At 41.7% G+C, this 288,358-nt stretch overlaps 1 protein-coding gene across 1 annotated transcript; it reads left to right on the forward strand.

Annotated features, from left to right (window-relative positions):
* Positions 1 to 26,546: 26,546 nt before the first annotated feature.
* LOC124617476 (glycine-rich cell wall structural protein 1.8-like) lies at positions 26,547 to 175,914 on the forward strand. Its single transcript, XM_047145271.1, has 3 exons — positions 26,547 to 28,590; positions 111,262 to 111,496; positions 175,728 to 175,914. The coding sequence occupies exons 1-3, from the start codon at positions 26,547 to 26,549 to the stop codon at positions 175,912 to 175,914; spliced, it is 2,466 nt and encodes an 821-aa protein (XP_047001227.1).
* Positions 175,915 to 288,358: the final 112,444 nt, after the last annotated feature.

A 288,358-nucleotide genomic window follows, 5' to 3' on the forward strand; every position in this document is an offset into this window, starting at 1 on the left:
GACAAATATATTATGCTAGAACTGACATGCGATTACATTTTCATGCAATTTGGGTGCATAGACCCTGAGAAATCAGTACCAAGAACAACCACCTCTGGCCGTAATAACGACCTTGATACACCTGGACATTGAGTCAAACAGAGCTTGGATGGCACGTACAGGCACAGCTGCCCATGCAGCTTCAACATGATACCACAGTTCATCAAGAGTAGTGACTGGTGTATTGTGACGAGCCAGTTGCTTGGCCACCAATGACCAGACATTTTCAGTTGGTGAGAGATCTGGAGAATGTGCTGGCCAAGACAGCAGTCAAACATTTTCTGTATCCAGAAAGGTCCGTACAGGACCTGCAACATGCGGTCGTGCATTATCCTGCTGAAATGTAGGATTCCACAAGCATCAGATGAAGGGTAGAGCCACAGGTCATAACACATCTGAAATGTAACGTCCACTTTTCAAAGTGGTACACCAGTACGGCGATGATGAATACACGCTTCCAATGTACATTCACTGCGATGTCACCAAACATGGATGCAACCATCATGATGCTGTAAACAGAACCTGGATTCATCCAAAAAAATGACGTTTTGCCATTCGTGCACCCAGGTTTGTCGTTGAGTACACCATCATAGGCACTCCTGTCTGTGATTCTGCATCAAGGCTAACCGCAGCAATGGCCTCTGACTGATAGTCCATGCTGCTGCAAACGTTGTCAAACTGTTCGTGCAGATGGTTGTTGTCTTGCAAATGTCCCCATCTGTTGACTCACGGATCGAGACATGGCTGCACTATCCATTACAGCCATGTGGATAAGATGCCTGTCATCTCGACTGCTAGTGATACGAGGCCACTGGGATCCACCAGGGCATTCTGTATTACCCTCCTGAACCCACCAATTCCATATTCTGCTAACAGTCATTGGATCTTGACCAACGTGAGCAGCAATGTCACGATACGATAAACCACAATTGTGACAGGCTACAATCCGACCTTTATCAAAGTTGGAAACATGATGGTACGCATTTCTCCTCCATACATGAGGCATCACAACAATGTTTCACCAGGCAATGCCAGTCAACTGCTGTTTGTGTATGAGAGATTGGCTGGAAACTTTCCTCATGTCCGCAAATTGTATGTGTCGCCACTGGTGCCAACCTTGTGTGAATGCTCTGAAAAGCTAATTATTTGCATATCACAGCATCTTCTTCCTGTCGATTGAATTTCATGTCTGTTGCATGTGATCCTCATGATGTAGCAGTTTTAATGGCCAGTAGTGTATCTGTTGCAGAAACACATCCTCTTAAGTACATTCATTTCATTTCATTAAAAACATGCATTCAAACACAACACTGCTAATGCTTGCTTCATCTGTGGTCCTCAATTTACTGATAAGCTTGTCATAATGTTTATGGTGGATGAAATTTTGACTTCCAGTACTGTTAAAGAGAGGAGAGATGGTTGAGGAAACAGGTTTATGGTCTCCAGCTTTGCCAGTTTCCTATCTGCAGGTACACATATTGTGTCTCCAAATAATTGTAACTTTGGTGAGTGTGCTGCAGACAAACAAGATTAAAAAATTAACATAAATCTTACAGATTTGCAGAACTTATTCTTCAGTTGTGTTATGAAATATAGGATACAGAAACATGTTTTCTTAAATTGTTCCACTTTATATTAACCCTCCGGCAGGCACACCTACTGTTGTCACATGAGCAGGTGCATGTTGTAAAATTTATAACATGGTCATTTGTCAGTAAAAACAAACTTGTCTTAAGCAAAGTATAATATTTATTGAAGAAAGCAGTTTATATTCACTATCTTTGACATTTATAACAAAATCTTTTACTCTTAGTTCTTTAAATAACAAGTAAGCCAGTTTTTCTGACTTATGTTAACTTTCATAACACCTTTCACAGACAATTTGTTTGTGAAGTAATTATGGCAATGTTGAGAAAGATGAAAAAGTAGTCAATGGCCATCGCCTTGTAATTCTTGAAATGGAGTATCAGACACACATTTTAGCTACAATGTCAACTCCACCTTTTGTCATGTTGTACTCAATTATGTTTTCAGGTCTGTGTGTTTCTTCATCCACTGTCATCATGTCATATACAGCAGACAATTTTGTGATAGCACAGTTATTACAAGCAACATATGAAACTAAGGTCTTATCCTACTGAAATCCAAACATTGGACTTCCAATTTCTTTTGTTTTGTTTGGGAGAATTTCTGGAAGAATTTCACATCTGTTCTTCATCATTGTACCAATGCAAGTGATAGTCTTCTGCAGCAGATATTCAGAAAGGAGATTGTACCAATTGTCAGTTGTAAGGTTCCTGTTAGAATTTTCTATAGACACCACATATCTTTTCACTACATCCTCAGGAGCATTAGATCCCCAATATTGTTCTTTGGTTGCATGCCAGGATAAACCTCCAGATTACTGGAATTAAAATGTTTTTCCAGGGAAAACATTTTTGTCCCATATTTAACTAGTTGGCTGGGTATGTACTGAATCCCTCTGCAGCAGTCTCTGTAGGGATGAAGCATTTCATCTATTGTGGTGAACTCACTAGGCTGCAAGAATATTGACAGTTAGCAATAAAAGGATCCAGTACTGTATGAATTGCAGCCAACTTATCAGTATTCCTCATGTCATTCCTCATTCCCATATCAACAAACCACATACAGCTTAGAAAAAACAAAAATCTATTGTAAATCACTGCAGTCCTAAGCAGTAGCATTCCTTTTCCATCTGCTGTCCAGAGTTCCAGTACATTAGCATGATGGCATTTTCTTCTTCTTTTTCAAAAAAAATCCTAAACACAGCCATTATGTCATCACTTAATTACCTCTTTTGCACTAGAATTGATGTCTGCCTTGTTGTTTATCTATGTAGGTATTTGTATAGTTTATGATTTCATTGATAATGTGAAGATCAATTACTTTCAACAAAGCACTAACTTCATCGTTCATACCCATCACATTTCTCTTTGGATCTGTTGGAATTTGCACGTCTTTTCTGTTGCTTTCTGATGTTTTAGCACACTCACTTTTACACCAACGTTAAAATTTGTCTTTTCAATTAAGATCCCTCATACATCTGCTGTCTCTTCAGGATCACAACCATCCTCACTTTCAAGTTCAGATTCTCTGCCATGGTCATATTCAGTATTTTGATCATTCAAATCTACTTTTCTTTCCTTCAAGCCTGAGAAGTCTGGGTAGACTTTATCATCACTTCTTTCGAACAGTTTGCAAATTTCTTCTTCTGATACACCCTTGGAATTGGAGCAAAACATCAAAGAACTGAAATTTTTTAACTCACTGCAGTCCTAAGCAGTAGCATTCCTTTTCCATCTGCTGTCCAGGGTACCAGTACAAAATATATATATATATATATATATATATATATATATATATATATATATATATATATATATATATATATATATATATACGTATATGTATTAAAAAAAAGAGCAAATATAGTTAACATTTTATTACACTTTCCTCTGGACATTGACAGCTGGAACAAAGTTTCCAAATGTCACACTAGCAGGCACACACTGTAGTTTTTACAACATTGAACATGGCATTGCATACAGTTCAGAAAATAAACTGAGGAAGATAACCAAATGAACAGAAGCCACTTTAACATTTTCGAGAAAACTGACAATGGAATACATGGCAGAAGTGACACAATAGCTGAACGTTAAAGCATTGATCAGGCATAAAAACTGCTGCTGTTGTATTTTTACAACAGTGGGCCCACTCATGGGTTAAAGGAACCACCTTCAAAGCCAATACCACAAACCAATTTTTGTGGCAGTTGACTTGATGGTAAAATTGTCACAGTGTTGATGGTGGATGAAATTTTCATGGCCTATATCAGACCAACAACGAGAAGGTAGGTTGTATGAAAAAGTTCCATGCTTGGAAGTTGACTATCTTCAAGTATTTGTAATCTGTCACTATACATTTGGAACATCTATCAGTGTGATGCAAGCAACAAAAATAAACTAACAGCCATCTTAAAAAATGTGTGAACTAATTCTCCAGTAAACTAAATCATAAATCTTACAGAAACTTGTTTTCTTAAGTAGCAAGTTTTCTTTGCTACTTAAGAAAACATGTTTCTAAAAGATAAAGTATTGCCTTTTGATCATTGTAACTCATGTGATGAAAACTTTGAGAAATTCCTAAATAGCTTCCTTGGTGTCTTTAATGAAACATTTCCACCTAGACTCTGCAGCAATAAAATAACAAATAAAGTAAAGTGGATTACCCATGGCATAAAAATTTCCAGTGTAAAGAAAAGGCAACTGCAGAGAGAACTAAAATATAAGAAAGATATCGATTTCATTAAGTATGTTAGACTCTATGAAACCACATTTAAAGGAGTCTTCAGGTCAGCAAAACAACTGCCAAATAACAGGCTAATTTTAAATCATAAAAATGAGTCGAAGGCTGTGTGGTCAGTCACTAAATCTGAGTTAGGTGTTAAAGCCTGTAACCAGGAAATTTCAAAAATTGACATTGAAGGAAATACTGTTGTAAATCCAACTCAAATATCAGAGTACTTTAATGAATTCTTTATAAATGTAGCAAAGTCTGGTGTACATGTAAGGAATTACCACAACAAAGTAAATCCGTTGACCTAGGTGAAAACTCTGAAAACTTAACAAAATTCTTAGAAGTTTCTGTGGAGGATGTAGAAAATGCTATTCCACCATTAATAAACAAAAAATATACAGGTTGGGATGGAATACCCACCAAAGTGGCACACAGTAGAATTGCAAACCCACTAACTCAAATAATAAATGAATGTTTTGAAGAGGGTTGTTTACCAGAGGTACTGAAATATGCTGAAGTCAAACCACTCATCAAGAAGGGATCAAGAGAGGTCATGGGAAATTACTGTCCTATCGCGAATCTCTCTGTCCTATCTAAAATATTTGTTAAACTTGCTGTTGCACAAATCCAAAACTTCATTGCAAAATATTCTGTTAATCTAAACAATCAATTTGGTTTTCAGCAGGGAAAATACCATAGATGTAGTAAACAGTTTGACTGAGAAAATAAGTATATCATTAGACGAGAGAAATAAGGTGGCAAGAATTTTCTGTGTCCTCACAAAGGTGTTTCATTCCGTAAACCATGCACTGCTTGTTTACAAACTTGAAAAGTATGGCATTAGAAGCAATGCCCTACAGTTGCTTAAATTCTACCTATCCAACAGAAAGCAAAGAGTTAGCACTTCTTCAAATAGCACATATTGTGGTGTCACCGCCGGACACCACACTTGCTAGGTGGTAGCTTTAAATCGGCCGCGGTCCACTAGTACATGTCGGACCCGCGTGTCGCCACTGTGTGATCGCAGACCGAGCGCCACCACAAGGCAGGTCTCGAGATACGGACTAGCACTCGCCCCAGTTGTACGGACGACTTTGCTAGCGACTACACTGACGAAGCCTCGCTCCTTTGCCGAGCCGATAGTTAGAATAGCCTTCAGCTAAGTCAATGGCTATGACCTAGCAAGGTGCCATTAGTAACATTGCATGTATCTAAAGAGTCTCACTTGTATCGCCACAATCTCCAGATGTACCAAAAGGATGGATTAAAGTTAAGTATTACAGAAGCTACGTACTTTTCTTTATAGCATTCATTACGTATCCTGTTTCAGACCTCACGCCATCCAGCTTTAACTTAGCGCGTGCCTTTCGGCTTCCTCTCATTGTGTCTAGGCTGTCTTGTCTAGACACAACACATATTATTTTTCTGACTGCAAAAAAGTATCTCACAGTTTTCCACAAGGCTCCATACTACACCCAGTCCTATTTCTCTTATATATTAATGAAATACCATTAAACATCAGTTCCCCATCAGTTCTGTTTGCAGATGATACTTCCGTCTTAGTTGAAGATCAGGATTCAGAAAAAATACGCAAATCTGTGATCAGTACCTTCACTACCTTAGAAAGTTCGATTCAACTACATGTGTTGAATCTAAACATATCTATGACTCATATGATGCAATTCTAAACCAGTCAAAATGTGAGCAGATTGAGAATGTACACAACACCCAATGTTTAGAAGAAGTTTACTCAGTAAACTTCTTAAGTTTAAATGTAGATAAAAATTTGAGCTGGCAGGCACACATTGAATACCAGGCAAACAAACTGAGCAGTTTTGCATTTGCAGTGCAAATATTATCAACTGCAGCTGATATGAACACGCAAAACATATCATATACAAGTTACTTAGAATCAATTATTAGGTATGGTATTGGTTTTTGGGATAACTTGACAACTATGTGCCCAGCAAATCACAAAGAACCATGCTGGCCATTATTTAGGAACCTTAAAATATTAACTCTGCCATCCTTATAGACATATGAAATTATTATATTTTTGTACACCAGACATGAATTATTTGAGGGAAACCATTTCCTCGATTCACATGGTAGTAGAAACAAAGAAAATTTTATGCTCCCCACCCACCGCCTCAGACTGTATGCACAGGGACCTCAATACATGGGAATGAAAACTTTGAAATAAATTAAAAGGGAACAAGTTGATGCAGATGAATTTATGTTCACTAAAAGGAAAGCTATATGAGGTAATGACACTGAAGTGTTATTACTCAGTGGATGAATTCATGCGAGACAGACTGGAAATCTGAGTTGGATACAATTTGTTACACATTCCAAGAAATGTTCTTATAATGTTGTTATTTATTATAGTGCTATTATTTATTAATGTAAAAATCATTGTACTTGTTTTATAAATTTTTGACATGACTGCTGTACATAAACCAAATGGATTGCAAACGTATGTCATGAGATGAATAAAACACAATTCAGTTCCAATTTTATTATAAAATTGCTTTTGTAGCCAACAACATTAGTGCATAATTCATCTCTATCCATCTCTATCCATCTCCTTGGTAGTGAGCTTGTCACAATGCTGATGGTGTACACAATTTTCACTGCCAGTATCTGACCAACAAGTGATGGGGAATTTCTGGAAACAGGTTGCTGATCTCCGGTCTTGCCAGTGTACTATATGCAAGTACTGATATTTTGTCACTAAACATTTGAAACACATGTTGATTTGCTGCAAGCAAACAACAACATAAATCAGTAAACAGAAATCTTAAAATCTTTGAAATAATTTTCCAGAAAACTATGACATCTGTATTACAGAAATATGTGTCTTGTTCAGTAAATCCACTTTATTAAGGAAACACCTTTGTAACCAATACTGTTGATGCACACTTCAGCAGTGGCACTTGAGCCACTAGTAAACTCATACAATACTAAGGTGAATGACAGTTTCACTGCTTGGATATGAACAGGAAGTGGAGGGAAGGTTGTGGAAACAAGCTGCTGATCTCCAGCTTTGCCAGTTCATTATCTGCAAGTATTCATAATCCATCATTGAATATTTGGAGCATCTGTTAATTTGCTGCAAGAGAACAACAAAAATCAGTTGACAGAAACCTTAAAAACTTTCATAAACTAATTCTCCATGTTTCCTTACATAGATCCATTTAATTAAAAATCTGCCTTCAAAGTTAACACCGCTAATGCATGCTTCATCTGTGGCACTCAACTCAAGTGGTAAACTCATCACAGTGATAATGGTGCATTATATTTACATTGTTGATATCTGATTGCCAAGAGGAGGCAAAGTAGTTGAAACAAGCTGCTGAACACAAGTCTTGTCAGTTTACTATCTGCATGTATTTATTTTCTGTCCCTAAATGTTTGCTATACCTGTTAGTGTGCTGCAAGCAAACGAAAAAATTAATGAATACAAACTTCAAAAACTTTTATCAACTAATTCTCCAGTAAGCTACAAAATATGTGTTAAAGAAACATCTGCTTTTGCAAGTAGTCACAAAGCCACCTCCATAATAGCCAACACTGCTAATATATGTTTCATCTGTGCCACTTGACTCAGCTATAAACTCATCACAATACTGATGGGTGATGAAATTTTCACTGCCAGTATCTGACAGACAAAGGGAAGGAAGGTTGTAGAAACAAATTCCTGCTACACTAAGTGAGGATTTTTTATGGTACCAAGTAAGCAGAAAGAGAACATGGAAAAAGATGTAAGTAAAACTGTCCATCTTAAATACCAGTGTGACAATAGTGAGAGGAATATAAACACCGGACAAAGATACGATCCAGGTTTAATGACACAAACCGAAAAAAATCACTGCATAGTACCAGAAGCAAAGGGAGCAAGTGAAGTGCTTAGTATATTACAGGAAGGGGAACTATTACATTTAAAGCCAACTGTTAGAATACTTCACCAAAATGTTCAATACATAAGCAATAAAACAGAGGAACTAGAGGTAATATTACAGGAGTATAGGCCAAACATTCTAGTAGTTACAGAACATGGGCTAAAAGAAAATCACATAGGAATTTACAACTTGAAGAATTATGTGAAAGTAGCCAGTTTTTGCAAAACTTCCTATAAAGGTGGTGGGGTTGCCATTTTTTCTAACTATAAATCAAGTAAAGCCATAAATATAACAAAATATGCTATAGAATTGAGCTTTGAAGCTACAGCACTGGAAACTAAAATTGCTGGGAATTTATGTTGTGTATTAGGTTTGTATCGATCACCAAATGGTATAATTAAAACCTTCTTTGAACAGCTGGAAGATATAATCCAACACCTCTCAAAAACATATGCTTACTTGATCATTATAGGAGATCTGAACATAGACATGAGTAAAATTACAGACAATACTAAGACCCTACTGGACTTATTGTGCATATACAATCTAAAAATAAAAATAGATAAACCAACCAGAGTAACAAAGCATAGTGAAACTATTATTGATCATGTAATAACAAATATTCCTACATGCTATTGTGACACACAGGTAATAAAATCCACATTAGCAGACCATTTTGCAATCATGATAGACATAAATATAAAGACTAGTGATTCACTGCAGAAGATATGGGAGATGAGAAGACAGAACTACCCACATAACATAAATCTGCTAAAAAAGATGTTAGAGGCAGAAAACTGGGAAACAATATATGCAGCTAAAGATGCAAACACCAAATGGAACCAGTTTTATTCTCTATTCAATTATTATTATGATGTTACATGTCCTGTTAGTAAAAGGCTTATCAAACAGCAACAAAAAAAGAAAAGCTGGGTGACTGGAGAAGTAATCCATGCCAGAAATAATCTGAGAGTGTATTATGACCTCTCCAAACAAAAAATTAATGAGGCCTACAACACATTGTATAAAATAAAAAAGATAGAGTACTGTAGTTTTATCAGAGAAACTAAAGCATCATTCATCAGGATCTCTATAGATAAGGGAAAGAACTACTCAAAAGGTTTATGGTCGTTCATTAATGGAGAGAGAGGAAAAGTAACAAATCGGGCAGAGGACATCTGCCCACTGATGAGTGGGAAAAGCAATGCAAACCCTCTAGAAGTAGCCAATACTTTTAACAGATATTATATTACTGTAGCAGACGAATTAATAAGTCAAAATAAAACAAATGCAGTAAGTAAATTGTTAAACCCCCCACATACAAATCATACTATGGTTTGCATACCTACAACAGATGCAGAAGTGTCAAACCTAATAAAACAACTTAAAATTAAACACTCTTCTGGCTTGGATGGTGTTACATCACATCTCATAAAGGAATGCAGAGAATGTATATTAAAACCATTGACACACATGCTGAATGCTGCGATAGAAGAAGGTATATTTCCAGATTCACTGAAAGTAAGTAAAGTGTAGCCAATATTTAAGAAAGGGAACAGGGATGAATTAGGAAATTACAGGCCAATATCATTGATCTCAACATTTGCTAAAATCTATGAAATGATAATAAAGAACAGAATTGTAAGTTTTATAACAAAGTACAGTATACTGCATTCATCACAACATGGTTTCAGAGAAGGGAAGTCAACAAAAACAGCATCAACAGATATAATTGAGCACATTCTTAATTTACTTGACAGGCAGCAAAAGACTTGTGGGATTTTTATGGACCTATCTAAGGCATTTGATTGTGTGAACCACTCAAAATTAATGATGAAATTATATCAGTATGGAATTAGAGGAAAATGCTATGACATACTTAAATCATACATTACAAATAGGAAACAATGCACAGAAATCAGACATACTAGTGGGGGAAATATAACAAACTACATATCAGAATTACAAACAGTTAAACACGGTGTGCCGCAAGGATCTGTGCTTGGGCCAATACTATTTATACTCTACATAAATGACTTCCCTAGCTATATAAATCAGAAACTTATAATGTATGCTGATGACACAACAATCATTTGCACAGCTGACACAAAGGAGGAGCTTGAGAAGGAAGCACTCCTGACTATTGAAAATGCAAATAAATATTTAACACAAAACAACCTGTTTATGAATCAGTCTAAAACAATGAATGTAGTATTTCAGACCAAGCATAGTGAAAATTATAATATAAATGTTAATATAAATGGAAAGACTATGAAAGAAGTAACCAGCACAAATTTTCTAGGAACTATAATAGACAAACATTTGGCATGGGGGGAGCACATAGATGCACTGTGTAAAAAGATAAACAAACAGATCTTCATCATGCATAAAACAGCTAAGACTGTGGATGATAAAGTCCTCAGATCAATGTATTATGGACTTGTCTTCCCACATTTGTCTTATTCAGTTCATATATGGGGAAATGCACAAGCTGGCTACCTAAAAAGAATATTCACAATTCAGAAAAGGGCAGTGAGATGCATTGCAAAAATACCACCAAGACAGACCTGTAGGCAAGCTTTTGTACACTATAATATTATGACAGTATATTCACTGTATATATACCAAAGCATAATGGTGGTAAGGTCAAGTGATAAACACCTCCTAAATAAAGATGTACACAAACACGGTACAAGAGGAAATGAAAATTACTACATGATAAACAGAAATCTAAAACTGTCTATGACTGCCCCAGAAGAAGCAGGCAAAAGGTTTTTTAATAAACTCCCCAAAATCATTAAAAAAGAAACAGATCTAAAATGTTTTAAAATCATTTGAAACTATATCTCACAGAGAAATGTATATACAGTTTGAGTGAATCCTAGGATGGTGTTTAAATATATCATTACTGAAATGTACCTGTAAAAATTATCATTTCTGTATGTTTTTTTGATTTGTGTGTACGTATAATGTGAAACATGTAAAACCTTTGTATGATTATGGACTATTTCTGTTTAATCATTTGTTTCATATATAAATATTGTTTCATATATAAATATATTGAAATCAAGTTTGATGTTAATAGGCTATTGTATGACACACCCAATACTCTCAGCTGGATTTTCAGCTGGAGTCCATGGGCAAAGAATAAATAAATAAATAAATAAAATAAATAAATAAATCTCCAATCTTGCCAGCTTAGGATCTGCAAGTATTGATATTCTATCACTAAAATTTGGAACACCTGTTATGTGATGCAAGCAACCAACAACAAAAATAATTTATCATGAACCAAATCTCCAGTCAACTATGGTAGGAAATACAAATGTCTTCATAGCCAACACCACTAATGCATCTTCCAGCTATGATAGTTGACAAATTGTTAAACTCTTCAGAATACTGAAGGTGTATAAAAATTTGCTGCTTGTATCTGCCTGGCTAGTGGAGAGGAGTTTGTGGGAATGATTAATGATCTTCAGTCTTGCCAGTTTACTATCTACAGGTATTTTTATTCTAGCATTAAACATTTTGAACACCTATTAGCATGCTGAAAGCAAACAATAAAGATCAATTAATAGTTACAGTAACCCTTACACAGTTGCACTTTGTATTGTATTGTATTTTTTATTGGTCCTGTTGTCTACATAGCAGCTTACGCATAAGACATTGGACAAGTCAAGTTATAAATATATAGGCTGAAAGTCATTTCAAGGCATACATATTTCAGGTTACAATAAAACACTTTATGCGTATTTATATAATACATTTCATAAATTTAAATATTCTTCAATGGAGTAAAAGCAGTGATGCTGTAAATATGACTTTAAAGATTTTCCAAATGTACTGACCTCAGCGATAGCTTTTATGTTTTCAGGAAGTTTGTTATAAAGCTTAACTCCCATGTGAAAAGTACCTTTTTGGCACAGTGCTGTGCTGATTTGAGTCATATGTAAGTTTCTGTTTGTCTGGAAAAATGATCATGTATATCACAGTTTTTTTGCAGTCCCCAGTCCTTGCCTATTACATTTAATTTAAAGAACAAAAGGGTTTCCATGATGTATACACATGGTGATGGAGAAATACCAGATTTCTTGAACAGGGGTTTACAAGAGTCTCTAGGCTTGCACCCAAACAAGACTCTAATGGCTATTTTTGTAGTTTAAAAGTGCTATTAGCTATTTTAGAGTTTCCCCAGAAGGTGACTCCATATCTAAGATGAAAATGAAAGTAGGAATTCAATATTGTTTTCTCACTATGGTATGATTTCAATGAACAAAGAAGGTAACATGTTTTGCTCAGTTCTGCATTGAGATATTCAATATGTTTATTCCATCTGATGTTACTCTGCTGCCAAAGTCCTAAGAATTTGGTTTCAGTATTGTTACCAACTGGTTCATCATTGATAGAGACTGATGGGATGAACATGTACTTGTTAGGAACATTGTGGAATTTTAGAGCAATGGTTTTCTTACTGTTTATTACAAGCTGATTACTCTGTGCCCAGCTGCTAAGTTGTTTCATGACCGTGTTTACTGTCTGCTATAACTGTTCATTGTCGTCTCCTTTTAGTAGAATCATGCTGTCATCTGCAAATATGACTGTGTTGTGTGCATCAACATTTAAGCTTAGATCATTTATGTACAGAAGAAACAGAAGGGAGTCCCATTACTGATCCTTGGAGTACACCACATTTAATTTGTTTATAGTCAGATAAGTGATTAGATACAGTTTTTAGTTCGATATTTGTGTGCTTGATGCACACTGCCTGCTTACGATTAGTCAGGAAGGAACTGATCCACTTGTTGGACAGACCTCGAATACTGTATCGTTCAAGCTTTGATAGCACAATTTTATGGTCCACCATGTCAAAAGCTTTTGACAAGTCAATAAATACTCCTATTGTTTCCTGTTTTTTGTCCATCAGGTTTAGGATGGAACTGATTCACTCATAGACAGCAGTTGTCATTGACCTCTTATTTCTGAATCCATGTTATTCATTACATAGGATGCTGTTTTTATTTATAAATTTTGTAAGTTTCTCATACATAACTTTTTCCAGTATTTTAGAGATGCAGGAGGAAATTGTGATGGATCTGTAGTTATTTACATTGTCTTTATCCCATTTTTATATAGGGGAATAACTTTTGATGTTTTCAACACATCGGGGAAAGTGCCTGCCTGAAGTGAGCAGTCACATATGTGTGAGAGTAGTTCAGTTAGGTTTAATGCACTCTTCTTTAACATTCTTGCAGGTATACCCTCAATACCTGCCGATTTGGAATTTTTTAGTCCTTTTATTGCTTTAGCTACGTCATCTTGTGAAACAGAACTGGTGTACATTGATCCTCTACATGCACTTATTTTATATTCATTTGCCTGGGTGCTCTTAAAGTCCAATTGTAACATATTATCAGCAACACCTGTGAAAAAGTTGTTAAATGTGTTGGCTACTTGTAAGGGGTTTGTTACTTTTTTTATTTTTATGTGATAGTGTTATATTTTTTCAAAATGTTACTAGCTATGAGGGGTGTGTCTAACACACACTAAACAAAAGTGGCTGTAATGACATAGTTGTGCAGCATATAAATAATGTAGGTGTATTTACTGAATAAATGGCTCTTCACAAATTTACATTACCATATCTGAGTGTATATTTTTGGATCAACAAAGTATTAGATTACAGTCTTTAAACACACAGAATATTTTGCATGACTTTCTGTGAAATTATTTATTTCTGGTATTCTTAGTTCTGTACCACAGACTTAAGTCATTACATGTATTGCTAAACATTTCTTCTCTGAAGACATGCAAAAGATATATGACTTTAGTCACTAACACTGGCTACAACAGGTGTGTTATTATAGCTCTTTTCACATACATTACTCATGTGGTTTAAACAAACAGCCTTCAGATGTTGGGCCCAATGTGATTTAACTTTCATCTTTTTTTTTTTTTTTTTTGGTAGGGTTTAAGGACGCTCAACTGCTGAGGTCATTAGCGCCCAGTCACTGGTGTTAGAGCACAAGGAACCTGCTAAAACTCAAGGGGATGGGGGGACATCAAAAGGACCTGACAAAGATGCAGATGAAATAAGTAAAAAGGTTAAATGTCTTTGGTCAAGCCAGTTAAAGTTATAAAACGCAGAAGACGAGCAGCTGCTCGAGCGTCATCAGCTAAAACATCCGGTAAGGTAGATGGCAGGGACAGGACAACACGAAATTGACTAAAACGGGGACACGACAATAAAACATGGCGCACCGTTAATGCCTGACCACAAGGGCACTGCGGGGCTGGGTCACCAGAGAGCAGGTAGCGGTGGCTAAACCGGCAATGCCCAATCCGCAACCTGGTCAGAAGGACCTCCTCGCACCGAGATGGTCGGGAGGAAGTTGTCCAAGCAGTTGGGAGCGGTTTTACTGCCCGGAGCTTGTTTCCTTGGAGGGATGACCAAGCATCCCACCACAAGGACACAAGCCTCTTACATACATCCCCACAAACGTCAGATGACGGGACACAATGGGAGGCTGGCCGAGGCTGGAGGACTGCAGCCTTGGCTGCAGCATCCGCAGCCTCATTCCCAGGCACTCCTACGTGTCCGGGGACCCACAGAAAGCTGACAGAACCGCCATTATCAGCGAAACAATGGAGGGACTGCTGTATTCGTTGAATCAAGGGATGGACCGGATAGGGAGCCCCAAGGCTCTGAAGAGCACTGAGTGAGTCAGTGCAGAGGACATACGATGAATGGCGGTGGCGGCGGGCATACTGAATGGCCTGATGGAGAGCAAAAAGCTCGGCCGTAAAGCTGGAACATTGGTCAAGGAGCCGGTATTTAAAGGTGGCGGTCCCGACGACAAAGGCACAGCCGACACCATCGTCAGTTTTGGAGCCATCGGTGTAAATAAAGGTGTGACCAGCAAGTCGAGCACGAAGTTCGACAAACCGTGAGCAATACACTGCAGCCGGAGTACCCTCCTTCGGGAGTGAGCTGAGGTCGAGATAAATACGAACCGGAGCCTGGAGCCAAGGTGGTGTCGGGCTCTCACCCTCTCTGAAGGTGGTAGGGAGGGCAAAATCCAATTGTCGAAGCAGGCGACGGAAGCGGACTCCGGGGGGCAGCAGGGCAGACACATATAACCCGTACTGACGGTCGAGAGAATCAGCGAAGAAGGACTTGTAAGAGGGGTGTTCGGGCATAGACAACAGCCGGCAGGCATACCGACACAGCAGTATGTCGCGCCGGTAGGTCAACGGTAACTCGGCAGCTTCAGCGTAAAGACTCTCGACAGGACTAGTGTAGAAGGCTCCGGTCGCAAGACGTATCCCCCGATGGTGGATGGAGTTGAGCCGGCGTAAGAGGGATGGCCGAGCGGACGAGTAGACGAAGCTCCCATAATCCAGCTTCGATCGGACTATGGACCGATACAAGCGAAGCAGGACAGTGCGATCCGCTCCCCAAGATGAACCGCTAAGAACTCTGAGGACATTAAGGGAACGTGTACAACGGGCCGCCAAATAAGAGACATGTGGAGACCAACACAGTTTCCGGTCCAATGTGAGCCCTAGAAACTTAGTTGTGTCCACGAATGGGAGAACAACGGGACCAAGATGTAAGGATGGCGGAAGGAACGCTTTATATCGCCAAAAGTTGATACAAACCGTCTTCTCTTCAGAGAACCGGAAGCCATTTGCCACGCTCCATGAGTAGAGGCTGTCTAGACAACGCTGGAGGCAGCGCTCCAGGAGGCATGTTCTCTGGGCACTGCAGTAGATCGCGAAGTCATCGACAAAGAGAGAGCCTGAGACATTAGGTGGAATGCAATCCATAATTGGATTGATCGCGATGGCAAAAAGGGCTACGCTCAAGACGGAGCCCTGAGGCACTCCGTTCTCCTGGAGGAAGACGTCGGACAATACGGAACCCACACGTACCCTAAACTTTCGATCCATTAAAAAGGAATCAATAAAAAGGGGCAGACGACCGCGTAGGCCCCACTTGTGCATAGTGCGGAGGATACCTCCTCTCCAACAGGTATCATAAGCCTTCTCCAAGTCGAAGAACACGGCTACCGTTTGGCGCCTTCGCAAAAAGTTGTTCATGATGAATGTCGACAAGGTCACAAGGTGGTCAACAGCGGAGCGGCGGCGACGAAAGCCGCATTGGACATTAGTAAGTAGTCGTCGAGATTCAAGAATCCAAACTAACCGAGCATTAACCATGCGCTCCATCACCTTACAGACACAGCTTGTAAGAGAAATGGGGCGGTAACTAGAAGGAAGGTGTCTATCCTTCCCGGGTTTGGGTATAGGAACAACAACGGCGTCACGCCAACGCATGGGGACCTGACCTTCGGTCCAGACGCGATTGTAGGTACGAAGAAGGAAGCTTTTGCCCGCCGGAGAAAGGTGGGCCAGCATCTGAACGTGAATGGCATCTGGCCCCGGAGCAGAGGACCGGGACAGTGCAAGCGCACGTTCGAGTTCCCGCATAGTAAAGGGGGCATTGTAAGTCTCCAGATTCAGCGAGTGGAAGGAAGGTCGCCGAGCCACGTCTGCCTCTTTCCTGGGAAGGAAGGCAGGATGGTAATGGGCGGAGCTTGAAACCTCCGCGAAAAAGTGGCCAAAGGCGTTGGAGACAGCCACAGGATCAACAAGGACCTCATTACCTGAGGTCAGGCCAGGTACTGAGGAGTGGGCCTTAATGCCCGACAGCCGGCGCAGGCTACCCCAAACAACGGAAGAGGGAGTAAAACAGGTAAAGGAGCTCGTGAAAGAGGCCCAGCAAGCTTTTTTGCTGTCTTTGATGACTCTACGGCATTGCGCTCGGAGTCGTTTGTATTCAATACAATTCGCCAACGTAGGATGGCGGCGAAATGTGCGTAAAGCACGTCGACGAGCACGGATAGCGTCCCTACAAGCCTCGTTCCACCAGGGGACGGAAACGCAACGTGAAGAAGAAGTAGTACGAGGTATGGAACGTTCGGCAGCATTGATAATAACAGCCGTGAGGTATTCGACCTGACTGTCACAACTGGAAAAATCGCGGTCCGGAAAGGTCGCCAGGGAGGAGTAAAGTCCCCAGTCAGCTTTCAGTATGTTCCAGTGCGAAGGACGTGGGGATAGGGTGTGGTGCAGGAGACGAACGACACAGGGGAAGTGGTCGCTCGAATAGGTGTCAGAAAGGACATACCACTCGAACCGACGGGCAAGAGTGGTAGAACAGATCGAGAGGTCCAAGTGGGAGTAGGTATGAGTAGAGTCCGAGAGGAAAGTCGGGGCGCCGGTATTGAGGCAGACAAGATTGAGATGGTTGAAGACATCCGCCAAAAGTGAGCCTCTTTGACAGGATGCAGGAGAGCCCCAAAGGGGATGATGGGCATTGAAGTCGCCAAACAATAAGAACGGCGGGGGAAGCTGATCGATCAGGTGCATCATGTCAGCCCGACTAACAGCAGATGACGGTGGAGTGTAGACGGTACAAACGGAAAAAGTAAAAGCAGAAAGAGTAATGCGGATAGCTATTGCTTGGAGTGGGGTGGTCAATGGGATGGGATGGTAATATACATCGTCCCGAACGAGCAACATGACCCCACCATGAGCTGGGATACCGTCCACAGGGGCGAGGTCATACCGCTCCGAGGTATAGTGGGAAAAGGCAATACGGTCAGTCGGGCGCAACTTGGTTTCCTGGAGACCAAGGACGAGCGGACAGTGCAGGCGGAGGAGCAGTTGTAATTCCTCCCGATTAGATCGAATACCCCTTATGTTCCAATGAATCAACGCCATTGCTAGTCAAAAAGTTGGGGGAACGAGACGGGGAGGAGCTGGTCACCTCGATGGCCGCGGAGGGCCAGGTTGCGAGGCAACAACGCTACAACTGATGGCAGGCGGATCCGGTTCCATCGACTCGTCGCCAGCTGCAGCCGCTGTCCCTGATTGTGTAGGAGGGGCTGCATCATTTGCCGACAAAAGGCCGGCGGAACGCCTGGCAGCAGAGCGTCCCGGCGAAACTGAGGACGGCCGGGAGCAGCGACTCACGGATGAAGCGTCAGATGAAACGCGCTGGGGTGGAGAGGGGGATAGAGATTTCTTCTTGGAGGCCTTCTTGGAAGGCCGAGGAGGCACAGGGATGGTGGGCTGGACCCGAAGAAGGTCCTCACGCGCGGGGTCCGTTTTGGAACGCCGGACCTCGGAAGCTGGGGTCCGGAACGTTTCCCCGATGGACGCCTGAGAAGAGGATCGCTTCTCAGGTGGCGTGGGGGGAGGAGGAGGAGGAAGGGTGGCCCCTGGGGCAGGGGGGGTGGGGGCCGCGGGGGAGGAGGATTTGGAAGGGAGGGATTTGGGAGGCGGAGGCAGAGCCCCCTGACGGGCAGAGGAGGCGGAGGGGGGACAGGATAGAGGTGAGGATACAGCGGAAGGAGAGGACACAACTGAGGCAAACGAAGTGGCCAGTGACACGGGATGAAGGCAGTCATACTTCTTCCTGGCCTCAGAATAAGAGAGCCGATCCAAAGTTTTGAGTTCCTGTATCTTTTTCTCCTTCTGATAGGCGGGGCAGTCCGGGGACCTAGGCGAGTGGACGCCAGGACAATTAGGGCACCGAGGTGGTGGGGTGCAAGTATGTTCCTCACGAAGAGGACGTCCACAGTCGCCACAAAGGTGCTCAGCCTCACACCGGGACGACATGTGCCCAAAGCGCAAACACCTAAAACAGCGCATAGGAGGCGGGACGTAAGGTCGCACGTCGCACCGGTAGCACATCACCTTCACCTTCTCCGGGAGAACGTCCCCCTCGAAGGCGAGGATAAAGGCCCCGGTGTCGATGCGACGGTCCTTGGGGCCGCGCTGGACTCGCCGGACGAAATGCACGCGGCGGCGCTCCAGGTTGGCCCTGAGCTCCTCATCAGATTGTAGCAGGAGGTCACGATGAAAAATGACCCCCTGCGTCCTATTGAGTGCCAGATGTGGGACAATGGAGACTGGGATGTCCCCTAGGCGGTCGCACGCCTGGAGTGCCGCCGATTGTGTGGCAGAGGTGGTCTTGATAAGAACGGACCCCGATCGCATCTTGCTGAGAGCCTCGATTTCCCCGAAGACGTCCTCAATGTGTTGAACAAAGAACATGGGCTTGGAGGTGGCGAACGTCCCCCCACCTGTTCGAGAACAGACCAAATAGCGGGGGAAGTACTTCGCCCCAAGCCGGCGGGCCTGTCCCTCCTCCCATGGAGTGGCCAAGGGGGAAGGGGCAGGAGAACCAGAACTAGAAACGGTACCTTTTCTTTTGGAAGACTCGGCCGCAGAGCGACCTGATACATGTTGACGTTTAATGTGCGAAACGTCCGCCCCGATACCACCCACTCTGACCAGGGGCTCTCCCCACGGGCGCCACCCAGCTGCAGCAAGGGCCACCTGGCAGGATGACCATTGCCGGGAGTCCTGATGCCCCAAGGAGACGGGCATCTACTCCTTGGCCAACGTGGGGAGGGTGCAGCTCAGGTATCGGCAGTACGATCCCTGTGTTGTCAGGGGGCTACAACCTAGAGGGTACATGACGACCCCACCACAACGGGCTGGCTACCGTGCTGGATTTCTGGTGCCATGGAAAGTCCATCATGATCGCTGGTGCAGATGGAGAGGCACTATGGGCGTAACGTGGACAACCCATCAGGCGTTTAGGCCCAATTTGAGGAATAATGGGTATGGTGACAACGCCGGTGCAATGCTGAGTGCCAAGGTCTTAGTGCACTTAGGACCAGTGGTACACCATGTAAGGTGTCCTTCCCCAAAAGGCTCGTACTTTTGTAGAATTTTGAAAAATGGAGGTCAAACCCCAAGGGGGACCATCACATTAAGGCCAAAACATTTGAGACTCCTTTTAGTCGCCTCTTACGACAGGCAGGAATACCGCGGGCCTATTCTTACCCCCGAACCCGCAGGGGGCTAACTTTCATTTCTGTACACTGAGGACAAACTACACAGTGTGTGGACTTATAATTTCCTTTGTTCAGGAGGTGCGACGTTCTTGCTATCTTAAGAGTCCCACCACTTCAGCAGGTTTCTGTCTAACATATTAAGCCATGAAGTGAGTGGCAACTCCCTTGCACACTATCAGGTTTACTAACAATTTTCTCACTTCACATAAAAACACTCTTCAGAAAATCCTCTCATTGGTGTTAACTGCACCTATGATGGAGGCATTAATGCCAGCAATGTCAATCATTTGATAAACAAAGACAGCGGCCAGTGTCTGCATCTCCCTGGGGCTGATTAAGTAGAACACATTTGATTTATTGCGTATATTCCTGTTTTTGTCTCACTGTACATCATTAAAATTTCTAGTTACTTTTCATCCATACTATCAGAATCAAAGGCATCATCATGATGCATTAGTGATAGAAGGATGAAGTTCTTTCCATTTTTTGGCACATAGGAAAATGTGGTACAATCCTTTCTGAATCCTAAAAGCTGCTTCTTAGATCACAACATCTTGTGCAAACCAATTCCTGAGGTAGCTCCCTCTTATTCTTTCTAAGATTTCCTACTACTGTCAGTTTCCTCTTCAGGAGTTCTTCCAATAGTGGGATGGAACAAAACCAGTTGTCAAGTGTCACATTTCTCCCTGTTCCTTCCCAACTTAGATCTCCATGCCCAAAGGATACCACATGTTTGCATCCTGCAAGATGAAACTCTTCAATCCATATTTTGCTGGCTTTCTTGGTACATACAGTGTTTACCTCTAAATGCAATCTGTTTCTCATCCACTGTTATATACTCAGACACAGCATAATTGTTGTCACAGTTGGACAGAAATAATTAAAACAGTTCTGTGAATGCAGTTAGGCATCCAAGCTCTCTATGCTGTGGCCTGTTTTGAATAAAAATTAACAGAAACCTTAAAATTGTATGTGTGGTTTTCTTAGAATGGATTCATAGTCAGGGGCTTATATGGTTAACCAATAAACAGATTGTAATAATACTTAGTGATTTTTTTGCAAACATACACTTTTTAAAAAGGAACTATATGCATTGACATTATCTAAAAGTATGTAAATTAGAGTATCAGTGGTGGTTGTTGCACAATTCTAGTGCGAGCCATTTATGGGACATAATGTTTTATAAAGTTCCTACACTGACACTTGCACAGTACCTGTTGGTAGCACATAATAAAGAACAACAGAAGAGCATACACTAGTTATGTGGATTCTGAGCAATAGTGAGAGAACTGGCCATGACAGGTTATGTTCAAAATGACCGTCAGCAGCAGCAACACACACTACCAGTCTGGTATGGAACAACTGCTGCACCCTTGTTAGCATTTCAGAGGAGATTTCCAAATGGGCTGCAGTAATATGTGTTGTCATGATGGTGTATCATTGGGTCTAGTTGGTACGCCCTTGTAAACAGTGTTTTTCACCTTTCCCTTCACAAAATTGTCTACAGGCATCAAATCCAGGGAAAGGACTGTCCAAGATACAGGTCTTCTATGCCCAGTCAAATGATTTGGAAACAATTCATGAAGATATGCTCTAGTACTTTGTGCACTACAGGCTACATAGCCATTATTTTGCTGCCACAGGTTCTTCCTGGTCTGTTGAGGAACGTCATCTAACATCCATGGAATATGGTCTTGTTACAAGGCTGTGATACTTCTCCACATTCAATGATCTGTCTATGTAACATGGGCCTATTCCACACCACACATTTACGCTCCACAAAGACTGATGTTCCACCTGATGAAGCCAACAGAGATTGCCAACAGACCAATAGTGCATGTTCCAATGGTTTACTTGGCCTCAACTGATAAATGTGGCTTCATCACTAAACAAGATACACAACACATCTGGCGTACCCTGTCTTAGTGATCATATACAGAAGTTAACTTGATTATGTAAACCATTTCGATGCAGCACTTGATGAAGAGGGATGTGATAGAGATGCAACCTATGTCAGAAGAGAATGTAAAGGACACTTGCCTGCCACACACCACTTGCAGCTGCATGGGAGGTAGCATGCAGATGAAATGCAACAGCAGCGAGAGCATTAATATCCCCCTCTTCTGTCATCTCTTGCTTTCTTCTGTTGCATTGTGTAGGTGTTACACTACCTTTTATGTCTGCCTGGAGTGGCAAACATAAGTTGGAATTGATAGGACGACATGACTGGGGTGTGATGCAAGATCTGATGACCAAGAAGAGATTAGTCTCAAAGTAAGGTGCCAGCGACCAGGAAGATTACTTATCTTTATTCTCCACACTGAAGCAGGCATGGTCTATTGCTCTCATAGCAAGTAGCTACATAATTAAAGTTCACAATACAATTCACAAATCCACAGTGCAATCCAAATCGTAACTAAGTTCTAAGCCCAAGGTTGTCATATAAGATCTGCACAATAACACTTCAACATAAACACAGCTAGTGAGCAAGAATGAGTGGCCCTGGCATCAGGTCTGTGCTCCCATTAATCTTGTGGCCACAGAGGGAGCTGCAGGCATGAACTATTGAATGGCGTGACGTCTTCAGCTGGAGATAACGCCATGAACCTCCAGTGGCCGTGAAGCTAAGGCTGACCAATGTACATGTGTGGCCAGGCTAAGCGACGGCCGAGCTCGCATGATTTGGTTAGGTCTTCAGACATAGCACTACCACTTTCATATAACTGGTTGAAGAGGTTGATAAATAATTGCTGAGGTGATTGATGTCTATTAGGATGTCTTGTCCCACACACTGTACAAGAACAAACTATTGTACATTCTTCCTGCACTGGTAAATCCTGTCATCCACTTGCAACCTGCCTGCACTGTCGCACACCATGTGACTAGCACCTTCTAATGCACTCAAGGAACATACAAGCACACTGTAAGCAAACATTACGCCATTGTACTTACCAAGTACAAAGGTGGCATGACACAAACAAGTGTTACTGTAGACACTTTCAAAAATAATTCATAAATGACTGACACTAGAATCCTGCAACAAACACCATTGATATTCTAATTTATCTTACTTTTAGTTTGTTGATGTCCATAGGCAATGTCCCACTTTAAAAAGTATATGTTTGCACAAAAAGTACACTTCATAAGTGGTATTACAACATTTTTATTGGCTTCCAATATGAGGCCCAGACAACTCATCCATTTTGTGAAATCTGCACATCAATAGTACTTCTCACTTCCACAGCATATGCAATGCACATTTTAGTGATTTACCATGCATAATATAGAAACATGTTTCTTTCAGTAATTTCACTTTATTGAAAAACCGCCTTCAAAACCAGTGCCACTAAAGCATGCTGCTTCTGTGGCACTTGACTCAATGGTAAGATTAAGGCACTTGGGGCTAGATAATGGTAAGCAAATTAAGTATATTTCATGGGATAGACATTTTAAAGTTCAAAACATTACATAAATCAGGTGATGGACATAAGACACATGTTTATTGTATTATAAGATACTACATACGTTGAGGTATTCTCCTTATATGAAACAGAACATTTTTAACTATTGCACTTAGCAAAAAACAATGTTAAGTAGAGGGAATACAGGTAATGTTTTTGGCTTGTCATTGTATACTACTGAAGTTTCAGTGTCAACATTTGGCTTCACTGATCACAATTCCTGTCACTCTCAGCATAATTTAATACACTGCGATCAATTTATTCTGGTTCATTAACCTGCTCTGTGGCTTGGTAGTGAGTCATGATAAATATTATCCATGATGGACTGCAAGTGTTTAGGGAAGCAGATACATGATGTCAGACTGTTTCTTATGCTGTATGGGAATAGGACTACGATATTTTGATGTTAAGGTCATAATCCAAGATGTTTGTGTTGGATGGCCATGCTTCTTGACAGAAGTCTCCATGAACAGTGTGCTTCAGGAATACTGAATCAGGATTTGTGGTCTAAAATTTGAATGCTATAGCTTCTCGCAAGTTTGTATGATGTCCATCTGTTGATTTATTTCTTTTTGCCATGTGCTGACAAGGCACCTTGCTGAACTCTAGGAAATCATCTTGTTTCATAACTGTCACAACAAATTTAATTTCTACTCTGCTTTTCTTGACAATATCAACTCACTCAGTGGGCAAGAAATGTGGCTCACATGGTGCTTTTGGTATTTCTCAATGGATGAAAAATCCCTAATGGGAGTCATGTGTGACCAGGTATCAAAAACCCGCCTGGAGAAATTTAAATATACAGCTACATATCTCATCACTGTTACATAATGTGACATCCTCAGCCCACATGTATGTGTTTCTGATGCCTGTGCCCCAATCGCAATACCCAGGATGTGCATTCATAGTTTTCACTTGTAGAAAGCTGGACAAGCAGTAACTTTGGAACAGGTAGGGCTTACTGCAAGTCAACCGAGATGACCACAATACTGGAATTGGTTTTGGCATGGTGATATCTAATGGCATAGTAGCCTGCATTGCCTCTGCTTTCCGGTGATGTAGTTCTCTTTCCTTCTGCAGGTCATTGACTTTTTGTTGCTCATTGGGAAGGTTGCAAGATTTAATCTCACTGTCAAGCTTATGACATACTTTACAAGTGTCATAAAGTGGCATCCTGAAGCCTACGTTGCATTCTGTGTATAGAATGTGCCTGTATTTACCTTTGGCATAACAACGCAAATTTTCTTTTCCTCACAGTACAAATAACTGATTGCCTTCATGCAGTCAAAATAAACTCCTGGGATTTTTGTGCCCGATGTGGTGACTTTGGTAAGTGTGTATGCCATTTATATGTTCATAAACATCTTCTATCTCTTCAGGTCGATACATCTGTTGATTTTTATGGTACCCCATTGATATTTCTTTACAAACTCTTTACCACTACCAGCTTGCTGTATTCTGTTTTGCACTCATCCTCTTAATTTATGCTGTCCATGAACGGAGAGGAATGCCTTCTTCCAGATGTTGATCACTTTGCTTTGAACCTTAATAGAATACATAGTAGTGATCTTTTGAGAGGACTGCTCCTTTTTCCTTTTTTTAGGGTAAGAGTGTTTTGAAGGTGCTGTTGAGATACATGGAAAATTTAGTAGTTTTGTGCATCAAAATTCCCTGAATCCCAGAAGACATGGAATATTATGGAAGCTGCTTCTCCTATCTTCATCATGCATTTCTGGCAGCAGTCACATGGAGGTTCCATTTCTCTGGCAGTTATTTTTCTGTTGGTTGCATCACTTTGTATGCTCTTTTCCCTTAAAAATAAAAATGATGTCAATGTTACAACTTCCTTATGAAAAAATTGTGTTACTTGCCGTAACATCAATATAATATTATTCTCTGCTGGCTCTCCAAAATGATGATATTAATTACTGGTATTATTTAAGTAAAATTATATCATTTTCCTTATATTCTTTGCTTCTGCTTAACAGCTATGTTGTAGTAGAAATTAGACTATCCTGGCATTTACATTTAGCACTTTTACTTTACTCTGGTGGCTGGTGCTGCTATTAATGCCTTCCATCCTTAGCAGGGGAGATGGGCACCTCTCTAACTATAGGTGTGATGCGCCCCTCCTTATGGAAGACAAAAATAATGCAAAAATTACCATTAGCATGAACCTCTATATCTACACTGAACAATACTGCAAGTTAACAACTATATAATGGCAAGCGAGAATAACCCCTAGAACAATAAAGAAATTTAACACCTATGTAATGACAACCACCAATAACCTCCATAGCAGGTACCTGGTCATGTGCATCACAAGTATAACAAGCATTTATGGTTATGGCCTCCATATGCATATCTTAGGAAGTATCCCATAATTCATGGTTTCAGTAATAAGTTGTATTAAGAATGTTTTGCACTGTCACGATAAGCCACTTTGCCACATGATATAATGTGGCATGCAACTTAATTACAATTTGTGATGCTCGCATCTGATGATGATGAATATCACATTTATCTGGATGATAATCCACATCTGAAGCACTGTCAGAGCATGAAGATTCACTCTCAAAACCATCTGCTTCCCTATACGTTCCACAATCCATTTTTTCATCTGATCAAGTCACACTGTCTTCCTCTCCAAGTTGCTATCTTGGTAGAGAGGGGTGGGAGGAGATGGACATAGAAAATTAAAAGGAGGAAATTGGCAGAGAAAGGAAGCAGGAGGAGATAAAGAGGGAAGATGACTAGAGGGTGAGGCAAGAAGGTGATTGAGGGAGGGAGAGACAATGAGGTCAGAAGGATTTGCAGAGAGAGGGTAGCGGCAGTGGTGGGCACAGAGAGGGTGGCGGCAGTGGCAGTGGTGGGCAGAGAGAGGCAGGCGGCGGATGGTGGTGGGCAGAGAGAGGGAGGCGGCGGATGGTGGTGGGCAGAGAGAGGGGGGCGGCGGATGGTGGTGGGCAGAGAGAGGGGGGCGGCGGATGGTGGTGGGCAGAGAGAGGGGGGCGGCGGAAGGTGGTGGGCAGAGAGAGGGGGGCAGCGGAAGGTGGTGGGCAGAGAGAGGGGGGCGCCGGGGGTGGGCGGAGAGAGAGGGTGGCGGCGGGGTTGGGCGGAGAGAGAGGGTGGCGGCGGGGGTGGGCGGAGAGAGAGGGTGGCGGCGGGGGTGGGCGGAGAGAGAGGGTGGCGGCGGGGGTGGGCGGAGAGAGAGGGTGGCGGCGGGGGTGGGCGGAGAGAGAGGGTGGCGGCGGGGGTGGGTGGAGAGAGAGGGTGGCGGCGGGGCTGGGCGGAGAGAGAGGGTGGCGGCGGGGCTGGGCGGAGAGAGAGGGTGGCGGCGGGGCTGGGCGGAGAGAGAGGGTGGCGGCGGGGCTGGGCGGAGAGAGAGGGTGGCGGCGGGGCTGGGCGGAGAGAGAGGGTGGCGGCGGGGCTGGGCGGAGAGAGAGGGTGGCGGCGGGGCTGGGCGGAGAGAGAGGGTGGCGGCGGGGCTGGGCGGAGAGAGAGGGTGGCGGCGGGGCTGGGCGGAGAGAGAGGGTGGCGGCGGGGCTGGGCGGAGAGAGAGGGTGGCGGCGGGGCTGGGCGGAGAGAGAGGGTGGCGGCGGGGCTGGGCGGAGAGAGAGGGTGGCGGCGGGGCTGGGCGGAGAGAGAGGGTGGCGGCGGGGCTGGGCGGAGAGAGAGGGTGGCGGCGGGGCTGGGCGGAGAGAGAGGGTGGCGGCGGGGCTGGGCGGAGAGAGAGGGTGGCGGCGGGGCTGGGCGGAGAGAGAGGGTGGCGGCGGGGCTGGGCGGAGAGAGAGGGTGGCGGCGGGGCTGGGCGGAGAGAGAGGGTGGCGGCGGGGCTGGGCGGAGAGAGAGGGTGGCGGCGGGGTTGGGCAGAGAGAGGGTGGCGGCGGGGTTGGGCAGAGAGAGGGTGGCGGCGGGGGGTGGGCAGAGAGAGGGTGGCGGCGGGGGTGGGCAGAGAGACGGTGGCGGCGGGGGTGGGCAGAGAGAGGGTGGCGGCGGGGGTGGGCAGAGAGAGGGTGGCGGCGGGGGTGGGCGGAGAGAGAGGGTGGCGGCGGGGGTGGGCGGAGAGAGAGGGTGGCGGCGGGGGTGGGCGGAGAGAGAGGGTGGCGGCGGGGGTGGGCGGAGAGAGAGGGTGGCGGCGGGGGTGGGCGGAGAGAGAGGGTGGCGGCAGGGGTGGGCGGAGAGAGAGGGTGGCGGCGGGGGTGGGCGGAGAGAGAGGGTGGCGGCGGGGGTGGGCAGAGAGAGGGGGTGGCGGCGGGGGTGGGCGGAGAGAAGTTGGCGACGGGGGTGGGCAGAGAGAAGTTGGCGACGGGGGTGGGCAGAGACTGGTGGTGACGGGGGTGGCCGGAGAGAGGGTGGCGACGGGTGTGGGCAGAGAGAGGGTGGCGACGGGGGTGGGCAGAGAGAGGGTGGCGACGGGGGTGGGCAGAGAGAGGGTGGCGACGGGGGTGGGCAGAGAGAGGGTGGCGACGGGGGTGGGCAGAGAGAGGGTGGCGACGGGGGTGGGCAGAGAGAGGGTGGCAACGGGGGTGGGCAGAGAGAGGGTGGCGACGGGGGTGGGCAGAGAGAGGGTGGCGACGGGGGTGGGCAGAGAGAGGGTGGCGACGGGGGTGGGCAGAGAGAGGGTGGCGACGGGGGTGGGCAGAGAGAGAGGGTGGCGACGGAGGTGGGCAGAGAGAGAGGGTGGCCACGGGGGTGGGCAGAGAGAGGGTGGCGACGGGGGTGGGCAGAGAGAAGGTGGCGACGGGGGTGGGCAGAGAGAAGGTGGCGACGGGGGTGGGCATAGAGAAGGTGGCGACGGGGGTGGGCAGAGAGAAGGTGGTGACGGGGGTGGGCAGAGAGAGGGTGGCAACGGGGGTGGGCAGAGAGAAGGTGGCAACGGGGGTGGGCAGAGAGAAGGTGGCAACGGGGGTGGGCAGAGAGAAGGTGGCAACGGGGGTGGGCAGAGAGAAGGTGGCAACGGGGGTGGGCAGAGAGAAGGTGGCAACGGGGGTGGGCAGAGAGAAGGTGGCAACGGGGGTGGGCAGAGAGAAGGTGGCAACGGGGGTGGGCAGAGAGAAGGTGGCAACGGGGGTGGGCAGAGGGAAGGTGGTGATGGGGGTGGGCAGAGAGACGGTGGCGATGGTGGTGGGAAGAGAGAAGGGAAGGAGGAGGTAATGAACAGAGAGAGGGGGGGGAAGGATGGGAAACTGGACAGTGACAGTGGGAGGGGGAGATGGACAGGGACAGGGGAGAGAAGGCAATCAGAATGTATCCCATATGTAGTAGACACGTATGCTTTCCCTTTACTTTTTTTTCCATTGAAGCAGTCTGAGCCACAGCAAAGTGTGGCTGGGTCCAGCTAGTACATCAGTAGCAATCTTAAATATATAAAGGACTAATTCTCTGGTAAACTTGCTTGATATACAGTACAGAAGCATTTGTTTTCTTAAACAGTTACATTTTATTAAAAATCCACCACCCTAGTCAGCACCTCTAATGCGTGCTATTCCTGTGGCACTTGACTCAGATCTAAGCTTGTCACAATCTTTATGGTGGATGAAACTATAACTGTCATTACAACATTATGTTATTGGCAACAGGGGAAGTGGGAGGGGGCTGTGGAATTGATACAATTATCTTCTTGACAAAACTGAAAAGAACACAGTTTTATACTCCATCATTTGTAAAATGCCCATAAATTAGTTTGACATTAGTAATATTCATGAAAGGCATTTACACCAGTGCTTCATTCTCCAGGATTTCAGTTACAATGGCATCTTCACAGTTCTTGAAGAAACTGAAGACATTCAGTCTGGTGTGAAACCTATAACACCTTGTCTGTATCAATTGTCATTGTGAATGATACAAAAACAAATACAAAATGTCCACATACAGTTTACTACATCACTTACACAAAAATACTAGTGTCTCAGGATGTACTTCTCTTGCACTGTTACTGAATGCATGGATTATCTACATCCCAAGTAAATTGGTTACTATGATGATGGAGTATGGAAATTTCACTGGCAATATTTCATCCTCAAGGGGAGACAAGTTTCTGATCTCCAGTCCTAACAATTTACCATCTGAAATTAGTTGTGTTCTGTCCCTATAGTTTTGAAACACAATGTACAAGTTTTGCATGGGGAATGAGATTAAAAATAAATGAATAGCAATCTAAAAACCCTTACAAGAACTAATCCTCTAGTAAGTTTACAAAATATATGTTACAGAAAAATGTGTTTTCTTAAGTAGTCCCACTATACTTAAAAATATGCGTTTTTGCCAACACCATCAATGCATGATTTTTCAGTAGCACTGTACTAGGAAGTAAGCTTGTTACAAATCTAATAGTGGATGAAATTTTCACTGCCAGTACTAGAATGGCAAGGGGAGGAGAGGTGGTGGGGAATATCTGCCAATCTCTTTTTATCAGTTTAATATCTGAAAGTACTAATATTCTGTCCCTGAAATTTTGGAACTTTCTGCACATGTCGTGAGGCAAACAAGATGAAAAATAAATATAGTAGCCGCAGTAGTAGTAGTAGTAGTAGTAGTAGTAGTAGGCTTCTAAGAGACTTGAAGCTCCCATGCTGATCTCACATGATTCCTCCAAGATGCTCCTGTCTTCTGCTGCCTCTTGACAGTAAAAAAATATTAATTGTAATATCTTTGAATGTTGTTCAGTTTCAGGTGCAGCAGACTCAGAGTGTTCATCTTAATGTTCAACATACGACCATGTTACTGGCACATCAAGCACCTCCACAACTGGTTGCTGCTCCCAAGTTTTGAGGCATATGACATTAAAGGCATATTTTTAAAAAATCAATTTTCGTCTTTTGAAAATTGAATGTAACTGGGTAAATAAAAAGTCTACTCATCACATAGTAGCAACAGAACACTCAAATATGAATGGTAAGGAAGCTGCTTCTTCAGACAGAAGGCTTGAAGAGGAATGAATGGAGATGAAAAAAATACTGGTGAAATTTAGGAAATGGTAGAGTTTGGAAAATTTGCCCAAAACACCCAGTCAGGGAAGACTTACCAGATAGTGTGAGAAGGAAAGACTGATTGCTGGATACTGCACTACATGATATTTGAAAACCTGAGAGCTTAGCAGTGGAAGATAGTGTAATATGCAAGATAGAGAAGAAAGCTAAGTGTACAGTAGGAAAAAGCGGTGGGTAAGAAAATTAAATACCTTAGAAAATAAAAGACATAGTGGACTAAAACAGAGTGAAGAAAGAAACAGTTAATGAGAAGGAAAGCTGAGATAAAAGAAATTAATGCAAATTAAGATCAGATAGGTGGCAAGAATCAAGGGCATATTGTGATGCCAGTTCCCATCTTTCGAGTTCTGAGAAGCTAGTGTCTTGATGTGGAACACAGATGGCACATTTGGTGAAACAGGCATCAAGGTCATGACTGTCTGGTTGTAGAGCATGCTGCATAACAGGATACTGTGTATTGCCAGAACACCCTCCAAACATGAATATTGATGGTAGTCATGCCAAGGCAGGGAGGCAGAATAGTGTTTATGTAACAGGTCATTTCACAGGTGGTGTTGTAATGCCATGTCCCACACGTGGAGTTCTGAGAAGCTATTTTGGGGGTCAGGGGAGGGGTGGGGGGGAAGGGGGGGGGGAAGTATTCAGATGGTATAGGTGGTGAAACAGGCTCTGAGATCACAACTGTCTTCTTCTAGAGCATGCTCTGCAGCAGGATATTGTTCGTTGCAAGTGTACACCCTTTGTCGGAACCATAGGATCTGACCAAGATACCTGTCTCGAGCTGGTTTTGGCAGATTTACAGAAGAGTGAGAGTGATGATGAATCAATTGTAGGAAATGAGGATGACAGTGATGCTGATGGAGGTATGATAGAGGAAGATATACAGGTTGCAATGAAGTGGATATGAGTGACTACGAAGATGGTGATAATAGTATTCAGGTAACAAGTGCATCCACTTTTGTGTCTAGAAGTGGACAGATAACATATAACACAGTACCACCTGATGTGTACAAGCAGATTTCAAGGAATGTAATACACAAAACTGTGCATATTCCACGTCACCTTAGACCACAATTACAGATAAGGGTCAATTGTTTCAGACTTTACCACAAATCACATGCAGAGTGTAATAGTAATGTACACCAATAATCATGCAAGAGATGATAAAATTCTGTAACCAACTCTTAAATGCTGGATTGAACTTGATTCTGCAAAGCTGTAGGCATTTTTTGGTCTACTAATAATGCTGGCTTGCATAAGGCTCATGGGAAGCCTTTAAGTGAATTTTGGTCAGAAGACTATGGCTTACCTATTCTTCGAGCCACGATGAGCTTTTCAAGATTCTGTGATATTTTAACATGGATCTGGTTTGATGATAAACTCATAAGGGAAGAAAGAAAATCTGCTTCTGGGTCAAAAGCTGAACCTATAAGAGCTATGTTTGCAATTTTCATTGATACACACATTTTGTCTTATGTCCCTGGACTTTGTATTACAGTTGATGAGCATCTGTAAACTTTCAAGGGATGTTATCCATTCAAGGTGTACATTCCTTCAAAACCTGGAAAGTATTGGATGAAAGTGTGGGCTGCTGTAGATTGTGAGACCAATTATGCAATAAATGTACAAGTGTGTTGGGGAAATCTGCTGTAGGAAGGGAAATAAATCAAAGGAAATGATTGGTACATGATTTACTTGATCAACTGAAAGGAAGTGCTAGTTATATTACCACTGATAACTTTTCTGCAAGTGTTGATTTGACAGTAAAACTTCTTGCTAATAAATTAATGCTTCAGGCCAACTGAAAAGAGATACCAAAGGAGATGCTGCCATCAAAACAGAGGCATCCAATATTGACCACTGTTGAGTATGCAGAGAATACTGTTTTAGTTTTGTATGTTCCTACAGTTCCTACACAAAATAAATCAGTCATTTGCTGCCTACTCTACACCAAAAATTTAATGTAAGTGAGCATGAGCACAAAAAACCTTAAATAATAATGTTTTACAACTCAACAAAGTCAGGAGTTGATACAGTTGATAAGATGGCTAGATGCTACATTTTTTGATATATTAGATTTAGCTTGTCTCAATGTTTATGTTCTGTATTGTAAATTTTTACATGATATGAGAAGTGAAAGTGTAAGAAGAGAATTCCTCTCAGAACTAGGAAAAGAACTAGTCCAACCTCACACAGAATGATGAATCCTGTCACCCCAGTGCAGAACACAATGCATTTGTTCAGCAATAATATCTTCAGGCTTCAATGATCTTCTAAAGGAAAACCAACATGATAACCAGGAAACCAATGTTCCAAATCTGAAAAGAAAATGGTGTGATTCCTGCCCAAGGTCAAAGGACAAGAAAGTGAATCAACAATGTTTTGATGGGTGTCACAAGCTTGTCTGTAAACAACATGCTTCATAAGTGTGATGTGTAATGACTGATTGTCATATGACACGGAGAATGAGTAGGAGTGTATTTCTAACAAATATCCATATAAGTGCTATTACACAGAATATTAATAAATTACTGTATTTTTACACATTGTGTGAGTTATGAATATTTTGTGTTAAAATAATTTTTTTTGGAACTAAACAAACTACACAAACTAAACAAAATATGTTTTCATGTTTCAAACAAATGTAGTAAATAATTACAACTTATATGTAACTTCGCCCCATGAACCATGGACCTTGCCGTTGGTGGGGAGGCTTGCGTGCCTCAGCGATACAGATAGCCGTACCGTAGGTGCAACCACAAAGGAGGGGTATCTGTTGAGAGGCCAGACAAATGTGTGATTCCTGAAGAGGGGCAGCAGCCTTTTCAGTAGTTGCAAGGGCAACAGTCTGGATGATTGATTATTGTAACAATAACCAAAACGGTCTTGCTGTGCTGGTACTGCGAACGGCTGAAAGCAAGGGGAAACTACGGCTGTAATTTTTCCTGAGGGCATGCAGCTTTACTGTATGATTAAATGATGATGGCATCCTCTTGGGTAAAATATTCCGGAGGTAAAATAGTCCCCCATTCGGATCTCCGGGCAGGGACTACTCAAGAGGAAGTCATTATCAGGAGAAAGAAAACTGGAGTTCTACGGATCGGAGCGTGGAATGTCAGATCACTTAATCGGGCAGGTAGGTTAGAAAATTTAAAAAGGGAAATGGATAGGTTGAAGTTAGATATAGTGGGAATTAGTGAAGTTTGGTGGCAGGAGGAACAAGACTTCTGGTCAGGTGACTACAGGGTTATAAACACTAAATCAAAGAGGGGTAATGCAGGAGTAGGTTTAATCATGAATAGGAAAATAGGAATGTGGGTAAGCTACTACAAACAGCATAGTGAACGCACTATTGTGGTCAAGATAGATACAAAGCCCACACCTACTACAGTAGTACAAGTTCATATGCCAACTAGCTCTGCAGATGACGAAGAAATTGAAGAAACGTATGATGAAATAAAAGAAATTATTCAGATAATTAAGGGTGTCGAAAATTTAATAATCATGGGTGACTGGAATTCGGTAGTAGGAAAAGGGAGAGAAGGAAACGTAGTAGGTGAAGGCTAAGAAACGAAAGAGGAAGCCGCCTGGTAGAATTTTGCACAGAGCACAACTTAATCATAGCTAACACTTGGTTTAAGAATCATGAAAGAAGGTTGTACACATGGAAGAACCCTGGAGATACTAAAAGGTATCAGATAGATTATATAATAGTAAGACAGAGAATTAGGAACCAGGTTTTAAATTGTAAGACACTTCCAGGGGCAGATGTGGACTCTGACCACAATCTATTGGTTATGATCTGTAGATTAAAACTGAAGAAACTGCAAAAAGGTGGGAACTTAAGGAGATAGGACCTGGATAAACTGAAAGGACCAGAGGCTGTACAGAGTTTCAGCGAGAGCATAAGGGAACAATTGACAGGAATGGGGGAAAGAAATACAGTAGAAGAAGAATGGGTAGCTTTGAGGGATGAAGTAGTGAAGGCAGCAGAGGATCAAGTAGGTAAAAAGAAGGGGGCTAGTAGAAATCCTTGGGTAACAGAAGAAATATTGAATTTAATTGATGAAAGGAGAAAATATAAAAATGCAGTAAATGAAGCAGGCAAAAAGGAACACAAACGTCTCAAAAATGAGATCGACAGGAAGTGCAAAATGGCTAAGCAGGCATGGCTAGAGGACAAATGTAAGGATGTAGAGGCTTTTCTCACTAGGGGTAAGATAGCTACTGCCTACAGGAAAATTAAAGAGACCTTTGAAGATAAGAGAATCACTTGTATGATCATCAAGAGCTCAGATGGAAACCCGGTTCTAAGCAAAGAAGAGAAAGCAGAAAGGTGGCAGGAGTATATAGGGGGTCTATACAAGGGCGATGTACTTGAGGACAATATTATGGAAATGGAGGAGGATGTAGATGAAGATGAAATGGGAGATATGATACTGCGTGAAGAGTTTGACAGAGCACTAAAAGACCTGAGTCAAAACAAGGCCCCCGGAGTAGACAACATTCCATTGGAACTACTGACGGCCTTGGGAGAGCAGTCCTGACAAAACTCTACCATTTGGTGTGCAAGATGTATGAAACAGGTGAAATACCCTCAGACTTCAAGAAGAATATAATAATTCCAATCCCAAAGAAAACAGGTTTTGACAGATGTGAAAATTACCAAACAATCAGTTTAATAAGCCACAGCTGCAAAATACTAACACAAATTCTTTACAGACGAATGGAAAAACTTGTAGAAGCCGACCTCGGGGAAGATCAGTTTGGATTCCGTAGAAATACTGGAACACGTGAGGCAATACTGACCTTACGACTTATCTTAGAAGAAAGACTAAGGAAAGGCAAACCTACGTTTCTAGCATTTGTAGACTTAGAGAAAGCTTTTGACAATGTTGACTGGAATACTCCCTTTAAAATTCTAAAGGTGGCATGGGTAAAATACAGGGAGCGAAAGGCTATTTACAATTTGTACAGAAACCAGATGGCAGTTATAAGAGTCGAGGGACATGAAAGGGAAGCAGTGGTTGGGAAGGGAGTGAGACAGGGTTGTAGCCTCTCCCCGATGCTATTCAATCTGTGTATTGAGCAAGCAGTAAAGGAAACAAAAGAAAAATTTGGAGTAGGTATTAAAATGTATGGAGAAGAAATAAAAACTTTGAGGTTCGCCGATGACATTGTAATCCAGTCAGAGACAGCAAAGGACTTGGAAGAGCAGTTGAATGGAATGGATAGCGTCTTGAAAGGAGGATATAAGATGAATCTCAACAAAAGCAAAACGAGAATAATGGAATGTAGTAGAATTAAGTCGGGTGATGCTGAGGGAATTAGATTAGGAAATGAGACACTTGAAGTAGTAAAGGAGTTTTGCTATTTGGGGAGCAAGATAACTGATGATGGTCGAAGTAGGGAGGATATAAAATGTAGACTGGCAATGGCAAGGAAAGCGTTTTTGAAGCAGAGAAATTTGTTAACATCAAGTGTAGATTTAAGTGTCAGGAAGTCATTTCTGAAAGTATTTGTATGGAGTGTAGCCATGTATGGAAGTGAAACATGGACGATAAATAGTTTGGACAAGAAGAGAATAGAAGCTTTTGAAATATGGTGCTACAGAAGAATGCTGAAGATTAGATGGGTAGATCACATAACTAATGAGGAAGTATTGAATAGGATTGGGGAGAAGAGGAGTTTGTGGCACAACTTGACCAGAAGAAGGGATCGGTTGGTAGGACATGTACTGAGGCATCAAAGGACCACCAATTTAGTATTAGAGGGCAGCGTGGAGGGTAAAAATCGGAGAGGGAGACCAAGAGATGAATACACTAAGTAGATTCAGAAGGATGTAGGTTGCAGTAGGTACTGGGAGATGAAGCTTGCACAGGATAGAGTAGCATGGAGAGCTGCATCAAACCAGTCTCAGGACTGAAGACCACAACAACAACAACAACATATGTAACTTGATTAAATTAAAAAACTATGGAGTTGTAGCATCAACATTGTGCATAGGTATGTCTCTCAATAAGTTATAGTTACTTTTGTGGACATATTTCAAATTTTATCTCCATAAAGTTGCTTGAATCATTTTGGGGTCAGAAAAGACCTCAGGCATACAGCATGTTTTCCCAGAACTGACACCAAGTGATGTGCCCAGACTTTTGCCTGTGAAGACTTGTTCATGAACTCGATGAATATTATGAAACACAGCTTCATGTCATTGCAGTGACATTTAAAATTTTTCCAACTTAAGAAGCACCATGAATTGTCATTAAATAGTGGACTGCTGAATTTAAAGGGCTAACAAGACATTGCTGGTTCCCGTGTTCTTGTGTATTAAGTTACAGTGATGTTCTGTTACGTGATACGATCACGTAAAATGTGTCAGATACATGCTTTTATGATGCTGTTCTAAAATTGCCCAATCTGTGTCTGAAAGCAGTCTCATAGCATTGTGCACACAACTGAAGTTGATTTTGAGGATCTATCTATTTCTCTTGTTCACAGTGCACAAGGCACTGAGTCTAAGTTTATTGTTAAAACAAATAAGAGCAGAGCTCCGATTAATGGCAAAAGAAAAGAGAAAAGTTTTCTCTCATGCGATACATGAAATGTACTTTAGAATAAGGTGAAGTAGTCATATTGTCAGTGTTTTTCAAATCATGACAGAAAAGTTTGTCCTCGATATGGTGCACAGTGATTCAAGTATGGTAAACCAGTTCTCTCCAGAGTCTGTTTACAAGGCAGTCAGGGCAGACAACATTCTGCTGCATGGCTTCTGCATAGCTTTCAGTAAGTGAATGTTATGTCAGCAATGCCTTACAGCCAATACCAATGAAAGTATGCATTGGCTGTAGCCCACAGAGAGAAGAAAAAAACTTTTTGTACTATTAAATGTGGCTCAAAAGATGACTACATTTTAGTCAGACACAGTTGAATCTGTATCCCTCATCAACATCCCTCATCATCAAAGACAGCTACGAAAAAATTAGAAGCCCGCACCCTATTTTTGTTTTGTCTGCATATAACAGATATGAAATACCAGTACTTGACATGTGGAGTTTGTCAGTAACTTTTCATGATGTTATAAACAGCACTTCTGTACAAGTACTAGGTTCTGGAAACAGTACAAACATTATTGGTTGAGATTTGTTTGGTTTGTTTAACTTGTTCATAAATGACAGTTTTTTTTTTTTTTTTTTTTTTTTTTTTTTTGTGGCGTTTAAGGGCGCTCAACTACTGAGGTCATTAGCGCCCAGTCACCGATGTTTTAGAGCACATGGAATCTAGTAAAACTCAGGGGGAGGGGGGGACACCAGAAAGACCTAACAAAGATGTAGGTAAAATAAGTAAAAAGGTTAGATGTGAAACTTCCTGGCAGATTAAAACTGTGTGGCCGACCGAGACTCGAACTCGGGACCTTCGCCTTTCACGGGCAAGTGCTCTACCAACTGAGCTACTGAAGCACGACTCATGCCCGGTACTCACAGCTTTACTTCTGCCAGTACCTCGTCTCCTACCTTCCAAACTTTACAGAAGCTCTCCTGCGAACCTTGCAGAACTAGCACTCCTGAAAGAAAGGATATTGCGGAGACATGGCTTAGCCACAGAATGGGGGATGTTTCCAGAATGAGGTTAGATGTCTTTGGACAAGCCAGTCAAAGTTATAAAACGCAGAACACGAGCAGCTGCTCGAGCGTCATCAGCTAAAATATCCGGTAAAGTAGATGGCAGGGACAGGACAACACGAGATTGACTAAAGCGGGGACACGACAATAAAACATGGCGCACTGTGAATGCCTGACTACAAGGGCACTGCGGGGCTGGGTCACCGGAGAGCAGGTAGAGGTGGCTAAACCGGCAATGCCCAATCCGCAACCTGGTCAGAAGGACCGCCTCTCGCCGAGATGGTCGGGAGGAGGTTGTCCAAGCAGTTGGGAGTGGTTTTACTGCCCGGAGCTTGTTTCCTTGGAGCGATGACCAAGCATCCCACCACAACAACACAAGCCTCTTACAAACATCCCCACAAACGTCAGATGACGGGTCACAATGGGAGGCTGGCCGAGGCAGGAGGACTGCAGCCTTGGCTGCAGCATCCGCAGCCTCATTCCCAGGCACTCCTACATGTCCGGGAACCCACAGAAAGCTGACAGGAGAACCATTATCAGCGAAATAATGGAGGGACTGCTGTATCCATTGAATCAAAGGATGGACCAGATAGGGAGCTCCAAGGCTCTGAAGAGCACTGAGTGAGTCAGAGCAGAGTACATACGATGAATGGCGGTGGCGGCGGGCATACTGAACGGCCTGATGGAGAGCAAAAAGCTCGGCCGTAAAGCGCGAACACTGGTCGAGGAGCCGGTATTTAAAGGTGGCGGCCCCAACGACAAAGGCACAGCCGACACCATCGTCAGAGTTGGAGCCATCGGTGTAAATAAAGGCGTGACCGGCAAGTCGAGCACGAAGTTCGACAAACCGTGAGCAATACACTGCAGCCGGAGTACCCTCCTTCGCGAGTGAGCTGAGGTCGAGATAAATATGAACCGGAGCCTGGAGCCAAGGTGGTGTCGGGCTCTCACCCTCTCTGAAGGTGGTAGGGAGGGCAAAATCCAATTGCCGTAGCAGGCAACGGAAGCAGACTCCGGGGGGGGGGGGGGGGGGCGGGGGGGGGGCAGCAGGGCAGACACATACAACCCGTACTGACGGTCGAGAGAATCGGCGAAGAAGGACTGATAAGAGGGGTGGTCGGGCATAGACAACAGCCGGCAGGCATACTGACACAGCAGTATGTCACGCCGGTAGGTCAATGGTAATTCAGCAGCTTCAGCATAAAGACTCTCAACAGGACTAGTGTAGAAGGCTCCGGTCGCAAGACGTAACCCCCAATGGTGGATGGAGGTGAGACAGCGTAAGAGGGATGGCCGAGCAGACGAGTAGACGAAGCTCCCATAATCCAGCTTCGATAGAACTATGGACCGATACAAGCGAAGCAGGACAGTGCGATCTGCTCCCCAAGATGAACCACTAAGAACTCTGAGGACATTAAGGGATCGTGTACAAATAAGAGACATGCGAGACCAACACAGTTTCCTGTCCAACATGAGCCCTAGTAACTTAGTTGTTTCCACAAATGGGAGAACAACAGCACCGAGATGTAAGGATGGCGGAAGGAACGCTTTATATCGCCAAAAGTTGATACAAACTGTCTTCTCTTCAGAGAACCGGAAGCCATTTGCCACGCTCCACGAGTATAGGCTGTCTAGACAACGCTGAAGGCAGCGCTCCAGAAGGCATGTTCCCTGGGCACTGCAGTAGATCGCGAAGTCATCGACAAAGAGAGAGCTTGAGACATTAGGTGGAATGCAATCCATAATTGGATTGATCGCGATGGCAAAAAGGGCTACGCTCAAGACGGAGCCCTGAGGCACTCCGTTCTCCTGGAGGAAGACGTCGGACAATACGGAACCCACACATACCCTAAACTTTCGATCCGTTATAAAGGAATCAATAAAAAGGGGCAGGCGACCGCGTAGGCCCCACCTGTGCATAGTGCGGAGGATACCTCCTCTCCAACAGGTATCATAAGCCTTCTTCAAATCGAAGAACACGGGTACCGTTTGGCGCCTTCGCAAAAAGTTGTTCATGATGAATGTCGACAAGGTCACAAGGTGGTCAACAGCCGAGCGGCGGCGACGAAAGCCGCATTGGACATTGGTAAGGAGCCGTCGAGATTCAAGAATCCGAACTAACCGAGCATGAACCATGTGCTCCATCACCTTACAGACACAGCTTGTAAGAGAAATGGGGTGGTATCTAGAAGGAAGGTGTGTATCCTCCCCGGGTTTGGGTATAGGAACAACGACGGCGTCACGCCAACGCATGGGGACCTGACCTTCGGTCCAGACGCGATTGTAGGTACGAAGAAGGAAGCTTTTGCCCGCCGGAGAAAGGTGTGCCAGCATCTGAACGTGAATGGCATCTGGCCCCGGAGCAGAGGACCGGGACAGTGCAAGCGCACGTTCGAGTTCCCGCATAGTAAAGGGGGCATTATAAGATTCCAGATTCAGCGAGTGGAAGGAAGGTCGCCGAGCCTCTTCTGCCTCTTACCTGGGAAGGAAGGCAGGGTGGTAATGGGCGGAGCTTGAAACCTCCGCGAAAAACCGGCCGAAGACGTTGGAGACAGCCACAGGATCAACGAGGACCTCATTACGTGAGGTCAGGCCAGGTACCGAGGAGTGGGCCTTAATGCCCGACAGCCAGAGCAGACCATCCCATACGACAGAAGAGGGAGTAAAACTGTTAAAGGAGCTGCTGAAAGAGGCCCAACAAGCATTTTTGCTGTCTTTGATGACTCTACAGCATTGCGCTCGGAGTCGTTTGTATCCAATACAATTCGCCAACGTAGGATGGCGGCGAAAGGTGCGTAAAGCACATCGTTGAGCACGGATAGTGTCTCTACAAGCCTCGTTCCACCAGGGGACGGAAACGCGACGTGAAGAAGAGGTAGTACGAGGAATGGAATGTTCAGCAGCATTGATGATAACAGCCGTTAGGTATTCGACCTGACTGTCACAACTGAGAAAATCGCGGTCCGGAAAGGTCGCCAGGGAGGAGTAAAGTCCCCAGTCAGCTTTCGGTATGTTCCAGCTCGAAGGACGTGGGGTTGGGGTGTGGTGCAGGAGACGAACGACACAGGGGAAGTGGTCGCTCGAATAGGTGTGAGAAAGCACATACCACTCGAACCGACGGGCAAGAGTGGTAGAACAGATCAAGAGGTCCAAGTGGGAGTAGGTATGAGTAGAGTCCGAGAGGAAAGTCGGGGTTCCAGTATTGAGGCAGACAAGATTGAGATGGTTGAAGACATCCACCAAGAGTGAGCCTCTTTGACAGGATGCAGGAGAGCCCCAAAGGGGATGATGGGCATTGAAGTCGCCAAACAATAAAAACAGCGGGAGAAGCTGAACAATCAGGTGCATCATGTCAGCCTGACTAACAGCGGATAACGATGGAGTGTAGATGGTACAAACTGAAAGAGTAAAAGCAGAAAGAGTAATACGGAGAGCTATTGCTTGGAGTGGGGTGGTCAATGCGATGGGATGGTAATAGACATCGTCCCGAACGAGCAACATGACCCCACCATGAGCTGGGATACCGTCCACAGGGGTGAGGTCATACCGCTCCGAGGTATAGTGGGTAAAGGCAATACGGTCAGTCGGGCGCAACTTGGTTTCCTGGAGACCAAGGACGAGCGGACAGTTCAGGCGGAGGAGCAGTTGTAATTCCTCCCGATTAGATCGAATACCTCTGATGTTCCAATGTAACAAGGCCATCGCTAGTCAAAAAAGAGGGGGAACGAGAGGGGGGAAGAGCTGGTCACCTCGACGGACGCGGATGGGCCAGGTTTCGAGGGAACAACGCTACAACCGGCGGGAGGCGGATCCTGTTCCATCGAGTCGTCACCAGCTGCGGCCGCTGTCCCTGTTTGTGTAGGAGGGGCAGCATCATTTGCCGACGAGAGGCCAGCTGAGCGCCTTGCAGCAGAGCGTCCCGGCGAAACTGAGGACGGCCGGGAGCAGCGACTCACGGATGGAGCGTCAGACGAAATGCGCCGGGGTGGAGAGGGGGATAGAGACTTCTTTTTGGAGGCCTTCTTGGAAGTCCGAGGAGGCACAGGGATGGTGGGCTGGACCCAAAGAAGGTCCTCACGCGCGGGGTCCGTTTTGCAACGCCCGACCTCGGAAGCTGGGGTCCGGAACGTTCCCCCGATGGACGCCTGAGAAGAGGATCGCTTCTCAGTCGGCGGGGGGGGGGGGGAGGAGGAGGAGGAGGAGGAGGAGGAGGAAGGGTGGCACCTGGGGCAGAGGGGGCAGGGGCCGTGGGGGAGGACGATTCGGAAGGGAGGGATTTGGGAGGCGGAGGCAGAGACCCCGGATGGGGGGAGGAGGCGGAGGGGGGACAGGATAGGGGTGAGGATACCGCGGAAGGAGTGGACACAACTGAGGCAAACGAAGTGGTCAACGGCACGGGATGGAGGCGGTCATACTTCTTCCTGGCCTCAGAATAAGAGAGCCGATCCAAAGTTTTGAGTTCTTGCATCTTCTTCTCCTTCTGATATGCGGGGCAGTCTGAGGATCTAGGCGAGTGGATGCCAGGACAATTAACGCACCAAGGTGGTGGGGTGCATGTATGTTCCTCATGAACAGGACGTGCACAATCGCCACAAAGGGGCTCAGCCTCGCACCGTGACGACATGTGCCCAAAGCACAAACACCAAAAACAGCGCATAGGAGGCGGGACGTAAGGTCGCACGTCGTACTGGTAGCACATCACCTTTACCTTCTGTGGGAGAACGTCCCCCTCGAAGGCAAGGATAAAGGCCCCGGTGTCGATGCGACGGTCTTTGGGGCCGCGCTGGACGAAATGCACGCCTCGGCGCTCCAGGTTGGCCCTGAGCTCCTCATCAGATTGTAGCAGGAGGTCACGATGAAAAATAGCCCCCTGTGTCCTATTTAGTGTCAGATGCGGGACAATGGACACTGGGATGTCCCCTAGGCGGTCGCATGCCTGGAGCGCCGCCGACTGTGTGGCGGAGGTGGTCTTTATAAATGACAGTGTGTTGCAAATAGTTGTTTCAGTGCCTTAACTAATGTTTCTCACTTGCGCAGTAAGTACAGTGAATTTTCTGAACAATGATTAGAAAAAAGCCTGAAGACTTTTATGTGCATGTTAATGTTAAACACAATGCACAACCATGATTTCATCGTGTTTAGCCTGTCCCATATGCTATAAGTGAGCAGGTTGCTCAGGAACTTCAATGATGGAAAGACAGTGGGCTGACACAACCAATTTCTGCTAGCCAGTTGGCATCCCCTTGGTCATATAACAAAAAAATCATCAGGAGTTTGATATTTTTGTGTTTATTTCAATACAACAATAAACCCACAAACTGTCATTAATTCATTTGCTCTCTGAGGAGGAGAGGAAGTAATTGAGGGATTGAGACTGGGCAGATTCTTTTCCAAGTTTGAATTATGTGAAGCACACTTACACTTACTGCTGGAAGAGCATTCCAAGGTGTATTTTGTGATCAACATTCACCTGGGTTTGTTCAAGTTTCAGAAGTGCTTCAAATCCTGCTATTTTTCAATGGTTCCTGGAAAAATTAACAGCAAAAGTCTCTTCGTGTAAGACTATGTGGATGATATTGTTGTACAAGGTGTATACCTAATGAACATTGGCTAATTTAGAATGTTTGTTTAAAGTTCTTACTGCAGCTGTCTGCAAGTGTAACAAGGAAAAGTTCTGTTTCTTCCACAGAGAACTTTAATATTGGAACATCTCATAAATGTGCAGCATATTCATCCTACTTAATCAGATTTGCCTGTGATTAAAGATCTTCTGGTATTCTGTAACATCAAGGAGATACAGGTCATTGTGGGCAGTTTCACATATTACATTAAGTATATTGCAAATGCTGTGCACACTACTGCTTCACTGAACTGGCTGTGCCAGTAAGGTGTTCCTTTTATGTGGTCCCAAGAATGTTAGGATGCATCTGAGATGTTAAAAGACACACTGTTAACCATTTAACTGTTCTGGATGTGTTAATGCGCACACCTTTGTACCTGTCTCTTTGTGCTCGGAATGTGTTTATGCACGCCACCAGTCCTTCTACCTGGTACTCTGAACGTGTCTACGTGTAGACACGTTCAGAGTACCAGGTGTAGACACGTTCAGAGTACCAGGTAGAAGGACTGGTGGCACACAAAAAAATGGTTCAAATGGCTCTGAGCACTATGGGACTTAACAGCTGTGGTCATTAGTCTCCTAGAACTTAGAACTACTTAAACCTAACTAACTTAAGGACATCACACACATCCATGCCCGAGGCAGGATTTGAACCTGCGACCATAGCAGTTGCACGGTTCCGGACTGCGCGCCTAGAACCACAAGACCACCGCGGACGGCCGGTGGCACACATTACCACTTTCTGAGCACATAGAGACATGTACAAAGGTGCACGCATCAACATGTTAAATGGTTAAGTTGTCACTGTCTGATGCATTTTGATCCAGCTAATCCTGTTGTGTTAGCTGTTGATTTATCTTATAACTTAACTGAAGCTGTGTTCTCTCAAAGAACTGGTTCATATAATAAGCCCATTGCTTTTGCCTCAAAAGCTCTCAAGAGAAAGCACTGAAATTACAGTCAACTTGAAAAAGATGTGGTTGTCATTATACACAGTGTCATTAAGTTGCACCAGTATTTGTACAGTTGGAGGATCTAGTTGATTACATATCATCAGCCTTTAATCATGTTGCTTAATTCTTCCAGGCATGTCCCACTGTGGACAGTGCATAAATTGCTCTGTTGTAGTATAATTATCACCATGAGTTGTGGTAGAGGCTGTGATGACCTCAACCCACAGGAAAAATAATTATCAAAATCTGAACTGTGAAATCATCCAAAATTCTAGTTGGAAAACCACACTCTTTGTTATCCTTTTCAATTGGTCACAATCCCACTTTGTTTATGAACTGAAAACTCTAATATTCACGAGAAACTGCTCTGAAATTGACCTGAACCAACAAAATTGTGTATATATTCTCTGAAACTTGAAATGAATTAGAAAAAGTGAAAAAATTTCGTGAATCACACACAATAATGTTAACAATCGCACGAACACTGGGGGGGGGGGGGGGGGTTTCACCATACATCTACCCACGTTTGAGTATAACCAGTGTCTCTTAATACTACGACTCGTAGCAATACAATATCAAAAAACTTTTATTACTGGGTAAAGAGTCACTACGTGATTTGGCAGCTGACATTTATAATTCCCGCTCACGTCAGGAAAAGCACCAATACGGGAATAGCAGCTTTTACCTTATGGGTCAGAACGCAAGCAATTATGGCAGTGCCCGTAATTTTCGCGCGAAGCCATATTTCGCGACAAAATACTCTTATTAGTTACTGTCATATATCTAGTATCATAACAATACATAAAACTACATAAAGTAACTACAATAATTTTGACATGCACGGAGAATTAGTCCTAAAGAGAGGAAGAAGTTTATATTTACTGGTGTTTCAACAATGACTACCAGGCAACTTTTAATTCACTGATTGTAATTTTATTTTCGTTAGCAGAAAGCAAACAAACTAAACAAAGAATTTAATTAAACAGAGTCTGTAATTCTTATACTTTTAATAGAGAAAGAAAGTTTCTAGGTCAGGGGATAGCGTTCAGCGAAATCCCTTAACTTTTTGTTGCATACGAAGCGTTGTGTTAGGGAGCACGATGTCGGGCTGGTTAATCCTCTCCGTCGAAACGCAAATAAAGTTCCGGCACAGCTGTATCATTAACCCTGTGGTGATTAACAAACCACACAACGAACGTTGTTGACATGTCCTCTCTTTCAAAGTACATGATGTAGACATCGCTGGTTTTTACACTTTATGCACTGTCCGTGACGCTATCGTCCATAATTACATGGTTCGTCACATTCATATAGTCTTAGCCACAAATACACAGTTCATAGAATTGTTCATGTATGTGAAGCACACCGTAAACAATGTCCACTCTGTTCTCGGATTTCAAACTTCGACAACGTCACTGAAAGCCATTTATATTGCACATTTAATTAGTCTTCACTTTCATGCCTTGATAGAATGTGATATACAACAGTTCCACCACCCAAAACCAATACCAGGAAAGTTTATTCGAATAAAGGCACATTTCGTGTCGGCCACAACAAAGTAATGTTAGCGGCACATTCACAGTCCGGTTTATTTGCTCTTAAAGTTCGCTGGTGATGGCATTACATACCGCAGTGGTAAAGAGAATTAACAATCTGATAGTTCGATATCACTGTCCATACAATTACGTATGCTTTTCCTGGAACACAGTACTATTTTTCCGGCGCACGCTTCACAGACACGCCATCCACCATCCCCTCCACTACACAACAACCTTTCAACTCGCGATATCACTATCGCTGTCCCCTGTCTATAGATGTTATATCGTTATCGTAAATTACATAAACCTTTATAAATGTTATTGACTGCATTTTTCACAATTAATAATATTCCAAAAGAGAACTTTAGAAACCTTACCACAGGTGCAAAGCAAGAAACATATTTATCCATTGGCAAACAAAATAATCACAATTACATCTTTACATTTAGAATGTTACATAATCACAATTAGAAATGCCCATATGAACAAAAGAAAAAGAATAGAAATCCAAAGAAAATCACGAAAAAAAATTTTATATGCGTAATTAGCAATGCCTTCACAAGGCGCACTGCACAACAGTTGAATGTTGACTTGTTGTCTTTGCTATTGGTTGGTACTGACACAGCATTTGATTAGTTTGAGGAATTATGTTATCAAATATGTTATAACGACTCATGTTTTGAAAAGCATCAAAATTATCCTCTCAGTTTTTGATGTATTGCTGGAGCAACTGCTTTCACCCCAGCTCTTTGGGTAATTCTGCTATATGTGCACCATGGGTATCCCCCCTTCCCACCCCTATCTACCCATCGCATGTTGCTACTTTTTGCACTCCCATGCTCTATCCACATGGTCAGGTGTTTGGATGTTGCATATGGAGAGTGACAATGCACAAGTTGTTGTTCCTCGCTCCCTCCAGTGGTAAGTTCTATCTTTCTAGCACCAAGGTAGCATACTTTGCAAAAAGCAACTTGCTCAATGTCATCGTATTCTGCAGGGTGTGTAGGCTCGAATTCAACAAATGACCTCTGATTATAATGTGCATGTACAGCACCAGTCTGTGCCACTCTAAGACCTTTTTAGTAGCCATGCCTATCGGGACAATGGTAATGCATCCATACTGATTTTGTGGTGCTGTTCTAGAACTTACGATGGTTGTTGATGCTTACAGGTAGATGAATACAGTAAACTTCCTTTGAAGTTCCCCTATCATTCACCACTACTATGAATACTCACAAGGGGAGGCCGCCAATTGTGAAATTCAGATTCAATTCATACTGCGCATAATAAAAGCTCATGGCCAGAGGTGTAATGTGGCAAAGCACCAAGATGCACTTCTCAGCCGTTGTCGAGAAAATCGACAGTTAAAAGAAACCGTTGCGGTGAAATATATATATATATATAATATCCATGGAGGACACCCTTGACAGCCATAATAATGCTCCAAGAGTTTCACTTGCAAACAACCCATTCACAGCGTGTGCCACTAGATTCGGGCATGCAACTTGCAGTTGTTTTTTTTATTTTTTGGCTCATGTTCCCAGTCACTCTCAAGGCGTGCACTGGGACGTAGACAGGAAGCCTCCATTGACCACAGTTACACTCCAGTCTCTTCATCTATGTCCAGATTCAGGCCTCCCCCCGACCACTGCCAGACGGTACAGAGGTTCAGTGTGAAGGAATATGATGTCATCCAAAGAAAGAGGTTCCATGGTAAAGTTGGTGCCTCACATCAGAACAACAAGTAACAACAGTGCCATTGCCTGATACTACAATGAATGAGAAACATTGAAGCAGACATGCTCTCAAGAGGTTCGACACATTGTCACTGCTGGTAGCACACTTTCCACCAGAGTCCAGTGGTGCGCAGCCCACTCTACAATCATTGCTTAGATGGAGCATTATCTCACTCCATATCCAGCACCACAAGTGGTATTAGAAGCCAGAAATGGATATGAAAGTTGAAAGTCAGTTGATAATGCAACAATACTATCATATTGTATTCCATCAAGTGACACGTCATAGTGTACAAACTTTAATAAAGTGATCTAAAATTTTGTGTGTGTTCTAGTATATGCTCAACCTCCTCCAGAAGTAAAACTACACTTCCTAGGACTTACAACAGTTCCAAACTCGTTTCTTCTACACTGCTGGCCACCGTAAATGCAACACCAAGAAAGACAAGAGGTAGCACAACAAAATTTATTTTGTAGATAACATGTTGACCAAGTATCAAATGATTACTTTTACAGACGTCTGTGACATGTGGTTCCTGCCAGAATCAGTAGCCAGAGTAGCCGGCATTGTTAGAGATCACCGCTGCCACACGTCTTGGCATTGAGTCAAAGAGACATTGGATGTGTTCCTGGGGTACAGCAGCCTAAGCAGCTTCCACACGTAGCCAAAGATCATCTGGTGTGGCAGCTGGGGATGTAACCTGGGTCACTCGTTGAGCAACCATGGACCACATGTTTTCTATCGGCGAAAGATCCGGAGAGCGAGCCGGCCAGGGAAGCAATTCAATCTGGTTACTGACGAAGAACCTTTGGACAATGCGTGCCACGTGTGGTCGCGCATTATCCTGTTGAAATATGGCTGTGGTCGAGCCCTGAAGGTAAGGAAGGACAACTGGCTCCAGCACCTCGGATATGTAGCGCCGGCTATTTAAAGTACTGGCAATGAGTACTAGAGACGTGCGAGAGTAATATCCAATACCGCCCCATACCATAATACCCTGTGCAAGACCAGTGTGGCGGTGCATAATGCAGCTGTCCAGCATCCTCTCTCCACGGTGTCTCCACACTCGAATCCGACCGTCGTGCTGCTGCAGACAGAAGCGTGCCTCGTCAGTAAAGTCAACGTCGTTCCATTCTGCCGTCCACATCCGTCTGTCATCACACCATTGGCGACGGAGACGTCTGTGGTTCTGCGTCAATGGTAGACGAAGCAATGGACGTCTTGCGGACAGACCACTGTAAACGGCGTCGAATGGTACGCGCAGACACTGGATGATGCGTTACAGACGCAGCGTGCTGTGCTATGGTTCGGGATGTCACTGAGCGATCCGTCACCGCCATGCGCACAATTTGCCTATCAGCACGTGCAGTGGTGCACTGAGGTGAATGCGATCGACCACGTTGGTCCGTCGTACCCTCCTGCATCCAACGGACACATATCCGCATTACAGTTGTTTGGTTTCGTCCAACACGACTAGCGATTTCTCTGTATGATAATCCACAATCTCAGTAAGCCACTATCCTTCCTCTGTCGAACTCTGATACTTGATCAAACGATGTTCGCTGTTGTCTACGAGGCATAACTGATCGTCTTGTGAAACAACCACAAGGTAAACACACGTGCCGAATGTACACTCGTCGAAATCGCCAATCCTTAAATGTCGCTATGAGGTGGCGCCACAGGCGCGCGTGATGTGCGTCTGCGCTGAAATTCTAATCAGTTGCATATCTCATCGCTGCAAACCCATGGTGTAAATTTCACTTGATTCGGATGCTTCCTTCAGTGTGTTGCATTTACGGTGGCCAGCAGTGTATGTCTGGCACAATACAAAGTACTTATATCATGCACCTAAAGTTATAGCACATTCAGCACATGTGTCATGAGGCTAATAAGAACAAAAATATTTAAATAGTAATCTTAATAGATTGCAAGGACAAATTCTCCAGAAAATTTACCAAATATACATTACAGAGTTACATTTTCAAAGAATGTTTCATTTTATTAAAAACTGCCTCATAGCCAGTGTCACCAATGCACAGTTTTTTAGTGACTAACTCTGAGGTAAGCTGGTTACAAAGCTGGTTACAAAGCTGGTGGTGCTTGAAATTTTCACAAAAGAATTTGTCTGCCAAATGGGAGAAGAGGTTGTGGAAAAAAATAACTGATCTCAAATTTACTACCTGCTAGCTCAAAGTACTAATATTCTGTCACTAAAATTTTGGAACACACTTCACGTGTGATGCATAGTAAACATGATCAAAAATAAATAGTGATCTTAATCTCTTAAAACAAAAAATTCTCCAAAAAATCTACCAGATTTATTTTGAAGACCATCATGCTTTTTTAAGCAGTTCCACTCTTTTGAAAACCAATTTCATTGCCAACACACCTAGAAGAAAATAAACACTGACCATTGTTCATTAATTTATTCGACTACCAGTTCTGGTGCTTCTTTTACACCATCTTCAGGCTCCCATACCTGTAGCTAGATAAGTAATCTAAACATTTGGGCTGTTATAGGGATCAATAATGTCAACTGGTTTCTGTAGACTTGTAAATCTTCTCTGTAGACATGGATTCTCCACATCTCTATTAAAAGAGTTATCATAACCTTAGTATCTTAAAATAAGTAACTATCCACACATGTATCCAATACATAGTGCAGAAAAACAGTTTTTCGTAAGTTGTTACACATTACTAAACAACCATATCTGCAGCTAACATACCTGAAGTGTGCTACTTCAATGGAGTTCGACTTTGAAATAATCAAGCACAAAATCAGTGGCGGCTGAAATTTTCTCTGCCAGTATTTCTTTGTCATGTGAGGAGTGGTTGAGGAGAAAAATTGCTGATGTTGTCTTACCAGTTTACTATATCAAAGTACTCACGTTCTCTTGCTGAAGGTTTTGAACACTTTGTAAATGTGGTGCAAGACAAACAAGAACATAAATAAATAAATAGTAATCTTAATATTTTTCAAGAACCAATCGAACAAAAAATTCACCAAATACATTTTACAGAAAGGTGAGTTTTCTTACATAATTTGGAACAAATATATAACTTTATGACATCTGTTGAGTATTAGTTGACAATACAGTTGTTTCAAATGAACCTTTTGATACCATTTATATTCTGGCTTTGTTTCTTTGAAATTTGCAACCTTGTGTTCTAAAAGGATATTTAGGCTATTATGATTTTTGGTGACTATCTATCAAACTGCTTTGATATCCATGAAACTAAATGTACTAGTGAAAACTAACATCTTTGTTAACTTCATTTATTTAGAAACATGTCAGTGTTGTGAGTTTGTGAAGAGTGGATACGGTGGAGGTAAGTCTGGGTCTTGCCCCCATTGTAACTACGTAATATATAATTATTAAAGCTTAACAATGTACAGAAAGTGTTTATATTCAAGAGTGTTTTCATTCTGATTACCATGAAATACACTCCTGGAAATTGAAATAAGAACACCGTGAATTCATTGTCCCAGGAAGGGGAAACTTTATTGACACATTCCCGGGGTCAGATACATCACATGATCACACTGACAGAACCACAGGCACATAGACACAGGCAACAGAGCATGCACAATTTCGGCACTAGTACAGTGTATATCCACCTTTCGCAGCAATGCAGGCTGCTATTCTCCCATGGAGACGATCGTAGAGATGCTGGATGTAGTCCTGTGGAACGGCTTGCCATGCCATTTCCACCTGGCGCCTCAGTTGGACCAGCGTTCGTGCTGGACGTGCAGACCGCGTGAGACGACGCTTCATCCAGTCCCAAACATGCTCAATGGAGGACAGATCCGGAGATCTTGCTGGCCAGGGTAGTTGACTTACACCTTCTAGAGCACGTTGGGTGGCACGGGATTCATGCGGACGTGCATTGTCCTGTTGGAACAGCAAGTTCCCTTGCCGGTCTAGGAATGGTAGAACGGTGGGTTCGATGACGGTTTGGATGTACCGTGCACTATTCAGTGTCCCCTCGACGATCACCAGTGGTGTACGGCCAGTGTAGGAGATCGCTCCCCACACCATGATGCCGGGTGTTGGCCCTGTGTGCCTCAGTCGTATGCAGTCCTGATTGTGGCGTTCACCTGCACGGCGCCAAACACGCATACGACCATCATTGGCACCAAGGCAGAAGCGACTCTCATCGCTGAAGACGACACGTCTCCATTCGTCCCTCCATTCACGCCTGTCGCGACACCACTGGAGGCGGGCTGCACGATGTTGGGGCGTGAGCGGAAGACGGCCTAACGGTGTGCGGGACCATAGCCCAGCTTCATGGAGACGGTTGCGAATGGTCCTCGCCGATACCCCAGGAGCAACAGTGTCCCTAATTTGCTGGGAAGTGGCGGTGCGGTCCCCTACGGCACTGAGTAGGATCCTACAGTCTTGGCGTGCATCCGTGTGTCGCTGCGGTCCGGTCCCAGGTCGACGGGCACGTGCACCTTCCGCCGACCACTGGCGACAACATCGATGTACTGTGGAGACCTCACGCCCCACGTGTTGAGCAATTCGGCGGTACGTCCACCCGGCCTCCCGCATGCCCACTATACGCCCTCGCTCAAAGTCCATCAACTGCACATACGGTTCACGTCCACGCTGTCGCGGCATGCTACCAGTGTTAAAGACTGCGATGGAGCTCCGTATGTCACGGCAAACTGGCTGACACTGACGGCGGCGGTGCACAAATGCTGCGCAGCTAGCGCCATTCGACGGCCAACACCGCGGTTCCTGGTGTGTCCGCTGTGCCGTGCGTGTGATCATTGCTTGTACAGCCCTCTCGCAGTGTCCGGAGCAAGTATGGTGGGTCTGACACACCGGTGTCAATGTGTTCTTTTTTCCATTTCCAGGAGTGTACATTCAAGTGCTTCTAAAAAAGTGTTTCATTTAAAAATTCATCCAGTGTCATTTTCACAAACGTGAACAGAAACTAATTATTTTTATAATTTTTCATGAATGCATTATGTCAAACCACTGATTAGAGAGAGAAGGCTTTTGTTCAGAAACACGTGAAACCTGGAAATTTAGCAAAGAACATACCATATTTCATTCCAGAATGATGAGCTGAGCCATTAAAAAAGACAACAAGAAATTTCAATACAAATATCATTGTTTAACTTCTATTTTCTACAATGATCAACATAGTGGCTGCCTATCTGCAACCTTTGTTCCAACAACTTAAACATCACACATTTTTATGTCTATTATCAAACAAGGGAAAATCCAGGTTGGAATAATGACAGTATTATGAAAATTATAACTTGCTACTCACCATATAGAGGAGATGCTGTGTCACAGACAGGCACAACAACGCCTTCTAAAGTAGACAACACTCGTGCACATTCATGCATAGACAGCTCACATACAAATGACCACTGTCTATGGCCACTGAAATTGGACTGTGAGCAACTGCACATGATGGGAGAAGAAATCTGGGAGTTACGGGTAATGAGGCTGCTGGGGTGAGGAGGGGGATGGATTGCAGGATAGGGGTAGGTGTTCTGCTTATGGGAGGAAGTGGGGACATGGTAGGGTAGGGCAGCTATGTGTGGTTTGGAGATTAGATGCCGGCAAAGAGGTGGGGGGGGGGGTCGCAAGGGCTGTGGGAAAGGAGAGTAGTAAAGAGGGGGAGAAGGTTGTGTGCATTGGTGGAACAGAAGGCTGTGTAGTGCTGAAAAGGGAGCAGGAAAGGGGATAAATGGTTGAAGAACAGGACCTAATGGAGGTTGGGAATGATGGGGTTATGGGGACGTAGAATATATTGCAGACAGAGTTTTCACCTGCACAATTCAGAAAAAAGTGGTGTTGCTAGGAAGAATCCAGATGACACAGTCTGTGAATAACTTATTGAACAAAGAATGTTATGTTGGACAGCATCCTCAGCAACTGGGTGGTCCAGCTCTGTCTTATCCACAGTTTGTTTGTGGCTATTCATGTGACAGGTGCCTTATTGATTGTCATGTCTATGTAGAATGCAGCACAGTGGTAGCATCTTAACTTGTAGATCAACGACTGCTATCACCAGTAGCCCTGCCTTTGATGGGTTGGGTGATTTGGTGGCTGGACTGGAGTATATGGTGGTGGTGGTGGTGGTGGTGGTCAGATGTATGAGACAAATCTTGTATCTAGGTGTATTACAGGGATATGAGCCATCAGACACAGTGTTGGGAGCAGGGGTGGAGTAGGTAGGAACAGACGAAGATATTGTGTAAAAGTTTGGTTGGTGACAGAATACCACTGTGTAAGTCAAGTTGGGGGGGGGGGGGGCAGCAAGAGTAGCAGGTAGGATCAGGGTGTGATGAGGTAGGTGAAACTGTTCCAGCATAATGTCAAGCAGCCGCACAAAGAAGAAGAAAGTAACAGCAGAGAAGGCTGTGAGACGATGTCAGCCAGTAGGGTGACGATTAGGACCAAACCACGACAGGACTGGCCTCTATCCAAAAGGAATATAAGTGCTGCTCCTGCCAGCCTCAGGTGAAGAGTGAAAGACAGGCACTAGCAGAGGTACTAGCGGACCAAGACTAGAAACCACACGCTACAAGAGAGGCACTAGAAGAGCCATTATTAATGATCCACATGAACTTGTGTGAATTACTTGTATGAACATTGTATATAGCAAAGGACGTTAATTATTTGCAAGTCGCCATTTGCTGGAGACCAAAGTTAAGTATTGTCAATCTACTTTATTGTAATAAAAGCCATTAATGTGTTTTGGTTGAATTGTTGTGTAGCTATCCGAGAAAGCAGCATACTTTAGGTACCCTATTTGAGACAAGTGGTCACGACTCCACAGAAACACTCGTGGAGAATGTGATTCAGTTGGTTCAGTCCAGGGTGGTGTGAGTCACAAGGGGAATGCTCCTTTGTGAGTAGATGGTGGGACTATGGGAGGTCGTGGGAGACTGGAGAGAGAAGACATGGAAGACTTGCTTTTGTACAAGGTTGGGAGGGCAATTTTAGTCTGCAAAGGCCTCAGTGAGACCTTTGGTATATTTGGAGAGGGACTGCTCATCACAGGCGCAACACCAGAGGTAGCTAGGCTATATGGAAGGGACTTCTTGGTGTGGAATGCGTGACAGCTGTTGAAGTGGAGGTATTGCTGGTGGTTGGTAGCTTTGATATGGATGAAGATACTGATGTAGCCATCCTTAAGGAGTAGGTTAGCATCAAGATAGGTGCCTTATCAAATTGAGGGGAACCAGGTGGAGTAGGTGTTGATATTATAGAGGAATGTGAATAGGGTGTCCTCACCCTCTACCCCGATTATGAAGGTGTCATCAATGAATCTGAATCAGATGACGTTTTTGGGATTCTGGATGTGTAGGAAGGATTCCTTTAGATGACCCATGACTGTGTTGGCATGCAGGTGACCATTGGCATACCACCGATTTGTTTGTAGGGGATGCCTTCAAAGGTATCACCTACAAACATATCACCTTGTATGCCAGTCTTCTGATAGAGGTCACTAAAGTTACAAAAATGCAGGCTAATATTTGGAAAATGAAAATGAATTCTGTGCAGTTGGATCTACGTCAGATACACCATATAGTGGGAGACCCAAGAAGTATAACAATGATCATGATCTCACTGAATGCTTGACTGTGCCTTTTCTTCATTTACCAGCAACATAGAAAAAGAAGTGGGAGAGGGAAATAAAAATTCTAATCTCCATGTACCATTTGTTGTAGAATGAATGTTATTGTTCATTTTGACTCAACCACTTCAAGGAATTAAGTGATCAAAATATGAATGTGTGATGTTAGTCATGGAAACTGTTACTTGCAGTTTGTCATAAGCTTATGTTGTACATCGTAACTCCTAGTCTCAAAATGTTTAATCTGGATAAAAATACCCTCATTATTATGAAGGCATTAACCAACACCCTCCTCACATTATTTTAGGGACCAGTGATCTTATCTTCAAGCTGTATTTCCTCAATGGGTCTGTGACAGGGGACTGTACCTTCAGATGTTATCTCACTGGTTGTTACATGAACTCGACAATACTGGCCTGGTGAATGACATTATTATGTGACTGGATGGTGCCTCTGGACGTGACTGGACTCTGGTTCAAGACTGATTGGACAAGAAGTTTACATTATTGATTAGACCTGAAGGGTCTCTTATATGGATACACAGAAGCCTGGACTGAACAATGTGCAAAGACGGGCTTTGATCGTTCTTAAACGGAAGACTTCCAAAACTTGGATGACTTCTTTTGAAAAACTGAAAGCAGAGGTTACCTGTACCCTTAGAATGATCATTCCCAAATCCAGTGTTGCGCAAGCAGATTCACAGGGCAGAATAACCAACTCTGTAATAAGGATGACAGTCAGCATACAGAGAGAATTGTAACACGCTGGAAATATGGGAGAAAATTCATTTGTGTGTTATTCCATTCTTGCATTTATCTTATTCTATTAATATAATTTCTGCTATAGCTAAATTTGTCTCGTGTTCTCATCTGCATTTCTTTTTGCTTCTTGTTTTTACACAATAAAATTAAACATACCTGATTTCAACTTCTGTCCCACTCCATACTAACTCAAAGTACACACATTCTGTCCCTGAAGTTCTTGAACACCCTGTACAAGTGCCAAAAGTCTCAAGAGATCAAAAATAAATTTATAGTAATCACAGTATCTTACAAGTTTTAATTCTACCAAAAAATTAACGAAGTATAGACTATAAAACAAGTTCCACTGTATTAAAAGTTACCTTCATAGCCAACATCACTACTGCATGCTGCTTCAGAGGCATTCAACTCAGAGGAAGCTTTTTACAATGCTAGTGATGGATGATATTTTCCCTGCCAGTATTTGGCTGTTAAGTGGAGGGGGAGTTGTGGAGTAACTTGCAGACCATCTGTCTAACAAGTTCACATGATCTAAATACTCCTTAACCACAGGAGTGTTCACTGAGGCCTGGAAAGATGAAGTAATTAAGCCATTACCTAAAAAGGACATTTGCCACAGTGGCTTCTGATTATTGACCTATTTACATTCTTGCTACACTGACCAAGGCCTTAGAATATATAGTCCATGGCCAGCTAACAAAGAACATAACTACAAAGAATCTGCTTGATGAATAGCACTCAGGTTCTGTAAATATCACAGTACAACATCTGGCTTAAGAAAGGTAACAGATAACCAGAAGGTTGTCATGGAAACAAAAGGCAATTATCGTGTGCATCTTAAACTTCAGGAAAGCCATTGGCACTTTCAACATTTTAGTTGCCAAACTGAGCACCCTAAATAACTCTCCTAGTGTAGTGCAACCATTTTGCTCATACAAGATGTTCACCAGGAAAGCATCATGTCTGACACCATAAAGTCACAATGGAGGCAGATAGTATCATGAGTCTTCCAGTCTCTCACCAGTTTTGTCCCACTGCATGTACCACATGTATGCTGATGCCCTCCAACCATACCTAACAAGGGGCGGCCCCAACACTGGTATCACAGATTTACTTCAGACTTCGCATATCTTCAGTAGGCCATTAAAACAACATAATATGCAAGTGGTAACGTGCACTACTCTGGAAATTATGAGAAAATTGAAAGAGAAATTTTATCTATCTATTAGTCATGTATATATCTGTACATGGGTGCTGAATGCTAGAGTTGATGGTGGTCAAATTAGATGAACATTCATGAGGCAACGGTTCGACTTCTGCTGAAAATTAGTATTTAATCTATATTTTTTTCACCACTGGTCATATTATTTAATGTGAATGTCATATGGGAGATAATATGATTTTTAAAAAATTTCGATTTGCTTGAGGTTTTAGTGAATTTCATGTTACTTAACTAATTTCTGTTTTTAATTAAATTTAATTATTGAAACAAACATATTTATTACTATTGACAAGTAACTGAAGAAATGCATAGAGTTTTCCTGAAAATGTATGCCTGTCATGATTTGCAAAATCCGTTGTATACGTAATTTGATAAGGTACCCAGAACAACTCTACAACTTCACACTTTGAGCTACAGACACAGAGGCAGGCCCCATTTGGCAGTTAATCTGCATAGTGGTGAGATGCTGCTAATGTAGCAAGAATGAATAGTACAGGTGTAAAGTTTTTGAATGTCACAGAACTTACACTTGTCCTGCAAAAATGAAGGTTTGAGCAGGAGTCAAACAGCTGCCTCATACGTGTTCGTCCTACAACGCTCTAACACTTACTGCTTGACCACCATGAATTCTAATCCCCAGCACATATGAACTGATACATCAGTTACATAGTAGAAGTGTAAAACTTCTCATATGATTTTCTCAGTATTGCCAGAGTAGTGCACCTTACTACTTGCACATTATGTTGTTCTAATAGCCTATCTAAGGTGTACAAAGTTTGTAGTAAATCCGTGATCCCAATGTCATGGACTCCCCTTATGAGTGCAAAACCAGTAAATCTGAAGACAGTTATTGAGAATCACAATACTAACATGTGGGCTGTATAAAAACGTCCCATGATGTAGGGTTAAAGCTCAACATATCCAAGACCTGGGCAGTATGGGATGATTATCCTATGATCATCAGCACAAAATATTTTGAACCTATAACATATATAACCTTACATGGGACAGATATCAGCTTTCAACCACTCTATTTTAGCAAAGAGTCTAGGATTAACAATGGATGAAAATCTAAATTGGACTGAGCATGTAACTGCAATGTGCAAGAAGTCATCAGCATCCCTCCATGCATTACAAAAATATAAAAAGACACTCTCTCTTGACCTGAAAAGAAACTTGCAGAAACATATAGACGTCCAATTATATATTACAGTTATGTTACGCTGCAAGCCCTTTCTCAGGAAAGCTCATGACATCTAGAACTGGATATGAATGCCTGTGTTCATTACATCTGTGCTGTTCGACAGTTTGATCACATTTCAGCACTACAGGCACAGCTATCCTGGCTGCATGCTAACAAGTATAGAGATTCCCATACTCTCTGTCTTCTCTACTCCTTATGAATAAACACTGTCGCTCATTTCTCTCCTCAGTCTTATTACACTTATCCAAAAAAACATGGCAGAAACACCTGTCCCATCAAAGCACAATACTTTCTGTCTGACTCCATTTTTCAGCCACTTTCTTGAAGTCCTTCACGCCAGCAGGAACTTTAATTTGGAATAACCTTCTACATTATATTAGAGAACTGAATAAAATCTCTGGATTCCTAACACAGTTAATGTCATATCTACTAAAGCAACAATAACGACTGCCATTGTCCCTGTATGCACTTGTTATCCTTGTACATCCTTCTTTCCAAAAAGATCTGCCCATTTTCACAGTATTCTTACCTAGTCTAGTCTCCTTAAATTTCCCTTCCACAGAACTCAGTATGTCAGAAAACTTATATTTGTACAACTGTTAGTTCCTTTTATATCTGCCACTACCACAGTTCACTATTGCAGTTTTGTCGTCGTCGTCGTCACCACCACCACCACCACCACCACCACCACCACCTCTGTTATCATTACGTGGCAGAAGCAGAAACATCAGGAGTGGTAGAAGTACTGCCAGTATTCACTTTATTAGTTGATTGTATTATTTACTCATATTGGTACTTCAGACATGCAGATCATCTCAATACTATTTGTCATACTAAAAATATTTCCTTGCAAACAATTATATAGAAGAGGTACTGTATATGTGAAACCCTGATCTAATGCAGACGATAAACTCATGCCCCAAGTAAAACTGGGCTATACAAATAAATAATATTCTATCAAAACATTTTGGAACACCCATCATGAGGTGCAAGGTAAACAGCATTAAAAGAAACCAACCAGTCTTCCTAATATACTTCATGAGGCCTAATCCTCCAAAAAATTTAACAAATATATTTTACGGTAAAACATGTTTCCATAAGTAATTTCATTTTATTAAAAATCGCTCAGCCATGGTCAGCTCATGCTGATGCCGTTTTTCTTTTTCGGCATTTTGTCACTATCGAGTGTCATCTTATTGTTCCCTCAGTTACTACCTGAATGAGTTCCTCACTTGCCTCTGTCAGTGGCAGCAGCAGCGTTTATTGATACTAGTACTGCTGTACCTTCTTTGGTGTGGCTGCTATATTTGCGTGTTGTGGTGTGTGTGAGGCAGTTCATCAGCTATGACAGAGCAGCAATGAAGTCTCCGTGGTGTGAGGTCAGGCCAGGGCTGCTGCCTTCAGCCGCATTTGTTTTTAAATCTGTGGCTTTCACTAAGTGTAAATTCCTGACTGTAAGGTTTCTCTTTCATTATCTTTAATTCTTAAAATGGTCTTCAGCCGTAAGTGTAAATGCTTATCTTAAGGTTTGTTCTTAATTATTTTGGGTAATTGTTTGGGCCTTCAGTCGTGAAAATATTTCAAGTTTTCCCTTGATGGTTTTCTGTTGTACTGTGTAAATGCTTGTCTTTAAGGGTTGCCTTTTATTGTGTTGAAAAATTATTGGGCTTTCAGCCGAGGAATTAACTTAAATTTTCCTTAATATGGCTTTTAGCTGAGATTTGTAACTACTTGCCTTTTAAAGAATTTCCTTTGCTGATCTAAAATATTCTATGGGCCTTTAGCCGAGAAGATATTTTAATTTCCCTTAAGTAAGGCCTTCAGTCATTCCTCTAAATCCTTGTGTTTTAAAAGTGAATTATTTAAACTTTGTTACTGAGAAGTTACTTGGGCCCTCAGGTGTGAATTGATCGCTGTTGTTTTAAAGAGAAAACCTTGCATTGGTTTTGAAAGTAATAAAGTTGTGTGTTCTTGTGTAATTAACAGTACCGGTAACTAATCTTGGCCCTTTTCCACAACCTGATCTGCTCTGTCTGCGAAACCAGGTTTCAGTCACCAGCTACGGTAATATATGCTTCTGGGGATATGTCTGCATAAAACATGGTGTCACATATACGTTATAATCACAGAGATTGGTTTACAGTAGGTAAGCTTCACACAACAGTGTGAAGCCAAATTTCTGGAGGCTTCTATTCATCACTGTGACTGCGTCTGCAGAGTTTCAGTTACTTATCCCATTGTTGTGGTATAATGAAACAGTTAGTGTATACTAGCATATAAAGCTGATGTGTAGAAGGCTGCATGCTCAAAACTCATCAATTGTTCTGAAGTTCATTTTATTTCTAAATCTAATCAAAGGAGTTCAATTATCAGTTCCATTCAGTTATTTGGTTTAAATCCATTTCCTTTATTTCTAATTCTTTGGTGTATCATTTGCATCATCATATTGTATTTGTTATTTGACTTATTTTTCTCCTATTATTCTTTTTTTTTCATTTGGTATCTGCCTGTGTAACCTATAACCTGCAACAAAGTGCCAAAGAGGACAGCTTATCAGTTGTTAATATGGTAGCAAATGTAGCCAGTGTGAAGATAGTTTCAGGTAATCTATGATGGCAAAAAAGTGCTTTTAGCACTGAAGCTGAATTTTTTTCTGTCTTGAATTTGTTTGTTCAGGTTACCTTTAATCACCATGAACAAGAGATCATTTTTTAGTTCTGCCTCAGATTGCTGACCACTGTTTCCTTGCACACATTGCACAGCATGAGGTTGTGGTTAGTTTAGAACATGAATTTAAACCCAAGCTACAAAACAAATCATCTGGTGCAGTTACGTTAACGGTAACTTAAACAAGCTGTAGACAGGGCATGGCGTTTCCGACATACCTCTTGGTGGCCACTTCCGACACTGCTCAACATTACACATTAACAGCATTTGTGAAATGATAAGCTGTGTTTGTGTGTCACCTATAATCAAGTGGTACCCAGAAGCATATGTATCAACACTGCAACGGCAAGTGACAGATTTCAATTATCACATGATCTTAATAGGACTGTAAGTGATTCCACATTCTTAAGAAGTTGCCTCCATAGCTAACATCACTAATGCACGCTTCTTCTGTGGCACTCAACTCAGAGGTAATCTGGATACAACAGTTATGGTGGATAAAATTGTCAGTACCAATATCTGGCCAGCAAGTGGAGGAGTAGTAGTGGATTTAACTTGCTGATCACACGTTTTACAAATATAGTGTCTCAAAGTACTCATATTCTACCCCAAAAGTTTTAGAACACACGGTACTTGTGGGAAAAGGCAAACATGTTCAAAAATAATAAAAAATATAATTATCTTAATATCATACAAGAACTCCACATCATGCAAAAACTCCAAAAAATTCACCAGTTATATATTACTGCAGAATGTTTTTGTAAATAAGTTCCATTTTATTAATAACATGGCTCCAAAGCAAACATTGCTAATGCATGCATGTGTCGTTGCATTCACTTCAGAAATAAGCAGGTTACAATCCTGTTGGTCGATGTTGTTTTCACTGTCAGTATTTGGATGGTATGAGGGGGAAGATGTGTTGAAATAAAGTTGACAATCACTAGTATTTCTAGTTTACTATCTCACAGTACTCAACTTATGTCCCTGAATTTTTACGACACTTTGTAGATGTGGTAAAAGGCAAAAAAATACGAAAAACAACTAAATAGTAAGCCTAACAACTTTCAAGAATCAGTGCTCGAAAAATTAACCAAATATTAGTTACTGGGAAACATGTTTTCTTATGTAGTTTCATGATATTAAATGTGGTGCTGCTACAGTGTCTTTATCAAAAGCAAGGACAAGTAGTATAGAAGCTATCATGAAACATTTTGTTAGAACCCACCAATTGGAATCTGCTAGTGTGGAGTCATGTGGGTCACAATATATGCTATAAGTTTGTGAGGTAAGGATAGTCAGGTGCAGCAGTAAACTGAATAAACTGCACCATACAACGGTAACTGAAGCAAGGGGGGCAACATCACCACACCATGGCAAATCTGTTTTTCTGTGTGATGTGACTAGGTGCTTGGCATTAGTGAAACAAAGGTGAGTAGAGCATAGGGCCATGTGGGCTCCAAGCCACCAAGGAAAGCTGTGTGCTGCTGACATCATTGGGTGTGGTCTCCAAAGGTTGCTGGTGATAAATGGACTAATCTATTATTAATTATGGACCAGGTAGCAAAATGAAACATATTTATAAATGAAGTCATCATATCATGTATTAACAGAACGGAAATGGCCTATCGAACTAACTAAAGGTATCTGAAATAGGAGATCGATATTATTAAACGCCATAATTAGCCATTGCTGCAGTATTATGATACTATACCATAAGGTCTATATGTGACAGAGACTCTTATAATGAACAAGAAAGGTATAATGGAGAAACTTTAGGCCAAAGAAAGAGAGATTTTGAGAAAATCCCGCGTCCTGGCAAGGAAACGGAGTACACAAGGCTTACCGACGAACTTCATAAACAAGTGAAGAAGATAAGCGACACGAAGTAGGAAAGAAACATTGCCTTTTGTGGCCTCGTGACACGAATGAGAACAGGAAGAGTATCGAAATTCTACTTTCCTGAAAAGAAAACCAAAGGGGCACCGTTCTCCGAAGTCGATAAAGATCTACAACCGGAAATTTCTCATTAAGGTACCGAGGAGCGCGACCCGCTTGAGGAAAGTTACGTACATACGAAAGTTTCCAGGAAAAGTCGAAGCTGAAGACAGGAAAAGTATACACGCAACAGAAAAAAAAAACGAACAGAAAATATCCCAAGAGCATTGGGCGTCAATTAAAGCTAAGAAAAACAGAAAAGGAAGAAAATAAACGGATGGCGCAATATTGTCGCTGTTTGACAGAACAAATTTATTTCGATAACCGGTTATCGGCCTCCAAGGCCATCTTCTGACCGTAACTGACTCTCGTCGTCCAAGAGGGTACAATATTGCTGAATAATATCGAAAAAGACGCCACACGCCGAAAGTAAATACAAACACCTTGAAGGTATTATTGTCAGTTAAAGGGTAAATGCCATCTTTGACAGTGCAGTGGTAACGTAGTTAAAAATGGTAAGCAGTAAATAATGACAAGAACAGTATGAACACCACATCTCGAAAGCCAGTTAACGAGCTGAATGAATGCTGTAGAACATCCACAACACTGTGCTCTTCATTAATAATTATTAAGTTGGTCTACCAAGAAGCGACGGAAAAATAAATGAAAACGAAAAATATATTAATCATCACCATAGTATAGGATGTTCTTTATCTCTATTGGTGCAATATACGTACTGGACATTCAGTCATATTCCATAAACTGTATGACAAATGCTTACAGTCATTACCAAATTTTCCACACGCATAGCGCCAGGCAACATCAAGAAATCGAAAATACAAACGTGTAATCAGAGGAACGGAGTATGCGTTGAGTTATACGTATATCAAATAATACGCTGTGTGCAAAGGAGCCTCTAGAAGAGTAACGAGTGTGACTCGTATTAGACATGTGAGTTCAGTGACAGATCCTTTTCTATAATTGCCACTATTTGAGGGGAAAAAAGAGCAGCTCAAAATGCGTCAACACTCAAATTTTCGTCTCCAATACTTACACATTTGCCTAATTTGGCACAACTTCGATGACAAACATTATGAAAGTATTAAGCTACTTTAAGAAAATTATTTGTATTTAAATAACTACATACGTACTTCAATCGATTGATGCAGAAACCGTGTTTCATTCTGCATTGTATTGTACTAAGTCCAGTTAACAGGAAAGGGAAGAGCTCCCTCTTCATACAGACATATGGTCAACGACAGGAGAGCGCGAAGGTCCATGACAAAATTAGTTTACATCAACCCTTTCCTAAGTATAGTCAGATTGGTCCCCTTGATTAATAGCGTCTTCCACACAGCCGCAGCCGACTGCTGCACAATATCTTAACCCATTAAGTACCAGTGTCCTATTATGAGGACAGAGCACATATTTATTTATAAATACGCAAATTATTGATTTGCAACTATTACTGTTCGACGTCATTTGTTGATGCTTCTTATAACAAATGTACGCTTACAGGAAATTAAAAGCAATAAATCCTACCATTGATTGATTACTGAATACCAAGGCACTCTTTTCGTTATTACAGGTATTTACATTATGGACAATTTAGTAATATTTGAAATATATGGCAAAGATCTTTTTGTGATTATTTATAGTCAACAATGTGTCTTTTAAACTACTTGTATTATTAGCTCAATTGGAGTTATATTCATTGTTTTCCATTGATATAAAATTTGGTGTACTCGAAATAGGACACTGGAACTTGGTGTTATCATTTCAGTTATTTTTATTGCTGCACATTCGAATATGAAACTCTGCTACTGCAGATGTATTTTCTTTTTAGAACGTGGTAATTTTATCAGATTTTGTTGCTTTGGTAAGGAACGACCCCTCTTTTATAAATATATATTACAGGATATGAAGTTACTTTGAAATTTACAGTGTATTATGTAAGTATACTATGAATACGTTACCCAGTAGTAAATAATACAGTTCCAGATGGACAGAGGTATTTATACATACCCTTTACTGTAGTTTGTGATAATGTATTATTCTTTCATTTCACTTTATTTTATTACACTTTATTTCACTTCATTTTATATAGATTATAATGACCTTCAGACGAGATAGATACCTCACTAACCAAGAAATAGAAGAAATAATAAACAGTGACGCATTCTATAAAGTGGTGTCAGATGATCAGGACCATACTGATATCACCGTATGTCCTCCTGAAGTATACTATATGACCAACGAAGAAGAAGGTCCAGATGATGTTACTGGAACCGTGGAAGTCTCAGATGTGCCAGGGGCTATTGAATAGCATTATGTTGCATCACAGAATAACGAAGAAACTGTATGTAAAACTTCACTGCCAAGTACATCCCAAGTTTCCAGAAGTAAATAAGAATGGCCCTCGTAAATGTCTGGCTCTTCTACAGACTACTACGTGGGAAAAATGCACTGGATTTACTGGATTTAAGACGTGCTGTTACATTTACATACCTGAAATTGGACACTGGAAGACCGAATATTGGATGTCCAATGGAATAACCATCAAGTCAGTTGAGAGAGATAATAGACATCAGGTTTGATGGAATTAGTCATATGATTGACAAAAGAAACATGCAAAGAAGATGTGTAAGAGCTAAATGCAATGGGAAACCAAAAACATATTGTATTAAATGCCGTGTAACACTGTGTGTGAAGTGTTGTGTAACATTTCACAAGAAATAAATAGTTAAGACTTGAATACAGTTTAGTATGCTATATGATACTGTTAGATCCCAGTGTCCTATTTCGAGGACAGCCATTATATCAGCATGAATAAATATTCTTTGGCTTTTTTGTACTTATTGCGGTTCATACACTATGTAAATTATAATTCAGAAATAGAAACTTCAATTTTTTAAAAAAATAATTTGGGACTTAATGGGTTAACAGTCAAATGATAAAGTGTTCCTTATCTGTGAGCTGTGTTGCGTAGTTTCCACAGTCTAAATTTAGAACAGAGCCCACGGATCTGTACCAGAGTTGCTGAATAGAGTATTGCAATAGCGCCGCTAGCGAGACACGACTTGATGTTGGTATAGATTCTCTACCCATGCTACAGAAATCAAAAATTTTACGGAGCACCACGTTCCGGTTAACGATTCGCTTTGCGACGGAACTTCCGACTGTGTTTATTTCCCTGGTAACGCTTACTTCTGGATGTCCATTGTTGAGAATGATGATCATTTTTTTCTTATTTATCAACGCTCTATACATGCCTTCAGATGAAACACATCAACCACATATTTTGCGCTCCACAGAAATATGTGCCAGAACTGAAATGTTTGCTGCTGACTACGGACCGTTATTATTATCCTTCTTCGTTGATCCATTATAGATCGTGGGACGACGGCTGGCATGAACTTCTCGATGCAATAATGTACCAACAGGCGTATGATTTTTAGAAGTTTATTTTCTTTTATGAACTTCCATGTGCTACCAGTTTGGGCATTACACTGATGCCACCTTCAGGCCCCACTCGTAATAGTCGTATAATCACTATACATGGAAGGAGCCATATAATTGGATCAGTGAATCAATCGTCCTACAACAGCTCTTAGTGGCCACTAAGAGCTGCTGCAGGACGATTGATTCACGGACCCAGTGATATGGCTCCTTCCGTGTATAGTGATTATACGACTATGACGAGTGGGGCCTGAAGATGGCATCAATGTAATGCCGGAACTGATAGCACATGGAAGTTCATAAAAGAAAATAAGCTTCTACAAATCATACGGCTGTTGGTAAATTATGGCATCAAGAAGTTGTTATTATCGGACGACAGAAGTAACTTCCTACACAATTGAAGGAATCGGGAGTTCACTGACATGGATTCAAAATGTGCTTTGGAATAAACAGGTCTACAAAGTCAGAGATTGGAAAACCAAACTAATAAATTACTTTCGGAAATACCGGAAGCCCTTCCTAACTAATTCGGAAGTTTATTGCCTATGGGCACTATAAACCGTCAGTAACCAAGAAATGAGCTTAACGAAGAAGCGCCGGTCGCTGTGGCGGAGCGGTTCTAGGCGCTTCAGTGCGGAACCACGCGACCGCTACGGTCGCAGGTTCGAATCCTGCCTCGGGCATGGATGTGTGTGATGTCCTTAGGTTAGTTAGGTTTAAGTAGTTCTAAGTCCTAGGGGACTGATGACCTCAGAAGTTAAGTCGCATAGTGCTCAGAGCCATGTGAAAGGTCCCCATGTGAAGACAGTATTTCACTAAGAATTCGACTGGCGATCGCATTACGATTTTCACTCACTGGAGGTTCGTACAAGTCATTAAATTACATGTTCAAAGTATCATATTCTGCTGTTTCCCTCATAGTGCTTGAAGTATGTGAAGCTGTTTCATCAGTGCTAAAGAATTACACAACATTCAATACTCACTTCATTTCTATAATTTTTTATTTTCAGTTTTAAGCAAGTGACAATAGAAATTAAATAACTGCAAAGTATTTTACGTATTTTTTAAATCGCAAAAATTGATGGAGCTCTTCTGATGTACCTGGTACTTCAACTAATTCTTCACCCTCACCAGTATTACTGTCAACGTATATAATTTCGCTGTTAACATCTGGACAGCTTAGTTTTGCACTGTTTTCCGATACGATAACCGATAATGATGTGATGCTAGGAGTTTGCTTCTCATGCATCAGTCTTACATTGTTTTCCGTGTTGTCCCCTTTTGTCCACAAGTGCCAGCCCAGTCCCAGTCCTTTTCACTTCGATAACAGTACGGATTTGCCTTGTTGTTATTCCCAAAGTCTTTATCAGGAATGTTTTTCACACACGAATCTTCTGCTCATCTTTCACCAAGTAGAAAACGCAATTGATCTTTCTAGGTTCTTGGCAGTGATGCGAAGTTATTTGAGAACGAGCGTTTCAATGCATATATTTAGAAAATCCCATTGTCTTTCTAACGGTCCCAGTGGCCAGTAATTCGTGAACAGCTGACATCTGTAGTCTCCTGCTACTTTCTTTGTACAAGAGGGTATACATTTATTAGTACATGGAGCACCCATTTTTCCGTACGTGATGCACAATTTTTCCCACTGTTTCCTAACGTTTCCGTTTTACTTTGCCCCAGTTGGTAACATTTCGAATTCTCTTTTTAGGCTTCTTAATGGGAGAGTTTTCCTTATGGACGACTGGTTTTTCACTTGAATTAGACGATTCATCGCTGCTTGATGGATGCTAATTGTCATTTGAGACAGAGGACAAATCTGAACTGCTATCGCAAGAGTTCGGCCAAGGGTATGTTACTGGCACCTTTTTCAAAACTGATTTTGTCGTGCTTGCCCTTTCAACCACATACACATTTGAAGCTTCCGGCAATTGTGTTATCTTGGATTTATGTTTTGATAAAGATGCCTGTGGCTCCACCTTGCTCACTTCCTTGTCTGTTATTTCACAGTGTGTGTTTTATAGTTGTGCTATAATGCTCACCCGTGCTTGTGGTTCACTTATCATGGCACACTTTACTTCCCTTGTCCCTTTGTTATCCTCCGCTAGCTCTCGAAGAGCAAGTTGCATAATATTTGTTCAAAATGGTTCAAATGGCTCTGAGCACTATCCCAGCTAGCACTCAAGTTTATTTCAAAGTGGATATTGAGTTTAGGTTCAGTTGAAAATTCAAGATTGAAAAATCAACCTGTTACACAGCTTATTTCGAGGTGGATATTGAGTTTAGGTTCAGTTGAAAATTCAAGATTGAAAAATCAACCTGTTACTCAGTTTACATCAAGCTGTAAAAATTTAGCTTGAATTAAAACAATTTTCCCAAGCTTGAAATAAACTGTAATTTCCCTGGAAGGTTGTACAGCAGATGCGCGCGCAGCATAGCTTCCATAGATGTCCACGGGAAGCGCCACAAGCGTTTATAAGGCTCGCACTGACTCTGCTAGGTTTACGGCCATTTTACTATTGTGACGCGCGTTAATGATTGTTGACTGTTGTGAAGTTTGTTTTATACTGGAAAATAGTTCGGAAAGTGTGTGGCGTCCCCTGCCTTACTGCTACACTGGATCTGAAGAAGATATATAGTGTGTTACAGGTACATTGGTGCATTATTTTCTAGTGGTACGTTAATATTACAAATGTTAAATATTATTACGTAACGTAAAGAAATATCATATTCCTTTACGTAGAAAAATTGAGCCTGGATGAAAGTGAAATGGATTACCAGCTAAGAATACATATTACAAGTTGTTCAGCACCAATAAATTAAAACTTAATGTTATTTTACCATTTTAAAATCTCGCCTTTTTATATATGTCGCCCTATTACGTTTGTTTACTTGTAAGTACTCGCATGTGTCACACCATGAATGAATAATCATGAAGTGTGAAAAGTGTCTTTGTGAATACAAATAGTAATGACATGGTGAACGGGAAAAAGTGCTCAAGAACCAGTCACTACATAGGTGTCAGTCTTTTTATTTACGTAGCTTTGACTGCTCTTCATCTGCTCTTAATTTTGTTGTTCCCTAGGCGAAATAATACTGCAAGGCCTACAGGTACTTTTTAATTTTATTGTTATTTGTAGTGTGGCTGAAATCTAAAAAAAGGCAATATTAAAATATGACAAGGAGAACATTTTTTGTTCTTTTACACTTCAGTTCCACTGAACTGGTAATTTCTTCAATTCATTTCGATTTCATCTTTTATTTCATTTTGATTTAGTTTTACTCACCAAAAAATAATTGTGGATAGAATAAATTGTCTACATTTTTCTAAGCCGTAGTTTCCTTATAAGCTTGCAGTATGAGGTGTATATGATTTCAAGTAATTGTTTCTTTATAATTCAGTTTAAATGGCCCTGAAACTGTTAGAAATAGTGACGTGTGGCTTCTTCATGAAGTCATCGCAAAATTACCCAAATATCATCTTTACTTTAAAAATTTCAAACAAAAAGTTATTTCAAATTGCTTTAAAAACTCTTTGGAATGAAGTCACCAGAAGCAGCTGCTTACTCAGTGACGTTTATACTAGTTAATGATTTTTACTGCATCAGTGAGTTTGAAGTTATTTTGCTAATCTGGGGCATAAATTATATTTAGGTTGATCAGTTTAAACTTTTTATATTTTTTATGTTTAGGTATGGCTAACATTTTCTTTTACCTTTTACAGGATCATTATACCGGCAGAAGTCAGCGATATTTGATCCTGCTCTGGTCTGTGCACTGGGGTTGGAGGGGCTTCAGAATAATTAAATTTTAAAATAAAACAATTTTAAACACTTTGAAAATAAAAAAAAATTAAACATACATGTCTTGATAATTGTTTTCACACCATTTCCATTCTGGTATTTATTTAATTAATTAGGTTCAATAAATTCAGATTAATAATTATGTAGCTTAAACCAAGCTGTAAATACCAGGCTGTATTCCACGTGTGTAGATACAGCTGGAGCCAAACTTGATAAGTCAAGCTTGAAATATAGCTTGAACTCTGCCAACTTTGATGTTTGTTTCAAGCTTGAATCCTACTAACAAGCCTGAATATTCCAGCTTTGATCAAGCTTATATACTTGAACTTTACATCTGGAAACAAGTTTGAAACCGGCTTACTGTGCTATCTGGGATGGGACTCAACTGCTGTGGTCATAAGTCCCCTAGAACTTAGAACTACTTAAACGTAACTAACCTAAGGACATCACACACATCCATGCCCGAGGCAGGATTCGAACCTGCGACCGTAGTGGTCACGCGGTTCCAGACTGAAGCGCCTTTAACAGCACGGCCACACCGGCCGCCAATATTTGTTTGTTCACTCATTTTAACCCCTATAAAAGGGAAATGAAATTGACCTAAATGTATTAAAAAGCCATTTTGTTCACATCAACAATGACACGAAAAACAGTTATAACAAAAAAGTTATTTGAAATTTGAGGAAACAAATACGATATGAACAATTTCGACGCAGAAGTTATTGAAACATCGGGAAAACAATGACACAATGCCGACTTACGTCGTCATTGCACCAAGGATTTTAGTTGAAATGATTCTCAGTCCGCAGTACTCATAACTTGTGTCGTTATTTCACCGGATACGTTACTACACTGACCAAACTGAAACACACAACTGACAATTACGACAATGTTCTTCCCAACCCAAGTCACAACAATCGATGTTTCCACAAACACGCAACTACACTCTAGCGGCACTATGTACTCGTATAACTACAGTTCTGACGATCTTTCACTGCATGCGCTACGTTTTTCTGAGATGACTGGTGCAATAACCTCAATTTGGTGAATTTTCCAGTTGTGTCATTGTTCTTCCGGAACAGCGATATATTTTACTAGCGGACGAAGTATTTCCACCGACTACAACTATAATGAAACCGTATGCTGGGCTGTTACCAAGGTCGGAGGAAAGAATATTTAATCACCGGCTTTCCCGCGTACGACGTATTCGAAAACGCATTCTGAATAACGTCCTCCGTATTTTGAGTGTTTAGGAAGGCATTGTTACTTAAAGCTGAGAATGCTGAAATCGTTACAAAAGCTTGTGCGTATTTCCATATTTTTTTTTAAGGAAAGTGCAACGTCCAGAATTATTTATTCGCCTCCAAGTAGTTGGGTTACAGAAGACGTAGATGATAGTGTTATTACTCTTGGAGAATGGAGAGAAGCTACTCGCAACTACACAGGTTTAAATAATTTATCAAAGGTATGTCGAAGACCTTCCTGTGATGCACAGACAGTGCGAGAGAAATTAAAAACATATTTTATGACACCACATGGAAAGGTTGAGTGGCAAGAGAGATATACCAGTAGTATCATCCTGCGTCAATATATCTTGAGTATGTTTACACTACAGTGTATATTCATTTACGTAAATGAATAGAATTATATAGATAAACTCAAACATTTTAGTTACTTTCTTCCTACAAACTTGTTTTTGTAGTCTACTGTAGTAAAATGTACTTCAAACTACTGTTTACATTTATCGATTACATATTTATTCGAAAACATTTGGTAGAAGGTACTATATGTAGCCTATTCATTACAACAATTTAAAAAAAACTGAGTTTTTCTAAGAACAGAATAAAATTCCGTATTATTGATAAGTTTGTTGGCATGGATTGGTATACCACAATACTCAGTTAAGAAATATGAGTAGTTAATGAAATCTAGTTACTTACGATTGAGCTGTCCATTCCTGCACGTTGTTCGTCACATCTAACATGAATTTGTAAGATGTATATGGGAACCATTTTTTCCGTATTAGGCCTACCCACTGAGCCGCTCTTTTATTCATCAGAGGCTTGTGTTCGCGTTGAAACGCACTTCTCAGAATTTTAATCTTCTTCCTCACAGCGTTCGCACCGTTTTCATCTTTTGAATCGAGATTTCGTACAAGAGCTCTTTTCACTACATTATTTTTATAATGACTTTCTCGTACGGTCCACAGAACTTCGGCTTGCCTGTAGTCCTCCATGAACGCTGAATACTTTTCGCTCGACCACTGCATATTTTCGAATTTAGCGCTGCCGTACAGAAAATGTCACACACGAACCCACTCAGCTTGAGAGCTAGCTACGGCACATTGCGGCAGCTTGCGACATGACGCACGGTGTTGTCTATGCCGCATGAGTCATGCGACAATGTGCGTAGCATGCGGCACTGTTGGATCCCACAATGTTGCAAGATGCTGTCCCAGCGTAAACGAGGCTTTACATCTTCAACAACCTATGGCACAATTGGCCGTTGACCTCCCTCAATAGCAGTTTCCAAATCTTCAGACGATTCAAACTTCCGAATCGTGTTTTTAAACCCCGATGCGGAGAGAACCTCTTCCAATTCGTTTAATACGTCCATGCCAGCGAAGAGCAGCACCACTGTTGCTGTTGTTTTATTGAAGTTGTTTTACGAGCAAAGCCCTACTCATCTTTCCAGACCCTTGGTGACTGACTGCATCTGCAATGTCCGCTGTTGCTTGACTATATTTCAACACTATGTCACCGTAAGAGTACCGGCGCCTAAAAGGAAGTCACGACACACTACTAACAACGCAAATCCAGCAACACAGAATGACAGCATGACATCAATCCTAAGAAGTTGGGTACCCATACGGTAAAATAGTTTTCCGTCTACACTGGCGCAAGTAGTGAAAGTTGAGTTATAACCTCCGTGTACTATTCAATACAGGAATGACTTGCACTACTCATCCCTGCGCCTTAGTGTGACACGGAAAGGTATTACAAATCCACCCATACAATCCCTACAATCCTCGTAGCACGATTCTGACGTTGTAACACTGTTATCCTGTTGGAAGATGCCAAAGATGCAAATGCCATCGAAGTGAACATCAAGCATCGAGGGATGCAGTTGGTCCGCAATCATGTTCTCGTAGACTGCATGGTACGTTAGATTACGTCGTAATTCCCATAGGACATCTGGTGACTATCACTCTCAGCATAAACCTATCACCAGCCGTCAGCGACCATTCCGTAGTTCGTGTGTGGAACAGCCGTTCACCTGGATGACAGCTTATGTGCACATGATCATCGACCTCGTGTAGGAAGAAACGTGATTCGTTAGACTAGGCAGCAGCTTACCAAAGATATGTGCTAATGATCTCCAATTTTAGTAAAGTTCATGCATTCTCACGAGTCCCACCTAGTGTCGCCTGTTTTGGAACTGTACAGAACTTAGCTCGTCTTTTACATACAGATGGAAATTATTTGTAGAGAAAACTGGAAGAAGTTTGAAACGGTTGTCCTCTATCTGCAGTGCTCACTACAATACAGTGGAAGTCATAAAAGAAAACTTGGAAACAGTTATGAGCACCGTAAAAGACATGCAAGATCTATTCAAGGAAAATCTTCATACTAGAACTGCAGAAAGCTTGCTGCTTCGAACCGACGATAAAGGAGGAGGGTAAAATAAATAAGTGCACGGTGAACTAGCGCATGACATTGGATTATCGATTCAAGTAGTAGTTCGTCGATCAATGTCTGAATGTAAAGACTGGTTGACACAAGATTTTGCCATGACGATATCGGCCATGAAGCAAATTGCCAAAATGTTCCAAACTGTTGAAACAAAATTTATGCTTGAACCTTTCGATGACGCTCTGGTTGTAGCACTGAAGAATCTGATAGAATTTTGCGACGAGTTTGGTAAGGATCAGGTTCTGAAAGAAATAAAGAGGAATCGTAAGCATCCACGTGCAACTGATAGGAGTGTGGACTTGCTGGCAGATGGACAGCCCAAGAAATCTTTCAATTTGTAACTAAATCGGACTTCAGGAAATCATTACCCTGTACACTCACTTATAATCCAAAACTTCTTGACTATTTATGTCTCAGGCACATCATACGGAAGGAGTTTTTCAGAACTGAGAGTTGTAAGGAATTATCTTCGCTCTAAGATGAATCAACAACGAATAGCCTATCTGTCCATTGACTCAACTGAGAGAAAAGTTTCAGATGAAATAAATTTCAACAACATTACTGGGAACTGCAGTAGAGTAAAGGCGCGAAAAATATGCAGTGTCAATAAAAAGTACCATCTCGCACTAAAGTTACGAAATTTACTGATATAATAATTGTACGAGTTTTGTTTCTTGACGTATAAAAGGGCAGCTACTTTTGTTAGTCTATCTATTGTTTTTTTGTACTGTACCTATTGGTTGCTGTGCTAAATTCTGAGTCGTGTTTTAAGTTTATTAGCTCCATCTCCACTGAATATGTGCATGGCAATTACTAGAGCGAGTAGTACATAGATTATAAATATTTGAGTTGTCAGCTTTTACATCTACAATAGTTTCTAAGTAGACGGGGGCGTCATGTCTCATTTAGTTTCAGCGTCCTTGGCCTCCGACATGGTTACTCCGCCACTGCCTTACTGACCATGTCGTTCGATCAATAGGGGAACACTGCGGAGTCCCAACTTCAACAATGTGCTCTGATAGGTGTGTTCCGAAACACTTGTAATTCCACCACACTGCTCACTGTCGGCAGATCTGCCGCAGGTCGCCGCTTACCCTGCTTCACAAAGCTCCCTAACCACCGACCTCCACGCTTTGTGATGAAGCGTGGGCGTCCAACACCCAGGCAACTGCTTGTGATCTCACGCCAGCAGCGCGCAAACAACCGAACAGCTCCATCCTCTTCAGACCCCCAGACAGCCTTTTAAGACTTGTTTCCCCATTTGTGGTCCGTATCGTCACTGAAACGTTTCCACATTCTTCTCTCCCTCCACTAGTGTCATTTTCGTACAGCCCCATGTCCCGACAACGTCACCATGCAGCATTCAGTCTCGCGGTGGATAGTGATGGCAGTGTTTTGGATCACCAGAGTATTGTGAACTGACTGGACTCCAGACTTCGTTGAGGTCGATTGTTACAACACGCAACAGAAGCCCGCAGGGTTTCATTATAGACTAGCTGTACCCGGCCGCTTGCTGTGGCCCTGCCTTGCGAAATGGAAAAGAACAAAGAAAAAGCACACAATGTTAGTAATCTTGGGAGCTGGATATATGCTCTATTCTCCTCCTCCCTATCTCTGTCCATCATCTCCTCCTCCCACGCCTGTGTCCACTTCCTCTGCCCCCTCTCCGACCTTGAGCCTTGCTTCAAATTCGGATTTTTAAGTATTTCTGATCAAAAGTCAATTAGCCAACTTTGTGTTCTCCCTCGCAGACGGATTTCAAAGAAAACAAACCAATGCATTCTTTAAAAACACAAGGTGAAGAAAATTTCGAGTACTCGCACTTGGCAGCGTGATTCCTCACATAGTAGCAATACAAGAAAGTTTTTCCCAATATTTGGTACTGCGCATATTTCCGGCAGTAAATGGACGTTAAAGAAGGGCAACACTGTAATCACATGTACGGCAACTACCTCAGTCAACAGACAAGAGTAATGTAGTGGAATTGGTTCAGTGATTAGCGTTTTGGATTAGCATGCAAGATGTCGAAGATTCGATTCTGGGTCGATCCGTATTTGCTTTTATTTGCCACTTTCATTGTCATTTAGTACTTTAGCCTACACCATTTGTTAAGCCTCACGTATTCGACATTTCAGTAGCACAGTGTTTTTAACAGCGAACGTAACAAAAAACGTTGTCAGACATACCAGAAACAGACAGTTGAAACAAATGACTTGTCGTGGAATAGAATAAGTACAAAAACAATATCAATCAATGCGATGCTTAAGATTACTGCACAGTAAAATAATTCAGTATCTACGAATCATTACTACTACTTGCAGCATGTCTGCTCAGATGTAACACATTAGCAACAAGTGGAAATAATGATTTCCATATTAATAACCACATGACGTTTAGAAAAAGAATACGTTGTCCTAAGAGCATATAATGCAGCTCTGGGCTCTCCGCAACATGGCTGCATCCATAGACGCAAGAGCTACTCCAACACGCACTATCAGTTCTTCCACGAGTGTCGGCGGAGTAGAATACACATGCTCCTTTAAGTGCCTTCACAGGTAGAAATCCAGGGGATTTAGGTCAGGTTGACTCTGAGGTTATACAACTGGACCTCCACCCTAAGCCATTTCCCTGAAAATGTTCTGTCTAAATACCATTGCACGTTAATTCCAAACGTGTCGAGGTGCACCATCATGTTTGAACAATAACCTTTGCCGATCATGAAGTGAAACATCTTCCACTGCGTCAGGCAAATAGTTTGAGACGAATGCATGATACCTTCGTGCAGTGCACGAGTCAGGCAACAAGTAGGTACCGAAACTCCTCTCTCACAATATTCCGGCCCAAACACTGATGCCAAAGTAATGTGGTATGTGCGGTATCAGGTAACGTCTGAGTTAACTCTCTAACATTCTGCGTGGTGTCTGTCTGTTCTAAGCCGTGTCTCCCTACCACTTTCGCGCAACGACGCTCTGATCGTATTATTTAGGGGATTGACTAGTTTGAACCTGGGACCTGTTGCTGGTGAGGAGACGCCAGACCACACATGACCTGTAGAGTTCAGAAGAGTTCAGTGAGACTAGCAATGATATAATCAAATACTTAATGATTTCAGCGTCAGCTCCACTGCACTCCCTGTAAAAGAATCTTAATACAAACTAAATTTAGTGGCAGGGGTTCAAGGCTTTCCTATTTTTAGTTAGCTGGTCGAAAAAGCAGTAAAGTTTACCATTGAAAATTTTTTTCTACTTACAAAACATTGTTTATAAATTGCACTATTGATAAAAGGAAATGTTTTAATACAGGATGGTAAAAATTGACTGCGTTCAACAAGAATGTGAACGAATATTCCCTGAATGGGTTTCCAAGTTCTACAATGGATCGAAGGATGACCTATGCCATATCACATCTACAATCTAGATTTAAGTTAAGTTTCATAAAAGAGAAAACTATCAAAATGGTCTACATTGACCCTCAATTATCTTTAATTACTTATCTAACTTGTCGTAAATTACAGTGGCTGATGTGGCTTCTCAATAATTATATAACAGAAAAATCATCACGTTTCAGATTTTAACTTTAAGTAGCAAATGTGAACACCATGAGATTTAATTGACGATCGAAACTAGTATTACGTAAAAAGGGGATGTAACAGATGAGACTTCTGCAGTTCTGAGTGAAGCCTTGTGCGTTCAAAATTGCGGCATCGCGTGCATTCATTACCTTGTTGGTGTTTACGCAGCGTCATTTGGCGGCGGGCGGCCCATCTCCACGCAGCCCGCCGTCTCGGAAGCAACTCCTAACTTCTCCTTACTACAATTTACCAAAGTTGGTTTAAAAAAAGCTATCTAGCTGTGTTTTCAACTGACCGATCAGGGTCTCAATGTTAACCTTAAGCTCTGCCCGCAAAAATTCTGTCTATCCAATGAGAAACGTTATACTTTTCGTGGTGGGGCAATGTTTTTAACGTTTGCAACGTAACAGAGACGCGAAAAAGTCTCACGCTAAAACTTGCAGCTGGTGTGGCCCTTTTAGTGTTATCGTAAGATCTATACTGTTCTTCTGGAGGGCTCTATGTTTTAACATGGGCTGGGGGGTGGTCCTGGCGGTCAGCCGGCGATGTGGTTGTCTGTCCCTTATCGTAGGGCCTTCTCGCTTAACACGGTTCTGCTTTTGGCTTCTGCTCTCGTTTCTTCCCTCGGAACTGCGTCTGTTTTACGGTGGGGAGGTATGACATGCATTTAGGCGTTCTTGTGTTAGTCTGTGGTATTCCATTTGCTCACTCGTTGATCGTATTACTTTGGTTAATTGAATGTCAGGATTTATTCGAAGCTATGTGACATACTGCCGGATTTGCTTATCATGTCAGGGTTTTCATGGGAGGTGTTGGATTTGCCTGACACCTTACAACTTCACAACAATGGTAGGCATGGTGCATATTGAAGTCATCCTCCCAAGTGAGTGTTGCTTCATCCGACAGTACTCCAGTCTTTATGAAGTCGTCGTTGGCTTCCTGTTGTTGTTGTTGTTGTTGTTGTTGTTGGAACCACTCACAGAATTGCATCCACAGACTCCAGGATGCAGCTATTGCATAGGATTTCAGCCTATGCTCGTGCAGCACGTCAACTACCGTGCGTTTCGGGACACGCAGCTGCCTTGATACGCTCTGTGGACTTCACTGACTTCTTTGTGTATGATTTCCAGAATAGTTTCCCTAGTAGCTGCAGTCGCGCGATGGAGGAAGGAGAGAACCTGTGCCGGCCGGAGTGGCCGAGCGGTTCTAGGCGCTTCAGTCTGGAAACGCGCAACCGCTACTTTCGCAGGTTCGAATCCTGCCTCGGGCATGGCTGTTTGTGTCGTCCTTAGGTTAGTTAGGTTTAAGTAGTCCTACGTTCTAGGGGACTGATGACCTCAGATGTTAGGTCCCATAGTGCTCAGAGCCATTAGAACCATTAGAGAACCTGTCTCCCGAAGACGCAACTCCTGACAATGAAACACTTTGATTTTGATTTGGATGACATCGACCATGACATCCAGCAGCATGTCGGAGGGCAACATCAGCTTGTTTATCAGATCCATCCAGGACCAGAAGCATATCGACATATTCAAGGTCTGTGTATGTCAAGAGTCTGCCCCACTGATTTAGAAAAACACAAGAAAATACAATGTGTGTAGTAATGCATATGCAGCCTGTCATGCACGTGTCACTGAGCTAGCAACTAGTCCCCACCTGGTGAACAGCGCTTGCAGTCTAAACACGTCATTAGTAACTTTGGGCTGTTCCCCCTAACGCACGTCACCTCTCCTAAAGCTTCTGTTCTGCACACTGCTTATTGTGAAATGTTCTTTTTCGGATTACACTGTTCTCCTAGCGGTAATGGACGAGACGTTTCCACATTTCCATCGATGATGATAGTAGTAGTAGTAGCAGTAGTAGTAGTAGTAATAATAAGAATAATAATAATAATAACGCATGGAGATATATACCGAACAACTTGCTATTATCAGACTCGATGATGAAAGGCATGATCAGTGGTTCATGGTGACAATACATACAAACAGAAACGGAGTTTCGAAATTATCAGAACAAAATGTTGGCAGCCATACTGGCGACGTAAGACCCTAACGAAATGTAATGGACCTGAACGTGAAAAGAATAATAGTTGGTATTAATCGATGGGACCACTGAGGAAGAGTATACAGGAAACGGTTTTGGAAGTCAGTAGATGCAGTGGTGCGAAACAATTCGCGCCCAAGGCGTGCAAAAGGCTTTTTTAGAAGCTGACCAACGAAAACGATTGAAGTTCCATTTCTGTGTTCGTAGTGCGTAATACCAAATGTTTTGCAGAAGACCCACTGTAATCGCTGTATGACGATTAAGAACCGTACCACTTAGACTACCTCTATCAAATAAAAACAAGTACGTCTCGACCCAGAATCGAACTCTCGACCACCTGCGTGCTAATCCGCGCTATTCGCTGCACAACACTATTCCTATAAGCTGACAAAGGTACTTACCGTACATGTGATTACAAGTTGCCAGATTGCCAGTTTTAACGTACTTTTACTGTCAGAAAAAGGCGCAGGACAAAATTTTGTAAATTTTTGTATTCTGGTATGGGAGGAATCGCGCTGCGAGGACTGAATGCGCGAATTTTTCTTCTTCATGTATCTGTAATGAGAAACAGTATATATGGGTCAAATTATTTGTCTAATAGTTTAAATCAAGGGGGCTCAATATTTCGTCTCGCGGGTGCCACAGTGTACAGCTTCGCTGCACGTTCCCCTCCGCAGCCACACTACGCTGTCGGAGCGAGGAGGGGAAGAGGAGGAAACTGCGAACGCGTCGCATTCATATGGCAATACAGTCGCACCGCATACGAGTTAGTTTTATATTTCAAGTTTCTCAACAACATAGATAAAAAACAAAACAAATTTTCAGTATTAATTATTTTTTGGCCCACAAACGACATCATTTTAATCAGTTACAAACTTTCGGCATATAGACAGACGCAGACGATTTCGCAGTGTTTCGTAGTCAAGTTGCCACGTAATCGTGACTTATTTAGTTTCATAATCGAAAAACAGTTTTTCACATAAATACGTCGATCGAAATATTATGGCACTTTACCAACTTTATTATGGAGACGTGGAAACTACCTGAAGAAAGCAATCTACACGTCCTTGATAATGTTAAAGTGAAATGATTTATCGTTAACACGGTAATTACCTTGCAGATCAAACGTGCAGGGGCACTTTCGACTGAAACGGCGAACTAATTCGAAAACAGAGTTAAAATTGACAATGTGCTCAAATGTTCAGGAAACTGTGCTTGGAAATCTTTCAAGGCCACAGTGAATTGTTCAAACCTTGCGTTTTCCTTGACGTCAATGAGCGTTCGGACCTCTATTGCGTTTTTGACAATCTGTACCTTGTACAACGTTTTTTTTTTTTTTTTTTTTTTAAGGCATCCCCAGCAAATCGGTAAGTTGTTGCTCACCTTGCAATCAAGTCTACTTAAAATCCGAGGTCTGCAATCCATTCCGGATGTTCTAATTTTCGTTCCTGCACTCCTTCTTCCTTCATAAATTGAACAGTAACGAGTTTTAAATAGAAAAATCGTTACAGTCTTGCCGCCTGACTTAACCAACATACTTTACAGTAATATATGAAGTCTCCATTCTCTCGTTCAGTTCCATCGAAAACAGTTGCACCTGACACTGGAATGAAATTTTACTGTCCACACTGCCAATATCTTCACGTGCTGTGTTCCTGCACATTTAGCACAAAGTTGGGGGGTTTGGTTGTTTGGGGAAGGAGACCAGACAGCGAGATTATCGGTCTCATCGGATTAGGGAAGGACGGGGAAGGAAGTCGGGCGTGCCCTTTCAAAGGAACCATCCCGGCATTTGCCTGGAGCGATTTAGGGAAATCACGGAAAACCTAAATCAGGATGGCCGGACGCGGGATTGAACCGTCGTCCTCCCGAATGTGAGTCCAGTATGCTAGCCACTGCGGCACCTCGCTCGGTGATTAGCACAAAGTGCTTCTTGATGCACTGAACAGTGAATTCCATATGTCTAGCGTTGTGATTCTTTGCTTTTTCATTATGAACTAAACCTTTAAATATTTTTTCTATGATATCGTTTTCAAGCAAAACCTGCAGTACCCGTCGCTTACGTGACTGCATAATATACACTGAGAATTGTCATGCCACTCTTCTGTCATCCCCTTTCATTTTCAAAGGCTTGTAACGATAGATCACAAGGCTGCCTCTTTTTGTGCAAAAATCCAGCAGATCTGCGAACATCCTTCACACTACGAACAAATAGCGAAGGGTAAACAGCGCTTACACCCCGATTCTACCGAACTGAAGAGAACTGTATCGGCCGAAAAACGTCACACCCCTGTACTGAGTACTTCCGGGAAGTTGCCGCCCACAATCGACCAGCGTGAAGTTTCCCACTCTGTGGCCGACCCTGGTTTAAACGGCCACTGTCACAGTTAAAACTGGCTACGACAAAGGAAACAAAAACACACAATTTTACAGAATTTTTTTTCTTGCCATCCGTTTTAACAGAAAACTTGTACATTTTTGTATTTAAAAATTTGTAGTCAATGTCGGTCTGAATCTTTAACAGAGTATAGTTTAAAACGTGAAGAAAATCGGTCAACAACTTTTCGAAAATTTTGGTAACAACGCTTCCCGTTTACATGTTACATATTTATTAATACATAAAGATATGTTTCAAAAATATGAAACGTCATGAAAAAATATCAACTACTTTTCGAGTTTCGCGAGCACAAACGTAAGCAGGTTGAATTTTTATATCTAACGATGTCGCTTGGGATGAAGCTTCCCAGTTTTCTGATAACATAGCATACTTTTTGTAGTAATTGTTGCTTCTGTTAACTAGACCAGTGTACAGATAGTGACTACTTGGTAATGCTTCCCTCATATTAGTTTTTAAGAAGTGATCAAGCACAGACATTACGACTCGAAAACTGAAGCGTGTTTCTCCCAGCAATGCCACTAGCGAATGAACTATCGCAACTTCAGTTGTCCCAGTCTCTCTTTCAGCAGTAGCCCTTCTGATTACCTTGATGCATTAATACTCCTGGTGAAATCAACTTCCCAGAGAAATGACCTAGCCACTGCCTAGGCGTTGTTTCTAGAATACGGTCCAGATGTGTTGGGGTGTTTTACTTCCCTCGGTTTGGGACTTATACGACGATAATGCCGTTGATGTAGGAACCCGTCGGCAAATATATTTGTTCCAGAAAGCGGAAGATAATATAAAATTTGGTTTTTGTACCCCAAAGTTCGTTGACCTAGTGATATGCTCGACATAGTTAGAAATCTACAGCAAACATAATTAATGTTAATCTGTACATGTACGTTTTTTATATATGTTGTCACTAGATTGGGTGCCTGTGTCACTACAGGGTGTTACGAGGCTATTGTTCAAATATAGGAGGAACATCTCAGCAAATTTACTTAATTAAGATACGTTTGGTTCCTGACGGCAAGTTGTGACAATAAGGACGATTTACACAGAAGGTGGTATAGTATGCCAATTACATCAGTTGCATTAACAACAACCGCTCGACTGCTCCTGTATGCGAGCAGTACCTTGTCGGACTATTGCAGCGTGTGTTCGAAGATTCCTGGCATGTCCGCAATGGTACCAGCAGCGATGAAAATTCTAGCGACGAGGTCTCCTTCCGTTTTCGCAAAGGTTTCATACGGCAGCTGCTCCATATGCCCAGAGGAAGAAATCCAGAGACGCGAGGTCAGGTGACCTCTGCGACCAAGCCACAAGGCCACCTTTGTCGATCCATGGATTCCCTAAGGTGGCTTTCAGATAATTTCTCCCAGCAATGCTAAATAGGTTGGTGCCCATCGCGCTGAAAGTACGGTCTCTGTCTAATATTCTGAGGTATACACTGCGGCAGTTCTAGTAACACATGTTCCACGGAGATGCGATATCTTCATCACTTCAGGCAGAATGGAAGCATGTATGATCCAATCAACCTATCACTGAGTATGCCAAACCACAGATTAACACCGAATCACTGTTGATGTGTAGGAGGTCGACTACCTCGTGGATTCAAATGCGTTCAAACATACGAACTGGGGATATTCAATCCGTCGCGAAGAGTAAACAAAACCTCGTTGGTGAACAGGACTTCGGCCGGAAATAAACGACGCAGGGAAGTCTGTTGTAAAAACCAATGTGCGAATCACACGCGTTGGAGAAAATCTTCAGGTGCTAGGCACTGAAGATTGAAAGGATGAAGTTGCTTGCCATGTAATACATTCCACACAAGGCCGTGTGTGTGTCGCCAAAACTGTAAGCAGTATGTCGTGTATTTGTAGATGGAGTGTCCTCAACACGTCGCAGAATCTCGTCATCCATTTCGGTATTTCGCACTGTTTGATTCCGACTTGTATCATGGATACTTAGGTAAAAAGTGCCCGTTTCGTGTTGCAAGCGGTGAAACTGTCCGCATTTATTTGGTCTCATGGAACACCCCGGTTGGGAAAGCACTGTCGAGTGTCTCTCACTGCAGCTCGTCCATTTCCATCCACTGACCCGTATGCCAGACTCGTGTCAGCCATTTCAGCGTACGTAAAGCGCTCCGTGTTTACCGTTTTTGTAATGAATGCGACTGGATCAGGGTGTTTACAAGAAATTCACCGCTGTTGTCACAAGTCGGTGGTGCTCGCGAATGCATCGGCGTGTTTTAAAGGAGACCTGTACATAGAGCTGTTTTGAATGTCAGTACACGTTCCCATTCAGCGACACCGCCAAAACAGTTTACGTCAGCACAACTAATAAACTGTTCCCTAACATTACATGTTGACTTCAGTGAGGATACGTTTCTTATCGACGTTACTGACATGCTCTACTTATAGTATTGCTTCGAGCGAATAGTTTCGTAACACCCTATATACCGAGATGTGATGATTTCATATGTAATACTCGTATTAATATGTTCAATATAATTTCTCTCGGAGCCATGATGAATCTACGATTTCTTACGTATTGTTCTTCGGTTTTGGTCGCTTACGAATCTGAATTAACGAAAGAGACAGAAAATCATAGTTGCACGATTCTTTATGTATTCAGAAGGTCGTAGAAATACTCAGTACAACACTACAGGAGACGTTGCACGAAAGACGTTTAACATCGCGGAGAGCCTTCATTACAATGCCCTGAGATCAAAAGACGCAAATCGACTCAAGACACATGCTACTTCGTTCGACACAGGTCCGGCGCTAATATTTAAAACAATGTCGGTCTTGCTTCCTTCGCACAATCAGCGAATATGTTAAAAGCAAAACAGTACAACCCCAACCACAACGTACGGTGGGTTACACAGCACTGATGTAGATGGGGCACTGCTGTTTACGAGGAAGTGTTCTAACACTTACAACCTGGATCGAGCGTATATTTTGGAACGCTGTATTAGTATACAATAATTGCAGTAATTCAGTATTGTGTCCTGTTTAAAATGCGATCTGTTGTTCTTAGACAATTAGTAACTAGTGCGAACGTTTAGGCAATCCTCTTACGAAATATTGGTGACAGATGATATGGAAACAAGAAAAATATAGTAAATGCTCTTATTTTAAAATATACCCTGTTGAATAAAGACAATTTGGTACCTGTGATAGGTGAAAGATATGTATAGAAGTACTTTACAAACAAATAAAATTGAAGGCAATTATGTGGAAAGGATGGAAGAAGTAGATGAGGATGAGATGGAATATACGGTATTGTGAGAAGATGTGACGCAGCTTTGAGAGACCTAGGTCGATACTAGAAACCTAGAGTAGACCGCATTCCGCAGAATTATTGAGATACTTGGAAAAATCGACCGCGACAAAACTACTCCACTTGGAATGCAAGACATAAGAGTCAGAGAAAATAACCTCCACGAAGAATTCAGTAACTGCACTTTCAAATAATAAATGTGCTGACAGGTGTGATTACTACCGAACTGTCAGTTTAATGAGCCGTGTTTGAAAAATTCTGACAGTAATTAATTGGAAGAGAATGGAAAGAGTGGTAGAAGTCAACCTCTGAGAAGTTTAGTTTGGGTTCCGGAGAAACGTAGGACATGCGACGTAGTTCAAATGGTTCAAATGGCTCTGAGCAGTATGGGACTCAACGTCTTAGGTCATCAGTCCCATAGAACTTAGAACTACTTAAAACCAACTAACCTAAGGACATCACACACATACATGGCCGAGGCAGGATTTGAACCTGCGACCGTCGCGGTCACGCGGTTCCAGACTGAAGCGCCTAGAACAGTTCGGTCACAACGGCCGGCCGCGACGTAGTAGTGACACTAAGTCTTGTCTTAGAAGACAGACTGAATACGCCAAATCTCCGTTTACAGCGTTTGACTGGAGTATATTCTTTGAAATCCTGCAGGCAACAGGGATAAAATGTACGGGGCGAAATGTTATCGACAACTTGCAAGAAATCAGACTTCAGATGTATAAGAGTTAAGGGGAACGAAAGAAAAGGTGTAGCTAGTAGTTCACAAGGTAATGAGACTGCATTGTAGCGTATGTCCCGTGTTAGTGAAACAGTACATTGAACAAGCAGTAAAAGGTGACAAGGAAAAATTTAGAAAGATAATTTAAGTGCAAGCAGAAGAAACAAAATCTTTGAGGTTTTACGATGTCACTGTAATTCCGTCTGAGACTGTAAAATTCCCGAAAGATCTGTAGAATGGAAAGGACAGCGTCTTGAAATGAGAATCATAGCCGGGAACGGTGTCCGTGGGGTTCTAGGCGCTTCAGTCCGGAACCGCGTGACTGCTACAGTCGCAGGTTCGAATCCTGTCTCGGGTTTAAGTAGTTCAAAGTTCTAGGGGACTGATGACCTCTAATTTTGTCTCATAATGCTCAGAGCCATTTCAACCATTTTTTTGAGAATGAGATTATAAGAGAATATCAAAAAGAAAACGGTGGTAATACAATGTATTACGATTAAATCAGGCAGTACTGACTAAAATAGTTTACGGAATAAGGTAGTGAAAAGTACCGAATGTGTTTTGCTATTTTCGCAGCGAAATAACTGACAAGGGCCGAAGTTAATGGGAAATAAATTGCTAACCGCCTACAGCAAGAAATGTGTTTCTGAAAATGTGAAATGAGTTAACGCAGAATATAAATTTTGGTGTTGTGACCTCTTTTTTGCAGGTATTTGTTGTACAGCCTTCCGTGGAAGTAAACTGCGGGCGATAGCATGTACAAACTAGAGGAGAATAGAGGATTTAGAAATTTGGACCTAGAGAACAATGCAGAAGATTAGAGGGGTTGGTCGTATAACTAAGGAAGATTTACCGAATCTGATTAGGGAGATAATACCTATCCTAATACATCAAGATATAGTTAATTTGGTACCGCGGAGAAGTAAAGAGGCTAAAAGTTATAGAAGACCAGGGATGAACACAGCAAGCAGGTTCAAATGTATGTAAAGTGTAACAGTTATTCGGAGATGAAGAGACCAGCGCGGAAAATCGGATCAAACCAGATTTCGGACTTAAGAACGCAACAGCAACAAATTCGTTACACATCTAGTGGTTCTTTCTCCTTTAAAGTAAATTCCACTACAGTCTCTGAAGTAACTGCCGAAATTGTTGAAAGTGAGTCATTCCGAACTTTTTTTTCTTTCAGGTACATTTATAAACTGTAGTTTACAGAATTAGTGCTCCAGGCGCAGCTGTTGCAGTTTCACCACCGAGTACATTTGCACTCCGTACGGCTGAACATAGATTCTAGGAAACGTACGATCCTAACGGGACTACACAAATGATGCCTCAGGTAGAGAGGGGTTTGGCAATATGGTGGGGGGTGGAGGTAGGGTGACGTCACGTCACTGTCAGTCCGCGCGTCTTGTCACTCGGCTCCTGGACCCCCGTGCTATCACCACTGCTGACTGCTGACTGCTGACCGCGGGTGGCTGAGAAGAGACCTGCAAGGAGACAGCTACAGGTAAGGACCCAGCTGCTAGCTTTCCTGATCGTCTTGCTCTGGCTAATTTACTAGTCTGAGCTATACTCATCAAGTTTTCATTTAACTCTGTTTCTCCAACTTTCTGGTCGTCTCACCAAAAAATATTACACCTTCTTCTAGGAGTAGGAAAAGTGTGTAGGATCTCATTTCACTCTAGTGCCAACTCAATCTCGATATCGTGAATTATTTTACTTTCCATTATTAAGGTGCATATTTATTTGTCGGTTCTTCTCTTTGCGATTTGCCATTCTAGTCCCTTCAATTAGCGTTATTTTATGTGTATCAACCGGTGTATTTTTTGATACAATAAACTTACGCAATGGCAGAATGGTAAGATATTTCTCAGCCTAAGTACCCTGAAACGGTTGGGATCTTACTTTATCATGTACTGCCTTTCTTAGTAGCTGACGCTACTAACAAATTTCGTTGATCATAATATAACAGAATTACTATTACGTGTGGTTTACTGCTTTACAGCATGTAATGACGAACGAAATGTCTTTTTCGTCGGGACAAAACAGTGTGCGTTCCATATTGTGTGTTTCAGTACGTCTTTCATCGGTAGAGATTCGTTGCCCGTATCTAAATATAAGGCGGCCTTCGCAGTAATGTTGATGCTCCTTAAATATTTAATATTGCTAAAGAAAACGTAGCGTATGTAGTACTTTTCCAGGCTGTACAGCATCAGTTACGGATGGGAGCAGATATATAATGAGCTTAGGTGTGAATTGTGGCATGTGAAGTTACATTTCTGAATCCGGTAATCCTTTCAGTAAGGTTAGAAATTCAGAGTTCAACTTACGTCTGAAGGTCCACAGTCGTACGTTCAAGAGGTTAATAACCACACATTTCCGTTGTTTTTCCTCTTGCAAGCAGTTCTCGAATTTTAGCTTCAGCTACACGCGTCTACCATTTACTGCTTGTATACGCACTGTTGTAGGCATGCATAAGAGTTACTGCTCCGTTCCTGATGCAGAATACACAATATCTTAAACATATTTGCATTTCTAGATAATTCTGTCTTAATATTGCGTTAGTGTGTTAATAACGAAACCAAATTAAATGAAAGCCTCACTGCTATGTTGCTTTATTTCAATTTGAAAAATAATTGTGGTTCTATTCCATTGGAGTATTACGCCAGGTTTCATTATATAAAACGACATTTGAACTAAGTTTTCATTCGGAAAGTTGTTATTATTTGGAAATTAATTTTAACGTTATTTTCTAATAATATTGCTTGCCGCCTTAAGCGCAGGGACACACAGATTTGTATTTGGCAAAGCATCATGAATGCGTAACTGGTGTTTATTAGTGCTTTTTTATATATGTTGATGTCAACAGATTTTACGCTTGTTGTTAGCAGAGGTTGAAAACGACTAAGCTTGCTTGCGCTTTCACCCTAGGCATTTTTCGTCATTAAGGAAACCCTTTTTCCTTTTGCTACATCTGTGTTCTCTGCAGTTCACTTCATTTTTGTAAAACACTCACAGTTTGCCTTCACAGAAGTTTCGCTTTGGTTTTACTTGTTTTGGGTTCAGCATTGTCAATTTAATAACACTTAAATAGGAGTAACGAATAAAGCGAAACACTTGTGGCGTAAAAGCTCTGTTAAACTTCAGGAAGCTAAGGAAAGAAAAAGTATCGAAATGTAACGCCTAATACGAAATATGATCATCGATACAAAAATAGTATCTAACGTTAGTATTTTCTGAATGATTCGAGTACGTCAATAGCCCCGTATAGTTTGCAAAGCCTTCGAACCGCGTGGTTTGAGGCGCCATGCCACGGATTGCGTGCGCGTGTGTATTTTAGTTTAAGTAGTGCGTAAGTCTAGGGACCGATGACATCAGCAGTTTGCTCTCTTCGGAATTCACACACATTTGAAAGCGTTCGACTAATACACACTATAAATTTTATTTCTGTTTGCGGTATATTTCTGTTTCGTATATTCACAACGAGAAGCAGACTGTTGTAAAGAACACTAATAGGAAAATTTGCCTTAGTGAGTAAGAAAATCATGTAGGCTGGAATTTTCCTGACGGATAGGGCGAGCAGCCTTTTCCGTCTGTTACCTTTGACACCGTTGTGCATGGGAAGTGTCATCGGTGAGTGACTGCAGGAGGATACAGAATGTTTTAGGCAATTTCTATTTGGACTGATTAATGGCAGCCAGAAAAATTTGTGTGTGTGTGTGTGTGTGTGTGTGTGTGTGTGTGTGTGTAAAGCGACCTTCTGATATTCGAATATGAAATACAACGAACAGGGTAAGGGGGAGGACTTACTGTCGACTTCAGTTAATTGGGAGAATTTTTAGGACAATGTAGCTGATCTATAAACTATATTGAGTGTAGAACGCAAGTGCGACACGTTCTTGCGTGTGAAACAGTTGTGAAGAGTGCTGTTAGATTTGTTAGTTGCAGGTTCGATTAACACCTGAGTACTACGGAGATGCTTCGAGAACTCAAGCGTGAATTTCTGGAGGAAAAACAAAGTTCTTTCCAGTAAACACTGCCGGCCGCTGTGGACGAGCGGTTCTAGGCGCTTCAGTCCGCGCTACTGCTACGGTCGCAGGTTCTAATCCTGCCTAGGACATGGATGCGTGTGATGTCCTCAGGATAGTTAGGTTTACGTAGTTCTAAGCTCTAGGGGACTGATGACCACAGATGTTTAGTCCCATAGTGCTCAGAGCCATTTGAACCAGTAAACACTACTGACAAAATTTTGAGAACCGGCATTTGAAACTGAATGCAGGATTCTACTGTCGCCAAAGTGCATTTCGTGTAAAGATCACCAAGATAAGAAAATGTAACGCTCGTAAGGGGGGATATATACAGTGGCTCCAGTTGTAATTGGAACGGGAAACGGAATGACTACTACTGGTACAGGGTACTTCCTCCACGCACCGAATGGTGGTTTGCGAAGTATGTGCGTAGCTTAATCGTGTGGATGTGAGGAAACTGACACTATGCGCAATTTCCTGTAGTGATTAGGGTAGTGGACTCATATTGATGCAGGACATGGCTCCGAAGTTGGTTCTTCACCGAGGGTTTGTATTTCTGTGGTTACAACAAATTCCTTCATGAGAACGCTGGAATGGTTCTTCCGTTGAAAGATGTTTGTTTGTAACTCTTTGTTTGCCGAGCCGCCGTCACAATTTGACACAAGTTGAGCGACTTGCTTATCAGTGTTGTTGATCGCATAACGTAGTATCCGGTTGCTATGACTCATTGAGTTGTTTGGCACATTAGCACGTGTGGTTGGGGGGGAGGGGGCGGCAACGTAGGAATTGTGCTCTACAGCTGGGGGCGGCTAGACCACGGAGGTGCAGACCGTGCGAAACTGATAGACAACAGCAACTGTGAGTCTCACGTTTTACACTACCGTGACCACAATGCTGCGTCTGAGTTCAGCTGTCACTGCCGTATTTTGCGTGGATCCAAGTCACACTAATTATCTGCATTTCGTTTTCGAAATTACACTTACGAATTTAATTCTTCGGTTGTTTCTTCTTAATAAAATGCACGGCGTTTCAAGCAAAACTATCCGATTTTAGAAGACTACATGAGTGAAGGCAGAGACTTTGGATACATTTTAACTTACGCATAGAACTACAAAGTACGTTCAAGAGAAACATTTTATTTTGCAAAAGTGTATTATTTATTCAGATGCAGTAGAACCTTGTGCCTCTGTTTACTATTACGCTTATAATCAATGATTTCATTTACATTTCTCGTATGTTCATTATGTCCTCCACCAAACTCGTGAAAACCTCCAGACGGTAATCAAAGGCGAGCTATAATTTCACGAGCATGTCTGGTGTTACCTCTGTTCACTGTTGCTTGCGTGTGGTGTCGCGAGTCACACAAAATTGTCGGAAGAGGATGCACATTGAGGAAATTGATCACAAATCCTCACAATAAGGGAAAAATAATTCTCATGGCGCGAGTGGAGTGATAGTTTGATATTGGAGGTCAATGACGAACTGTGACACACATACGTCTTTTAGTGTCGATCCATCTTTCTGGCAGCTCTTTTTTTTTTTTTTTTTAAATTATTTTTGACAAGTGTTCCAACCAAACATTTAGGCTGCAATTCATAAGTTAAAATTTTTGGTAGTTTTCGCCGTCATTCATTTAGTCTGTACAGTCTTGTAGAATAGGGCGAATGTCTCTGAAATAAAAACAATGAATACTGAAGCATGAGGTGCTATCTTGTTCTGTTGCCATATTCCAGCAGCACTTTCATTCTTGTTCATCTTGTGAGTGCACGAAGAAATTGGTTGATCTTCTGCCATATGAAATTTCAGTGAACTCTCTCTTGGCAGCGCGCCAATCAACGAAATGAGCGGGAGGACCTCATCGCAATGGACGCATCGCACATCGAGCACTTAACTTTGATTTAAATGTAACCGACTACGTCCCAGTATAAACCGAAACCATGAAGATTATAAGAGTTACTTATTCTTTTCGTGCAAGTAACACAATTGCAGCAACGACTTTTGTTCACGGGACTAAGCACGATCAAAACAAATCTGCCGTTAGTACACAACTATCATTGTATCGGAAAATACAAATTACATAATCTTAAGACATTTTCGTCTGCAAAAGCAGTTGAGTGTCCGTTTCGAGGAAGGCTTCTTTAATATCCCATAGCGTGTTGTCAGTAGAAAGCGTACGAAGGAATAGTTTAATTTTAATCTCATTGAATTAATGGTAAAGTTGTGTAGCAGTTTGACATTACAAGATATTAGAGTAATAAGGTTCAAGATATTTCGGGGTATTTTTCTGCCCCTCTTTAAAATATCCGTTAGATACCTTCTTTCGAACATATCGAATGTTTCCGCTTTGCTCAAGCCATGTGTGGTTTTAGCTGAAAACTATACGATGTTTTGGCCCCCTAGGTGCACTTAGATGATAAAGCGACGTTCGTTATCTTTCCTCTCACAACCTTGGTGCATTTTATCAGCTATTTTTGTTATTTACTATAAGCCGTTCATCCTCTTGACTTTCCTCTCTCTGAACTCAAAATGTTCAAATGTGTGTGAAATCTTATGGTACTTAACTGCTAAGGTCATCAGTCCCTAAGCTTACACACTACTTAACCTGAATTATCCTATGGACAAACACACACAACCATGTCCGATGGAGGACTCGAACCTCCGCCAGGACCAGCCGCACAGTCCATGACTGCAGCGCCTAAGACCGCTAGGATAATCTCGCGCGGCTCTCTCTGAACTCCAAAACATGTGAGGAATCTGTGGAATCGGTCATCTGACCTGTCTTATTGTAGATGGTCTACGATTCTCCAATTTTTGCTATCGGTTACAGTTTTTGACTTCTTTCAAAAAATTGCTCTGAGCACTATGGGACTCAACTGCTGAGGTCATTAGTCCCCAAGAACTTAGAACTAGTTAAACCTAACTAACATAAGGACATCACAGACATCCATGCCCGAGGCAGGATTCGAACCTGCGACCGTAGCGGTCTTGCGGTTCCAGACTGCAGCGCCTTTAACCGCACGGCCACTTCGGCCGGCTTGACTTCTTTCTTTTACCGTTTTCAAGTAATTAATGAGAACTGAAACGTACTGGCCTATACATGAGGTAGCCACTCAGTTTTATTCCTTGGGGATGACACACCAGCTCCATAATTTGTTGCAGATACATGACGCCCTTTTTTAATTTTTTTAAATCAGCATGCTGCCTAGTTTCATAAAGTACGACATGCTCTTGATCTCGGAGTAGCACTTATAACCAACGTCCTCAGTTATTTGTACTTCATTCCGTCACCTGTAATTTACGACTCGTGTTGCTCCATCTAATATTCTAAAAATTATTCCCTGATTTTGAAATACATACCTTTTGCTGCTCTCTTTTCTTCCAGTTGGTGTTTTCCACATTTTGCTTCCCCTCTTTGCAGAGAATGTCTTTGGTTTCGAAAATGAAGTGGACTGGTAACATCAGAAATTATTCTGTACCACCATAACTCATTCGCTCCCAGTCTCTTCTTTTATGGCTTCTCCACGCTCCAGGAATATTTTACGTAGTTACAACGTCGTGATCAAAGCATACAGTGATGGAAATTTCTTTCTCAAATTAAGACCTATGATTGTTGCTGGTAACTCCTTTTGACATGAAAAACCGTTTTTTTATATTTTTGTATGTTAGTCCGCTTCTTAGATCGTTTTTTAATTCACCTGCAGTATTTTGGTTTGGAGATACGAGAATTTCTTCACTTCGTATACTGCGTACCCCACAATTTTAATTTTGTCACTAATCACATTTCTGCAGATCTTCAGTACTCTCATTTACGCTCGCCGCGGCAGACTGTTCATTACATTCAAAAGATTCTGTTATTCTTCCTTATCTTCATAAGTGATAACAATACAAATGGGTTAGTCTAGGCAGCCTAATTTTATTCCTGGAAACTTCCCGAATATCGAAATACACTTGTAGTATATAGACCAACTAAAAGAGCGAGAACTCAGGTTATCGGGAATTGTCCACAGAAACATTGAATGGATAAACTTAAGGTAATCGAAAATTCTGAATTCTGTTAGAGTTCTTTCAACAGGAAATGGGTGTAACGGTGATGTTGATGCAGCGCAGTTGATATCTTCTGTGGTCCAGTCAGTGTGTTGACTTGCTTGGAGTGCATTTCTCCCTCACAAACATCAGCGTCTTCTTTTGATACTGGTTAGTTTTTAAGAGTCGTATCCGTAACAACCATTTCCGTAAGCAATTAACGTAAAACGGTATAGATGCGCAGAAGATCAAGCTCCATCGAATCCCTGTACTAGCTCAAAGTTATGTTAATATCCGCTTCATGTTTCTGAAGTAACAAGGTTTCTTTGCAGTTCCGGAGTAATCTTAAGGCAATGATGACTGACGGCTATCTCGCTGCTATTTTCACAGTGGATTAATTTCAGTCTATCACAATTATACAACACCATACTAGGTCTAGATATAGTAACTGCTCTTTGTGGAATCATCGCGGGTAAGTCACTTACTGCAAGTGTGGTCATAATTTGGGATTACAATCGCTCCAGTGATGAAATTTACTAACAGCAATGTTACAAAAAGTAAAACTACTACGTTTATCGAATTCCGCCGTTATATTAAACCGCGTTTGACCAGTTCGATTGTAAGAATGTTAGGAAGGTAGTAAATATAGCCAGGAAAACTGATAAACAATATTCACTGGGTACATCTACTAGCGAGTCGCAAATTGTGTCAGACACTTTGCTTTAGACTTAACGAGCTTCAATAGTACTATAGTTAACAATAAGCTGTTATCGGTAGTTGTAGCTAGTGTTCGTTCTTCCAAGCGAGGACGCAGCCAGGATTTTGTGAAAGGAGAGGTCCAGCTTCTGAAAGAGGACCTTAAATAGGCTCTTGTTCTTATTCATTCTGAAAACAAATTATTTATTTTTTAATTTTATGTACATAATGTGGCTTCGAGAGGTCTTAACACAAATAGTGTTTGGGCTCTAAAATTAAGCAAGAAGAACGTTCTTTAAACAAGTATAATATACTGTATATTCTCATCAGCTTGTTCCTCGGTTAAATCTCAAATTATTTGTCTTTCATTTCACTAACATTCTTCAACTTCCTTAAGCAATCAAGAACTTCTCTTTGATTTATTATTTAAACAGTCAGCTTGAAATAATCGCAACCAAATTTATTCATAAAACGAAGGGGAATAGGTTCACGCATCGATTTGAACTAGACTTGAAATGTATACGACATGGCAAATGACTTTGTGTTTATCCATGATAAATAGTTATACAGTCTCTTATGCTAAATAGCTCCAGTTTGATTTGCAACATACATCATCACTTCTATCATGTTTATTAACAAATGTGTTGGAGTTGTGATAGCTGGCCTCACTTTTCGAAGGACATTGCGAATAAAACATGTCATAGAAGAACATCTTTCTTGCAGTAAAACTTGAAGACAAGATATAATGCCTTTCCATGATGGAGTCATCTTTATGATATATAATACAAAATGAATATCGCTAGCTCCCTTCCAACGTAAATATCGTTGAACAACGCATATTGTCGAAACCTTATGCAAACCAACATTAAAATTAAATACTGTCTGTCTGAGAAATAGGTAATATTCCCCAAATCGCGATAAGTACTGTTGCAAAGGTAAAGCAAAAATATTGCTTTTATAATTGTTTCTACAACTTTTAAAACATTTCAGTCTGAACATAATCATAGAACATCTGAAAATGCATGTTATAGCGTTAGAAGAGCGTAAACAGAGTATCGGGCGAAGGCGAGGGAAGGGCGAGGGCGTGGATGTATTGGGCAGGCAGCTCGGACGAATTCAAACAATCTTCCGAAAAAATCTTTTAGAAACGAACGAACTATAGAATATGTTGTCATAATATAGCCCTTCTGCTCTCCACAAACCTCGCCCCGTCGTTCCGTATCAGAACTCGTTTTTGTAATTAAGTACCGTCACGGTGCCCAGAATGAGCAATATTTTGCCATTTTGGCCACTAATGATAGAGCTTCTAGCAAATTTTTTTTAAAGAAATGCAACCATCGCTGTTTGGACAATATTTTTGTTGATAAACGCAATCTGTGGGCGACACAGGCCAATCCAAATGAATTTTTATCTACTGATTTTAATTTAATTTTATTTGTAGTTGTGTTTACCGCTTCGCAGCCTTGTCAATGCTGAAATATTTCAACCCCATATCTTTATCAGGTCAAAATAACGAATCCAGTGCTAACATTAAACTGCTGCAGATAGGTAATTAGGATATTATAGTAGCATGTACAGATGTTTAACTTGTCGTAGTGCAAGAAGAGAAACCAAACTAGATTTTCCTCTTCTTCCTTGTTACAAACTTACCTGTAGTTACATAGTATCACAACAGCGCACAGCAGAAAAGCAATATACGAGAGCATTCACATTTAATTCAACTGCAAGTACGAACTGATCAAAAAAAAAAAACAAAAAACTACTGAACTCATTAAGAGGCCAACAATGTGCAATACTTGGTCTTCACTGAAGTACAGGTGAGCGGCGATTAGCGATGATAATGTTATCGTTATACTGAGAATTTAATATATCGATAGCCCTGTTGACTATTAACCGAGCTTTTCCCTTTTTTGCTATAAGACTGATAATCAAAATATCTTTCACTACACGGCAATTAGGTGGTGTGTGCTATAGCATTTCACTTACGTGATAGGGGAGGGGGGGAGGGGAACCTTCTGGTCACTCCCCCCCCCCCACCCCGCCTCAACCGTTAACAACAACAACAATATTATAATAATGTAGAAACTATAGCAATCATAAATAGGTTACCCACGTGAGGATGCTCTATGTTCCTAAATATGATTTGGCTGTAAGAAAAAACTGTTTTCATATAATTCATTTTTTAGCGCAATCCTTTAGCTGCTCGCATATATCCCAGTCTTCTAGAGATTTGCCCTCCGCTTTAATGCATACAGTATCTATACAGTGAAGAGCTTTCATCTTCTACCTAACAGAAAATTTAAGTCGCCAGTGTTAATAGCCGGCCGGTGTGGCCGTGCGGTTAAAGGCGCTTCAGTCTGGAACCGCGTGACCGCTCCGGTCGCAGGTTCGAATCCTGCCTCGGGCATGGATGTGTGTGATGTCCTTAGGTTAGTTAGGTTTAATTAGTTCTAAGTTCTAGGCGACTGATGACCTCAGAAGTTAAGTCGCATAGTGCTCAGAGCCAGTGTTAATAATCAACAGAGTAAGCACGAACTTCGGGACTTTACTGTGACCCCGTACACATATTTCTTACCGTCAGCCAACGTTCTTATGGTCTGACAAGCAGCTGCCGATCACAGAGAAAAACTAAGAGGAGTTGCGTTCCACAGTGGAAATTCGACTGGTTACTAGGGAGTGAGTAAGTTGGTTCAAACTATCACTTCGGTCAGAGTCTTCGACACACAAGCGTGTGGGGGAATTATATACGTGTTATTGGCCGTCACGAATCCAACGACTCTAAACTCAGATCTCATGCCACCTGCTTTCAGAAGCTTAATATAATGATGTTTAGTCTACTTTCTAATTTAAGTACGATGAGGAATTTTTTTCCCTTCACGTGACAGAAAAGAAAGCATGTTGTAATCAGTCTTTTCGGGACATGAAGAAATACTTTAGTTAAATTTTTGAGCGCTCAGTACCTGAAAGGTCTAAAATGACAATGGGTGTCTATTATTGGATACTGTACTCTATGCCTTGCAAATACTTAACCGTGATTGGTGGCCGTTCACATAACAAAACTCTTTCGCGGCGCGTAGCAGCTGTGAGGTGAAGCCTACTGCCTCTTAGATTGCCGACCACGGACAAACACTTTTAAAACCCCGGAAAAATTTGGGTCAGATCGGACTTTTTTCTGAACACACATGTACGGTATATACCGGTACGTTGTTCGATAACGCCAGCGTGCGAGCGTCAGAGACCGAACAGCAGCTGTCTATATTTAGGAGATCGTCTAAGCGTGCTTGCCGCTGGTTTTTTGATATGAATCATGCGAAACTAGCTACGCACCTATTCTCATTTTGGGAATTATAACTAAGATATATTAAAATATACCTTGCTCGACATTTGCTAGAGAACACAGACATTGTTGGACAGGAATAATCACAGGCAAAGATGGACAACATGAACGACAGTACCTACGTAAGATGTGGAGTGGTTTATTTATACGGAAAAAGGATACAGAGTTCACCACCACATGGGAAAGCAAGGTAACAGACGTAAGTAACGTCATGTTTCACATGATTCTCGGACACTAATGCACGTTTTGCACCTCTTATTCATGTTGACTACCGAAATGTTGACGAGTCTTTGGGATATATTGTTGCACTCTTCTCTCAAGGCGGTTTTCAGTTCTTCCACGCTTCGATGAGGGAGTATTTATTGAGAAACACGTCTGCCAAGAGCATCTTAGGCATGACCTATACGGCTTAGATTCGAGGAGTACGCAGGCCATTCCATACGTTCGACATCTTCACTTTCCAGACCGACACCTCAGTGGTCCAGTATGTGCAGATACTTTCTTCCTTAAACTTGACGTTGGGACATACCGCTATCCTTAACAAAGTGACATGATCCAGAATAATCTCCCTACAATACCGCTGTGCTGTAACGGTATCTCGCCAAAGATATGAAGCGGCGTTCACCTGCCCACACCATAACGCGTGGACCTTACTGATGGCGTTCATGAACATTCTGTGGTGAATAACACTTTCCCCTCTCCCTTCACACTAACTGGTGGCCAGATTCAGTCTAGACCACTGGTGCTGACCCCACTCAACATGCTCCCTATACCAACGAACTCTTTCTCGAGAATGGCGTGACTGAAGTGGAATGTATTTAACAGATGTTGGTATAGCCTTCCGCGACTGTTGTCATTGCCAATAAAACTCTTCTGGGCTGTTGACTGCATTGTCAATATATAAAACTGCCAGACGTTTCAGCCACTGTGGCAAGTGGCCTTCCTCAGGGCTGTGATCAACCAACTGCTGAATGAGAAAGACTTTAAATCTTAAACAGTAGTGTATGAACCTGTTTGCGTAATGTGAGAGAGTGCTAGAGGATAGGAACGGGGATGCTAGACGTTCTTTATTGATCATTTTATTCCTTGTCATTGGCGGATAAAGACGTGCTTTATTGGTGTTAATATTATTCCTTGTCATTGGTGGAAACAAGCGAATTCAAACGGGCGGTAGCTGTGACGTAGCGCTGTTCACTTGTGTTCAGGTGCGGGCTGCGGTGTGCCTGAGCTGTGTGTATGTACGACCACCGTGGTCTCTCGCGCGCCTGTTGTTGTTGCTTTGCGAGCTCTTTCCCCCCATAGCGTTGTCACGGCTGGCAGCCAAGACGCCGGAAGCCCATAACCGTCCTCTCTTCATGTTGGCCGGTCACTTAGCTACTTCTATCGCCTCTTACTTCTGAATGTAAATGGCTGTTTCACCTGTACGCGGGCTTCGCGGAATATTATTTCCTTACAGCACTCATGCTGGTGTTCCGCCACCGCTGACGTGATGCGTTGTCCCAGACGGATATCTCGTTCGTGCTCTGCAATTCGTGTGCTTATCGGCCGTCCCGCCTCCCCTACGTACACCAGTGCACTTTCGCAACCGATTTCGTAGACTATTGCTGTATTTAGCTTGTCGACCGCATCTTTCCTTGACCCTAGAACACCTTTTATTTTGTTATTGACCCGAAAGATTGGCTTGATGCCGGATGGGCGGAGATTTTTGTGTACACGTTCAGTGATCCTTTATACATATGGCAGTGGGGCGATGTTCTGCGTTTCCTTGTGCTCTTCCCTGTTGCCTTCATCCTTTGTCGTCATAGTTGTAGATCTCACATTCTTGCAAAAACCACTGACCCCCAAAATGGGCTTCGTAATTCCGGCTTCTTGTGTTCGTCATCGCTGATCTTGTGGGCCCTCCTGGTTGAAGTGTGAAGGACGGACTGCTACTGCGTAGGATGATGATTGACGGACACATGAAAGTATCTGACCGTGCTGGTGGCTTTTCTTTTCTTCTTTTTTTTTGGTGGGGTTTAAGGGCACTCAACTACTGAGGTCATTAGCGCCCAGTCACAGTTGTTAGAGCACATGGAATCTAGTAAAACTCAAGGAGAGGGGGGGCGGGGGACACCAGAAAGGCCTGACAAAGATGCAGATAAAATAAGTAAAAAAGTTAGATGTCTTTGGACAAGCCAGTCAAAGTTATAAAACGCAGAACACGAGCAGCTGCTCGAGCGTCATCAGCTAAAATATCCGGTAAAGTAGATGGCAGGGACAGGACAACACGAGATTGACTAAAGCGGGGACACGACAATAAAACATGGCGCACTGTTAATGCCTGACCACAAGGGCACTGCGGGGCTGGGTCACCGGAGAGCAGGTAGCGGTGGCTAAACCAGCAATGCCCAATCCGCAACCTGGTCAGAAGGACCTCTTCTCGCCGAGATGGTCGGGAGGAGGTTGTCCAAGCAGTTGGGAGCGGTTTTACTGCCCGGAGCTTGTTTCCTTGGAGGGATGACCAAGCATCCCACCACAACGACACAAGCCTCTTACAAACAACCCCACGAACGTCAGATGACGGGACACAATGGGAGGCTGGCCGAGGCAGGAGGACTGCAGCCAAGCTTTTCTTTATACTCACACAAGCGCGCGGGAGACAGTGGTGGTCGTACGTATACAGGGCGCAGCATACTACAGTCCATACCTGGCAACAAGTAAGCAGAATTATCTCACAGCTACCGCCAAGTCCTAATTCGCCTTGTTAAAAACCATTCAAAAGCCAGGATTGCACAAAATATTTTTTTTTTACTCAAGGCAACCGGTTTCAACAGTCTTAACTGTCATCTTCGGGTCTTAAACTTTTTTTGTAGTTAAACATGTTGGTTTTACGCTGACCTCATGCACAAGACGTCAATTGGATAAACCTCAGCACATTATAAACGTTTACCACCGCTAAAACGTTTAAAAATACACAGCATCATGTCAAAAATGTCATCTCCATATACATATTCTCACAGATGCTCGTTCCCCCGTCGGAGGTTCGAGTGCTCCCTCGGACATGGATGTGTGTGTTGTCCTTAGCGTAAGTTAGATTTAATAGTGTGTAAGCCTAAGGACCGATGCCTCAGCAGTTTGGTCCCATAGCACGTTACGACAAATTTCAAAGAAAAGTTACCACAGATGCTCGTTACATGGTGCAAATACGGTACACAATGGCACATTTGTTTACATATGCTGGACACACCCAAGTATGTGTTCAGAAAATGTAAACAGAATTGCTATTGTCTATCGTATTTGTTTCATGTAGCAAGCATCTATGAGCAATATGTATATGGACATGGTCTCATGGACAAGATGGCTGTGTGATTTTAAATATTTCAGCGATGATGAACGTTTATATTGTGCTGAGTTTTATCTACTTGACATATTGTGCATGGGGACAACGAAACATGAACATGTTTTACTACAAAAAAGTTTAACAACTCAAGTTAACAGCTAAGACAGTTGAAACCGGTTGTCTTGAATAAAAAAATAACTATTTGATGCCATCTTGGCTTTTGAAAGGTTTTGAACGATTAAAACAGAACGCCCTTCAATTGTGTCATAACGAGGAAAGTCAATCTAATTCGCCCGTTTCCACCAATGGCAAGAAATAATGTAAACGTCAATCAATACATCTTTATCCACCATCGACAAGGGATAATATACAGGTCAATTGAGATCGCCTGACACCCTTCCTCCTATCCTCAAGTATACTATCACATTACTATGTAAAATCTTAAGTCTCTCTCATTCAGCAGTCGGCTGAGCACAGCCCCGAGGAAGGCTAGTTGCAATAGCGGACGTAACGTCGGACAATCTTGTATATTGACAATGCGGTCAGCATCCAGAAAGGATTTTATTGACACTACATTTAACAGGGTTCCGTGCATAGCACCAACCTGATTTAATCGTCGAAAATGGTTCTGTCAGAGCAGTGCATCGGTAGCGGTTTCAATGTCTGCCTAGGGGTGAGATATCTGTTGTTTATCGCCACCAATGTTACGTATAATTCCTCCTGCGGAGTGGTGGTCAGCGTACGGTCATCGGCATGCTTCCATACATTTCCACCTTCAGCGAACTTTTTTAATCACTAGATGATACTTTTGCGCGCGCACACACACACACACACAGACACACACACACACACACACACATATGCGTTGCTTTGGCCACAGTAGTCTCACTTTGACCGGATTCTAACCGTCCAACTGCTCGTGCGCGATCCTAAGTTCTCAAATGGTACCTTACAGATATGTTGCCGTACCACACGGACTGTCGCACTATTCCGTCCCACAACAACGTCCTTCGAACATCGTACCGCATAAACTGTCGAATGCATACAGAGCGTCAGTGCACATGGTTCGCTGCAGTTAACACGTCCCGTCTTCTACTTTCCCTTTGCTGTCAGTGGTCGGGCGTTCCGTACCAACTAGCGGTTGTTCTTAGCAAGAGTCAAGGATTTACCCCGGAAATTTGTATAAACATTGGCCCCCTCCCACCCACTCCACCAGGACGCCTCCGAATGCCCTCAAAACTGTTGTTCACCTACTTTCTCACATTTAAGATTATTGTATAATTGGTCATGTAATACCTCAAGCTCCCACGTTTCGTATTACTTCTTATCGGTATTGTCTCAGTTTCCGCTTATTTCCCTGCGAGGTAATTTTATTTTGCTGTTTCCTTGTCAACTTAAATTTTCTCTGCACCATACGGCAAGGAAAAAAAAAGAATAAAAGATAGTGTTAATAATCTCATCGTTCTTTACCTCTTCTGCATTACTGCAGATGACGCGTCACTGAGCACATTTGTACTCTGCATGCAGTACACGTGAGGTGCCTAGTTGTTTCTTCCACTACTCTGTGTGGAATACATAAGTTCTTGTACACTTCACTAACCTGCTATCTTCATGATGACGATGTCCCCAGCGCAGAAAACAGCACGCAGGTCGTGGATTCTTTTTCTTGAGGCTGAAATTAACTTCGCAAGGAACTGCTGCTACGAATAAACTGTAACTCATTTGGGATGCTACTCGCGTTTTTTGTTGATATAGACACGAGAAACTGTTCATGATCACAACGTATTGAACATATTTTTCCACAGTCATTATATCTGGCTAAAATAACATGAAATACATCCTGTCACAGACAATATGTCTACCTACTGGAACGGTCAGGACTGGAGAGCCGGACTGCCCGAGACACTTCGCGCGCGCCAAGCCAGCAAGGCGTGACCCGAACGCCACCGAAGTGCATCGGCAGTAATATCTTCAGTCTTTTGTTTTAGTAATACTTTGATTTTAATAATTTTGAAATTACTGACTGATAGCTGGCTGTTGAGAGATGTTATTTAAAAATGAAGTAATTTTGATGACAGGTTAATTAATAATAGCAACTAAAGTTTAACGCAGCAGCCAATCACAGAGCAGCAGCATCATGCAGGCGGTCTTTCTCACGGGAATGGTACCGAATCTAACATCTGTCACCGGTACATCATCCCACATTGCGTCATCTCTATGCTTTTTGCACCTCCACTGCCCTGGTAATAGCTTCCTGGAGCCTAATATGATGGCTGAATGAGCCAGAAATATTACAACCACATTAAATTTATTGATTATTCCCGTTCATTCTCTGTGTCATCCTACCGGATATATTATTTGTAATGCAGAATGTCCGTTATTGTGAGATTACGTTTTACTGAAGCTTCAGGAAGACATTTCGTTGCTTTTGAATAAAAGAACATAATAATTATTTTTCGGCGCCATTCTACGTAATTTTATCGATTATCTCCTAAAAGGCTTCAAAATAAGGGCTATTAAAGATCTCACAACGGTTGTGAGACAAGTTCACGGACGTCATGGTAGGACTGCCCTGCGCGACTAGCGGCGCCGACGACAAAATGGTCAACAGTCAGAGATTTGTAGAAGTCTGTCTTCAGGAAAGTACACCGCATCGATACTCACTAAACCACTTCTCGTGCAGCACTATTATGATTGAAGTAGACACAAAATAGTTAAGTAAGGATGGATTCATACTTTTGGGAAACTACTCCACGTACGAATCAATGAACAAATAGTTCAAATGGCTCTAAGCACTATGGGACTTAACATTTGAGGTCATCAGTCCCCTAGAACTTAGAACTACTTAAACCTAACTAACCTAAGGACACCACACACATCCATGCCCGAGGCAGGATTCGAACCTGCGACCGTAGCAGCAGCGCAGTTCCGGACTGAAGCGCCTAGAAACGCTCGGCAGCGGCCGAAAATCAATGAACAACCTGCTAGCCCTCTTATTTTGAGCGGCAGAGACTAATTCGTACAGAACAATCTCCCATGTCCCACATCTGTTCTATGTGCAAATGGCGTAGCACTCACCAATTCGAATTTCTATGATCCACCTTCATTCTCATCATGTGAAGTTTAACTTGGTGGGAGCGGGACGACTCTTCATGCTTGTGACGACGCACATACTTATCTGCAATCCTGAACACATTGGTTGTAACGTCTGCCACTAGAGTTAGTTTAGCGTCAACGAGATGCTTTCATTCTGAAGAAAAATAAAATAAAGGGGGAAACCAAGGAAAACAAACTGGATGACTAATTTTCATCCACCAGAGTACACCAGTGGACAGAGAAATGCAGGAAACAAGTCAAGAGAATGTTTTGTGAACTATTCTGTTTATTTATTGAAGGCTTTTTTGTTTATTTATGTTTGTACAGTTTTGTATATGCTTTTAGCAGTGGGAATGATGTGTTAATGTGGTCTAAAGCAAATATGTAGATTATTTTTCTACTGATGAATGTTGTACGACGGGTAATTTTGTATCATAATATGTTAAGTAAGTTTATGGTAAAAGGAAATCTAATTCGAGTGCAAATGAAAATAGTTAATACCGTAAAGTATAAACAAAGTAACAGGATGTTACATATTTATTTCGGGAAAAGTACAGTTCGGAAGGGTCTTATTTGTTGATTGATTTGTCCTGAAAAGCGCGGACTAACACTGGAGAATAATGTTTTTCTATTGTACTTAAAGAAAACTGACCAATCAGAACGGAGTATTCCTCGCGCGTCTTTTCCCTTGCAGATATAAAATGCTTACAGCAGTCTATGGGGTCGGAGCCCAGACTTTAGCCGGCCAGTGTGGCCGAGCGGTTCTAGGCGCTTCAGTCTGGAACCGCGCGACCGCTACGGTCGCAGGTTCGAATCCTGCCTCGGGCATGGATGTGTGTGATGTCCTTAGGTTAGTTAGGTTTAAGTAGTTTTAAGTTCTAGGGGACTGATGACCTCAGAAGTTAAGTCCCATAGTGCTCAGAGCCAGCCCAGACTTTAATAGTATTGTCGTGTCTAGTATGAGTTCCGAAGGACGTTATAATTTACCGGTTGTAGTTGTGCTACATGCTTCGAAAGTGTTTTAAATTGAAGGCATATTTATTCCGATGTGTTTTTTTTTTTTAGAAAATACGGATTTTTTAAGTAATTTTGTGCATGAGAAAAGACAGTAATTCCGCGTGGTATATTTAGCAGATCAGTATGGCGAGCATTTTCATTTACGCACAATCCGTGCTTAGTAGCTGTTCAGATTTCGGGAAATCTGGTACGTTATCATAAACTTGCTAACGTGAATGAAAGGGTTTCTGCATGACTGTGGTTAGATTAGTACGGGATTGGCACTGAACGTGTAAATTATCAAGGTTCAGAATATACCAAAGTTTTGCCAGTATTTCCATCTTTCATTCTAAATTAAGACCTTTTCCCGATTCTTGGAATAGTTACGTTGTGTGCAGCCTGGTGCGAGTTGCAGTGCGGTAGGTTTCTGCTCTGATTTCCCACCGGCGATCTGCTGCAAGGGGTTCACATGTAGGTGCAGGTCAAGGACGAAACGAACTGCACCGCCGCAATTGGACCAGGATTTGAAATATCGTCCTCACGAATGCGAGTCCAATGTGTCGTCACTTCACTGTGGGACTCAGAGGAACTTTCTAAATCACCTCCTTCGTAGGTGGTCTACATTTTCTTCGAATTGGCTTGGCTCTGAGCACTATGGGACTTAACTTCTAAGGTCATCAGTCCCCTAGAACTTAGAACTACTTAAACCTAACTAACCTAAGGACATCAGACAAATCCATGCCCGAGGCAGGTTTCGAACCTGCGACCGTAGCGGTCGCGCGGTTCCAGACTGTAGCGCCTTTAACCACTTGGCCACCACGGCCGGCTTCTTTGAATTCTTTCAATGACTGGTTTCTGGCATACGTTATTCATGCGAACATTTTAATGTGTGTGTTTCACTGTATATTGCCCTAGACACATGAAGATGCATCATTGGCTGCTCTAACTGTTTTCCAGAGGCAAATTAACTGGCGCTCACACGCCCAGTCTTGCTGACAGTAGTATTGAGTAATATTTATGCCCACTTCGTTCTCATAGCTACGAGGACTGTGAGAAACTCGCATATATTCCGACTGAGTTACTTGTCTTGGGAAACGCAAGCAGAAACTGTTCTGAACTGGCGGAACAAGTCCGAGATGGTTTCTGTTAATATTTCAGTAGACCAGGGGCTCTTTAATAGGAGCATAGATTCGTAAACCGTAACAGCTTATTACTAATTACACAAGTGAATCAGGGACCGACGGTCTTTGTAGCCTGGTCCCTTCAGTCGGCCGCAAACCAACCAAGTGAATCATGTAATACATCGTATACGTGTTCTGTTGTATTTGCCTACTGCAACTACTGTTGTAAATGAAACAAAACGTTATGGTGAGAGAAAGATTATGTGATCTTATATGTGTACTGTGACAACCGTTGGAAGTAAAATAAACGTGTGTACTCTCAGGACAGCTGATCTGACCTTATTAGTCATATCTGGTAACTGCTGCAAGTGCAACAGACTTACTACTTACTGTCATGACATCAAAATAATGTTTCCTCTGCCATTGTGGACAACATTGTATCTGGCGTTTTCTGCTCAATTAGGAACTTCTTTTCTCGGAAGATCTTGTGGCATTTACTTTTTTCAGTTCTTTGTGGAAATTCGTCGGGAGTTTATTGAATATCTCTCGATCTTGTCAGCAACTAACTACTGCACAGAACCGCCATTACACAGTACAGAATATTACACTATATATTGAACGTGCGTCATTAATTTTAAAGCTGCGTAGCTCTCTTCTTTATACATCGCGAACAATCAGTACCCATCTCAGACTGCCAGTATTAACGTCCAATGTTCATTTTTGTCCAATAAATATTCAGCGTGTGAGAGGCCATTCTCCTTCTCCAATAATGTTACCGTACGAGAGCATAAAATGAAAGTTAGGTAAACGAGCTTGAAATTGACGTCATAGATATAGATCTATTTGTTATGCAGACAATATTAAGCGCATCTGTCCAATTACCTTGAAAACAGGAAAACGCACTGCGAGTCTTCATGTGACTGTCGAGATGTTATTCCCGGTGGCCGAACCTTGCTTCGTCCACTACCCGCACACCCAACAAAACTACGTCCTGACATCGTGGGCAAACTACAGTATATTTTCCCCATTTGACCTAGTCACCTTGAAATTTTTTTGAAATTTCTGTTTCATGTTCTTTTATCTTGTATTAGTCATTTCGGTATCCCGCCACTATGAAAAAGAGGAACAATAAACGCACTTTCGTCAACGATAAGAGATTGAGCACGTATCTGGAGCGGTGAAAACTTTTACGGAGGAAATATCGCGGCATTTCCATTAAGCGATATACGGGTTCCACGGAAAACCTAACCCGAAATGCGCCACCACTGCACCGCCCCCGCCAGAAACGTAATAAAAGACCATACAAAGCGTTCAAAAATTCCACCGCAAACTGCCGTCAGCGGTATGTGTCTATATTTGCATGCGTTTGAGCAGCAATATTGTCCTTCAAAAAGGGAATGAGGAATGACCTGTGCATTTTTCCCGTTATTAGGAAGGCGTCAATCCTTCAGCGACCTACGGCGGACTGCTGTTAGGGGAGGAGCAAGTTCATTTTCATAGTTTGTGTGGAAACACATACCGGGTGTCCATTTCAATTGATGAGAGTGAAACATCTCTAAAACTAAAGATTGGATTAAAGAAAGTTTTAATTCTAATTTGTCTTGGAGGGAAACATCCAAGGATACCACACTCGACCCGCCACTTCACCCCGTGAGTGGGTGGTAGAGGGAAACTGGAATCTTCAATGGGAAAATCTATTTTTATTGCAGATTACGATTCTACGGCAAAATCTACATCCGTTTTGTCTGAAGGCTTTTTTTTTTAGTTGCGCCACAGATGGCGCTGTAATCTGAGGAATAGAAATGGCTAAACAATCGTAATGTACGATTTGAATGTCCAACGGCACGAGGGACCCACCCTCACGCTGCGAGGGCAGGACAGACCAGTATTCCGCAGCTTCTAATTGGAAATCCCATCCTCAGCTTTGTATTGCTCCGACACACTGAACATGGGACCACTGGAAGCATCACCGTGGCCGTGTAGCGAACTATGACGTATCGTAACATTCAGTACACTGCCACCGGACATAAGAAATCGTGCAGACGTAGAACACATCGGGGCTCTAAACATTACAATTCCTTCACAGTGTTTGCTGCCTGAACACCCAACTACCATTTGGCGAACAGACGTGCAAGTGGACGACGAATGTTGCAACCGCAGAAGACAAAACTGAAACGATCCTGATTTACGGAGAATGTAGGAGAAATATTGAGGCTGCTGTTTGTTGCCTTGTTCACCCAACATTTTCCAGGGAAGCTCCCACCCGTTTGTTCTTTTACACACGCCTTTGTGTGTGATGGTAATGTACAGACCGAAGATAGGAAAAAAAGCAAATGTGTTATAGGAGAAGGTAGTAGACAAGCGCCAGGCAATTACACCGCGATTTCGTTATGTCCGTTGGCAGTAATGTCACAATACCGCATCGTCATAAGTAGGTCCATCGTCCACGCTAGGTGCCAGTGCATCCAGAACTTTGTGGCGCCGATTTCCTTAACTGGTCAGTGTTTTGTGAATGGTTATGTCAACAAATGGCTAGGTACCATTTTCCGACGAGTCTACTTTCACAAGCTATCCCAGAGTTAACCGGCATAACATGCATTACTAGAAGGTAGACAATCCCCACTGTTTACAGTAAGTTCACAATCAGCGTCCTTAGTCGGTTAACGTATTGTGTTGCAAAAATGGTTCAAATCGCTCTAAGCACTATGGGACTTCGAAATACGTAAACCTAACCAACTTAAGAAAATCACACATATCCACGCCTGAGGTAGGACTCGAACCTGCGAGTGTAGCAGCAGCGCGGTTACGGGCTGAAGCACCTAGAACCGCTCGGCCACAGCGGCCGGCCTATGGTGTGGCATCATTGGTGAGCAAACTTATTGGTTCGTATTTTATGGACGGCACGTTGAATGGACGCAAATGTCGAGCGGTTTTGAAATAGGAACTACCGGTACCACTGCAGGATGTTGCCCTGGACTTTCGACAAAATATGTGGTTTCAGCATGACGGTTGCCCAGGGCATTACGCAGTTGAAGTACGGGAGGTATTAGACCGTGTTTGCACTGCTCGGTGGATCGGCAGAGGTCACCGGATTTCTTTCTGTGGAGATATTTCAAATACTCGTACCAGCGAGTGCCAACCACAGATATGCTTCTCTCCTGTACACGGTCATTCGAAAAGCGGATCACTAAATGTACTGAAAGTGGCGGTACTATGTTTGAACACTTATTCTAATTGGAAACAGAGTAGAATTCGCCTTGAGCCATGGCCAGTCCTTGTTCGATAAGTCGGAGGAATAGGACGTTGCGAATGGGTTTTCCAATTACATGCCATGAAATATTAGCCTGCCCTGCCCTACCACGAGCCACTGGATATTAAAGGGGCATTGAGTAGTGTGTCGTAAGCTACGATTGTGTACCCATTTCTAGTCCTCCGACTACAGGTGTATGTGATGGAACGAAGAAAATGCTTCAAACAAAATGTATGTAGGTCTTGCCATAAAACTATAATCTGGAATAAAAGATGGGTGTTCCCATTGTAGATTTCACCCACGCACGGAGTGGGGTGGAAGGGCGAGTGTGATGCCATTGGATGTCCCTCTACGAGACAAATAAATTGTAATTATAATGTTTTATCATCTGACTTTTAGTTTTCGAGATACTTCAACGTCTTCAGTTAAAATGAACACCCTGTACATGTATTCCGCCTGGTCCTGTCGCCCTTTCGATGTTGAGGAATGTTGGTAGATTATCTTTTCGCTGTCACTTGGCTCGGTATCTGTCATCCTGATGTTCGTGGGACGATTTAATGGACGAGTACAATCTTCTACCTGTAACAGTTTTCTACATTCTTCTCTGTTATCTTCCGTTTACAGGCTGTTGCGGTCGCTGAGTATGCGGATAGAAGGATTTGATTCTTCCACTTATTTAACATTAAGAAACTTTTTTAGGATTTTATGTCTGGTCGGTAGATATAAATGTACTCTGGAATTCGTCGAAGGCTTCACGAACAATTCTCGTTACGCTAATTGTGACTTCATTCAGGTTTGGTTCCATGAGCCTGCTTTTTAAACAGGCTGTGCTGCTGCCCCACTTTTGAGTTTGTACAGTGTTTTCAGCGAATATTGTATAGTCCGCTCGTTCTCTTTAAAACGGAGGAAACCTTTCCTGTGTTGCAGAGACGATGCCGAGACGATCTCCCACGCCCGAGGCCCGGAGCTTCGAGTGCCACCAGAGGCGGCTCTGGCTGCTGAAGAAGGCCACCATCAATAGGCACCAGCGCTGGCTCAGGGACGTCGTCGACCGCCCAGACATCGACCACCTGCTGGAGCTCTGGTGCCAGAGGTATGAGGGGTTCGAGGAGTTCATCGACTGGCTGCTCAGGGAGGAGATTACAGTCAACACGGAACAAAAGTGATCGTGTGTATAAATAGTGACGCAACGGACGCCTGTGAGAACCTTGAGACTACTGTGTGATTCACTTGAAGTATCATTACGTTGTTTTACAGCTATAAAAAATACAAATAATAAAATATATATTTAGTTGTAGCAACTGTGTTTCGCTATATTCCTGATAATGCATTCCCTGAAACTCATTTTTATTTATTTTTAACACGTGTGTGTAGTTAGCAGCAATATTCTAAGTGTTCTTCAGCAGCTTTTTCTTTGTTATGGTTACCGGACGCTGTCAGCAGGAGAGCGATTTCTGGATTTAAATAATGTACTTTCCTTACTAGACAACTTTATTTTTCCAGATCGCTATACGCAACTAGTTTCGACAAGTTAAACTGCCGTCTTCAGACGTGAAAAACTATCACAAACATTTTTTAACAGTCTCATAATCATTATCCGTTATCAAGAAGAAAGTGCAATACACGAATTACATACCATCTACATATGTAGACCATTGGGCCACGGTGTCAGTGGTTGCCAGCCTGGACGTATTTGCCTCCTAAGGAGTAATATGAAATTTTCTGAGAGGTAAAAACCAAACTATTCGATTCTGTTTTAGTCAATAAACTAAATTATTTTCAAAAGTTCATTACTATTATCACAATTTCGTAAGACTGTAATATTTACTATACTTTCGTTCTCAGTATCATTAATGCGATGGAGGTTACAGGTTCCTCCCGTAGTCCACCCACCGCACACGTACGTTGTGCTCTGTCCTGTAAGTTGATGATTACAAAAGTGAGAAATACACGTAACAAATGCTAAATATCTCAAGAAAATGTCTTCTGCAAGTTGTAGGTAGTACCCCTAGTAGATAAATTTCTTCATTAGTCGCTTCGAAACAGATAAATGCATTAATTGACAGCACAACAAAGCGGTAACTACACAAAGGCTACTTTGGTGCTGTACACATCATCATATCATCGTCATATCACCATCACCACTATTACCACTACCACTACTTCTGTTACTATTGCTATCACTGTGAGTGGCTGTGGTCAGACACAAAGCATTAACAGCCGTAAGTCTTCCAATTTCTGCCAGTTCAGAAGAAAGGAGTGCAGCAACAAGTGATTTACGAAAAGCAAGTGTAGTGTACACATTTTAACTTGTTTGATTTTAAATGGGGTTGCAGTGTGCAGGTCAAGCAAGAGCCGCAATGGAGAGGAGGAATACAGGGGAAGTTCGTTTTGTAGGAAGTGTCTGCATTCACTACGGAAGGATTATCTGAGAAGGATTTGTGGGTAGCATTTGCGATGCACCACGAATTTCTTCCTCTCTCTCTCTCTCTCTCTCTCTCTCTCTCTCTCACGCACACACACACACACACACACACACACACACACACACACACACTACATAAATATCTTTCATATTTCATCATTTTAAAAAATAAGTGTTCCAAGAAAAGTCTTCCATTCCACAGTTGAGTTAGGTGCTAAAGTTAGTGATAATAGAGTGAAGGGCGAGCAACAGCTTGGGGGGGAGGGGGGGTCTGGGAGGTGGGGGCTACTAGCTAATGCCTAATTGCATTCAGGAGTAATGGTCTAAGAAAGGTTGTAACCACTGGTCTGTGTAATATATTTAGTCAAGGACATGTTTGTAAAAGAGTCTAATATAAATAAAAAAAGAATATGGAAAATACAGTCCAAAAATGTTAATTGAACGACGTGTACATACTTTGTTAAAGTAGTCACGCCAGTGAGACGTTTTAATTATACAATAAAACCATGAGAGTGACAAACACTCACAAAAGTTGTGCCAAACACGCACGAAAGTTTGTTGTCAAATACATTTGGCTCATAGGGTATCTCCTACTATGTCGGTGCTGGCAACTAACGGTACACTGCCGAGCAGTACTCAAACGGACTACATAGTGTGTAGGGGTACCATCTGGTGGTAGCAGTCTTTTACGTAACAACGTCGATACATAATAAATATATATTTTCCGTCTTTATGTAGTACATAAAAGTTAGGCGATAACCTACTTTTAAAATTTTTATAATTGTAAAAAAGATACGTAGTTTTTTTTTTATTACAACATACCAAGTAGCAGTACCAGTTACCTACAACAGGCATACAATTGGAAGTGTTGTATGGCCGATAAAAGTTACTGAGAATACAAAGATTTCAACGATTAAAATCACTATACCGATGCAAACAACGAACTTGTCAGAAAGCGGTTCGCTTCAACCATCGACAACACATGATACATTTAAGAGCAACATATGTAAATTTTTACAATGTTTGTGAAATGTAGTGAAGGCATAGCGGTAAAATACAAACATGGTTTCTGATAGTTATAATAGAATATACGGAACACCCACGGACTACTTAAAACGGTCAGTAATTGGCTATTGCAATCAGCAAAGCAGATAATACAATTCTTACTTGCTAAGTAATTGTTACAGATTTACACACAATACACAGCCTGTTTAAAATTGTCAGCGAGTAGATACTACAATCAGCAAAATACATCTGTAAGCGTTGAGATGTGAAAGTTATTCACAATAAAGTCCACCATACACGCTGCAAAGCTTCAGACTGCTTTCATCACAAACACAAGGAGAGAAGAAGGGGACTACATAGGTGAAATGAAAAACAGTGTTGTAAAGTGGCTCGTCTCGAGCGCTGAGAAAATGTTTTCGAAACTTAACTTTACAATACATTGCGGTATTACATTGTAAATACATATAACGAGAAAGTATCAGTCATAACATAGTACCAGTTCAACACGTAGCAGTGTTGCAGCCTTTGACATAACAGAGGCGTGAGAATTGTTAATACCAAAACAACTGACTCCAAATTGCCTGGCCGTGCGGGATTAGCCGAGCGGTCTCAGGCGCTGCAGTCATGGACTGTGCGGCCGATCCCGGCGGAGGTTCGGGGGGTGTCACTGCGTTTGCCATTGGCTGTGCTTACTTGTGGTATCGTGGTGAGGTAGCAACTACGTCATGGTATCTCGTTCTTCGGAAGTCCCATCACATCACTTGATCATAACTTACATCATCCACCGTGCTTATCACAACGATTGGATACGTGTTTTCTTTTCTTGTATAAATACTCACGTCGCTTATATTGGACCTCTTGCTAAAGTGAATCAAGCGGGTGAGATCGGGAAACAAGTGCGTTTCCTTGTCCCTTCGCCATGGGGAGGAATGTGACCAATGTTACGGGCGTTTGTAGTGCTGTTACGAACGTTTTACTTTTAACAGGTTATAATACATAATTTTGTTTGTTTACATCTAATACAATAGATTGATTATTCTTCAAGCTAGGCAAGATACACAATATTGTTTCTATACAGCTATTGATAATCTACATCTACATGGATACTCCGCTAATCACATTCAAGTGCCTGGCAGAGGGTTCATCGAACCACCTTCACACTTCTCTAGTATTCCAATCTCGTATAGCGCTCGGAAAGAATGAACGCCTGTATCTTTCCGTACGAGCTCTGATTTCCCTTATTTTATCGTGGTGATCGTTCCGCCCTATGTAGGTCGGTGTCAACAAAATATTTTCGCATTCGGAGGAGAAAGTTGTTGATTGGAATTTCGTGAGAAGATTCCGTCGCAACGAAAAACGCGCCCAAAACCTGTATCATTTCTGTGACACTCTCTCCCATATTTCGCGATAATAGAAAACGTGCTGGCTTTCTTTGAACTATTTCGTAAACTGACTTATACAGGCCTTACCTCCTCTATTTTAAACTGAAAGATTTATGTAAACTCTACACACAAAATTTGCTTATCTCGATGGAATGCTGCAGGCCTAGTGGTTTTAGTATTTTCAGTAGGGCAGATTCTGCAGATGAAGTTGGTAGAATCGCAACAACAGTGGGTGATTTCCAAGTCATGTTTATTAAAAGCGAATGGCGAAACAGTGTTGCGATTACACAATGCATGACTTTGGGTAATCTGCTACCAGCCTGCACCCAGGACCTATAGTAACCAGGGGAGGGGGGATTTCTAGTCACGTTCGTTTTATAGTGGATGACGAGAGAGAGAGAGAGAGAGAGAGAGAGAGAGAGAGAGAGAGAGAGAGAGAGAGATTGAGATTTTGCAATAAATTAATTTGTGTACACTGCTACAAGTCAGTATCTGACTTTATGTGAACTTATATCACGTTCCTTTAAAAACAAAGACGTAATAATTCAGTGTAAGTTTGATTAATGGAGGTTTTTTTTTTACCTCCTCCGTCCTCTGGGTGCCTCACAGGTTTGCACGAATTTAGCGTGTGGTATGTCCAGCAGAAGCATAAGATATTCAACAACCATTGAAACATGGAGCTCAAAAGAACTTCGCACTGCGCTGTGTCACAGTTTCAACACCAGAATGTAGAAGAAATGCAATGGAGAAAGCAAGTAACTCGTACGTGACACATACTTAACGGCAATTATTCAACCATAATCATTAGAGCGAAGAAAGCAAAACTCCAAGAACTGACTAAGCTGTTTTTTAAACATTATGAGAGAGACTGTATAACAGAATTAGTCTGTTCTTTAACAGATTGCTTGACCTACAACAAGTTTAACAAGCGATTCACTTGATTGCGTGCCTGAAACGTTGTTTAGGATTCTGAAGATTTAAGCATATAACAGTGGTGAGTGAAATAGAGAGTTTTATTTGTAGCAAAGAAGCTTAGTTTTTGATTAGAGGTTGTAAAAAGCAGATATAATTTGCCAACGAAAATTCAAAGTCTTAGAACTGTGTAATTGCATACTTTATACATTCATTCGTTCATATTGTACTTCATATTTTGTAACAGTTAACATCTACTAGAAAAATAAGTTTTTATGAAGCTTGAACGTAGGGTCTACAAAGACAGCCGTAAAATCCACTTTTTTGTTAATAGCTCGAATATGATTAGATTGCTGTGTTTTGAAATTAGATAACACCTTCCACTGACATTTCCGAAACAGGCAATTCCATATCCTTTCACTTTCATGATCTTTCGTAGTGTATGAAAATTTCTCTTAGTTGGACATACCAGAGCTCTGCAGGTGGACGACTATTTACCTGTAAAACCAGTGTAAGCTGAAAAATTATACGTGCACTGCTTTTTAAAACTATGATACAACTAACACTGGATAACTATGAAAATACCTATTTATGTAGTTTGTAATTGTGGGTACAGCTAGAGATGACACTGGGAGCATCATATTTCACGATACTCAATCCTACTGTTTATGATGTTAATTCACGCAACATAGGCGTGTGGAATATATACAAAGGTGACGTGAATTTACACTTAAGTGCTTTCGTATTACGTGTACCTAATCGACAGGTATTCTAGTTGGTCGATAAGAATAGCTTCAATTATTTTTTGAGTCAGCCAGACCACCTTCCATATTAACTGGAGATAATCAATAAACGTAAGAGAGAAATCTACCTGCTCATTTTCATATCGCATGGCTTTGAACATAGTGCAGTTTTCTTAAGACAATTACGAAATGTCTACGGAGAAATTGCGGTAACAGTTCGTACACAGATGATTAGAGATGAAGCTTTAACATCCTGTTGAATGCAGAATGTCTTTGGACAGGATACAGCTTGTAAGTTTGTCAGTGAGCTGAAGAGCGAGCAGGTGAGTCCCCACTATCTCTACCCCATCTACGTCACGTGGGGCACCTACAGGCTGTCTCACAGTAGTAGAGCGACCCTTCCACAGCCGGCCTTTTGGATTGCTCGAGGCTCGGTGCTTTTGTTTTTCGACGACATGCATTAATATTATGCGGAAGACAGAAAATAGTAACTTGTATAATTAACGGAATAAACGGCTGGGTACAGAATGTACAAGGAGCAATGCAAGCCGCACTGCACGGCAGTGTAGCGGTCACCCGAAAACGGCTCTCTCCCACGAGCGCTGCTCGCTCTTCAGTTTGCCACCACACTATACGTGAAAATCCCAGCAGTCGGGTGCCTCGGCCTATAGCGTGGTCTGCCTGTAGCGTGTGTGGACTGCGGGCAGCCACAGGCGGACTGTGCTGCCTCCAGTAGGCCACGCCTCTCTATAGCCGTCCCCCTCCTACAGGCGGTCGCGCATCTCCAAGCCGGTCTACCTCCTCACCTTCCCTCGACCCGTTCTCATTCACGGCTGACATTCCTTTTTGTTTATTGTGACTATTTCAACCAACACCGCCAATGGAGAAGCTGAAACACTGTTCTCTGTTTTCTTAAGGTTTGGAGATATTTTCAGCAGATTTACCAGCTTGGTTAATGTGAAGTAAGGACAAAGGAACTGAATCTCATGAGTGAAGAACACCCCCTCCCCCCCGCCCCATACACAAACAACGACTAGTTCTTAAAGACCCAGAAGTGAGATTAAGTCTCCAAACATTATTCGGAAAGCAAGTCTAACAAAAATCTTTCATCTAATATTCTCAAATCTAATTATGGTTAAACCGAGTGTGTTTCTCAGTTCATATAGTTACACGAAACACTTCAGCAGACTGTTTATGTAATTCGTTGCCGCCAAACAGGAAAGGCTGTCAGACTTGCAAAAACATATATACAACACAAATTTCATCTCAAGATGCACAAAAATGAGGCAATATAATGCAGCAATCAAATCAGAGTGTCTTGATGGAGGTGACACACTTATCTGAACTAGAAAGAGAGACGAAGACATAGATAGCCGAGTACGGAATGTTATCAAGAAAATTTTAGGTTCAAATTGCGCTAACGAAGGAATGTACGGACCACAAGCGAATTAGAAAACTATGAACCATACCAACAGTTATTCGGGAATCAACGAAATTCCATCTAAAATTTTGTCAACTTTTTGAAACAAAGGGACCAATCAAGTTTACTAGACAAGTTGTAGAATCCCACCAAAGCCGCGATTCAGCCAAAACTGAAACAAAATTTAACGGTGTAGCAAAAGAGGATCTAAAACAAGCAGGAATAACATAACAGGTTGAAAAAAGTAAGGTTTTGAGGATAAATTTCACTCACTGACAGATCGAAACGTTCGTCTCGTCTGTCCTCGGAGCCAGAGTTCGTCATACAGTTAATTGACGCCGAATGTTCCTACTGTTAAATAGCCACGAAGCATTACCTCGTACAAAATACACGTACTTCTCTCGTGGATTTTACATGTAACTTTTGGATTAATAAGACAAAATAAAAATTTCGACGTCTTTTAAACTTACTATTTACCTCAGTTCCAATTACTAAAAATTTCATAACACCATTCGCTCACTAGAAATTAACTTAAAATACATTAATTTGATTTAAAACAAGGTTTGTTTTACTTTTAAGTTTTAGTTGATAGTACTGGCCTCCGCTGGAGGTTTGAGAGTATCTTAATACCATGTAATTTTGATTTTCTGAGGTAAAAAAAACTTGAATCAGTGACAGATGGAGAGCTACACATTAGACTTTGTTAGAAATTGAAAAACAAAACTTACCTGTACTTTACTTAACATATTGTGATTACGCGAATCCTCATTTAAAACTATGTCGTCCTGATAAACACTCACAGAAGTTACTGACAACTAGAAAAAGTTATTGTTCTTTTTAGATATTACGATTACATTGTGGCCGCAACACAAGAGAATTTACTTCTTGCGATAGTCTGTTAAACAATAACGGTAAATACAGAGTTAAGTCACAGTGTCTACACTCCAATAAATAAATAAATAAATAAATAAATATATATATATATATATATGTTATCTAATGTTATTCTTCTTTTAACAATGAAACAATTTGTAATATTAATTCAACGAGATTCTTAACAGGTAAACTTGGTTTGAGTAAGTGTGGTTACCTTCTGCAGCGTAACTGGGAGGAGTATTGCAGCTATTGCCGACCACACGTGGTGTTATCTAGAATTCAAGACTAAAGTTTTCATTTTATCATGTCTTCTCTATCGTCACTTTTGAGTGTGCCCATCTCTACCGTCCATGCGTTTGCGCGCGTGAGACGCAAGAACCAGAAACAGAATTTCATTCAAATGATGTGTTACGTATCACTTTAAAGATAAACGGAAGTGCATTGATGTGGTTTGCATTCTTAGTTCTATATTTACTAGATAGGCCTACCAAACTGTTCGTATCTCCGGAACGCTTCTTTTCATAGCTTAGTCTGAAGTTGAAACAAATATGAAATGAAATAGCTCTAAGCACTACGGGACTTAACATCTGAGGTCATCAGTCCCCTAGACTTAGAACTACTTAAATCTAACCAACCTAAGGACATCACACACATCAATGACCGAGGCAGGATTCGAACCTGCGACCGTAACACAGTCCGGTTCCGGACTGAAACGCCTAGAACCGCTTGGTCACAGCGACCGGCCGAAAAAAATATGTTCGAGGTTCTGTCTTCACCTAGCCGCTACAAGTACGTAAGGCCGTTGACCTTGAACCGGACTTAGCCGCTGCACGAGGCGCTTGGCGGATCGCGCTATAGTTTTAACTAAGCGCGATCCGCAGAATTGCTCGACTTCCGGCGCCGCCATTGCGCTTTCCTACTTCCTGCCGCGCCCAGGCAGCTTCCGATAACAGCAGGAAGTGTGACATATGGCGCTGCTCTTATCATTACATGCAGGCAGCTACTACTTGTTTGGGGGACTTGTATTGTACTTATATAACGATGCTACAGCATTTGAATCGACTCGAAGCAACTGCATGTTTTTAGACAGCCATGCAGCTTTCTTATTGATTTAATATATATTAATTTTATCATTTACAACAAAAGACTACACATTGATCTAATATACGAAAATGGGCGGTAACAAGCTCTACATGTAGGTGCTGATAAGAATTTCAAGTGAGAGTTTTGTTGATTCTCGTAGCACAGTAACAGACAGATTTCTATCAAGTGGGGGAATGATGAATTCATACCGACGCAACACGAAGGAGTGTGGACTAACGACTACCGAGAGATAAGACGAAGCGTTACATTAATGAAAACATTCGTGGGTAAGTTCATGGGCCGTACAAAGCTTCCAGGTGTTTCCTGCGAGAAGTAATCAGGGGTGAAGATGACCCTGTTTTACGAGAACCGACCTGTTCGATGAAATGGACAGCAGTAATTTTTCTTGTAGATCCACGCTGCACCCATACTCTGTCGATTGTTTACAAATGAAGTTGCACAAAATGTGTGTGTGTGTGTGTGTGTGTGTGTGTGTGTGTGTGTGTGTCGGCGCGCGAACGCTTCTTAACGAACTATGGGAACGCAGACGGAAAAGATTTCCGGAAGCCATATATAAGTAACTGCAAATATAGTCGCGAAATATCGTCGCACAACAAAATTACGTTTAGATGTTGAGTGATGTGTTACTTCGTCAATCAATTTCACATTGACATCATATAATTGCATATGACAGGCTGCCAGTATCTGATAATGTATTGTCATTATCTTAACATTTTTCAATAAAATTACTGGATGTAAAGTCCACCTGTTTTACAAAACTGTTTTTCATGTAGACTTAAACGTAAATTTTTTCAGCACCTTCGTGTCATTTGATCACATTTTACAGCTTTGAATAAAGAAAACCCATTGACCGGCAGTGGAAACCATGAACGCTATTTCCGTTCCGTGAAAGAGCTTTTTCACGCAGGTGTGATTCCTGCTGGTGGCCCCCATAAATTTCGAGGTCGCCCAGTGTGTCACCAATCGCGTCTTGTAGCACTAAATACGCTAACCCACCTTGGAACACCAACAGCTGCTTGGAAGAATTATGAGGGAGGTGTAGAATGATATCCGGCGACAAACCTGACAAATGTATCTGCAATTATCGCATTAATTTAGGGAACACAAAACCCTTATTCTAGAGATCGCAGTTGCAAAACATCGCTATTTAATCCGCCCAACACCAGAACACGATACTGACAACCATGTTTTGTCTGTGGGTCATGTTTTATATGTGAGACCTGATTTTCTCCTGACGTATACAATTTTCAAACAACTTACGGGAATTCGGCCAGGTAATGTTAACAGCGACCGCCGATATTTCGGCGGGAGCGCACCCCGCCAGTTTCAAGACAAACTGCAACGGACAGGCGATGTACATTTAAAACTTCGGTTCTCGAACTAAGGCAGATACACACACACACACACACACACACACACACACACACACAATCTGAACTCGATCCACCAGAACATTCGTCCCTTTTTTGATGTTTTGGTTAGGAGGGACGATGATGGACCATTGTGACTTGCAGTTTACAGGAAACTGTACTCCCACCGACTTGTATTTACAGGCTAGTTGTTGTCACCATCCGGCTCGGCGTGAAGGGGTACTTCGTACCCTTGTACACAAGGCATACGTCACTTCCGACACAAACTTTGTCAGATGAGCTGTCCCATCTTGAAGCTACGTTTCGTCAAAATGGTTATAGTGAACGACAGATTGAACGCGCGTTGCGCTATCGACCAACTGTGTATCATAATTGATGATAATACTGAGTGGACACCTAAGTCTACTGCCTGTTTGCCTTACGTAGGAAGCACTTCCAACAAGATCGGTCGTATTTTACGGAAATACGATATGAAATGTGTTTTCCGACCTCCATCTAAAGTTAAAGTACTTTTGGGTTCCGTTAAGGGTGATCTTGGTTTGCGTAAGGCGGGTGTATATCGCATTCTTTGTAGCTGTGGCATGGCGTATACTAGTCAGACTATCAGGACCGTGGAGGATCTATGTTCTGAGCATAAACGGCACACACGATTATAGCAGCCAAGTAGATCTGCTATTGCCGAAAATTCCTTGCATACTGCTCACCCTATGTTATACAACACCGAGATATTGGCATGCGCGTCCAGCTATTGGGACGCTTATTAAGGAGGCAGTTCAGATTAAATTAGCGAGAAACCTAGTAAACAGGTATGGAAGTTTTTGTTTTGAACACTGTTTGTAATCCTGTTCTCTCCCTTCTCAAAAACACAGGGAGGCACAGTCGATGTTACCTCACCCGCTACTTCGTAGTCTCACTATCGATATCTCTGACTTCTTTCATTTTTGGTGGCACTAGTGTTCAGTGTGTGTGTGTATGTGTGTGTGTGTGTGTGTGTGTGTGTGGGTGTGTTCTTTCATCTTTCCTGCATTGGTTCGAGAACAGTGGTTTTAAACTTGCCTGAAGTTTGCCTTGAAAACGACGGGGTGTTCTCCGTCAGAAAAATCGGCGGTCGCTGTTAATACTTACTATCTGGCTTAATGCCCGTTAAGTTGTTTGAAAAGTGTTTTACATGCGCACGCTATAGCGGTTTAATATGGTAAAGTAATGTTAACTGCGGCTCTAGTGTCTTTCGATCATCGTGTTGTCGTAAGAAACCTTGTGTGTCTGGATGCTGTTGTCCCAGGATGGGATGACGTCACTCTCAGGTAGAGGATTGGCGCGAGGGCCGCATACAGCTGCTGTTATCGCTTTTGTTTGCCTTGGCCAGTCGGCAGCTTATCTTTGGAATCTAGAAAGTCCATTACCGCCAGCTGAGTAATTTGAGCTGACGATACGCCACAGCCCTGACTGGACGGAAGGGACGCACTCAGCTGTGGCACATAAGCGACTGGCCCTCGATGTGGAGCCAATAACGACGCACTTCAACTTTCTTGTTTCAATAGCCAACTTGGGGTGAGGGAGTTTACTATAGCGTCCCTGACGTATTGTTTGGGACTCAGTCATACATGTTACAAATACTCGTTTTTGTTTCGACATCCTGTCTAGTGTGAAAGTGAACCTTCTTACAAAAAGTTGGCCGTATAACATTAAGGAACTAGCTGCGGCATTAGGATGTTTTAATGACCAAAGGTAAACTCATAGTAAATTGTGGAGATAATGTGTATGGTAAATCCTCTACATTGTTGAAAACTGCGTGAGTACGAGAACTGTTGTCGAAATAAAACAAAAGCGTTTAATTTACTCGAGTAAATAAATGCACAGAAATACGTCATACAATATTTGGAAAACTAAATGTGATGACCTTTTTCGTGTATTTGCGTCTTGCTTTATTTCAAACGACCAAATAACAACCGAAAGTTGTATGAATTAAGAAATGGAAAATTTAAATCGAGATAATTGGAACATATAAACAAACCCATCTTCATTATCTTTCAACAAATTATAGTGACTCTAAATTCCTGTAACAAAATTAGTCACAAGGAATTATTGTAATTTTAAGGAAAATATTTCTTAGGAAGAAATACTTCAAGTTTGCGGTGGAAACCTGTGTTTTATTACTAATAATTTTCACTTACCATTAAAATCTACTGAAAAGATATGTTTAATGGCAATGTACTCTTTTTCGGACAGAAGTTGCGGGTGAGCTCACAACACGGAAATAATTGTTCTGCCTTGAGTTAGCTCACTGTCTACTACTACTCCGCATCGAACGTGATCATGTCATCAGCTACGAATCTCATTACTGAAGAGGTGTGCTGTAATATCGCTGAGCGAAATCCTGCTCTTTGCACGTAAGCCTACGTGAGCCTCTTAAGTACAATACTGGCCATTAAAATTGCTATACCAAAAAAAAATGCAGATGATAAACGGGTATTCATTGGACAAATATATTATACTAGAACTAACATGTGATTACATTTTCACGCAATTTGGGTGCATAGATCCTGAGAAATCAGTACCCAGAACAACCACCTCTGGCCGTAATAACGGCCTTGATACACCTGGCCATTGAGTCACACAGAGCTTGGATGGCGTGTACAGGTACAGCTGCCCGTACAGCTTCAACACGATACCGCAGTTCATCAAGAGTAGTGACTGGCGTATTCTGACGACCCAGTTGCTCGGCCACAATTTACCAGACTTTTTCAATTGGTGAGAGATCTGGAGAATGTGCTGGCCAGGGCAGCAGTCTAACATTTTCTGTATCCAGAAAGGCCTGTACAGGACTTGCAAAATGCGGTTGTGCATTATCCTGCTGAAATGTAGGGTTTCGCAGGGATCGAATGAAGGGTAGAGCCACGGGTCGTAACACATCTGAAATGTAACGTCCACTGTTCAAAGTGCCGTCAATGCGACCAAGAGGTGACCGAGACGTATAACCAATGGTACCCCGTACTATCACGCCAGGTGATCGCCAATATGGCGATCACAAATACACACTTCCAATGTGTGTTAACCGCGATGTCACCAAACACGGATGCGACCACCATGATGCTGTAAACAGAACCTGGATTCATCCGAAAAAACTACTTTTTGCCATTCGTGCACCCAGGTACGTCGTTGAGTACACCATCGCAGGCCTTTCCGACTATGATGCTGTGTCAAGGGTAACCGCAGTCATGGTCTCCGAGCTCATAGTCCATGCTGCTGCAAACATCGTCGAACTGTTCGTGCAGATGGTTGTTGTCTTGCAAACGTCCCCATCTGCTGACTCGGGGACCGAGACGTGGGTGCACGAACCGTTACAGCCATGCGTATAAGATGCCTGTCATCTCGACTGTAGTGATACGAGGCCGTTGGGATCCAGCACAGCGTTCCGTATTACCCTCCTGAACCCACCGATTCCATATTCTGCTAACAGTTATTGGATCTCGACCAACGCGAGCAGCAATGTCGCGATACGATAAACCGCAATCGCGATAGGCTACAATTCGAACTTTATGATAGTCTGAAACATGATGGTGCGCATTTCTCCTCCTTACACGAGGCTTCACAACAATGTTTCACCAGGCAACGCCGGGCAACTGCTGTTTGTGTATGAGAAATCGGTTGGAAACTTTCCTCATGTCAGCACGCTGTAGGTGTCGCCAGCGGCGCCAACCTTGTGTGAATGCTCCGAAAAGCTAATCATTTGCATATCACAGCATCTTCTTCCTGTCGGTTAAATTTCGCGTCTGTAGCGCATCTTCGTTGTGTAACAATTTGAATGGCCAGTAGTGTAATTATCTTGACATTAAGGTGAAAAGAGGCCACAAGAAAATAGGAGTATATATATTCGTCAATTAATTATTTAAGTACACTATCAGGACCCGTAAATTGGCACAATTTTGGCTGAAATCAGCTCAGATTAAAATAACTTTACAGTCGTTGACTGTTCATACTTCTTAAAATGAGTGTTTCCTTATTTCACCATTCATTTTCGCACAGTCATCTGATTATGTCGCACAGCTGTCCTCAAGTATTTAAAAACGCGGAGCTCTATGCCCCTCATAGCCACTGGAATAACGTAGGAGTATAAACGAACTCGTTCTGATTTTGGATCATGTTCCACAGCTTACATGTTTAATGCAGATTTATTCCAATGGTTGTTACGTGTAGACGAAGCTCTCATGTTTTAGGTCTTTGATATAGGCCTCGCGCTGAAAGCACCTGGTTGTGTCCAATTGAATGATGAAATGGTGACAGATGCATTTTAAAAAGGCTAACAGCCAAATTTTCCAAACCTGTTTTAAGCTGAAAGAAACAAAATCGTTTTGGCTAACTACGTCATGGTTATAGGAAGTGAGCAGTGAGTACCAGTGCCGACAGGGAAGGAGTCCGCATCAATCAGAAGAGCCGTCCTTCGGCCGCCGGCAGCTCCTGTGGATTTGGCACTCACTGTGGGCCTAAAGGTGCTCACGGATGAGGGAGCCAGTGGCGAAAGTTACTGGTGGGAACAGCTAGACTCATATAGCCGCATGGTTTGGAATACTGTTGCATTTTGAAATATAGGGTGATTCAAAAGGTTTAGTACAAATTGAACAACTGACAAAAGGACAATTTTGGAATAGGAACTTATGGCCTTGGAAGTAATCCTGAACCAGTGATCCGATCAAACCTCATGCCATCGCATCTGAATGGAGGTACAAGGTCTTCCGTAACTTAAGAGGATCTGGGCCTACCGCTTATCACGGGTCACCAGATGTAGATACAACTATATGGAGCACCTGCACAGTATTCCGAGAAAGTACGTGACGTACTCAATTCCACATATGACCGGAATTGGATCGGAAGGTCATGTACAATCGCATGGTCATCTCACGCCGCTGATCGGACTTATCTCGATTCTTTTATGGGTTTGTGTGACACCAGCTGTCAAGAAAGAACTACTTCCCGCATGATGAGGTCCGGGCGATGGCTCGTATACTTCGTAAAGTGTGACATTATCTACGACGATGTTATGCCTGCTCGGAATCTACATCCCTGTTAAGTAAAGAGTGCATTACCTTTTCTGAACTCAAGGCATTTGTGAATTGTTGTCCCGCACCTTCCGAAGCTTACACTGGCTCAGGCCAACTACAAAGCCCATACGTTCATATTCCATAGTAATAGCGCTTCGACTTCTGTATCAGCTCCTCCAGTCTGTGTGCACCTTCTTGAATCACTGTGTGTATTGATTACGCTATTTTGCTGTTTACAACAGTTTCCTGGCATTTCCAACAATACAAAGCGAAGTTACTATTTTTGTCGCTTCAGAAATTTTCCCTCGTGGGTTCACGCAACCGTTGTACAATCCACGTTTCTGTCATATTGTTACATGAGTGGGCAGCGATTTCGTTTCAGATGTCAGAAAATTGCTTTTGAACGTCCCAGCAGCACTTCTAGGGGTACTATGTTTTTATTACTTCATAGTAGATCAATGCGTTTAAACTATCTTCATCAGACCCCGAAGGTCTTCCTGAACGTAGAGTCACTAATTTGACATTAGTGACTCCTACTTAAAACTAGAAACCATTTTCTTGCCGTGCTCTGTCCAATGGCATTATCTCCATACAGGGCGTAATTGTTTCTGGCGGCCTTCTCTCGTGTCACACCTCAATAGACGTCAAACAGAATAATATGTCAGAAATGTTGTGGTTTCTCCACTTGACAATCCATTATCTAGCGTTCACAGCTCCACTCCATCTGCAAATGACAATACTACTACCTTTGAATGCGCTCGAAAAACCGGATTTCGAAAGTCGGTTTAACAATACCGCTTCTGGTCGGTCATGTAAACATTAAAAAATCGAATTTGGGAATCCGTTACCAGTTGCCGGGTACCCACTCCCACAACGATCTTCGGTCCCATGAAAAAGCAGAACAGCTTTTGAAACGTACTTGAGTTTTCAGATTACGTCGTGTTTTCCAAATATACGAGTAATATAGGCGGAATGACTTACTGTGCGATGAAGGAGAAACGGAAATGTTAGGACGACTACGAATCAGTCGACCTCAAGTGAACACATTGAGACTGAGCTGTCTACGTCAGAAACTGGAATAGCTGTTTTTCATACGTTATAGTTATGTGGGCTAGTAAATCCGCTTGAGACCTTAACATGTAAACACGACAGCGTCTTTAGGAATATGTGTCGCATGTAAGTGTAGTTCATGTAAACTCAAATAGCAACAGTTAACTACAAATAAAAAACGACAATCGATAAATGAAGCCGTAACGTCTGGAATACCAACATGCACCAATCTGATAGATGTAGGTACGTGGTGTGCGAGAAACCAGAAAGCAGCTCTGCAAACAATGGCGCAGCTGCAGTGACCTTGAAGCAGCCCACCACAGCTCCAGTTTCAGGACGTGTGGCGACCGTAGCTGCTCCAAATAATAACCAGTTTGATATCCTCGCCTGGCGAGGATCGTAGCGAGCAGCGGCCGTGCAGCTTAAAGGCGCCGACAAAACTCGTCCTCAGTCGGCCAGTTTCATCACCGCCACGCCATGCCTACGAGGTGTAAGCAGAGTGCTTGCAGCGCAAACGCACGAACACTTCGTCCGGTGCACGCAAAATGTGCTGAGTCAGTTACGATTTCACAAGTGTCTTGGGAAAAGTATCCTAATGCCTTGAAAGACAGTTTTTTAATTCACAGCAATTAGTGATCTACGTAATGTCCGCAGTAATTGTGTGTGTATAACGGTCTCCTCCACCCCCCTCTCCCTCGATTTTAGAAAGATATTAACACGATGGATTTCTTCCCAGATTTCTTAGCGCTTTTTTTTTGGCGATTCTAGTAAACCATGTGGTTTATTTTCGCGTTCTTTTCTGATAAGCCCTATTGTGACAAGATTGACTTTTGCATTACTTTCAGCCTTTTCATTGGTGTTGGCAATATTAATCATCTATTCTCTATTCTTTTTGTTCCAACCCTTTAGTATGATGTGTAAATGCGACAGAAATCTGTGTTACTCCAAAGATATTACTTCTTTGTACTGTGCCCAATTCTTTTTGCTATGTAGTGTCATATACTGGCGACACAATGACACGTACGCTGCTACACTTAAGGCTGTTGGGAGCCATCAAGGGCACTGCAAGACATGAAATCAGATAGACAACGCAGAGAGCAGGCAAATTGGTAGCGTTTAGCTTGCCAGAACTAAATGGCAACACTAGAGCCGTCGAAAACGTAGTCTCTGGCCAGCTGTGCCAAGGGAGACGTTTTGCTTTAGAGAAATAACTCCGACTGCAGCAAGGATGCTATTGTAATGCGTCACAGTAGAGGATAGCCACGGAAGTGTACATCTTATCAGAGGCAGCAACCTTGAGACTTGTTCCTGAGAACTGCAACTTCGGTGGATTTCCACAGATTGGAGCTCTACTACAGCAGTCCCCCCCCCCCCCCCTCTCAAAAGGACTTAGGGCGGAGCAAAGTGGCGTAGAACACTGTTATTGCTGGCCATAACAGGAGTGGCAGTGACGTTTAGCTTTCAGTTGAACGCTGTTTCTACCAAACTTGGAGTTTGTTTGTGTAAAGTCCAGAAGCATTCCTACCCACCGAGTAGGAGTAGGGGAGGAACCGAAATGTGGTTGGCCAGAGGTGGTCTGGGTGTGCAGGGTGACTCGCTGTATTGGCCAAAGCTTATTAAGAGCCGGTGGATTGGCTATAGGAACGGAGAAATAGTCCGCCGCAACAATTATTGAGAAACCTTTGTTTTTGTATTCAGGAAGAGTTCTCAGTCGGATAGCTGAGGCTCTCGTGGTCAGCCTCGGTAAGCTCCGACATGTCCGTTTTCTCACTCGGAACGCTACTCTCGAGTTTGTACTTAATATGCTGCTTCTGTTAGCGTCAACTCCTGGGGATTCAGACACTGACTTCCTTTGCGCAACCAACTGCCTCCTTCGCTTTTTCCAATGTTTAGAATTAGCCTTCAGTGTAGTAGTTAGTCTGATCGCTAGTAAATAGTGTAATCAGATCCCTGAAATCCATGAATCTCCTGCTGCAAGCAGTCTGTCGAGTCACAAAATACGCGCCTCTTGTAAGTGCCCTGAGGCAGCGTTTGGTGCTGATCCATCTACCTGCCATCACTGGAAGTTTGTCTTTCTGCATTTGCTCCTTACCGCTCGGAAACTGCCGACTGACCTCAGATCCCCTCTATTCCCTCTATCCTGTGTTAGGACACGACAGTAGAACGGTTACTCGTCACTTCTGAATAACTAAGTATCGTATATCATCAAATATGTTAAGTGAAGTGACTGACGCTGGTAATTAAAGTGATACCAACAGATTCAATGTGCACTACTGGCCATTAAAATTTCTACACCACGAAGATGACGTGCTGCAGACACGAAATTTACGAAATTTAACCGACAGGAAGAAGATGCTGTGATATGCAAATGATTAGCTTTTCAGAGCATTCACACAAGATAGGCGTTGGTGGCGCCACCTCCAACGTGCTGAGATGAGGAAAGTTTCCAACCGATTTCTCAACACAAATAGCAGTTGACCGGCGTTGTCTGGTGAAACGTTGTTGTGATGCCTCGTGTAAGGAGGAGAAATGCGTAACATCACGTTTCCGACTTTGATAAAGGTCAGATTGTATCCTATCGCGATTGCGATTTATCGTATCGCGACATTACTGGTCGAGATCCAATGACTTAGCAGAATATGTAATCGTGGGTTTAGGAGGGTAATACGGAACGCCGTGCTGGATCCCAAGGGCCTCGTATCACTAGCAGTCGAGATGACAGGCATCTTATCCGCAGCCACGTCTCGATCCCTGAGTCAACAGATGGGGACGTTTGCAAGGCAACAACCATCTGCACGAACAGTTCGACGACGTTTGCAGCAGCATGGACTAACAGCTCGGAGACCATAGCTGCGTTTACCCTTGACGCTGAATCACAAACAGAAGCGCCTGCGATGGTGTAGTACTCAACGACGAACCTGGCTGGACGAATGGCAAAACGGTCATTTTTTCGGATGAATCCAGGTTCTGTTTACAGCATCATGATGGTCGCATCCGTGTCTGGCGACATCGCGGTGAACACACATTGGAAGCGTGTATTCGTCATCGCCATACTGGCGTATCACCCGGCGTGATGGTATGGGGTGCCATTGGTTACACGTCTCGGTCACCTCTTGTTCGCATTGACGGCACTTTGAACAGTGGACGTTACATTTCAGACGTGTTACGACCCGCATCTCTACTCTTCATTCTATCCCTGCGAAACCCTACATCTCAGCAGAATAATGCACGACCGCATGTTGCAGGTCCTGTACGGGCCTTTCTGGATACAGGAAATGTTAGACTGCTGCCCTGGCCAGCACATTCTCCAGATCTCTCACCAATCGAAAACGTCTGGTCAATGGTGGCCGAGCAAGTGGTTCGTCACAACACGCCAGTCACTACTCTTGATGAACTGTGGTATCGTGTTGAAGCTGCATGGGCAGCTGTACCTGTACACGCCATCCAAGCTCTGTTTGACTCAATGCCCAGGCGTATCAAGGCCGTTATTGCGGCCAGAGGTGGTTGTTCTGGGTACTGATTTCTCAGCATCTATGCAGCCAAACTGCGTGAAAATGTAATCCTATGTCAGTTCTAGTATAATATAAATACCCGTTTATCATCTGCATTTCTTCTTGGTGTAGCAATTTTAATGGCCAGTAGCGTAAATTACGGCTCGCTGCGCCACAGTAATGAACAGCAGACATCTGATCTTCGGTGCGCCTGTATCTGCTTCTCAGGTCCTTCCAGGAAGGGCCGCTTCCCCCACCAAGACCGTTACTCGGTCGTGAGTTTACAGACAGGCTACAGCGGAGTACGAAGGAGCAGAAGCGACGTAAAGCTACATTTTAGGGTAATATGCCTTCAGTCATCACAGACCAGCAAGATTTCACGTACTGTTTTAATGTAAATATTTTGACTGAACGTAGTATGCCCTCCTTTTGACTCCTCCCCAGCAGGGACGTGCATCAGACAGCAGTGGCTGAGTGAGAGTTGTGGTGGGGGTGAGGTCGAGAGGGGAGGCGCTCTGTAACGGGCTGCCGGCTGCAGCGGCTGACCAATAACGCCAGGAGTCGCTCTCCCACTGCTACAGCTGTCTCTGACGGGCCATGTAACGCGTGACAACAGGGGGTTTCAGAAGTTATTCTCTCTTACAAAGGAAACTCCCTATCACCGCCCCCCTCCCCCTCGCCCCCATCCATATTTAGTTGTAAAAGGGTCTAGTGGACAGCCTGTCAAAAAATGAACATAGTTCAAGCATCAAAACAAGGAAGAAGGTGTACTGAACGGTAAATAAAATAGCTAGTTTCTAGCTGAAATCTAGATCTGGCAATAAAATTTAAAAAGGACGAGAGAGAGAGCTGAAATCTATTATTTACAAGTCAATATAGCAATCGCGGCGTGCAACAGCCTTCTGAATGGAAGGTAACCTGATAAAATAACTGACATGAGGGAGTTTTGAACACGACTCGTCTGCTTAGTAGCCCATCACCCTGACCACTTTTTTTTCTCTCGTTTTGTTCGTTATTGATCTTTGTACTTGCTCGGGGCGGACGTCCCTTCATGTTCATCGTTGATTCATTCACTCAGTTTGTTTTACTACAGAGGGCAGCTAACCCTCTGCCGAGCACGCTGAGCTATCGTGCTGGCTAACCAGGATGCCATGGCTCTTCCAGCGCCTTTAAATGTCCCACTTGTTAAGGCTTCGCCTTTCACTGTTTCTATTTTGCTTTTCTTTTCGCGGTTCAGTACACCTTCCTGTTTTTATGCTTGATCTGTGTTCAATTTTTGACGGACTATTGACTCTGCCAGCTTATCAATGAATCTGAAGGGGGAGAGGGTTGCGACGTAGAGTTTCCCTTGTTAGTATACCGCCCTTAAACTGTCACTCCTTTCTTCTGCGAGACAGAGGACAGTTCTACATTATCCACTATCCTGGTCAACTGTCAAGCACCCTGAGAAAAAAAAAAAAAAAAAAAAAAGAGACGTGGGTATGTGGAACATCTGCTGCCTAGACCTAGAATTTTTATCCTGATATTATTGATACTACAGACCGTGCATCGGATCATTTATAGAAAATTTAACGCTGCCTGGATGTATCTGCACACTACGTTGCCACTAATTTAAAGCTAGCGTTGAAGAGGAGCCGATTCTAAGTTGTGAAACAGGCAGTAGGAGCACCTTCTGACGTAGAGTGGAGACTGGCTCACTCGGTGATGACTTTACCGACAGACTATAGCAAATCGTTATTCTAAGGGCGAGAAGAAAGGACGTAAGTTCGTATATGGACTTCCCTGGTGGTGTAAGCTACTCTTCACGGTGCTCGTAACAACTTCCACCACTGTTAAGACTCCATAAATTGCAAGGATTCCAGCTAATTGAGAACAGACAATAGGAATTTTCAGTACCAACATTCGGATTCATTCAAGGTGGACATTCAGCCACTAATCGGTTAGATAAAGTACCAAGAAGTTTCATTTTGTTTGTTGTAAAATGCTTGTATATTTTGATTAGTTTTTATGTTCTGTACTGAATGAATATATGCCGTAAGTCACTTCATATAGGCCAAATGAATGGCTTTATTTATATCAACGAAGCATCTCTGTACCAAAAGCACAGAGGACGAAGATCGTGGTATAACAGCTGTAGCTGCAATCTGTAGTACTTCCACAGCTTCTCCTGTTTTGTCTCTGCATTCGTTCGCTATTTTATAACTGCTCTCATTGGATGTAAATGATGTTCTTATAAACCATGGACGAGTTGCGTAACACCCTTATAGTGACAATAAACCTCTCATTTCACTGTATGAACTATTTTCCTTACAACTTTATCAGGCACCTGCTAAAACGCATCGTGTAAGCAGCTTTCGTAAGGCAAGTTTATTCGATTATCCGGAAACTCCAGGACATATGTTTTGCAGACGAGACCCTTACCAAGTATCTTTAGCTATTGTCTGAATATGAGCAGTGTAGTCTCGAAACCAATGGCACTATGAAACTAACAGATAATTAAAAATGTAGCTGTAAGAGAAATGGCCTATAAAGAGAATTCAACAATGTTTGACAGTCTCCTACCGTGTACCCCGTCCGTAACGGAATATACCGCGCAAACAGCCAGAAAGCGACTTAAGCAGTGTTATGTGTGGGCTAAATTTTTCTGAAGAAGGTAAAGCAGTTTCGTGTGGATTGTCATTCATGGTCAAGTCATCTTGTCACACACAGTTCTTCCTCTGCTGATTCAAATGAATAAATCGACAACGAAAGGTCACGCTGTGTTAAAGTTTCTTCATGGGTTCGTTAGAAACTTCTCGAAATGCACCACGCGGCTCAGAACACAGTAAACCGAAGCAGATTTGTCTGTTGCGGCGTGCCGAAATCAAACGGCGTGGGATTACATGTCATTCTGAGGTTTAGTACTCGGAATTAAAAATAGTCTCAAAAAAAAAAAAAAAAAAAAGGTTGAAATGGCTCTGAGCACTATGGGACTCGACTGCTGAGGTCATTAGTCCCCTAGAACTTAGAACTAGTTAAACCTAACTAACCTAAGGCCATCACACACATTGATGCCCGAGGCAGGATTCGAACCTGCGACCGTAGCGGTCTCGCGGTCCAGACTGCAGTGCCTAGAAGCGCATGGCCACTTCGGCTGGCAAAAATAGTCTCATCTAGCTGAGAAAGTATCAATGTGATTCTCAATTCGGAATACCTGGTATGTGCATAGAAGTTTTGACATGTACGTAACACAAAGGAAATCTTTCGAAAACATTGACAGCCAGAGCTATTCTTATATTTTTATCAGGCCAATATGCCCCAGATTATATATATATATATATATATATATATATATATATATATATATATATATATATTAATGTGTGTGTGTGTGTGTGTGTGTGTGTGTTACAACTTTGCATAAGTACATCAGATTCCGACAAAAAGACGAATGGATCTGAGACTGAAGTCTAATAGTGTTGTAGATTTTGAAAAGTATGGGCTATTCTATTTTCTACAGCAGGAATTCACTGGACGATGAACTCCAGGACTACTTGCTGCTGCAGCGGGACTTCACCTTCGCAGTTAGCGGCCCCCCATCACAGCCTTGGGAGAAAATAACGCGAATGTAAGATAAAATTTAACCTTTGACTACTAATGGGACATGATAAGTTATCAGAGAACCAACTAGGATATTTTGCTTGTGTCCTACAGGTGAAAGAAGCCTACTAATGGTTAACAGAATTCTTGTAGTTACGGATTCCACTTATAGATTGTGCTGTACTCAAGATTCATTCTCACCCTATCTTCACACTTGCCACGTCACAGACAAAGCCCACAGCGAGTACCTGTAGTTTGAGTTCCTAACTCGGAGGTATGCTCTGTCCACTGACGCGTGTGTGTTTTCGATATGTCTTTTAGTTTTCGGCAGTGGTCTTCTGACGTCTTGGAGATATTTAATGATAATTCTGCATGTCCTACTCCCCCCCCCCCCCCCTCCCAAAAAATGAAACTCTCATTGGAAAACGTGAAAAGTTGGTGAAACTATTGTCTCTTTACTTATTTTTACAATTTAAAACACTGAGCTACAGAATTTTCCCTGAGACAACTGAAACTTAACTTATTCATTTATCACCCACAACATACAAGTCCAACGCAATCTGACTGCTATGCAGTGAAAACATGGCTTCAAATAATTAACACAAAAGATTGGCCCCGAATTGTAAGAAATCCTAACAATAACCCATACTTTTTTTGTATGTCACTTACCTCACAGAAAACCTTCGTAACACGAACTACAGCAATTAGAGCAAGCAGCAACTACAGCCAGCCAAACAAAAAGATTCTAACTACTATAGACTAACCAATAGGAGTCATATGGTTAGCAAAAGAAAGATTTTGTTGAAGAACAAACAATTATATAGTTGTCAATAATTCCACTTCCCAAACATTGCCAACTACATCCATCCTCACTTTACAATGCATGTCCTGTCAACACTGAGTCTCAAGTAGGAATATCATGTCCAAACCCGTACGTATCCTCTAGCTAACTGCTAGTCCGTCCAACCACAGAACCTCTTGCCTAGGGCGCAGAGCGCTGTCAGCGATATTAACACAGTCTATAGCGCGGCCAACATACCAACAGGCTACTTAGAAACGAAACTACCGGAAGTATTCTTTTCATACTATTACTTGTAAGACAGTAGTTAAAATAAGTATACATTGCTTCATTTGAAATAAAATTGATAGTCGAAGGGTCAGTGAGTTTTCACTTCTCCTTATTTGTCCTCCCCTTGAGAAATCTTCGACCCTCAAAATATTCATTTACTAATCGCTCTTACCAGTCTACAGAGTAAAAAATATACAAAATGGTTAGTTAACTACTCTAGTGTAAAGTAAGAGAGAGAATTTGATAGTATTACTGTCCGTTAGTAATTCTTTGAGTCCAGTTATGGGCAAGTATACACAATTTTATGTTTTCATATTGAAAATATGTTTATCTACTCAAAGATGGAAAATTTTGCATTTGTCTCAATGGTAAAGACATTGAAGGCGTCGTGACTGGACAGGAAGGTAAATTATTAAGCATCTAAGAACCGCTATAAAGATTGGAAATATAAATCAAAACATTTCTTAAATTCTGTTTAAGAACTACAGGTTAAAACTATGCCCAATGATTTTACAAGAAAATCTTCGAATTATATAGTTGAGTGTCTTGGATGATGAAGTCTGAAGAAAATCCGGCAGGATACAGAGACGCAGCGTCTACAGCAGAAGTACTGACAAAGAGTTCTGCTTGTAGGTCAAAAGCTGTCGTCACCCTGCACAATGCAGGAGTGTCTCAGGCTCCCTGGTACTTAGCGATCATGTGTTCTCTGGCCCCGACACTCTCCCAGGTGAGCTCCAAAATCTAAGAACGTTGTTCTGATAGAACGGTTATTCCGAAAAAGTGATACATAATGCACTGCTGTCAAAGCGACTTTAGTCCTCGGTGGTAAATCTAGATGCGGAGGTACTCACAGCAACTTTTTTGTCGTGTTCTTGTAGCAAGTGTTCAAGAATCGGTAGAACCCTCAAGAGATACCACATCAAGTACGTGTTTGTCTACCACGAATAATGAGAGATCTGTTATTTTGACAGCGATTATCTTGTCCTCAGAGAACGCTGCGTGTACGAGTGAAAGATTCGCTGCCAGAGTGGGAAGCCTTATATTGGGCGGACATGTGGCACTGTACAAGAACGCTATGTTGAACAACATCAACATAGCTGTGTAGAAACCTGTTGAACTGGCCGTAGCAGACATCGTAGAAGCAAGGGGCATTACATGTTTTATGAAAAGACTGAAATTTTACCCCCTGCATTATTCTTTGGAGATTGTGATATTTAAGTAACAGTGCATAACCGTGCAGCAGGCGACATAATCAAGAGGGATACTGGATTTCAGTCAAGCACTGCCTGAAATCTAGCGCTGGCCGGTGTTAAATTAAAAAGGGAGAAACAAGAACCTCTGATAAAAAAAACTCTATGCTGCTCATTTCACAGATTTAATTCAAGTCTTAGCCATAGCAACTATGGCAGCACACTGTCCTCGGCGCACGTGCGGTAGGTCTCCATTGGGTCCGCCGTAGAAGGCATGATGAACTCAGTTTTCGTCCAACAGGAAGAGCTTTCACGCGTATACGCAAATCCCGATAATGACGCCGATAAAATCCGAGGCCGCAGAGCGAATGGGATCATTCACGTCTTGCAGAGGTAAGCAGGGTAATCATCTGAACATTTAGAGCGGTTACTTCGTAGGATGAGTAAGGGAACTTACACTTTTGTTATCCAGTGGCAGACCCGACAACTATACTTGCAAACACCGTGTCAATTTAGGAAGCACAAAAACCTTCGTCTTCTAGAAACGAATTTTAAAAGTAGTGGTATTTAATACACTAATATGAACAAACGCGAGACTAGATCATCAAACTGACATTTATGTTTTGCCTGGGGACATGACGTGTATGCACACATCATAGTGGTTTAATGTGATTAAGCAGCGTGTTGATGTAAGCGTTAGAGTAGCTCGGTATGTTGTTGTCCCGGGGTGCGGCGACGTCATGCAAGGGTACAGGATTAGAGCAAAGGTCGCATCCAGCTGCTGTTATCGCTTTTGACTGTCGTGTCCAGTCGGATGCCTGTCTTTATAACCTTGAAAGACCACTATGACTAATTAAGTGCCTTAAACTGACCTCTCGCTGCAGTTCTGACTATATGGTAGGGAAGCGTTCTCCTGTGGTACATCGGAGAGTGGACCTAGGTGGAATATAGAAGATACTCTGCGAGGGTTCCACCAGTGAAGTTAATTTTCGACGAACGACTTTCTTGTCTCAGTCGACAACTCTTAGCAGGGGAGTCCATTGCGGTGTCCCTGGTCATGACTGCCCATTATTGTTTAGACCTCGGCGTCTAATTGGATGTGTTGTGAATGCTGTCTGCTGTGAAAGTGAGCTTATGTGGAACCGTCCATCCTACGAAACGTTGGACTATAATAACAGCATTAAATATTTTACGACGATAATGATATTTTATAATGACCAAACGAAAATTAATAGTAAAGTATCTATACAAATGTGTATTATCATTGATTCTTGCTGTTGAAAACTGAATGAGTAGGAGAAGTGTCGTCCATATAATACAAAAATGTTTAATTCACTCCAGTAAATAAATAAACCCAAAAATACCAAAAAATGTTTATTAGGTGGTACCTACATAGGGAGAAATGATCATCACGATAAAATAAGAGATGTCAAGGCTCTCACAGAAAAATTTAAGTGCTCTTTTTTTCCCACGCGCCGTTCTAGATTGGAACGGTAGATACAGCTTGAAGGTGGCTCACTGAACCCCCTGCGAGGCACTTTATTGTGAATAGCAGAGTAATTACGTAAATGTAGATGTTTTTCGGACAATATTTGTGGGCACGCTCACAACATGAAGATACTTGCTTTGCCTTACGTCAACGGACGACTACCGTTCCCCATCAGCACGATCATATCGCCAGCTACAAACCTCATAGCTGAATAATATAGTTGTGAAATCATTATAAGATTTCCAACTCGTTAAATGAATCGCTTATTTGTGATAGGGCTCTTGTCACGAAAAGTAAACTGTTGGGAAAATAAAAAAACTATTTTCCTAATATTATTAAATACGATAGAATTTTTATTCCAGTTATTTTGATTTTACTAACTGCTAATAGTAACAATGATTAAAACAACTATTTTTTATGTTGCGTGATAGTGCCTATCAAAGTTGTCTGACAAGAGACCTTTCATAAACAAAGGGCTGACAAAAGCCCATTCATCGAGGGGAAAATAAAAAATGCAATGACTGATAGAGACCTTATGAAGGCTATTTATTTTACATTAAACATTGTATACACAACAGATTGGCTACAACAGATACATGAGAATGGGTTTTTAACAAACACAAATTAACATTAAAGTCTCATACCATTAAATTTCACAGTTGTTATTGAACTGTAGGCCACTGAATCACCTCGTCGTAAAAGAAATCATGTTCCTCGGGGATGAACTGAACAAGCTTATTTATATCATCCATTTTCTTTTTAGGAATAGGGATTCTTTTAGTGTATGTTTTGTGAATGGGTAGAGAAAGGCATGATTGTGTCAGGACAGCTAGTATGAATGTGTGTTAGAGAATTCCACTAATAAAAGCTGATACTGTTACTTTTGCCTTACTCGATTGCTGGAACGAGAATTCATGGTAGTTAGAAATAGCAAAATATTCTCTTTTCAGATTTGGTTTCGTCTGAAACGGCATATTTCTTATAGAACTGTGGCAACCATTTTTGAAAACCGAAAATGTTTTCTTTTTCTACCAAATCAACACTAAACTTTCCCTGCACTGTACACGTTAATATCATTTCATACTTCATTTATTGTGTAATATCGGTCACATTTCCTTAATTTTCCTTTGACAAGGCCAAAGACTGTCACCGGGCAGGCAAGAGTGGCCCCTTATGGGCATGTCTGTACGCAATCTTTTTCAATCTTCCACTGTTTGTAAGAGAAAGTAGGAACCTAATCATTACTTGATTTTTGTTTTGACCTGCACAGTTATCACTGTACAGGTACAATTCATCAACGTTTTCTGGTACATTATCATTGATATACTTCATTATAAAAGAGCAAATTTCACTTCGGCCCTTTCCTTCAACCCCTTGGTGTGAACAGGTAAAAGGATGCTGTGTCAGTACTGCTGTTGTGGATACAAAATGGATAAACTGACAGGTGCCTAAGATAATAGACATCCTGAACAGTAATTGTGAGCAAAGAAATGTCTGCCATGTAGTCGAAACACAGAAGCACAGCATTATCATGTTCTGCACAGTACTGTTTTGTTTCATGTAACGGAGTATAAAATTTGTTACTCCGCCTTTTGTGCACGAGTAACTGTGCAACAGGTACTCGTTTTGCTGCATAATTAAGATGAGGGTTTTTGATTCGTGTATTAAGCATCTCACACTCACACCATGTGTCAATTTGGGGCCTTCCAAACTAGTAATTAATGTTCGTTGAATGCATTATAATGAAAACTATATTTTACATCACGTCCTTCATATTTTTTAAAAACAAGTCATACATTTTGTTTATGTTAAGCCATGCGTCCAAATTTCTTTTGACGAGTAGTCACTAGTTTTTAGGGGGAACTTGTGGAAAAGTCTTACGGTTCTTCTGTTGTCCTCTCAAATCGATAGGGGGCTCGCCTTCTACAATTAGCTTTTTCAGTCTTCTAACTTTCTTTATCCCCTATGGCATACAAACTCAGAAACGCTTTCTTGCAAACCTCAACTCGTTCAGCAGTCACATCACGAAACCCAAATGAGCTCACGTGTTCAACAGAATGCATAGGTTTAGTAAACTCCTGATTTCAACATAGATGATCTGCTTTTCATGGACTGGCTTCTATGAATGACAGCTGAAGTAAGTCTTGTTCATCTTTGCTTGCAAAGCTTCCGCCTCTGCTAAGATTGTCAATTTTGTCCTCCTCAGAGAACTTCTTGAAACATTTCATTCTGCACCTACGAAATGCAGAATAAGTTAGTCCCATTTATTTTAAAACCAGTTTAAAAATTTAAGACTTTAACGTATAGGCTAAGTTAGGGCTCACGTGGAACAATAAAACGCAACAAATTGAAGCATAATCTACAACATGAAACTACCGAACTGTCTAGATCTAAGGTTTTCAAAATAAATCAACTTACGAGCATGTTGTCCCTGTTTCTAGTGCTTCAGAAACATTCTCTTTATTATTAATATGCTCAGCACCACAGATTCTTGCTTTTTTTATACGATTTGCTTTGTAGTTCTCGATCTTGCGAACTCTTCTTACGTTTATTAACTTCCACGACGTTATTGTCATACTTGAAATTTTTTCGGAGCACACGAAATCTTTTAAAAAGCATTTAAATTAATTTTAGGTTAAAGATATCAAATGAAACTAATCTACAACAATAATAATCACAATGAAGAGAGATGAACAGAACTGTGAACTAGACAGATTAGTGAACGGAAACAGCTGGATACCAGACCACTCCTGCTACCATGGTTTATAAAAGAAAGGGCTCTTGTCATTGACATTGTAACACCCCACCCGTCACTTAGCTGGTTTTGGCGTGTGTTCACCCCAACTAATTGACTAACACATCAACAGAGTGCAAAACTGTCGCCATATCGGATAACGCAAAAAAGTAATATGGCCCTTTGACTCCTGATTGAACTGCGGTGGCACTGTTGACATTAATTTATTCAGAATTGTTCACTTTTAATTAAAAAGGGGTGCACATTGATGTTATATTCAGCTATTGAACACCAGATGCAAACGTTGAACGTAAAATTAATTAAGAAAGTGACTTGGGATTTCAACTACTTGATTGAAAACCGATGCAGCCGATTAGCACAAATTTATTTTAACTCCCGACCTTCAATCATCACATTACAAGACTCTCCTATCAGGCAGTGGTAATAAATTGCGTACGCGTGGAGTAAAGCGCGATAACTCAAAAGTAATTCCTATCGACTGACCCAGGTGTAATGCGAATTGCGAGAAAAAGTCTACAATACACGGCCCATGAAACCCTCGTGGAAACTTTGCCGACGTGATCCAACAAATTAATCAGTGGTTGGAGAGGGCGCAATATCACCGAATACAGCATGGCGGAGCGGCGTCGTTGTGCAGACGTCGGCCGACCTCGTGGTGCTGCAAGGCTGCGCTCGTCTATTCACTCCTAGGTATCCTGCTCAGTATATAGCTGAACCAAAACTTCCTATCTCCAAGCTCAATCGTTCTATTTGCTAGGTCCTAAATTGCAGGGATGCTCACTCTTTCCCAGGCAAGCTGAGTAAAGAATGCCACGTCCGCACTCTAGGCAAGCTGGGAATGGAAAACTTCTACAGAGACTTCTCACAGTCCTCTCTTCGCCTCAGTTTCCCCTCCAGCAAAATCACTCACCCCAATTGCAGCACAAGTCTCGTTAATTATGGGTCACTTCCCAGCGCCGACCAATGCCTGCTCTGCGAAGTGAACAAATTCCCACAAAATTTCCCTTCCTCTCAACTTCTGTTATTTAGCTCCTCCGAGGCCACCCATCAAGGTTAGCGTCTGCACAAACACCAATTTTTCCGGAATTCTGACTCCCAGAAGAGTACTTCAAATTCCTCAGTCCTATGTTCCCAACGAAGGCCGGCGTATTTCATTCTGTTGCTCTTCACCTGATTTACTTCAGCCTCTGCAGACCGAGAATTCAGCGTGAAGTTGCTATAGTCACGAAAACACATATTTTGACCTCTGTTGACAGCTCCACTGTAGCTTTACGCGGCTTTCTCGCATGTTTCCCTGAAGACGGAACGACGGACATTTATCAACAGGCGTACAAGTTCTCCGTCTGCTTCCCAGTACACCAGCATGGGGTCGGGGTCAACCACCGACTCACTGTCACTCATTACTTTAAAACCATCACCCAACATTAATTATTCCAATATGTCCATGCTATACCCCCTACAAGATGCATTGTGCCATGTCAGTCATTTTGTTCAGCCCTACTGTTCGCTCAACGTGAGTTAGGTGATCTTTAATGACTTCATGTAAGGGGCATAGTTCTTGCCATCTTACAGCATGAGCCATTTGATAACTGGACACACATTTCCAATGGTTGTATCTCGAAAAATATCGGTGCGAGAAGAGACCTTCCATAAGCAAACGATGCGAAGATGTTGGCACAATCCATTTTCATGATCAACTCGTATTTGAAAAAAAAAGTGACACGAGTCCTTTCATAAATAACCGATTCACTTAAAACTACTCGAACTTAGTGAAATAGCACTACATATTCTCGTGATACTTGTCTTTGAGACAGAAATGCTTTTTCTACGTGAAACGAATTTTCGCAAAATATTCTTCCAAATGTCATCATCGTTGGGAACTTATGAAGGCAGAAAACTTCCATTGCATCGCTGACGACGCATGTGTTAAGTCTTCTGACATTAAGTGTACATTCCTTGAGGTGAATATGTCTTTCCATTAGAACTTATGACCTGCTCATAGTTCCAGAAATCTGGTTCGTTAACGACGACACTATCTTAACGAGAAGGTTAGTCTGACTGGTTTACGTACAATAGGAAGATTTAAGAAATCCTCGTGAGAATCAACTTGTAGACAGCGCTTTCGCCTGCGTCTGTAAGCTTACCAGATTCTTTGCGTCGTCTGGTCTGGCCACTTAGTAGTCCAGTGGTGGTGGTGGTGGTGGTGGTGGTGGTGGTGGTGGTGGTGCTCACTCTACAAAGGAAGTCGCTACTCGAGACCAGAGATTCGTATCTTTTGAAATTCGATTGATTCGGCTGTATCAGTAAGCAGATCATAGGAAACATCTGCCGCTATGTCGTAGTTTGGTCCGGATGCGACCATATCAGGGTTGTTTTCAACATCACTGGCCTCGCACGTGCTTTCACGGCGAATGGTCCTGTTCTCAGCACCCAGGCTTACTGTCAGGTCGCCTCTTTTTGGAGTACCAGTTGCACAGTCAAAAGTTAACCAATATTTTGGTTGCATTAATTGTATGTTAAGGAAGTTCTTTACGTTATTCTTCTTTATTCACGTTTTAAACGTCCTGGGTGACGTTTTCTAACTATACTACTGGCCATTAAAATTGCTACACCAAGAAGAAATGCAGATGATAAACGGATATTCATTGGAAAAATATATTATACTGTAACTGACATGTGATTACATTTTCACGCAATTTGGGTGCATAGATCCTGAGAAATCAGTGCCCAGAACAACCACCTCTGGCCATAATAACGGCCTTGATACGGCTGGGCATTGAGTCAAACAGAGCTTGGATGGCGTGTACATGTACAGCTGCCCAGGCAGCTTCAGCACGATACCACAGTTCATCAAGAGTAGTGACTGGCGTATTGTGACGAGCCAGTTGCTCGGCCACCATCGACCAGACATTTTCAGTTGGTGAGACATCTGGAGAATGTGCTGGCCAAGGCAGCAATCTAACATTTTCTGTATCCAGAAAGGCCAGTACGGGACCTGCAACATGCGGTCGTGAATTATCCTGCTGAAATGTAGGGTTTCGCAGGGATCGAACGAAGGGTCGTAACACATCTGAAATGTAACGTCTACTGTTCAAAGTGCCGTCAATGCGAACAAGAGGTGACCGAGACGTGTAACCAATGGCACCCCATACCATCACGCCCGTTGATACGGTAGTATGGCGATGACGAATACACGCTTCCAATGTGCGTTCACTGCGATGTCACCAAACACGGATGCGACCATCATAATGCTGTAAACAGAACCGGGATTCATCGGAAAAAAATGACGTTCTGCCATTCGTGCACCCAGGTTCGTCATTGAGTATACCATCGCAGGCGCTCCTATCTGCGATGCAGCGTCAAGGGTAACCGCAGCCTTGGTCTCCGAGCTGATAGTCCATGCTGCTGCAAGCGTCGTCGAACTGTTCGTGCAGATGGTTGTTGTCTTGCAAACATCCCCATCTGTTGACTCAGGGATCGAGACGTGGCTGCACGATCCATTACAGCCATGCAGATAAGATGTCTGTCATCTCGACTGCTAGTGATGCGAGGCCATTGGGATCCAGCACGGCGTCCCGTGCTACCCTCCTGAACCCACCGATTCCATATTATGCTAACGATCATTGGACCTCGACCAACGCGAGCAGCAGTGTCGCGATACGATAAAACGCAATCGCGATAGGCTACAATCCGACTTTTATCAAAGTCGGAAACGTGATGGTACGCATTTCTTCTCCTTACACGAGGCATCACAACAACGTTTCACCAGGCCACGCCGGTCAACTGCTGTTTGTGTACGAGAAATCGGTTGGAAACTTTCCTCATGACAGCATGTTGTAGGTGTCGCCACCGGCGCCAACCTTGTGTGAATGCTCCGAGAAGCTAATCATTTGCGTATCACAGCATCATCTTCCTGTTGGTTAAATTTCGCGTCTGTAGAACGTCATATTCGTGGTGTAGCAATTTAAATGGCCGGTAGTGTATATAGCTACGGAGAATTATTGAATGTAGTCAGGTCAGACCACTTTAGATCGACCTCATTCTTCCTGGTTCGTCTTGAGCTGAGGATTAGCCGAGATTCGTTTACGAATTCAGTACCATATGACACTGTTGACTACAGAGTCCGTGATAGAATCAAAAGTAAGTCAGCAGTATTTTTCGAAGTCAGACAGGTTCGGGCTGACAGACCCGTGTCATAAAGAGTTATGTTTTAACTGTCTTCACAATGAAACAAAGCCATGATTAATGCAAGGGCAGTTACGTGTATCACTAAACTGGTCATTAACAGTGTCACGAGCCGCGGTTAGGCATAAATTACTGTCAGTTTTCTTCCACTTGGTTCCACGGTGGCAGAGAACGTTTCGAAGATGAAAACAATAGTAAAACTCTTGGCTGTTTAAAGTTTTAAAACGAGAGTTTCTTTCGACAGTTTACGTGTGCACTATCGGCTGTGTGTGGTGCATGTCGATCACCAATTACTTCAAAAATCAGAGTGCCATCTGCGTCTCACAGCCATTGGAATAACGTTAGAGTGAAAACGAACTCATTCTGATGTTGTCTCAAGTAATGCAGAGAGTGACGCTGTGGCGTGATGGAGATTTCCACTGATAATCCAATGGCTGTCAGGGTTACACGCAGTTTAATTTTTAGAACATTTGATATGGCCATCACTGCCAAAGCAGTTGGTAAACTACAAATGAATGATGAATTAAAGATAGAATTAACCTGCAAAACTGATTTAAACTAAAAAGATTTCAAATAATCTTTAAAAACAGGCATGTGTAATACGCTTAAATGCTTCTCCCATCATGGATACAGGCGCTTTCTTTTGCTGTGATCCTTACTCACAGCAAAGTATTCATTTCATTGATCTGTCGCTGTGATGATATTTCCCAACGATAGCATCCAGACAGATACAACTCCATCTTCCGTAATAGTCTTTCCATTCCCATTTATCTGACGTCAACAACCTGACACTACCACTTACAAGGGAAACTCCCCATCGCACCCCCCCCCCCCCCCCTCAGATTTAGTTATAAGTTGGCACAGTGGATAGGCCTTGAAAAACTGAACACAGATCAATCGATAAAACAGGAAGTTGAGTGGAACTATGAAAAAATAAGCAAAATATACAAACTGAGTAATCCATGCGCGAGATAGGCAACATCAAGGATAATCTGAGCTCAGGAGCGCCGTGGTCCCGTGGTTAGCGTGAGCAGGTGCGGAACGAAAGGTCCTTGGTTCAAGTCTCCCCTCGAGCGAAAAGTTTTTCTTAATTTTCGCAAAGTTATGATCTGTCCATTCGTTCATTGACGTCTCTGTTCACTGTAATAAGTTTAGTGTGTGTTTTGCGACCGCACCGCAGAACCGTGCGATTAGTAGACGAAAGGACGTGCCTCTCCACTGGGAACCGAAAACATTTGATCGCAAGGTCATATGTCAACCGATTCCTCCACAGGAAAACACGTCTGATATATTCTATACGAGACTGGTGACGTCATGTGCGTCACATGACAGGAATATGTTGTCGACCCACCTAACTTGTACACTTGGCGAATGGGTAAAAAGATTCTTCTACGTTGCCCAAGTTAGGTTTTCTTGTGGATGTGATAATTACTCCCAAAAAAGTGACGAAAACATAAGAGTTTTCACATAAACTGCAACAAATGAATCCGAAAGTTTCATAGTCGCACACTTTTCCCTGTGCTCCGTCAAAACATATGTTTTTAACGTTTTCAAATTTTTCCGTGTGTAGACCGTCAAATCCTGCATATGTCCAAGCAAATCTGAACATGTCCTGGAATTTTGGAGAGCGAAGTTGATTATGTGTGAGTGCCTGAACTTTGATAATTGACTGAAAATAAAAATTAAACTTTTCGCTCGAAGGAAGACTTGAACCAAGGACCTCTCGTTCTGCAGCTGCACACGCTAACCACGGGACCACGGCGCTCCTCAGTTGTGTCTACCCTTGATGTTGCCTATCTTGAGCATGGACTACTCAGGTTGCATATTTTGCTTAGTTTTTCATAGTTCCACACAACTTCTGTTTTCTCGATTGATCTGTGTTCAGTTTTTCAAGGCCTATCCACTGTGCCAAATTATAACTAAATCTGAGGGGGGTGCGATGGGGAGGTTCCCTTGTTAGCATTGCAGAAGAATAGAAAAACTTTTCTCCTCCTCATAAACAGCCATTTATGGTATCGCTGTTTCCCCCTGTCAGTTCACATGCGAAATATTTGTAGTCTGTGTCGTTAAACAAATCCACAGTCGAACATTCACTGTTATTCTCGTCAAAAAGATTTTGGTAGTTGAATTTAATGTATTGATCGATGATGTGGCACTGATTTATAAAACGATAACGCAGAAATCTCCCGTTACAAGCAACAACTCGTCCTTCACTACCATGAAACGTAAATTGAAGTGTCAGTTATCTGCGTCTGGAATAATACGAGAAATGAGACTAAATACTTGGTTAATACTTATCTTGTGGAAGTTCTCTAACACCTGCAGTGCCGCTGCAGCAAACTTCTCGTAGGTTGTAGACATTCATTGTGATACTACGGTTTGGCTCTGCAAACAACTGTCGTTCATGTATTAACTCCGACAGTTTACTTGTTGAAATATTTCCGGAAAATTCACTCTTTACAGGAAATTTATGACAGATGGCGCGAATAACAATATAGTTAAGAATAAATCGAGGATTCCTATTCCCGCATCTGTCATTGGTGACGGTCAGGTATGTTGTAACAGTTGTAAGACGTGTATATTTCTGTTGTCAAATCATGATTTATGAAAGATGTTTATATTTTATTAATAGGTTTAAGTAGGAATAATTAATGTTTGTCATGTTGGAAATAATTGTGGTAGCAGGGAATGTCTGCACCAAAGTATTAATTGATATAATTTTAAAAAGGGCGGGAGAAACCGCTTACGCTGGAAAGACCGCGCATTGATACATTTTTTAATGGTAGCAGGGATTGTCTGCACCAGAAAGCATTGTTGGCAGGAGAGACTGCACTTAAGCGTTCGTAGGATGTCAGTAGTAAGCGAGATGTGAAGCGAGTCGGTAGCAGGTCTGAAGCGAGAGGTTGAGGAGTAGTGTGCCTGCCAGCCACCAGCTGTGATTTACGAGAGATTATAAACGAATGTACAGAGACATTAACTAATCATAAGAGGAACTAATATTATTGAATTATTTACTTTGCGAAACTCAAGACTGCTGAAGGTATGTCTGCGCAATGCTTGTTGTAAGATTATTGTAAAAAGTAAGTCCCACTTGAACGTTTGTAAAATCATTTCATTACAAACAGTAAATATTTGAAACGTTTTCAGAATATAATTAATTTTTGCCAGCAATGTTGCATTACTGATTATAATCCATCCCAAAAAGCATCAACGTAAAACTTTTCAAAAATTTTACTGTTGCCAAGAAAAAGTTTAACTCTGAATTACGTAACTTCAGTCAAATCAAAGAATAACGTCAGCTTGGCTATTAAAGAATAACGTCAGCTTTGGTAATAAATACAGCCACTTATTACGAAAGCCCACCAGCAGCTAATAGAGTATAGTAAATCAGAGTAAGTATATTTACGTTGCAGTTCGATGTAGCAGTCAGATGGCCATCCAGTAACAGTAAAAAAGGTAAGGAACAGTTTTAGGTTATTGCAGATAACGACTGAGGGCCACACGACGACGACACATTCTATGTTTCGTCGAAATAACACGAAAATCACTTTTTAAAAGCAGCAATTAAATTTGTATGCGAAGATTGAGAAAGAGAATAAATTTCAAAGGGAAAATTTCATTTGTTATTATTAAGCAAGAGATAGAAATCCTAAGGAAAGGTTTCATAGTTTATTGTATAAGGGAAGGTTATCATTACCAACAGAGATATAGAGGAGACGGGAAGGTTTCACAGTGCATGGCGACGTTTAACTTAACGCAATATAAAACGTACGAAGATCTTCTTACGACGGCCAGGCACATGTTTGTGGCAGTGAAATATATTGGCCGACACTTCACTTCACTGATCATAAATCAAGTGTAGATCGTACACAATATATGAAATAAATTTTAAAATTTGAGGGGTATAAGAGCTTGATGCACTGTAACAAGAGAATATTTAAATTTCCTCATGAGAATTCAGAAACGGGTGGTGGATAGAGCATGAAATTTAATCGTAGATGGTGCTCATGGAATAGGATAAAGGATACATTGCTTTTATACTGCTGCTGTGACAAACATAACAAGAGACTAGAGCACTTGCCCGCGAGAGGCAAAGCTCCCGAGTTCGAGTCTCGGTCTGGAACACAGTTTTAATCTGCCAGGAAGTTTCACAAGAGACATGTGATGGAACTGTTAGAGGGTGGGGGCGATCGTGGGGGACAGGGGAGGGTTAGACTTGAGCCACACAAGCTACCGTCACCCCCTCCCCCACCCCCGCCGCCGTCGGCGCCACCACGCCGCCTGCCCTGGCTGCCTGACCTCAGTCAGTGTGTGGACTCTGTGGGTCTCAAACGTCTGTGCTTGCAGAGGTCGCAGTGAAGTTCCAGGTACCTGAGGTAAGCATTGGCTGCTGCTGCTGTTTCGCAATTATTGGTCAGTTCTCAAACAGTCACAAATGCGCAGCGTCTAGGCATTTACTATCCTGAGAAGTTATTTTTTCTCGTTTCTAGCGGGCATACCCTCACTTGGATGTCAGACACTGTGAATTTTAGTGCCAAAGATCTTTAATTTTATAATGACCTTTTTTCATTAAATGAAAAATCGTGTTGATTTACGGAACGTCGTGAATTTCATCCTCCGGGTACAATCTCTACAGCGCGTACGAAAGTCAACCCCTGCAGCATGATTACTGGAACTGCCATTAAAGATCACCCATCGTATGTTACATTTTAAGCAACGTGTTTCACTCTAGATAATGCACAACTTACTTTGCTTCTTTGCATTCTAAGTTCTAGAGCAGAAGGCGAAATTATACAGATACTAGAATGTTAGTACCTACTCACATTCAAAAATAAATTCCTACTTCGCATGTTGTGAGAAATGTGCACCTTTTTGGTCCACGCTGTAATTGTGTGTACACTGTACCCTATTGTAATATTATCACGGAAGCATGCTACGGTAATTACTCAAATGTTTGAACAGTCCGCTGCTTTCCACAGGAGACAATGGACACCAGGAGAGCAGAACAGAGCCGCCCGCAGGTGCGACGCTGCAGGGCAGAGTTGGAACAACAGCGCCAAAGTTTGCTGAGGTGGGCCGTCCACAACAGCGCCGCGCAGATATCGGAGAAGGACTGCGAATGGAAGAGTGAGGGCCACTGTCGTGGGACCAGAACCCGCGAATGTGAGCAGGACGTGGTGTACGATCCAGTGGGGGCCTTAGAAAACCCGTGGCTTCATCTCCAAAAGCGCCGTGATGAGGAAAGGATGGCTGGGGGAGGCGTTGCCTCTTGCGTGTTGCCTGGAGGAGAAGCGTCCGGCCGTCGACCAGGTCCGTCTCCAGCGAATCACTCATCGAACGGAACGAAAAAACGCAGCAGAAGCAGAGACTGAGCGGAAACACTACTCTGCAAACGCGAGGTAAGGGATGGTCACAACTTGCAGCCGTGTAAATACGAGTACTCACTCTGTGACTGGTACCTCAATTAGCCTACTGGTTACTTCTTCAGAGTCTGTGTGTTGTTTTTGTTTCGCTTTCCTCTCCATACTTTCCGGATATGGTAATAATCCCAAGGTTTAGTCAATATCACAGTCTTCCTTACTACCGTTTATGTAATATTATTTCCTCAGTAACACCACACATCATCTCGTTTTTCTGTCAATTACATTCGGAAGTTCAAGACCTTAAATAGAAATTATCCTGTATAAACCCTGTTTACCACCATCGCTACTTTATCTGTGGCCATAATGAACATATAACAGTTTAACAAAAGTCTTATTCACTGATTTTCTTAGAGAACAGAGTTCTGAACTTATTTTTCATTACTTGATGTATGATTGCACGAGTTAATTTATTACACGTCAGATTACGTTTCTAACAGCAACAAACTCCATCGTAAATATACTTTTATACATGATTCCTCAGAATACGTCAAAGTTTTCTCAAATACTGTAGTTGATGGTGCTGCACAGATGTTCGATGTTGAGGTACGCACTCAAACTGATAATCATTTCTGCGCTATTGTTCTCAAAGTAGTCATTCTTTAAGACGCTTTCTATTCAAGGCATAATCTACAAAGTAACATTCATACTGTTTACAATTGGAACAATTTAGTTTATTTTGTCTACAGATCCTAATTTAACAATGATGTTAGACATGTCATGTCAGATTTATGCAGAATAAACCTATTTCTCAGAAATTTGTCACAGATTCATAATACCTTTTAAAATAATGTTAACAGATAATTAATAGTAACACACTGTGATGACATAATAATAATCTGCATTAATTTGCGCAACAGTGACTGGATACACAAGAAAAGTAAACAAAGTTTTATGTTTTTGCCATATTCCTGAAAATACTAAAATTCATTTATATAAAATGAAAATTAGTTTCTTTAGATTATGTATGTTTATCCATACTGCAGAAAAATTACACTTTTATAGTTAGTGAAAACTCATATCAATTGTACTTGCATCATATACACCAAGCCCATATGTACCCCTCTGAATTTTCAGAATTTTACTTTTTTCCTTTCCTTCTTTCAGTAAATTTGTCTCCCCATGAAAAATGAAGTGTTTTACTTCTTTTACAAATTTATTTTTACTTTTAGCCTGTGGATTTGCCTTCAAGTACTGCTTCACCTTGAACCAACATCCAGAGATTAGATGTTCATTTTTCTTTTTTGAGGTGGTCAGTTCCTTCATTCTCTTTATGCTAAGTGACAATGTGGTATAAGATAACCTTCCTGCATTTGTAGGGCCCCTATGTGTAATTTTCAGGGTTTTGCTGCAGATATGATAAATTCCAATAGTTTTATGCTGTGGTCATGAAAATCTATTTAGAGGTGCTGCTCAATTTACCACAAAAAGAAGTATTGTCTCATATGTACATACTTGTTGGAGTTAATATCTTAAATTATCTGAATTTATTTTTGCAGGATGCCTGTATTAGTTTTGCTGTGCATCTGATGGCTTTCTTTTGAAGTTTTAAAATCCTCTGAATCTATACTTCTACTGCTCCTCCCCATATTGGTACAGAGTACAATACATGTGGGAATATAAGTCCATGATCATTTTTAGCAACCTTTCTATGCCCACTCTGTTGCACACCATTTTCTCTAAAAATATTTTTACTTATTTCTGAACATAGCCTGTCAATGTGGTTTTTGCATATCATAGATTTATCCCACTTCTATTCCTCGAAACCTAATAGTGTACATCTGTATCCCAAATATTGAGAATAAAGTTCTCCGAGCTGTTATTTCTGTTTAGGTTTTGTACACAAAGTTCTCTTCCTGTTGATCAATAGATTATTTTCTGTTAAATACCACATTTGTATGTGCTCCTCAACTTCCTTTTCCAAATCTTTCACAGAGACACTGCATACCAGTAAATCTGTGTCATCTGCATAATAACCACTTTCCCATTTACTGCAGGGGGCATATTTATATATAAGATAAAAGAGCAGAGGTCCTAGTACAGAACAATAAGTTACCCCATATTGTACCTGCAGAAAATCAGAGCAGATGTTTTTCTCTATATTCCAGATTTACATTTAGTTTCAATACATTGCTTTCAACAAACACTTTCATAATACCCTCAGCTTTTCCTGCTTGCCATAGTATTCTAGTAACATATAATGCTACACACAATCAAAAGCTTTTTAAATGTCTGGATATAGACAGTATACTTTCCCTTCATGATCCAAACCCTCAATGATGTGTCCTTTGAAGTTTACTATACTTAGTGGATCTCCCATTCCTAAGCCCATGTTACGGTTAGTTGCTCCACTGAGCTCAGAATTCCATCTCTAATCACTGCTTCTAATATTTTAGGTAGAACAATTGTGACTGTTTTGGGTATATAGTTTCTTGGGTCTACTTTTCCCCTCCTTTGAATACTGGCTTTACCTGGCTCCTTTTTAAACACTATGCAAACACTCTCCCCTTCATTTCTAAATTTATTAGGAATGGCAGAGGCTTCGCAAAATGAGTAGCACAATCAATGTTTTATGATTTTTGCTGATATGCCACCCAGACACCCTGTGTGTTTTTTAGAACTGCAATTATTTTTTAAACTTCTAATTCATCTGCAGGGAGTGGGAAGAAACTCTCAGCAATACTATTTAGACTATTCATGCTCTTTGGTACATTTTTCATTTCATTTGGAAATGTGGAATGCTCAGTGAGTTGTCATGTTACAGGTCCCTCAGATGTACCAGCACCCTGACTGCTGAAGACTTGCACTACTCTTGAGTTGTGAAAGAAGAATGCCTAGCTGTGCCTTCACCAAGACTCAAGCAATGTGTGAACATTACAATGTTTGTTGACTGACATTTACATGCTCTTAACTAGGCTCTTTTGAGGTAGAACTCTTTTGTTTTAACTGATTACATATTATTTTCCATCTTGTTGCATATTTTGTGTGATTCTAGATAATAAATGTATATCTTTCTAATTTTTGTGTTTAATTTATCAGTTTTTATCCTTAAATTATTTTTCATTTCCTGCTATTGTTAAATAACTTATGAATATGAAGTTTCTATAAGAACATTTTAGCACATCTGGCAGCAGGAACAACGAATATATGTAAAATGTTGATTGCTTATCAAGTGGACTTCGTATACAATCTCAATACAGTGCTGCATAATATAATTATATTTATCATTCTAGTTGGTTCTCACAACACACTGTAAAAGTACTTGCATTTTAGAGCCTGGCATTTTCCTCAGCATGACAATACGTTATAATAAAAAGCTGACACTCTACCATTTTGGAACTGATTAGTGAAAAACTTTAAACAAGGCAATGAAACTGACGCACTTATGGATTTTAAGATAAATTTTGCATAAATAATAATGACACACAAATATATGTGATGGTTTTACCAACACTGATATACATAAATAACACTCCACAAGATACACTGGAATAAATAAGGTAATACATCAATGCAGAAAAATAAATCCTTCCTATTCCTTTAGAAAATTTGTGCTGCAAGCACCTGTTACGAACATGTTATGGTGAAATGGCTATTCAGGAATGTTACAAAACATCTGCTTTTATGAAGTATCAGTTTTCCAAAATTTGGCATAATCACAGTATCTGCAGTTGATACTACAACATACAAAATTACACTAATAACTGTGTATGTCTTGATGTTAATGTAAGCCATGAGGAATTGTACTATATAAATAGTTTTTGTCTGTTGACATTTATTTTGCTGAAGTATTCTCCTGTTTCATGGATCACATACGTGATTGCTTGTTACGATGCGGAAATTACAACTTGCTCACCTAGATATTTAATAATTCATTCAATATACAATTATATATGTTGAAGAATATTTTCTGAATATAAGTATTTATTAACAATGAATAGCAGTGCAGTGTCAGGTGAACTTTATGCGTTTCATACTCTATATGATCAGCTTACTGAGAGAAAATAAAAACAAGGGTACCGTTTTACAAGTACACTCAAGCAGCTTTCACACAGAAGTATTCTTTGCATTTTTGAAATTGTAAAAAATGTTTGTACCTAAACAGTGCACTATAATAACCAAATGTGTATGCGAGTAGCTAACATAGCTACAAGACCTTGGCAAAGTTTCTCACTTTTACTGATAAAGGTCACTCACAGTAATTTGAGTCTTTCATGGAAATCCAAGGCGTGTAAACATTAAGCATGTCTTGGTTTTCACATGCTGGGCTGTGAACAAAATAACTTTCAGAGTTTCACAAAACTAAAGCTTGCAACAATTTCGAGCAATAGCATCAACATAGAGGTTCAAGATTACTTATAACTTTTCAGGTATTTAATCATTAGGAGCAAAAGTATTTGTTCGCTCAAAAGTGCGTCATCAGAATAATAGCTGGAACCCACGAAAGATCACCTTGCAGACATTTACTTAAGGAATACATATATTCACTTGTGAAATTTATTATTAAAACTCTACCCCAATTCAAAAATAACAGTGAAGTGCATACCTACAACATTAGAAGAAAAGATGATCTTCACCATATCCCTGTTAAATCTGACTTTGGCATAGAATTGAGTGAATTATGCTGCCAAATAGCATTGGTACATAGCCAATTTAGAAACAAATTAAAAGAATTTCTGAATGAGAACTACTCCTACTCAGTAGATGAATTTTTAGATATGAAGTAGTAACTGTAAGAAAAGAGTGCTCAAGAAAACTTATGTTAAAGTGACAAGTTTCATATAATTAGGAAATGTATTCATGATCTATGGTAGAAGTGTTAATTTACTTACGAATGTACAATGTGTGGGATAAATGCATCCTAAAAGCTAGTGCACACAATGTGACAATCATGGAGCTTAGCCTTTTATAAGGATTTTGAAGGATAGCTTTGTACTTGATGCTCGAACAATGGAGAGCCATAGGAAACTGTCAGTAAAACTATTATGTATCCCATTTCTAGCATGTCGTGTGCAATAAAAAAGCTCTAATCTTTGTCAAAGATGGTGAGATACGTACGCTACATCCATCTGAGATGGTAGCTGAAGGACTCTTCCAGCTGCACATTTGAGCAAAGAAAGTTCAAACAGAGTGCAACAGAAAGTAACTTCTCTTTGGTCTGTTGTGCCACATGGGTAAATTATAAGCCAACTCATTAGTTTCGTAAATACACAAACGTAACAAATGTTTATTTTAGTACTGTCTTCATAATAAAAGCATCAAGGTTTCTACTAAATTACACAAAATGTGTCAGCCTATGTGGCTAACATTTTGGAGCAGAGAAGCTAGTGAGATTTGTTGATAAATGTAACGGTCATTTACAGTAATGTGACATCCATCTAAGGTCCTAAGTGTAAAAATTCGTACTTTACGTATATTCTAAATGAGTTCCGTTTCATTCCTTTCTTTATAAAGGCTTTTTCTTATTTTAGAGGCGACTATGACTTGAGTGTATACAACTGACTGCTGCTATATTGCTATCCGTATGTAATTTACTTGGCCCTTGACTGATATAACAGACATCGTACATAAAGTATATTCAACAGTTATTTATATAATATGTAAATGTATGTTCTTTGTCACGTCTAGTTCGAGAAAAATAGTCTGGCCAAAAACCACAAAACTCACTATACGCACTGAATATGAATGTGTATGGTGTCCTAGAATGGCTATCGTAACTCTTCTAGTGAGTAGACTGTCTTCTGTGAATCTCATGTTGCTACACCATGTTGAGTACACGATCCCATAATACTCGCCAAACTGCGTGTAATTTGAAAGGGAATTTGGACAATGCTGCTCAATGCACTAGATTAGACAGGAAATGGAACCACTTTTCGATAGGAAACATAATCTGTAGCGCACATCATGAGGAACAGTATGAGTTATGCAGTTACCCTCGCTTAACTTGTTCTCTGCCTACGAACAGACGTGTGTACGGGTACATAACACGAACTTAAATCCTTCTTAGATATTTGTCTGTAATGTGTTACAAAGTTTTTGAGTTTAGATTCCCGTTTTACTTAGTTACACCGGTAATCAAAAATGCGTTAGCTGCGGAGTGAATGTAGACATCGGGAATTTCTTTAAACCACTGTCACCACAACCAGCTTTTCATTTCAAAGTGAGTCACAAGCAAACGCTAATCCCTGGAAAGGATCAATAGGGGTATGGAATGAGAAAGTCGCAGAAAGAGTATTCATTACCAAATGTGCCTGTATGCTGCACAAAGTACGTGCGCACACACCCACACAAAATATATATATATATATATATATATATATATATATATATATATATATATATATACTACATTTTACTGATTCAGCATACAAATAAAGCTACTTGCTCTGCTGAGAGTTCAGCTTGTACTTCCAGGTTAAAGAAATGTACTCTGGATATGTAAACATATCATTACGTTGTGATGGTAATCGACGTTTTGGTCTCTGTTGCAAGTGGCTAAGATGAGGATCAGTATCACATCGTGAAGAAGTTGTCACATAGTGTAATAAATATCCATTTACTGGTGGGGAATACTTTCCTTTATACTGCTCCAGATTAGAGTACTATGGCCCCTCATCTAGGACACACAGACATTGTAGAAAATACTTCTACAACCTGTCATCCTGTCTACAAAATCTCGAAAACACTAAAGAGTAAGAAATACCAATGTAAACAATTACTTAAGCTCCTTATCAACATCATTGTCGCAAAACCAGAACATAAGCTCAGGTGGGAAGAGATTTGGCCAAGCAATAGTAAAGGAATTTATAAGGGGGGGATGGTCATTTCAGGGGGACACACGGAAGACCTTAAGACGAATTTATTATTTGTGACCGATGGAACAAAAACGGCTGCACTACCGTAGCACCTTACACATGTAACAACGCTTCTAAAAGAACAACAATGCTTGAACATTTTCATTCTTATTTGTCACACACAACAGATGTCAATGTGACCATATACAGGAACAATATTCTGTAGTTTGCCATCCCCCCATGCGTGTAAATGGTCCAGCCTTAGCAAAAAATAAATTCATTTCTTTTCAAATTGAAGCGTAGAATTTTTGCACCTGACCCGTTTGTGTTAGCAGGTCTTTTCTGAAGGTATTTGAAATGTAGCTTTGTGTGGAACTGGAAAGTGGACGATAAAAGTTCAGACCAAAAGAGAAGCTTCTGAAATGTGGAGTTATAGATGAATGCTGAAGATTATACCGGTAGTACGAATAACTAATAAAGATGTATTGAATCTAACTGCAGAGGAAAGACTTTTTTACAGCTTGACGACAAGAAAGAATTACTCAGTAGAACATACACACTGTGGCATCAATACATCTTCAGCTTAGGAGTAGGAGTGGGGTGTGGGATAGAACTATCAGGATAGAATAATACTTGCCTACAGTATGTACTTTAAAATTGATGTAGATTGTCGTAAATATGTTGCGATGAAGATTTCTCAGCATATACTTGTGTGGACACTGCGTGAAACATTTGTACTGAAGAGCACAACAACGGACACCTAAAAATTATCGTCGACCGTTTCAACATTAGCAAACGAATTCTGTAAGGCTAATAGTGTAATAGGTACACTCGTAGTAGCTTTCAGATAAGTGATACTAATATTTATTCCTCTGGATACCAAAATATAATCTGGTAACTTAAAATTACATCGTACAAAGCAAATCTCCTAGCTAGACTGTTTTCCACAGTAGTATGCTGGGTATACGAATGACTCTGACAGTGGCCACAAAATAGAGTGAGGTGTTGTGCAGATACTGTCCCGATCGTACTGACATCTTGCACCATCGCTGAGGATTTAAGACATCAAACAGGGAGATGATAGATGACTGCAGATTCAGAGATGCTAACCAGAGTGACATCTGCTTTAATACCAACTTCACAAATTAACGCTTCCACTGCCAGATGCTCTTGGATGAAGATTATGGCGTGCTCCAATCCTTAAGTCCATTTTCTACGGAGAAGTACTTTACAACGTACTGCCTGTTGGAGATATAATGTACTTCCACCAACTTTTTACCTAGGCCATTAGTGTGTGTGAGTGGGCGTACAAGGGTGAACGTGTGTGTCAGAAGCTTGCACACAGGGCATATTGATCAGTGATCGCTTTCTAATTTGACTGTTCAGGGTGGTCCATTGATCGTGACCGGGCCAAGTATCTCACGACATAAGCGTCAAACGAAAAAACTACAAAGAACGAAACTTGTCTAGCTTGAAGGGGAAACCAGATGGTGCTATGGTTGGCCCCGCTAGATGTCTCTGCCACAGGTCAAACGGTTATCAACAACGTTTTTTTTTTTTTTTTAATAGGAACCCCTATTTTTTATTACATAGTCGTGTACTACGTAAAGAAATATGAATGTTTCAGGTAGGCCACTTTTTTCGCTTTGTAATAGATGGCGCTGTAATAGTCACAAACATATGGCTCACAATTTTAGACTAACAGATGATAACAGGTACGTTTTTTAAATTAAAATACAGAACGTAGGTACGTTTCGGTTGCTCCAATGTGATACATGTACCTTTGTGAACATATTTCTGAAAACGCATGCTGTTACAGCGTGATTACCTGTAAATACCACATTAATGCAATAAATGCTCAAAATGATGTCGGTCAACCTCAATGCATTTGGCAATACGCGTAACGACATTTCTCTCAACAGCGAGTAGTTCACCTTCCGTAATGTTCGCAAATGTATTGACGTTGCGATGTTGCGTATGTTGTCAGGCATTGTCAGTGGATCACGTAAGCAAATATCCTTCAACTTCCCCCACAGAAAAAAATCCAGGGACATCAGATCCGGTGAACGTGCTTCGACGACCAATCCACCTGTCATGGGATATGCTATTCAATACCGCTTCAACCGCACCTCAGCTATGTGCCGGACATCCATCATGTTGGAAGTACATCGCCATTCTGTCATGCAGAGAAACATCTTGTAGTAACATCGGTAGAGCATTACGTAGGAAATCGTCATACATTGCACCATTTAGATTACCATCGATAAAATTGGGGCCAATTATCCTTCCTCCCATAATTCCGCACCATACATTAACCCGCCAAGGTCGCTGATGTTCCACTTGTCGCTGCCACCGTGGATTTTCCGTTGCCCAATACTGCATATTATGCCGATTAACGTTACCGCTGTTGGTGAATGACGCTTCGTTGCTAAATAGAACGCGTGCAAAAATCTGTCGTCGTCCCGTAATTTCTCTTGTGCCCAGTGGCAGAACTGTACACGACGTTCAAAGTCGTTGCCATGCAATCCCTGGTACATAGAAATATGGTGCGGGTGCAATTGATGATGATGTAGCATTCTCAACACCGACGTTTTTGATATTCCCAATCTCGCGCAATGCGTCTGCTACTGACGTGCGTTTTAGCCGCGACAGCAGCTAAAACACCTTGTTGACGTTTCACATGTGGCTGAACACTTCCTGTTTCCGCAAGTAACGTAACTATCCGGCGAACGGTCCGGACACTTTGACGATGTCGTCCAGGATACCGAGCAGCATACATAGCACATGCCCGTTGGGCATTTTGATCACAATAGCCATACATGAACACGATATCGACCTTTTCCGCAATTGGTGAACGGTCCATGTTAACGTGGGTAATGTGTCACGAAGCAGACACCGTCCTGGGTGAATGTTACGTGATACCACGTACTTACACGTTTGTGACTATTACAGCGCCGTCTATCACAAAGCGAAAAATGTGGTCCAACTAAAAGATTCATATTTCTCTACGTACTACACGGATATGTAATAAAAAGGGTGTTCCTATTTCAAAAAACGCAGTTGATTTCTGTTTGACCTATAGCAGTGCCATCTAGCGGGCCAACCGTAGCTCCGTATCGTTTTCCCCTTCAAGCTAGACGAGTTTCGTTCTTTGTAGTTTTTCCGTTTGATGCTTATTTCGTGAGATATTTGGCCCGGTCACTATCAATGGACCACCCTGTATAACTATATTCAGAATATTTTTGTTTGATTCAGTACATCGACCTACACAAGTGTCACCATTTAAAATGACAATTTGCTAGTAAACGGGGTCAAATGAAATATGAAAAAAAGATACCATGTTCAGTAAATTCCGTACACTGTTTGAACTAACTTCTACGTGTACACATCCAAAATAGTCAGTTCAACGGCGACTCATAATGAAAATAAATGGTTATATGTGAGTAGCCTGTGAAAGTTCTCCCAGATACAATTATCTCTTCCCTTCACAAAATCAAGTCATACTTCCTAAATTCAGGTACAGAGAAACAAAGATGGGTAAAGAATGCTGTAAAAGATTCATTGATTAAATAATACAAAATACAGAAAATAAAACGGAACATTGTGTGTTTTCGTACAACATGAAACTAGACACGGTAGAAGCATACAAACCAAACATGAGAGTATAGTTTACACAAGACGCTCAGAAAATGGAAAATTTTGCAAATAACTTTTTCTCTGTGTGTACGGAGAGGTTGCGTCAAAATTTTTCTAAAGGACTTTTAACACCCGCAACGGATTACACTGCAAACACGATGATACTATTCGCAAAAACAGAACATGTCAAGTCAAAACGACAATACCAACATAAAAAAGACTCCAGCAAAAAATTGGTTTTCAGTCTGTTCTAAAGAGTGCATATAGATGATGCAAATCCCCTTTAACAATCTTCATAAATGCATTATTCAGTTCAGGTTTTTTTTTTCTGAACACCTGAAGCACACTCGATTTGTGAACCAATAAAGATAACGCATAGTTTATAGAAAACTCAACGCCAGTCTAAGACTTGTCAATGTTCTCAAAAATAATTGAATCATTCATTAAAGATACCCTAGTGAGTTACATGAATAAAGCAGTACCATTTTTGGAAGTGGGGGAAGTACTATATACCTCATAACAGAGTTACACAAGTGGTACTTGAAACCCTTAACGGGGACATGATAGACACTTGTCAGAGGCTTTTCTCACTGTTCATCATAAAATGCTATGTAACAAGTATCACGCACAAGGTGTAAGAATAGCACTTGAGTGGGTTCCTGTATTTCCTGAAAAACAATGTACTAAAGGTTGAGATTGTTCACATGTCTGCAAATTACAAATTTTCAGATATAAAACTGTCAGATGTGAAATATACAGCAAAGCTATACATCAATGTACTGTGTTGGGTCATATTCTCTTCGTAATGGATATGAATGACTTTCTGGACGGTGTATGACAGAGGGAAAGTTATCTCTGCTGATGAGGTCATCATCATAGTCGCTGCTACAACTCCACAACCTTTAACGGATAATGGAAATGAAACCCTCGAAAATGTTTACAGTTGGGCAGTGTAGAATAAATTAACAATGAACACGAATAAAACAAGCAGGATGCATTTACATCTACAGATATACTCCACAGGCAATCGTATGGCGCATGTAATCTTTTTCATCTCCTTGGCACAACGAGGATAAACATCTCTATTGGTTTGAGAATAGATGAAAAACCTATGTACTGTGAACACACAACGACAAGGGCATAAAGAATGCCATCGGAATATTATGTTCTTAGTGCTTATATTAGAGTATCAGTTTGCACCAGCCAATGCCCTGCGGTAACTTAACATTCCTATGTACACACAACTTTCAGGTACGGGGCTGCTTTCTGCGGATCAACAGAACAAAATATGAATGGTTTGCAAACTACCGAAAAGGGACATAACTAAAAGTAGTAGCTGGGCTGATTGGATGGAACTGCTGAAAAACTGGGTAATCTTACTGCATCACGTGAGTGCATCTAATTATATCAGAAAAAATATTGTTAAGCATTTCACTAACATTACACACATAATCATGGAACAAGAGCCAGTTGTCCCATGCACTTACCAAGGAATGAGGACAATCAGCTTTTCTGTCACAGAATAAAAATGTATAATAAATTATCCAAGGATGAAGGTTACTAAAATACATCTGCTTCAAAAGGCAAGTTAAACATTCTTCGTGAGAAATAGACAACTAAAGATTACATAGATGACTCAGAAGGGGATAATAATAAAAGTCGACTATAGCAACACATACCACACAACGCAATCTCAGCGTATTGTACTTAAAAGACAAATGTACCAGTCTCAGTTGTTGATAACGATATCTTGCCGTTCTCATGAAGTCAACATCTCACTCATCAGGGGAGGAATACGACTTAGTTTCTGAGACGGACTGAAAGGAGAAAATGAAGTCCAAACTATGCGCGGTCGTGGTGTCACCAGCTGCAGTCCGTAGTGGGTGCGGTGGTGCGGTGCAGGACGACGACTGCGTCATACTATATTTGGTACAACATGTAGATGGTAAGAAGACTACAATAGGGACCAACCGAATGACGTAATGCAGTTGTCGAGACACTGACCCCATGCTGGGCGGAACTGAACGGTGTTTGCTCTGTTCAGTCATCCACATTTGTGTGTTTGGTGGTCCTCCTCAATCATTTCAAGTAAACACCGAAATGATACCTTCATCACTGCTACACCCGATCTCCTGTTCTATTCTCATAATACATATTTATTCTCTATGCATGCATTGGACCTACGTATTTTCTTTTTGTTATTACAACAGTTGTACCGTTAAGATGATCCCAGGATAGATGGATAGATAGGAAAATAAGTAAATGTAGGAACGAGATGAGTTGCTTATGCCTACCATTTTTAGGTTTTCGATAAAAAATGACACCCGTTACGAAACTATGTATTTCTGTATCATTTACACTTACAAGCTGGTAGCCGTAACACCAATGATAAATTCTTTAATGAACATTAGAGACACCAAACGCTGTGATTTCTGGATTTATTGCAGCTAGTTCTAGGTAGCAACTGTTTCACAAGTAGTGGTAACTTAAGAATCATGTGGGGGAGAATGGGATTTAACATGACCCGTAATCATATTATTCGGCAACCAATCATCATGTCTGGGGTAAATTGTCTGTCGTAAAACATATGTTAATGACGCAATGATGTTAATCAGTGCAGGCACACTTAAGACGTAGCAAACATTTCTTTAACAATCCGTATAGTATTATTTACTTTCGGCATCGTAGCTGGTTACTTTCCTCCGTCTTTGTTGTTTCGATAACGTTAGTGTGTCTCTGTGTGTGTGTGTGTGTGTGTGTGTGTGTGTGTCTGTCTGTCTGTCTGTCTGTCTGTGTGTGTGTGTGTCTGTCTGTGTGTCTGTCTGTCTGTGTGTCTGTGTGTGTGTGTCTGTGTTGCCCTTAGCATAATTTGGTTTAAGTTAGGTTAATTAGTGTGTAAGCTTAGGGACCGATGACCTAAGCAGTTTGGTCCCATAAGACCTTACCACAAATTTACAAAAATTACCACAACACAAATTCTGTACGTAGGTTTCGTGTTGTTTGTCCCATTATCTTCAAGATACTATACGACAGCAAAGATATACCTTCTCGTGTGTGCATTTTAGCGAAGCTACTGGAACCTCGTAACAGCTCACAAATAACAAGCTTCATGTCAAAGTAATGGAACTCAGTAAAAGCGAAACCGAAGTACTTGACAACTTGTACCAGCTCATTAAGCGCGCGGTGCATAATGAAAATTAAACAAAACAAAAATATGCGGGTAAAGAGGAACGTTCCATATGGTGTACGGCTTTTGCCAGACAATGGTTGTGGTCGCGTCACCTTTCGGTGCAAATACTCACCGTTTTGTTGTTGTTAACGAAGCCAATGAATGAGAAAAAGTAAATACTAGTTGTGGTGACACATTGATCTGTAGCTTAGTTCGGTCGGATGGTGACTGGTTGTGAGCTGAAGCCGCCAACAAATGTGATTCCAAAAAAATTGATTCATTTGAAAAAGAATCACCAATGACATCACGTTACTATCGCCATATTATCTGCTGTGTTTGTCGCCCAATTCCTATGTAACTGTTCAAAGACGACGACTCGTATTGAACATTCCTCTAGATCCATTTAACTTCCTTAAGCTACTTTTCTGATAAAAATGATACACTTGTTGACTGTGTCAGCGTGAACACACTTCGTACTCCACCGCATAGCGATTAAAAGTTTTCATTATCGGCAACGCCCCAGCAGCTAGTTAAATATGCCAAGACGCAGGGATCCGCGGTCCGATTTTAATTCTGAACTCAGAAGCTTACGATACGTGATTTCACAGCCTAACTACGGCGAACCAAGTCACGAGTACAACTAGTTGTTTATTTTGTTTGAGCTATATCGTTATAAAAGTACATTTCGATACGCTGGTCATAGTTGACTGCATGGCTACATCTTTAAAAATTTAAGGAAGTTCAGAATATTTTAACGTAACATTGTATACTTTACTCGCCAGCACTGAAAAAAAAAACAAGAAGTAGTTGCCATTTTGCGTACCTAATCCAATGATATTTGTGATCAGGCAGGGATGGAGCTTCACCTTTAAGAATCCTCCAAGGAAGAAACAGGAGCATATGTCTTCTAAGGCAACCCACATGACAAGAGTGTACAACTTGATTCGTGCACTAACGGAGCACGTAATCCGACAAGCACGCACTTATCACAGCATCTACGCTACATGCATTTACCACATCCCTGCACATCAGCAGAGATGTGAAATCTGAAACTGCGGACACTTAATCGACACCTGGCCCACACGGTAACAGCGGCCAGCAGCTTGTTGCCAGACTCGCTACACAGACACGTGGACGCGACGCAACTGACGATCCCCAGCGGCGGCACACAGCAGAAAGACAGCGACACTAGTAGCTGGCGACCTATTAGTTGCAGTCCACCATGACACATGTGAGCCGGTAATACCACAGGGCGGTCCCATACTTCGTAAATAAACGGCAGCGCACGGGTAAAGCGCGCGAGAGCAGGTACCGTTGTGTCGTCTTCTCCGCAAATATATCTCGCTAATAATATGCCGCCATGACCCACATCCACAATAATCCGGCAGAGAATACTTCCATTTCCTTGATTGTCAGAAATATTTGCGACTGAACTCCCCAGAAAGTGTATCCATATCATTTTTGGTGGTCGAAGTTCATAACAACCGCGACAATCCACAACACTGATCCTACCGAAATCATGATCTACTATAAATCTGATATCTATGGTTACCAAATTTATTAGAAGCTACACGATTTACCATTATACCTTTCTACTTACGTATGACGGGAGACAAATCCCGTAAAAGCGGTGGCGGACGTCGCAGTGCTAGGGAAAGTACAGGCCTAGAAATTTATTTCTTCCAGTCATCTGAATCTGACAATATCCGATAGCATTATAGAACAGAGGGCAGTTAAGACAGGTCACCCCAGGTATCTCCTGATTGGAGAAACTGGATTTATTTTTTATTTCGTCCTTTGATACAAAATTCAGCTGCAGCGGTTACCGATTTCAGGCTGAAATGCTCATTCTCAAATCCCACACCTTGCCATAAACCGTAATTATTCGTACAATGTGGTGTCAAAAGGCACGAGCAGCTTCTGAACAGCAAAGCAGACAATTGGCAACAAGTACCCTCATTGGTCTTAGCCTATGTGTGTCCCGCAACTCACTGCCACGACCAACCAGTCAGTTGCAACAGAAACATGGGCTAAGATCAATGAAGGTACTTGTTGCCAACTGTCTACTTCGCAGTACAAAAGCTGTTCGTGGCATATGGCACCACATTAGACGAACAATTACAGTTAACAGCAGTGTGTGTGGTTTGAGAATGGGCATGCCAGCCCGAAACCTGTAACTACTGCAGTTGAATTTTATATCAATGCACGTGAGACGGACGAAAAATAAAAAAAAGTCCACATTCTTCAGTACTGGACAGATGCGGACCTACCACCCCGTGGCAGTATGCCTCAAATACGAAATATACAGAACAAATTAATATAGCGAGATGCGGTATTCACCAAGTTAGAGTGGACAGTATGACGGATTTCCCGTCTTTCGCAAGTAATTTTCGTACTTTATAGTTGCCGTATTAGGGCACCGACTTTTCTTTTCTTTTTTTTTTTTCTAACGGAGCTACTACTTTTTTCTGTGGCATTTCAGATAACCTGTCCGCAGCTCGTGGCCTCGCAGTAGCGTTCTCGCTTCCCAAGCACGAGGTCCCGGGTTCGATTCCTAGCGGGGTTAGGGATTTTCACCTGCCGCGAGATGCCTGGGTGTTGTGTCGTCTTCGCCATCATCATTCATCCCCAATACGATCGGAGGAAGCCTTCACTAGGACCTTGCCTAGTACGGCGGCGCAGATCTCCCGTATCGTTCCCCTATGCTCTGTCAAGGAGTATGTGACTTCATTATCAAATAACCTTTTAAGAAAACTTAAATGATATTTCTGGGACTTGATCCAGTAGTATCAAGATAACAGCTCCGCAAACCACTGTCCCACCGTCAGGAGAAGAGATACCACAAACGTCCGCCCAATTGCATCAAATGCAAGGAAACACGTAACAGTGTGCTGTCGTTATCTCAAGGTGAAATTCAGCTTGCAGTACTGTTTCTGCAGGATCACTTAATAGCGTGTAGCTACTCCGTACGTCAATATTTCGAGCACTTGGTATGACAGCCGCGATAATAAACACATGAACCGTTCCTGTATGTTTGCTTAGGGCAGACCCTTGTGCAACCTCTTCTCTTGACGGCCGGACAGCCGTTTGCGGTGTTGTTATATTGACAATATTTGATCAAGTCCCCTACATGCTATGTCACTGAAGTTCTAGTAGAAGCTTATTTCAAATGGCTCATAAGAAGAATACAGGTCCGTTAGGGAAAATGAAGTCGGTGTCGTAATTCGGCGACTATAAACGATAAAAATTACTCACGGGCGTCAGGAAATTTGCGGGTTGCCAGCTATAACTTGACTAAAACCACATTTCAATACATTCATCCATTAAATATTGCGGGTGGTTGTCTTAACAGCCTTACTACGAATGTTCTACTTCTTATCTTGTTGCTCCAAGTGTACACCATTTCTGGTCTCAAAAAGTTTTCGCTCGAAGTATTTAATTATGTACAATTCAGTACTGAATCAGTATTCAGTGATGCTGTATGAATAAAATTCTTGTTCTCATGGTCATTTCTAAGATCCTTAACAGGGCAATAGTAATTGTGGCGGGAGCCGGCCGCTGTGGCCGAGCGGTTCTAGGCGCTTCAGTCCGGAACCGCACTGCTGCTACGGTCGCAGGTTCGAATCCTGCCTCGAGCATGGATGTGTGTGATGTCCTTAGGTTCGTTAGGTTTAAGTAGTTCTAAGTGACCTCTGACGTTAAGTTCCAAAGGGCTTGGAGCCATTTGAATTTTTTAATCGTGGGATGCTTCAAAATTTAACTGCAATGAATCATAGTGAAGCACTTCTTTTCATTCGTGCGATAAGCGCCTATAGATGCTCATCGCTGCCACTGTGTCCTTCAGAACGTTGTTTAAAATACACGTTGTTCACAAAGTCCAACAGATTTTCTTAGGATTCCAAATTCGATCGGACTTTTCCGCCTTCACATCTGCCTTTGACACTCTTTAGCTGACTGGAGCGAGATCCACGCACACTGGTGATGGATGACTGAGTAGTTCGTGCAGTTTCGTGAAACGGACGTGACATAAAATGTCTTCCTGAAATACAATTCACACACCACAAGTGCCCCATCTGTTATCACATAGACTTAACACTGATTCCATCTCTACCAGCATTAGGAGAGTTTGTCTCTGTGGATCAATCATTATGCCACCAACTTGGGGGCGCGAGCGAGTCGTATTGTAGCTTTAATTACTTGTAAACAGCAGAAGTATTTGATCCAACATTTCATACGCTTCGCCTACTATAATCTCGCTAAATTTTACCAGTTTTAAAGTGTCACAAATATCGATTACAGTCAGTACTAACACTGTAACATAAACGCTCTTAAAAGATGACATGCAGTACCTTACAAACTGTGGTGGTAGCGTGCATAAAGTTAAAGCTGTCAGATAACTGCTTGGCACCGCATGCTTGATTACATCTTTCGCAGTCTGATGCTGGTCCCACATATTCATATGCAGCTGACAATCAATAAGTAAAAGATGCTGAGAAGGAAAATGCATTTAGTTTGTGTGGAACGTACTGACTCATCCATCCTTTGATGAAAAGGGAAGCCAGAACTTTGTTAAAACGTTTAAGTGAAGAGTGACAGACACAAATTTGCAAGTAAGTTTAACATTCAGCTCTTTTTTTTTTTTGTTATGGTTTTAGGGCGCAAAATTGCTACGGTCATTAGCATCCGCGTTACACTAGCGCACCAAAGACAAGTGCGATTACCTGAATTAATCTAGCCAAGAGACCAATGGCGTGGTAGTTGATGCACTGGTGTGGAAGCACCACCTCTGGTGGAATTTCCTCTACAGCCACCGAACAACAGATATTTCGGCGACGCCGAGTACTCCTTCCGTATTATGTCTTGGAGGCTCATGACTGAGTTCAGGATAAAGATGGACGAAAACAAACCATTCCCTCGAAATGGCCATCCACTTCGTCAGAGGTGACCATCCACGGAAGGAGGCCTCTGATTAGGGCCCTCACTCGCCACTGGCGATCTGTTCCCGCTTCCAGCAACCTAGGTGCCGCCTTCTGCTGAAAGCCACTGTCGCTCAGTAATCACCATTTCTGACTAGGATTTCTAGGAAGTACCCTGACATATGTTCCTAAGGCTGAAAGCAGACTGGCCCACATTCACAAAAGTTGTTTGGCATCTTAGTCAAGCTGCTTTTTTCATCCACTCTATGATTCCGAATTGGCTCCTACCGTATCGGACTACTTTCCTCTCTCAGCACTGTCGGACAACGTCGGTGCTGTCGGCCTGGCGCTCGTGCAACGGGACAAAGTTATAACTGAACTTGGAGGAGAGACTGGGTCCAAGAAAGTAACGAGGCCATAAACAAACAGCAGGTGATGGTCACTGATCTGCGTGATCAGCCCCTGTGTCACGCATGCCGGAGCCAGCACAGCCTGTGCCATTCGTCGTCGCATGTGTGACACTGGCTCCACCAGGTTGTGAACCAACAACCACCTCCTGAGAGACCTGCCCTAGTATGGATTCGTTCCATATGTCACTGATGATTACAATGTCTTTGTTTGTACAGTGCCTGTGTCTCCACATTACAATGTCCTCCAGACATGCATGCAAGTCTCGAAGAACAGAAACTCTTCTGACGATTATAGCTGTACTTTTACGAAATGCATCTGCATTTTTCGAACACCTATTGACGTCAGCTGTTTGTGACCAAAAAAAGGAATAAGAAAACTTGCAGCAGACTAGGACTCGAATCCGCATTACCCGTTTATCGCAAGCGGTCGTCTTAACCATTTTGGCTATCGGAGAATGCTTTCAGAACTGACCAAAACTCACATGTATCAGCAATCCAAACCCTAACGCTCACACATTCCGTGATTCCCGGACAGGGAGAGACAAATATCTTGTATTCAATTTAGCCCGTCGAGACAGGCAAGCATCGCGATGCACATTGTGATGGGGAGATGCAGCAGGTGTAACCATCAATGATGTATCTATGCTCCGACATGCTAAATAACGATGACGTATTTGTCACTATCTGTGCGGGCATCACGAAATGTGCTAGCGTTAGGATTGTAGACTCCGTTTGGGCCAGTCCTGGAGCCGTCCTCGGATACTGAAGCGAAAAGTGGAAAATCCGGATTGGAGCCGTCTGGAACAAATTTGTTGCAAACAGTTGACGTCGGAAGGTACTCCCAGAACACGAACCCATTCAGTATCAGTAGCTGTTGCGCCTCCATCCGATTTCTTGCCTCCGCCTTCCGTCGCCATCAGTGATGGCAGGGTCTTCCGCTACTCTCCGCGAGAAACATGTCGGTGCAACCGTACCGGCGCGCTCGGGTCGGAGGCTTATCTTCTGTCGTCCGCAGTCTACGTTTGAGATACAATGAAATACGCCTGATCGAGGTTGTCAATGAAGTGTGACTGGCTGAGTTTATCGCCCGTTACTCCACATACTTCCAGGAGAGAGATGCTCGCCTAGTATACCTGTACAATGGTAGACTCTTCACCTCTACTCCTTTCTTGCTCATTGCCGCTTAAGCCTGAAAATTTGTTTCCGCGGCTGTTACAGCTGCACATCGACATTTTGACTTTCTGCACAGCACAAGCGTAACCAGTGGCGCTAGCGTGTGCAGCGGCAGCAGGGAACGAAGAGACCGCCCTTCACGTCATCCGCTACTTTTATGTCTGTTGAGAATGACAGGCCGTGCAATATTTGCTAGGACGTCTACAATCAGAACGTAGAGTTGGTCTGATATTCGCGACGCTCGTGTCTTGTTCATCAAACGACATTGCAGAACGCTGTCGAACGCTTTCCGAAAGCCGAGAAAACACCATCAACTTGGGCGCTGATGTACATTGTGTCGTCTGACTCTCCTGGACGAACAGAAGCTGTAAGGTTTCACACGATCTATATCTGTGGAATCACTACTGATCCCTAAAGACGAGATTATCGGTTTCAAGAAATATAATGCCTACAACGAATTGACGTTAGCAATATAGATTCACGGTTGTGTGCATCTGCTTCACGATGCTTCTCGAAATTGGGAATGACTTGCACATTTTTGCAGTCTCTTCTAGCTCTTCGTTCCGCCAGAAGTTTTCTAGTTTCTTGCTAAACGAAGCCATGTTCCTTCGCATACTCTACGTAGAATCGTGTAGGTTCGCGTCAGGTTCAGTCACATTCCCTCCGTTGAGCGATTTTAATTGATACTCTACTCCATCACCTCTTATCTCCATTCGTACTTTGATCCTCATTCGATTGAACGGAGGAATCTTAATACATCTTCCCCCGGAAACACAAAACAGCCCCGGTTGCGGAGATTCTATTGTTTGCAAGTTCATTTATTTAATGTTTGCTGTCGAATTTATAAAATGACAAATGATTGGGAAACCGCCGAAATTTCTATTTTTACAAAAGAATCAGAGAAACTCCCTTGACTATTACAGAGAGATAAATCTCACGTATGGAGTTTGTAAACTTTACCAAAAAAATAGTAAACAGTCGCTTGAAAGTAATATCGGATGCATGTTTCGGAGAATAAAAGAGTAGGTTTACATAATGCCGCTCGTGTAGCGATAACGTTTCTAGCAACAAGAGAATTTTCGAAAAACGACAAGAAATCATCGTGGGAACATCGACCAGACGTTTTCGATAGGCGAGAGATCGGAAGAACATGGAGGCGAAGGCAGCAGTACAATCCGGTGGGCGACGAAGAAGTCTTGAACATTGCGCGCCACGTGTGGTCGCTCATTATTCTGTTACAATGTGGCTTATAGCAAGCTCCGAAGATATGGGAGGACAACAGGCTCCAAAACTTCAGAGATGTGACGCTGGCTCATTACTGTACCCGCAAGACACACACACACACACACACACACACACACACACACACACACACACACACGCACGCACACATAGAATTCGTAATTTTGGCTTAAACAATATATGTTTGGGTTAAAAAACTAAATTATGTTTTGCTAAAGGTGGACCCTATCCAAAAACATACGTATTGTTGAAGCAAACACGGAGGAAAGTGCTTCAACCCCAAGATGACTACTATGTTTACTTTGTCCAGCATACTGTGTGCAATAAAAAGCTCTAATCGTGGTAGAAGGTAGTGAAATATGTATATCTATCTGAGGTGGTACTTAGAAGACTCTTTCAGCTGCACATTCGAAAAAAAAAGAACTATTGCCAAACAGAGTACAAGATAAAGTAAATTACCATTGGTCTGTAGAGACAGATGAGATAAATTACAAGGCAACTCATTAATTTCATGAATGCTCTCTGTAATATAAGGAGAATGTTCATTTTAGTACTGGCTTCATAGTAAAAGAACCAAAACTTTTATTAAATTGACACCAAATATAAGGGCCTATGCGGATAACATTTAGCAGCAGAGAAACTATCGAATTTTGTTGATGACAAATTTAACGATCATTTGCTACAATATTCACAAGCCATAAATAGAAAAAATGATACTTCACATACAATATAACGAATATGTTATGTTAGTTTTCATTGAAACAGAAACTGCTGTGTTAAAAGTGTTGTCAGTTAACATTTCGTGACTAGACGTGTGTTACTTCATTCCTTGCCTTATAAATGTTTTTTAAAATTTTTACTTTTTTTAATATAGAAGCGATGTGTAAATTGTACTTTGCCTGAATGTATAAAGACTGACTGTTACTGTAATACGGTATTTTACGCCCTTGACTACCATAAGCTTAAGTGAAATATATTACTCAGTTATTTACATTTAAGTTCCTTCTTAGATCGGGTTGGACAAAGATACTCTCACAATAAGCTACAATAATCACTATAAGTATAGAATGTGAATGTGAATGTTCTCGATTATGGAGTCCCGGAATGGCTGTCGCAACACAGACAGTGGGTGGATTATCTACTGTCATGTTGCTGTACCGTGTTGTTTATACTGTGGCACAATATTCGACGTACTTGGCTTAACTTTAAAGAAAGTTTGGACGATGTTGCGCACAGCACTAAGTTAGACCGGGAATGGGAAAAACTTTTAAACAGGAAACACGTTCTGTAGCCCACATCATGAGGAACGGTGAGAGCTATGTAGTTACCCTCTCTTACATGGTTGTTTATCGAAGTACAGTTACGTAGTTACCCTCACTTACATGGTTGTTTATCGAAGTACGAGTTGTGTACTGGTACACAATACACATCGAAATACTTTTCGGATATTTTTGAGCATTGCAATACAAGTATTCTGAATTTACATTTCAGTTTTACTTAGTTATAAGAAATGTGCGTTAGATGTGCAGTGAATGTAGTCCTTGGGCTATTCTTTAAATCACTTTCAGCGCTACTAAAGTGCCGGCCGCTGTGACTGAGCGCTTCTAAGCGATTCAGTCTGGAACCGCGCTGCTGCTTCGAACGCAAGTTCGAATCCCGCCTCGGGTATGGATGTGTGTGATGTCCTTAGGTTAGTTAGGTTTAAGTAGTTCTAAGTCTAGGGGACTGATGACCTCAGATGTTAAGACCCATAGTGCTCGGAGCCATTTTTTTGAACCCTTACTAACCTTTCTTTTCAAGGTGAGACTAACTTTTCTTTGTAGGTGAATCACAACCCAATACTAAACTTGGAAAAGGGTCTGTAAAGGTATGGAATGAGTGAAATAATGCCGCAGTAAAAGAAGCTATTACCAAATGTATCTCAATGCTATACAAACTATGTCCTGATGAATGGTATTTTGTGTTGTGCACTTGCGAAAAAGATTTTTTGAATAAACATTTGATGCAAAAAGTATGTAATTTGAAAAAAAAAATAGTTAAGATATACACTACGGTCCATTAAAATTGATACACCACGAAGATGACGTGCTACAGACGCGAAATTTATCCGACAGGAAGAAGATGCTGTGATATGCAAATGATTAGCTTTTCGGAGCATTCACACAAGGTTGGCGCCGGAGGCGACACCTACAACGTGCTGACATGAGGAAAGTTTCCAACCGATTTCTCATACACAAACAGCAGTTGATCGGCTTTGCCTGGTGAAACGATGTTGTGATACCTCGTGTAAGTAGGAGAAATGCGTACCATCACGTTTTCGACTTTGATAAAGGTCGGATTGTAGCCTATCGCGATTGCGGTTTATCGTATGGCGACATTGCTGCTCGCGTTGGTCGAGATCTAATGACTGTTAGCAGAATATGGAATCGGTGGGGTCATGAGGGTAATATGGAAGGCCGCGCTGGATCCCAACGGCCTCGTATCACTAGCAGTCGAGATGACAGGCATCTTATCCGCAAGGCTGTAGCGGATCGTGCAGCCACGTCTCGATCCCTGAGTCAACAGATGGGGACGCTTGCAAGACAACAACCATCTGCACGAACAGGTCGACGACGTTTGCAGCAGCACGGACTGTCAGCTCGGAGACCGTGGCTGCGGTTACCCTTAACGCTGCATCACAGACAGGAGCGCCTGCGATGGTGTACTCAATGACGAACCTGGGTGCACGAATGGCAAAACGTGATTTTTTCAGAAGAATCCAGGTTCTGTTTACAGCATCATGATGGTCTGATCCGTGTTTGGCGACATCCCGGTGGACGCACATTGGAAGCATGTATTCGTCATCGCCATACTGGCGTATCACCCGGCGTGATGGTATGGGGTGCCATTGGTTACATGTCTCGGTGACCTCTTGTTCACACTGACGGCACTTTGAACAGTAGACGTTACATTTCAGATGTGTTACGACCCGTGGCTCTACCCTTCATTCGATCTCTACGAAACCCTACATTTCAGCAGGATAATGCACGACCGCAGGTTCAGGTCCCGTACTGGCCTTTCTGGATATAGAAAATGTTCGACTGCTGCCGTGGCCAGCACATTCTCCAGATATCTCAACAATAGAAACATCTGGTCAATGGTGGCCAATCAATTGGCTCGTCACAATACGCCAGTCACTACTCTTGATGAACTGTGGTATCGTGTTGAAGGTGCATGGGCAGCTGTACCTGTACACTCTATCCAAGCTCTGACTCAATGCCCAGGCGTATCAAGGCCGTCATTACGACCAGAGGTGGTTGTTCTGGGTACTGATTTCTCAGGATCTATGCACCCAAATTGCGTGAAAATGTAATCACATGTCAGTTCTAGTATAATATATTTGTCGAATGAATACCCGTTTATCATCTGCATTTCTTCTTGGTGTAGCAATTTTAATGGGCAGCGGTGTATGTTTCTTGGTTGCTATTTACATACACTACGTGTCGTTGAAAGAAGTAGTCATATAATATAATGAGTATCTGTTTGATGGTGAGAAGTTCTTTCACTCAGATGTGGACAGCACTTCGGCCCCGCCCTGGCGCTGGCAGTGCTCACTCGCCTCCTCACGCTCATCTTCATGAGCTACGGCCTCGTGCTGATGGCCAGGACGCACCTCTTGTCCGAGATGCTGCCTTTCACGGTCGTGTATGTCGTGTGGTTATTGGCTGTAGCCGGCGGCCAGCTGGCCATTTGCTAGACCTGTTCCTCCGCCATGGCAGACAGGGTACTCAGCAGGGCTCTGCTCTTCGTACGGCCCTGCATGGCGTCTGATACACTCCACGAACTGACGGAGTGGCTCCGATTCTCTGCTGCAGGTTTCTTCTACATAGATCTACATCTAGTTGTGGCTGTGACTGGTGCTGTGCTCACTTAAGTTGTCTTACTTGTGCAGTTTATCTAAGACGCGAAACATGTTTAATTTTGATACTCAGATGTAAACCTAAGGTCACATGGAGCTGGTGGATGAAGGACAGATGAAATTATACTCAGCCAAATATTTCTGTGTGCACAATAAAACCTTATATGTGCGCTTATGAGTATGACTGTTTAATGCACCTACGTCATTGCAGTTGTATGGCCAGGTTTGTCTTTCATAATGATAAAAGGTAAGGTAAAAAGTGAATCATCTCTTACAGAATAGCACGAAGCGAGCCATTAAACTTAACTACCTACAGATCTCTTTATTTTGTTAGGAGATACTACCGAAACGTTTAGTATGGGTTATTAAAATTGCAGATACTATGATGATTAGGAATTTCACTCACAGACTTCACCTCCCCATGAGAACCAAATATTTCTGCTGAAAATATCTTGCATCATCAGAATCTACGGCACCACTCACAAATTAAAGACCACCCTTATTATCTGGTAGTCCCCTTAGCTTTGAAAGTGTATTGTTTCATCATGGAAAGGGCTGCTTAATTCGTACGTAGTGATGAGATATATTTATGAAAATTTTTGCCGTATCATTCTTCACCTGCTTGATATTTCATGCATACTCTCCATCTGTTGTAGCAATATAGCACATTCGCTTGCACCATGGGGACTGCACTAGTTCCTTAGGGAGTCGCATGTTTCTATCAATGAAGCTGGTGACAATGCGTTGTTTCCCGCTTCTGCATCCTACAGAAATCTACATTGTTATAGTACCAGGAGTCGTATCATATTCATGAGTCTACTTTTGAATATTTCAATTATTTATCAATAATACCTTAATAAAAATTGAAAAAGTAGCCTCCTGTGGTAACAATCACAAAAGAATAAAGTGTAGATACGTTTTACAGGGTATAACCATATATGATTTCCCTGATGATATAAATTCATCGCATTTATGTTACTGCATTTCGAATATACTGGCAGTTATCTGGAATACTTGTAGATATATATTACAGTGAAATTGGTTATGCTTTCAACGAAAGAATGTGAACTCACAGGTAAACAATAAAATTGTTCATAAATGTTTTTAAAATATCTCAGAGCAGAAGAAATTGCAGTTACACCTACACCAGAGAGCATTGTATAATGTGATAGTTAAAAACGTTTTTAGTGTAAGTATGCTGTAGAGTAGGAAATAAACCGTACAGTTGTCCAACAATGCCAAAAAATCTTGTAAAATGGTTTTTCATGCTACAAAAGCTAGAAAGTTATTACAGTTTTTAATTCTCTGGTGTGAACTGATTTTAATATAGTGTAAGTTATTTCACAATTCACACATGGCCTATAATAAAGGTACCCTGAATGTTAACGTGATTTAGAAGTAGTATCATCAGTTTGTTAGTCAGTCTCATGTTCCATGGGTCATTTGTACGATAAATCATAACAATGCGAAATGAGTCAATTAACATTCACTTCACATATGCATCTGTAAGTATGGCTAAACGCTGACCGTTTAGAAACTTTTTTTAAGGAAATGTAAGTAAGTAATTCTTCGCTATCACATTTCACACATTAAAATAATTGTTCAAATCGTTCAGACGTGTGTGAAATCTTACAGGACTTAACTTCTAAGGTCATCAGTCCCTAAGCTTACACACTACTTAACCTAAATTATCCTAAGGACAAACACACACAACCATGCCCGAGGGAGGACTCGATCTTCCGACGGGACCAGCCGCACAGTCTGTGGCTGCAGTGCCCCAGACCGCTCGGCTAATCCCGCGCGGCTTAAAATAATTAAAATTCTTCCTCATAATAGAAGAAGTTGCCAAGGAGAAAATTCTTCAGATCTTGAATTTTGCTGCCCTGTTTGTCAGATGTTTTATGTCACTCAGCAAGCTATTAAAAAGTCTGGTTCCAGCACTGTACACCTGTTTTTGTGCTAAATACGACATCAGTGTGTACTAATGAATTTTATTTTTTCTTCTGGTGTTGCAATTATATACATTGTTGTTCCTTTTGAACTGCAGTGGATTATTTACAGTAAACTTCATGATGGAATAAATATCCCGTGAAGCAGGAAGGAAATGTCTTACTCCTTAAAAATATGTCTACAAAATGATCATCGGTGAACACCACACATTATTATTATAGCACGTTTTTGTGCAGTGAAAACGTTTTTCTTAAAGATGAATTGCTCCAGAAAAGTATTACACAGGACACTATTGAATGAAAATATGCAAAATATGTCAACTTACTGATCTGTCTCTCTCCAAGATTGGAAATGATTCTAAGTGCAAATGTGACAGAACGAAGTTCCTTTAGGAGTTCCAAAATCTATTTTTACTGTTTAAATTCTCATCATTATGAATTTCTAGTAATGTTGAAGTTCACACCCTAGTTATTCTTTCCTGACCATGTGTTACACTTATCATTCGTGTACTACTTCTAAATCTGGGGAACTGAGTATACTGTGTCTATCTGAAATTGAGAATGGCACCATTCGCAGGAAAGAACTCAATAAGACTAACTAATTGTGCTTGTTGTATGTCAGATGGAAGGTCGTTTACATATATGAGGAACAATAGGGTATGTAAGATTGAGCCTTGTGAAACCCCATAAGTTATCTCTTCCAAGCCAGAAGAATATTACTTAGTTACATTGGTCGAATTACTAAGTACAATATTGTCGATCTCTTTGAATAGATGTGACAGTGTCCGCTGGCTGGCTGCACTATCAGTTCCATGAAACCTCAATTTATGTAGGAGAATGCTGTGGTTCACACTATTAATGCCCTATGTAGATCACAAAACATACCAAGAGATGCTAGCGTGCTATTAAATTCTTGTAATATTTGTTGAGTGAATGTGTAAACGGAATTTTCAGATGAGAAACTCTTCTGAAATCCAAACTGTGGTTTACTGAGGATAATAATTTCCACATGTGTTTGATGCTATTCCAGAATACAACACCTTCAAAACAATTTTGGTAAACGATGTCTGTAGTGAAACGTAGTGTTACTTATTGACATCTCTTCTACTACCTTTCCTACAAGTCTTAACAATAATTTCTCCAGAAAAACGCCGTGAATTAGCGATACATTACGTATATCGGGAAAGATAGTGCTTATTATATACAAACAAGTACTAAGTTCTCTGTTGAAAACAACATCAAATCTAGATGAGTCTTTAGTGTTGATTTTCTTTCTTTCAATTGAATAAGTTGGTGGGACATACATACACTGAACTTTGTGAGAGTTGCTTTACTCACTTCCTGCTGTGAATTTTCTCCTGAAGTGACTGTCCCTATACAATGTGCCACAAACCATTTGGGTCAAATTGAAATAAGTGATAGTCAGTCCACAACCGATTACATTGACCAAACGTCGGGAATGCGTATTTATTGTGTTACAGACATAAATAGTGTACACTGAAGAACAACATACCTCAGAGTTAGTCTTCAAAGTGACATCCACCAGTGTCAGTGTATGTATTGAAACGCTACATGTAGTGTTCCTTAACTCTCGCAAAGATCCCAGGTATCTGTTGTACAGTGGAACAGGCAACGAATGACAAACAGCGTACACTAGAGATCACCAAGGCTCCAAGTTGCCTGTCTCCTGATACATCAGACACCAACATTTTTAGGAGAAGTTGGGAAAACTTCATGTGCCATTGCCATGCATGCAGTGTGCTTGAACAGTTACTATTAACTACCCTGTTGTTATGCAGTGTACGCTGTGTATATTCATAACACAGTACGAATTTCAGGCCATTGGCTCCCTATCTCAGAATAATCAGTTGTGGACCCACTACCACCTGTTTTGACCCAAAAGGTTTGTGACACTCTTTTTCTGCTAATCTTAAGAAATGATTATTAAATATATCTACTAAACATATCTACTACCTGTGACCAATCATTTACAGCCCTTCTATTTAATTCGATAGTGACATTATTCTGTTCTGTGGTCTGTTGTCCAGTCTCTCGTCTCGCTATATTCCATACACATTTAACTCTTGTCAGAATTATGGATTTCTGATACAGTATTAATGCTCCTTGTATTTTGATAATCTTTCTTAGAAATTTTGAGTAGTTTTTGTAGCGTGTCCCTACTGCACGATCTTCACTGGTTCTTGACAACATATACATTTCCTTTTCCTTTCATGAGGTGCTTCATCCTCTAGTGATCCATGGCTTTTTACATGGCTGTGTAATGTCTTTTTCTGTTTACTTTATACATAAAGCTATCACGAATTGTTATGGAACGGATTAAATTTTATGACAACATTTGGTTCTCGGTACATTTCACCCCAGATCTTCTCTTGTGAACTATTCTTAAAAATATTTGTCATGGAGTCATTAATTATTGTAACTGATTTCCACGTAAAGTATCTCTACTCTAAACCACTCTCTAATTTATCCTAGCTAACTGTCCAACATAATCAGAGGGAGCATTTTGTACTAGGAATATGCTCATTTTCTTTCTTTGTGCATTATAAATGATACCATAGTAAGTGTCATATTGTTTTAACCTAACTGTGTTGGAGAGTTAAGTAGTAAGATCACGTTGAACGATGCAAATAAGGTATCAAATAATTTTTCCTGACGTAATCTCTTAGAAAATCTATAATGAAATCAGCATAGAATATTTATTGCTTGATGCTGTCTGACAGATAGCACTGTAAGAAATCTGTATTCGCCAGAAGCAGCTCAAAATATTCTGTTGGGGAACTGTATACAGTTACAATTAAAGGTGCATTATTTCCCAGCATTAATTTAAAAGCACATACGTTTCTGAGTTGACCACTACTAAATCTACTTGTCTCAACAACTCCTTTTCCCGTATCGGTTCTACACGAGAAAGATGCGAGAGTGTAATCTTTCATATTTATCGTCTTTATCACTGAGGTTCTTCGGTTCTGATATAGGCACAGGATATCTATCATGTCAGAGCTTTCTAAATTTTCTAAACAGATCAGCAGCTTTTCCTCCACACCACCTAATCTTCTAATATTATGGCGAAATCAGCGAACCTAACTGTTCTTTGAACTGCTAAGAATTCTGTGTGGCTGTTCTGTTGTCTTAACTTTTTCACAATAATTTGCCTAAATCCATATTCTAACCTACATAAGGTACTACTGTGACACCTATAGCCACAAAGATCTTGATTTGTTTGAAAGTGGCCTCCATACTTTATCTGCAAGAAGCTCAGCAACCAATCTTTCAAGCTTATACTCTGGTGTAGTTCATAATATAGTTACCCTATATCTCCATCTCCCAGTTGTAGCAACATGCACTGCACCTATATGAGATTTGATTTCAGGCAGAAGCAGCTCGCTCAACTCCATGTTCCCATGTCTCACAACAACCATGGCTGGTCAAGGTTTAAATGATCTCCAAAAAGCTCACATTTGTGTGTGTAGTTCCTACATCAATATCATCCAATTCACATGATGTAGTTTCATTCTTTAGCCAGGTTGTAACCTGCTTCCTCTACTATGATCACCTGGTCCACTTTGTCAAACAAAATCTTTGTACAGTTTGCCTACGTCCTTTGTCATCTTGATTCACAATACCTGTGCCCTGGTACCCTGTTCCTATATTCTCATGTGCCATCAGGCCTACACCCCTGCCATGCCTACATCCTAGCAGTAGCACTGTTCTTTTTGCTACTCTCTTCTGGTACAGACCTACAATTAGTTTCTTTGCTAAAAGTTTGCTGCGCCCTATTGTGTCCTTCTGCTGGAGCAGGGTGTCCCATACCTATCAGGTAACAAGTAAAACTTATTAGATACCGTAAACTTAAACGTAGTTGAAGAACTTGAAGAACTGTCCATCTTTTTGATATTACCTGTTACTTGTACACAGTTCCTGCAGTGTTTCGCCCCCTTCAACATATCTAGTTTCGATTTCGAGTAATCAAAATCAGACTGAAGGGCACAAATATCTGTCTCCTGTACAGTCGTTCTCTTGTCTTCTTTGTAGATCCTACAGTTTCATGAGAGAATCTTGTTGAGTTCCCATGAGTTCCCCATTACATTCTACCCAGTAGAACTCCAGCTCACAACCTGCATATACCATTCTGTGTCTGACTATCCTGCAGTAACAGCCATATTTATCACGCATTTTACCACAGAAAGAAGGTTTCAAAGTAGAATTATATCACTTAACGCACTTTACAAAAGTTTTCCTTTTATACGAGCTGCAAATATGTATCTAAGGCTAGCACTTCGGGTACATGGTATAACATAAAAAATTAAAAAAACAAGAACACTGCGCTCACTTAACTGCAGTATGAGTTAATTAACCTATTCATAATAATATGTAACTTTTATTCAGTAGTTATTACTTACTTACTTAATCACTATGTATCACTTACTTACTTGCTTACTCACTTACTTATTGATGATAGACAATGTTTACTATCAGCAGAATACAGCCTACTAAACCTAATGCGGTTTTGCATGCTAACTTAAGCAGTAAACGTCAGTTCAAGTTTCGGAAATGTGTGTCTAATTTTCGTAACAAATTATGTTCAAATGGCTGATAGTTTATCAAAAATTAAAAAATAGAAATTTGTTCTGGCGAGGGTTGTCGCAAAATCAAGGATTGTATAATTTTTCATGCACATGTAACTGACACATCATCTTGGGAGACAGAAGGAAAAGTGGAATTTAGGAAACTTTATACTGAAACACAAAATATTTGCATTATTAGTAGTGACAGAAATATTTACATTGCAGAATAAGAAGCTAAAACTGGAAATGATGTGTGTAAAGGGAAAATCCAACCACTACCTCGCATTCACGATAAAATAGTGAGTTGAAAATGAAAATGGGTAATAACAAACATGAAAAAGCGACTGAGGAAAACAAAGTTCAAGGGAAAATGGCGTCTAAAGCTAGCAACCTCAAATGGAAGAAATTAGGAAGTACGAAAAAAATCTAATGATGCATGAGAAGCAGTTCAGCAACTCATAGTCATCAAAATTACTATTTGCTATTCTGTCGAAGCTGCAATGGAATATGTCCTTAATTTGTGGTGACCAGCTTTCGACACGACGTCCATTATGAAACCTACGCCTCCATTGTACATATTGAAACATGATACAACCACTATATTTGCAAATAGCCACAATCAGCACTTATGAGACTCTGACATGTTTATTGATAGAATTTCAGGTAATGCTAGTCTTCCGCCTTTGTATCTTCTATGGAGAACATCACATTCGATATAATAATGACCTTCATTGAGAGCCTGTGCATCAAAGATGGACTCTTTCTTCCATAGTGTAGTAGTTATAGCCCTGTCCCATTGACCTACATACGCTCATAAGCCAGAACATCATGGCCACCAACCTATTATTGATATAAACCCGTCCAGGTGATAGTAGTGCCACTTGGTGAGAAAAGACATCTAGTCTGTCATACTGAAGATGCCTGTACGAGGTGCATTCAAGTTCTAAGTCCTCCGATTTTTTTCTCCGGACTGGAAAGAGATAGAAACATGCGCATTGTTTTAAAATGAGGCCGCGTTCATTGTCAATGCGTCCCAGAGATGGCAGCACCGTACGGCAGATGGAATTTTACCGTCAGCGGCGACAATGAGAACTGTTTTAAATACTTAAAATGGCGACGTTTTCCTTACTTGAACAGTGTGCAATCAATCGTTTTCTGAATTTGCGTGATGTGAAACCAGTTGAAAGTCATCGACAGTTGAAGGAGACATGTGGTGATGGATTTATGGATGTGTCGAAAGTGCGTTCGTGGGTGCGACAGTTTAATGAAGGCAGAACATTGTGTGACAACATACCGAAACAACCTCGGGCTCGCACAAGCCGGTCTGACGACATGATCGAGAAAGTGGAGAGAATTGTTTTGGGGGATCGCCGAATGACTGTTGAACAGATCGCCTCCAGAGTTGGCATTTCTGTGGGTTCTGTGCACACAATCCTGCATTATGACCTGAAAATGTGAAAAGTGTCATCCAGGTGGGTGCCATGAATGCTGACGGACGACCACACGGCTGCCTGTGTGGCATGTTCCCAATCAATGTCGATGCGCAACAACAGCAGGAATGGGACTTTCTTTTCGTCGGTTGTGACAATGGATGAGATGTGGATGCCATTTTTCAATCCAGAAACAAAGCGCCAGTCAGCTCAATGGAAGCACACAGATTCACCGCCACCAAAGCAATTTCGGGTAACCGCCAGGGCTGAAAAAATGATGGTGTCCATGTTCTGGGACAGCGAGGGCGTAATCCTTAACCATTGCGTTCCAAAGGGCACTACGGTAACAGGTTCATCCTACGAAAATGTTTTGAAGAACAAATTCCTTCCTGCACTGCAACAAAATCGTTCGGGAATGGCTGCGCGTGTGCTGTTTCACCAAGACAACGCACCCGCACATCGAACTAACGTTACGCAACAATTTCTTCATGATAACATCTTTGAAGTGATTCCTCATGCTCCCTACTCACCTGACGTGGCTCCTAGTGACTTTTGCCTTTTTCCAACGATGAAAGACACTCTCCCTGGCCGCACATTCACCAGCCGTGCTGCTATTGCCTCAGCGATTTTCCAGTGGTCAAATCAGACTCCTAAAGAAGCCTTCGCCGCTGTCATGGAATCATGGCGTCAGCGTTGTGAAAAATGTATACGTCTGCAGGGCGATTACGTCGAGAAGTAACGCCAGTTTCATCGATTTCGGGTGAGTAGTTAATCAGAAAAAAAATCGGAGGCCTTAGAAATTGAATGCACCTCGTATTATCAGGAAGCGTGCTGTACGTATGTAGAATGGGAGAGGTGCGCTATCTGTCTGAGTTTGACGAGGGCAGATTGTGATGGCCCAGAGGCTCGGCACGAGTGTTTCGGAAACGGCGTGACTTGCCGGATGTTCGAGGAGTGCTGTGGTGAGCTTCTTCAACACGTGACTAAATCAAGGTGAAACAACGTCCAGACATCGTGGGGATGGACCGCTACTACTCATTACAGAAGTCGGATGTCGTGGGCAGGGCAGACTGGTAAAACTGGAGAGGCGGCGAACTGTGGCGTAACTAACATCAGAGTTTAATGTTGGGTAGAGTACAAGTGACCTGAACGCACACTGCACTGAACACTCCTAACAATGTGCCTCCACAGCCGACAACCAATGCATGTGCCAATGTTACACCCTGACATCGGAAACTGCCGCTGAAATGGACAGGTGACCATCGGCACTGGAGGTTAATGCAGTTCCATAGCGTTGCATGATGTAGTGACTCCTGATACCTTCTTCATCATGCCAATGGGAAGGCGTGAATACATCATCTTTCAGAGCAATGGCTCCTTGACACCTTATGCAGAACGGCAACAAGATGATGTCGTCTCGATTATGCCCTGGGGAACTTTCACTTGGGTATCCACGGGTCCCATGGAGTTCGTGCAAGGCACCATGATGGCCAAGAAGTATTCTACACTTGTTACAAACCACACAGACCCCTCCATGATGATCATGTTTCCCAACAGCATTGGCATTCTTCAACAAGATAACGCACAATGTCACAAGACCAAGACTGTGGTGGAGTGGTTCGAGGACCACATTGGCGAGTCACAGTTGATGTGCTGTCCCCGAAACCCACTAGATCTGAGCCCATTCAGCATATCTGGGAATGACTGGACGTAGCGTCAAAGCTCATCGACTCCCCTCCCCAGAATTTATGGGAATTAGGTACCTTGTGTGGGCAGATGTGTTGCCTTTTCCCTCCAGCCAATGACCAAGGTCTCATCGCTTCCATGCCATGATGTGTCGCCACTGGTAGACGTGCCAGAGGTGGACATACCAGCTATTAGGTAGGTGGCCATGATGTTCTGGTTGATCAGAACTGCAGGAAAATTCACAAAGCCAGCTTTATTCTAAAGATCGAATCTTATCTTTACTGCTGAATAGAATATGAGCAAGAGCATTCCACTATAGAAAGCTGGTGTATGTTTCCTGGATTTTAGTTACATAACAAGTACGTGAGAAATCCTACCTAGGTTCAGCATGGGGACCCATTTGTTGTCAGCGTGGTTTAGTGAAATCTGAAGAGGATAGAGAACTGCTACTATTTTTTCTGTTACAAGTATGGTACCAAGGGTTTGTTTGTAAATAAAGTTTCTGCTAACTGTCACGATTTGGTTTTATTTATATTTTACACGACGCATTTCTGAAAATGAGTCTATTTGCTAGTGTGTTTCATTTTCTGAAACGCCCCATGGAAAATATGAATAAAGAAAATCGTCATTGGTAGCAGAAAAGTTATTTATAAACTATCTCATTGGTTTCTCAGTTACAAGCTTTCACGCACCACATCTAATGGATCAAATCAGGTATGTTACCAGTTTGGGTAGGCCTGTAAGCATTACTGCATGTACCCATAATCTCTGTAACTGTTTTTGAAATTTGGTTTGGATTGTGATAGAGGTAGCAGGCAGTGCACTATAGAATGGAAGGCTTCTTATTGTTGTAATTCACCTTCCTGGGAATTGGCAGATCTTAGTTTTCCTGTAGAAGCTACATTCCTGTATACCTAAAATATTTGTTTTTGTGTGCTACTGTCTATGCCAAGGTCTAAATAGTTGACTGAATCTCTTCCCAACTCCACTGTAAACTAAATTTTGCTGTTGCGTGGATTAAAATGCTAGATAATTTTTTTCTGGTGGTACATGTCCACAAGCTCTTTATACCATTCCATACCTGCGTGGTACAGCACTATATTCTAGAACTGAGGGGCTATTTAGCTAAAAATGTATGTTCTGAAATATTCATACAGATTTCAAGTAATAAGGCCTCAGAAGGGACCCCATTGCTAAACAACCTAAGTAAACATGCAGAGTCTATGGTGATTGAGTTATATCTTCTACCTCTATTGGATTTTCTCCTTTCATATAACAGTTCTCTTAAAATTTGCATAGAGGGTTTGTTGATATCAAATGAGATTGGCTTAACTCTGGGTGGAATAGGCACATCGTTTACAAGCGAATTACGTGTTCCAAACTTCAGTACGAATTTAGTTTCTGATTTAATGAGTGAATCCTATACTTTGAAAAACTTGTAGCAAGATGCTGAAACTGAAGACACAAAAGGTCTTATTGGAATACCTACCTGTGAAACTTAGGTAACTCATACAGTCTAGGTGGTATTGGATTCATGTTTGAGAAGTATTTGGAGTCACTATCAGTACATATAGGTTCACAGCTATTTCATAAGATTTTTGTCGACAACATAAAAGAAAAAAACTGCCCCTGAAGATATGATTATCATCGAAGGTACAATGGGAACAGTCTAGTGTTACTTAATAAAGGGGAATATAGAACTACTTCCACAATCCTCCAGAATTACATCAGTTACCCGATGATCCCATTACCAAACAATCCGTGGAAATGAAGAACCTTATTAAAACTAGCCAACACATATTTATTGGCAGTGACTCCAAATATTTCATAAACAAGACTAAACAAGCACACAAATTATATGGATTAACAAAGCTTCACAAATTAGCGATACCTAGACCTGCAGTCTTTTCAGTTCCAGCATATTTCCATAAAAAAGCCAAAGTGTCAGATTTACTAACTAAAAGATACGCTATATTTACAGCGAGAATAGGCAGTTCCCAATTCGCTTGCTTTATTGAAAAAACTAAATGCTGTACGTATTTCACCCACTGTTAACTAGTGTCCTTCAATGTCATCAATCATTTTTACAGTACTCCTCTTGGAGAGGCTAAGCTAATTCTAGTAGAATTGTTATATAAAACCAGGAAACATCCAGCGGTGAAAGAAGACATATGATTGGCAACTGAGATACGGTTGAAGTAAAATTATTTCATATTTCAATCAACTTTGTACAGTCAGTCACATGTATTAGCGTTGGGGTCCTAATCTGTCTCTTATTAGCTGAAATGTTTATCGATAATTTTGAACATACCTGTTTAGATAAGGAATCCTTATGTTCTACAAGACAATATTGTGCTGGCGTACGCTGGCGCCAGCACACCATGCGGCATAGAGGTTACGAGAGTATCAATAGAGGCCAACGACAAGACTAGCTGGGAACACGCCGCCAGCGCCCTCCCAGCCGTCAGTATTTAGGATCGCCGCCGCGGACTGGAGGACTGGTTTTAACCAGGAAGTTTAGTCAGTTAGTTCGAGCCTCTTACGCCAGTTAGTTCGAGTCTGTACTCTGTGGAGTTCCAGCATTGTCAACGAGACAGAGCCACAGATTTAGCGTCTATCACAGAGACAGGCAGCACATAGCAACTTTATAGTGAAAATAGCGGAATTCTACTTCAACAGCATTGAGGCTAGCCTCGCGGGATTAGCCGAGTGGTGTAAGGCGCTGCAATCATGGACTGTGCAGCTGGTCCCAGGGGAGGTTCGAGTTCTCCCTCAGAATTGGGTGTATGTGTTTGTCCTTAGTATAATTTACGTTAAGTAGTGTGTAAGCTTAGGGACTAATGACCTTAGTAGTTAAGTCCCATAAGATTCCACACACATTTGATTTGAACATTGAGGCTACGTGGACTATACAGAAGACAGCTTGTACCTCTGCATATGGAACTTTAGGCTAAATAGCTCTTTGTTTATGAATAAAGAACCCAGTTATTAATTGCATGCAGTTGGTGTTATAGAACGAGGATGCTAGCCATCAACCAACATCCTCCTTGCTTCCCACGATACAGCTCTACAGAGACACCGAGACGACATAAAAGCGGCTAAAGAGAATAGAACAAGTATTATATCAGTTATGTGGGCGATGCAGTTTTCTTGTGGACAGGTACCACTAAACAAACAAAGAAATTTTAGCAACGTTGAAATTCACACCACAGCAGAATTAAGTTTACAGTGAAGTTGGGAGGGACTCATTTAACTAAGCCCTTACCACTGAAACCGTTAGTCAAAGAGTAGGTATGGAACTGTTCACAACGAATACAAGTAATTCTGTACTTCTGACTTACACTGCAGAGGTCGGCTACACATACTTGATGGGACTGGTTCGGTTTCTTTTGACGCTGGTGAAATTTCATATGAGAAGCCAGAATATGGATTTGCTCTAGATGATAAGCACTGGGAAAGTCTCATATTCTGAGAAATCGGTAAGGCCGCCGTCTCTATTAACAGAGGAAGTTTCCTAACCAAATGAAACCTTCCTGTTGCAGTCCGCTTGCACCTGTTACTAAGTCTCTGAAATTTCCAAATTCCACTCACAAGGAACCCCTTGAGCACGAGTTCGCAGAGGGCCAATGATGTTTACGGCATTCGACGCCACACAAAATGTCTACCATGCAACCATTATGTTGGCTACTAGTGACAGTAGGTGGAGGGACTGGAGGAATTCGGTGGTGAGCACAACATGAGGCTACGGAGGGTGGCTGAATTGCTTAGTCGATGAGTAACTCACAACAGTGCTACAGCGCTTGTGGTATTGATACAAAGCAGAGCAATGGCAACGATAAACAAAGCAAACATTGCATTATATCTGCAACAACACATGCTGAAGTTGACACTTCGTCAGAAAGGAGCCTAAGGAATTTCACATAATGGGAAAGAATTGGCTTCTGAATTATTAGCGTTTTTTCAAGATGCGTCAATGGAATTTGTAGTGTTCTATGCGCTCGACTGTGCGGACAAAGCTCCACAATGTTGACGACACGGGCTTAACAAGTGAAAGTGGTACTCAAATAGTGACGAGTCACGTAGTTCTTCATCCTTGTCGGACAGGAAGCCACAAATCCCGTCTCCAGTAAAACGTAATAACTGAAAATCATTGTCCAAGGACAACATAATTAGTACATGAAAGATGATTCGCAGCATAGTAAAAGAAAAAAAACAATTACGACAGTTTTTGAATAAGTCCGGAGCAATATGACCCTGTAGAGCATACGAAAAACTGCAGATATTCAAGGGAGGACAAGGCGCACTTGTTACAAAAACTGGTGTTTGCGCATTTCAAGCATGCTCGATACAACTTACAGGATTTACGCGATAGTGACCTACTTCGTTATACACACAAAACTGCGCTCGATATAGGTTACTGTGATATCGAGAGAAGCGGTGGATTGGTTGCATATCTTCACACAGTGCTACAGAATTGGAAGACGCATGATAACGAAATTTGAAACAAAACTGCAGTTTGAGGATACACAGCAAACGGGGGAATCCCCCGAAAATTTGTAGATGAGATAAACCAACTTATACCATCGCCCAGTAAGGAATTTGTTTTCAACTCTCAGCAACTGGGATTTGAAGAGGAAGTGTACATGGAAGGAACCATGGAAATTAGAAGTACCAAGGTAGTTGTATCAAGATCAACTAACATCATTGCTGCAATGTATTTGTTTGCAGTTGCGGAGACTGTTAATCTGGATGATAAACTGCCTGGAAAGTTACTTATTGTGCTGCAGAAAGTTGGAGATGCTCTGCCCCCTACGATCGTTTCTCGTGTGCGTGATCTTGCAAGGGCAGTGGGGAATATTTACGTCACAGCAAGCAACAGTGGGAAAATGGGCATAAGAGAACAACAACTAGGGAATGAATGCTGCTTTTGGACAATAGCTTGTGAAAAACTTACTTCTACTTCATTCCTGCTCTGCGTATAAAAATCATCGTCCTTAACAGCAAATTATCCTTCCCGAAAAATGTGTGACATTGTAGTTCATACAAACTGGAACCACTGGAAAAACTCAGCCTCTGGACGTTTCTTTTTTCCGTGCATATAGAACACATTATCGCACTATCTGCAGGTACGCCTTAAAGGATAGCCAGTTTCACGATGATCTCCACGACAGGCTGTTTCGTATTCGGATGCACACCATCACATTCCATCAGTTCTCACCATCCGTTACACCAATATGATTCGATACGCATTCTTTGAAAGTGAGTAACTAGCTGAATGTCCTGCACGCTTTGTAAATGCCAGGGCGTTTGTCCTCGAACTTGCTGGTGTGAATCTTTGTGAACGCTGTGGTGCGCCAGTTTTTCATTCGGTCTTCATGGTGCAAGTTAATGTTTTGTTATGAACATTTCTTGAATGTCGACGATGTGCATTTTGCAAAGTGTCATACATACATTCAGTATGAAGTTGGTCTCTGAACCTCCTGGACACTCATTTTCTGTCGCCCTTCTGATGCACATGGTGAGTCACTAGAAGTTATTATTTTTCCTTTCGTAGTTGTTAACACAACACTTTCAAATGAGCCTTACTAAAGAACAAGTTTGAAATGGGTCGAATTACGGTCTTCCGAGTGACTGGACGGTCCTTTCGGAGAATGCCACACAAGCTGGACATGCTGAATCAGTTGAGGAAAGATAGTGGTGTGAGTGGTCGCGTAAAAATCCTCACACCAAGAGACGAAGTTCTGGACACAGTACAGACGTCCCCCAGGACCATCGCAAACACAACTACCACAGCACAGATAAGATGACTTGTGAGCCGAGATGTGTCAACACGAACTGTTGCAAATCGTTTATTAGCAGTGGGACTATGGACACATACACCTGTAGCCCGCCTTCCTCTCAAGCCACGGCTTAACCGATGCTGTCAGGGCTTCATTTGGAAGATGGAATTGCGCATTATGGTCTTCAGTTATGAGAGCAGATCCTGCCTGAACACAAGTGATGACCGTTTGCGAATACAACTTAGACCTAGTGAAAGCTACCTCATAGAGTGCATTCGTCGAAGACACTGGTCTCACACCCAGTGTTACGGTCGGGGGTCCGATAAGCTACAACTCTCGTTCACCTTTGTTGTTTCTAAAGAGGGCGTTAACCAGGGGCCCGTTCGTGCAGAATGTTGTTAGACACATTCTTTTGCCTTTCTTGTAACAGGAGCGATATGTGTTGTTTCCACAGGATAAAACTAACCCACACACTGTTGTGGAACGGAAAGTGATCTGCAAGACGTGCAGCAACTTCTCTGACAAGCCTGATCTTTGCACTTGTCTCCAGTCGAGATGTGACTCTTGGAACTCGTCGACCAACAACTCATACAGAACTATGTAAACAGGTCGAGCAATCGTGGCATGACGTATCTCAGAACAGTACTCGACATCTGTACAATAGACTGGGTGCCACAGTCAGCGCCTGCTTTGTCGCCGAGAGAGGCTACAATATCTACTAACATGGGTGTTTTAGCATGGGTCGAACCCTGATACCTCAGAGCACCTTGTGCTTTTCATCTGTGAATGTGATCACTTCATGTACTACACATGCACTGTTGCAACAACAAATCTTGAGTGAGTTGGAAACCTCCAAAAAGGTGTACTATTTTTATTCTGGCAGTGTAAATGGCTGTTGTTTTCGCCTGCAGCCGTTAGTGCTATGCACCTGAAAGCTTTCATCAATGCAGGTAACTGTCACGGATCATTTTACGCTGACTCGACTATAGTGCTTCATCTAGTGACACAAAATCTTCTTAGATGTCACCTTCAGATATTAAGTGATAGTAAAATAAGACGCTTAAGTAAATGTGACTATATATTGCTGGAAAGGGACCTGCAATTCATCAAAGTGATTCTAAACATGTGCTGGTGGTATTCATTAATGACATGTTCACCAGTATTATTCTGCAATTATTTCAGGTACGAGTAAACAAGCAATTACTAAGTCTAGTAGATGATTCTAACCAGGCAAACTATGGAGACTATAGATGCACAATGTCAATTAACAATGGAGGGAATGTAAACAATACGGCTTTTGTAGGCAGAGCACACGACAGCTGCTACGGTGGTGCTGAGGAGTAGCGTAGCTGTAGTGGCGACAGTGATCCCCTTAATATGGTTACTGACAGTCGCTGTGGCGGAGTGATGAGCCCCACTTCTCACTGGAGAGAGGCAAAACTTTAGCAGATGGTTTATTACAGAGTTTGCCTAGCTACATACACACAATCGTAAACCAAAAAATGTTTTGCCCTGGAAGAAAGATATATCCATAAACAAATATATGTCTAGAAATACCATAACTCATTTTGCCGCATGTAACTCCTTTGCACTGAAACAGACTGTTCCATTACTAAACCGGAGCAAGTAACAACTTACATAGAAAAGACAACTATGAAAGCCATTTCACCCTTAAAAGTAAGTTACCTACGTTGGTCATTATCCTTACAAGAGGGATGATATTCACATTCTTAAGTTAATTAGAGCACTGCTGACACATGTCATTCTCTAGGATGTAACAGCGTTAATGAAGCATCGATCGAGGCTCGTCTTCATTAATAAATTTGCGTCAGACCCGCATCTAGGTCTGTTGTCCTGCTGGTTTACAGAAAATTAAAGACTCTCTATAAACAAGAAATGTGTGGATTTTTCGGCGGTTCTTCGTAGCAAAATGTCATGTTTGATTACAAAAGCGCGCAGTAGGCTACTTCGAATTCTCCAACAATAGTTAGTTGATGGCGTCCTCTTGGGTAAAATATTCCAGAGGTAAAACAGTCCCCCATTCGGATCTCCGGGCAGGGACTACTCAGGAGGACGTCGTTATCAGGAGAAAGAAAACTGGCATTCTACGGATCGGAGCGTGGAATGTCAGATCCCTGAATCGGGCAGGTAGGTTAGAAAATTTAAAAAGGGAAATGGATAGGTTAAAGTTAGATATAGTGGGAATTAGCGAAGTTCGGTGGCAGGAGGAACAAGACTTTTGGTCAGGCGAATACAGGGTTATAAATACAAAGTCAAATAGGGGTAATGCAGGAGTAGGTTTAATAATGAATAAAAAATAGGAATGCGGGTAAGCTACTACAAACAGTATAGTGAACGCATTATTGTGCCCAATATAGACACGAAGCCCACACCTACTACAGTAGTACAGGTTTATATGCCATCTAGCTCTGCAGCTGATGAAAAAATTGAGGAAATGTATGACGAAATAAAAGAAATTATTTAGATAGTGAAGGGAGACGAAAATTTAATAGTCATGGGTGACTGGAATTCGGTAGTAGGAAAAGGGAGAGAAGGAAACGTAGTAGGTGAATATGGATTGGGGCTAAGAAATGAAAGAGGAAGCCGCCTGGTAGAATTTTGCACAGAGCACAACTTAATCATAGCTATCACTTGGTTCAAGAATCATAAAAGAAGGTTGTATACATGGAAGAAGCCTGGAGATACTGACAGATTTCAGATAGATTATATAATGGTAAGACAGAGATTAAGGAACCAGGTTTGAAATTGTAAGACATTTCCAGGGGCAGATGTGGACTCTGACCACAATCTATTGGTTATATGCTGTGGGATTAAAACTGAAGAAACTGCAAAAGGGTGGAAATTTAAGGAGATGGGACCTGGATAAACGGACTAAACCAGAGGTTGTACAGAGTTTCAGGGAGAGCGTAAGGGAACAAATGGCAGGGATGGGGGAAAGAAATACACTAGAAGAAGAATGGGTAGCTTTGAGGGATGAAGTAGTGAAGGCAGCAGAGGATCAAGTAGGTAAAAAGACGAGGGCTAGTAGAAATCTTTGGGTAACAGAAGAAATATTGAATTTAATTGATGAAAGGAGAAAATACAAAAATGCAGTAAAAGAAGCAGGCAAAAAGGAATACAAACGTCTCAAAAATGAGATCGACAGGAAGTGCAAAATGGCTAAGCAGGCATGGCTAGAGGACAAATGTAAGGATGTAGAGGCTTATCTCACTAGGGGTAAGATAGATACAGCCTACAGGAAAATTAAAGAGACATTTGGAGAAAAGAGAACCACTTGTATGAATATTAAGAGCTCAGATGGAAACCCAGTTCTAAGCAAATAATGGAAAGCAAAAAGGTGGAAGAAGTATATAGAGGATCTATACAAGGGCGATGTAGTTGAGGACAATATTATGGAAATGGAAGAGGATGTAGATGAAGATGAAATGGGAGATATGAAACTGCGTGAAGAGTTTGAAAGAGCACTGAAAGAGCAAAGCTGAAACAAGGCCCCGGGAGTAGACAACATGCCATTAGAACTACTGACAGCCTTGGGAGAGCCAGGCCTAACAAAACTCTACCACCTGGTAAGCAAGATGTATGAGACAGGCGAAATACCCTCAGACTTCAAGGAGGATATAATAATTCCAATCCCAACGAAAGCAGGTGTTGACAGATGTGAAAATTACCGAACTATCAATTTAATAAGGCACGGCTGCAAAATACTAACGTGAATTCTTTACAGACAAATGGAAAAACTGGTTAAATCCAACCTCGGAAAGATCAGTTTGGATTCCATAGAAATATTGGAACACACGAGGTAATACTGACCCTACGACTTATCTTAGAAGCTAGATTAAGGAAAGGCAAACCTACGTTTCTGGCATTTGTTGGCTTAGAGAAAGCTTTTGACAATGTTAACTTGAATACTCTCTTTCAAATTCTGAAGGTGGCAGGGGTAAAATATAGAGAGCGAAAGCCTATTTACAATTTGTGTAGAAACCAAATGGCAGTTATAAGGGTTGAGGGGCATGAAAGGGAAGTAGTGGTTGGGAAGGGAGTGAGACGGGGTTGTAGCCTCTCCCCGATGTTATTCAATCTGTATATCGAGCAAGTAGTGAAGGAAACAAAAGAAAAATTCGGGGTAGGTATTAAAATGCATGGAGAAAAAGTTAAAACTTCGAGGTTCGCCGATGACATTGTGATTCTGTCAGAGACGGCGAAGGACTTGGAAGAGCAGTTGAACGGAATGAATAGTGTCTTGAAAGGAAGATATAAGACGAACATCAACAAAAGCAAAACGAGGATAATGGAATGTAGTAGAATTAAGTCGGGTGATGCTAAGGGAATTAGATTAGGAAATGAGACACTTAAAGTAGTAAAGGACTTTTGCTATTTGGGGAGCAAAATAACTGATGATGGTCAAAGTAGAGAGGATATAAAATGTAGACTAGCAATGGGAAGGAAAGCGTTTCGGAAGAAGAGAGATTTTTTAACATCGAGTATAGATTTAAATGTCAGGAAGTCGTTTCTGAAAGTATTTGTATGGAGTGTAGCCATGTATGGAAGTGAAACATGGACGATAAAAAGTTTAGACAAGAAGAGAATAGAAGCTTTCGAAATGTGGTGCTACAGAAGAATGCTGAAGATTAGATGGGTAGATCACATAACTAATGAGGAGGTGCTGAATAGGATTGAGGAGAAAAGGAGTTTGTGGCACAACTTGACTAGAAGAAGGGATCGGTTGGTAGGACATGTTCTGAGGCATCAAGGGATCACCAATTTAGTATTGGAGGGCAGCGTGGAGGGTAAAAATCGTAGAGGGAGACCAAGAGATGAATACACCAAGCAGGTTCAGAAGGATGTAGGTTGGAGTAGGTACTGGGAGATGAAGAAGCTTGCACAGGATAGAGTAGCATGGAGAGCTGCATCAAACCAGTCTCAGAACTGAAGACCACAACAACAACAACAGCAGTTAATTGTTTGACGCAAATTCAATCGAATTAAAAGTCTACTTTCCCAATACAAGTAATTTATTCAGCAGTAACTACAGAGCCCAGTGAAGAGTTAAATAAATCTAAACATTCATTATTACTATACATAAGGTAAAATAATAAGTGAAGTCACTCCTTAGTTATTTATTTTTACTCACAATGGTGACAATGTGGGTCATGTCGCACTGTCATCTACCCAAAATGGTTTTCCAATTGTCCTCCACAGGGTAGTGGACGATATCAAGTTTAGAACAGTATTTGGGCCACCAAACAAGAATGTAAAACAGTTATGCATGTAACACGGTAGAACAACTGTACTTCCATCCCTTGGTGCCCCCACGTCCACTCACTATATCGATAAATCATGTTTCTTTTTTTTTTAATGGCTACTGGTGTAATAGATATCACGACAACGGTACTGGTAGTTCTTCTGGCAAAAATTCAACTTCTTCAATCCACACTGTACAAACTCAGCAAGAGGGCAACACAAATAGTAAACCGTTTGTTTATTAATTTTATTTTACACGTCTAGCTCCGTAGGATTAAACTGAGGAGCCAATCTCCAAGGCCGTGGAACGTGTCAGTTTATGAATTACATCCTAAAAATAATAACAGATAAAATACAATGTTTATGAACCCCAAAAAACCAGACATACGTTTACGTCAAGGCAATTAACAATGTATCACAAGAATCAGCTTAATTTTTCAAGGAACTCCTTGACAGAACAGAAGGAGTGACCCATGAGGAAACTCTTTAGTTTGGAGTTGAAAGTGCGTGGGTTACCGCTATGATTCTTGATTACATAGGGTAGTTACTGAAAATGGATGCAGCAGGTTACTGCACACCATTCTGCACAAGAGTCAAGAAAGTGCGATGTGCGATTTGCCGCGCGGGGTAGGTGTGTGTGTTGTACTTGGCTTCAGTTAGTTTAAGTTAGATTAAGTAGTGTGTAAGCTTAGGGAACCGATGTCCTCGGCAGTTTGGTCCCATAGGAATTCACACACACTTGAACACTTTTTGAAGTGCGATCCAAATGCAGATAGGACTTCTGCCCAGTAGTAGCCAACTGATTAAAGCTGCTAATTCTTGGAAATAAGCTGATACTGTTGACAAGGAATGACAGTAAAGGATATATAAATTGAGGCGCCACTGTCAGATTACTCCGGCTAATAAACAGGGGTTGACAAGAGGTTCGTGAACTTACACCACGTATTACCTGAACTGTCCTTTTCTGAGCCAAAAATATTCTTTGAGAATGAGAAGAGTTAAGCCAAAATATAATACCATGATTCATAAGCGAATTAAAATAAGTAGACTACTTTTCATGGCGAACTGTCATTTACATGATATACCATTCCAATAGTAAAAATGAGAGCATTAAGTCCGTTGAACAATATCCTGAAACTGGGCTTTCCACGGCAGTTTACTATCAACCTGAACACTTAGAAATCTGAACTGTTCAATTTTAATAATCATGTATCCATTCCGTTAAATTAAAACGTCGTGTTTTGATGAATTGTGTGTTAGAAGCTACAAAAACTGAGTCTCACTGTGATTTAGCGTTAGTTTATTCTCTAAAAGCCACGAACTTATGTCTTGCACCGCACCATTTGAAACAGTGCCAGTGGTGCACACAACTTCCTTTACTACCATGCTAGTGTCATCAGCGAACAGAAATATTTTAGAAACACCTGTAACACCAGAAAGCATATCACTTATATAAATATCGGGAGGGGCCCAAGTACTGGTCTCTGGGGCACACCCCATTTAACCATGCCCCACTCAGACCCCATATCATAACTATTCTCAACACTGTGGAGAATTATCTTTCGATGTCTGTTATTAAAGTAAGAGATGAACCAATTGTGAGCTATTTCCCGTATTCCATAATGGCCCAACTTCCGGAGCAATATGTTGTGATCAACAAAATCAAACATCTTAGTTAAATTAAAACAGATGCCCAGTGTTCGAAACCTTTAGCTTAATTCATCCAGTACCTCAAAGAGAAAAGAAAATTCAGCATTTTCAGATGTTGTACCACTTCTAAAATCAAACAGTACATTAGATAGCAAATTATGTGAAATAATATGATCAATTATCGTTTTACGCAGCCTTTTCAATAACTTTATCAAACACTGGCGGCATAGAAATAGTCCTAAAATTGTATGCGTGATCACTTTCTCCCGTTTTACGAAGCGGCTTTACTGCGTAGTACTTTAATCGTTCAGCAAACTGACCATTCTTGCTGTTGTTGTTGTTATTATGGTCTTCAGTCCAAAGACCGGTTTGATGCAGCTCTCTATGCTACTCTATCCTGTGCAACCTGCTTCGTCTCCCAGTACCTTCTGCAACCGACCTCATTTTGAATCTACTTAGTGTATTCATCTCTTGGTCTCCCTCTACGATTTTTACCCTCTACGATGCCATCCAGTACTAAATTGGTGATCCCTTGATGCCTCAGAACATATCCTACCAACCGATCCATTCTTCTTATCAAGTTGTGTCAGAAATTCCTCTTCTCCCCAGTTCTATACAGTACCTCCTCATTAGTTACATGATCGACCGATCTAATCATCAGCGTTTTTCTATAGCACCACATTTCAAAAGCATCTACTGTTTTCTTGTATAAACTGTCTATCGTCCAGGGTTCATTTCCAAGCATGGCTATGCTCCATACAAATACTTTCAGAAAGGACTTGATGATACTCAAATCCATACTCGATGTTAAAAAAAATTCTGTTCTTCAAAAGAGCTTTTTTTCATCGCCAGTCTATATTTTATATTCTCTCTACTTTGACCATCATCAGTTATTTTGCTGCCCAAATAACAAAACTCATGTACTACATTAAGTTCTCATTTCTTAAACTAATTCCATCAGCATCACCTGTTTTAATTCGACTACATTGCATTATCCTTGCTGAATTTCATATTATATCCTCCTTTCAAGATAGTGTCCATTCCATTCAACTCTTCTTCCAAATCCTTGGCGGCCTCTGACAATTACTGTGTCATCAATAAATCTCAAAGTTTTTATTTCTGCCTGGGCTCTGGATAGGCTAAAACCCTCTCTCATTCCCTTCTCAACCACTGTTTCCCTTTCCTGCCCCTCGGCTCTTATAACTGCCATCTGGTTTTCATACAAATTGTAAATAGTTTTTCCTTCCCTGTATTTTACCCCTGCCACTTTAGAATATGAAAGACAGCATTCCAGTCAACATTGTCAAAAGATTTCTCTAAGTCTACAAATGCTATGAGTTGGTTTACCTTCCCTTGACCTATCTTCTGCTGCCTTCACTATTTAATCTCTCAAAGTTACCCATTCTTCTTCTGCTGTATTCCTTTTTGTTGTTCATGTCAATCGTTCCCTAATGCTCCCTCTGAAACTCTCTACAACCTCTGGTTCTCTCAGTTTATTCAGGTTGCATCGCCTTAAATTCCTACATTTTTGCAGTTTCTTCAGTTTTAATCTACAGATAATAACGAATAAATTGTTGTCAAAGCCCCCATCTTTCTCTGGAAATGTTGTTCACTTTAAAACCTGGTTCCTAAGTCTCTGTCTTACCACCGAGCGAGGTGGCGCAGTGGTTAGCACACTGGACTCGCATTCGGGAGGACGACGGTTCAATCCCGTCTCCAGCCATCCTGATTTAGGTTTTCCGTGATTTCCCTAAATCGTTTCAGGCAAATGCCGGGATGGTTCCTTTGAAAGGGCACGGCCGATTTCCTTCCCAATCCTTCCCTAACCCGAGCTTGCGCTCCGTTTCTAATGACCTCGTTGTCGACGGGACGTTAAACACTAACCACCACCACCATCTCTGTCTTACCATTAAATAATTTCTCCTCCACGTATACAACCTTCTTTCATGACTCTTAAACTAAGTGTTAGCTATGTGCAAAATTCTACCAGGTGACCGTTGTTAAAGGAAGAATTACAAATATGGAGAGATACAGGGCTAACATGTGCAACACAAAACTTTAATATTCTGCTTGGTACTCTATCATGTTCATGAGAGTCCTTAGCCTTCCGTGATTTAATTATTGACTCAACTCTCCCCCTTGTCAGTATAACAAAAGAGTATTTCAGACATCAGTCTCGGAAAGCCATTTCCCAAGTGATTGTTAAATACTGTAAATGTATCTGACTTATCAGTAATAGAAATATTTTTACTTTCTATTGTGGACCTTGTGCTGCTGACTAGATGCTTCCTTCATGACTGACCATATGGTTATCTTTTATCCTATAACTTCGCTATTTACTTTACGTTCCACTTGCTCTTTGCCTTCCTAGTAACATTTTTAAGCACCTTAGTAGACTGTTTATAATGGGCTGCCGTAGCGCGATTCTAACTACTTCTAACATTTTGATATAATTCCCACTTTGTTCTACAAAATATCGTTATCCCATAAGTCAGCCAACCAGACTGTTTTACTGCTAGTACCCTGTTTAGAACGCTCGAATAGAAGTCAGCTTTCAGAGAACATGAGAAACATGTTAAGGACAGCATTATATTGGCGTCTATGTTATCGGCACTACAAACACCCAGCCACTCTTGTTACTTAACGAGGTTTAAAAAATTTTCTGTTGCCGTTGGATTAGCTTTATACATCGTTTGTAATTATGTATAACATTTGTTTGAGTATAAAAGGCCATTCAGCCTTTCAGTAACAGAATGTCGATCAACAAAGAATGAATAAAAATATTGTCTTTGGTTGTGCTACTGTTCCCCTGTACACTGGTTGGAAAGAACAGTCTGCCAGTCTGCAGCAGATCATATGAATTTAGGAGATCTTCCAACATCCTTTTTCTTGCGCAATCACATACAAAGTTCATATTGAAATCACTATATATAACTAATTTTTGGTACTTCGTATAAAGTGAACTAAGAACACTCTAGTTTGAGCAGAAATGGCCTGGAATTATATTTAGGGGACCTATAAATAACGACAATTAGAAGTTTAGTTTTCTCTAAACTCTGCTGCCGCTGCACAACGAATAAATACCAGTTCAGTGCAGAGCCATGGCAAGTCCACAGACTCAAATGGAATACTGTTTTTCAAGTACATGGCGACTCCGCCACTCCGTACGGAACTCCTTGAGAAACAACCTGTTAATATGTATCCTGATAAAGGAAACCTCTAAACTGACAAATTATTTGTTGCTCCGATATACCAATAATGTCAGAGTCAACATCTATAAGCAGTTCACGAACTTTATCTCTAATACCTCTGATCGTGTTCATATGCCTATGTATTCCCTTCGAGAAGATCGCTTGACTATCTTATCAAATCTTGTATGTAAGTAATAAGACATGATCTTAGTTCGGTGTTACTTTTGTAGCTCTTTGTTCACAGTTCTTAGAGGCGGATACATACACCACAACTATGCTTTACGCAGGTATGACGTCATATGGTGTACATAATATTAACAACTGATGAAATGCCGAACCATAATAACGGTAGTCACCAAACGTAAATAATGTTTGTAGCAGTGTTGAGGCATGTGGACGTGGTGCGTGTCATATGTTGCACGAATTGTGTCATGAAACGGATATAGTTGAAGATATGTCCACAATACTTTCTTTAGACTACAAGGTCATCTTCCTTTACTACAAAACACGTTCAATAGATTGCAGATAATGTAGGGAAAAGCTCAGTTTGATCCATTTGAATTGTTATTTTTCGTAGCTCTGTATGTTAGACGAACGCTATGCAAGCTACTGTCCAGTTCAGTGTGATGGTTGTTACAATACCATATATCCAGATCTCATCCCCTGCGGTGAAAGGTGCACTTTGTTAAGTCTATTCTGGGAGTTCAAAAGAGGTGATGGATTCGTAACTTTATCCATCTTGACAAATGACTTACATTAATTACTTGTATTAATTACACAAATTTGTTACACTGGAGTCTGGTGTTTTTAGATAACAGATAACGCATTAAGTGGTAAAAGTTGTGTGTGTTCTTTGAGAAGAATGAGTTACTCGCAGAGGTAGTGATGCTTCAATCAAATGAAGGAGTAAACACTGGTAATGGTCAAACAAAGATTATTAACGCTTTGTGGCTGGAAATAACACATCGGAAGTCATCATACAGCATTGACTGTCGTATACACTGCCGGAGAAAAATTAATACACCTGAAAAGACGATGTTGATTTTGATCTGATGCCGGTTTATGCAACCTCGGGGATAGTAGATGCACTGATAATTCTTTGAACGTGGTCCACCAACAGATAGGTGTCTGGCATAGCTACTAGAGAGCCATGTGTGTCTCCCCCTTAAAAGGAAATGCACACAGCCAGAAGACTCAGTGTGGTGCAAACGTGTGAAGCAAGCAGGCAATCAAGCCACGAATATGCACTCGTGATTTCTACAGCCAAGTGAACGAGTTTGAAAGGGGTCAAATTTGTGGCCTACCGTGTGGCAGGATGGTCCTTCGGAGAATCGCACACAAGTTGGACGTGCTGCATCAGATGTGTGACGATGCTGGTATCAATGGCCACATAAAAATACTCACACCCGTAGACGGGGTTCCGGACGTCCCCACAGCACAGACGCCCACCAGGATCGTGCACTGTAAGGACGGTAGTGGCAGATCATACAGTTACCACAACACAGATGAGAGGGCTTGTGAGCCCCGATGTGCCAACACGAATATCACGAATCATTTATTAGCAGTGGGACCATGGGCACGTAAAACCTCTAGCCCATCTTCCGCTCACGTCACAGCATCGATGCACACGGTTCGTCTGGTGCCTTGAGACGGAATGGCGTGCCGTGATCTACAGTGATGAAAGCAGATTCTCCCCCCTTTCAAGTGATGGTGGTTTGCGTGTGCGATGAACACCCAGTGGGCGCTGTCTTGTTGAGTGCGTTCGCCCAAGACACAGTGATCCCACTCCAAACATCACGGTCTGGGGCGCAATGAGCTGCAACTGTCGTTCACTTTCGTTGTTTCTAGAGGGGACGTAAAACAGAATTATGCAGTCCAGAATGAGATTTTCACTCTGCAGCGGAGTGTGCGCTGATATGAAACTTCCTGGCAGATTAAAACTGTGTGCCCGACCGAGACTCGAACTCGGGACCTTTGCCTTTCGCGGGCAAGTGCTCTACCATCTGAGCTACCGAAGCACGACTCACGCCCGGTACTCACAGCTTTACTTCTGCCAGTACCTCGTCTCCTACCTTCCAAACATTACAGAAGCTCTCCTGCGAAACTTGCAGAACTAGCACTCCTGAAAGAAAAGATATTGCGGAGACACGGCTTAGCCACAGCCTGGGGGATGTTTCCAGAATGAGATTTTCACTCTGCAGCGGAGTGTGCGCTGACATGAAACTTCCTGGCAGATTAAAACTGTGTGCCCGACCGAGACTCGAACTCGGGACCTTTGCCTTTCGCGGGCAAGTGCTCTACCATCTGAGCTACCGAAGCACGACTCACGCCCGGTACTCACAGCTTTACTTCTGCCAGTACCTCGTCTCCTACCTTCCAAACTTTACAGAAGCTCTCCTGCGAAACTTGCAGAACTAGCACTCCTGAAAGAAAGGATATTGCGGAGACACGGCTTAGCCACAGCCTGGGGGATGTTTCCAGAATGGGATTTTCACTCTGCAGCGGAGTGTGCGCTGATATGAAACTTCCTGGCAGATTAAAACTGTGTGCCCGACCGAGACTCGAACTCGGGACCTTTGCCTTTCGCGGGCAAGTGCTCTACCATCTGAGCTACCGAAGCACGACTCACGCCCGGTACTCACAGCTTTACTTCTGCCAGTACCTCGTCTCCTACCTTCCAAACTTTACAGAAGCTCTCCTGCGAAACTTGCAGAACTAGCACTCCTGAAAGAAAGGATATTGCGGAGACACGGCTTAGCCACAGCCTGGGGGATGTTTCCAGAATGAGATTTTCACTCTGCAGCGGAGTGTGCGCTGATATGAAACTTCCTGGCAGATTAAAACTGTGTGCCCGACCGAGACTCGAACTCGGGACCTTTGCCTTTCGCGGGCAAGTGCTCTACCATCTGAGCTACCGAAGCACGACTCACGCCCGGTACTCACAGCTTTACTTCTGCCAGTACCTCGTCTCCTACCTTCCAAACTTTACAGAAGCTCTCCTGCGAAACTTGCAGAACTAGCACTCCTGAAAGAAAGGATATTGCGGAGACACGGCTTAGCCACAGCCTGGGGGATGTTTCCAGAATGGGATTTTCACTCTGCAGCGGAGTGTGCGCTGATATGAAACTTCCTGGCAGATTAAAACTGTGTGCCCGACCGAGACTCGAACTCGGGACCTTTGCCTTTCGCGGGCAAGTGCTCTACCATCTGAGCTACCGAAGCACGACTCACGCCCGGTACTCACAGCTTTACTTCTGCCAGTACCTCGTCTCCTACCTTCCAAACTTTACAGAAGCTCTCCTGCGAAACTTGCAGAACTAGCACTCCTGAAAGAAAGGATATTGCGGAGACACGGCTTAGCCACAGCCTGGGGGATGTTTCCAGAATGAGATTTTCACTCTGCAGCGGAGTGTGCGCTGATATGAAACTTCCTGGCAGATTAAAACTGTGTGCCCGACCGAGACTCGAACTCGGGACCTTTGCCTTTCGCGGGCAAGTGCTCTACCATCTGAGCTACCGAAGCACGACTCACGCCCGGTACTCACAGCTTTACTTCTGCCAGTACCTCGTCTCCTACCTTCCAAACATTACAGAAGCTCTCCTGCGAAACTTGCAGAACTAGCACTCCTGAAAGAAAGGATATTGCGGAGACACGGCTTAGCCACAGCCTGGGGGATGTTTCCAGAATGAGATTTTCACTCTGCAGCGGAGTGTGCGCTGACATGAAACTTCCTGGCAGATTAAAACTGTGTGCCCGGCCGAGACTCGAACTCGGGACCTTTGCCTTTCGCGGGCAAGTGCTCTACCATCTGAGCTACCGAAGCACGACTCACGCCCGGTACTCACAGCTTTACTTCTGCCAGTACCTCGTCTCCTACCTTCCAAACTTTACAGAAGCTCTCCTGCGAAACTTGCAGAACTAGCACTCCTGAAAGAAAGGATATTGCGGAGACACGGCTTAGCCACAGCCTGGGGGATGTTTCCAGAATGGGATTTTCACTCTGCGGCGGAGTGTGCGCTGATATGAAACTTCCTGGCAGATTAAAACTGTGTGCCCGACCGAGACTCGAACTCGGGACCTTTGCCTTTCGCGGGCAAGTGCTCTACCATCTGAGCTACCGAAGCACGACTCACGCCCGGTACTCACAGCTTTACTTCTGCCAGTACCTCGTCTCCTACCTTCCAAACTTTACAGAAGCTCTCCTGCGAAACTTGCAGAACTAGCACTCCTGAAAGAAAGGATATTGCGGAGACACGGCTTAGCCACAGCCTGGGGGATGTTTCCAGAATGAGATTTTCACTCTGCAGCGGAGTTTGCGCTGATATGAAACTTCCTGGCAGATTAAAACTGTGTGCCCGACCGAGACTCGAACTCGGGACCTTTGCCTTTCGCGGGCAAGTGCTCTACCATCTGAGCTACCGAAGCACGACTCACGCCCGGTACTCACAGCTTTACTTCTGCCAGTACCTCGTCTCCTACCTTCCAAACATTACAGAAGCTCTCCTGCGAAACTTGCAGAACTAGCACTCCTGAAAGAAAGGATATTGCGGAGACACGGCTTAGCCACAGCCTGGGGGATGTTTCCAGAATGAGATTTTCACTCTGCAGCGGAGTGTGCGCTGACATGAAACTTCCTGGCAGATTAAAACTGTGTGCCCGGCCGAGACTCGAACTCGGGACCTTTGCCTTTCGCGGGCAAGTGCTCTACCATCTGAGCTACCGAAGCACGACTCACGCCCGGTACTCACAGCTTTACTTCTGCCACTACCTCGTCTCCTACCTTCCAAACTTTACAGAAGCTCTCCTGCGAAACTTGCAGAACTAGCACTCCTGAAAGAAAGGATATTGCGGAGACACGGCTTAGCCACAGCCTGGGGGATGTTTCCAGAATGAGATTTTCACTCTGCAGCGGAGTGTGCGCTGATATGAAACTTCCTGGCAGATTAAAACTGTGTGCCCGACCGAGACTCGAACTCGGGACCTTTGCCTTTCGCGGGCAAGTGCTCTACCATCTGAGCTACCGAAGCACGACTCACGCCCGGTACTCACAGCTTTACTTCTGCCAGTACCTCGTCTCCTACCTTCCAAACTTTACAGAAACTCTCCTGCGAAACTTGCAGAACTAGCACTCCTGAAAGAAAGGATATTGCGGAGACACGGCTTAGCCACAGCCTGGGGGATGTTTCCAGAATGGGATTTTCACTCTGCAGCGGAGTGTGCGCTGATATGAAACTTCCTGGCAGATTAAAACTGTGTGCCCGACCGAGACTCGAACTCGGGACCTTTGCCTTTCGCGGGCAAGTGCTCTACCATCTGAGCTACCGAAGCACGACTCACGCCCGGTACTCACAGCTTTACTTCTGCCAGTACCTCGTCTCCTACCTTCCAAACTTTACAGAAGCTCTCCTGCGAAACTTGCAGAACTAGCACTCCTGAAAGAAAGGATATTGCGGAGACACGGCTTAGCCACAGCCTGGGGGATGTTTCCAGAATGAGATTTTCACTCTGCAGCGGAGTGTGCGCTGATATGAAACTTCCTGGCAGATTAAAACTGTGTGCCCGACCGAGACTCGAACTCGGGACCTTTGCCTTTCGCGGGCAAGTGCTCTACCATCTGAGCTACCGAAGCACGACTCACGCCCGGTACTCACAGCTTTAGTTCTGCCAGTACCTCGTCTCCTACCTTCCAAACTTTACAGAAGCTCTCCTGCGAAACTTGCAGAACTAGCACTCCTGAAAGAAAGGATATTGCGCAGACACGGCTTAGCCACAGCCTGGGGGATGTTTCCAGAATGGGATTTTCACTCTGCAGCGGAGTGTGCGCTGATATGAAACTTCCTGGCAGATTAAAACTGTGTGCCCGACCGAGACTCGAACTCGGGACATTTGCCTTTCGCGGGCAAGTGCTCTACCATCTGAGCTACCGAAGCACGACTCACGCCCGGTACTCACAGCTTTACTTCTGCCAGTACCTCGTCTCCTACCTTCCAAACTTTACAGAAGCTCTCCTGCGAAACTTGCAGAACTAGCACTCCTGAAAGAAAGGATATTGCGGAGACACGGCTTAGCCACAGCCTGGGGGATGTTTCCAGAATGAGATTTTCACTCTGCAGCGGAGTGTGCGCTGATATGAAACTTCCTGGCAGATTAAAACTGTGTGCCCGACCGAGACTCGAACTCGGGACCTTTGCCTTTTGCGGGCAAGTGCTCTACCATCTGAGCTACCGAAGCACGACTCACGCCCGGTACTCACAGCTTTACTTCTGCCAGTACCTCGTCTCCTACCTTCCAAACTTTACAGAAGCTCTCCTGCGAAACTTGCAGAACTAGCACTCCTGAAAGAAAGGATATTGCGGAGACACGGCTTAGCCACAGCCTGGGGGATGTTTCCAGAATGAGATTTTCACTCTGCAGCGGAGTGTGCGCTGATATTAAACTTCCTGGCAGATTAAAACTATGTGCCCGACCGAGACTCGAACTCGGGACCTTTGCCTTTCGCGGGCAAGTGCTCTACCATCTGAGCTACCGAAGCACGACTCACGCCCGGTACTCACAGCTTTACTTCTGCCAGTACCTCGTCTCCTACCTTCCAAACTTTACAGAAGCTCTCCTGCGAAACTTGCAGAACTAGCACTCCTGAAAGAAAGGATATTGCGGAGACACGGCTTAGCCACAGCCTGGGGGATGTTTCCAGAATGAGATTTTCACTCTGCAGCGGAGTGTGCGCTGATATGAAACTTCCTGGCAGATTAAAACTGTGTGCCCGACCGAGACTCGAACTCGGGACCTTTGCCTTTTGCGGGCAAGTGCTCTACCATCTGAGCTACCGAAGCACGACTCACGCCCGGTACTCACAGCTTTACTTCTGCCAGTACCTCGTCTCCTACCTTCCAAACTTTACAGAAGCTCTCCTGCGAAACTTGCAGAACTAGCACTCCTGAAAGAAAGGATATTGCGGAGACACGGCTTAGCCACAGCCTGGGGGATGTTTCCAGAATGAGATTTTCACTCTGCAGCGGAGTGTGCGCTGATATGAAACTTCCTGGCAGATTAAAACTGTGTGCCCGACCGAGACTCGAACTCGGGACCTTTGCTTTTCGCGGGCAAGTGCTCTACCATCTGAGCTACCGAAGCACGACTCACGCCCGGTACTCACAGCTTTACTTCTGCCAGTACCTCGTCTCCTACCTTCCAAACTTTACAGAAGCTCTCCTGCCAAACTTGCAGAACTAGCACTCCTGAAAGAAAGGATATTGCGGAGACACAGCTTAGCCACAGCCTGGGGGATGTTTCCAGAATGAGATTTTCACTCTGCAGCGGAGTGTGCGCTGATATGAAACTTCCTGGCAGATTAAAACTGTGTGCCCGACCGAGACTCGAACTCGGGACCTTTGCCTTTCGCGGGCAAGTGCTCTACCATCTGAGCTACCGAAGCACGACTCACGCCCGGTACTCACAGCTTTACTTCTGCCAGTACCTCGTCTCCTACCTTCCAAACTTTACAGAAGCTCTCCTGCGAAACTTGCAGAACTAGCACTCCTGAAAGAAAGGATATTGCGGAGACACGGCTTAGCCACAGCCTGGGGGATGTTTCCAGAATGAGATTTTCACTCGGCAGCGGAATGTGCGCTGATATGAAACTTCCTGGCAGATTAAAACTGTGTGCCCGACCGAGACTCGAACTCGGGACCTTTGCCTTTCGCGGGCAAGTGCTCTACCATCTGAGCTACCGAAGCACGACTCACGCCCGGTACTCACAGCTTTACTTCTGCCAGTACCTCGTCTCCTACCTTCCAAACTTTACAGAAGCTCTCCTGTGAAACTTGCAGAACTAGCACTCCGGAAAGAAAGGATATTGCGGAGACACGGCTTAGCCACAGCCTGGGGGATGTTTCCAGAATGAGATTTTCACTCTGCAGCGGAGTGTGCGCTGATATGAAACTTCCTGGCAGATTAAAACTGTGTGCCTGACCGAGACTCGAAATCGGGACATTTGCCTTTCGCGGGCAAGTGCTCTACCATCTGAGCTACCGAAGCACGACTCACGCCCGGTACTCACAGCTTTACTTCTGCCAGTACCTCGTCTCCTACCTTCCAAACTTTACAGAAGCTCTCCTGCGAAACTTGCAGAACTAGCACTCCTGAAAGAAAGGATATTGCGGAGACACGGCTTAGCCACAGCCTGGGGGATGTTTCCAGAATGAGATTTTCACTCTGCAGCGGAGTGTGCGCTGATATGAAACTTCCTGGCAGATTAAAACTGTGTGCCCGACCGAGACTCGAACTCGGGACCTTTGCCTTTCGCGGGCAAGTGCTTTACCATCTGAGCTACCGAAGCACGACTCACGCCCGGTACTCACAGCTTTACTTCTGCCAGTACCTCGTCTCCTACCTTCCAAACTTTACAGAAGCTCTCCTGCGAAACTTGCAGAACTAGCACTCCTGAAAGAAAGGATATTGCGGAGACACGGCTTAGCCACAGCCTGGGGGATGTTTCCAGAATGAGATTTTCATTCTGCAGCGGAATGTGCGCTGATATGAAACTTCCTGGCAGATTAAATCTGTGTGCCCGACCGAGACTCGAACTCGGGACCTTTGCCTTTCGCGGGCAAGTGCTCCACCATCTGAGCTACCGAAGCACGACTCACGCCCGGTACTCACAGCTTTACTTCTGCCACTACCTCGTCTCCTACCTTCCAAACTTTACAGAAGCTCTCCTGCGAAACTTGCAGAACTAGCACTCCTGAAAGAAAGGATATTGCGGAGACACGGCTTAGCCACAGCCTGGGGGATGTTTCCAGAATGAGATTTTCACTCTGCAGCGGAGTGTGCGCTGATATGAAACTTCCTGGCAGATTAAAACTGTGTGCCCGACCGAGACTCGAACTCGGGACCTTTGCCTTTCGCGGGCAAGTGCTCTACCATCTGAGCTACCGAAGCACGACTCACGCCCGGTACTCACAGCTTTACTTCTGCCAGTACCTCGTCTCCTACCTTCCAAACTTTACAGAAGCTCTCCTGTGAAACTTGCAGAACTAGCACTCCTGAAAGAAAGGATATTGCGGAGACACGGCTTAGCCACAGCCTGGGGGATGTTTCCAGAATGAGATTTTCACTCTGCAGCGGAGTGTGCGCTGATATGAAACTTCCTGGCAGATTAAAACTGTGTGCCTGACCGAGACTCGAACTCGGGACATTTGCCTTTCGCGGGCAAGTGCTCTACCATCTGAGCTACCGAAGCACGACTCACGCCCGGTACTCACAGCTTTACTTCTGCCAGTACCTCGTCTCCTACCTTCCAAACTTTACAGAAGCTCTCCTGCGAAACTTGCAGAACTAGCACTCCTGAAAGAAAGGATATTGCGGAGACACGGCTTAGCCACAGCCTGGGGGATGTTTCCAGAATGAGATTTTCACTCTGCAGCGGAGTGTGCGCTGATATTAAACTTCCTGGCAGATTAAAACTATGTGCCCGACCGAGACTCGAACTCGGGACCTTTGCCTTTCGCGGGCAAGTGCTCTACCATCTGAGCTACCGAAGCACGACTCACGCCCGGTACTCACAGCTTTACTTCTGCCAGTACCTCGTCTCCTACCTTCCAAACTTTACAGAAGCTCTCCTGCGAAACTTGCAGAACTAGCACTCCTGAAAGAAAGGATATTGCGGAGACACGGCTTAGCCACAGCCTGGGGGATGTTTCCAGAATGAGATTTTCACTCTGCAGCGGAGTGTGCGCTGATATGAAACTTCCTGGCAGATTAAAACTGTGTGCCCGACCGAGACTCGAACTCGGGACCTTTGCCTTTTGCGGGCAAGTGCTCTACCATCTGAGCTACCGAAGCACGACTCACGCCCGGTACTCACAGCTTTACTTCTGCCAGTACCTCGTCTCCTACCTTCCAAACTTTACAGAAGCTCTCCTGCGAAACTTGCAGAACTAGCACTCCTGAAAGAAAGGATATTGCGGAGACACGGCTTAGCCACAGCCTGGGGGATGTTTCCAGAATGAGATTTTCACTCTGCAGCGGAGTGTGCGCTGATATGAAACTTCCTGGCAGATTAAAACTGTGTGCCCGACCGAGACTCGAACTCGGGACCTTTGCTTTTCGCGGGCAAGTGCTCTACCATCTGAGCTACCGAAGCACGACTCACGCCCGGTACTCACAGCTTTACTTCTGCCAGTACCTCGTCTCCTACCTTCCAAACTTTACAGAAGCTCTCCTGCCAAACTTGCAGAACTAGCACTCCTGAAAGAAAGGATATTGCGGAGACACAGCTTAGCCACAGCCTGGGGGATGTTTCCAGAATGAGATTTTCACTCTGCAGCGGAGTGTGCGCTGATATGAAACTTCCTGGCAGATTAAAACTGTGTGCCCGACCGAGACTCGAACTCGGGACCTTTGCCTTTCGCGGGCAAGTGCTCTACCATCTGAGCTACCGAAGCACGACTCACGCCCGGTACTCACAGCTTTACTTCTGCCAGTACCTCGTCTCCTACCTTCCAAACTTTACAGAAGCTCTCCTGCGAAACTTGCAGAACTAGCACTCCTGAAAGAAAGGATATTGCGGAGACACGGCTTAGCCACAGCCTGGGGGATGTTTCCAGAATGAGATTTTCACTCGGCAGCGGAGTGTGCGCTGATATGAAACTTCCTGGCAGATTAAAACTGTGTGCCCGACCGAGACTCGAACTCGGGACCTTTGCCTTTCGCGGGCAAGTGCTCTACCATCTGAGCTACCGAAGCACGACTCACGCCCGGTACTCACAGCTTTACTTCTGCCAGTACCTCGTCTCCTACCTTCCAAACTTTACAGAAGCTCTCCTGTGAAACTTGCAGAACTAGCACTCCGGAAAGAAAGGATATTGCGGAGACACGGCTTAGCCACAGCCTGGGGGATGTTTCCAGAATGAGATTTTCACTCTGCAGCGGAGTGTGCGCTGATACGAAACTTCCTGGCAGATTAAAACTGTGTGCCTGACCGAGACTCGAAATCGGGACATTTGCCTTTCGCGGGCAAGTGCTCTACCATCTGAGCTACCGAAGCACGACTCACGCCCGGTACTCACAGCTTTACTTCTGCCAGTACCTCGTCTCCTACCTTCCAAACTTTACAGAAGCTCTCCTGCGAAACTTGCAGAACTAGCACTCCTGAAAGAAAGGATATTGCGGAGACACGGCTTAGCCACAGCCTGGGGGATGTTTCCAGAATGAGATTTTCACTCTGCAGCGGAGTGTGCGCTGATATGAAACTTCCTGGCAGATTAAAACTGTGTGCCCGACCGAGACTCGAACTCGGGACCTTTGCCTTTCGCGGGCAAGTGCTTTACCATCTGAGCTACCGAAGCACGACTCACGCCCGGTACTCACAGCTTTACTTCTGCCAGTACCTCGTCTCCTACCTTCCAAACTTTACAGAAGCTCTCCTGCGAAACTTGCAGAACTAGCACTCCTGAAAGAAAGGATATTGCGGAGACACGGCTTAGCCACAGCCTGGGGGATGTTTCCAGAATGAGATTTTCACTCTGCAGCGGAATGTGCGCTGATATGAAACTTCCTGGCAGATTAAATCTGTGTGCCCGACCGAGACTCGAACTCGGGACCTTTGCCTTTCGCGGGCAAGTGCTCCACCATCTGAGCTACCGAAGCACGACTCACGCCCGGTACTCACAGCTTTACTTCTGCCACTACCTCGTCTCCTACCTTCCAAACTTTACAGAAGCTCTCCTGCGAAACTTGCAGAACTAGCACTCCTGAAAGAAAGGATATTGCGGAGACACGGCTTAGCCACAGCCTGGGGGATGTTTCCAGAATGAGATTTTCACTCTGCAGCGGAGTGTGCGCTGATATGAAACTTCCTGGCAGATTAAAACTGTGTGCCCGACCGAGACTCGAACTCGGGACCTTTGCCTTTCGCGGGCAAGTGCTCTACCATCTGAGCTACCGAAGCACGACTCACGCCCGGTACTCACAGCTTTACTTCTGCCAGTACCTCGTCTCCTACCTTCCAAACTTTACAGAAGCTCTCCTGTGAAACTTGCAGAACTAGCACTCCTGAAAGAAAGGATATTGCGGAGACACGGCTTAGCCACAGCCTGGGGGATGTTTCCAGAATGAGATTTTCACTCTGCAGCGGAGTGTGCGCTGATATGAAACTTCCTGGCAGATTAAAACTGTGTGCCTGACCGAGACTCGAACTCGGGACATTTGCCTTTCGCGGGCAAGTGCTCTACCATCTGAGCTACCGAAGCACGACTCACGCCCGGTACTCACAGCTTTACTTCTGCCAGTACCTCGTCTCCTACCTTCCAAACTTTACAGAAGCTCTCCTGCGAAACTTGCAGAACTAGCACTCCTGAAAGAAAGGATATTGCGGAGACACGGCTTAGCCACAGCCTGGGGGATGTTTCCAGAATGAGATTTTCACTCTGCAGCGGAGTGTGCGCTGATATGAAACTTCCTGGCAGATTAAAACCGTGTGCCCGACCGAGACTCGAACTCGGGACCTTTGCCTTTCGCGGGCAAGTGCTTTACCATCTGAGCTACCAAAGCACGACTCACGCCCGGTACTCACAGCTTTACTTCTGCCAGTACCTCGTCTCCTACCTTCCAAACTTTACAGAAGCTCTCCTGCGAAACTTGCAGAACTAGCACTCCGGAAAGAAAGGATATTGCGGAGACACGGCTTAGCCACAGCCTGGGGGATGTTTCCAGAATGAGATTTTCACTCTGCAGCGGAGTGTGCGCTGATATGAAACTTCATGGCAGATTAAAACTGTGTGCCCGACCGAGACTCGAACTCGGGACCTTTGCCTTTCGCGGGCAAATGCTCTACCATCTGAGCTACCGAAGCACGACTCACGCCCAGTACTCACAGCTTTACTTCTGCCAGTACCTCGTCTCCTACCTTCCAAACTTTACAGAAGCTCTCCTGCGAAACTTGCAGAACTAGCACTCCTGAAAGAAAGGATATTGCGGAGACACGGCTTAGCCACAGCCTGGGGGATGTTTCCAGAATGAGATTTTCACTCTGCAGCGGAGTGTGCGCTGATATGAAACTTCCTGGCAGATTAAAACTGTGTGCCCGACCGAGACTCGAACTCGGGACCTTTGCCTTTCGCGGGCAAGTGCTCTACCACCTGAGCTACCGAAGCACGACTCACGCCCGGTACTCACAGCTTTACTTCTGCCAGTACCTCGTCTCCTACCTTCCAAACTTTACAGAAGCTCTCCTGCGAAACTTGCAGAACTAGCACTCCTGAAAGAAAGGATATTGCGGAGACACGGCTTAGCCACAGCCTGGGGGATGTTTCCAGAATGAGATTTTCACTCTGCAGCGGAGTGTGCGCTGATATGAAACTTCCTGGCAGATTAAAACTGTGTGCCCGACCGAGACTCGAAATCGGGACCTTTGCCTTTCGCGGGCAAGTGCTCTACCATCTGAGCTACCGAAGCACGACTCACGCCCGGTACCCACAGCTTTACTTCTGCCAGTACCTCGTCTCCTACCTTCCAAACTTTACAGAAGCTCTCCTGCGAAACTTGCAGAACTAGCACTCCTGAAAGAAAGGATATTGCGGAGACACGGCTTAGCCACAGCCTGGGGGATGTTTCCAGAATGAGATTTTCACTCTGCAGCGGAGTGTGCGCTGATATGAAACTTCCTGGCAGATTAAAACTGTGTGCCCGACCGAGACTCGAACTCGGGACCTTTGCCTTTCGCGGGCAAGTGCTCTACCATCTGAGCTACCGAAGCACGACTCACGCCCGGTACTCACAGCTTTACTTCTGCCAGTACCTCGTCTCCTACCTTCCAAACTTTACAGAAGCTCTCCTGCGAAACTTGCAGAACTAGCACTCCTGAAAGAAAGGATATTGCGGAGACACGGCTTAGCCACAGCCTGGGGGATGTTTCCAGAATGAGATTTTCACTCTGCAGCGGAGTGTGCGCTGATATGAAACTTCCTGGCAGATTAAAACTGTGTGCCCGACCGAGACTCGAACTCGGGACCTTTGCCTTTCGCGGGCAAGTGCTCTACCATCTGAGCTACCGAAGCACGACTCACGCCCGGTACTCACAGCTTTACTTCTGCCAGTACCTCGTCTCCTACCTTCCAAACTTTACAGAAGCTCTCCTGCGAAACTTGCAGAACTAGCACTCCTGAAAGAAAGGATATTGCGGAGACACGGCTTAGCCACAGCCTGGGGGATGTTTCCAGAATGAGATTTTCACTCTGCAGCGGAGTGTGCACTGATATGGAACTTCCTGGCAGATTAAACCTGTGTGCCCGACCGAGACTCGAACTCGGGACCTTTGCCTTTCGCGGGCAAGTGCTCTACCATCTGAGCTACCGAAGCACGACTCACGCCCGGTACTCACAGCTTTACTTCTGCCAGTACCTCGTCTCCTACCTTCCAAACTTTACAGAAGCTCTCCTGCGAAACTTGCAGAACTAGCACTCCTGAAAGAATGGATATTGCGGAGACACGGCTTAGCCACAGCCTGGGGGATGTTTCCAGAATGAGATTTTCACTCTGCAGCGGAGTGTGCGCTGATATGAAACTTCCTGGCAGATGAAAACTGTGTGCCCGACCGAGACTCGAACTCGGGACCTTTGCCTTTCGCGCGCAAGTGCTCTACCATCTGAGCTACCGAAGCACGACTCACGCCCGGTACTCACAGCTTTACTTCTGCCAGTACCTCGTCTCCTACCTTCCAAACTTTACAGAAGCTCTCCTGCGAAACTTGCAGAACTAGCACTCCTGAAAGAAAGGATATTGCGGAGACACGGCTTAGCCACAGCCTGGGGGATGTTTCCAGAATGAGATTTTCACTCTGCAGCGGAGTGTGCGCTGATATGAAACTTCCTGGCAGATTAAAACTGTGTGCCCGACCGAGACTCGAACTCGGGACCTTTGCCTTTCGCGGGCAAGTGCTCTACCATCTGAGCTACCGAAGCACGACTCACGCCCGGTACTCACAGCTTTACTTCTGCCAGTACCTCGTCTCCCACCTTCCAAACTTTACAGAGGCTCTCCTGCGAAACTTGCAGAACTAGCACTCCTGAAAGAAAGGATATTGCGGAGACACGGCTTAGCCACAGCCTGGGGGATGTTTCCAGAATGAGATTTTCACTCTGCAGCGGAGTGTGCGCTGATATGAAACTTCCTGGCAGATTAAAACTGTGTGCCCGACCGAGACTCGAACTCGGGACCTTTGCCTTTCGCGGGCAAGTGCTCTACCATCTGAGCTACCGAAGCACGACTCACGCCCGGTACTCACAGCTTTACTTCTGCCAGTACCTCGTCTCCTACCTTCCAAACTTTACAGAAGCTCTCCTGCGAAACTTGCAGAACTAGCACTCCTGAAAGAAAGGATATTGCGGAGACACGGCTTAGCCACAGCCTGGGGGATGTTTCCAGAATGAGATTTTCACTCTGCAGCGGAGTGTGCGCTGATATGAAACTTCCTGGCAGATTAAAACTGTGTGCCCGACCGAGACTCGAACTCGGGACCTTTGCCTTTCGCGGGCAAGTGCTCTACCATCTGAGCTACCGAAGCACGACTCACGCCCGGTAGAGCACTTGCCCGCGAAAGGCAAAGGTCCCGATTTCGAGTCTCGGTCGGGCACACAGTTTTAATCTGCCAGGAAGTTTCATATCAGCGCACACTCCGCTGCAGAGTGAAAATCTCATTCTGGAAACATCCCCCAGGCTGTGGCTAAGCCGTGTCTCCGCAATATCCCTTCTTTCAGGAGTGCTAGTTCTGCAAGTTTCGCAGGAGAGCTTCTGTAAAGTTTGGAAGGTAGGAGACGAGGTACTGGCAGAAGTAAAGCTGTGAGTACCGGGCGTGAGTCGTGCTTCGGTAGCTCAGATGGTAGAGCACTTGCCCGCGAAAGGCAAAGGTCCCGAGTTCGAATCTCGGTCGGGCACACAGTTTTAATCTGCCAGGAAGTTTCAGAATTATGCAGTGTTGTTCAACACGTTCTTTTGCCGTTCTTGGAACTGAAAGTGATGGGTGGTTCCAACAGGATAATACTCGCCCACACACCGCCAGTGAAACTCAAAGTGATCTGTGAGACATGCAGCTCCTTCGCTGGCAAGCACGATCTCTGGACTTGCCTCCATTGGAGCTCATGTGGCTTGTGATGGGACGAGCAGTGGCTTGTGTCACTCGTCAAACAACAATTCCTACAGAACCACGTGAACAGGTCAAGCAGGTGTGGCATAACGTATCCCAGGACATTATTTGCCATGGTATCATACTCTGGATGCCAGAGACAGGACCTTCAATGCTGCCCACGGAGGTTACACCACGTAGTGGTTCAAATGGCTCTGAGCACTATGGGACTTAACTGTTGAGGTCATCAGTCCCCTAGAATTAGGAACTACTTAAACCTAATTAACCTAAGGACATCACACACATCCATGCCCGAGGCAGGATTCGAACCTGCAACCGTAGCGGTCGCGCGGTTCCAGACTGTAGCGCCTAGAACCGCTCGGCCACCCCGGCCGGTACCACGTAATAGTATGGGTGCTTCAGCATGGGTCGAAACCTGGTACCGTTTGTGCTTTTGGTCTATAAATATAATCATTTGATGTACTCCACATACGCTGTTGCAACGATAAATCTTAAATGAATTCGAAACCTCTAACAGAGTGTGCTAATTTCTTTTCTAACTGCGTTGTTAGGCGCAATGGCTAATAAATTGACAAATTACCTCAATATAAATGAGAATACATGCTAAACAACTATATGAAAAGAACAGGTATGACTAATTGCTATAGGACTACCTCCCTCGAGTATGTGTTCATCTGCACATGGTGGATGCAAAAGCTAATCATCTAAATGCGAATTATTCAACAGAAATCCAAAATCTCGTTTACGTAAACAACACAACCTCCTGTTCAGGCCCGGCTCACCTGACCTTATCTCAGAAAGACAGCTGAGCTCTACAGTGTGTGCAGCGTATTTGAACAGTCATGGGTGAAGGGCATAAGTAACTGGTTAATACGTAGAGTTAAAAATGAATATACTGAACTTTAGACAACAGTGACGCCAATTGCTAGTCTGCAGTCTAAAATATTTACTCAATTTTGCAAAACTAGCTTACAGTGTTTGGAGCATAATCTGAAATCCCAACTGACTTTGTCTTTCTCACAAAACTTAGTGCGGAGAGAATGAATACAAGATTTAACCAAATTTACAAATGATGCGGTAACCAGCTTCTGAAAACTTAACGGTTCGCTATTATTCTGAATGCCACCGCTTCATACGACCTCGCATAAATATGCTGGATCAGGGACGAACGGGAAGTCGCTACCTAACTCATAGCAAACGGTTGCTTAGAATTTAGAACAACAGTATAACTTGGAAGAATGGTACCGGTAATGTGACGTACCGCAGTAGTTATTCAAAATCATTACTCTCCTTTGAGTAAAAACAATTTATCAGAACTTACTGTTCCTTTTAATATGTCTCTGGTATAAAACACGTGTTATAACTCGATGCACTGCTCTTCCACGTCCACTCGGTAACCTAATGGCTGATTTCTTCTTCAAACAAAAAGCGTACGGCAAATGCTGCCGCCAAGGCCTGTAATTGATTGAGAGCCAACAGCCTACCAAGGATCGAGTTTTCGATGCAGTGGTTATGAAAATAGTATTCAAATGTACCAGAACCAGTATGTAATGAAGCTGGCTTGTTAGATACCTCAGAGCTAATTATACATTTTATAAAGGAAATTTTTCAACAACTAATATTTTCCATCACACACCATAATGTAAGAAAAGATCGACTGTAGGACCATAGTGTTACTAACTACCTCAGGTTCGTTTTCCCAGGTTTAACTTACTGGGATGAGACAAACGGACATGGACAGATGTCCTATGACATGAGTGCTGCAATGCATGTTGTTACCAGGTGGGAATCGGTCTTTTAGCAGAGGTGGCCACTGCCGGACAAGCCACGCAGCACCTTGGAGAAAAGCGATGTCAGCTGCTGTTACACACAGCCCGCCGCCAGGGTCAGGTCATGCCAGGCGTTCATTGCAGAGACGCTAACTGGTGATGACTGTGCACAGAACTAAAGCACCGAGGGGCGGCGAAAGTCCGTTACACCAGGCCTGGTAACAAAGTATGCCATGCTACGAGGGGTGTTTGAAAAGTCCGTGCAAAGTCTGAGAGATGGCACCAACGGCGAGTGTCGAGGTGTGGTTTAGTTAGTAGCATCTTTGGAAAGAACGCACACCAAGTTTCAGCCATATTGGTCTATTCTTTGTGTTTGGAATTCTTGTGAATCAAGGAAGTCGAGAGATTGTCAAAACATGGACGAAACAGAAATTCGTGTGATCATTAAACATTACTTTATGAAAGGCAAAACACCTCAGCAGACTAAAGAGAAGCTCGATAAACATTACGGAGACTCTGCACCTTCGATTAGAACAGTTTCTAAGTGGTTTCAAAACTTTCGGAGTGGCCATATGGGCACAAGTGATGATGAACGTTCTGGACGCCCTGTGGAGGTTACGACTCCAGAAATTATTACCAAGGGAGAATCTGCTCCAAAAAAGGTGAAGACCATTCCTTCGGCCAGACTGTCTTTTGGCATTCGTTAAGGATAATCCTCATCGACCACCTGGAAAAGGGTAAAACTATTACAGGTGCATTTTATTCATCGTTATTGGACAGTTTGAAAAGAGAGCTGCAAGAAAAACGCCGGCGATTGGACCGCAAAAAAGTCCTTTTCCACCACGACAATGCATCAGCACACACCTCAGCAATTTTGGTCGCAAAATTATTGGAAATAGGTTTCCAACTCGTTTTACATGCCCCCTGTTCTGCAGACGTGGCTCCATCGGACTACTATTTGTTCCCCAATTTGAGGAAATGGCTAGCGGGACAAAGATTTTGTTCAAACAAGGAGGTGATTGCAGCAACTAATAGCTATATTGCAGACTTGGACAACTCGTATTATCCGGAAGGGATCAAGAAATTACACTACTGGCCATTAAAATTGCTATACCAAGAAGAAATGCAGGTGATAAACGGGTATTCATTGGACAAATACACTCCTGGAAATTGAAATAAGAACACCGTGAATTCATTGTCCCAGGAAGGGGAAACTTTATTGACACATTCCTGGGGTCAGATACATCACATGATCACACTGACAGAACCACAGGCACATAGACACAGGCAACAGAGCATGCATAATGTTGGCACTAGTACAGTGTATATCCACCTTTCGCAGCAATGCAGGCTGCTATTCTCCCATGGAGACGATCGTAGAGATGCTGGATGTAGTCCTGTGGAACGGCTTGCCATGCCATTTCCACCTGGCGCCTCAGTTGGACCAGCGTTCGTGCTGGACGTGCAGACCGCGTGAGACGACGCTTCATCCAGTCCCAAACATGCTCAATGGGGGACAGATCCGGAGATCTTGCTGGCTAGGGTAGTAGACTTACACGTTCTAGAGCACGTTGGGTGGCACGGGATACATGCGGACGTGCATTGTCCTGTTGGAACAGCAAGTTCCCTTGCCGGTATAGGAATGGTAGAACGATGGGTTCGATGACGGTTTGGATGTACCGTGCACTATTCAGTGTCCCCTCGACGATCACCAGTGGTGTACGGCCAGTGTAGGAGATCGCTCCCCACACCATGATGCCGGGTGTTGGCCCTGTGTGCCTCAGTCGTATGCAGTCCTGATTGTGGCGTTCACCTGCACGGCGCCAAACACGCATACGACCATCATTTGCACCAAGGCCGAAGCGACTCTCATCGCTGAAGACGACACGTCTCCATTCGTCCCTCCATTCACGCCTGTCGCGAAACCACTGGAGGCGGGCTGCACGATGTTGGGGCGTGAGCGGAAGACGGCCTAACGGTGTGCGGGACCGTAGCCCAGCTTCATGGAGACGGTTGCGAATGGTCCTCGCCGATACCCCAGGAGCAACAGTGTCCCTAATTTGCTGGGAAGTGGCGGTGCGGTCCCCTACGGCACTGCGCAGGATCCTACGGTCTTGGCGTGCATCCGTGCGTCGCTGCGGTCCGGTCCCAGGTCGACGGGCACGTGCACCTTCCGCCGACCACTGGCGACAACATCGATGTACTGTGGAGACCTCACGCCCCACGTCTTGAGCAATTCGGCGGTACGTCCACCCGGCCTCCCGCATGCCCACTATACGCCCTCGCTCAAAGTCCGTCAACTGCACATATGGTTCACGTCCACGCTGTCGCAGCATGCTACCAGTGTTAAAGACTACGATGGAGCTCCGTATGCCACGGCAAACTGGCTGTCACTGACGGCGGCGGTGCACAAATGCTGCGCAGCTAGCGCCATTCGACGGCCAACACCGCGGTTCCTGGTGTGTCCGCTGTGCCGTGCGTGTGATCATTGCTTGTACAGCCCTCTTGCAGTGTCCGGAGCAAGTATGGTGGGTCTGACACACCGGTGTCAATGTGTTCTTTTTTCCATTTCCAGGAGTGTATATTAGAACTGACATGTGATTACATTTTCACGCAATTTGGGTGCATAGATCCTGAGAAATCAGTACCCAGAACAATCACCTCTCATCGTAATAACGGCCTTGATACGCCTGGGCATTGAGTCAAACAGAGCTTGGATGACGTGTACAGGTACAGCTGCCCATGCAGCTTCAACACGATACCATAGTTCATCAAGAGTAGTTGGTTGCGTTGGGTTGGTTGGAGAGCAGATAAGACAGCTAGGTCATCGGTCTCATCGGTTTAGAGAAGGACGGGGAAGGTAGTCGGCCATGCCCTTTCAGAGGAACCATCCTGGCATTTGCCTGGAGCGATTTAGGGAAATCACGAAAAACCTAAATCATGGAGGCCGGGCGCGAGATTGAACCGTCGTCCTCCAGAATGCGAGTCCAGTGTGCTAGCCACTGCGCCACCTCGCTCCGTATCAAGAGTAGTGACTGGAGTATTGTGATGAGCCAGTTTCCCGCCCACCATTGACCAGACGTTTTCAATTGGTGAGAGATCTGGAGAATGTGCTGTCCAGGGCAGCAGTCGAACATTTTCTGTATCCAGAAAGGCCCGTACAGGACCTTGTAAGAGGTATGCGATGTATGCGCTGCCTGCAACAGGCAAGACTTAGGAGAGTCTCTGACCAGAGAGCAGTATGTAGTTAGTTGTTGCTTGTCGCTAGTCGACTGTAGTCTGCGTGAATCGGCAGTAGTCGGCGCGTGTCGGCGCATGTCGGCAGTCTGCTCTGGTCGGGACTGGAGGATGAGTATTATTGTAGAAGGTAAAGAAGCAGCGTTGCGCATATCTGTTAATGTATGTTAACTGTCATCCAATTTCTTTCAAAAAATGCCCCAATAATAATTTTTATAATATAAAGCAACTTTTTTTTAAAAAAAAGGCATTCATTTCAATTTAAAGATTTTATTCAGTGGATTATCTTTCCTTTCATGAATCACAAAGCATAGGCCAGTATTGCACGGAGCTGAGCCGAAATATTTTTAGGTAAGAGCAGATATATTCGCAGTTTTTATTGAGGTAAGAATTTTTGCTTTTTTATTCAGAGTACAAGGCCGTGGCGCAGCGTTGCAGTCGTCATAAAATTTACCAGGTTACTGAAATTTTTTTATTATTTCCGGGTTTAGGAATTGAATTTTGTGGTTACATTAAATGTGAATGCATTTTTGCACGGAGACCATAAATGGGAACCAATTTTGTTCAGAGGTTACAATATTTAAAAAAAAATTCATTTAATTAATATTTGCGTTGGGAGGTTACACTTGGCGACATCCGGCCAGGATCGTATTTCTTTGTGAATCTTCTGATAAGTAGTCATATATCTGCTCTTATTTACTTAAATGTAGTTTGCATCTGGCGCAAAGCATTTACTAATTTGTCACTCATTCTTTCACAGATCATCGACAATTTATTGCTCTTTGTTGTAATTGTTTGTTCCATTTTTTTTGCATTGTCTTTGTTTCATTTGTGCTTAATTTTGATTTGTGAAAAATGCCGCGAAAAACTGTTAACAGTACATCGCGATGTGCAATGAGTGAAATAGCCGACTCGAATTATTTGACCGATAATACTTGTGACACTCAGTGTAATAATGACAATCCTCCATTTACAGACAATCAGTGCCTACCGACCACTAGTAATGATTTTGATCCTAATGATGAACAAATAAATTCAACCGTGTCCTATGTTAATTTAACGACAATTAATGACGCGGGACGTTCTGTTACAATGAACGCTGCCCAGCTTGACACACACGGTTTGCAAAATTTGCGTAATGAACAGATAAATTTTTCTAACGAAAGTGAACAGTGTACTCAAAGTACGACAGATTTATTTGATTCCGATTTAGTGACCAACAGTGCACATTCGTTTGGCAAACCTTTTCAAGAATTACAGAATGACCAAATGGTTACAGAAAACGTGACAATTGCAGGTACGCCATCAAACAGCACAGAGAATAGACTAGGTAATATTGGCTTGGATCAAATCATGGCAGTATTGCTACAACAGAGTGAAAATTCCAAACAGTCAAACAAAGAACAAGACAACGATTTCAAACAACTTAATGAAAAACAAGACAACCTTAATGAAAATTTCAAACAACTTAGTGAACAGATTACAGCCGTTGCTGCGCGATGTCATGATACTAAGGAACAATTACGTGAGGAAATTAAGGCTTGTGCTAGTAAAAGTAGTGAAGAAATTAGATCTGTTGCTCAAGAATTAAATAATAGACATGCAGCCACAATTAAATTACTTAGAGACGAAATTAGTGCAATCGGTAAAAAATGCTCAGAAAACGCAACACAGTTACGCGACGAGTTTAAATTAATGTCAGCAAAACTTTCACGCACACTGGATGCAAAAGTAGACGCGAAATTTGACCAACAGGACAGTCAAATTGTCGAACGTTTTAATCACCACTTACAAAATAGTGAAACGCGTTACCGTAAATTCATACAGGAACAAAATAAAGTAAAACGACAAGTCATGGAAACAATTACTGCACAGAGACAGGAAGATAAGCGTAAATTGTTTACGAAGGCGAAAACGTACGTAGACAACAATATTGCTACAGTATAAGACGAAATTAATACTATCAAACAGTTGAACACCGAATTGCGTGATGAAATTTCCGATCTTAAATCAAAAACAGATACACACACAGTAGACTTTCAGACAGTGACCGACAGACTCGAACAATTAGAACTAATACAGGATCCCGATGCCATCAAAGCAGACATTAAAAAATTGAACGAAACCACATGTAAAATACAAAAACAAATTAATGCTTGTGACACTAAAAACGATGATCAGGTAAAAATACTGACTGAAAAATATGATGAATTGGCCAGTCGTATTGACGTTATTGAAAGTAATAATGACAGAAAATCAGACGATACTTCACCGATTTCGTTTAATCAAACACCTGAATTCCAAAATTTACAGTAGACCATCAGTGAGATAGATTCGTCCAATAATACATTACGTAGAAAATAGTCAACTTTACAGCAAGAAGTGACAGAGATGAAAAATGTTTCAGTCAATAACACGTCACAGCATACGGCACATTCCGAACATTTGTCACACTCACACAGCCAGTATAATTTATGTAATTTACAGAGAGTACGTGACTTAGCTTCCAAACAGTCACAGACAAATAGATTCTCATACAATCCTGAACCTGTTCAGACGTACAGAGACGATAGTTTTGATTACACACATTTTCTATCAGTGAGAAAATTTAAAGTATTTAAAAATGACAGAACACAGATTCACCCATTGGATTGGATACAACAATTTAGCTTTGCATTTCCACCGGCTTGGCCCGTAACACATAAACTTGAATTTATTTGCAGTTTTTTGGAAGGCGAACCGGCAATTCGTATGAGACCGATCGCGAGACAATGCTACTCGGTAGAAGAATTTCAGAATGCTTTTCTGTCAGCGTATTGGTCGAAGACGACACAGCGCGGAATTAAGGATCAATTAATTAGTTTACCGAATTATGAGATCTCAAATTTTTCCACTGTCACGCAAGTTTTTGAACACATGATCCAACAAAACCAGTACTTAAGTGAACCATACAGTGAATCTGCACTTATTCAATTATGTATTTCTAAATTACCACGATCATTAAGAGTGTCACTTTTAACGGGTCAGCAGAAAGAAAATACTTCGGCATTCAGAGATCTGTTACAGCTTTTGGAAGTGCAGCAATCGGATTATTCCTTTATAAAGTGACGCAGTGGTTACACACTGGACTCGCATTCGGAAGGACGACGGTTCAATCCCGCGTCCGGCCATCCTGATTTAGGTTTTCCGTGATTTCCCTAAATCACTCCAGGCAAATGCCGGGATGGTTCCTCTGAAAGGGCACGGCCGACTTCCTTCCCCATCCTTCCCTAAACCGATGAGACCGATGACCACGCTGTCTGGTCTCCTTCCCCAAACCAACCAACCAACCAACCAAAAATTTTTCATATAATAACCAAGGTCAACAAACATACAGCAATTACGATCAGCAGCGCAATTTCAATAGCAAAGGTAATAGACGGTTCAGGAACGACAACCACCAGAACTTTAATGACAGACAAAATTTTAATTATCAATATCGTCAAAATTACCAGCAAGAGGAATCACATTTTGGTAACAATAAAGTTTTTTTCCAACAACAGCTACAAAACCAGCCGGTTAGCATACCTAACCAACAATGTAATGTACAAGGTCAACCAAGCTTTAATGTTTCGCCGCGTACGCGTATAGCGTCGGCCCCAACAAACAGTAATGCACAGCAACAAGGAAACCAGTACGTACAGAAAACACACCATTTCAATTCCTATCGCAATGCACCGTATAGAAATGACTATCATGACAGACGTAAAAATAATGAGCACAATTTTCAGCGTACGTTTAATAACATTCGGTCTTACCAGCAGCAAAATCATCCACAACAACAAATTATCATGAATGAACCAGACAGTAGATATCATCCCGAACGTAATACGTCAGGAAGAAATAACAGAACAGTACAAATAGTGGAAATGGCACAGCACCCTCCCGAAAATAATAGCACGTCAGATAGAATTTGACTAGATACAGTACAGGTTGCATCTTACAGTAACGCAAGCAATACTTTTGACACAGAGAATCTTGTTCACGAAAATGTTATTACTTTTGACGACATCTGAAACATACTTTTACATGAAAAACCAATAGTCTAAATCAGTCAATCTAAAACAAGCTTTGTTGAATGCACCACTTTTATCGCACCCAGATCTTACTAGAAATTTTTTCATTGCCACCGACAGTTCTAACACCGCTTTAGGCGTACACATTTTTCAGGAAATTGAAAAAGAGGGCACTACAGTAATTAAAAACATAGCCTTTGCGAGTCGTATTCTGTCACCTGCTGAACGCAATTATTCTGTTACAGAACTTGAAACACTATGTGTTGTATGGGCATTTACGAGATTTCGGCATTTCCTTTATGGAAGACATACGACCGTTTATACAGACCATAGAGCGATACAGTTTTTACTTTCCGCTAAATTTACACACGACAGATTAAGTAGATGGAAACTTTATTTACAAGAATTTAATTTTACAATTGTTCACATTCCCGGTACACAAAATATTGTAGCAGACGCACTATCCCGTTCTCTCAGCAACAATCAGCAAGACATCGCAACCAACTTCTGCAAAGCAAATTTCAGCGTCATGTACATTCAAGTTGCATTTGAAAATTTCATTTCGTCGTCATTACAAGACATAGCACAAGAGTAGAGTAGAGACAACGTATGGAAAGAGATTAAACACCTTTGGCAAGATAGGAATAATGTTACCATTAGAAACCATTACACTGTACGCAATGATATTCTGTTACGCCGCTCTCACCCTGACAGCAACAATTGGTTATTATGTATTCCTGACGAGCTTGTTAACAAATTAATTTGGTATACTCATTTAAGTTACGCACATTACGGAGCCAGAAAATGTTTTCTTAAACTGAGACAGAACTGTTATTTTACCAACATGGAGAAACGTATTCGACGAGTTTTAGCGACATGTAAAATTTGCCAGAAAGCTAAGTCAGCTACGACTTCACATATTCCTCCATTACATCCCATTGTACCTGTTAAATTGAGACAAATGGCCGCTGTAGCCATTTTTGGTCTGATTCCCAGAACTAATAGAGGTTTTTGCTACATCTTTGTCGCTGTTGAACTCACTTCAAAATTTGTTACCTTCACTCCGTTACGCAAAGCTACTGCTAAAACTGTTTCGAAAGCATTTGTAAAAATTTTCTATTTCATGTAGGGCATGTATTGAAAGTAATTTCCGACAAAGGATCAGAGTTTCAATCTGCTATATGGACACGTATGTTATGAGCTAGAAACATTTCCCCGATCTATATATCCAGGTACCATGCTTCTTCGAACCCTTGTGTACGATTAATGAAAGAAATTGGTAAACTGTGTAGAATATACTGCCATAAAAAACATATTGATTGGGACACACACATACTCTCATTCCAGGATGTAATTAATTCCATACCAAATGAATCTACTATGCTATCTCCGACTGTTATACTGAAAAATGTTGAACCACCTAACAAAATTACAGAATTAGTAACCTTTGCTACATCTCGTCGACTACGAAACCATGAAATAATTGACATTGCGCTGAACAACATCAAACGTGCCGCAGAACGCCAGAGAAGACAGCAAAAACAGGTTTGTACACGCCGTGACTTTTACATTGGACGGAAGATATTAGTACGCACCCATTATTTATCTAATAGAGGAAAAAGTAGATGTAGTAAATTTGAGCTTCTATATGCAGGTCCATATCGAATTCGCAGCATTCCACATCCCAATGTAGTACACGTCGAAACTTTGAGAAGCAGAAAAACCAAAGGGAATCACCATATCTCCAGCATCAAACCCTTTATTGAATGAACATACTTTATGATTTATCACACTGTAATGCCATTTCCTGATTTTTTATGACCACTTATGCAATTATATTCACATGAACACTTACTGGTGATTATTGTATTTTTTCTTGGCAAGTGCCCGGCAAGGTAAGGTTAGCAGGTCGCTTTTCTTGTCGTTACACATCAGACGGTGCACATTTTTCCAGATAAACTTACATATTTTATGACCAATTATGCGATTTTATCTAGTGACATATTAATTCTATCAAATTCTTTCTCCATTAAAGTCTTCAAATCTCGCCTCTATCAACTACACAACATACAAGCTGAACAAAGAGAGGCATTTCTTCTTGTTACACATCAGACCGTGCACATTTTCCATTTTTCATGTATGTATGATTGTTTTACTGTTTTGTTTGTATGCGCTATGAAATATTTAAGGTATAACAACAATTAGTTGACTTTGACATTTTGCCTTATGATATCTCAACATCGAGAGTATTTTACATTTTGCTGCTACATTGTGATACTCTGTGTACATTTTTCCACCTGAACACCGTCAATGTTTTTTGACATATTACGTTTTGTATTATGCTATGCTGTATGCTCAATTATATCACTAGAAACCTGCTTTTATTTAATGGGTATATGATTTAAATGCAAGACATTAATCTTTGTTCATCATTTTCAGAAAGAAATAACGTGTAAAAGAAATAAATTAAACAGAAATGGGAATTTCACCTTCGGAATGAACGAAAGAAGATGCAATACCTCGTCACGAAGAGTAAATGGATCAGAATTAACAAGCATTAACAAGAATATACTATACACATCGTATGATAGCAGTCTTAACTAATTTTTTCATTCAGAATACGAGGCGATTGATGCAGACTGTCAGACAGAACTACACATCTTTGTTTTAGTGATGAAATATGCTAGAAATAAGGAACTCTATACTATGAATAGTTTTACAATGAAGTGACTTTTTTTGCAGATGAATAGTGATGCAGAATATGCTAATATGGATAATGAAGTTTTTCTTTACAGGTGATGGTAATAATGGAATTATGGTGATATGGATAATGAAGTTTTTCTTTGCAGGTGTGATAGTAATGATAATGGAATTTTTGTTTGCAGATGAGAATAATGATGAAGTTTATATATTTACTGTTAGTTAAGAAATGCTATGCAGTTATTTAGGTATTTGTTGCAGTTCGTTTTGATAGTATGTCTTATGTCGCATGGTATGATGACTGAAGGTTTTGGAAAGGCCAGCTAGAGAACATATACAGGGTTATTACAAATGACGGCGGGAAGGCGGTTCACAGCATAGTTCTCTTGTTGATACCGCGTGGTTGTAATTAAAGTGCAGCTATTCCCAGAAATGAACCGTGTGCTTTAATTATCGTACGGCAGCGAAACTTAGAAGAAATGCTAATGCATTAAAGCAAAATCGATTTACGCTCAAAAGAATTAGTTCCAGTTTTGGCCACCAGGTGCCAATCCCGCGATGTGGATGCAAGAAAGACGTGTAGAAATGTCTGCTTAGGTAATGGATTAGGAACGGGACGCGGGCAAAAAAGGTCTAACATGTTTTAAAGGCATAATATTGATTTTATTATTAATCATCTTGCATGGAAACAGTGGTGTCCACTTAGCTGTGCTCTTCCAGAGGAGGAATCACATGCTCTACAAGGAGATTTCGACAACGTGCAGACGTCACGGTACACTTGACTCGCAGTCTGGGTGTATTTTCTTCAGAGATGAATGGCTCTGAGCACTATTGGACTTAACCTCTGAGGTCATCTGTCCTTTAGACTTAGAACTACTTAGACCTAACTAACCTAAGGACATGACACACATCCATGCCCAAGGCAGGATTCGAACCAACGACCGTAGCAGCCGCATGGTTCTGGACTGAAGCGCCTAGAACTGCTCAACCACAGCGGCCGGTAGAAAAGAATGGACCGGGAACAAAACTAGTTGTGAATCCACACCACACCGTCACGTAGTGTGAGTGCAATGGCTCTTCGTAAACAACATGCGATTTAACAGTAGGCCTACCACATATACGGTAGTTCTGTGTATTCAGCGCTTCCTATAGTGTAAAATGATGCCTTGTGACTTCATAAATTATTGCCCAGCCACATGTCATCAATTTCTATCCGTGCCACAAACCGACGACCAGATTCTGAACGTTGCTACAGGTCGTGAGGTTACACTTACTGCACCATCTGTATTTTGTACGCACACCAGTATAATAAAGACCGTAAAACTTTCCATACTTTTGACCACAGGATGGAAAATTCTCGTGACACTGTGAGAGCACCAGGACTACCTGGTGTACGTGCGGCATGGTAACTTGCAGCAACAGTAGCCTCGTCAATAACTTCCACCGTGAAAGGATGCCTTCCTATTCCAAATGCCACACCAAGCTTTCCCTTGTTTAGGAATTTTATTATCATCTTCTTTGAAAGATTGATGATATCGGGTATCAGTAGCCGATACTCTTTCATTGCTGCCCTGTAATTGCTGCCGGTCACATAAACGAGCTTCACTAACAGCGCACAGTCTCTCTTGTCGATAGCCACACCGTTCAGTCACGTTATGGCGTGTCAAATAGCGTGCATCTCATATCGCCATTCAAACGCTGAACAATGCCAGATTGACACATGGTGGGCAAAACTGGAAGTATCTTTCTAGCGTAAATCGGTTCCGCGTTAACGCATCAGCTTCTACTAAGTGTCGCAGTCATACGATAATTACAGTCCGCACTGGACATTTCTCAGTAGCTGCAATTTAATTATAACCATTGGTATTTGATCCAGTTCCTCACTTTTCATGTCGTTGAAGTTGTCTTCAAAGTTCCTCTCAATTCTACTAAGAAATTAATAGTTTAGTTAACAAAAGGTCAGTATCACAATTCGACAGTTTTAAGCGTTAAAAATTACTTGTGTACTTCATAAAACTTGCGACATTGTCGGCTGCAGCTTAATGAAAACCACTTCTCGGTGTCTTGACTCGTTTTGAATAAATTTTTTGTTAGCTACGTGAGCTGTCTCACTTTGTATGTAGCTTGACAGTCTGTTTTGATCCATTCTTGTGCGTTAGCCAAGTATTCCGGCAGAAAATGTGTTTTTAATCGGTAAGAGTGTTCGTTAAGAAAATAAATGATAAATGTTGGTAGAGCAGCGACTGAAGCTTTGTTTTTACACATCAACATTGCACCACTTTTTTTTTTTTTTTTTTTTTTTTTTTTTTTTTACTTTATTGTTATTTTAAAACCTGTACAACTAAGGTAGGCTGGCAGCGGCACACTACGCCGCTCTTCAGCCATAGCGTTTTACAAGAGTATAAAACATGGTGAATGACAATGAACAAAGTGACGGCCAAAAGAGAGAGGTCACAGAGACGTAAAAAACACGGAGTCGTTCACATGTGACGATAACAACACTGAAAACACGTTGGCACGGCGCACAAAACACTGATGAGTCCGACGGCACAAGTGAACGTAGGAGTGGGACGGCGGACACCAAAAACACTATACGACGTCACACACACGAGACACAAAAGGCGACGATCTCCGGCGCGCGAATGTTCACTATACGTGTGCGAGTCCGGGGACCTGCCAAGAGAGGAGGAGGAGGAAGGGGAGTGGGAGAGCGAGAGGGGAGAGCAGAGATGCCACGGGCAGGGGAGATAGGGGGGAGGGAGGAAGGGGGAGAGGAAGCCCGGGGGAAGAGGGGGAAGGGAGGGGACAGGGAGATGGAAAAAGAAGGTAAGAGAAGAGAAGGGAGGGAGGGTGCCGAAAGGAAAGGACACGGGAAGTGGGGGGCGGGGCAGGGTCAAAGTTGATAGGAGGGGTAGATGGAGGGGACGAGGACATCATCAGGGAGAGGGAGCTGGCGGAAGCCACCTTGGGAGAGGGTATGGAGGGTGGAGAGATGGAGACCGGGTGGGACGTGGGAATACAGGCGCGGCAGCGGGCGGGGGTGGGAGAGGATCGGGGAAATGAGCGGGTGAGGAGGATCAAGTTTACGTGAGGTGTACAGGATACATATCCTTTCAAGGAAAAGGAGGAGGTGGGGGAAGGGGATGAGATCATACAGGATCCGCGTGGGGGAGGGGAGACGGATGCGATAGGCAAGGCGGAGAGCATGGCGTTCAAGGATTTGGAGAGATTTATAGAAGGTAGGGGGGGCGGAGATCCAGGCTGGATGGGCGTAACAAAGGATAGGGCGGAGGAGGGATTTATAGGTGTGGAGGATTGTGGAGGGGTCCAGACCCCACGTGCGGCCGGAAAGGAGCTTGAGGAGACGGAGTCGGGAACGTGCCTTGGCTTGGATTGTCTGGAGATGGGGAGTCCAGGAGAGGCGACGGTCGAGGGTGACGCCAAGGTACTTAAGGGTGGGAGTGAGGGCGATAGGACGGCCATAGACGGTGAGATAGAAATCAAGGAGGCGGAAGGAAGGGGTGGTTTTGCCTACAATGATCGCCTGTTCGTTACTGCAAGCCATTCATAAATTATACTGTCCTGGGCTAATTTCCTAAGTGAGAATTACGTTAATTGGAAAACAAATTTCCTGTTCACTGCGTGTGTTTGACTTTCGGGAACCTATTGTGGGGTGCGGCATCACGAAATTAATAAAGTTCGATCGATGTTTAATTAACGGTATTGCCGGCGCAAAAATTCAGTCCAGTAGTTGGCAGCAGTGTGATAGCCTGTTACTGGCTGGAAGAATTTGGCCCGATATATGTATCTCATTTCAATAGATCAGATAAAGTTCAACAACTGACTATTATCAGAAATTTGTTATTTGTGGTCTCTGTGAGGTTTGTCCACTGGCAACAACTTGAACTTCAGCAACGGATAGAAAATCATGAGATTTCTCAGTGTGAATCTGAATGCTATATAGTGTGTCACTTGGAGAGTTTTCTTCGGGACTTAGCAATGTGCGATTATAGCTTTCGAAAGGCAATCAGACCTTTCTTTCTTGTAAACATGATATGCGGTCTTGCTCCAGTGAAAAGTGATGGCAAGAGTTATTCAGCAGAAACTTTACGTGAGCGTTTAAAGAGGATTATAAGTGTCTCTGCGACACTATTGTGGTTCGTTATCATTGTAATAGCTGGTGTGTGGTACTTTTACATTAATGTCGCTTCTTACTTTCGTTGGGAATGGCCATTGTTAATTTATATAACGTACCCAACGTCTTCATTGCTTACATGGTTAGAGCCAGCTTCAATGCTAGGCATCTGTCTCTTTACAGCGAACCGAAAACTGGAGGAGGTGCTTGACCTACTAGAACTTGTGGACATATTGCTTACTCGAACTGAAAACGCATATGGCAGACGAACATACAGGAAAACACGATTAATCGCTAATGTGATGTTGGGTGTTCTAGTGCTTCTAGTATCTGTACCAGCCATTTGTGCAGCATCCCATATATTCGATGGATTACCAGGAAAAGAAGCTGGAGGATGCGGTGGTGCGTGCAGACCTTCCGGGAGCTCCAGTGGCGGCGGAAGGGGAGCTGCGGCGTCTGCAGCGCGCCCGGCTGGCGCTGCACCGCTGCGCCCGCCTCTGCGGAGGACACTTCGGACCCGCGCTGCTGCTCACCGTTGTTGGTGACTTCGTCCGCATCATCAACTTCTACTACGCCGTAATAGTGATCCTGCATACAGAAATAGTCTGGAAACTAAAGTTTTTCAACATCCTCTTGTTGACGCTGTGGATAGTCACCATTCTGTGCCGCTTACTGACCATTTGCTGGGCGTGTTCTTCAACCGCAGAGCGTGCTGCCACGGCAGGACTTCTCATGAGCAGGATTCTGTTGTTCCTGAGATCGTGGAAGGCTGTGGACATCCTCCATCTGCCGATGGACAGGATGCGTTTCAAGGCGTCCCCCTTTCTTGACATCAATGTATCTCTCTTTGTGTCATTTCTTGGTGCTAGTATTGCCTACTTTGTAATAGTTCTACAGGTTTCTCGAATATGACGTAGGACATGGGGTATTGTTTTCAAATTCTGCATTATATTCACATTTCAACTGGAACAACAGACGATTTGTCGTAGCAAAAGCTCTGCCTTGGAAGTGCTCTTTACAAATCTGAACATTGGGACCACCTAATATAATAATAACCTAGCGTAATTTCCTGCGATGCTTTTTTGTAAACTGGACGTAAGAAAGATATACTGGGTGATCAAAAAGCCAGTATAAATTTGAAAACTTGATAAACCACGAAATAACTTAGATAGAGAGGTAAAAATTGACACACATGCTTGGAATGACATGAGGATTTATTAGAACCAAAAACAAACACTCCGTATTGCTAGACACGTAAAAGATCTCTTGCGCTGGTCGTTTGGTGATGAGCATGTGCTCTGCCGCCTATTTCGTCATGCTGGGCCTCCCAGGTCCCCAGACTTCAGTCCGTGTGATTATTGTCTTTGGGGTTACCTTAAGTCGCAAGTGTATCGTGATCGACCGACATCTCTAGGGATGCTGAAAGCCAACATCCGACGCCAATGCCTCACCATAACTCCGGACATGCTTTACAGTGCTGTTCACAACATTATTCCTCGACTACAGCTATTGTTAAGGAATGATGGTGGACTTATTGAGCATTTCCTGTAAAGAACATCATCATTGCTTCGTGTTTGTTATGCTAGTTATTGCTATTCTGATCAGATGAAGCGCCATCTGTCGCACATTGTTTGAACGTTTGTATTTTTTGGTTCTAATAAAACCCATGTCATTTCAAGCATGTGTGTCAATTTGTACCTCTCTATCTACATTATTCCATGATTTATTCAGTTTTCAAATTTATACTAACTTCTTGATCACCCAGTATTCTATCTTAAGATTTGTGATTTAGATTGTTCTATTGTTTTGTCACTTCCAAAAGATGTGTGTTCTGAGCTCCTACATGTACTGTTTCATAGCTTCTGGTTCATATTATATCTGTGTCCTATTATGACATCTTAGGTGAAACAGAATCTGTATCCTGAGACACAAAACGTGCAGCTGACTTCATGTAATCTGAGCAAAATTACTGTCCTACAAATTGGTTTTCATGACCATATTCTTACAACTCATTGCAGCTATGAGCTTAAATCATACCTTTTAGAATATTTTGTATTCGACCACTGCATGAGCATATGATCACTAACTCACCTCCCTCCATGGCCATTTAAAAAATCCTACTGGATAGCAATAAAAATAATCAGGGAACAGATAAACATGTGTTACAATAAAGATTGGAGATAAAAAAATTGTACAAACCGAATTAAACTTTAAAATTAAATTAATTCTTATCGTATTCAGCAATGTTAAATCTGTGATTCAATAGAACCGCAGACAACCATTGTTAGAAATGTGAGAAATTAAACTTGTACCATCAGATTTCAGGAGGGGGACATACCTCCTGTTTCTCCCTCCCCCCTTCCCCCTGCACTATTTGCGGATGCCTATGCCTCCCACTTTTTCATTATAATACCGGTTCATGAAAGGATTCTATCTGTTCTTATTCCAACTTTCACACTGCCACTAGACTTCTCCTACCTCAAATTGAAAGCCTGGGAATCCATCGTTATTTAAACTTCACACTGTTGAATTTAGTAGCTCTCACTCACCATTTAAAATGTTCTTCTCACAATAAAAACCTTTTTGCCGTGAAGTAGTCCACTACTTCCCTCAACACAGTAAGCAGTTAATACACAAATTCTGAATATTATGGCAAGTATGTCTCTATTTCAATGTGCTCTAAATTTATGTTCTTCATTAATCTTAATGAGATGTAAACATTCCTTTTTCCAGATTATCTAGATGTGCTAATATTCCTGTTTCAGCTATCATGCGGAGTTATTAACTTCTGTCATTTTGTTCCAGCTTGAATCATGGTTTTGTCATTTATCTTAATAATTTAAACTGTCTACGCAAAACCAGGCTCCATATCTTTCCCTTCTCAATTTTCATCTACGAATTAGTTGTATGTGGATAATTAAATTTCCAATTTTTGGAATGAGTCCTTACCTAGTATATTGTTTAGAACAAACCACCTGTGGAAGTTGTAGATTATTTTGTCTCAGCAGTAAATAAAACGACTGATCGTGCACTTCCACACTTTGTCAAACTACAGAGTAACCTTAAATTGATTGACCTTAAGTTCACCATGGGTATAAAGGTGCTGCACAGTCACCTGTAGCAGGACGATTCGTGGTAAAAGCCGTACTTTCAATTTTCGAGAACAATGCTTTTTATGTGGTGAGAGACTCACAGAAGAATTCAAAGAGCACCAGAAACGCACACCAAATGAAGTTACAAATTCACAAGATCATGAAACTTGAAGTCAGACAGAGCATGATGGAGATGGAGAGAGCGGGGATCAAGAAATAGGAAATAGTCTGAATAATGATCAGTCAGATTTGGTTGCAGTTAACGCATGGCATCACCCTGTATGTAGAAATAAACTTTATTGGAAGCCTTCATCAGGGGGTCAGCAGGGAGCAGGACGTAAGCCTTCGGCCAAAATTGATAGGCCAATGGAAATCATAATCTCGTACCCTTAAGAGCACTCAGATGAATGCCAACTTGCTGTTGACAAGCGAATGAATTAGTTGGAAGAAGAAAATCGCCCATATATAACGACAGTGAAAGCTCTTCTTTTCAATGGGTTTCGTGATGATTAAATCTACATTGAACGAGCACTAAAGTCACCAGTCATTTGTTTCCTAATTGTTTGGCACAAAATCCTCGCTGACGCCTTCTACGGAAACGAAAACCAAAACATTGAAGAAGATCGAAACAGAATTCTGAAAGCAATAGTAGAAATAGTTCTGGAAGACATCTGCTTCTTTGCATGTGGCTTAGAGCAATATCCACCTCCTGGCAACAGCTTGCTGTCCAACGCTGGATCTCTAAAACCAGGGACTCAGATACTCTTCCTTGTAACAGTGGTCGCAAAACACAAGAAATGCGAGTTGGGAAAGTGGAGAAAGAAGGTTGTTACGCTCTCGCACGGAATTCTTGCAGCAGCCAGCCCCTGTTCGGTTTTATCTCCAGTATTGATGTGAACAAGTGTTTATATGTACGAAAGATTTGCTTCCAGGTACCTTATAGATTATTTGCCATCCCTTGGATTTTCTGCATCCTACTGGGAAGCAATTCTTTTTGAGACACCTAGTGTGCTCAGTTCTCAGACAAATTCAGTGCTACAGCCCTCTTATTGTCAATTTGTCTTTGAGATTGCTAAGTGTAATATCAACACTCTTGACGAATTGAACACGTTCCACTGAATGGGAAGCATCATGTGTGTCACTCCTCATTCTCCAATGGCTCCTGTTGAAATGATGGGTTACCCAGTGGCACCTCTGCAGAGATTGTAAAAGGTTCAATCACTGTTCAACTCCATTCGTGTAGGATGAAGGACGGTTTCAAAAACATCACTGCTTGAAACATAAATATTGCTGACGAAATCCTACCATCATTTACTGACGTTATCTGGCTGTAAGGGAAGTGGAGAACTTTCCAGAGCATCCTGGCTGGAATGGACTCATGGAAGAAGCAACGAAAACCACCGAATACGACCGCTCAGTTATTATACATCTCCCATTCATCAATGCACCGCCTTACGACTTTAACACTATCTACACTTCTCTTCGGGAAGCAACCAAAAAAAGACAAGAAATCGGACAAAAGAGCTGTGTGGCGACGCTCAACTGACCATTGTACATGAAGGCTATGGATATAGTTCATAGTGCGGATTCTGATTCTAAAAATCTGCTTTCATCTTATTATATTTTTTATGAGATGTATTGGAACGACTATGCCAGGGAGTAGGTTGAAGGAGTTGCTGTTAGTCATCTATGCAACAAACAGTGTTGATAAAATGCTAACTAGCTATGCCTATGGGCTAGCAGTCAGAGCACACACCCTCATTCACAATACATTGGCGTTACTGACATGGGACATAGTTACGCTGAGTGAGGAGGAAAGAGCTGAAATGGAAAGAGTGTTGAGAGAAGATAAATCGTGGATCCTTGATGAGAAAATGTGGTGCTGTCAGTCAGTCACAAATTTCGAAGAACCTTGGAATCTCGTCAGCAAAGAGGACCTACTTCATCATTGTGGGTTATGTACTTCAAGATTGTCACCCTGGTGAAACAGTTCATAGAGGCAGAACGTATGGGTAGCTGTAGTCTGCATCTGGTCGCTACTAAAGATGGCGCTTCTTTCAAGCAGCTGGGCACTTGTTGTATGCTGAAAGTTCTCATCTTCACGTAGGAGACATGATGACCTTGGAAAAAAGGATGGACCTCACTGAGTTCGACCATTTAACCAGAGAAGGATACTTCACCTTAAGGCCAAGTGAAATATTTTGGTGTGGTATTTGATGAGGTAAAGCAAAGTTAAGGGGGGGCCTTAGTAGTGGCAGACGCTTCAGTAAAAGTGTTCTTGCAAACTGGACACAAGGGAATATGAATCTGCAATATGCGTGTGAAGTCATGAAAACTACTGCCAAGTGGCTGCTGTTTCGTCTGAGCAGCACTTTGATTCAAGTCTCACCAGAGTGGCTCGAGACAATGTTGAGTCAAACAAATTGAAAGCATGGTTTCACAAGCTTCGTCCATTTCCAGAGACTGATGTGATCATGTCAACATGTAGTGGAGTAGTTGGTAGGGAGCAGGTGAATTGTCGTTCAGCCGAGAAATAGGCAAGGCATATATGATAAAAATTATTGGTCAAAAATTGCGTAGCCTAATGTGAAAGGCATAGATAAAGTTGTTGTGCTCATCTAGGTCAAACAAAGCTTGAATGTTGGCTCCAAAATGCTGACTGCTGTTGATACTATGAGGTTGTTTAAACGAATCTGCATAGCAGAACCGTCCAGTGAAGATCTGAAGCACTTTTTGACCCATGAACTGGCGCCATTTCCATTATCATTGTTCAACGAAGATATCTTACGAAATCAAATGAAATTTCTGTTGTACAAGGCTTCCAAACCAGCAGGTCTTACTATAAGATTACAGAATAAAATGGATGATGTGGGTGGAAGATTCCTGCTTCACAAAGCTCTGTAGAACACACTCGAGTCTCATGGTGTCATCTGCAAAAAGTACATCAGCTTCGTCCGCTACGAATCTACAGTGATTGTTGTGTTCGATGGCACTCAAGTCAGGCGACTCAACAAGGCGCTAAAAGCTCAGTAAGGGCTCAGCGTTCAAAGCGAAGACTTAAGCTGATATAATATTTGATGAGAGTACACTACCGGCTGTTTACCAGAAGAAGTTCATGGAAAATCTAACGACTAAGAGCTACCTTATTCAAATGTTGAGAAAACATCTGGAAGAATCTTCCATTCGAGTACTGGAGGCAGCAGAGGATGCTGATTTAGTGCTTGTGACAACAGCTTGTTCTCAGTCACCTTGATTTGACACTGTGCTTGTGGTCAGCGAGGATAATGACGTATTAGTATTCCTCTGTGTGTGTGTGTGTGTGTGTGTGTGTGTGTGTGTGTGTGTGTGTGAGTGTGTGAGGGGGAGAGGATGGAAGGCTCTGAGCAATGCCACCTACAACAAAATCTACCTACTTTTTGGGTGCTTCTGCTGTCTGATATATCTTGCATACCACTTTGAATAGTCTAGCAATGGCTGGCTGTACCAAGGATATCAGCAATTCTGACAGAATATCGTCTACTCGAGGGGCCTTGTTTCAGCTTTGATCTATCAGTGTACTGTCTTCTTGCAATATAATGTCTCCCATCTCATCATACCATCGTACCAGTTCGAGAAGAACCATCTCCTGCTCTCGCATGCCTTTTCTGGGTGCCACACAACCTCCACGCTATTCGGGCATGGGAAAATCAAACTGTGTAGTCTCATAGACAGCACTAAGGGAAGCTGCTATGGTGTTCTACAAGGCATCTGCAACTCCAACAGACATTGACAGAGCTGGGAAGAAGATTCTGATGACAATGTATGGCATCAGAACGACCACCCACAGCATAAGTGAGCTGGCGTATCATCTCATCACGAGGATTTCAACAAAGGCGACTTCATCTTGTCCCGACTTCCCCCAGTACTCGACGTAGCGGATCTGCACAGTTGCAGAGCATTCTTCCAGGTGCACTGGTGGCTGGGGAATACGCTCATTACGGTTGGAGATGAGACAGCCTTGGACGCAGTCCCATTCCTGTAATGAAAGAACCTGCTCCTCAAGAGCTTGTGAAACTGGTGTTCTGCTGCTGCAAAAAGGGATGCACCAGTGAATGACTTGCCTCAAATCAGGCCTCAAGTTTTTGCATAAACACTCTATACACCGAACTTGACGTAGACTTGGACAAGGGCCATGGTGGGTAACAAGATGAGGACACGAACCTTGGTGAGGAATAAGATGAGGAAGAGCCTGATGAGGAGCTTTGCTGCGAGGAAGTGGAGGAGGAAGAGACTGACGATGACCAACCTGAGGCAGAAAACCACGCCAACCAGTCTGAGGAAGAAGAGCCTAAGCTGGGACGATCGAAACGACCAAAACTGTGAACATTTCTATTATCTACGTAATTATTCTAACATGCCTGTAAATAAGTGTAATTGCTAACCTTTCAAGTAACATTGTAGTTAAAAAAAATAATTAAGTAATCTTTCCTCTGTTTTAAGTAACAAATAAAATGATTTTTCTAAGTACTTACTTAATTATCTCTTTCCCAAAAACTTTTGTATAATATTTGCACACAAAATACATATAAAATACCTAATACAATTAGAAAAATGTCTTCAGGCACTAAATATACATGCAGGGAACAAGAAACAGCTATTCATCTCAAACTCACGAAAAATGTGCATTTTAAATTGTAGGGACAGGTCAAAGTGAACAAAATGTAGATTTTAATGTGTGCACAACAGTCCTTAAGACAAATTTATAAAGCATTCAACTGGCATAATATAGTCTCAGAATGAAGTTGGAGATGATTCCCGTACTCCTTGATACAAAAAAAGCTGCGAAAACCAGATAGTGCAAATTTAAGGGTTTCCTCAATTTTGCTTGAGTCGAAAAAATTTCAAAATTTTCTAAAATAAAATAAAATATCTAAAAATTGGATCTTTTTGAGTTCATGAATTGATGCTTTACAGGGTGTTCACTAAATATGATGCTGGAAAGTTGCGGCTCATGTAAAATTGGTGAAACATAGTTTTTGGGAAAGTAGGATATATTTGTTGTTTCTTTGGATCCCCATATAAATCGAAACGACCAAAACTGTGAATATTTCTATTATCTACGTAATTATTCTAACATGCCTGTAAATAAGTGTAATTGCTAACCTTTCAAGCAACATTGTAGTTAAAAAAATAATTAAGTAATCTTTCCTCTGTTTTAAGTAACAAATAAAATAAAATATCTAAAAATTGGATCTTTTTGAGTTCATGAATTGATGCTTTACAGGGTGTTCACTAAATATGATGCTGGAAAGTTGCGGCTCATGTAAAATTGGTGAAACATAGTTTTTGGGAAAGTAGGATATATTTGTTGTTTCTTTGGATCCCCATATAAATCGAACTGCTGCAGCAATGGTCAATTTTTTTTTCTTTTAGTCGATTACATGTCTTGTCCTCTTTAATTTGCTATGGAATGGCTGTTTCGACAATATGGCCCCTTTTCGTGTTATAAACAAAAAACTGGGAAAGAGTCCTAATGTTTCGAGGTTTTTAGGCCATCACAAGTTGTCCCCCCTACTTTCAAAGTCTAAAACAGATTTAGCACACTCACACCACACCCAACGGCCCTAGAAGTAAATATTTTGCCGCAATTAATGTAACCTGCGGCCCCCCTTCACAATGGGCTATTAGATGCTGTAGTCTTCAGTCTGAAAAATGGTTTCAAGTAGCTCCCCACACTACTTATCCTGTTCGAGCCGTTTGATCTGTGAATAACTACTCCAACCCACATCCATTTCAACATGTTTATTGAACTCTATGTTTGGTCACCCTCTGCTACTCTTATAATTTCCGGATACCTAAGATTGTGTCCTGGCAACCAATCTCTTCTTTCAGTCAAGTTATGCTACTAGTTGCTTTCCTAACCAACACTATTCAGTATTAGTTGCACGAGAATCTAGTCTTCAGCACTCTTTAGTAGCACCACATTTCAAACACTTCTAGTCTCCTCTTGTCTGAACAGCTTATGGTTTGTGTCTCATTTCTGTACAGGGCTACACTACAAACAAATTCGTTCAGAAAAACTTCATAACACTAAAATATACGTTTAGTATTAACAATATTCTCTTCTTCAGAATCGCTTTTAGGGTTTTGTCATTCTACATTTTGTATCCTTTCTGTCTCCGTCATTATTTTATTTTACAACCCAAACAGCAAAATTCATCTCTTACTTTTAGTGTCTCATTACCTAATCTAATTCCCTCAGCATTACCTGATTTAATTTGACTACATTTCATTACCCTGGTTTTTCTATTCTTAATTTCCATCCTTTCAAGATGCTGTTCATTCTGTTCAACTGCATCTCCCATTCCTTTGCCGTCACTAACAGAATGAAAATGTCATTTGCAAACTCAAAATTTGTATCTCTTCTCCTTGGACTTTAATTCTCTTTTCAAATTTTTCCATGCTTTCCTTCACAACTTGCTTAATGAACAGACTGAGTAACATTAGTGATAGCCTACCACCTTGTCTCACTCTCTTCTCAACTACTGCTTCCCTTTCACACCCTTCAACTTTTATAATTCTTATCTGGTTTCTGTACAAGTTGTAAGTAACATTCCACTCCCTGTATTTTATTTCAGATATTTTCAGAAATTTAAAAAGCTTATACCAGTCAATATCATCAAAAGCTTTCTCCAAATCTAAAATTGGTATAGATGTAGGCTTGACTTTTCTTAACCTACCTTCTAAATTAAGTCAGTATTATCCCACATCTGTTGAAAGACTTCTCCAGAATTCTGACTGATCTTCCTCCAAGATCAGCTTCTACCATTCTTTCCATTCTTCTGTGAAAAATCTGTGTCATTATTTCGGTACTATGACTCGTTACACTGATAGTTTACTAATAATTACACCTGTCTGAACCTTTTCTTTCAATTGGAATTATTACTCTACTTTTTGGGTGCTTCTGCTGTCTCATATATCTTGCACACCAAGTGGAATAGTCTATTAAGGGCTGCTAGTACCAAAGATATCAGCTATTCTGGCAGAATATCGTCTACTCGAGGTGCCTTGTTTCAGCTTTGATCTACCAGTGTACTGTCAAATTCTTCTTGCGGTATAATGTCTCCCATCTCATCTTCATTTATTTCCTTTTCCTTGCCCATAATATTGTCTTGAAGCTCATTTCTCTTGCATAGCTTCTCTATACGTATATACCTTAAGTTCCAAGCTCTCACTTCTTTGCTTAGTATATGATTTTCATCTGAGCTCTTGATATTCGTATGGCTGCTTCTCTTTTCTCCAAAGGCCTCTTTACTTTTTCTGCATGCAGTATCTATCTTTCCCCTGCGTCTACATGTTTCTATAGACATATATTCGTCGTCTAGCCATTCCTGTTTAGCCATTTTTCTAGGACTTGTCTTTTTTGCTTGTTTGATCCTCTGCTACCTTCTGTGTTACATCTGCCAAAGTTGACCACTCGTCTTTTACCATATTGCTTTTCCCTGTTTCAGTCTATCACTGTCTAGCGCTCTCTTTGAAACTTTTAATAACGTTTCGTTTTTTCAACTTATCTATGTCCCATGTCCTTAATTTTCAAACTTTTTTTTCAAATTCTTCAGTTGTTATTTACAGTTTGCAAATAATAAATTGTTCTCTTCGCCCATACCAAATGTATGATATATTATGGTTACAAAATCTATGTGTTACCACCATTATGTAATCAATTTTAAACTTTCTCTCTCTCTCTCTCTCTCTCTCTCTCTCTCTATATATATATATATATATATATATATATATATATATATATATATATATGATTTCATTCCATGATTCTGAAGCAAGTGTTATTTCTGTAGAAAATAGCTTCCTGATTCATTCCATTCTGTGAGTCCATATTCTCTCAATTTCTTTTTCTTCTCTTCCTCTTCTTACCATCAACTTCCAGTCATCTATCAATTAAGTTTTCATCTTCCTTTTCTGTCTGAATAATTTCGTTTATTTCTTCATACATTCTTTCGGGTCTGCATTGTTTGTGGAGCTAGTTGGCATATAAACTTGTGCTGCTGTGGTAGCTGTTGGCTTTATATCTACCTTGGCTATGATAATACAGTCATTATGCTACACATAGTAGATTACGCACACTACAGTTTTCTTATTCGTAGTAGTAGTAGTAGTAGTAGTAGTAGCTTTATTCATCCATCAGTCTCTTTTTACAAGGATATATGACATGTCAAAGTATTTACAAATTTAGATCACTTTAAAATAAGTTAATTCGTGTACATATGTATCTACAGACTTCTAGTTAGAGACAATTATTAGATTTACTCCTGGTATTCAACACTATTTTTACAAATAACTTATTAAATAATGTAATGCCATACTGTTCACTCATATCTCACTATCAGTCACTGCATACACGGTGCACACATTGTTTCATAACAATTCACTCACTACACACACACACACACACACACACACACACACACACACACACAGTGGTGATCTCTGGGACATTTTCTGTACTGTAACTTCCCATTTGCTATCCTGAAAAACTAAGGCAGCATCCCTCCATAATGAGTGAGATGTTGAGCTCGGAAAGAGGAAAAGGTGTTAGTATTGTGCTATGCATAGCTTGGGGGTAAGTATTTCTAGAAAGGAAAAAAGAATGGAAAAAACATAAAGTGAAGGTTTTATGTGGAATGATAGATATTTTGTTATTATTATTACTATTATTATTATTTATATAACATTTTTTTATCAAACCCCTACTTTGTTTTAGCTAAGTAATCCCTCAATGTATAAAATGTATTGCATAATAGGTACGTTTTAACTGCCTGTTTAAATAAGTGTATTTTTGCAATGTCCTTAATCTCTTTTGGTAATTTATTCTACAGCTTTATTCCTTGGTAGAAAATGCTGTTTTGAGGTTTTTTTTTTTTTTTTTGGTAAATGTAACTTGAGTCTATCCTTTGTTGCATGGTCATGGACAGAGCTGTTTGTGCAGTAATTACCAATGTTATTTTTGATGTGTACAACTGACTGGTAAATGTATTCACATGGAGCAGTTAAAATCCCAGTGTACTGAACAGATCTTTACAATGAGCTTGACTAGTATTTTCGATTATTATTCTTATGACTCTTTTCTGGAGTATGAAAATTGTGTTCATATTTCGTGCATTTGTTCCTCAAAAAAGAATGTCATAGCTTAGAATTGAATGTACATATGAATAATATTTAACTAAAAAACACGGCATGTTACACACTGATGATAGGATTCTAAGGGCATAACATGCTGATGACATTCTGTTTGCAAGTACATTTGTGTATTCACGCCACTTCAGGTGAGAATATTCATTCCTAGAAATTTTGCATTTGTTACGCAGAGTATACAGGTGCCATCTACATTTAATTTAACATTGCCATTTTTCCTCTTCAAAATGAAATTCAGGGCATTAGTGTACTTTATGTTCAATGTCACTTCATTGCTTATTGCCCAATCATAAACTGCCTTGAGAGTTTCATTTGCTTTCTTGGCAAGGAGTTCTCTTGTTTTCTCAGTGACTATAATATTGCTGTCATCAGCAAAGAGAATTTTTTCACCATGACTAACACTATTCATGTATATCAGGAACAGTATTGGTCCTAATATGCTACCTTCCGGAACCCCTTTATTAATATAGTTTGGTTCTGGTAAGTGTTTTACTAAATGTTTAGATCTATTTGAATTATGTGTTATCTCTACTCTATGTGTACCCTATCTGTTAGGTATGACAGAAACCATTCGTTAGTTACCCCTCTTATTCCTAATGCTTCTAATTCATTTAATTAGCTCTTGTGATCGACTGTATCAAACGCCTTAGGAAGATCCAAAAATATGCCTATGACACACTCATCTTTATCAAGAGCATCAAGTACAACTTTTGTGAATTCTACTATCGCTGACTCTGTATTTTTGCCACTTCAGAGACTAGACTGTGATTCTCTTAAAAGATTGTATTTATTCAGGTAATTCATTAATCTGTCTTTCACAATTGCTTCTATTATGTGTGAGAATGCTGACAGCAGGGAAAAGGGGCTGGTAATTTTCTATGTCTTCTGCATTACCTTTCTTAAACAAAGGTACAAATCTTGCCTGTTTTAACTGCTCTGGAAATGTCCCTGACGTGAAAGGTTCATTTATTATACTTGTTAAGGGGCCTTGTATAATCCCTATGCGTTGTTTCAGTACACACAATGGTACTTCATCTAAGCCTACAGACAATTTATTTTTTAGTATTTGAACAGTTTTACTGACTTCATTCTCTTTGGTTGGAAGTAACATCATTGTATTTAGTGCAATATTATTTACAGGTGTTATTTTTGTTTGGGGGAATTTTTGCTGAAACTTCTTGAAAAATGCTCGTTTACATAGTATGTTAAGTGTTGTTGATCATTAGTACCTTATCCTTCTCCATTAGCAGTTTTTATTCTCCATTTCCTTTTTTATAATATACCAGACTGTGTTCCTTTTATTCTCTGCATTATATATTATTTTCTCATTAAATGACCTTTTAGCAGAAATCAGCACTTTCCTATAGATATTTTTGTATCTATGATAGAGAGTTAAGAATTCTGGATGATTACGAATCTTTTTCATGGAACTGAGTTGTTTAAGTGTTTGGGAGGACTTCTTAATACCTGCTTCTATCCATCTATTTTTGTGAGATGTCGATACAGACATGCATTCTTTTGGAAATGCCTTTTGAAAGTTCAATTTAAACAATGAGGAGAATTTAGAGAACTTCATATTCACATTGGTTTCCTTATACACTTCATCCTAGCTTTGTTGTTCTTGTTCTTTTGAAAACTCTTTTATATTGATTTCTGATAGATGTCATATGTAGGCTTGTAGTTTAGGGAATGATTCAATGCCTGAATTTACTATTTTTATTTGACAGAGATGGTCTGATAGTCCAAGATCTTTTACAGCTACATCACACTTTTCCCTGTTCATATTTGTGGCCAAATGGTCAATTACTGATCAACCCATTGTTTTAACCCTTGTTCTACTATTGACCAATAGGGACATCCCAAAACTTTGAAGGATGTTTATGAAGGTGCTGCTGGATTCATTTATGATATTAGTGTTGATGTTAATGTCCCTAAACAGAATTAACTTGACCTTTGCACTTGAGAGGTTATCTAGAACTTCTGTTAACTTATTGAAAAAAGTGTCCACAATACCACTGGGAGATCTATAGACAGACAAAATGATTAATTTCTTAGTGTTATCAATAACTGTCAATTCAATAGCTGATATTTCAAAGTGTTCGTCTTCACTTACTGTACTGAAGTCATGTCTTGATTTGAACTGTATTCCTTTTCTGATACAAACACATGATCCTCCACCCCTTGAAGTAGTTCTGCAGTAAGAGTTTTCATACAGTGATAATACTACGTGTTGGATTTCTGTGTCTCTCCACCAGTAATACAAACTATTGTGCAGTTTAAAGACTGAAGCTCAACTTCTAATAGTTGTATTTTATTTTTTATTGACTGCATGTTTTGATAGAGTACTGTTAAGTCTGTGAGATGCCCTATGTTACTCTTTCCAATGGTCTGATTTTCTTTGTGACATCTGGTATATGTGATGTTTGAGGTGTTAAAATCTGTCTTGTGAGAGACTGTTTCAGTATTTTTTAAAGTGCTGGAGATACTCCTTAGGCGGGGGAACCTGTTGTCTGGATTTATCCTAAAAAAGACCGGCTTTTCCCACCTATGACAACAGGTATTTGACCATGCGTGGCCCTAGATCCACCCCCTGTACTTTTAGGAATCAGCTGCACTAATCTTTCCTTCCCTGTCCTGTTTAGGTGTAGGCCTTGCCTAGTGAAACCCCATCTATTGATAGTCCCAACAGGCACCAGAGAAACATGAGCAAAGTTGGCCGTCCTCACCTCTGCATTATCTCTATTTGATTTTGTATTTGTAATATAGTACTCATCAGACAAGAACTTATTTTCATTCTGCCACCAAGCTCCACTAATCCATATTACATCTGACTTAAAGCCATCGATTTCCCTTTCCAGATATTCTAATCTACCTACCCACCTAAGTGATCTACAATTCTACACATTTACCCATAGTATTCCAGTTTCGTTTTACCTGGTGATGACATCATCCTGAGTAGTCACAACTCAGCGATCCAAATGGGGGACTATTTGGCCTCTGGAATATTTCACCCAAGAGGATGCTATACAAGGGCGTACCCAGGATCTGAACTGGGGGGGGGGGGGAGGGGGCAGCTCATACTAGTCTCAGGAAACAAGGAATTGAGACAACATACAGCACTTCTTATTAAATAAAACAGTAAACCAGTGAAAAACTGTTTTTAATAAACATTATAAATACAAGAACACATTTGTACAATCCGAGAAAACATGCAGCATTTCTTCTTAAATAAAACAGTAAACCAGTGAAAAAGTGCCAATTTCTTCTGTGGGGGGGGGTGGGGCAGCTGCCCCCCCCCCGCCCCTCGCTGGGTACGCCCATGATGCTATATCCCTTTAAAAAAACAGTACTGCTACATATTCTTCGAAAAGTAACAGCTGCAGTTTCACCATCGTTACAGCCTATTCACACTACCAGTGCAGCAAAACCATGTTAGCTGACATTACAAAGCTAGACCACTCAACCATCCACAGTATTGCCCCTACTGCTACTACAACTGAAAAGGCTTCTGCCCCTTCTAAGAAGCATATTCGTCTGGCCTCTTCACAGATAATCCTCCATTGTCGTTGCACTTACAGTGTAGCTATCTGTATAATTGAGGTGCATTAGCCACCCCACCTGGGCAATGTCCATGATTCATGGGCTATATTCATAACAGAGCTCTATGTAGCTCATTTAATAACAACAATGAAATTCTAGATGCATCTGAAACACACTTGATTTTATAGCTGCCTTGTTTGACGATTATGAGTGTCAACATCTAAACCTCATTAGTATTCCATGCTACATTCCTTAACATGCAACACTTTCCACAGATGTAATGTGTGGCTTAGTGTTGTTGATTCACACTAGATGCTTTGAACTCCACCATAAAATATATGAAACGTTGCTCTGTGAATACTGATGTTGTGGAGTACATGTATAAAATTAAATGAATCTTTTTCTGTTGAAAGGGAGTACAGATAAAAATGTAGATATCTGCTTATAATCTAGGTTAGAGGTAAGCCATTATTTCTGCCATGAGCCTATTGTTCCACTGTGTGGTCTTCCAAGATAAAGCAAAGAAAACAAAGAAAAAATAGATAATGCAAATGAAACCACAAGGATGTTTAAAATTCGACACTATGCCGTAAATTGCAAAATTAAACATAATCATACAAAGAACAAACAGTGAAAACAGCTCTGTTGCACTAAGAATAGGTGATAAATTTATGGATTGTGTTAAAAAGGTAAGAATTTTAGGAATGGAAACCAAAACCGGCAATTAACATGGAAAAACGCAGAGAGCTTCCATCAAAATGAATGTCATTTGCATGTAATGCTCATAGGCTGCTGTTATCAGTTTGTTACAGCCAAGTATTATAGTTGCATACTATTTCTAAAAATCTGTTCTTAGCTGTTGGATTCCTTTTTGGGTAGCAAAGGCACAAACAAGGACACAACTTTCCAAGTGCACACCAATATCTAAAAGTAGTAGTCAGGCTTGTTGTAAAGCTCTATTTAAAATTTGATGTCTTTTCTGTACAAAGTGAGTACGTGCAACAACCTGTTGTCTATATTAGAGGAAACGTTATTAAGTATTTCACTAATAGTTCTGTTCATAATTATAGAGCAAGACTACTTCGCCAGGGAGAAATAAACAAAAATATCTGAACAGATTTTTCCATCAGGTAATAAAACTGTGTAATTAACTGCCCAAGGAAATGAAAAGTGTCACTAAAATACATTTGTTCTATAAGACAGCTGAAACAGACCAATGCATACTGTGAAACTAAAGACTATATACATAATGTAATGCTAGATCTGTAGTGCATGATAATAATGTCCTGTTATTACCTGAGTGTGACATCTCACTTCCCATGGGATGATGCTGACTCATTTTATCAGATTGTTTGCTTGGAGGATGTGAAAACATGAATGATGCATAGTAGAATGGTGACTAGCCTGGAATCAGTTTTCAGAAAATATGGGAGGAAGTGTATGTTGAATAGCACTGAGGTTATGGTCCAGAAGAAACCAGCACATGTCCATAATGATTGGTCCAATAAACTACACATTATATTAAAAAATAAGTGATTGAAATCACATGCAGTCAGAAGAACATTCTAGAACATGAAATAGACCAAGTGCAGTTGTTATTCAGTAGAATGGAGGTTTCTGTGGTAGATTATACAGGTTTATCATCTTCATGGTTTTCCTAAATCATTTTAGTCAAATACTGGGTTCAATGAGGTTGCATTACTCTTTCTGTTCTGTTCGAGTCAAAACACAATTATATATTCTATTTGTACATGTATTTTGACCTATTAATTTTTTGTGTTTTGATGAAAAATTCTAATTCGCTGTGGGATGATTTCTGGATGAATGAAAAATATAAAAATAAATAACTGGTTACTGTATCAGCATGTGTTAACTGAAAGTGATATGGATATGGGTCATATTCATCAATGAATGTGTGTTTGAGGGGTTGTGTAGCTGAAAGTGTGTTATTTGTGTATTACATTGTATCTTTTGTATTATAAAGCGATTAGTATGTATAAAGATATACAGTGAATTTGACTGACAGGAAAATGGTATCTTCCATTTCTGAAAGGGATGTTCTTTTGCATAGTGAATAATATGGTTTTTTGACATTCATGATTAATTTTTGTGTGTGTAATGTCATTTGTTATTATTGAGATGTTGTACTAATATAAGCACAAGTGATTGAAGAACAGTTCTGATTGCATTGTAGTATGTTTGTAATGTGTATATATGTAGAAGCCTCAGTTCAACATTTCTTAGTTAACACTTGGTATTTCCAATAATACAGCTTGCATTCAGTCATAAGAGCACTGTCATATACTTTCTTGTGCTCATTTCCAATAATATAGCTTGCATTCAGTCATAAGAGCACTGTCATATACTTTCTTGTGCTCAACCATAATGTTCCATGAGCACTTAACTCATAAAGCAATACAGAAAATCAGTTCAATTTTCTCTTCGCTTATGTGTTCCAAATAACTACAGCTCATTGATCCAAACATATAAATAGTAATTTCTTTCTATGTAAAGTAAAAGAGGTGACTATTTTAAAAGTTGTGAATAGGTAAATGGTGCATTCATTGTCGTATTATATGTTAGTAAAATAAAGTTACCATTCATAGATTGAGATCCAGTGACTAGTTATCTCTGTACGTATTGACTGAAATGAGAACTGATATTGGTTGTATTGTCTCATCCCATGTATTCAACATATGTAAAATTGTGCATATCCTTGCATGTGTGAGGTTCACTCAGTTGCTGCTTCGTGTCTCCATTAATTTCTACTTATTGTTACTTACTTTGTAAATCTCGATGACCATCACACACACCATCAATGTGATCTGATTTTATTAGATACATTCACTCATCAAGGGATCAACTCACAATGGTGTGACTGTAAGAACACAGACACATTACGAAAATACAAGTCGAGTTAACAATCCAAAGTATATTCAGATAAACAGTGTCCAGTTAGCCTGGCCAAGTGTAGGCAGTAGAATATACGAAAATGCTAGTCTAGACTTCAGTACATGGTCATAACTCTCAGTCGGTGGTGTATATAACAGCCAATCACAATGAAATGAGCTGGACTGGCTGCAGCAAGCTGCACTCTCATTTAAATAAGGTCACATATAGCATTTACACTTGCACAAACATTATGGTAGTTGAAGGCGAACACACTTCCAGGTCAGGGTGGTTTGCACTCAGTCAGATGTATTGAAGTCAGCCTGTCTGGCCAGTTGAGTTGTCTTCCCAGAATGCTCTATGTAGTGTTGTTGTTCTTGTTAATATCTTTGGTGGATTGGTTGATGTTGGTGTAGCCAGATATGGTGCTGCCACTGTTCAGACGGTCTTTCCTTCTCTTGGGAGACCGCAAGATGGAATAAATGGCTCATGGCAGAAACAATGGGTTACCTCTAACCTAGATTAAAGAAGATAATTATATTATTATCTCTACTGTCTTTCCATGAAATGGTTTCATTTAACTTTATACATGTACCCTACCACATCACTGTTCACACAGCAACAATTCATATATTTTATGGGGGAATTCAAAGTATCCTGTGTGAATATGCAGCGTTAAGCCTCAGATTATTTCTGTGGATATCAAAGCATGGAACGAACTGTAGCAAGAAATACTGATGAAGTTTAGGTGTTGGCACTCATATATGGCAAATTTGACAAATATGAGCAGAACTGTATGCAAGTATGTTTCAGCTGCATCTGAAATTCCTTTGTTGTTATTACATAAGCTACACAGAGCTCCATTATGCATATAGCCCATGAAAAATTGACACTGCCGAGGTGGGGCGGCTTTGCACCTCAGTGATTCAGATAGCCACACCATATGTGCAACCATAATGGAGGGTTGTCTGTGGAGAGGCTAGACAACTGTTTCTGAAGAGGAGCAGAAGTCTTTTCAGTAGTTGTAGGGGCGACAGTCCAGATGACTGACTGCTCTAGCTTTGTAACATGGTTTTCCCATGCTCATAGTGTGAACAGCAGTTTCTTTCCTGAAGGACATGCAGCTAAACTGTATGGTTAAATTAATGTGGAATCTTCTTGGCTAAAATACTTCAGAGATTTCTGTGCAGGGACCACTCAGGAGGATGTCATCAGGAAAATCAAAATTGGTAGTTTGCAGACAGCTGTGTAGAATGTTACATCCCTTAATCTGGCAGGTAGGTTAGAAACTTTAAAATAGGAAATAGATAGCATGAAGTTAAAACAAAAATTAGGGAAGTTCACCTTGAATCAAAACTACCTTCAGAAACCCACACTACCTGTTTATGCAAAACGTTAGCACTAGTCGTATGCCTGCTAGCAGAACTTAGCATTTAAGTGAAAGAAAAGTTATTGCTGAACTACTATCATGGCTTTTTTCACAGCTACCACACTGTATGCTACTGCGAGGACACGAGCTGTGACTTTATATATATATATATAACGCAGCTCGTGGTCTCACGTCAGCAATCTCATTTCCTGAGCATGGGGTCCCGGGTTCGATTTCCAGCAGGATCAGGGATTTTCACCTGCCTTGAGATGACTGGGTGTTGTGTCATCTTCATCATCATCATCATCATTCATCCCCATTATATATATATATATATATATATATATATATATATATATATATATATATATATACTGCGAGGCCACGAGTTGCTGACTTTATATATATATACTCGATCTGCTCAAGATGGTCTCATCGTTGATATGGCTGAGTAATGTTTGGTTGAGGCCACAAGTTGCGGACTTTATATATATATATATATATATATATATATATATATATATATATATATATATATATAATAGAGGGAAACATTCCACATGGGAAAAATTTATCAAAAAACAAAGATGATGTGACTTACCACACGAAAGCGCTGGCAGGTCGAAAGACACACAAACAAACACAAACATAGACACAAAATTCAAGCTTTCGCAACAAACTGTTGTCTCATCAGGAAAGAGGGAAGGAGAGGGAAAGACGAAAGGATGTGGGTTTTAAGGGAGAGGGTAAGGAGTCATTCCTATCCCGGGAGCGGAAAGACTTACCTTAGGGGGAAAAAAGGACGGGTATACACTCGCACACACACACATATATCCATCCACACATATACAGACATAAGTAGTCAAGTAGACAAGTAGACATGTCTACTTGTGTCTGTATATGTGTGGATGGATGTGTGTGTGTGAGTGCGAGTGTATACCTGTCCTTCTTTCCCCCCATGGTAAGTCTTTCTGCTCCCGGGATTGGAATGACTCCTTACCCTCTCCCTTAAAACCCACATCCTTTCGTTATTCCCTCTCCTTCCCTCTTTCCTGATGAGGCAACAGTTTGTTGTGAAAGCTTGAATTTTGTGTGTATGTTTGTGTTTGTTTGTGTGTCTTTCGACCTGCCAGCACTTTCGTTTGGTAAGTCACATCATCTTTATATATATATATATATATATATATATATATATATATATATATATATAATAGTGTAGCAGATGTGGGACTGCTAACTACATTTTCATGTATACATTAGGATGTATCAAATAATTGGTGTGTAGTTAACATACAGATTTGTGTTGGAAGACATGACCATTTAAGAAAAAAAGGGAAAAATGGTGTTAACTGTACGCAAAAATGAATTTAAGCGATTAAATCAATTAGTGTGCCCAATAAGACGCAACAAAGATTAGAAAATGGCCCTATCCTTAGTCGACATGTTAGGAAATGTAGATACATATATCAAACGTCTTTACACAAATCTATAAAAGAAACATAATTAGACAAAGAATACATTTCACAAGAAAAACCCATTTAAAAATTCTCGGTCCTTCCACTATGATGGCCTACAGCTGATAATAAACATTTAACACGTGCAGTGTGTACTCTGTGTTTTGCCCTGCATCATACACTCTTGCATAAACACAACACTTTGAGTGGCAAACGAAAGTGACAAGGCCATGCAGATTATTCAGGTCTGGTGCTGATGATCTAGACCGAAGTAGCTCAATGACCAGACGTTGGGAACGACTGCAACATCGTTCACACAGACGTAGTGGATGTCAGACTACATGGGCCTGCACTGAATATATGGCTCTCCACTGCAGCAGACTGCATGACAAGGGCTTCACTCGTCGATGCGGTGGAGTGATGGCAACCTATACAGGATGGGAACTCGATCTGCTCAAGAGGGTCTCATCGTTGATATGGCTGAGTAATGTTTGGTTGAACTCAAATTATTGGACTTCACTTTCTTCTGGATTAAGTTGATGACGTAGGAAGAGTTTCCATTGTGCTCAGAGCAAAAGAGTATTGAGATTGGAATAGCAGACTGCTATCCAATATAGGAAATACTGACTTGGTTTCGACTTATTTCTTCAGCGATCACGGATTTTGGAATTTTAATCATATTATAATCATGATCGACACTAGATATCACAGGAGTGTTGGCATATATCCTGTACTGAAACAATAGTTGCTTGCGACACTCAGCTGGCCTGGCGGAAAGTCTGCATAAATAATTCTTACAGGACTACCATATGAGGGAGCCTGTTCTACTGAATCGTAAAGCTTAGAAATACCGAGAGGAAAGATGTCTCCTACAGTGTCATTTGAATCATAAAGCTCAGAAATACCGAGAGGAAAGATATCTCCTACAGTGTCATTTTGGGCGAACGACTACTCCAGTACTGATTACAAAGTAAAAACACGTTAAGACAGAACTTACTGTCTGCTATCTGCAGTACCGATTCTCTGACGTCACTGTCCTTGTGTCAGCAGGGAGGAAGAGTCACCAACAGGCACCACATCTTTTGCTCCACTGTCTGGTCCCTGGAGGGGGGGATTCTCATTCATCTTTCACGCATCTGCACACTTGCTGAGTTACTCCTCACACAGGTAGGCGCTGCACTGTCAGGCATGGGGTACCCCACCGTTAGGCCAAGTAACCCTGCCACTTAATTGTACCGACCCATGTCACGCTCCCTGCTGTGACCCACTCACTGCTGGTTGTACTCACGACAGTCAAACCGGCAGTTTTCATGTTGCACTTCATATGAGGAGTGTGGTCAGCCGCATCCATGAGATGATCTCACAATATCTGTATCTGCGTGTACTTTCCCATACCAACTAACTGAAGACGTCACAAAAATGACATAACATCAAGATACATAGGCACAATCAATAGATTATTAAAAGGGACTTTAATCCTTAGTTTTAAATTGTGAATGAACCATAAAAGGGTAATACCCTTTATGTTATTCTAAATTAAAGTAATAAGACCGTCTTTTCCATAATGCTTTTGCATAATAATTTCATAACTGTATTATCTTTAATGTTTAAGAATATTCTTAATGAAATAAAAGTAGCATTTAAGGATCTGGTGTTGGTGTTGTGATATACAGTGTAAACTACATGTTAGTTGTTAGACTCAGTTATCATATTAGTATCACAACATATTTGGGTAGACATGCAAATTAAATTATATAATTTTAATTTTAGGTTAATAACCCCATTAATTACAGCATATCATGCTACATGATTAATCATGCTTCTTTATCCATAAATATAATAACAACAGTCACTTAAGAAATGTATTTAATGCAAATTTCTTGCAAAAATAGCTGCAAATATAATAAAATTGGTATGAAATTAAATTACGATACTCTCAATGGACACAGACTACTCAGCGATAAGCAAAGTCCCTCTCATACAGCACAGCTCTCCTGGTGATCCTTAACTTTTCTTCTTCCATCATCTCTCATACAATCTCTACATATAAAAAGGCAATGGCACGACAGACTGACTGACAGACTGGCTCATAATCGGCCAGCTACAACCGCTAAGGATAGAAACTTGAAAGTTGACGAAGATGTGGAGCTAATACTGTAAGTATCGTTCAAAAAGAGCTTTTTTCGAATTTCCAACCCTAATGTGGTGAAATACGAAACGGTGTGTGTTTTTAGAAAATGTTGCTATTAAGGCAATTTTGATAATAGATCGACGAAAATAGGTGGTTCGTTTCTCAGTCAGAAATAAAGAAATCCATGTTTCAGCATTTCTGGAAATTTAACTGTACTGAAGTGAAATAATGGGGGAAAACTTTTTGAAAAGATATCATTATTAAAGAACTACTAAAGCATTTTAAAGCCATATCTCTCAACATTGGTATTTAACTTCTCAGTTACTAATAAAAAAAATATGTTTCACTTTTGGAAAATTAGCCCCTAAGGAGCCGAATAGGGGGTGAGACTTTTTATGAAAATATTTCACTACGAAAGCATTTTAAAGCTAAATATACGAAAATATAAACTTGGCATCTCAGCTAGAAATAAAACAATACAAATTTCACTGTTTCTGGAAAATCAGTCTCTAAGTGGTGTGAAATCTGATGTGAAACTGTTAATGAAAATATTTCATAACGAAAGCCTTTTTAAACCTAAAACGTCAAAAATTGGTTTCGCTTTTCGGTTAGAAATGAAAAATAATGTTTCATTGTTTTTGGATATTCAACCGCTAAGGGGGCGAAATAAGGTCAAACTGATTTACTGATTCACCATGGCCCAGTCCAAACCTCTAAGGATAGAAACTTGAAGTTGGGTGAAGGCCTGGATCTTATAATGTAGGCGTTGTTTAAGAAGGGATTGTCCGAAATTCCTCTCCAAATGGGGTGAAATAGGGCATGAACGTCTTTTAGGAAGTCCATCGCTATTAAGGAAATTTTGAAGCTACAACTATGAAAACTAGTATTTGGTTTCTGAGTAAGAAAATAAAAATTTCGTGTTTCAGAATTTTTGGAAATTCAAACACTAAGGGGGTAAAATAGTGTCTGAACATTTTTTGAAAATAAGTATTTACTGGAACTCTACTAAAAGATTTTTGAGGCTGTGTCTATGACAACTGGTATTTGACTCCTTCGGTTGGAAATAAAGAAATATATGGTTCAGTGTTTCTAGAAATTTAACCCCTAAGGAAATGCAATAGGGGATGAAAGTTTTTAAGAAAATATTTCGATACCAATGATTCCCTAAGCATGCATTGACGCTCGCGACAACACGAACCAGATCGTACCCTATCGCCTTGGCGATGGGCCCATACATAAGCGATCAACATCACACTCAAAACTGTGGCCGGTAAATACAAGACTCTGAAAAAAAGACAATAGAGGGCACAAAGGTGCGATGGCGTCCAAACTCTCAAAATACAAAGATCTGAAACACTGTCGCTATTCAGGCGAGAAGATACGGACACAAAAGATCTAAGTATACTCTCCAAATCGAGGTACAAAAATGAGCAGGATGTCCCCTCCAAAACAGATCAAGCAAAAATTAAACATAAAAAAACGTCTGTGCACACACAATGAAAACGGACTGAGAAAGTTACAACAGGCTAAATTCTCAAATCAAAAATGTCTCATGAAGGATACTTCATACAACATAGATCATCTCAGCATCTCAGCTTAAAAAGAAGTACTTGAATAAGAGAAGACAAAACACATCCAACCCAATAGCACAACGGAAATTCATCGTCATTGATCATATATCTCTAGCTGTACTTCAACATAGATCTATTAAATTCTTACATGATCATAGCTGTAATTAAAGCCAACATATGTCTTAATAGTCCAATAAGTTTATTGAACTCAATCAGGTTGGACGGGCGAGCGAATTTCAAGCCGTGTTCCCGCCAGTGTACCGTCGCTTTTGCTGTGTATTTCCAACCCTCTGCTCTATCATAGGGTTCGGGCCACGAACTTCATCTGCTTTCAGCTGATCATTATCTTGTCCTTATTACCTCCAATTAGAGATGAACTGCCGGCGTTCATTGTTACGCCTGTTCATATTGTCATTTTCAGAACTGTTGCACCTATCATACTGTGCCCATTAAATTGAGTTCGTTTCTTTCGAGAGCCGCTGCCTGTGTTATTACGTCTATTATTACTACGTTTGCCAAAACTTCCATCACTTTGCTGTGGGTACGAATTACATGCATGAATATCAAGAGCTCAGATGGAAACCCAGTTCTAAGCGAAGAAGGGAAAGTAGAAAGGTGGAAGAAGTATAGAGAGGGTCTATAAAAGAGCGATGTACTTGAGGACAATATTATGGAAATGGAGGAGGATGTAGATGAAGAAGAAATGGGAGATACGATACTGCGTGAAGAGTTTGACAGAGCACTGAAAGACCTAAGTCGAAACAAGACCCTGGGAGTAGACAACATTCCATTAGAACTACTGATAGCCATGGGAGAGCCAGCCCTGACAAAACTCTACCATCCGGCTAGCAAGATGTATGAGACAGGCGAAATACCTAAGACTTCAAGAAGAATATAAAAATTCCAATCCCAAACAAAGGAGGTGTTGACAGATGTGAAAATTACCGAACTATCAGTTTAATAAGTCACGGCTCCAAAAAACTGACGTGAATTCTTTAAAGACGAATGTAAAAACTGGTAGAAGCCGACTTCGGGGAAGATCAGTTTGCATTCCGTCGAAATTTTGGAACACGTGAGGTAATACTGACCCTACAACTTACGTTAGAAGATAGATGAAGGAAAGGCAAATCTACGTTTATAGCATCTGTAGGCTTAGAGAAAGCTTTTGACAATGTTGACTGGAATAATCTCTTTCAAATTCTGAAGGTGGCAGGGGTCAATTACAGGGAGCGAAAGGCCGTTTGTATTTTGTATAGAAACCAGATGGCAGTTATAAGAGTCGAGGGGCATGAAAGAGAAGCAGTGGTTGGGAAGTGAGTAAGACAGGTTGTAGCTTATCCCCGATGTTATTCAGTCTGCATACTGAGCAAGCAGTAAAGGAAACAAAAGAAAAATTCGGAGTAGGAATTAAAGTCCATGCTGAAGAAATAAAAACTTTGAGGTTCGCCGATGACATTGTAATTCTATTAGAGACAGCTAAGGATCTGGAAGCGCAGTTGAACGAGTTGGACGGTGTCTTGAAGGAAGGATATAAGAAGAACATCAACAAAAGCAAAACGAGGATATGGAATGTAGTCGAATTAAAACGGGTGATGCTCAGGGAATTAGATCAGGAAATGAGACACTTAAAGTGGTAAATGAGTTTTGCTATTTGGGAAGCAAAAGAACTGATGATGGTCGAAGTAGAGAGGATATAAAATGTAGACTGCCGATGGCAAGGAAAGCGTTTCTGATTAAGAGCAATTGGTTAACATCGAGTACAGATTTAAATATCAGGAAGTCGTTTCTGAAAGTGTTTTTATGGAGTGTGGCCGTGTATGGAAGTGAAACATGGACGATAAATAGTTTAGGCAAGAAGAGAATAGAAGCTTTCGAAATGTGGTGCAACAGAAAAATGCTGAAGAATAGATGGGTTGATCACGTAACTGATGAGGAGGTACTGAACAGAACTGGGCAGAATGGGATTTTGTGGTACAACTTGACTAGAAGAAGGTATCGGTTGGTAGGACGTCTTCTGAGGCATCAAGGGATCACCAATTTAGTATTGGAGGGCAGCGTGGAGGCTAAAATGCTTAGAGGAAGACCAAGAGATGAATACACTAAACAGACTCAGAAGGATGTAGCTTGCAGCAGGTACTAGGAGATAAAGAAGCTTGCACAGGATAGAGTAGCATGGAGAGCTGCATCAAAACAGTCTCTGGACTGAGGACCGCAACAACGCATTACTAGATTGTACACTTCTCGATTTTATGCTGAGTGTCTCGTTGGTGAATTCTAATTCTGTTAGTATGTTTTTAAAAGCTTCAATATCGTAGCCACAGTGCCCAACCAAAACTCGGATAATTTCCGATGCGCCTGTAAGGAGAGTGTCAGAACTCTCCATTACATTGAAAACAATATAGTAAACTTAACGCTCTTCTTTACATTGTGTAAAATTGGAAATAAATAAGAACTCAGATATCGATTGTAACAATCTGAGAGCGAAATATGCTAGGGCGATTCTAAGCATTGTTGTGAGACGAGGACTGTCTGCGAGAGTGGAAGCGGTTGTGTCGGTCGAGAGCTCAGAGACAGAAGACGTGTCATGCTGCCCTCACGTCGGTGACGGCAGATCTTACCACACTCAACGCCTGATTCCATTTATATAGCCAGCAGAGATTTAGATGCAACAGATAGAATTCAAGGTAAAATTTGCAAGCACAGACAAAAAGCAATTGCAGTGTTAGCCTCGTCATCGTTAGTCCGAGTTTGCAAGAATCCCCTGTTTTGCTTGTCAGTTAAAGAAGCCTGCAACTAATAATAATTATTCTCCACATCTAAATAATATCCTGTGGTTATAAAATTTTGATGTAACTTTGAAATTGAAATAATTTGTTAATCTGGCACTCAGCCATTATTGATACTTAATTAACTGTCTTCGTATATTATTCGTCATGATGATTTCTGATGTTTTTAAATATGCCTTCTTTGTGAAATCCCTTCTTATAAGTTATTTAGTAGTTAACAGGACGCAAACAAACTCCTTTTCATTCTTAGTAACAGTAAGCTTTAGCCGCTACTGCTGCATGATGCTGTGAATTGTTGTAAACCACATGGAAAAAGGCAGTCATCTAATGAGGTGAGTGCGGTGACACTGACACACCACAACATGTCATGTACTCTAATCCAGTAAATTCCGTTGCACAAGCCAGATTCTGTATCACTGGTAAAATCTTGTTCCGAAACGCAGTCAGAGAGATTAGGTATTCATTGTTACAGGTTCGTTTGTTCCTGCAGTTTTTCATATTCAAGTACGCAGTCCGATAGCTTATTCAAATGTTAGTTTTAAGTTTTTCGTAACGATTTGTTGAGGGCTTAAATGATAGTGAAACTGACACTCAAACAACACGCACACGGTGTTATGCAGATTTGATTGCTTTTACTGATAGCGCAAGGAGCTTATCGAGACCATTTTCACAGTCAAACATAGGCACATATTTGTTGTAGCTACAGTACATTTGTTACAGCTACGTTACATATAGTGAAGTCTGTTGTTACACGAAAACATTGGAAATCATAAAAACGAAGTAAGATCAACATTACACACACAGTGGTTACAGCTGCGCTGCCTTGTTACTAATTATATATGTACATCCTTTCTCAAAAATAATTGTGTATTATTGTCTATCTGTGTTAATTATAAGAATTGTGCGTGAGATCATTAATGCTGAGTGGAAACAATTGCTCTTGCATTAGCAGAAATCGTTATCTCTTTTTTGTAAGTGATTTTGTAATGGGACAGATTCATTGCAGAGAAATTATTTTCTGTCATATGAGCATGTTTTTGATTATTACTAACAATGGCTCGCAACACGAGATCCACTAGTCACATTATGGACTTCAGGGAAGTTCCAAATGCAGACACCACTAATGACGAGATTAACTCTCCAGAACAATCCCAGCCTTTATAGTCTGCAGTGGAAAACTTTTGCAGAGATAATGAGACACATGTTTCTACTGCCTCATTACAAAGGTCAAACAATGTAGCGGATGACCTCAGTGACAATGCAGAAAGCATTCCCAGATGAACAAGTAGTGAAGTATCACAACACAGTCACATATCACGACAAATCTTTTCAGAGACAGTAAATTCAGGTTCCGTAAGTCATTCCGAATACAAGCAGAACCTTAGTCGGCTTCACATAACATCAATGAATCATTCATTGCAAACACTGTTACAAACCACGTTTAACAAGTTCCAACAAGATACACAGAGGTACCAACAACTCATGCTTACAAAATCCCAATAGGACACACAAACAATTATAGAAGACTTACAAACTCAAATTGCGCGGATTAATACGTCGCAAACAGAAAATAAAACAATTATGAATGAACTGACCAAAACACTGCATGAACACTTGTTCCCTAAAGTGCAGATCTTAGAAACTAAAGTTAACACCGTATAGACTGTGCAAACCCAACAAACAGAAAATCTCTAGGACTGAGATAGGTTTCCAAAAGCACAAATAGGATATGTTAACTGCTGATAAAGCAGCAATACCTAGCACTTTTGATCACATATCTCAGACAGCATGGCGATCAAAATCCTTGTAAAATTACAGTAATTAGTACCGAAACAGACTCAGCAGAAGAAAATATTCATTCTGTCGTAAAGCATTTAGGCACAATTTATCAGAAAACTGACGACCTAACAACAAAGTTTATAGACTTGTTCACCAATGTAGACGCAAGCTCTGACGTCACTGCCCTTGTCACTTCTCCCGAACGGAAGAGTATTTAAAAATGAAACTTGTACAGGAAGGGTAAGTGCTCATCAACATCAACGCGAAAGTAAAAAATAGATTAAATTCTGTAGAACGATAAATTCTTCTAATCCCGCAAATTTTACTGCACAAGCAAGATTCTGTGTCACCTCTAAATTCTTGTTCGAAAACGCAGTCAGGTAACGTAGGTATTCCTTGTTACAGGTTCATTTGTTGCTGTAGTTTTGCATATTCAAATTCGCAGTCAGATAGCTTGTCCAAATGTTAGTTTTAAGTTTTTCCTATAACTATCGTTTGGGGTATTAAATGACAGTGAAACTGACACTCATATAACTCGTTTACCGAGTCCATTTTGACTGACGAACAAGTTACATATTTGTTGTAGCTACGCTACACGCTACGCTGCACGCTACATGGTTCATCCAGAAATTGATTCTTTTTTAATAAGGCTCAAATGGTTTCAGTGGGATTCTGAAACCACACGATTCTCAATCCTGATTCAGCCACGTGCCTGGATTCTTTGTAGGTAGGACAGGAAGGTGCTATGCCCCTCATCTTCTCCGCTGCCGAAATTTCAATGTGCCGACAAGTAAATTCAAGTTATAAGCTAGTGGCCAATCTAAAAGCAATGTCCAGTCAAATTGGGGGATGAAACTATTTGAATGCAAAGTTTTGCGTGAAACTTTATAAAGGTAACATTCCGACCGCAGCAACAGCTGCAGTCGACAGAGACATGCCACACACTGAAGTGTCGCCCGGCGACAGCGACACTACTTGATTCCATTGTTTATAATGTGAGTATAAGTGAATATAAGTCACAGCTGCAAAATACTAACGCGAATTCTTTACAGACGAATGGAAAAACTGACAGAAACCGACCTAGGGGAAGATCAGTTTGGATTCCGTAGAAATGTTGTAACACGTGAGCCAATACTGACCCTACGACTTACCTTAGAAGAAAGATTAAGGAAAGGCAAACCTACGTTTCTAGCATTTGTAGACTTAGAGAAAGCTTTTGACAATGTTGATTGGAATAATCTCTTTCAAATTCTGAAGGTGGCAGGGGTCAATTACAGGGAGCGAAAGGCCGTTTGTATTTTGTATAGAAACCAGATGGCAGTTATAAGAGTCGAGGGGTATGAAAGGAAAGCAGTGGTTGGGAAGGGAGTGAGACAGGGTTGTAGCCTATCCCCGATGTTATTCAATCTGTATATTGAGCAAGCAATAAAGGAAACAAAAGAAAATTTTGGAGTAGGTATTAAAATCCATGGAGAAGAAATAAAAACTTTGAAGTTCGCCGATGACATTGTAATTCTGTCAGAGACAGCAAAGGACTTGGAAGAGCAGTTGAACGGAATGGAGAGTGCCTTGAAAGGAGGGTATAAGATGAACATCAACAAAAGCAAAACGAGGATATGGAATGTAGTCGATGTAAATCGGGTGATGCTGAGGGAATTAGATTAGGAAATGAGACACTTAAAGTAGTAAAGGAGTTTTGCTATTTGGGGAGCAAAATAACTGATGATGGTCGAAGTAGAGTGGATATAAAATGTAGACTAGCAATGGCAAGGAAAGCGTTTCTGTAGAAGAAAAATTTGTTAACATCGAGTATAGATTTAAATGTCAGGAAGTCATTTCAGAAAGTATTTGTATGGAGTGTAGCAATGTATGGAAGTGAAACGTGGACGATAAATAGCTTAGACAAGAAGAGAATAGAAGCTTTCGAAATGTGGTGCTACAGAAGAATGCTGAAGATTAGATGGGTAGATCACATAACTAATGAGGAGGTATTGAATAGAATTGGGGAGAAGAGGAGCTTGTAGCACAACTTGACTAGAAGAAGGGATCGCTTGGTGGGACATGTTCTGAGACATCGAGGGATCACCAATTTAGTATTGGAGGGCAGCGTGGAGGGTAAAAATCATAGAGGGAGACCAAGAGATGAATACACTAAGCAGATTCAGAAGGATGTAGGCTGCAGTAGGTACTGGGAGGTGAAGAAGCTTGCACAGGATAGAGTAGCATGGAGAGCTGCATCAAACCAGTCTCAGGACTGAAGACCACAACACACAATGTGAGCTCGTTCACAGGGCGCGACAAGTGTCGCGCTGCACATCACACCTGTACCTGTCGCGCACTCGACGGGCGACACCGCTGCTCCGACACTAGTAGTGTCGCGTGTCGCCGACCGTAAATATGGATTTTACTCGCGAAGAAGACGAAAAACTGATCAATTTGGTCTGTGTCAACCCCTAGCTACGTGACGTCAAATTTGATGCATACAAAAATACGCTTGCGAAGGACAATATATGGGAAGATGTAGGGAAGGAGCTCAATAAAAACAGTGAGTATATTTATTTAGCTACACATTTTATTTGGCAAGTACTCGCATTTATATAAGTATGTGCAAGCGCGATATATAATCAAATTAATTTCGTAAATAAAAAATATATACATATCGTTATGCATGTTTCTTGTAAATAGTATTCAAATTAACTACGTTAATTCCATGAAGATCAGTTACCATTATCTACAGCATTATCTTGCCATGGTACTCCGCCCTGTGTACTACAAAAAACCGTTTAAGCTTGTCTCACCTCAAATCCAACACTGTAAAACCTCCGTTATGCGTCAACTCTATCATACTTGTTGACTGAGTCAGTGTATCACATTGATAGAAGGGAATTGGTTGATCTTCAAGATAAGCATCTCGCAGAATATTATGTGGGCAGCAAGCTGTTACAATCAGGTCATCAACTGATTCTGGTAAAATTGCAGTTGGTGTATAAAACACTCTAGATACTTGAGACAATAACCCAAAGCCGTTTTCTACTACTTGACGTGCATGATACAAACCGTAGTTAAAAATTTCTTTTTCCTGATCCAATCGTGCGACTCTTTGAGAGTATGGCATCATCACGTAATTACTAAGTGCAAATGTTTCATCGCCGATTATGAAGTGCAGCATGAAGATATCAGTGTTGGGAAGGCATTTAGATGCAGGTAAATAAAAACTGTTTGAGGCAATCGTTTTCCCCATCTCGGATTTTTGAAAAATACGGCTGTCACCTTCTTTGCCATAAGAACCAACATCCACAACAATGAATTTGCAATTGGCGTAAACTATTGCAAGCAGAACAATGGAAAAGTAATTTTTATAGTTGAGAAAAAGAGATCCGCTGTTTTTTGGTGCTCTTATGAGCACATGTTTGCCATCAATACTACACACACGGTTTGGTATATTCCATTTCTGCCAGAAATCTTGTTCAACGAGCTTAAAATAATTTCCATTTGGCGAGGGCAAGGCTATTGGCATCAGTTTTGTTCTCAATACGTCAAAAACTTTCCTAGTGATCCGGGAGATATAGCCGTTTGATATGCGATTGGCATATGACAAAGACGTAAACGTTTCTCCTGTGGCCATGAATCTGTAAAAAAGGGAAGCAGAAATTCCTTACTATTATTTATATAGACCACATGTGTTCTGTAAATGTACACGACATACGTAAGAAACTGTGATTAGTATTTGAATGTTAACATATAAAATGCATGTCATAATTTTCGTTAGGAGTGATTATTATAAAAGACGGTGGCAACACATAAAAGACTCCTACAATAGATTCAAGCCCAACAATACATCAGGAACAGGATCTGCTGCACCTAAGAACTCCTAATGGACAAATATATAAACAGTTGAGTTTTCTTGAGACTGTATCTCAGCATAGAACTGGCTGCACTAACGTGGTGAAAGATAGGGTAGACGGAGATGATACTGCTGAGCAATCTGGGGGTGAGAGTATTGTTGCTTATAGGGAGGTGAACGAGGAAGGAGCTGCGAATGAAACTCTTACAGACCGCCAACCTACAACAAGTACTGAGGCTACTAATATTAAACGACGACGCCGAAACAAAAAAGACGATACCATTCTCAATTACTTAAAAAGGAGGTATGACAGTCGGCAGACATAGTTGAATAAAATAACACAAAAACAAGATACTGAAATACATTCACTTTGCAATCATTTGGGGGATGTTTTGGGCTCGCTAGCACAAATTTACAAACTTAAAGCGAAGCAAGAAATTTTTTAACATCCTGATTAATTATCAAATGATGGCAGCTGAGAATTCTGATTCTTCTAGTCAGCAGTTCAGTTCAGAAGTGTCATTTAACTGTAGTTCATGTCACTCAAATTCCCCAAGTCAAACTGCGAGCACTCCTGATTACATAATTTCAAAGCCTTCTATTTCCACCCTTTCCGTTGCCATGTTTGCATACTCGCCTCAAGAGCCTACTGGTTTGACACTACCATCTGTTCAAGAACAGAATAATTTCAATGTAGAAGAAATTGAAAATATGATACAAGACGATGCAAATACAATACCTCAACGCTCAGAATAATTTTTCTTCGACTGCAATCACATCTCTTGTAGTTCTTGGTTGTAATTCTTCACGAATTAAATTCAAAATAAAATTAAATTGTTCTTTTATTTAATCTGCAATAAGATCTAAATTTTTCTTCATCACTTTGTAAATGTTTTTCTATCATGTAGAAACATTCCTAGCGTCGTTCCTTGAACATCGAGTTAACAGGGCGTCTCCTCTTTAAATACTAGTTAATCAACAAATCATCATCTTCCTTCTCTTCAAAAAGTAAACGCAAAATTTCGTTAGTCGACATGTTTTCGCAGACAACCGTCGTCTTCGAATTCGAACGACACACTGTAGAGTCTGTCGCTGGGTACAGCAACAACATGTCGCTGTCATGGGCGACACCTGTCTCTGTCGCCTGCCTCTGTCGCACGTCGCCCGTCGCTGTCACTGCGCTCGGAATGTTACCTTAATTCTGAAAGTTCTGGACTGAACGGAAGTGTTTGTGATTAAAAGAATGGTATAGATCTTATCGCACATGATCCTCTAAACTAAAAATTTAGCACATGTTCCCTTCTCTCCACACCTGCACTGCACCGTTTGCTATGCCGCCTGTACAGCTAACCTCTGCCAAAGATTCTGTATGATGCCGGGGAGCAACAACTGTGTTTCGCTTCTGCCTAGCGTAACGTGTTGCGTATCTCAGGAGCAAGCCGTCTGCCTAGTACTCGCTCACCGGCTCTGCTGGCTAACACGTTAGCAGCAGGCCCAGTGTCGGCCATCCATAAAAGTGATGCCCTTTCTACATTGTTCACTGAAGCCCCTGGCGCAGGTCAGCAATCACACTGTACCTTATCATAATCTCTTCGTTCAATAATGGCTACTTGATGCTGCGCTCCCTTTACGTCATGGAGAATGGGCTTTTGTGACTCACTAATCTCCTATTTATCAGTTATCTGTTTCAAATTTGTTCTGCCCTGTTCCAAAGTTTCTGTCCTCTGCGAATTCTCTGATTCCGGCGGTCTTTTTCTTGTAGAGTGTCTAGTACCGTTTTCGTCTTTGCCACTGTGTTTCGAGCGACACTGTCATGTTTCTCCGTTACGGAAACACGCTTTTGTGTCCGTAACGCATCTACCATAGCGAGACGAGCGTCTTTCTTCCCTTCGATGGTGATAGTTGGCCGATACACCTTTTACTTCGTTCAAATCATCTATCAACTTACTTATCCTCTCTCGAATTACCGTCGTAAATCTTTCTTTTTGCTTCCAATCCATCTCCTTTCCTTAACGATTTTCGTGTTTTTTTTTTCACCTCTTCCTCTGGCCTAGCCTGTTCTTTTCTCTCTTCCTCCACTGCTTTTTCCTTTCTTGGCCCTGTCTTTTTTACCACTCACCATCTGTCGTCATTGATAGAACTGTACCATGGGTAAATGCGCGTGTATTTTTTCACAAATAATATATAAAAGAGATAACTGAACATTCCCTCAAGATAAGGGTGTAGGGAATATTTTAGAATCAATAGGCCAACGCAGAGTGTATCGAAATTACATTGATTTACCTTAAATGGTAAAAATCACACATAATACTGACTAAAAATGAATCACCCTATTTGAAACACTAGTCATATATATAAGTAAGTAATGGGAACGGACAGGAATTGCGTAACCCTCTCCACCAAAAATTATAATAAATCTGACTGTTATCACACGAGGTTAAAGGACGTCAGAGAAAAACGAAATGTTGCGCTAGACTAACCAGTCTGAATGAAACGGAATCCTTAAGGTAATCTACAGGACGTTCGTATTCTGGAGTTCCTAAACGCAAAAGTTCCAAGTTCTCTCACCAAAAACTGTAGTCTGGAGCTGTCAGGCTACAGCATCACGGCTGCGTCGAAGCACTGCGCGAGCGTCGCATTGTGAGTCTACTACGGCAAGCTCGGCTCAAGACCACCTACAATACGTCAGACCACAACACAGAAACCAAGATGGCGGCAGTCTTAGGCCAAGTATTTCAGAGGTACCCTAATACGAATTATTTGCAAACTTCATAAATGGGAAGTAGATTCTGAATTGCATAAGAAATGTTTTGTTGTGTATTTTTCTATATTCAAACTTAAATAAAAAGTTGTTACTAAAGTCACAAATTACGTAATAAGTACTATGACGAAGTAAAATTTGGAGATGCAACTCAAAATCAAATCCAAACAACTATTACACAACACATGTAAATGGCATATTTGGACACTAATAATAACTTGCAAAATAGATGCTACATAGCAATAATAGGTGAAGCGTGTAACTAAAGCTCAAAATCGTATTAAACAATATGCATTTAATTATAGTCACTGCCATTATGTAATATGCTAGAAGTGGTTTGATTTTGAGTACCTGTTGGATTTATTTGCTGCTCAGCTTGGCCACTTTGCGTTTTGTAATTTTCGCTGCAACGTCTTCATGAGTTCCTCTTTTTTGTTTTACTAGTGTTCGAGCAATTTCCTTTGAAACACACTTTTCATTCAAGAGTTTTATGTAATTATTAATACAAGTATTTGAAAGCACTTTAATACTTTTCTTGATTATTGTCTTTAAAGTAATGCCACATTTGCACACATCATTGAGGTTATTAATGGCATTTTCACACAATTCAGTTCCTAAGGCAAGTACTGCATCTCTTTGATTTTCAAGTTTGAGAAATTCTGGTTCATATGTGCTGCTAATCAGAACTTGAAAAAGTTTAGATATATTACAGCACAAGAAAATCATTATAGAAGGAGGACACTTCAGTTCCTCACGATCCAGTTGGTTGAAAAAGGAAAGGAGTTCTTTGGTTTCACACTGCAACAAAATTTCATCCTCCATCTGTGACATTTCTTCACAACCTGAACATTTTCCACCTTTCTGCAGCTTGTCAAGCACTGTTTTGCTGGTGTACCTAGCAAAACAAACCAAGACTTTCAAATCTTCATCCATCATGGGAATTTTTGCTAGCTCCTCTAGAGCAGCTTTAATTTATCTAAATTTTCATACATTTGGTGTATTATGCTGTAATTTACTTTTGCTGCAAAATCATGTAATGTAAATTCACCATGTTTAGTAGATCTGAGCTTTAGTGAACTTATTACTTTGAGTTTCCTCTCAGATTCCAAGATTTGCTCGACTGAAACATTATATGTGCAGCCAGTTAGTCTTCTATAAGCTCCAAATCTTGCTTTTAAAGCATCAGTGCGTAATTTTGCTGTAAGAATGTAGGACCAGTTGTAAGTGTTAAAAATGAATCTGCACAACTGAACTGTTGTTGCAAGTGTGTGAGAGAAAGCAGTATATGTTTCATTGGTTAATTTACCATGAGTAGGCAATACATGCCAGATATCAAGATATGTTTTCAAATTATCAAGAAACAGAATTTTGGAGTCAGTAGGTACAGTGATTGGGCTAGAATTATCATTTGATGTGTATTTGTCTTTCATGGGACCCTGTACATTAGAAACGGTCCACCATTTAATGATTAATTTAAAAACTTCATATTGCCATCAGAAATCTCAATCCCCTAGCTTTTCAAAATTTCTAGTGCTGCCACATTTTTAGAATCAAAAACATTCAGAGCAAGGGTAACATTCTGTCTCTCAATAGAAGTTGGATATACTGCCTTTCTCACTAGTTTTGGGGCAAGTTTTAACAGTTTATTTTTCTCAGAATGAAACAAGTTCCTCAAATCTGGAAACTTTGCTTCTCTGACAGTATATTCACATGCAGCATTCCCTTCATCACTGTGTAGAAAGGTACTGATGAAAGCAAATATATCCTCAATATTTGGCATTATGAAGGATTCATTTTTTCCATTCAACCAGTTATTTCGGATACACTTAAGTAGGTGCACACTGTCAAACAGAAGAAAGAGAAATTTGGATGGAGCGACTGGATTTGTAATACATGGCTGTAAAGTGCCATCACACATAAGCTGATACATTGTCCTGTTAGTGCTATGGTTATCTGTTACCAGGCATATAACATCATATTCAAGCGTATGCATTAACTTTAATACATCAATTGTCATTTTCAGTAGTGCATCAGAATTAACATTTTTTACAGGTGAGGGAACTATTACTTCTTTATAATCAGAATGTAAAGATGATGCCATGAAAACCTGCATTGTACCTGCTGTTGTAGTATCTGAAGTATTCTCAGCAACACGAAGTACCTTTCCTGCCTTATAAGAGAATTTTGAGTTAGCATAAACTTCATCTACCATCATTGAAATTACCTTGTCGCTTTCCTGAAGAAATTTATTTTTTTCCCTCGAAAAAGCTACCAGCGATGGACCAATACAAGGTTTATTTGGTCCCATTTTGCACAGAAACTGTCGTAAATAGACAGGATGACGTAATGTTGACACATTTGTTTTTCTCAAGTGATGGTAGGCACCAGGAAATGAAAAGCAAATAGTTGCTGCCCAAATGAAAAGCTCAGGAGAATATCTACTTTGCTTTGTTATTGCAAGCTGTAATTACTCCAAAACAAATTCTATTTTAGGTCATATTTCAGCGTCAAAATCACTACCAGCTTTCAGTGCTTGTTTGAGAACATTGACTAAAATTATAATCCTGTGAATGGTGCCAATAGAGTTATCTGTGAAACCATTTAGGTGACTCACCAGATTGTCAAATTTCGTCCACTTGTCACATTTCAAGTTCTCTTCCTCCCCAGACTGTAATATCCATTTCAAGGTTTCCGTAGGCAAACACACATTTTTGTGAAACACCTTTACTTCCAAGGAACTTCATATCTTGAAGCACACTGAAACTAATGGCACATCACTGACTGAATCATCCTTTAATTTAATGAAAGATGCGTAGTTATCCTTTACTAAAAGTGTAAATGGACAAACATTCCTATTCTGCACTTCGCTTTTAAAATACTGAAAGTCAGGTATGTTGTCATTTTCGCACCAATTACTGAAACTAGATTCATCACGTGACAGTAGCTGTCGAACACGATCTTCAGGTTCTTTATTTCCTGAGGAACTGGTACTGTGTGATAAGAAGGTTGATTAGGAAAGATAGTTGGAATTGCATAATTTGTTAGTTTTGGTATTTTTCGTGGCACACATATTGATTCACTATTTTCCACAGGAAAAATGTCTTCCCTAACCACAAACTTGGGTTCAAGACGTTTAATGCATACCACAGTTTTATCATTCACTTCAAAATTATCTCTATGAATTAATTTAATCCATTTGTTCCTCAATGCTGTTTCTTTGGGAAACTTATATGTTGAGGTATCGTATGTTTTGCTGTAATTGGATTTACATCCTGGTACACAACAGCTACGACCCATCGCAGGAACAGTTTACACTTTAAATTATGCCGAACTTACTACAGAATCTACAAAATAAATACTAGCGTAGTACTTGTGACGACATTCACAGCATAAATAACAGGTAGTAATAAATGCTTTCGCTTCTCTTGAACGTCACGTGTGCAATGTTACACACACACGTTATGGAAACACCAGCACATTGGTTTGTTTCCCCCACAATTGCCGCCATATTGTCAATTATCGATATCTGCCTTAAGGCCTGATTTATTGTTGGTGGGCTTGCTCGGCTGCACACGACAAAACGACTCTCGGCCGAATCCTCCAAGTCGAACTTCTCTCTATCGCGGTCGCCGCCTCAATCAAACCCCACGCGACGGCAGCCGCCGATCTAAAGTCCTGCTCAGAGCTCAGTTCGTCTCTCTCCTGGTGCGGCACTTCTGTGGTCGCGCCACAACCAAAAAAGTACCCAACGCTCAAAGAGCACGCTAAGGTGGCGTCAATAGCAAAATTTCGCCTCAAGGCACAAACTCCTTCCAACATGTCTCTAATACACTGGAGCCAATAGCATCACTGTCCACTACAGCGGTGGGAAAACGTGCTCAGTGACGCTTTGTCACAAGGTGTCCGTCCAATCGAAAATTAGACTCCACCAAAACCAGCCCGAAGCCTTACGTGACAAAACTAAAATAAAAAGGTGGAAACTAGGTGTCTGCTCTAGGCGCTATAAAGTCGTGGGCCGGTCAACATTAAAGACTTCTAGAACCGTCATTCCCACGGATACAATCGCAGCTATTTGGCAAGTGAGTTCCAGTTACTGGGTTGCGACCAGAGCATCTGTTTGAAATCAGCTACCCTGTACGACGTCAGCTGGGCGCCAGTCCTGGCTAGTCCATGCCTCGGCTATGGTCCACAGTCGCCCAAGAGTCCATAATTCTTCGAAAGCCGTCTGCGCCTCCTCTCCCTCCAGGTTTTACAACAGGAGCACAGCCCGCAAACACCTTCAGTGTGAGGGCCAATGCGCCGCCTCACACCGCGGCCGAAAGCCATTTCTAAGTAATGTTAAGCTTCTCATAGCACTGTTGATTCAAATCACAGTAATCACCGACTGTCAGTTGCAAAACCCTAAATGATACAAAGATAATATTAAAATCTTAATAAAATCAATCTGATTGAAAGGAGAACTGTTAATTAAAACAGAACCTTTTCAAACATGTGAAATAATAACTATAAAAAATTACCATAAGATATCAAATATGACTATATGCAAGCCCTAAAATACTGTATTTTGCTTTATGATGAAATGGTATCTTACAATTTTTTTGTGCCCTTAAAAATTTTGCCCGTAGTGCATTAGTCCCACTGCCTCCACCCTCAGTACGCCATTGACATCTGTAGAATGCTTTAATTTCCTGCCCTTTATCTGATATTCCACACGTCCCATGTTGCACATCGATGGATGTTTCAGCTTCAGAGATATCTAGCCAACAGTGTGACCTACACAGGCGTTCTACCACATAATATTGAGGAACAATCTCAACACTTCACGAGCCGACTGTTTACGCGACGTGCAGTGAGACTGCGCGTCTCAAGGCGCTCATTTAAATAAATGCTTTGCCAGTGGAAGCACCACTCAGAAGCACTTCGCAGTGATTGCAGTCTTCATCCGTTCGTAATACAAAAGTAATTATTAGTACCAAAATACAATTTCGAAATAGCAATCTTCAGTTCCTCTCTTTTCTAACGTAAGACATCGTATTACACAAGGCATACGTGAGTGTGAATTTAATGAACGAAATGCTGGTGAATGTGATAGTGAATTGCTTATTTAATATTCATTTAACCTTCATCAGTCTTGAAACGAAAAATGTACTATTCCTCATCCATCTATAAGTCGTCATCCAAAACAAAGAGTTTAAGGTGAGATTAAGTACGAGCAAAAATGGAAGCCTAGGTGCAATTCGTTGTAGTGTAATCGTGATTGCATTGGAGCTTTTTGCAAATTGTGTGGAATGCATTTAAGAAAAGATATTGTAGCTCCACAAAAAATAGGGGAAGTGTTCATTTGTGTACCTTCCCGGAATTTAGTAAACCTACTGGAAGCAGTGGAAAATTGGAAAAGCACACAAAGTCACAAGAACATGCAAATGCTATCATACTTGAAAATTGTAATTCAAAGGGATTAAATGCGCTAATTCATGCACAGGTAGTTGAAGAAATTGAAAATAAAAAAGTATTTGATCGCCAAGCACTGTCTTCTTAAATTAAAAGTTTTAAGACTTGTTTTATAACAGGTTATGAGGACTTGCAATATTTAAAATTGCATCGGACATTGAGACCACACTGGATGCCACTACCGTATGTTGGAAGCAAATGTTCTTCAGAGAAGACGAAGAAAAATGGTTCAAATGGCTCTGAGCACTATGGGACTTAACTACTGTGGTCATCAGTCCCCTAGAACTTAGAACTACTTAAACCTAACTAACCTAAGGACATCACACACATCCATGCCCGAGGCAGGATTCGAACCTGCGACCGTAGCAGTCGCGCGGTCCCGGACTGCGCACCTAGAACCGCTCGGCCACCGCGGCCGGCGAAGACGAAGATTCATAAGGGTCAATCTCATTTCTTCCCTTTTTGATCGGTCTGTGGACATGTTATGTAACGCAAGTGTACTTCAAATGTCTTCAAATCTGTATCTGTCTCGACCACGAATAAAACTGTGCAACACACAGCACATTTTTACAATATATTCAGCAAATTCAGAATGTACGCTTGAAGGGTGACCAAAAATTCTGCACTCTTTAGCATGAATTGCCTAAATTATAGTCAAAAATCTTCTAGACCTTCAGAAACTGTATCTGAAAACTCTGAAAAGAAATGGTGTCCGTATTAATGCAGTAACGAGGGTGGTACACTGGAACCTTAATGCCAAAAGAGTACGAGAGAGAAGTAAACACAGCCTTCATATAACTGCCAACTTTGAGAAAATTTGGTTTCATTGTCAATTAAATTCCTAAGGAGCATTCAGTTTTTGGACAGTGACGAATCTGGCAGTCTTCTATTTGCTCCAACGTCAATGAACATGAGTTTGTGGTGGGATCTACCTTAGCAGGGAAGAAACACTCACACAACAAAATATGAATCTCTAATTGGTAAGATAGTACTAAAAAGTAACATTAACCCTGGAAAGTGGGTTACATTTCAGAATACAAGTTTCACATATGTAAATAAATATACAGCTTCAGAGTTATTAAATGACGTTGTTGAGGATCTAGACAGTCATGATGAAACAATTCTCCATCATGCATACTTTTTTTAATGTCATCCGAATGTAAAAGTGTTTTTAACCAAAGTGAGTAGTCTTTGCTAATTTGTTATGTTATGCCATCGTCGTATTTTGAAGTGAAGGAAGAGTTTTTATACCTGGTTGTACTGAACAGTACTACATCTGAATACATGTTTACAGCAATTGATAGTAAACTAAAGAAACGAAAACTTCATTGAGGCAAATTAGTAATATGAGCCTTCGATGCTGCTGCTAATTTTAGTGGTTCTCTCACTGATTTTAGCTCTCAGTTATCACAGAAAAGGGACCGACAGTTGCTATACATTCACTGCAGGGTATATGTTTTGTCAATTGTTGCCATCAGCTGTAGGAATAAACACCTCCATACAAAAACGCATGTTACGTATTGTTAATAACTCCTCTAACTTTCTCTTGCTTTTCGTTAACGAGAAAATGCATTGCATGAAATTCAGTCTGCTTTATAACAGCCTATTTCAAAAATATCCGAAGCTATTGAGATCCATTGATTGAGTACCTCGTGCACAGTTCACGCTACTCGTGCGTGTATGACAATGCATGGCACCAAAATCTTCCAGAAAGCCCAGCGTGAAATTGAAATTGTTCAGGGAGTCGTATCTCGGGTGCTATTCACCACAGATACCATAGGGGCTCAAGTGATTTGGGTTACCCTTGACCTAGCGACCATTTGTGTAGGCCTAGCTATCGGAAGAACGGGCATTCTGTAGCTGTCCTACAGTACACGGTCATAATAAACATCACACGCTCCCTGTAGCCCAGGTTGGATCTTTTGCATTAGGTGTGACCTAGTGTGGGCCTTAGGCGTTTTATAAAAATGCCAGTTCTTCGTGGGCAGTTCCGGAGAAGACCACAAAAACAAGCTTTTAGCCGTTTTTTGCATCATGATTCGCAGTTACCTGAATAACCAGCCACAGAAAATGGCCCAAATTTTAATTGTACATTCTTTTAACGTTTATCTGGAAACACCATCTTCACTCGTGTAGAGCCTGTCTTCACCTGGAAATTATTCGATGGTGCCGCCTCACGGTGAAAGCACCAGGAAAAGTTTATTTTGTCATACTAAATACCATATACTTGCAAATCAAAAACTGATTTTTATATACATTAGGTGTTGCTTAGAAATTTTTGTGTGAAATAGTGTAAAGTGAACTTCTGTTAGATGTGAGTCCTGTGCTCACATTAAACTACAAGAAGCATCTATTTTGTGGAGTGCTCACGTTACACCGTACATTTGTAACATAGCTTTAAAACCTTTTCATTTTATTCTTGAAGTGACACTTCTTTTCTTATTTTTTCGTACAACTCGCCGTTTCTTGTATTTGGACGAAACGAATACCGATTCCCATTTGGACGAAAAGAACGCCTATTCTGCGTTCTGTATTAACCTTTTATTATGTGCAATTATTTGTTGTTTATATGTGTCAACGTAAATAAATGTATAGAAATAAATTGTCAAAATTTTACTTACCTACAGAATTGGTTTTATATAAGCAGCACAGTCTCCTGTTGCAGGGAAAACGAAGGAACCAACGGAAAAATCCTCCTGTCGTAGCACAAAAAAGGCGAATATGTTCCTCTGTAAAATACATGATAGGAAAGTGCTGGATCAGCTGTCTCACTCTCAGTCTGTCTTCTCACAAAAAATTTTGGCGTGCGAACATACTCGCGCTCTTTTGTGCTGAAAATGAGTAGCAGAAAGAATGAGACTGTGCCATTGGGAGAGAAACACAGAGGAGACGCTGGAGGTCAGTGAGAGACAGTGCAGTAAAAGAGAATATCCTCGTGTTAAACTTTCCCAGTCTAGGGGTTAAAACCCGAGAAAACCCTCATCAAGGGCATGTGGAGAGGAGACAGTGGTGGCTGAAGAGAAAGACAGCGGACTCTAAGTGAGAAAGAAATAGTCAGTTGCAGTGGGAGAGTTAATGAATGGGACAAAGACAATGGCAATGGGGCAGAGAGACAGTGAAAGTGACGGACAATGAGACAATAACAAGGAAGAGTGAAAGAAAGTGATGAAGACAGTGTCAGTGGAGAAACAGACAGGAGAAAGTGCCAATGGGAGAAAAAAATGAGACAGTGGGAGAAAGAGATATATAAACAGCGATAGTGAAAGGGAGCTGCTGACTACGATGGCTTACCATCAAAGAAAGGCAGGGTGAGAGGATTTAGAATATTTTGTGTGAAAAAAACCGTGAATATGTTCGCATGCCGAAATTTTGAGGATTGTGGCAGCTGGTTCCACATTTCTCTGAGTCTTTTTTAAGAGGTACATATTCACCTTTTCTGCACTTTTCCGCTGATTTTTCTATGTTTTAAATCTCTAATTATGGCGTATAAACATATAGATAAGGACGGGGTGTATTTTGGAAGTTTGGTAGAAGAAATATCGTTAGAAATGATGAGTTACAATTTCATTGTAGGTTTAGTGATTTTGGGCGATACCCTAAATACCGTCTCAAACTTGAGTATAGTTTTGCATCAACAGTCGCTCTCAGTTACACAAACAGTTGTATTTCTTTCTTGGCCTATGGAACATTTAAAGAAAGATCGTCTACCTTCACTATTGCGATGAGCATAGTGGGGAAAATGAAATACTAAATTACATTAAGAAACTAGAAGTGAATGCAACAATAGTTGAAAATGTGCTATTTGCTGGGGTCAAGAAACAAGCTGTGAGAAAGGTTTGAAAATTTGTGAAAAGCGGTTAAATTACAAGTGGTTTAATTACAAGGCTGTGGTAGTGATAGAACTTAAAGCATGTCTTGAAGGTTTTTAAGCATATCCAGAATGTAGTAATAACCACTCTAAATAACTGTGCTTTATGTTCTGCGTTCTTTTAAGTATGTTGATCGTAATAAATAGAAGATTTGTCCTCTAATGTAGCTTCTTCTACCTTAATAGCCGACATGGGCTATGAAGCACTGAGAACAATCACTGAGCGTACGCTGTACATTTCCGTTTGCACTTCAAGCGTAGAAAGGTCTTTCAGCACAATGAATAAGGTGATCGAAAAATTAAGAAATTTGATGGGTCGGGATACGCTTAAACCTTGTGCGAAGGTACCAACAGAAGGGAAAGAGGAACACACTAAACTTTAACTGATGATGTCTTCAACAGATACACTGAAAAAAACTGTTTCCTGTAAATGTAATTTATTGCATACAATAATGTTATTTAATTGGTTCTCATAACTTTATCCTTTAAGATAATTAACATAGACGGTACCTATGTAGTACATAGACATAAATTTATTATCAGCGATTAAGGGAAATTTATAAACATTAGTACTGCTGCTACGTTTTGTATGGTATGACTAAATTTTAAGCCTATAAAATTCCTCCTTCCCCTTCCCCCATAAAGCTTAATATCTACCCCTTCCCCTGAAATATAGCTGCTGTTTCATCACTTCCCGCCAAAAAGGCAGGCTTTGTAATTCAGTACGACGTCAGTTTTAGGAAATTCAGAACAAATAAAGGATATTGACTAATACCATGTAGACATTACACGGAGGCATTAGTAAACATCATGTCAGCAAGCTCTCGATTCGAATACGGAAACATTGTTTACAACGCTGTATCACATCCACTTTAAGGGGAGTCAGCAAGAGAAGTGAATGGGACACAACATTATAAATTACTATGGCAGGAAATGGCGTTAGCGGATGTCTTATGCATAAAAGTACCACCCACTGTGGCTACATGGTACAGTTCGTATTAGACTGCAGTTTCTGTAACAAACTATGACTGAATAAATGGCCTCCAGCATGGAATCATGTATTTCCGGACATGAGTTCATTAGACCTTTTTTGTTCCGTATCCTGTCATCGCACAATCCCTACAGTTAGTACACGATGGAAAAATTCACCCTCTATAAAATGACAAAGAGTACAAGACAGAAACAATTTGCGCTTGTTTTAAATACATTATGAATTTGGAAATGGCTTTTTTTCTTATTATTGGAGCTAGCATAAGGGGGGAAACCAATGTACGTCGTATTCATCATAAACCAAGGTGGAAATCACAAAATTATAGCCTTTCATAATAAATTCGAGTTTTGTTGTAGACAAAGTGGGTTTTCACGGAAAAAAAATACGCCAGCTTTCAATTATCGCTAGGTCCCAGCGGTTCGTCGGACATATAAACCTAAACAGTGAAAGTTTTAGGAAATTTTATGTACTTGAATTTATGAAAAGTTGAAAATTTTCGAGTTGTAACAAAAAAAACCGCTTAAATAATTTTTTACCTTTTTTTGTATTTTTTAAATGTTGTGCCACGAAATTTCGTTGTCAGTCCTAATTTTCGGATCGAGCACTCCCAAAAACATAAAGAATGGAATAAATTAAAAGTACTCCACAATTTTCCCGTTAGGAGCTCTTTGAGCACAAATTGATGGTATTGACTACGAGAATACACTGTGCACAATGTGTTGAATTTCCTAGAACGCTATGTATCAAAAAGACCCATGGCTTTCAATAGTGTCTGGAATGCCTCTTAGAATTCATCCACAAAAACTCCCACGCGTTAATTTCCATCTATGATTCCCCTTGCAACAAGCCTAGCGTGAAGCGGCCGGCGCTAGTCTTCAGCTAACGTCACAGACACCGGTTTCATGTTTCCCTTCCATACCCTCCAAGCTGTGGTACCACCACAGTAAGCATTATGGGTTACATACGCCAATTCAGGGTTCTCACGAGAACCTGAATTATGTTGCTGACAGCCGGCTGCACTCAACGCCCTTGCCTTTAAATGTTGTGATGACATGCTGTAAGTAGGCTGTTTAGGTTTTTATATTGGTAACGCCACGTAGCGCTCTGTATGAAAATCACTGCCTGTGCTGTGTACAGTCTGTGGCTGGTTTGCATTGTTGTTGGCTATTGTAGTGTTGGGCAGTTGGTTGTTAACAGCGCGTAGCGTTGCGCAGTTGGAGGTGAGCCGCCAACAGTGGTGGATGTGGGGAGAGAGATGGCGGAATTTTGAGAGCGGACGATCAGGACGTGTGTCCATCAGAAAGACTAAATTTGTAATATTGGATATCATGAACTGACACACACACACACACACACACACACACACACACACACACATATATATATATATATATATATATATATATATATATATATATATATATATATAATGCCTTTTGGATACCATTAAGGTAAATACATTGTTTGTTCTTTATCAAAATCTTTCATTTGTTAACTATGCCTATCAGTAGTTAGTGACTTCAGTAGTTAGAATCTTTTATTTAGCTGGCAATATTGGCGCTCGCTGTATTGCAGTAGTTTGAGTAACGAAGATTTTTGTGAGGTAAGTGATTGACGAAAGGTATAGGTTATTGTCAGTCAGGGCCATTCTTTTTTAGGGATTATTGAAAGTCAGATTGCGTTGCGCTAAAAATATTGTGTGTAATTTTAGTGTTAATCAGAATAGGTAAAGAGCGAAATGTGTGAGTACGTTGAGTTCTGCTCAACTGTTTCAAAATCAAATAATGTAGCTGCAAATAATGGTGTAGACAGTGAAACAATTAGTGAACAGGGAAGCATTATCGGTCGATCGGTCGGCAACAGTTCGCCTCAGGAATCCGAAATAACAGGACACAATCTTGCAAATACTGTAGATTCAGGTTTTGCGTCTTCGCCGTTTTCTCAAATAAGTCAAGACACATTTTCTGCTCGTCAAAATGTGAATGTTGTCGGTGCAAATGCACTGCCGAAAAGTATAGAGGAACAGATTCCAGACACTAATACATTATTATTGCAATTAATGCAACAAATGAAACAAAATCAGAGACAAATACAGCAAAAGTTAGACACAATGGAACAAAATCTTCAAAAGTTAGACACCACGCTTGAACAAACATGTGAAGATTTAACTACTGAGTTACATAAAATAGAATCGAAATGTCAAAAAGTCTGTAATGACGTAAAAACACAAATTTGTGAGCATTTCCAACCTATTTTTTCGCGTCATGAAAGTGCATTACAGAATCACGAAGCAGCCATAAAGCAACTGCAAACAATTGTTCATGAAAATAACGACACCTTGCAAGCTAAAATTGACTCAGTTGCATCTACCGATTCGGTTACACAACTTGCAAAACTCAGGAAAACTTAAAGGACACAGTAGAGACGATTTCAACACAAATGGACACTCTGAAACTTGGTTCAGAAAAACACACTGAGGAGAAAGTAGCCGAACTTTTGGATCAGTTCACTAACTTATCTACAAAGGTGGATGCTGATCTGAATGACACAAGACCTGTAGCCTTCTCTGGCACAGAAGAGTATGAACAAAATAAGACATTCAAACAAAATCAGAATCAAATTAATACGCAACACAAAAGAGAAATCCGAGAAGTACAAGATCAGTTGGCACAAGTAACACAAGAATTACATATTTCAGAGGACACTCACGCTCCAATATGGGAAGAGGGACATAGAAATACGGAAAAGCCACAAAATAATAACACGGCGCGTTTCGGAAATTATGAAAGAAATTGGCAAGGTGCACCGACTTTTAAAATGGAACCGCCGTAACGGCGTAACAATGACCGACATGCGACACGCTGACACGATGATTTTTACTATAAGCTGTCCATTATTACACATAAATTCAAAACATTTTAGAATTCTCGCAACGACATTCATCGACATTCATCAATTCCCTCATTGTTTTCCTCCCAACTGGTCATTGGAGCACAGGTTAGAATTTATGTGTTGCTACTTAGAGAATGAACCAGCTGTAAGAATCCGATCGGTCATTCACGATTGTCACAGTGAAGGAGAATTTTATCATGCCTTCCTCTCAGCATGTTGGTCTCAAGCTACACAAGACCGAGTAAAACATAGAATCATAATGATGAAACATTTCGAACAATCTGAATTTTCCAGTCTTGTGAAACATTTTGAAGACATGTTGCACAAGAATTAGTACCTGTCAAACCCATACAGCCCCTCAGAACTCATCCGCATTTGCTTAATCAAATTGCCTGAACATTTACGACACATTATTTTGGCAGGACGTTGCAAAGACGACATTGAAGCTTTTCAGGGACTGTTACAAGAATTGGAAATCGACACTGACAATAGCGGAACGCGAAAACAGGAGCACAGCAACTACAAGTGACATCCGTCACAATTCCGCGATGATAGAAATAATAAATGGACACGACAAGGCTATTCTTACAACGTAAATCGTGACCAAAACAGACACCACCCATACGACAACCGTTGGCAGGGAAAGATCACCTCTCCGCGGTAATGACTATCACAGAGACAATCAGAGAAACAGACAATATGGGAACCAAAATAATTATTATCAAGGGAGACAGAATAGCTTCAGACACAACGGTTCAGCGCGCAGTTATGATTCAGCGAGAAATTCTTCACCACGTGACCGACAGGAAAGAAACTATGGAATCTACCGACATGACGGCAGACGATATGATCGTAACGACAGACCTGAATTGTATCAGAACTGGCGGGATTCAATCAGGGTAGGGCCCTCTCAACAAGGTGAATTTGTAGAAGCAAATCCCAATAACGACGCGCGCCAACAAAGAGACGATAGGCAATGACTCATACCGCTGGCAGCCACAAAACGTACTTATGAAACTGACGACGCAGCTGCCGTAGCTAGTCATTACGTAAAAATTGATTACATTAGTGACATCTTACTCCAGGAACATGATGTAAAACATAACAACATTGCATATCCTGTGATTCACATTACAGTAAATGACGCAAAATTTACGGCAGTACTTGACTCTGGCAGGCCCATTTCAGTAATTAGTGAAACAGCCTTTAGCAAATGCAACAAATCGAACGATTGCCCCACGATTCCGTTACGTAAGATTAAATTACAAGGTGCAATCGTTGGAAAAAGTGTATATGTACGCCAACAAACCAACTTAGAATTCTTTTGTCAAAGCCACAGCTTCTCTATGAACTTTCTTATTGTTCCATTATTGTCGACGGAAATTATATTGGGAGTAGAATGTTTGAATGAATACAAAGCAATCTTAAAGTTTCACGATGCTGAAATAAGTTCAGAGAAAGAAGGTAAGTCAATAGCTTTGAAATTTGAAGATTGGCTCTCAAACCGTGACGATCAAATTAATCGGGTTTACCTCCTGTTAGACAACAGTTCGGAATTTTCGACGGAACTTGACACTAACAATCACTCTGCAAGTACTGACAGGGATGATATCGACGACGTATTTGAAACTAATGAGTTAATTCAGAATAAAATCCAAACAATTGAGAATTGTAATGACACTGATAGGCAGGACCTTTTTGAGATTTTACAAGTACATTCCACAGTTTTTACTCACAAAACAGGAACAATCAAGGGATTTCAGTACCTATTTCGTGTTCGTGAGCATACTAAATTTTGTGTTAGACCATACGTAATTCCAGTACATTATAGGGACCGTGTTAGAACAGAAATACAATCTATGCTTCACAAGGGCATTATTGAGCCTGCAGTAAGCTCATAAAACAATCCATTACATGTTGTTGAGAAGAAAAATGGATCGATCAAACTTGTCTTAGATTCGAGACAAATCAACACTATCATTATTCCTCAAACAAACAGGCCGCAAACGATGGAAGAACTTCTTCAAAATTTTAATGGTGTAAAAGTGTTGTCTTCTATTGATCTCAGATCCAGATTTTACCAGATCGAACTTCATTCAGAATGTAGAAAATACACAGCTTTTCTTTGTTTCGGCGTTTCTTATCAATTTCGGAAACTTCCTTTTGGTTTGAATATTTCTTCGGCAGCATTCATTCGCGGACTAAATTCCATATTACCTGATTTCTTAAAACGTCACATCACCTTATATGTGGATGATATTCTAATTGCAGAAGCCTCATGGGAACAACATAAACGCATCCTCAACAGTTTGTTACGTATTTTTGCAGAATCGATTAAAGGCGCTACAGTCTGGAACCGCGGGGCCGCTACGGTCGCAGGTTCGAATCCTGCCTCGGGCATGGATGTGTGTGATGTCCTTAGGTTAGTTAGGTTTAAGTAGTTCTAAATTCTAGGTGACTGATAACCTTAGAAGTTAAGTCCCACAGTACTCAGAGCCATTTGCAGAATCTGGAATTACAGTTAACTTGGAAAAGTCTGAATTCGGTAGGTCAAAGTTGAGGTTTTTGGGACATATTATTTCTTCTGAAGGCATTCAACCGGATCCTGAAAAGTTAGAAACAATCAGAGCCATTCCAGTTCCATCCAAAAAAAAAAAAAAAAAAAAAAAAAAACCAAGTCCGCAGTTTTCTAGGCCTCGTAAATTTTTACCGTCGTTTCCTGAATATGCAAATGCTAGTTACACCAAAACTTTGGTCTCTCACTGGAAAAAATACTATTTGGAACTGGGACGAACAAGCACAGTTGGAATTCAATTCTTTGAAAGATTCGCTACTTAACGCGCCAATACTACCTCATCCAGGTCTGTCACAAGATTTCTGGCTTAGCACGGATTCTTCTAAAGTCGGTCTTGGTGCCCATTTCTTTCAAGAAGCCATAGAAAGTGACACTACTGTGTCAGAAAACCATTGCTTTTGCTAGCCGAGTGCTGACAAAATCTGAAAAAAAATTATTCCGTTACTGAATTAGAAGCTTTAGCTATCGTTTGGGCATTTAACAAATTCCGTTTCTTTCTTTCTGGTAAGTACGTAAAAGTATACAGTGATCATCGTGCATTACAATTTCTTATGTCTTCAAAATTAAATCATGACAGGTTAAAACCTTGGGCATTGTTTCTGCAAGAATTCCACTTCACAATAATCTACATTCCCGGCAAGGAGAACATTGTTACGGACGCACTGTCACGCGCGCCGGCTAGGCTTGAGAAAAGTAACACAGAAAGCAACCTCGAGAAAAATTTCAGTATTCTTTACATTCAAAAAGTCGCCTTTGAAAACTTCATCACCACATCTTTAAAGGACATTGCTCATGAACAAGATGAAGATCCGATTTGGAAAGACATCAAAAGTAAATGGCATGAAAAGACGCACACTCAGATTTGGCATTATTATATGGTTAGAAACAACATACTCTTCAAACGCTGCACAGTTGATGACAAGTTATGCGTACTTTGCATTCCAGACGATTTTGTTAATAAGCTCATTTGGTACATTCATTTCAGCTACGCACATTTTGGTCCACGAAAATGTTATCATACTCTTCGAACGACTTGTTATTTTAACAATATGGAAATGTGAATTCGAAGAGTCTTGTCTATTTGTAAACTTTGTCAAAAGGTGAAACCATCTACTATCTCACATCGTGCTCCGTCGTTTCCTATCATTCCTTCTAAATTAAAAGAATTTGCTGCTGTTGATCTCTTGGGACCCCTTGTCAGAACATCGAATGGTTTTTCGAACGTTCTAGTCGCTGTTGAACTTACTTCAAAATTTGTTTCTTTCACTCCGTTACATAAAGCCACTGGACGGTCTGTATCCAACGCCTTTGTTAAAAATTTCTTACGTGAAGTTGGCCACGTTGCTAAAGCTATTTCAGATAACGGACAGCAATTCAGATCTGCAGTTTGGTCACGCGTGCTTCGGAACCATAAAATCAAACCTGTTTTTATTTCATTGTGCTCACCACATTGTAACCCGTCTGAACGGATTGTGAAAGAAATCAATAAGCTTTGCAGACTTTATTGTCACAGAAAGCATGGGACACATATTTACACTTATTTCAAAACGTGCTGAATGAAATGCCTCATGACTCCACTGCTTTACCTCCTTTCTTGTACTGGAGAATGAAGAATGAAGAACCATCGAACAGAATCAGAGAGCTTGTACCTTTCCCGAATACACGTAAACTTCGACACAAAGACATAGTTGATTTGGCTACTAAAAATATAAAATCTGCAGCAGGAGAAAACTACACGGTAATGCAAATCCAGAGAAATTACATATTGGTCAGAAAGTTCGCATTAAAGCACATTCATTGTCACATAAGAAGAAACACTTGAGTTACAAATTCTTTCTGATTTACAATGGACCTTACAGAATCCGACGTATACCACATGATAATTGCATTGAAGTTGAAACTCTGCGTACTAGGAAGAGTAAAGGATTGCACCACATTTCACATGTAAAACCGTTTATTGAGAGATAATCTGCTTTTTAACTTTGTCTTTGCCATACAACTTATCACTTCACGTTACTAGTATGCTTTGTCAGACTTAGAAACTGTTAACATGCAACAATGTTTGAAGTTAAATATCCAGTCAAGAACCAAGAGAACTTATTTAAACAGAAATTACGAATGCGTTGTTATAGTGAACAGACGACACAGTGTTATTGTGTGTGTACATTCTTGCTTGTTAGCTGCACGATTACGTAACGACCATAAGGCTCACATACTTAGAACATATGCCCGTACTGTTAATGAGATTTTAATGCAACATTTTGGTTTACTTGAGAATAAATTCTGGATTTAAAGTACTTTCTGTGAGATTAAAGATGACTTAGAATTTGGTTTCTTTGACAGCTACACGATTATATCACGACGCTACCAATGTGTGACACAATTTACATTGTTGCTTTTGCGGTGTATCTGTTTTATATCTGCACAGTTTTTCTGAATTCTTCTGGAAAGTAAAACATGTTTTAGTAGTTACTTTTGTGGTATAGCTACAATGAGACAGCCTTTTTCGTAGCACAACAATACGTTAC

Source organism: Schistocerca americana, chromosome 1 (genome assembly GCF_021461395.2).
Source record: "Schistocerca americana isolate TAMUIC-IGC-003095 chromosome 1, iqSchAmer2.1, whole genome shotgun sequence".
NCBI lineage: Eukaryota > Metazoa > Arthropoda > Insecta > Orthoptera > Acrididae > Schistocerca > Schistocerca americana.

What these genes read in the sequence shown, in the direction of transcription:
- LOC124617476 (XM_047145271.1), top strand. Translation starts at nt 26,547, where the DNA reads ATGGTGGTGGGCAGAGAGAGGGAGGCGGCGGATGGTGGTGGGCAGAGA. An exon ending in GAGAGAAGGTGGCAACGGGG is followed by an intron (nt 28,591 to 111,261) that starts GTGGGCAGAGAG and finishes CCTGTGTTGCAG; the next exon opens with AGACGATGCCGAGACGATCT. An exon ending in ACAGTCAACACGGAACAAAA is followed by an intron (nt 111,497 to 175,727) that starts GTGATCGTGTGT and finishes TCTTTCACTCAG; the next exon opens with ATGTGGACAGCACTTCGGCC.